Source organism: Chiloscyllium punctatum, chromosome 2 (genome assembly GCF_047496795.1).
Source record: "Chiloscyllium punctatum isolate Juve2018m chromosome 2, sChiPun1.3, whole genome shotgun sequence".
Classification (NCBI taxonomy): Eukaryota; Metazoa; Chordata; class Chondrichthyes; order Orectolobiformes; family Hemiscylliidae; genus Chiloscyllium; species Chiloscyllium punctatum.
Genome location: NC_092740.1, coordinates 45852590 through 46122298, shown reverse-complemented (window position 1 = coordinate 46122298; position 269709 = coordinate 45852590). Strand labels below are relative to the sequence as shown.

Here is a 269709-nt window from a genome sequence, read left to right as displayed (position 1 = left end):
CATGACTTGTACAGCTGCCTTTAAAGCCATTTCATTATGTTCCATTTTCAGGAGTTCAGGATTTAGCCAATTTATTCTATTCCAATAGAAAGCATGGACAGGAAACCTCCTCCTATGCTGTTCTTGGAATGACCAGGAAGTGTGTGAGAGTGCCCTGCGATGATTCAGCTTTAAAGTTGCCTCCTGTTCTTAGGGAAGTACTTGTCCACACCTTGGCAATTTTCTTGACGTTCTGCCAAGATCTGGATCTTGGTTTTGAAATCATGCCCATAAATCCGAGTCATAATATTTTAGTGCATTGGGCTGGTAGACAATTTTCTCTTCCCCTGAGGTGGCAGGTAGGGTGGAGAGGAAGGGCATATAATGGAATGAGTTGGCCCTGGTGAGACATTCAAGTCTTTCTCGTCACCTCACTAATTAATTTCTGGGCGAAACTATTTATGGATGGCCTTCATAATTCACAGGAAATTAAGGCCCGAAGTGGCTAATTAATGGTCATTAATTACAATTACAATCTGCCTGATTTCCTGCCTTCCTGATGGACTGAAAAATTGTTAGCTTCCTGAGTGGGATACCAGGACACAGATTGCCCAATTGGAGCAATCCAAGGCACAGATGTGAGCCAAGGAGGTAACCTCTGAAGGCCAACTCCTTACACTTGTTTTCCAACCTCTGGCCTCACAACCTGCTTCACATGAAGATGATGCAAATGGCTTACCTTCTCACCACTGGATCTCCAGAAGAGTGAATCTCAGAAAGGATTAACAGAATCCCTACAGTGCACAAAGAGGCCATAAGGCCCATCAAATCTGCACCTACCCTCCAAAGAGCATCCCTCCAGACCCGTTCCACCACCTTGTCCCATAACTCTGCATTTACCATGGTCAGTGCAACAAGCCTGCACATTACAGGGCAATGTAGCATGGCCAATCTACTTAACCTGCGCATTTTTGGACTGTGGGAGAAAACCAGAGCAAAACCTCCACACAGTCACCCAATGTTAGAATTGAACCCAGGCTGTGAAGCAGTAGTGCCAACTGTTGGACCACTGTGGTATCTATTCTAAGTGCTTTAGGACCAATAAACTCTGACTAGCCTCTGATTGGCCAGAGTAAAGGTTGACAATTTTAACAATGTCTAAATGTGAATCTCCTGAGACATGAGTGTTTCCCTATGTCAAGAGAACTGATGGTCTGACTGTAAACCCTGTGTTGAGAATCTCTCCTCCTTCTAAGTCCATCTCTCTGTCCAATGCCCATGAACTATACAGTAATATACAGCAAAGCAGTTGGTGCTGGTGCTGGTGCTGGTTGCTATCTGTTGATGGTTGTGGTCCTCTTGTTCCTCATTGGAGATACAAGCTGCTCCCAGGCTGACAGCAGGACAGTGCAGTTCAATGTGAATGGAGCACATGAGGGGTGAACTGACCACCGAGATTTCCAACCTGTGAAGTATTGAAAACACAGTCTTGAAAGAAATGGCATAAAGAGCACACTTATACATAGGCACATCAGCTTTTTAGTTTCATAGCTTGATTGATCCCCAGCAATCAGTTTCACTGACAATGTCTTCACTCTGAGTTAACCCTGAAAAATTACAGACAGCTTAAGAAATGAGTGCTCTTAAAATCAGATATCCAGGCTAAATTGAAAGTTAATTGTTGTTATGAAAGGTAAAGTCACAGTTCTGTTCTTTCATTAGAGAGAAACAGTTGGTTTAACTTGAGGGTCACCAGGTCTCAGGCTAGGGTTGAAGGCTGGACCTTCATGGTGACCTTCAGCCAGTGCAGGAATTGAACCCATCCTGTTAACACTGACTGTATCATTTGACCTGTATCACTAACCAGTCAGCCAACTGAGAGAACCAAGCCCAATCACTTATCTGATGGTTGCATAGGAATGCTCACAGTCAGAAATATGCATAGGATATACATTTTCTGTTTGCAATAAGGTATGATGGTGCAAGTTTTGTTTTTTTAGGAAACTATGGAAGTGGATATTTTGGCAATTGAAAATTGCTATTGACGCGGGGGAATTGCTAAACTATGAGATGGGATGTAACCAGATTGTGGCCCTGAATCAGAGACAAATGCAACTGGATAAATATTTAAATAGACACCATATTATAACTATATGTCAGGATTGACTTTCAACCTTGTTCAACAAAACTGGTTACTAGAATACCAAAATTAACTATTTGTTTTTATAAATATACTGTATTACTTTTATTAATTTAGCAAATGCAATCAAATAATCGCCTTCTCACTTGTGGAGTTCAAGGTGATTAGACAATGACAGAGTGGATAATTCTATTGTTAAAAAATCTGATAAGGGAGTAGAACAGAGTGGAGGGCTGGTTTGTGAGTGCCTCTCAGAACAAAACACTGATAATAGACAGAAACAAACAATAGGCATGTTGATGGAATATGTTTGAGGTCCTTGCGTTGCTCAGGAATTGTGAAACTGATCAAGAAAGCAGCACAGTTTGGGTCATGGGAAAACAATCCTTAGCATAATCTTAGGACATCAGGGTGGACTTCTCACTATGGTTCAAACAAAGAACTTGATGTTCTACTAGAATGGATAGGGGATTGACTGACTGACAGAAGGCTGAGAATGTGAATAAAGCAGTCTTTTTCAGGATGAGAGCCGGTGACTGGTCTTGTTCCACAGGGACCCATGTTGGGACCACATCGACTCACTTTTTACATTAATGATCTGAGCGAAGGAACTGAGGGCATTATTGTTCACTCTGCAAATGACACAGAGATAGATGGAGGGATAGGTAGTATTGAGGAAGTGGGGAGGCTACAGAAGGACTTGGACAGGAGAGTGAGCAGAGTGGCAGATGGAGTACAGTGTGGGAAAGTGTGAGATTATGCCCTTTTGTAGGCAGAATAAATGTGTAGACTATTTTCTAAATGCAGAAATGCTTCAGATATCTGAAGGTCAAAGTGACTTGGGAATCCTAGTTCAGGATTCTCTTAAGGCTAACATGTAGGTTCAGTTGGCAGTTAGGAAGGCAAATACAATATTAGCATTTGTTTCAAGAAAGCTAGAATATGAGAGCAGCTGAGGCTGTATAAAGTTCTGATCAGACCACATTTAGAATATTGTGAGAAGTTTTGGGTCCCAGATCTAAGGAAGGCCTTGGAGAGGGTCCAGAGGAGGTTCACAAGAATGATCCTGGGAATGAAGGATTGTCATATGAGGAGTGGTCGAGGACTTTGGTCTGTACTTGATGAAGTTTAGAAGGCTGAGGGGGAGATTTCGTTGAATACAGAAAGGCCTGGATAAAGTGGACATGGAGAAGATGTTTCCACTAGTAGGAGAGAATAGGAGTCAAGCTTCAGAGTGAAGGGACAATCCTTTAGAATGAGGATGAGGATCAGCCAGAGGATTCTGAACTTGTGGAATTCATTGCCACAGAGGACTGTGGAGATCAAGTCTTTTGGTGTCTTTAAGACAGAGATAAATAGATTCTTGACAGTAAGGGGATTAAGTGTTATGGGGAGAAGGGGGAGTTGAGAAACATATCAGCTTTGATTGACTAGCAGACAGGCTCAATGGGCTGAATGGCCTAATCTGCTCCTATATCTTTTGTTGGCACCATAAAAATGCCAGGCAATGATCATCTCCAGAAGACAGAATCTTATCATTGGCCCCTGACATGCAATGGCATTATCATAATTGAATCCCCAACTACCCATATCCCGGACGTTATCACTGACCAGAAACCGAACTGGACGAGCCATATAAATAGGTTGGCTACAATGGCAGATCAGAGACTAAGAATCCTGCAGCCAATAATTCATCTTCTGACTCCCCAAAGTCTGTCCACAAAGCACAAGTCAGAAGTGTGGTGGAACACTCCCACTTGCCTGGATGAGTGCAGCTCCAACAACACTCAAGAAGCTTGAAACCATCCAGTAAAATGCCACTGCTTGATTGGCACCACTCCCACAAACATTCACTCCTTCCATCACTAACACTCAGTAACGGCGACATGCACCATCTGCAAGATGCACTGCAGAAATTCACCAAAGACCCTTAAACAACACTTCCAACCCATGACCACTGCCAACTAGAGGACATGGAAACACCACTGCCCACAAGTTCCCCTCCAATACAGTCACCATTCTGGCTTAAAAATATATTGCTCATCCTTCACCATCACTGGGCCTAAATTCCAGAACGCTTTCACTAACAACATTGTCTATGTATATCAACAAGACATGCTCTACACATGTTCAAAAGGGAAGCTCAGCCTTCACAAGGGCAAGGAGGAATGGGGAATTAATGCTGGTGTAGTCAGTGACACCCACATCCTACAGTGAATAATAGAAAACCTTATTAATGACAATTAAGGCTGACCAAGCCTGAAACACCCACATCTTATTAAGAAATGAAAAAAGTAGGAACTATTTCAGACCTTCTGCCTGACTTAGAATGGTATTCGCTCTTTGGCTTAATTGCATGTTTTTTTATGCTGTATAGCTGCTGTGTTAAATCCTGCTTTCTACTTAAAGTAACCTGTAATGGTTGCATCTGATCCCCTATTTCAAAAAGCTGAGAAGATAGTGGGGATTCTCCAATAACAGCAACATACTACAAATGCTGGTGATCTGAAATAAGAACAGAAAGTGCTGGAGAAACTCGACAGGTCTGACAGCATTTATACTGACAGCATCCGAGGAGCAGGAGAAATTTGAATGTAGATTTCTCCAGCTTCCTCATTTCCCCTCCCCCCACCTTATCTCAGTCCCAACCCTCGGATTCAGCACTGCCCTCTTGCCCTATAATCTTCTTCCCGACCTGTTGCCTGGCCTGCTGTGTTTTTCCAGCACCACATTTTTCAACAAGTGGAAAACCCTGATAATAAAAGCTGATATTGAGAGAGTTAACATCAACGTTAACACTTTATGCCCAAATCTCTCCCTTGAAAAAGAAAAGGGTCAGAAAATCATCATTTTTATGCAATTGACAAACAAGAGTCATACTGGACTTGAAACGTTAACTGTTTCTTTCAGTATAAATGCTGTCAGACCTGTCGAGTTTCTCCAGCACTTTCTGTTCTTATTTCAGATCGCCAGCATTTGTAGTATGTTGCTGTTATTGGAGAATCCCCACTATCTTCTCAGCTTTTTGAAATAGGGGATTAGATGCGACCATTACAGGTTACTTTAAGTAGAAAGCACGATTTAACACAGCAGCTATACAGCATAAAAAAACATGCAATTAAGCCAAAGAGCGAATACCATTCTAAGTCAGGCAGAAGGTCTGAAATAGTTCCTACTTTTTTCATTTCTTAATAAGATGTGGTCAGCCTTAATTGTCATTAATAAGGTTTTCTATTATTCACTGTAGGATGTGGGTGTCACTGACTACACCAGCATTAATTCCCCATTCCTCCTTGCCCTTGTGAAGGCTGAGCTTCCCTTTTGAACACGTGTAGAACATGTCTTGTTGATATACATAGACAATGTTGTTAGTGAAAGCGTTCTGGAATTTAGGCCCAGTGATGGTGAAGGAACAGCAATATATTTTTCAGCTCTGGTACTCCAGAGTCTGCAGTCCTCACTTTCTCTAGGGTTTTCCACTTGCCTACAATCCACTGCGATCAATCCAGGAGTGAGTTAGATCATGCCAGTTATGAGTAATGCCACTGTGGTATTAAGCTCCTGTCAATACCAGAACCCACTGCCCTCTGGCAATTATGTGGACGTGATAGCATATCGCTAATGTAACTAGACAAGTAATAGAAAAGTCCACTCTAATGTTCTGGGGAAATGCATTCAGATCCCACCACAGCACCTAGTGAAACTTGAGTTCAATTAATAAATTTGAAATTGAAATCTGGTAACAGTGAATATAACAACTATCTCCAACTGTTGCAAAAACCCATCCGGTTCACTATAACTTTTAAGGAAGGAAATCTGCCATCCTTACTTGACCCGGTCTAAAATGGGACTCCAAATCCATAGCAATGTGGTTAACTCTTCACTGAGCATAGCAAGCTACTCAGTTCAAAGACAATTAGGGGTGACCAGCAAATACTGGCCACCCCAGTGTGTACATTTGCCATGTTTAACTGACAAATGAAGCCTTTTTTTGTACAGGATGCACAGTGTAAAATCCATTAATTCTAGGAATAGTAATATCAATAACAACAGTATGGATCATTGCACTGAAAAGCCAGTGACACAATTTATAACAATTGAGGAATGGGTAACTTTATAATTTTGAGGTTGGAGGCCATTTCCTGTACTAACTGTACAATGTGAGCTGATCTGGGAGCACATCACAAAAGCCATTTGGATTTTGTCTTCAATGAATCCAGGCTACGCCCCAGTCTGTCAAAATGCAAAGCTCCGTGGCATCTGAATGTTTCCAGTAGGTTGCCCACTGCGGGTATTGTTGACTGTGCATGGCTTTGGAAGATTTTTCAGCTTGAGGTCAGTGTGACAATCTCACCTTTCCTTGTTTTGTTATAAGCAACTGAGAAGAAGAACAGATGTCTTGAAGTTCAGCCTGGTAATGCGCTGGGAGACAAGAAAGCTTTGGTGGCAGAATAAAAGCGGAAAATGAAAGGCTGATCAAAATATATAATTTAGTCTAGGTCTGTGAAGAGAAAGGGCAGGAGAACATAAATATAAAATGAAAGATAAGGAAAGTTTTAACAGAATCAGAGAAAAGGAGGTGGACAAAGAAAAATTGAACAAATAAGGAGTGATTTCAAGCGCAGACAGGAAGTTAAAAATGTAATCTCTTTAGAGGCAAAGATTATTAGATTATACAAAATATCAACTGAGCCAGAAGAAGCATTTGCAAAATTAAAGACATAAAGAAACAAAAGAACATGCAGAGAGCGAAGCCAGTAGAGGCCCACCTAGGGACCTTCAGTATTTAAACATTTCTGCTGTTTGGCAAAATACAGGCACCGGCCATTCCATAGCTCAGTTGCACTTAATTACATACAGTTTAAAGACATGCCATAGCCAGTGCAGACTCCCACTAGGTCAATTCAACAAATGCTGGTCAAAATCTAAGGGAACAATTGTTCCAGTCTGAACTGGTAGAAAATCTCATCACCACTGAAACAGATCAGAAACATAGGTGTGTACTCCCCACCATTTTCTAACCATTAATTTTACAATTCCCTGTGAAAGACAAATGATGCAATTACACCAACCACAAGAGAATTCCATTACCATGATAATTAGTCACTTACATTTCTTGTGATTTGCTTTTTATATTGTATTCACATTCAGCATAAACAGCAGATGTGAAAAAATGTTGACAGATAATATTTGGCATATTTTACATACTTCAGTTATATTAAATTTTTTGCTTAAAACTCTAAAGGATAGACGTTTACCCTGTACTGTGGTGCAAACTGTGAGGTTTTGGATCAACCGCCCATAATACAGAAGATCTGATATGTAGTTCTTTTATCACTGCAATGGAACTAAGTGTCATGCACTACACAGAGTAAATGGTCGATTCAATACAACTCATTTTGCACCATTGCCTGAGATTCCTTTCTGACGATCAGCATTTTGGTGGTAGCCTCCTGGGTAGTTCAGCATTCCTGTTCTTAACTGAGGCTACTATCTTTGTATTGTTCTGTGTTCTTGTATGTCTCACAAACGCTTTCCCATTTTGTCATCTCATTCTGCTGCCCACTCCCTCCAGGGATGTGTTGTGTTAGTCAGGATGATTAAGCATGTCTTGATGTAAGGGCCTCCAGCTTGTTAAATGATATAAATGTTGAACATCACTCACTGCTTGTTGTGATAGAATACACCATTTCAAAGGCAATAGTACCACATTGAGAGGTTATGCTGTGAGAATACCTTTGAGCAAAGCAAGCATGAAAATGGCCTTCCCACTTAATTTGATTCTAAAGCCATTACTCTGAAATTTATTGCTGATATCAGTTAATAGAGTTATGGTAGAATTTGTAACAACAACAATGAAATATTTCTTTTCAAGAATATGGAATGTTTTTCTGTAAAGTTGCTAATAACTGTACATAAACCACATCCTGATTGTGAGTTTTGAAAAGATTTGTAGCTCAGGTTGAGGTTCTGGATGTAGGTTTGCTCGCTGAGCTGGAAATTTCATTTTCAGACATTTCGTCACCATACTAGCATCTTCAGTGAGCCTCCGGATGAAGCAATGCTGATGATTCCTGCTTTCTATTTATATGTTTATAATTATGCCATTTCCTGCTGTGTTGTCATTTCTTGTGGTGATGTCATCTCCTGTTCTTTTTCTCAGGGGGTGGTAAATGGGGTCTAACTCAACGTGTTTGTTAATGGAGTTCCGGTTGGAATGCCATGCTTCTATGAATTATCATGCATATCTCTGTTTAGCTTGTCCTAGGATAGCTGTGTTGTCCCAGTCGAAGTGGTGTCCTTCCTCATCTGCATGTAAGAATACTAGTGAGAATGGGTTATGTCTTTTTGTGGCTAGGTGATGTTCATGTATCATTGTGGCTAGTTTTCTGCCTGTTTGTCCAATGTAATGTTTGTTACAATCCTTGCATGGTAAATGACATTAGTTTTGCTTGTTGTCTGTATAGGGTCTTTCAAGTTCATTAGCTGCTGTTTTAGTGTGTTGGTGGGTTTGCGGGCTACCATGATGTCAAGGGGTCTGAGTAGTCTGGCAGTCATTTCTGAGATGTCTTTGATGTAAGGGAGAGTGGCTAGGGTTTCTGGATGTGTTTTGTCTGCTTGTTGGGGTTTGTTGCTGAGAAATCTGCGGACTGTGTTCATTGGGTACCCGTTCTTTTTGAATACACTGTACAGTTGATTTTCCTCTATTCTACATAGTTCCTCTGTGCTGCAGTGTGTGGTGGCTCATTGAAATAATGTTCTGATGCAGTATCATTTCTGGATGTTGGGATGATTGCTACTGTAGTTTAATATTTGGTCCGTATGTGTTGTTTTCCTGTAGACACTGGTTTGAAGTTGCCCATTTACTGTTCGCTCTACTATGACATCTAGGAATGGCAGTTTGTTGTTGTTTTCCTCCTCGTTAGTGAATTTTATGCCAGTAAGGGCATTATTGATGGTCTTGAAGGTTTCCTCTAATTTGTTTCATTTAGTGCTGACAAAGGTGTCATCCATGTAGTGGACCCAAAGTTTGGATGGTTAGCAGAGCTGTTTGTTTGAGTCTCTGCATTACTGCCTTTGCTGAGACCCCTGATATCAGAGATCCCATGTGTGTTCCGTTGGTTTTGTTGTTGAAGGTGAAGTGGGTGGTAAGGCATAAGTCCACTAGTGTGATGCTATTGTCCTTGCTGATGAAGTTGGTGGTGTTTGGTATATGTGTTTTTGGTTCTTCTAATAGTGTGGTCAGTGGTTCCTTGGCCAGGTTGATGTTGATTTATGTGAAATGGGCTGCTATATCAAAGGAGACCATTATTTCATCCTCTTCTATCTTAGTGTCTTTGATGGTCTTCAGGAGTTCTTGGGTGGAGTGGATGGAATGGCGTGAGTCTTCTACTAAGTGTTCCTTGGCCAATCCGTAAGTTGGTGTTCTAGGTAGTGAGACTATGGGTCTGAGGGGGCTCCTGGTTTGTGAATTTTGGGTAATTCGTAGAAGCATGATGTGTTGGATCTGTCTGGTTTCGTTTTTTGGAAGTTGGTCTTATTTATTTCTCCAGATTTCTGAAGTTTTCTGAGTTGGGCTGTGATTTGGTTCTCTACTTGTGGGGTCGGGTCTATTGCCACTTGTTAGTAAATATTGGTAACGGCAGTAGTGCGTTCGCTTTTTCAATGTAGTCTCTTTGGCTTAAAATGATTGTCAAGCATCCTTTGTCGTAGGTAAGATAACAATGTTTTTATCTTTTTTTAGTCTTTCTAGTGCTTTCCTTTCTTGTGTATTGAGTGTGTTTCCTTCTTTTTTTCTGCTTAATGTTGGTGCGACTACCTGTCTGATAGTTTGCTGGGTTTCTTCTGTGAGTTGGTTGCGTTTTTAATAATGCTAAGATTTCTTTCTTGTCCACATCCTGCAAGTTGTGAGTTAATCCTCTTAATAAGACAGCTTCCCACCCTGATTTACCATCCCCTGCGAAAAAGGATAGGAAATGACATCATCACAGGAAATGACATCATCAATGCAAAGAAACCCAAATATATAAATAGAAAGCAGGAATCATCAGCAGCACTACATCCGGAGGCTCACTGAAGACGTTACCTGAAGATGGTGACGAAATGTCTGAAAATGAACCTTCCAGCTGAGCGAGCAAACCGACATCCACATTCTTATATAACAAAGATTCTGCTTTTCTGTAGAGGATTTTTTCTCTTCATCCCAAACATTATCTTTACTTGGCTACTATTATCAGACATATACAGTCATGTATAGCCTGCCCAAAGGTAGGGCCTTGGTTTATTATCTGTTGATGTTTCATCCTAAAGCATTTTCTTCACAGATTTTTTTGTCAGCGATAGTTGGCATGACCTTCTACTCTCAGGACTGGTCGCAAGCCTAATATAACTAAAATGCTAATCAAAAACATGGCGCTGAATCTTATGTTTTTTATGCTAAGTGCGAGTTATGTTGAGTTTGATGGAAGAATATTGACTGCAAAGCCTTGCGAGCTTTCTCACTCTATCTTACCAAACTCACTGCATTAACTGCCTTCTCTACTCCTATCGCATCTTTCACACTCTCTTCTGGTCCTATCTTACCATGTATCATGTTTAGACAACCAAAGCTTCTCTGCACATCCAAGAACAGGTGGCAAAAATGTTGGACCTGAGGAAGATGGCACTGCGATTCCCTAAAAGGGATCTGGAGGTCCTGATGAAACAGAGGTCTGTCCACTTCCCGGAGGACAGTCAGAGGAGGCCATGACACCAGACTCTGGCAGCCTGGACCAAGGTCTCCACTCTGGTCAGTACCCTATGAACCATCTGGAAGGATGGCTAGCAGTGCCTTTAAAAGATCAATGACCTTCTTCACTGCGCCAGTGCAAGTGGCCACACTCCTCATTCTGTCACCTCACTGCTATTGCACCAACCTCCCACCAAGGCTCATGCTTGTGCCAATCTCAAGGGCAAATACTATCTTCCTTCCACTGCAACTCCCATATTAATTCCACTGTTAGTGCCATCCATTGCACCCCACTGGCTGCAACACTTTTTGTCTCTGTGACTTTCAGATTGTAGAGTCAAATCACCAGTATCTGCACCATCACTATTGCAGAAAAATGCAAAGTCCCCTCTGAGCCACCTATGCTATTTCCTCACCGAATGAGAAACTGACGCCTCAGAGGAAGCCTGAGATATTTGTATCATCGATAGTCACAGGTGAGGTGCCGGAAGACTGGAGGTTGGCAAATGTGGTGCCACTGTTTAAGAAGGGCAGTAAAGACAAGCCAGGGAACTATAGACCAGTGAGACTGACCTCAGTGGTGGGTAAGTTGTTGGAGGGAATCCTGAGGGATAGGATATACATGTATTTGGAAAGGCAAGGACTGATTCGGGATAGTCAACATGGCTTTGTGCTTGGGAAATCATGTCTCACAAACTTGATTGAGTTTTTTGAAGAAGTAACAAAGAAGATTGATGAGGGCAGAGCAGTAGATGTGATCTATATGGACTTCAGTAAGGCGTTCGACAAGGTTCCCCATGGGAGTGTGATTAGCAACATTAGATCTCATGGAATACAGGGAGAACTAGCCATTTGGATACAGAACTGGCTCAAAGGTAGAAGACAGAGGTTGGTGGTGGAGGATTGTTTTTCAGACTGGAGGCCTGTGACCAGTGGAGTGCCACAAGGATCGGTACTGGGCCCTCTACTTTTTGTCATTTACATAAATGATTTGGATGCAAGCATAAGAGGTACAGTTAGTAAGTTTGCTGATAACATCAAAATTGGAGGTGTAGTGGACAGCGAAGAGGGTTACCTCAGATTACAATAGGATCTGGACCAGATGGGCCAATGGGCTGAGAAGTGGCAGATGGAGTTTAATTCAGATAAATACGAGGTGCTGCATTTTGGGAAAGCAAATCTTAGCAGGACTTATACACTTAATGGTAAGGTCCTAGGGAGTGTTGCTGAACAAAGAGACCTTGGAGTGCAGGTTCATAGCTCATTGAAAGTGGAATCGCAGGTAGATAGGATAGTGAAGAAGGCGTTTGGTATGCTTTGCTTTATTGGTCAGAGTATTGAGTACAGGGGGTCATGTTGTGGCTGTACAGGACATTGGTTAAACCACTGTTGGAATATTGCATGCAATTCTGGTCTCTTTCCTATTGGAAAGATGTTGTGAAACTTGAAAGGGTTCAGAAAAGATTTACAAGGATGTTGCCAGGGTTGGAGGATCTGAGCTACAGGGAGAGGCTGAACAGGCTGTTTTCCCTGGAGCGTCAGAGGCTGAGGGGTGACTTTACAGAGGTTTACAAAATTATGAGGGGCATGGAGAGGATAAATAGACAAAGTCTTTTCCCTGGGGTCGGGGAGTCCAGAACTAGAGGGCACAGGTTTAGGGTGAGAGGGGAAAGATATAAAAGAGACCTAAGAGGCAGCTTTTTCACACAGAGGGTGGTACGTGTATGGAATGAGCTGCCAGAGGAAGTGGTGGAGGCTGGTACAATTGCAACATTTATGAGGCATTTGGATGGATATATGAATAGGAAGGGTTTGGAGGGATATGGGCCGGGTGCTGGCAGGTGGGACTAGATTGGGTTGAGACATCTGGTCTGCATGGACAGGTTGAAATGAAGGGTCTATTTCCATGCTGCACATTTCTATGACTATGACTCTATGACCTCACTGGGAGCCCCAGGCTTAAAGAGTGTGAGAGCACAAACTGGTGAGTCTCTCACTGTGACAGCTCTGCACTGGCTGAAGGAGAAATGCTCCAGTCCACTTACATTTAAAGGACCGCCAGAGACCAGGCACCAGCCCAGCTCCAGGCAAGAGAGGTATCAGCAATCAGGGACTTAGGCCACATGCACTGGGAGGACCAAGAAGAGCAGACTGAATATAGGAGGCAGTGACTCTCATTGAAGTAGTGCAGCAGTGCAGTGGGTCATACAATCATCCAGCTGCCTCCATGACCAGGTTGCAGCTGCTGTTGGAGATAGAGTCATTGAATATTTCTCCTAATTCATGTGTTTGAATGTTTGTGCAAACATTTTCTCTTCAGTTCGTACCATCAGCAAACTTTAATAAGTTACAGTTGATCTCTTCATCTAAATCATTAAAATAGATTGCAAAACGTTGAGAATCCAGCACTGATCTTCATGATAATCTGTGAGTGACAACCAACAAACTTAAAAATAATGTTTCTTATTCTGTTTTCTCTCCTTTAATTAATCCTTTCTTCAAGCTAATACATTATCCCAACTCAATTAAACTTTATCATGTTTTACAACCATTTGTGTGAAACTTTATCAAATGATTTTTGAAAATTCAAATATCCTACATTAACTGGTTCCCCTTTATCTAGACTGTGTATTATATCTCAGAAAACCAACTCATCATGAGTCAAGTGGAGGCCACTAAACCCAAACATCATGAAAATCAGTGATAATCAGAAACAGCCACGTCTACCAGAGTTTAAGGTAAAGTTTTAATTCAGACACAGCATCTGATTTAAGATAGGGCAATCAGACTAATTATGAACTATTCTTATTCTCTGTTCCAGTTCCAGCGCTGGCCTCAGCTGAAGTTGAGCATATTCAGTTGTAAACCTACCATGAATTGGCCTGAAGTTGACCCCATGTTACAAAAAGCATCCAAGACATATGTTTAAATGTCAAAAAAAAGTCTTTGTTCCTTGCATCTACTTGGCTGAATTCCTATTTGTTGCCCTGAGGCCTCAGTGAATTTCTAAATGTGCAATGTGTAAAAACATTATTCTTTGGTCTTTCCAAAATTTCCCTTTGGGGTTCGGAGAACCTTCATGATTTGTTGGAGATGTTTGTGCAGGGCCGGTGTAATTCAATTCATAGGTTAAGGAAACATTGGAAAATTAATTGTCCAATTAAATTTCAAAAGAAAACAAAATCAGTCATACCATTGTCACTATTATTAAAGATTTATTGGAAGTGGAAGTATTGAATAAGCACAGGAAATTTGTTCATTTAGTATCCAGGAGAAAGGTTATACAGTAGGAATGGCCAGTAAACCTAAATGAAACATAGAAAATAGGTATAAGAGTAGGCCCTTTGAGCCTGCTTCACCATTCAGTTTGGTCATGTCTGATCATCCTCACACCATTTGATTCCTTACGAATAGTAGGCTAGTTATGGCAAGGGATTTTAACTTTTCAAATATGGACTGGGACTGCCATAGTGCTAAGGGCTTAGATGGAGATGAATTTGTTAAATGTGTACAAGACAATTTTCTGATTCAGTATGTGGATGTACCTACTAGAGAAGGTGCAAAACCTGACCTACTCTTGGGAAATAAGGCAGGGCAGGTGACTGAGGTGGAGAACTTTGGGGCCAGCGACCATAATTCTATTAGTTTTAAAATAGCGATGTAAAATAATAGACCAAATCTAAATGTTGAAGTTCTAAATTGGAGGAAGGTCAATTTTGATGGTATTAGGCAAGAACTTTCAAATGTTGATTGAAGACGGCTGGAAAATGGGAAGCCTTCAGAAGTGAAATAATGAGAGTCCACAGATAGTATATTCCTGTTAGGGTGAAAGGAAAGGCTGGTAGGTGTAGGAAATACTGGATGACTAGAAAAGTTGAGGGTTTGGTTAAGAAAAAGAATGAAAGCATATATCAGGTATAGACAGGATAGGTTGAGTGAATCCTGAGAAGAGTATAAAGGCAGTTGGAATACACTTAAGAGGGCAAAAAGGGAACATGAAATAGCTATGGCGAATAGGGTTAAGGAGAATCCAAAGGGATTCTATCAATACATCAAGGACAAATGTGTAACTCGGGAGAGAATAGGGCCCCTCAAAGATCAGCAAGGCAGCCTATGGAGCCACAGGAGATAGGGGAGATACTAAACTTGTATTTTGCATCTGTATTTACTGTGGATAAGGACATGGAAGATATAGAATGTGGTGAAATAGATAGTGGCATCTTGAAAAATGTCCATATTACAGAGGAGGAGCTGCTGGATGTCTTAAAAGCATAAAAGTGGCTAAATCCTCAGGACCTGATTACATGTACCCTAGAACTCTGTGGGAAGCTAGGGAAGTGATTGCTGGGCCTCTTGCTGAGATATTTGTATCATTGATAGTCACAGGTGAGGTGCCGGAAGACTGGAGGTTGGCTAATGTATTTAAAAAAGGGGTAAGGAAAAGCCAGGGAACTAAATTACAGCATTTAAAAGGCATCTGGATGGTTATATGAATAGGAAGGGTTTAGAGGGATATGGGCCAAGTGCTGCAAATGGGACGAGATTAATTCAGGATATCTGGTGAGCATGGACAAATTAGACCAAAGGGTCTGTTTCTGTGCTGTACATCTTTATGACTGTGTGACTCTATAGCTAAAAAAATTCAATATTTTCACCTTAACTGTTTTATGTGGCAGAGAATTCCACTGGTTCACCACTCGCTGGGTAAAAACATTTTGCCTATCTTAGTCCTAAATGGCCTACTTTTTATCCTTAGACTGTGACCCCGGTTCTGGACTTGTCAGAAATTGCGAACTCCTCTCTGCATCTGGTCTGTCTCGTCCTGTTAGAACTTTATAGGCTTCTACAAGGTTCTCCCCTCATTCTTCTAAACTCCAGTGACCATAGTCCTAACCAATCTAGTCTCTGTTTGTAAATCACTTGGGCCATCCCAGGAATTAGAAAGCATCTTGAAAGAGGAAACAAAGATTATCCAATGTCCAGATTTTTGTTTCTCTCTTGGAAATGGGCTTGTACATCAGGACCCTGCAAAATCTCCATCTTAGGATCTGACACTCACCCTTTTGCCCAGGGACCTGATACCATTTCTGCTCCAGTAGACCCCCATCTCTGGAAGTGTCACCATACCTTCCTCCCTGGTACTCAACAGCCCATTTTCGAATTAAGCATGTTCTATTCGCTCACAAGAGTTTCGATCACAAATTTCTATACAGTAGCAGCAGTGAGCAGACCCTTAAAACTGGAGACACAGAAAGACACGTGCCTACAGTGAAGCTCAGTGACAGCATAGTGCCCTAGCATCATAGAGATCTGCGGCTCAGCAAAAGTCCCATCGGCCCACTGCATCTGCACCAGTCAAAACAATCACCTAACTGTTCTATGAGAAGTAATCATTAGGCTAACCCTTCGATCTGAACCCAGAATAAGGAAATATCTGAAGAGGAACTCAGCAGTGCTTAGGCTCAGCTAGTGATGAATGTTAAGGCTCATCTAGACCTTGAACTGGGGAACCAGAAAACCCAAACAGAAGCTGAAAAAAGCATGAGAGATGGCACATGGCTCAGTGCATAGTAGGGAACAGGGCAACATCAATTGGTTACAGTGAGTAAAATCTTACAGGAATTGAAATGACTCGGAGATGAGGAAGAAAAGACATTCAGAAGGTTCACCCATGGTAAATATGCAAAGAGACAAAGTGTCATTCAAGCAATTAAGGAACTTCACCAGATGGAAGCTAACCCAACCAGTTTTATAGGGGCTGTGAGTACATTCCACAACTGCAGTAGCACCACAAAAAATTAAACACTGCTCATGGCAGTCTGTGGGAGTCCCACTAGAAGGAGGTAACAGCTTGGGAGGCTGAACTCTACCTGGGGGTGTAGCAAGTCCATAGGAAGACTTCTGACTCTGCAAGTGGATAAGGTAAATTTCTGGTATGCAGAGCTTAAGTAAATTGCCAAAGAAATACATTTAATTTGGACATAGGATGAGATGTAGCACCTTTTTGGATGCTTGATCATGATAGAAGCCAAGAGTCCTCAAACCAACTTCCATTCCACTTTGGGGCTTGGGAATTAATAGAGTCAGAATGAGGGACCAGACACAGGCCAAACTTCATTACAATGAAAATGAGGTTACAGATGTCATGTATATTATTTCTAATGGTAGCATTCTTTAGTAAGTATATATCCATTTAGTATAGCTTTAGGTATTCTTGAGTTACAAGCATTGAAGATGATAGCCTTGACTCAGTGCACCAGCAATTACCCTCCACTGCAGGCCCCTGGCATTACAAAGCAGTGAAAGAGAATCTTCATTTCTCTCAAGGCAGAAGCTAAAGATGGTGAGAAAAGGAGGCACCAAGGAACTCAGTGATCAACTACCAGAGTGCAATAATACCATGGTTTATGTTTTCAGCTGATAGTCACGGAGAAGGAAACCATCATTCCACACATTCATTCACTGAAATTTGAGATTTTGTGCCTTCCTCTAACCCAGCTGTATCTTTTGAAGAGACTCAGTCCTTTCTTGAAAAGATTAAGGAAAGCGGTCAAGTATTTTTTTCCAGGATCTACCAAGGAGGTACAGCAACTGCAGTTGCAGCCACAGTTCAATGGAGAAATTCTTACCACTACTACTGCTGCTGGAAAGCAAGAACAACCCCTTGCTCTAGTTTAATTTTAAAAACAGCAAATGAAGAACCAAACATTTCTACAGCCAGCAGAGTGACCACAGAATCTGAGATATCTAGGGGAATTGAATTCAAAATAGATCTTCAATTATGCAAGATGAGATCTCAGAGTTTCAACATAAATTCAGGACCACTGAAGCTTCAGGCAAAATGGATGATGCTGTGTCTGCACAAACAGAAGCTAATTGTGTGGACTGTCTTTCCAAGTATGGACAGAGAACATCAATCTAATAGGCTTAACACAACAGCTGAAGAAAACTCTGTTACTGTTAATGAATGATGACCTAGTCTTTCAAGAGGAAACCTGGAAAGAGAGAAAATGAGAGACTTCACTCCCTTGTTAATGATGGAGCTCACCTGCAGCATAAGGTTGGCCATTTGAGTATGTCTGCAGATCAGAATGCTAGAATATTACACAGAATTCCTGTTGATCCTGCTCTAGCAAGTTTATTCTGTTGTCCATGTTGGTAAAATCCTACTTTCTCATGGAATCCCCACTCAGCAGCCTCACGCTGCAGCAAGTGTTAAACTGATCACATGAGCTACAAAAAGAGAAATTCCAACATTAGGTGTACTGGTGATATATTCATATCCTCTTTTATGGTCAGTGAAATACAAGTGAAAATGAGCCCTCAACCAAAAGCAGCTTATGGTGGGAGCAGTGGTTGTGGAATAGGGGTGGGGAGGGCAGAGTGGATTGTAATGCCAAATGTTCATGGCTAAATGTTCATGGATAAAGAGGGCTTCATAAAAACCTCTTTTATGGTCAGAGAGGTAGAATAAAGGGAATTAAAACTTTATTCTAAGTATAGCTAATGAGCATATACAGAGAGTTAGGTTATCGTGACATTGGATCACACAGAACAGGAGACCGGCTCTATGGATAAGATGTCCTTTCTTACATCCTCTGCAAATAGTTATGATCAATAAAGCTTGCACTGTTCATGTACAAGGGTGTAAATCTCAAATTACTACAACAATCACGTGCAAAGAGACTGGGTTGAATGACTAGTGATCAGTGACAACTGCACATTTAATGAGGATAAACACAAGCTAATGAGGATAACAAGGGAAAGTAATCAATGGAAAATGTAACTTAACTGCTTTGGGGTTACAGGACACAATATAGGAGAATGATTTCTGAATGCTAATCTTCTTGAGATAATGTGAAGTAATTTGCTTATGATTTTATCTATTTTTTATTTCTACCTGATATAGATGACTGCTGAGGCCACATTTGCAATCCATGTCCAGTTTTGAGCATGCCTCCTTCAAAGGGACATCAATGCGCTGGAGAACCTTAAGGGAAAACAACCAATAGGCTACTGCCTGATTGCAGAATTAAATCATAAAACAATAATCAATTTGCTTTCATGAGAAAAACTGAGTGACCATCATCTAAGTTCTTGAAATGCCAAGAGACATAAATAATGTAGATATTATTTAAACAGGTTTTTCGACATAAATCTAAACAAAATCTTAGCTTAGTAAGAGTAGCAAGGTGTCTACTAATAGCCAAACACTAATAGCGTGACACCTTTATGTTATAAAAATTAAAGAATAATAAATGGTGGAAAGTTTGCAAAGTACTACTCCTTTTGCATTAGTAATAAATCAGGGCAAAACTGGGCAGTGATTTGAAGAAAAAGTCAAAGGGAGACCTCTAGTGTTCACTTATGTAATTATTCTACATTTAACTATGGATGATTAACTATTTTAATTATTCTATGTCTTGAAAGATTGTAATCATTACTGCATGGAATTCAGGACTAATTTGTCCGTTAATACATTAGTGAGTAATTGTTATGGAAGTTGTAGTCATTCCCCAGAACTCTAAAACCCTGTGTCAAACTCTAAAATGAGGGATTCTATGTTCTGTGAATAGTTAACTCAGGAGAGTTTTCATTGTCATAACATACTTAATAGGAGTATTTTGTTCTGAGATATTTTTGTTTAGCCTAAATATTCGTGGCAGTGAGGAGATTATTTTTTAAGACCAGGTCCATAGACAGTAATATTGACTAAGCTCAGACAATGATTCATAATCTCTCAGTCAAGGTTTGAAACTTTTAATTTGAGGCTGACAATAAGTTTGAGTGAATAAATTTATCTTGCCTGGAGGGTAAAGTTTCTAGAATGTTACAGTATTTCTTACTATTATTTATTTCTGTCTTACAATCCATTATACCTTATTTCTCATTTCTAATGCCACAGCTTAGTTCTCTTATATCCTGCAAAGTTAGCTTCAACTGTCTTCAACAACATAAACAAATCTTTCCAAAAAGACTTTGATTACAGCTCTGTTTTAGGTGCAGTCCAATTCATTCTTACAGATTCTGCCTCCCAACAATCAATCTCAATATCCAAGGGACCTAAAGTCCTCCCTCCAGCATCATCCCTCCAGCTGAGCATTAATTTGCTGTATTGTCCTACTTTTATACTTAATTATGGCACCATGAGTAATCCAGAGTCTTTGATCTTTGAGGTCCTGGTTATTAAATTGCTTCCTCGACCCCTGAAAGCTGCCTCACCCTCTTTACTGTACATGTTGTTGGAGTGACTATGAACCAGAGCCTCTGGCTACTGGTGCACCACACATCTCCATCACCACAATTCCTCATAATGCTCTACAGCCACTTACTGACGCTCCAGATGAAATAGTAGTGAGGACTATAACATAGTGGATTGATGTACTGTATACAATATATTGTACTGTAATGTACTGTATTAATGAGCTGTAGAATTGCCTGCTGTTCCCTTAACTATAGAAAGTCTTATCACTATTGTTTTCTTAATCTCCTGACTGTACACCCAGTAGAGCTAAACCACCATGTTGCTATAGACCTAGCTCCTAGGTGCACTCAGAACTGAATATGGGCTAGAGATAAGATGCATTTAGGCAACTCTTGCACTGGACTTCCTCGACAGGCAGATGATCACCTACTTCCTTCCTGCCTGCATGATTCTGAACTACAGGGTAACCTCATACAAAAAAATGTTATCCATGTCGATCACAGCTTCGCAGTGACTCCAGCTGGTAGTCAAGTTCTGAAACCTGCATTCTTTCATCTTCATTCTGTCATAGGATGTGGGCCTTGCCAGCAAGGCCAGGATTTATCGCCCACCTCTTAATTGCCTTGATCTGAATGGATTGCTCAGTCATTTCAGAAGACAGCTAAGAGTCAATCATATTGCTGGAAGCCTGGAGTCACATCTAGGCCAGACCCTCTGAGGAAGACAGATTTCTTTCCCAAAAAGAAATGACTGAACCAAATGGGTTTTAAGACAAACTAATGATGGTTTTACAGTCACCACTACTGAAGCCATTAGTGATTTTCAGTTCCAGTGTCATTTATTTACTTAACTTAAGCTCCATGTGGTGCTGTTGTGGGATTTGAACTTGTGTCTCTAGATCATTAGCCAGACTTCTGGATTAATAGTCCAATGATATCACTGTCATCCCACAACTTCTTCTAAAAACATGTGGTTGTACAGGACATGGGAATTATCCCAACTTCCCTCATGGAAAAGGATGTATCTGCCATGGATTTGAGGTGACCTACCATGCTTTGATATTTTAAGCTTATTAAACATAACAAAATTAAATAAAGATTTACATGATGAATAGTTTATCTTCTTCTTTCAGCTTTTCCTACTTTACGTTGGGTGCTGTTGAGATGAGTCTTGCAGTTACTTCGGTTCCTCTTCCCATCCAGTTGCATCTTTCACCGTGCAAATTATTAGGAGAAGTAGGCTACTCAGCCCCTTGAGTTTATTCTGATGGCTACGCATGGCTCAACCGATCACATCATATCCTGCCTTTCCCAGTAATCAAGCAAATGAAAGGTTATCAAGACTTCTGAGATCTGGTGTCCCAGTACATGAATTGCACATATTCACCAAGTAATGATAAAAGCTAATAGAATCTTATTATTTATTATGAGAGGAATTGAATACAAAGGGGAGACTGCATCTGGAGCACTGTGTAACAATATTTGTCCCCTTTTTTCAGGAAGAATTTACGTGTCTAATACCATGACTGGATGAGTTGTTTTATGGGGACGGGATAGCCTTGCATATTCTGGAATTTAAAAGAACAAGGAGCAACATAATTGAAACTTCATCCTGAAACTTTTGACAGGGGGGATATGGAAGAAATGTGTCCTTTAGTTGTGAATCTAGAAGTAGGGGTCACTGTTAAAAGTAAGGATTGTCCGTTTAAGATTGAGTGAAAAAAGTCCTCATCTCTGAGTTGAGAGATTTTAGAACACTTTCTTTCATCCTCTAAAGAAAAGTGGTGGAAGCAGAGCATTTGAATGTTTTCAAGGCAGAGGTAGATAGAATCTTGATAAAGGGGTGAAAGGTTATGACCCTTCATCAGAACCAGTGGAGGGGGTTGCATAGCTCCACCAAAATCGCTTTGTAACAAATCACCTGATCATGAGAAAGGGAGGCAAGAGAGGCGGGGGAGTGACGTTTTTGATAAGGCATAGCATTGCAGCTGTACTAAGGGAGGATATTCCTGGAAATACATCCAGGGACGTTATTTGGGTGGAATTGAGAAATAAGAAAGGGATGATCACCTTATTGGGATTGTATTACAGACCCCCTAATACTCAGAGGGAAATTGAGAAACAAACTTGTAAGGAGATCTCAGCTATCTGTAAGAATAATATGGTGGTTATGGTAGGGGATTTTAACTTTCCAAACATCGACTGGGACAGCCCAGTGTTAAGGGTTTATATGGAGAGGGATTTAAGTTTGTACAAGAAAACTTTCTGATTCAGTATGTGGATGTACCTACGAGAGAAAGTGCAAAACCTGACCTACTCTTGGGAAATAAAGCACGACAGGTGACTGAGGTGTCAGTAGGGGAGCACTTTGGGGCCAGACCATAATTCTATTAGATTTTAAGTAGTGATGGAAAAGGATAGACCAGATCTAAAAGTTGAAGTTCTAAATTGGAGGAAAGCTAATTTTGACGGTATTAGGCAAGAACTTTCAAAAGCTGACTGGGGGCAGATGTTCGCAGGTAAAGGCTGGAAAATAGGAAGCCTTCTGAAATGAGATATCGAGAATCCAGAGAAAGTATATTCCTGTTAAGATGCAAGGAAAGGCTGGTAGGTATAGGGAATGCTGGATGACTAAAGAAATTGAGGTTTTGGTTTAGAAAAGGAAGGAATCATATGTCAGGTATAGACAGGATAAATCGAGTGAATCCTTAGAATAGTACAAAGGCAGTAGGAGTATACTTAGTAGTGGAATTAGTAGGGCAAAAAGGAGACATGAGATAGCTTTGGCAAATAGAGTTAAGGAGAATCCAAAGGGTTTTTACAAATACATTAAGGACAAAAGGGTAACTAGGGAGAGAATAGGGCCTCTCAAAGATCAGCAAGGCGGCCTTTGTGTGGAGCCACAGGAGATGGAGCAGATTCTAAATGAGTATTTTGCATCAGTATCTACTGTGGAAAAGGACATAGAAGGTGTAGAATGTGGCGAAATAGATGGTGACATCTTGAAAAATGTCCATATTATAGAGGAGGAAGTGCTGGATGTCTTGAAACACATAAAAGTGGATAAATCCCCAAGACCTGATCAGGTGTACCCGAGAACTCTGTGGGAAGCTAGAGAAGTGATTGCTGCGCCCATTGCTGAGATATTTGTATCATCGATAGTCACAGGTGAGGTGCCAGAAGACTAGACGTTGGCTAGCATAGTGCCATTGTTTAAGGAAGGTGATAAAGACAAGCCAGGGAACTACAGACCAGTGAGTCTGACATCGGTGGTGGGCAAGTTGTTGGAGGGAATTCTGAGGGACATGATGTACATGTATTTGGAAAGACAAGGACTGATTAGGGATAGTCAACATGGCTTTGTGCGTGGGAAATCACGTCTCACAACTTGATTGAGTGTTTTGAGGAAGTAACAAAGAGGATTGATGAGGGCAGAACGGTGGACGTGATCTATATGGACTTCAGTAAGGCATTTGACAATTTCCCCAAGGAAGGTTAGCAAGGTTAAATCTCATGGAATACAGGGAGAACTAGCCATTTGGATGCAGAACTGGCTCAAAGGTAGAAGACAGAGGGTGGTGGTGGAGGGTTGTTTTTCAGACTGGAGGCTTGTGACCAGTGGAGTGCCACAAGGATCGGTGCTGGGTCCTCTACTTTTGTCATTTACATAAATGATTTGGATGCGAGCATAAGAGGTACAGTTAGTAAGTTTGCAGATGACACCAAAATTGGAGGTGTAGTGGACAGCGAAGAGGGTTATCTCAGATTACAACGGGATCTTGATCAGATGGGCCAATGGGCTGAGAAGTGGCAGGTGGAGTTTAATTCAGATAAATGCGAGGTGCTGCATTTTGGGAAAGCAAATCTTAATGGTAAGGTCCTAGGGAGTGTTGCTGAACAAAGAGACCTTGGAGTGCAGGTTCATAGCTCCTTGAAAGTGGAGTCGCAGGTAGATAGGATAGTGAAGAAGGCATTTGGTATGCTTTCCTTTATTGGTCAGAGTATTGAGTACAGGAGTTGAGAGGTCATGTTGCGGCTGTACAGGACATTGGTTAGGCCACTGTTGGAATATTGCGTGCAATTCTGGTCTCTTTCCTATCGGAAAGATGTTGTGAAACTTGAAAGAGGTCAGAAAAGATTTACAAGGATGTTGCCAGGGTTGGTGGATCTGAGCTACAGGAAGAGGCTGCCGCTGTTTTCCCTGGAGCGTCAGAGGCTGAGGGGTGACCTTATAGAGGTTTACAAAATTATAAGGGGCATGGATAGGATAAATAGACAAAGTCTTTTCCCTGGGGTCAGGGAGTCCAGAATGAGAGGGCATAGGTTATGGGTGAGAGGGGAAAGATGTAAAAGAGACCTACGGGGCAGTTTTTTCACACAGAGGGTGGTACGTGTATGGAATGAGCTGCCAGAGGATGTGGTGGATGCTGGTACGATTGCATTATTTAAGAGGCATTTGGATGGGTATATGAATAGGAAGGGTTTGGAGGGATATGGGCCAGGTGCTGGCAGGTGGGACTAGATTGGGTTGGGATATCTGGTCGGCATGGACGTCTACTTCCATGCTATACATCTTTATAACTCTATGAATCTAGTATCAAGATTTTCACATATTTCTTCCATGGTCGGGGATCCCTCTCTTATATTTTTCTTTTTCATGTTGCATTTTTTTGTCTTTGAGCTGATAATTTGTCTTGTTCATTAAGTTAGTGAGTAAGAGTGCAGATTCACAGGGTTACAGATTCTTGCAGTTTGAGTTTGACACACCTCCTTAGTTTAAAGAGGAAAAGTACATTTGTAATAATGCTCATCAACTGTCCTTCAGCTACTTGTTAAATATTTTGATTTCGAAGCTCTGTCTCCAGACTCCATTTCGCAGGGGATAAATCTGACCCTAGCCAGCTGTGACATGAGTTTCTTACACAGTGAGATGAGCCAGGGTTGATGAAAGACAAACTTACCAATGTATTAGTTCATGGGAAAACTTGATATCATTGAGGTAAAAACAATGACTGCAGATGCTGGAAACCAGATTCTGGATTAGTGGTGCTGGAAGAGCACAGCAGTTCAGGCAGCATTCAAGGAGCATCGAAATCGACGTTTCGGGCAAATGCCCTTCATCAGGAATAAAGGCAGTGAGCCTGAAGCGTGGAGAGATAAGCTAGAGGAGGTTGGGGGTGAGGAGAAAGTAGCATAGAATACAATGGGTGAATGGGGGAGGGGATGAAGGTGATAGGTCAGGGAGGAGAGGGTGGAGTGGGTAGGTGGAAAAGGAGATAGGCAGGTAGGACAAGTCCGGACAAGTCATGGGGACAGTTACTGAGCTGGAAGTTTAGAACTAGGGTGAGGTGGGGGAAGGGGAAATGAGGAAACTGTTGAAGTCCACGTTGATGCCCTGGGGTTGAAGTGTTCCGAGGCGGAAGATGAGGCGTTCTTCCTCTAGGCGTCTGGTGGTGAGGGAGCGGCGGTGAAGGAGGCCCAGGACCTCCATGTCCTCGGCAGAGTGGGAGGGGGAGTTGAAATGTTGGGCCACGGGGCGGTGTGGTTGATTGGTGCGGGTGTCCCGGAGATGTTCCCTAAAGCGCTTTGCTAGGAGGTGCCCAGTCTCCCCAATGTAGAGGGGACTGCATCGGGAGCAACGGATACAATAAATTATATTAGTGGATGTGCAAGTAAAACTTTGATGGATGTGGAAGGCTCCTTTAGGGCTTTGGATAGAGGTGAGGGAGGAGGTGTGGGCGCAGGTTTTACAGTTCCTGCAGTGGCAGGGGAAAGTGCCAGGATTGGACGGTGGGTTGTAGGGGGACGTGGACCTGACCAGGTAGTCGCGGAGGGAACGGTCTTTGTGGAAGGCGGAAAGGGGTGGGGAGGGAATTATATCTCTGGTGGTGGGGTCTGTTTGGAGGTGGCGGAAATGTCGGTGGATGATTTGGTTTATGCGAAGGTTGGTAGGGTGGAAGGTGAGCACCAGGGGCGTTCTGTCCTTGTTACGGTTGGAGGGGTGAGGTCTGAGGGCAGAGGTGCGGGATGTAGACAAGATGTGTTGGAAAGCATCTTTAACCATGTGGGAAGGGAAATTGCGGTCTCTAAAGAAGGAGGTCATCTGGTGTGTTCTGTGGTGGAACTGGTCCTCCTGGGAGCAGATCCGGCAGAGGCGGAGGTATTGGGAATATGGGATGGCATTTTTGCAAGAGGTGGGAAGAGGTGTAATTCAGGTAGCTGTGGGAGTCGGTGGGTTTGTAAAAAATGTCAGTGTCAAGTCGGTCGTCATTAATGGAGATGGAGAGGTCCAGGAAGGGGAGGGACGTGTCAGAGATGGTCCAGGTAAATTCAAGGTCAGGGTGGAATGTGTTGGTGAAGTTGATGAATTGCTCAACCTCCTCACGGGAGCACGAGGTGGCATTGAGGCCTATACAAATATAACAGCAGCGGAGTGTTTCAATAAGTTAAATAATATAAAAGCAAAATATTGCAGGTGCTGGAAATCTGAAATAATAACAGGAAGTGCTGGAGAAACTCAACAGTCCTGTACCTTTGGAGGGAGAAACAGAGTTAACATTTTGAGTCTGGTATAACCCTTCATTGGAACTGGAATTGTGCAGTTTAAATGCCTTATTTATTTGTCATAATAAAACAATGATACACTTATGATGAAGGCAAATTTCATTCCTGCCAATTCATTCATTTCTCTCTGCATTTGGTACTTGTCACAGTGAGTGTATCTATTGCCACAACAGCAGTTTAAAAAGGCAGCTTATCACCATCTTCTTTAGGTCAGTTTGAGATGTGCAATTAATGCTGGTCCAGCGAATGACGCCTCATCTCATGAAATAAAAGTTTTTTAAACTACAAATGATCACATTATAAAACAAAGAACTACAGATGTTGGCAATCTGAAACAAACTGAAACAGAAATCACTGGAGAGAGAAACAGTGTTAGGTACTTTGAATCCAGCAACGCTTCTTCATTCTGCCAGACCTGCTGAGTTTCTCCTGCATTATCTGTTTCTGTTTGTTTGAAATGGTCACATTGTTTTAATCACAATTCATTTATCGATGTTGTTTCAATGCTTGCTTTTGCACCATCTTTGAAGTATTTTGATTATATTTATAAACCAAATAACTAACATAATTCTTAACTATTGCTTCATGGTGTTAACATTTAGAGGAATATGAAGACCTATTTCTACTGGAATACATAAAAAAAGGTCTAAACTCTTGTTCCATGACTCATGATTTCATTTTTTGCCTTAATCATTGTGCTGTCCTTGTTGTGATGCGCTTGACAGGCTTCACTCTTCTTGATGATTATCCATCCACTGTCCCTCTTTTGTTGACTGTTATGATTGTGGTGTTACTTTGTAATATTGGAAGAATGAAGACTTTATAAAGAAACAGGGCATCTTGACCTCACTTGGATTCTTAGGTTAATGTGCCCTTTGCTCCATGTGGACTGCATTAACTGCTTTCCATTGCAGCCTATTGAGTGGTGGTAATCTGCCTGCTGTTTGCTTATGATCTGTCTGAATTATTTTGTTCTATTTTCTGTTTTGTCTATATGACACCAGCGATAAGGACACCATGTGAATGAACAAAAAACTTAGTTCCCACATTATGCCACAATAGCTGTAAGGACAGAGACATGATACATGTCGGTTTTTCACAAATTAAATCTTTGTAAATCAGTTAAATATCGAGTGGAAATAGGAGTAAGTGTTAAAATTAGAAAACTATACTGAAACAAAATGTGAGATTTTAAAGGAGCCATAAAAGTCAAAGCGACCAGCAAGATGAAAGGCATTGGGAGCATGCGAGTGGTATGGAGCTCAATCTCATTTTAAAGAGATTTTAAAGTGTAGAAATAATGCTAGGGGGTAAAACTGCACAGGTGTTTGTCAGGGGAGGTGCTGGCCTTGGTGGGAGGGGTGGTGGAGTGAGTTGAAATAATGCCTCTGAGAAATAGAGAACAAAGGGACAGGGCATTAACATGTATCTAGGGCAGGATGAGCACAAGGAGGATATTGAGCATGTGGAACATGGTGAATTAAGATCCCAGTAGATATATGATGTGGATGGTACAGAATGGAAATCAGGGCAGGCAAAGGACAGGGAATAACAGAATAAATACAGCAGATTTAAAGAAGGCTGGCTGGGCATGCAAAGAGTTTATCAGGACGGATGAAGCATTTAGAGGGCACATCAGGACAGGAGGAGTATGTAAAAGGAGTATTCACTCAAAGGGTCTGAGTCTTTGGAATGCTATAATCCAGAGGGTATTGACTGCTTCATTGTTGAATATATTTAAGATTGAGATTGACATAATTTTGAGACCTTGGGGAATAAAGTGATTTAGAAATGCAACGAGAATCTGAAGGCTGCTAATCAGCCATGATTGTACTGAGAGCAGGCCTGAGGACCACTTTAGTCTATTCCTGCTCCTACCTCTTATGTGCCTCTGTTTTTTCTGGAGCAGGTGGAGTTTCGCTGGTTAGGCAGAATCGGGGCGGCTGAAATCTTTAGATACAACATAAATCAACTTTAGGATTGTCTACAATTTTCACGCAAAAGTGGATCCTGTAGTTATGAAAGAAAATCTATGGAGGCCTTTCAAAGATGACATGGGTGCTGGGAATGCTGAATTTTCAGCAGATATCCACTGAGTGTTAAGTTCTTCCGGCAACAGCATATAGTAAGATGAGTCTAGAATGAGAAGGACAGCATAGGGATTCTATTGGTTGTTAATAAGGCATGTTTGTTAAGATATGATGGAAAATCTCACTAGGCCTTGAGGTGAAAACCCCTCCAAAAATCTTGAAACAACTTGGACTTAGCCAAAAAACATATTTGTCAGCTCATTGTAGCAGTAATGATTACACAATGCTCCTCAATGTAAGGATCAACTTCTCTTTGCAGAGCAGATCCTGAAGATGAATCAGGGCATTAAAACATTCTACACTTACCTTTATAAATTTTCCTAATTCTTCAGCAGGCTTCCCGTTTTCTTTGTGGACTCTAAAACCTGGCATGCTTTTGGCGAGTTTTGAGGGTCAATGTGCATTTTACTGACTAGGCATTCCTGACCTGCAATAAGGCCAGAGGACAACATTGAGATAGAACATAGAACATAGAAAAATACAGCGCAGTACAGGCCCTTCAGCCCTCGATGTTGCGCCGACCGAAGCCTACCTAACCTACACTAGCCCAATAACCTCCATATGCTTGTCCAATGCCCGCTTAAATGACCATAAAGAGGGAGAGTCCACCACTGCTACTGGCAGAGCATTCCATGAACTCACAACCCGCTGAGTAAAAAATCTACCCCTAACATCTGTCCTATACCTACCACCCCTTAATTTAAAGCTGTGTCCCCTAGTAACAGCTGACTCCATACGCGGAAAAAGGTTCTTACTGTCAACCCTATCTAAAACCTTAATCATCTTGTACAAGATTTTGGGAATATGGATAAAAATTAGATTTTCTCCAAAGCAATAGAGCTACAACTCACACATCAAAACCTCCTCAGCCAGATGGAAATTTGACATATGTTCTCCTGCAGTAAAGTAAAACTCAGATATATGAGAAGAGACAGTAGTGGGCTTGGTGTAGGAATAACTTCATCCTGCACCGAAAATTCAGAAAACTACTGGTGCCAGATTTCTGAGCAAGAGCATGAATCCAAACAGATCAAAACCATCTTAAAATAGGATAGGCCACTAGATCACAAACTGTATTCATATTGGTCCATACTAGACTTTTCCTTTGGGAGAAAGCAAGAATCAAATCGAATAAAAGATACACCAAAGAGAAAGAGGCAAAAGAAAGAGAGAGAAGTAAAATAATGTCCTCAGGAATAATTAAGTTCTGAAAAATGAGACACCACAGTTGATCTAATTAATTACCAAGTTATCGTTTGCTTGTCAATAATTAAGTACTTAAGGTGACACATAACCAGAGACAGCAGGATCCAACTGATAGAGCTCTATAGCTTGATAGTGAAGGAGGATCTGCACAACATCATTGTAGAGGCCATGGCCAGTGGCAAGGCTAAATTCAAAGACAATGCTTTCCTGAGCCCAAACCTACATTTCATTTTTCATTTCACCCTCATCCCAAAATCTCCTCTGATTTACAGCTGCAACTCTTACCTAAGAACATACAAGCCTACTCTGGTATTCAATAAGATCATGGCTGATCTTCTTGTGGACTCAGCTCCACTTACCCGATCACTCACCATTAACCTTCATTCAGTTGCCGTTCAAAACTCTAATTATATTTGCCTTAAATGCATTAAATGAGGTATTTCCAAATGCTTTACTGGGCAGGGAATTCCACAGATTCGCAACCTTTTGGGTGAAAAAGTTCCTCCTCATCTCAGTCTGCCCCCCCCCCTTATTTTGAGGCTATGCCCCCTAGTTATAGTTTCACCTGCCAGTGGGATCAATTTCCCTGTTTTTATCTTATCTATTCCCGTCATAATTTTATATGTTTGTATAAGAATTCCCCCGCCCCATTCTTCTAAATTCCAATGAGTATAGTTCCAGTCTACTCAATCTCTCCTCATGGGCCAACCCTCTCAACTCCAGAAACAACCTCTTGATCCTGCAAACCTCTCTCTCTTCACACAAAGCCACATGTGATCCTCTCTTCCTTCAGGCAGCTAAGAAATGCAAAGTCAAAAGAGCTGTAGATGTTGGAAATCAGAAACAAAAACAGAAATTGCTGGAAAAGGTCAGCAGGTCTGACAGCATCGGTGGAAAGAAATCAGAGTTAACGTTTCGGGTCAAGTGACCATTCCTCAGAATCCTAGAAGAAGAACATACTGAAGAAGGGTCACTGGACCCAAAACATTAACCCCGATTTCTCTCCACAGATGCTGCTAGACCTGCTAACTTTTTCCAGAAATCTCTGATTTTATTTGTGACCCAAGAAATGTAGCCTAGATAGGTTCTATTTCTAGATAAAAGAGCAATAAGTGGAAGAGCAGGAAGATGGTAATGAAGAAGAAACAATGTCACTCACTCTCAGACTCAGAGCCACCAGCTCAAATAATGACACAGCATATACTTCAATGTATAACTTAAAATCAGAAATATCAGGCATGGATGCAATCCATCCAGAAGAGAGAACAAGGATAGCGGGCATGACAATTTGCTGGAGAAAAAGATCTACAAATTTCCTGCAAGTCCAGCACCATTCTAAATTGACAAAATGTCACTATACAGTCTGTAATGGTTCAAGAAAGTGACTTACCATCACCATCGATGGCAATTAAAGATAACTAATAAATGTCGAGCTTGCTAACAATACCACGACCCAAGAATAAATAAGAAAAACAATTGGCAAAATTTACAACTCTTTCCAGTGGATTTAAAGGTGACGGGACCTATAAACTTCCCATTGCTCACCTGCCTGCCTTCTGTATGTCCATGATTATACAGTGATAGATAAGGCTTAGGCTAATCCACCTACTTTTGCCCCAGTTGAGACCCTTAGGTACCAATATTGATGACCTAAGGGCTACTTCCTACCCTGCTTCAATTTATCTCAAATTATCATTTCTTGAAGTTTCTCCATCACCAAAGTTCAAATGTGCAGTCTGTAATTGCTGAGCTTGTCCACACAGCTTTTTTTTTGGACAAAAGTGTAACGTTTGCAATTCTCCAGTACTTCGCGAAAGACTAAAAGACTATGGCCAATACACCAGCTAATTCCATTGTCACTTCCTTCAATATACTTGGATGCATCTCATCTGGTCCATGTGCCTTGTGAACTTTGCATACAGTTAGTCTATCCAATATTTGCTTCTTATCAAATTTGAATCATTCTAGAGACTGGATGTCCTCCTCTATCAATGTCTGGGGAAGCAAATTTTTTTTTGGTAAAAACAGATGCAAAAGTATTCATTTAATACATTAACAATGTGTCCTGCTTCAATGCATACATCCTCTTTACATTACCTAATTGACCTGACATGTCCTTTTACTAAACTTTTATTAATTATATGCCTGTGGAGATTTTGGGATTTCCTGTTCTGTTAGCTGCCAAGCATTGAGTCATAGAGTCATAGAGGTGTATAGCATGGAAACAGAAACATCGGCCCACCTTGTCTATGACTACCAGTCATCCTCATCAATCCAGTTCCATTTGTCGGTATTTGGTCCATATCCCTCAAAACCCTTCCTATTCATGTATCCATCCAGATGCCTTTCAAATATTATAATTGTACCAAGTTCCACCACTTCCTCTGGCAGTCCATTCCACACATGCACCACTCTCTCCATGAAAGTGTTGCCCATGAGGTCCCTTGAAAATTGTTCCCTTCTCACCTTAAACCTATGCCCTCTGGTTTTGGATTCCCCTACCCATGGGAAAAGACCTTGGCTATTCACTCTATCCATGGCTCTCATGATTTTATGAACTTCTATAAGGTCACCCCTCAGTCTCTGATTCTTCAGGGAAATTAGCCCCAGCCTAATCAGCCTCTCCCTATAGCTCAAATCTCCAACTCTGGCAACATCCTTATAGATCTTTGCTGAACTCTTTTAAGCTTCACAACATCTTTCCTATAGCAGGGATACCAGAATTGAACATAGCATTCTAAAACTGGACAAACCAATGTCCTATACAGCTGTAACATGACTTTCCAACTCCTTTACTCAATGCACTGACTAATAAAGGCAAGTGTACAAAATGCCTTCTTCTCTACCCTGTCTATCTGGGACTCCATTTTCAATGAATTATGAACCAGCACTCTATTATGAACAAGGCTAGAACCCCCTCAAAATATTTTAAGAAGGTATCCCAGACCCTAACCTTTTCTTATTTCAAAGGCAGATGTGAAGCGGGTATTCCACGTGGCTCGAAGCAAAATAGAATTTATTTAGACACTACAGTTCAAACATGAACAAAAGAAAATGGAATTCAGAATAATTTAACAGTTTGCAAAGCTAACCAACTCAATACAGCAACTTAACTCAGGAGCTGGTCCAATTCCCTTAATATGCCAGAAACACACCCCTTGGCAAAAGGTAAATTCAAGCACAGGTTTTTACAGGCAAGAGAGTTTTCAGAGAGAAAGTCAATCAGGAACCATCTGCTGAAGCTTGGAACCTTTCTCCACTGCAGTAGTTTCTGACTGTTACAATTAAAAGAAACTAGAAACATCCTGAACTGGGAGAACTGATCACTTCCATGCCATTGTTAAACTAGGCTTAAGCCCAGACATTTCAGCACCTCTACCTTTACAACCTCTCTTAAAAAGCACCCAAGGACAAAATAGCCTTGTTAAAGGGGCAGCATCGTCACAACTCCAAGGTCTCTTTGTGCAGCAACACTCCTCAGGACTTTATCATTAAGTGCATAAGTCCTACCCTGATTTGCCTTTCCAAAATGCAGCACCTCACATTTATTTAAATTAACCTCCACGTGCCATTTCTTGGCCCATTAGCCCATCTGACCAAGATCCCGTTATACTCTGAGGGAGCTTTGTCACTTTCCACTACACCTCCAATTTTGGTGTCACCTGCAAACTTACTAACCATACCTCCCATGTTCACATCCAAATCATTTATATAAATGGCAAAAACCATTGGATCCAGCACCAACCTTGCATCACACTGCTGGTCCCAGGCCTCCAGTCTGAAAAGCAGCTCTCTGTTTTCATAATCCCTTTTTGTTTCACTTATTTGCTTTCTCACCACCCTTCTGCATCTTCAACAGCTTTTTAATTGCAATTTCTAACCAACAACTATTATCAGCACACTTTCTTTATCGTTATCTAATTTCTGCTTCCTTTTTAATCCAGGGAGTTCTGGATGTATCTGGCCTAACTTTCTTTCCCTTTTGCAGGAATATGCCCTAACCATCTCTGCATTGAAAGAAGCAAACTGTTCAGCTACAGTTTCTCTTGCCAACTTTTGGCTTCAGTCTATCAGCTCAATTCCTTAATTACTCACTGAAGTCAGCTGAGTCCCCGTTAATTATTCTTACTCTGGGCTGAACATTGTCCTTTTCCATCATCATTCCAAACTTCATGATACAATTATGACTATCCCCTAAATGTTTACCCACTGACATTTGTTCTACTTTACCCACTCCAGTCCTAAGATCCAGGCTTAGAAATGCTTCCCTTCTCATTGGGCTGACACATACTGATATGATTTTGCCTCCAAGAGCGTACTTTACCTGGTGTGGTAATGCTTTTCTAATTTCTTTTTGTTACTTACTTTATTTTTGAAGGGAAGAGAGAGCAAGAGTCCACACTGTGTTTCGGGGAGACTGATTTGTAGCTATTAGTTACATAAAAACACAAAAAATGGGGGAGATACTAAATGAGGATTTTGCATAAATATTTACTGTGGAAAAGGACATGGAAGATATAGATTGTAGGGAAATCGATGGCGACATCATGAAAAATGTCCATATTACAGAGGAGGAAGTGCTGGATGTCTTGAAATGCATAAACATGGATAAATCCCTAGGACCTGATCAGGTGTACCCTTGAACTCTGTGGGAAGTTGGAGAAGTGATTGCTGGGTCTCTTACAGAATTATTTGTATTATCGATAGTCACAGGTGAGGTACTGGAAGACTGGAGGTTGGCTAACGTGGTGCCACTGCTTAGAAAGGTGGTAAGAATAAGCAAGGGAACTATAGACCAGTGAGCCTGATGTTGGTGGTACGTAAGTTGTTGGATGGAATCCTGAGGGACAGGATGTACATGTATTTGGAAAGACAAGGACTGATTAGGGATAGTCAACGTGGCTTTGTGCATAGGAAATCACGTCTCACAAACTTGATTGAGTTTTTTGAAGAAGTAACAAAGGGGATTGATGAGGATAGAGCAGTAGATATGATCTATATGGACTTCAGTAATGCGTTCGACAAGGTTCCCCATGGGAGACTAGTTAGAAACTTTAGATCTCACGGAATACAGGGAGAACTAGCCATTTGAATTCAGAACTGACTCAAACATAGAAGACAGAGGGTGGTGGTAGAGGGTTGTTTTTCAGACTGGAGGCCTGTGACTAGTGCAATGCCACAAGGATCGGTGTTGGTCCACTACTTTTCGTCATTTATATAAATGATTTGGATGTGAGCATAAGAGTTATAGTTATTAAGTTTGCAAATGACACCAAAATTGGAGGTGTAGTGGACAGCGAAGAAGGCTAACTCAGATTACAACGGGATCTTGATCAGATGGGCCAATGGGCTGAGAAGTGGCAGATGGAGTTTAATTCAGATAAATGCGAGGTGCTGCATTTTGGGAAAACAAATCTTAGCAGGATTTATACACTTAATGGTAAGGTCCTAGGGAGTGTTGCTGAACAAAGAGACCTTGGAGTGCAAGTTCATAGCTCCTTGAAAGTGGAGTCGCAGGTAGATAGGATAGTGAAGAAGGTGTTTGGTATGCTTTCCTTTATTGGTCAGAGTATTGAGTACAGGAGTTGGGAGGTCATGTTGCAGCTGTACAGGACATTGGTTAGGCCACTGCTGGAATATTGCGTGCAATTCTGGTCTCCTTCCTATTGGAAAGATGTTGTGAAACTTGAAAGGGTTCAGAAAAGATTTACAAGGATGTTGCCAGGGTTGGATGATTTGAGCTACAGGGAGAGGCTGGACAGGCTGGCGCTGTTTTCCCTGGAACATCAGAGGCTGAGGGGTGACCTTATAGAGGTTTACAAAATTATAAGGGGCATAGATAGGATAAATAGATAAAGTCTTTTCCCTAGGGTGGGGGAGTTCAGAACTAGAGGGCATAGGTTATGGGTGAGAGGGGAAAAATATAAAAGAGACCTAAGGGGCAATGTTTTCATGCAGAGGGTGGTGCGTGTATGGAATGAGCTGCCAGAGGAAGTGGTGGAGGCTGGTACAATTGCAACATTTAAAAGGCATTTGGATGGGTACATAAATAGGAAGGGTTTGGAGGGATATGGGCCAGGTGCTGGCGGATGAAACTAGTTTGGGTCGGGATATCTGGTCGGCACGGACGGATTGGACTGAAGGGTCTGTTTCTGTGCTGTACATCTCTATGACTCTATGACTCTATAAGAACTAGGATCAGGTGTAAGCAATTCAGGCCCCCGAGTTTGTTCTACCATTTAATGTGATCATGGCTGATCTTATCTTGACCTCAACCCCAGTTTCCAGCCTAGTCCCTATAACCTTTTAATGCAATATGTATTTGTATCTCCAACCTTTTTTTTATTTTTTTTGAAATCAGATATTCCCAGACATTTCTTGCATCTTGAAATAACTCACATTTAAAGCAAAAGGAAATTATGTCTGCTTTCTTGGTGGTCAATGCTCTTTGGAACTTCATTTTCTCCAGCACATAGCTAAAAGATGCCCTTGGACCATAACTAAGAGGTATGTCACATCTCAAAAGTTTATTTTTCATTTCTTTTTGCAGTTCTTACTGTCTCTTTTACTTTCATCTGCTGTTCTTTATGTAATTCCCAACTGCCCAAATCTATACTATTTTTTCTATTTTTCTATGTCCTTTTTTTCTGATTAACATTGTCTCTCCTCTTTTGTTTTGTCAACTATAAATGACTTAGTAAGTATAAAAAGTTCTTCCCTCATTTTGACAGGTATATTTATGTATTAAGCTAAATTCTTTTTTGAATAGCTACCACTATTTGCCTATATTTTTGCCCAATATCAGTTTTGAACACTGTGCAGTCTCTATCTCATCCTGTTAAAGTTTGCTTTCTTGGCTGCCTGAAAATTTTCACTTCACTTCTCCAAACTTTATATTGAATTCAATCATTTAGGTTCACAATTTGATAAATGTTCCTTTATAGCTAGACTATAAACTAAATCTATCCAAATACTCGTTTCTAAATTGAAAAGGTCCTGCCCTCTTGGTGATTCTAGACCTTTATCTTACAGGCACTCAAGGAACTTCATCACCTTTCTGACTTGAGCCTCTCTTCTATTCCCTATCTAGATGAAAGTCAAAGTCTCACATTAGAAATTATATTTATTCTACAGGTCTCTCTTTTTGCAGAATCAATACACTTTACTGTCTCATTGTTGTTATCAAGGGGCCCATAGACAAGTCCTATTACATTTTTAAAAGGGCTCTCATTTTCCATAATTGAATAATTGAATACATTGTATAATTTCAGTTACATCACACTGCAAATTTTTGCTATAAATTCTGTGTTACGATCGAGCTCTCCATGACCACCTGATTAAGGAGCGTCGCTCCGAAAGCTAGTGTTGGACAATAACCTGGTGTTGTGTGATTTTTAACTTTGTACACCCCACTCCAACACCGGCATCTCCAAATCATGTATGAATGTAGTTCATTCCTTCAGGATCCTACACAGTTTGCACATTAAATGGTTGTACCATGATATTATTTTCTATCAGTGAGCGAGACATAAATAATGTATGTTTGTCACAACTCATGGTATATCATCCTACTGTAAGTAATAACTATATGCAGCCGTATATAAAGCTGTGGGTCTGACAGCTGATAATGCTATGTTTCAGATTATCTACTCTCATCATTTGCCATGGAATTTAAACATAAGGTTAAACTGAGCACATAGACATTACTCTTAGTAGTAAAGTATACTGTATCAGCAGGCAATATAGCAAATCCTTGACATAGCGTGGCATTTAATTATCTTTTTGACGCTTTCAGGTAATTGATGAAGAAAGGAACTGAGCTTATTTAGTATAAAGATAATCAAATGAATGAACATAAATGAGAAAGGAAAGACTTATAATTACATAAAACATTTCATGACCTCAGAATGTTCTAAAGTGTTTTAAGGCCAACGTAGTGCTTTGAAGTGTGCCATGATGCTATAGAAACATAACTCAATGTAAAGACAAATACAATAAGAAAACAGTTCCTGAGAATACATTAAAGATGGTAGGTCAGGTGATGTGTCACAGCACGTGGGAGTTCCTAGACACCAATATGGTCCCAAACCAACATATCTGAGGCAAATGTTGGAAGTTTCAGCAGCTTTGGCTCAGAGGTTTTGAGCTGGAGGCTAAGCTATAGACACTGTGATGCATCAGGGAATGAGCATGTTACCTGGATTCTTTGTACCAGAAAGCAGTTACACTTCATATGGTAGAATCATTTACTTTTGCCAGGGACAAAAGAGTGTGATTTCAAGTGAAGCAGGTCAATGGACCTAGACGGCAGGAGCTCAGAAGCATCCGCCTTTATAATTGGCCAATGGGTTTGAGATCCTTTCAGCTTGGCTGGATGAGAATGAGGACTGGGGGTAGTTGAGCTATTGGACCATGGTACTGTGGTACAGGAAACCATCCAAGAGTGGGGAGTAAGAATAAATCTAGTGGTCATGAGGGCAGCATGGTAAAGAGATTTGGCACTGTTCTCAGCAGCAAAGAGTGTGTCTCCACAAGAGGCAGGACAAAGAAAGATAGTCAGTCGGCAGATGTACAGTCAGTATGAGGTGATGGGTGGAAAACTGAGAAGCAGAACCTCAAAGATCATAAAGCCCTGCATTATTTCTTGAGCCAAATGGCTTATGGCAAATGAGGTTAGAGAGATGAATGTTTAGCTCAAAGACTTGTGGGAGAAGTGGGTTTCAATTTGTGGACCACTACTTAACAAGAGAATTAGAGAGGATTTTAAATTGAATAGTAGGTGAAGGGATCTGAAATGGTGAAATGTGGTAAATGAAAAAAAACAGTGGAAGGCCAAAGAGAAAGGTATCATTACAGAAAATAATCAACAAACTATGACAGGAAAAAATAGGAAGCATGAATCTAGAAGTCAACCAACAGCAAAGACTGGAAGTTACAAACATTGTAAAATGGTAAAACTAATGGCTGTTTCTGAATGTACATAGCATTCCAAATATAACAGCGGAACAGAGACTGCAAATGGAAATGACTAAGTATGACCTGATAGCCATTACAGGGACATGACTATAAAATGACATGGATTAGAACTGAAAACCACAGTTTGTGCTGTCCATGTGGCACCCTCGGTCCTGGAGGAATGCTGTCTCGTTTTTACTGTATCAGTTGTATATGATAGAAATGACAAATAAAAAGCTACTCTGCTCTACTCTGCTCTGAAGGATACAAGCAGTTATGAATGAAAGGAAAGTTTGGAAAAGTAGAAAAGTGACCCTGATCATTAATAACAATATCAGCACAATAGCGAAGGATGATTTAAATTCAAGAATTCAGGATGTGGGGCTGAAATTTTCCAGCTACAGAATGACATGGGCATTGATGAGGAAGTTGGGAGAATTGTTTGAGATCAGCAGTAAGAAGACTCCGAATGTCAAGAGCAAATGGTTCCATTTTACAAGCAAGTGTCGAATGGTGTGACAGGATTCTCACCAGTGAGCAGCAAGAGACCTATTTCCATGTATTAGTGTGCATTAACATCTCATTATTATCTATAATCGCACCTCATTGATATGCAGTTTCCCATTCTCCCACCGACCAGATAAGAACTAGACAATGACAATTCCTAACATGAATGTTAGGACAGTAACCTGATTACTCCAGTTTGCCACTTGCCCTCCTGTGCTCCTCAGGGCATACTGCATGGATAGTGAATTCATGTACCCCTTCCCCCCAGGATCTCCAGCTCCCATCGACAAAGGAAGGTGGCTAAACCCCTCTGTCCAACATATCTGGGGCAATTGACAGGAACTGTCCAGGGTGGGTGTGTGCTACTAGCATGTGCAGATAAATGTGCTTCAAAGATGGCACTAGGGCCAGGAGTTCTGGAAGGTGTCAGCAGCAATCAGTACTTCTGCCTGTGGTAGTGATTGGGAGACACCATAGGGACTTTGTGCATAAGTCAGGAGGTGCATTTGGGAAAATAACATAAGAAAACTATAGAAAACATAACATACTATAGGAAGGATGTGGAGGCATTGGAATGAGTGCAGAGGAGGTTTCCCAGGATGTTGCCTGGCATGGTAGGAAGATCGTATGAGGAAAGGCTGAGGCACTTGGGGCTTTTCTCATTGGAGAAAAGAAGGTTTAGGGGAGATTTGATAGAGGTGTACAAGATGATTAGGGATTTAGATAGGGTTGACAGTGAGAACCTTTTTCCGCTAATGAAGTCAGCTGTTACTAGGGGACACAACTTTAAATTAAGGGGTGGTAGGTATAGGACAGATGTTAGGGGTAGATTTTTTACTCAGCAGGTTGTGAGTTCATGGAATGACCTGCCAGTAGCAGTGGTGGACTCTCCCTCTTTATGGGCATTTAAGCGGGCATTGGATAAGCATATGGAGGTTATTGGGCTAGTGTAGGTTAGGTAGGCTTCGGTCGGCGCAACATCGAGGGCCAAAGGGCCTGTACTGCGCTGTACTTTTCTATGTTCTATGTTCTATGTTCTAAAACTTGCTGGAGCTCATGGAGAGAAACCCTCCATGCAACTTTGCCATTCTGGTAAAATTATTCTTTTTATTTCAAAAATATACTTTATTCATAAAAATATTTTGATGATCTGTACAATTGGTCATGCCATACATACGTAAACATTCCATTTCTTTGCATACAGAGATAGAGTAATCATACAGGTCTGTACATTTACTATCCATATATTTAGCTGAGGCGTCAGCGGAGCCCACTTACTGCGTCAGCCCCCTGTTCTTAGGCAGGCAGACATTACACAGTGGTCTTTCACCTCTGCGTCTTGGCAGCAGCTGCCCCAAGCTTCAGCGCGTCCCTCAACACGTAGCCCTGGACCTCGGAATGTGCCAGTCTGCAACACTCAGTCGGGGTCAACTCCTTCAGCTGGAAGACTAACAGGTTTCGGACCGCCCAGAGAGCGTCCTTCACCGAGCTGATGATCCTCCAGGCACAGTTGATGCTCGTCTTGGTGTGCATCCCGGGGAACAGACTGTAGAGCATGGAGTCCCACATCACGGAGCTGTTTGGGACGAACCTCGACAAACACCACTGCATTCCTCTCCAGTCTTCCTTTGTGTAGGCACATTCCAGAAGGAGGTGTGTGACAGTCTCGTCCCCTCCACAGCCACTTCGAGGGCAGCGTGCGGTGCGGCTGAGAGTCCGGGCGTGCATAAAGGATCTCACAGGCAAAGCCCTTCTCACCACCAGCCAATCCATGTCTTGGTGCTTGTTGGAAAGTTCTGGCGATGAGGCATTCTGCCAAATGACTTTGACAGTCTGCCCAGGGATCCACTCGATAGGATCCGCCCTCTCCTTTTCCCGAAGGGTCTCAAGGACACTACGTGCTGACCACTTTCTGATGGATTTGTGGTCAAAGGTGTTTTTCTTCATAAATTTCTCCACGAAGGACAGGTGATACGGAACGGTCCAACTACTCGGAGCGTTCCGCGGCAGCGAGGCCAGACCCATCCTTCGCAACACCAGGGACAGGTAGAACCTCAGTACGTAGTGACACTTGGCGTTTGCGTACCGGGGATCCACGCACAGCTTGATCAGGGTGAGGGTGGCACTGGGTGTGTTTTTTCCCCCGTTGCCCAGATCTTTATACATCGAATCCCTTCGGACCCTGGCCACCTTTGATCTCCATACAAATTGAAAGATGGCTCGAGTGACTGCGACGGCACAGGTTCTGGGAATAGGCCAGACCTATGCCACATATAATAACACTGAAAGTGCCTCACACCTGATGACCAGGTTTTTACCCGCGATGGAGAGCGACCGTAGCTTCCATCTGCCCAGTTTCTGCCTCACTTTCTTGATACGCTCCCCCTGATGGAGCTCAGGTGGTCAGTCCTGATGGTGAAGGGGACAAAGGATTGGTCGGCCCAGTTCCTGAAGAGCATAGTCTCGCTCTTGCCTAGGTTGACTTTGGCCCCTGAGGCCGTTTGAATTGGTCACAAATGCACAACAGTCTGTGCACGGACAGCGGATCCGAGCAGAAAATGGCGACATCATCCATGTACAGGGAGGCCTTAACTTGCAGGTCCCCGCTGCCAGGAATAGTCACCCCCCTCAGGCTCACATCCTTCCTGATGGACTCGGCAAATGGCTCTATGCAGTACACAAACAAGGCAGGAGATCTGCCTGACTCCAGATCTGACTGGGAAGCTTTCTGATTCCCACCCATTGATTGAGACTGCACTGACAATGTTGGTGTAGAGCAGTCTGATCCAATTGCAGATTCCCTCCCCAACGCCCATTTTGGAGAGAACATCTCTCATACACGTATGTGATATCCTGTCAAAGGCTTTCTCCTGGTCCAGGGTGATGAGGCAGGTTTCTACCCCCCCTGTCCTGCACGTAGGCGATCGTATCCCTGAGGAATGCGAGACTCTCAGCGATCTTCCTGCCCGGTACAGCACAGATTTGGTCAGGGTGGATCCATTCTGGTAAAATTAAGCCCATGGAAACAGCTTGCGTAAAATTGAGAAATGATAGAGGGATGGAGTCAAAGATTGGAGTTGTGTACAGGCCTCCTAATGTAAGATTGGGTGTAAAAGAAGAAATATGAGAGCTCATGAGAAAGGTATGGCAATAATCTTGGGAGATTTTGATCTACATATCTCTTGGAAAATCAGATGAGCAAAGATTAGCCTAGATGAAGAGTCCGTAGAGTGTTTTCATGATAATTTCTTTGTGTAGCATGCTTTGGAGCCAACCAGAAATCAGACTATACTAGATCTGGAATTGTGCAGTGAGGTGAGACCAATTACTAATCTCATAGTAAAAGTATCTCTGGGCAGCAGTGACCAAAATGCATGATTGAATTTTGTTTTAGTTTGTGGGAAAGAGGAGTGGTCCGAGACAATTTTTAAAAAAAATTAAGGGCATGAAAGCAAAGTTGGCTGAAGTCAATTAGGTTAAAGGACAGGTCAACTGAGATGGAGTGGCAGTCATTTAAAGGGATATTTCAGAAAATGCTGAATAGACACATTTCAAGGTGCAAGAAAAATTGTAAGGGTCAGACCTAACATCCACGGTTAACTAGAAACATTACATCAAATTAAAAGGGAAAAGCATATAATTGTCCAAAGACAGGTAGAATGTCAGAATATTCAAATATCAAAAGCAGCAAAAACTGACCAAATCATTAACATAGAGGACAAATTAGAAAAGGGGAGAAAACTGACTACAAATATAAAAAGGGCCAATTCTTACTTTTTTTGACTAAGTCTGAGTTGCCCATTCCTGAAGAAGGGCTTATGCCCGAAACATCGATTCTCCTGCTCCTCGGATGCTGCCTGACCTGCTGTGCTTTTCCAGGGCCACACTTTTTGACTCTGATCGCCAGCTTCTCAAGTCCTCACATTCTCCTAAATCTGAGTAGTGTCAGATTTCTTGAAGGGTTTCTCACCGTGAGGCCTAATGGCTTCTCTCGTATCTTGCAAAACTCATCTTGCTAATTATGGATGAGAAAAGCGAAAGTGAGGACTGCAGAGGCTGAAGACATTCCTGAAGAAGGGCTTATGCCCAAAACGTCGATTCTCCTGCTCCGCGGATGATGCCTGACCTGCTGTGCTTTTCCAGCACCACATTTTTTGATTGTTGCTAATTACCTATGACAGCCCTATGTTGTCTCTTACAGCTGATTTTCACCCCATCTTATCAAGCCTCATTCTGGGAACGACTCACCACAAAGAGGATGTCCCAGAATTCACTAGCATTCCACAAGTACAGCCTTCTCTAAAAGCCCGTCCATACACTCAGACAAGCACTGTCAGATTGGAACTGCATGGTTGCTGACGTTTGCCTTTCACATTGCAAAGAGGGGGATATCCATACAGTCCTGGAGGTCCTGTTGAATGAAGTGGTGCTGCACTTCCTGGTCTCCAGGACCAGCAGCAGACACCACATCACCAGCACATGCCATCCTGGTCTGAGGAATGCCAACCAGTCTCACCCGTGTGGATGAATGCCCGGCACTATAGGGTAAGGTAAACGTCCTTCTCCACTCCTGCAGTGAGGTGCCACCATCTTCTCGCCAATACCTCACATTCACCTCACATTCACGCTCGCTCTGTGTCTGCACCTACCTCCCATCAAGGCTGAGGATTTACCACTCTCACTATTGGCTGCAACATTGTTGTGAATATATGCCCTCTGGGTTGCTGACCCACTCACATGGGACACCTCCGCATTTCAACAAAAATAAGGCAATAGCACCCACTTTCATTTCTCTTAATAGCTGCCTCTCCCACTTTCCAAGGAAAGCTGCACACAAAAGGACAGAAACGTCAAGGTAGGTGGTGTACTGCCTGACATTCAGCTTGTTACCCTTTCATGTGGAGGGCATTCTGACATTAACTGCCTCAAATGGCTCATGTCCAAGCCTCTGAGTTAATCTCACAGGCTACCCTTGACTGACTGTGTTGGGACCCCTGCCTGAAGGGGGCTATCCACCTTGATTTGGTGTTGCTGACTTTGTGTCTGTGCTAAAGGTCCAAACAAGACAGGAATAATGTGAGCCTGATATCTCTGGCTCGGGAGAAAAGCGTGAGAAGGAAATGCAAGGCAAGGATGGGATGAGCATCTTCTAGATCAGAGTGGTGCTGGAAAAGCACAACAGTTCAGGCAGCACCCGATGAGCAGGAATATCGATGTTTCGGGCAAAAGCCCTTCATCAGGAATTCTGATGTATTCCTGATGAAGGGCTTTTGCCTGAACCGTCGATTTTCCTGCTCCTCGGATGCTGCCTGAACTGCTGTGCTTTTCCAGCACCACTCTAATCTATAACCTGGTTTCCAGCATCTGCAGTCCTTGTTTCTACTGATTGGATGAGCATCACATAGGTTCAGAGTGAGTGAGTAAGGTTGGTCCTGTTCCTGAACTGGGTGTGTGTCCCTGAGTGCACAATGTCCTTGCTGCAGCATTACAACAAGAGTTGCCAGTGCAGCCCAAGAGCAACATCGAAATGCAGAAATGGATCAGAGATCTGCCACAAGCGTTCTTAGAGATTGGCACATATCAGATATCAATGCCCGTGGAGACAATGTGCATGTGGCCGGTGCCCATAGAGTGTGTCCAACATGATGGCCGTTTGGAATGAGCAGGAGGTGAATTTTCCAGGTACCTGCCCTAGTTTCTCTTAGTGAATATTATTGAGGTAAGTTGGACAATCAACAAGGCATTTAGCAAGAAATCATCCCTCTGAAAAGTAATTCTCGACTGTCTAAAGAGAAACTCACCATGTCACTTGTGAGAAACATCAATGCTGGTGCCAGCTGCTCCTGGTGTCGAGATTAGCTTTGTCGATCTTCTCCTCTGGTTCTGCCACAGATCAGGCTGTAATACACGTTGCTCAGACCCTGATATCATCCTTCTTCTAATGTTGGATTTCTGAAACATAAACAGAAATTGCTGGAAATGTTCAATAGATCAATTAGCATCTGTGGAAATCATAAGCGATTTCATATTTCAGGTGGAAACCCATCATCAATTCTAATTGACCTGTTGAGTGGAGGACCAGTTCCACCACAGAACACACCAGATGGCCTCCTTCTTTAGAGACCGCAATTTCCCTTCCCACGTGGTTAAAGATGCCCTCCAACGCAGGTCGTCCACATCCCGCACCTCCGCCCTCAGACCCCACCACTCCAACCGTAACAAGGACAGAACGCCCCTGGTGCTCTCCTTCCACCTTACCAACCTTTGCATAAACTAAATCATCTGCCGACATTTCTGCCACCTCCAAAAAGACCACCCACCAGGGATATATTTCCCTCCCCACCCCTTTCCACCTTCCGCAAAGACCGTTCCCTCCATGACTACCTGGTCAGGTCCACGCACCCCCTACAACCCACCCTCCCATCCTGGCACCTTCCCCTGCCACCGCAGGAATTGCAAAACCTGCGCCCACACCTCCTCCCTCACCTCCATCCAAGGCCCTAAAGGAGCCTTCCACATCCATCAAAGTTTTGCCTGCACATCCACCAATATCATTTATTGTATCCGTTGCTCCCGATGCGGTCTCCTCTACATTGGGGAGACTGGACGCCTCCTAGCAGAGCGCTTTAGGGAACATCTCCGGGACACCCGCACCAATCAACCACACCACCCCGTGGCCCAACATTTCAACTCCCGCTCCCACTCTGCCGAGGACATGGAGGTCCTGGGCCTCCTTCACCGCTGCTCCCTCACCACCAGACGCCTGGAGGAAGAACGCCTCATCTTCTGCCTCAGAACACTTCAACCCCAGGGCATCAATGTGGACTTCAATAGTTTCCTCATTTCCCCTTCCCCCACCTCACCCTAGTTCCAAATTTCCAGCTCAGCACTGTCCCCATGACTTGTCCGGACTTGTCCTACCTTCCTATCTCCTTTTTCACCTATCCACTCCACCCTCTCCTCCCTGACCTATCACCTTCATCCCCTCCCCCACTCACCCATTGTACTTTAGGCTACTTTCTCCCCACCCCCACCCTCCTCTAGCTTATCTCTCCACACTTCAGGCTCTCTGCCTTTATTCCTGATGAAGGGCTTTTGCCCGAAACGTCGATTTTACTGCTCCTCGGATGCTGCCTGACCTGCTGTGCTCTTCCAGCACCACTAATCCAGAATCTGGTTTCCAGCATCTGCAGTCATTGTTTTTACCGAGTGGTTAAGAGCATCTAGTTATGAAGCACATAATGAAATATAGTCAGAAGCCTCTATTGAAATAAATGATCAAACAACATTCGGTCAAGTGAATAATTCAGATAACTCAATGTGCATTAATTCCATTGCCATATCACATTAAGCAGTATTAATTAATTAACTAGAGAGAGTACTTTGAAGCTAATATAAACAAAGGAAAGTCCAGCCAATTTAGTTCTGTTAACACTTCCATTTGAATAAGTGGTGTTTGTTCATGTGACATCCTATTTAAAACAAATATAATGCCTGAAGAATTGCACAGGTTACCTGTGTAGCAACCTCATAAACACGCTGATGAAGATTTCCTAAGTGTTTGTTTCTAGCAATATTATAAATGCATTCACAAAAAGCTTTTGCTTTGGATTTTCCATTGTTTCCAACATTGTCCAATCTTTCAGTGGGCATTCTTAGATTGGAAATAGGTGTAAAATTGGTGAATTTTACTGGCAATTTTATGCATTCTATGAATAGCAGATTTGGTATTTGTCAGATTCGTGATCATTTATTAAAAGTCTTTCATGATGTGCACCTTCAAAATTGCGAATTGGACTGTGGAGATAAACTGGGAGTTGGGAGGCATGCTGTTAAGGTAGGCAAAGACATCAGGAGTGGAACCCTATGTCCTCCTTAAATCCATCACCATTGTAGAAATGTAAGAAACAATTGAGCCACTTAAGGACTTCCTGCCATGTAGGAAATTGCCAGGTAATCCCTGGATAACCTCCAAACAGATTCTGACCAGGGTTCCCTCTGTAGCCATTGCAATAATATCCAGAGGAACTCCCTGATGGCAACAATCACCTCACAACTGTGGTACTGCAGTTTGAACACAAACCCAACTATTCCTTTCCAGACAATGGGTGAGACCTTATGCCTGGCCCAGCCCTTTAAAACAGTGCATTGTCTTTGAAGGTTCTGGCCCTGTGATTGGGCCTGCAGTTCTGGGAAGAGGTTGTGGTAGTCAGTCAGTCAGTCAGTCAATCAATCCACAATTAGAGGGCCAGCCTGGAGAGCGAGTTTTCAATGATTGACTGACAAATTGTCTGTGCAGTGTGGATTGACGTCTTGCCTTGCTTCTTCAGTCCCGAAAAAATTCAGCAAATTTAATTTAATGTATAATCAATCTAACCTGCCTTGCCTTAGGTTTACTCCAATTTACTCCAATTGGGATATTTCCTTAAAACATTGTTTAATGCATTCTAGGTTGCAACACTTCATATTCACATCTTTGTGTCAAAACTGAATGTTCAACATTTCTCATATTTTAATGCATTTTTATCTCCATGGAGACGTGATGGGTATTACAAATTTTTTAAAATTATGTTGAGCTTTTGTTTAAACAATTGACTTTGTTGAAATTTTAAAATAGCTGCCATAGTTTTGGAAGCTTCTAACAGGGATTGTAGAGGGACTTGGCTAGACAATACACCCTTCTGGAATGTCTCACCAGTTATTCTGTGGACATACTGCAAAACATTGAAACAAAGGTTGTTCTGATACCACTCAGAGGGTTCAGACAAGGAGAAATGAAAGGATCCAGTTTCTCTGTCTTGTCTGTAACAGTGCTATTTTAAGGTATTGGTACATTAAACTTTCCACTACAACATGACTACATTTAAGTACAAATTATCATCAAATTCCTCCACATAGGGTTTCTGCTGATCTTCTGTCAAAGTGTCATTGATTGATGTAAAGACCACGGTGAAGTTTCGTGATGTTTGTATTTAACGTGGTGATAACACATTAGATTACTTACTTACAGTGTGGAAACAGGCCCTTCAGCCCAACAAGTCCACACCGACCCGCCGAAGTGCAACCCACCCAGACCCATTCCCTTACATTTACCCCTTCACCTAACACTACGGGCAATTTAATATGGCCAATTCACCTAACCTGCACATTTTTTGGACTGTGGGAGGAAACCGGAACACTCGGAGGAAACCCATGCAGACACGGGGAGAAAGTGCAAACTCCACACAGTCAGTCACCTGAGGCGGGAATTGAACCCGGGTCTCTGGCGCTGTGAGGCAGCAGTGCTAACCACTGTGTCACCGTGCCGCCCATGAGTCAAATCGGTTCCTAGCTGATATTCCAGATAATTGTACAATTTCCATTGAAGACTTGGTAACCCAGTCCAGCCTAGTCAGGCAACAGGAGCCTAGTACATGGCATCATGTTCCTAAGACTTGTCCGGTCAATTGATGAGTCAAGATTGCTTTTTTTAAAATCATTTCAATACTTATTGTCAATTTATGTGTTTTAGATCCTCGATGGGTACAACATCTTACGAATCCTGTGTTCAACAACTTTCGAAGGCAGGTTATTGCTAAAGTTTACTTGTATCATTCCACTGCATCCATGAGCACGGGTCACTTTACTCCAATAAAACACATCTTGTTTATTTTACCATCAGGAGTCACAGTGTTGTACTTTGCTTTGTCAATGTTGCTATTCCATATCTCTTGCCCAGGTAAAATTCTGTTTCATTGCAGCAAGATACATCCTCAGTCCCAGGCGGACAGTGTGCTCTTTCTGATTCCAAAGGACTAATTTACATTAACACAACTTTGCACCATAATCTTCCAGCCATTGATTGGGTCTTCAAGATTAAAGCTGACAAATCACATTAACCAACCAAAGTGCTAAACTTGAAAATTGAAAAGCTTCGATTAATTTAGTTTGGTGTATTTTGGAGCACTTCGACCTCAGCTTGTGCCAACATGTGCCTAAGAAAGGTAGACAAGCAGAAGGTTGGAAAAACACAGCAAGCCAGGTAGTATCAGGAGGTGGAGAAGTCATGTTTTGGATATAACCTTTCTTCAAGACTGGGGGTTGGTGTAAGGGGAGCTGCAGATAAAGGAGGAGTGGAGGATGGGGTCCAGGATGGTAAAATAGTGGTAGGTGAGCACAAGGAGACGGTATGGCCTGCTTGATCGATGGGAGGAATGGAACTGGTTAGTAGCTGGAAGGAAGGGTCAATCGAAGGATTAGAAGGGAGGAGGAGGGGCTAGGAAGGGATTTGGGGGATGGGAAGGGAGATTATTTGAGATTGGAGAACTCAATGTTGAGTCCTCTGGGCTGTCGGCTGTAGGCTGCCCAGGGGAAAAATGAGGTGTTGTTCCTCTAATTTGCAGTTAGGTTCATTGTGGCAATGGAGGAGGCCAAGGATAAGTCATGTCAGAAAGGGAGTGGGAAGGGGAATTAAAATGGGTGTTGACTGGGAAGTCCAGTTATGCCCAGCTGAGATGCTCAGCGAAACGTGCCCGCAGTTTATGTTTGGTCTCTCCAATTAGAGAAGACCACATATCTGGATATAGTAAACTAGGTTGAAAGGGACTCACCTGGAAGAACTCTTTGGGGCCTGGATGGAGGTGAGGAGTTGGTGTACTGCAGGTTTTGCATCTTTTTCGGCTACAGTTGCAGGTGCCTGGGGGTTCAGGGGGATTCATAGAGATGTACAGCAGGGAAACAGAGCCTTCGGGCCAAATCATACATGTCGATCAGATATCCCAACCCAATCTTGACCCATTTGTAAGCATTTGGCCCACATCCCTCTAAACCTTTCCTATTCATATACCCATCCAGATGCCTCTTAAATGTTGCAATTGTACTAGCCTCTACCACTTCCTCTGGCAGTTCATTCCATACACGTACCACCCTCTGCGTGAAAAAGTTGTCCCTGAGGTCCCTTTTATATCTTTCCCCTCTCACCCTAAACATATGCCCTCTAGTTCTGGACTCCCCCACCCCAGGAAGAAGACTTTGTCTACTTATCATACCCAGGGCCCTCATGATTTTATAAACCCTTAAGAGATCACCCCTCAACCTTCGACACTCCAGGGAAAACAGCCTCTATTCAGCCTCTCCCTGAAGCTCAGTTCTCCAACCCTGGTAACATCCTTGTAAATCTTTCAAGTTTCACAACATCCTTCTGATAGGAAGGAGACCAGAATTGCACGCAATATTCCAAATGTGGCCTAACCAACTTCCTTTACAGCCGCAACATGACCTCCCAACTCCTATACTCAGTGTTCTGACCAAGAAAGGAGAGCATACCAAACGCCTTCTTCACTATCCTATCTACGTGTGACTCCACTTTCAAGGAACTATGAACCTGGACTCCATGGTCACTTTGTTCAGCAACACTCCACAGGACCTTGCCAGTAAGTGTATCGGTCCTGCTAAAATTTGCTTTCCCAAAATGCAGCACCTCACCTTTATCTAAATTAAACTCCATCTGCCACTTCTCAGCCCATTGGCCCATCTGGTCCAGATCCCGTTGTAATCTGAGGTAACCTTCTTCGTTGTCCACTACACCCTCCAATTTTGATGCCATCTGCAAACTTACGAACTTTACTTCCTACGTTTATATCCAAATGATTTATAGAAATTACAAAATGCCCAGCAATGACTTCTCTAGCTTCCCACAGATTTCCAGGGTACATCTGATCAGGTCCTGGGGAATTTATCCACCTTTATGCATTTCAAGACATCCAGCACTTCCTCCTCTGTAATATGGACATTTTTGGTGAGGAGATTGATGCAAACCAAGGACCGTTGAATGGAATGGTCCTTGCGGAGGGCAGAGAGGGGTGGGAAGGGGAAGATGTTCTTGGTTGTGGGATCTAATTGAAGTTGGCAGAGTGTTTATGTCTGATGCATTGGATGTGGAGACTAGTGGGGTGATAGGTGAGGACAAGAGGGACCCTGTCTTTATTGTGTTTAGAGGGGGGAGAAAGGGATATGTCATAAGGTGAATCAAAATGTGTACCACATCAAGCAAAGAGAATCTCTGCTTTGTAAGTGGTCTTGTGGACTCTGAATTACATCAGTAAATTTCTCAGATGTGCTGAATACCTGGTTGAGTAAAAACATGGATTTTATAATAATCTTTATAGTGGTCAAAATCAGCTGAAATCACCTCCACTAATATATAGCTGACAATCCCTGGTTTAACAATTTGCTAATCTCTTCATTTTTTTAATATCATGTTTATTTCCTTGATTGTTTATTTGTGTTGACTATTATGGTATTATTTTGGTTTTATTACTTGGAACTGTCAACTGGGGGAAAAAAAATGAATGACCAAAAGATGTAATCGGTTATTTTTTGACCATTGCATTATTAAATTATTCATAGCCATTCTGCTAGCTAATTGTACTTATAGTCATCTTTCCAATTGCTATTTCATTTATATACAACAACTTGTATTAGAAAATATTGTTGAAGGTTTTTGCACAGGTGTTCATAATCTCAGTTTCACAGCCTGAGAGGTTACTGCTCCACACTCCTTCTCAGAGTGTGTTTGACAATTAATTGACAATTTCGTGGCAGGTACTTCACCTGTCGAGCATATTCATAGTTAGTAATAAATGTTGTTCTCCCTTTACCTTAGCATTTCTTGCAAATTGTCCTGATGTCTGTAAGATGAAAGGTTCCACCAAAATGTGTCTTCTTTTCAGCAGTACTCTAATCTATTACTCCCAAACAACTGTTAATACAATTGTATAAATTGTCAATGAGACCACATCTCAAGTACTGTGAACAATTTTGGTTTTCTCATTGAAGAAAGATTGTAAATGTCTTGGGTACACTTTGAAGAAGGTTCATTCACTGATACCTAGTATGGGGATGGGTGGATTAACCTGATATGGAAAAGCTGAATTCAATGGAGTTTAGAAGCATGAAAGGTATTCCTGAAGAGACTTGGCAGGGTAGATGCTAAAGGAATGTTTCTCTTTTGGGGAAGAGTCCAGAAGTGGGAACATAGTTTATAAAGAAAGGGCTTTCCCATTTAGGATGGAGATGAAAACTTTCCTCCAATAGATTGAGAGTCTGAGGAACTCTCTTAGACAGAAAGAGAAGGAGATGGGGTCATTGAGTATTTTTAAGGCATTCATGACTAACAAAGGAGTCAAATGTTTTTGGAGATAGCCAGGAATGTGGAGTTGAGGCTACGATCAGAACAGCCATGATCTTATAGAACTTATGGGCAGGGTAGAAGGACTTTCTCCTGCAAAAGTCATTAAGATAAGAGTGAGCTTGAGTGATGTCTGTTCAGATGGGGATGAGATGTGGGCTTGAAGTGAGAACAAGTAGAACTTTAAGGTGTGTTGCTTTGAGTAATATTGTGCAGGAGAATTCTGGGAAAGGCAGTGTGAGGCTAAACACCTGAAACTGTTCTGCCACTCACTTTTTCAGCCCCGTTGAGATCCTGGATTATCTTGGTCCATTGCCACTGGGCAGGATGGGCCCCAGTTCTGATGCTGACTTCCTCAGTCACTTCCATCCAAGTGTGAGGTTGACTTCTTGTGAATCCCTTCAGCCTCTGTTATGGCACAGCCAGATCTCCAGCTAAGAGTGGGAAACCAAGTCAGAGTGATCCTTTTTAATAGAAAATTTCTTTGAAAGCTCCGATGTGTCATCTCATTCACTCTCTCTTGACTGGTCAGAACAATGGAGGTCAAATGCTAATTCCATGTCCTAGTTAAAGACCCATGGTGAAGTCCACTGAAGGTTTAGCTGGTTTCACAATTTATTAATGGTCTCACTGTTTGAACATGATATACAATAAGAGAAATTAAGTATGTCCATTAAAATTAATGACAACCACCTGATAAAGAAGTGGCACTCTGAAAACTAGTGCTTCCAAATAAACCTGTTGGACTATAACCTGGCATTATGTGATTTTTAACATTAAAATTAACCTTATGATGGCAAATATACATTCCCACTTAGACTGCAGCCCCAATTTACTGCATGGCCTCTAAAATATAGTCAAATGATGCAGACAAGTTACTTTGTAGAATTATTGTAACAAAATAGAAAATGATGTACATTTCTATTTTTTACTCAACATTTTAAGAAGCTATTCAGAAATGTTTCAGAACACGTGAAAGAATTGGAACCTTAGATATTTTTTCAACTGTATAATTTTAACATTGTAGTAAAATTGTCAAACTTTGATAGTGGCATAAAGGTGAAATAAAGAAGGATCAAATCTAACAATGAATGGAGCTGTAAGAAAAGCTAATGAAACAAATATAGAGATTTTATATCTGCAGTAGACTGTTGTAAAGGGATTATTTAATTAATTCAATGATGATGAAGTGATTTCCATTACATCCTCACTCCAGCTGAAGTGTGAAAAGCTTTTGCAGAGCTTTGTTATTATATTTAGATTAGTCGTGGCGAGCTGAAATTTTTCTTTCCAGGAAGAATGTTCATTATAAATGTTTTAATATATCAGTAAACAGGTTTAATTATTTGATAAGCTCCTTATTTGTAACATTGGAGATCTGCAGTACATCAATAGCTTCTAGCCATGCAGGAGATTATGCACTAGCACCAACGTTTAGCTTTTCTGAAAGTCTGTATCAATTGACACCACAAAGCCAGAGGGAGCACTTCCCACACACACACATATGCAGTCAGTGACATCAGTAACAAAGATCCACATTACAGCAGAAAATCACATTTCTGCCAAATATTATTGGTATCAACAGGAATGATAGGAAAAAAGAGTGAAAAGGGACAGATCTGCAGAATGCAATCCATCAGTGAAAATTCTGTGCAATAAAAGTAAAATACTACATTTTGTTTGCTTACTATAGACCAGTAGCTCTGCTCTTAAGTCTCTGTGTAGCCATCTTTTCATTTTTCTCTACACCGTCTTCACTATTTGCATGTCTCCCTCATGGCTCAGAAACTATATTTGCCACATAGTTGTAAACTATTGATTGTTAATCTATTGTTCTAATGACAAATTTAATGCCTGGTGTTGAATGAGCAATTCTCACTACTGACCACCATTTGTATGCGACAGTCTGCACTACTGCTCATTGTGGGATAAGTTTTCTGCCACTACCTTCTTACAGGCAGCTTAGTCTGGTGTGATAGAGAAAAATCACTTGCTGGGCTAATAAGCAGAGGCTTTCTTTTTCCTTAAAATGTGGTTTATTGTATGTTAGCAGCCAGGTATGTTACATTGGTGTGATAGACATTGTTACGGAGACCATAAATTAATAGGTGTCACTCCTTTGACATCCTCAGCCATTCTTGTCCCCCATCTCTCCATTTTGGTTGTTACTCACACTGCACCACAAAACCTTTTGGGAAGAAAATGCTGGTGGCCTGATCTCTTTGACCCTGCATACTTCAGTGGAGTCAATAGTCATGACAACCTTCCCATTATCAGGATATTCGTATTTAATCTTGATTCTGCCTGACTCAAAATTGACTCAATCGCAGTCAGCCCATGTGACATTAGTAGCTCAAAATGTTGGACCCCCACTAACTACTGGAATTGTAAAGCTTTCCATTTCTAATCACCGCATCATCTTTCTAAATGAGGCTTCATTTCATGTAGGATTTTTACAATCTGCAAAAAGTGAAGAAAGCTCCAAGAAGACAAAAAATGCATCCTGACCTTCTATACATAGTTACCTTCCCTTCACCCAAAATCATTTCTTTAGATTTTGAGACTGAAGTTGTAATTTGTACCACCTACATTGCTCCATAACACAATATATCTAAAGATTTGTTGCAGTGTGTTTTATGACCAAAAGCAAAGGAAGCTACGAAGCAATGAACACAGTTTGAAGGAAATCTATTGCATTCTGGTCTTTATATAGTAATCATATTTCACTTGTTCCAGCAGCAACAGTTTATCATCCAGTGTGTTAGAGCTGATCCTCAACCAAATGTTAGATCATGTTACATATGCAAATTGGAAGCCGACACTGACAAGGCATTTATGAAACAGGAATAGACTTTATGAAATAAAGAGCAGCTACTGACAATGAAGGGTTTTTTTTGCACTTTCACATAATGTTCAGCTTTTAAGTCAAAATGGTGTGAAGGAGATTTTGTTCAGTCTAGATAAACTTGTCACATCTGCTGACATTGGGAGAAAGTGAGGACTGCAGATGCTGGAGATCAGAGCTGAAAATGTGTTGCTGGAAAAGCGCAGCAGGTCAGGCAGCATCCAAGGAGCAGGAGAATCGACCTTTCAGGCATGAGCCCTTCTTCAGGAATCATTTTCACATCTGCTGACATTGCCATTCAGTAAATCTAACCCTTGATACAAAGTCTCTGGCAAAAGGCACTATTTCTTTTCTCAGTGCTCCTGATGAAGGGCTGATGCCCGAAACATTGATTCGCCTGTTGCTTGGATGCTGCCTGACAGGCTGTGCTTTTCCAGCACCACACTCTTCGACTCTGATCTCCAGCACCTGCAGTCCTCACTTTCTCCCAGAATATCGCTATAGTCAATTACCTACAGCAAGGGAATAGGGCACTCTAATTTCCTAACACTAGTGAATGGAGATAGCGATTATGATAGTTTCAGAAGCAGGTGTCTACTGCACCTTGGAGACCAGGCCAGGATTGTGGCCTAGACTGATGAAGACATAAACAGTTTCAAAAAATACTGTTATTGAAATGTTGCTTCTTAAAAGTAGGCCATGTGGAACATAACTGCATTCCTTTTGGTCGATAAAGGGAAGAACAATTCTCTCAGAAATGACAGGAGTCATTGGACTTTTTCACATGATAGTGTTTGAAATGCATCATCCATTGCCATTAGCTCAAAAAACAAGAACCTTCATCTCATCAAGCACAAGATTGGCCAATTATTGGGATTATAAGGCCTTGACTAGGAGGTCTTGGGCTAGTCAAGACTAGGAGGAGCAGAGAGTGGCTAACTGCCTCTGAGCCAGAAGTTCCAGATTCAAGTCCCACACCAAGACTTGTGGCCAAGCAAAGCACATCCATAGTTTTGGTATCAGCCTTTAAAACTTTCCAATATATGCCAATGGCAGACCTTAAGAATGGGATATATTACCACTTAGCCATGAGATGAAAAGAAATTGGAGCCTCAGCATCACTAATGCTGCCTCAGCAAAGTGGATTTCTTAAGTTGGGCTGGTTGGCTGGGATGGATGGCTGACATGAATCAAAGTATTGCTAATAGTACAGGGTTCAATCTTCCTTAAATCTCGGGTGGAAACAGGTCCAAAAACAAAAATTGTTGGGTAAATATTTCTGATTTCTAGCTTCCACAGTTCTTTCTTTATTTTTGTTTAGTGGAAGAAGGTCCTGTCCCCTTGCCCAATTGTAGAATAGGGTATTTTTCAATAATTAATAATCTTGATTTGGTTAAAGAAATGAGAAAATGAATTATATTGTGTTTAACTGTGCTCAGTTGTAAAACAGTTTTTGTAGGGAAGGAAGTCATAAATAGGGACATTGCATTCTGGTTTTATTGCCATTTTATGACTGAAGTGGATGTAAACTAAGGCTGACACATGTGAGAATCCTTTGAGGTAAAAGGCTTTTAATCAAAGACACAGCTACGCATTAAAAGTGTTTAGCTTTGTGGCTTAAATTAGTACCAGGCCTTTGGGCATGTAGGAATTAAGTTCTGTTATGAGTCTTGAAATCTTTAAGCTGTTTTGATCTTTAAGGTGTATTAGTTGGGATGTTCGAGATGCTAGTTAACCACCTGACGGTGACACTACTTACTCTAAGCAGATACGTAAACTGATCATTGGTGCCAGCTATCTTGGTAAAAATCTATGGAGTTAAGAAACTAAAAAGAGTTAAGCTGTTATAAAAGAATTGATCTTACAAAGGTAATTGGCATGTAAAAGAATGAGTCAGTTGGCAGCAGGCAGTGATATCAGTAAGATGACCACTTCTTTTAAAGAAACCAATCAAGAATTGAATTCCATATTGTTTATCCAATCCAAGATTGACCATGAACTGTTCATGCACGAATAAGCTAATTCAAGTTCAGGATGTTTCGGAGAGTAGGAAGGATATTATTAAACTGGAGAGGGTGCGGAAACAAGTTACCAGGACGTTGCTGGAAATGAACGGTTTGAGTTATAAAAATAGGCTGGGACATTTTTCACTGGAGTGTAGGAGGTTGAGGAGTGACCTTATAGAAGTTTATAAGAGACATAGGATAAGGTGAATAACAATGGCCTTTTCCCGAAGGTGGGGAGGAGTTCAAAATTAGGGGACATATTTTTAAGGTGAGAGGAGAAAGACTTAAAAAAAGGACATGAGAGGTAACTTTTTTCACAGAGTGATTCATACGTGGAATGAACTGCCTGAGGAAGTGATGGATGCATGTACAGTTACTATGTTTAAAAGACATTTGGATAAGAGACATTAATAGGAAAGGTTTGGAGGGATATAGACCAAATGCAAACAGGTGAGACTAGTTTAAGTTGGGAACATGGTCACCATGGACTGGTTGGACCAAAGGACCAGTTTCCCTGCTGTATGACTCTGCGGTTCTATCAGAGGGGGTAGTAGCTGGTAAGAGATAACACAGGATGATTCTTAAGGTTTGATGTACAAGAAGGAAGACTGAGGAAAGAAAAGAACTTCGGATCAAAAGAACAGAACAAGTGAGCTATGCTCAGTCAACCAGTGCCATGATCTGCTATCCCAAAGTGAAAGCTCACTGTTCGTATTACTTCCTTTGTATTTGTTACAATAAATCGCATAAATTCTGTAAAAATGTGAAACGTATTTCCATCTGAAACAAGTCTTATCAGGAGTGGTAAACTTTTGGATTGGTTTTTGCAAACACAATCTATAGTTGCAATTGACTTGGATCCAATTAATGTTACAGTGAACCCCAAAAACATTCAGTATTGTGGTCAAGCCCAGAGGACGTTGGGTTGAACCTGCCTTTCAGCATAGAATTCAAGAAGAAGCTTGGATTATCAGGACCACGATAAGTATTCAATCTCACATAGTAGTGGTCCAGCGGTAATTATTTATAAGCTTTAATATATTTGAATTGTGTCCAATCAGGTTGTTATTGCTTCACACCTTTCTGGGGTGTGCAGGAATTATACATTATACAAGAAAAATTGCAGAGTAATATCAGGGAATCATTAAAAAAATGGGGATCAAAACAGATCACATAACTCTATCCATGGCCTGATCAGCTTTAGCCAATCCTCCTTATTTTTACACTACATTCCCTTTGAAATAAAGGGCGACATTCCATTTGGATGCCAGCATTTGGCGATTCACTCTACTGCGGGTGGGCACCAAGGGAATGAGCGCTAAGGTAACAAGTGAGCAGCACTGAGATGCAGCCAGGTTTTGTCAATGAGTTGAATTCCTGTCCCTGCTTGCAAGATATTCCAAAGTGTCAGTCAGTTACCAATACTCCCTGAAATGGGAATCTGTGCCTCCTGAGTAGTCTTCTAGTTGATATTGTGGAGGTGCCATGAGTACTGTGAAGAGTTAGCAAATGCTGGATGCCAATGTCTATGGATGCAAGGGACATGCAGCTGGTGACCATGGATCATGTTCTAAGATGCTGTTGAGTCCTAAGCAAAATAAAGGACCTTCAGAGCAATCAGACAGCTAAGTCACAATGATTTCTGATTTCCATGTTGAGATTTCTCATGACTAAATTGTTCAATGCATTCAGTAAATAGGAAAATATCTATAAATGAGGCATATTGCAACATTAGTAGTGAGTTTGCCAAGCAACAATCCCCTACCAATGGTGAGAAACTTGCTTCACTGCTCAACACAACATAAAAGATGGCATCAGATACTCCTGATATTGACATGGGACTCGCTGAACAACTTGTCCAATTCTGCTACAAATGCCTGCACAGACCTTATAACAGTCTAACATTAATTATGATTCTGTGACTGGTCAACATTTACTAAATAATCCTGAGTGCACTAAGTATTATGCTGGCAACCAATTTAGGATTGTTAGTCAGATTGGGCTCGTGTTGTGATGCATTTGAGTGTACTGGAAGCCTCATCTATTAATACACAGGTCCAATTTTATGCAGGCTGAAAAAAAACATGTACACACTGCACCTGTTTCAACAAAGTAGGTGACAGGTATTCTCTGGTTCATTTCTCAAGGCCATGCTATAATTCCTTATGCCTGGTATAATGTGTTGTAGTTAAATGTTAATCATGTAACTGCAGCATTCTTCATGACAACATGGACTACAGGGGTTCAAGCTGACCACCATTTTCTCAAGGGTAACTGGGTACCCAGCATTTTGTGTAATTGGAAAATATTATTTGCTTCTGAAAGGCACAGGCCTGAATGTTGTCGGAGTTTGCTACACAGGCCCATGGCTCCATTTTCCAAGGATTGTGAACTGTCAGCAAAAGTCCTTCCAGCAAAACACTTTGATCTCAGAATACTTTTCTCACTCAAACAATATGTCCCAGTTTGTGAAACATTTTAGGTGTCATTAAACTGCTGCTTAATAAGCTTGATTCTACCACTTTTGGAAGTGTATAGTAGTCAATATGCATAAACTGTCTGGTTGCTTCATTTTCTGGCAGATTATCGTATCAATAAAGGTGAATGCTTTATTAAGTTTCTCAAAGTATCGTTAAATCAAATTAACTGTGACTGAGGTTGTTTATACTAGATCAAATATCTGCAGTAAACCATTGAGCACATAAATTAAACACAAGCTCATGATTTTTTCAATTTGTCACTGACAACTGCTGCCATTTTAGAAGCAAAGAGACAGCATTAATTTTACATTTAGATGTAACATTATTTAGTCCTGCATCTCACACAAGTCCAAGGAAACAAAAAGTGCCTTGGATCATAAAATGCAAGTCAATCCATTATACTACAACTTATAAATTATTCACAAAAAGCTTTTCTTACATTTTTTTGTTTGAAAGTTAAATATGAGAGCATTACAAACACAAGGTTAAATGTTCAGGCAATCCGCTGAAGTCAGGAACAGAGTTGGGATGGCAAAGCTGGCTGGCATGGCATGACATTTCAAGATGCCATATTTGACACAAGAAATGATCACCAGGAGGTTGGATGATGGGATAGGGATTCCACCCAACTAATAATTGAGGCTATTTAAATTCTAAAAAAAATCAGTTTGAGCTGTTTTGGAAGGGCATGTTTCAATTTTGAAGGGGTTACACGGGGTTTCATGTGGCACTCTTTGCTGTGAAGCTGTGGTGTGGGTACAGGGTAGGGAGCCAGGCATGGCTGCTCCATAGAATATGCCAAGCTCTATAACAGGGTCAATGAGGTAAAGGGAGGTGGCATAACAAGACAAGTAACAGAAGTAAGAGAACACCTTCGGACGCATTAAGTTGGTCTGCCATTCAACACAATAATGATTGATTGAATTCCATTTTCCCATCCATTCTCCATATTGCTTGATACCTTAGACATCTGCTACTACAGCCTGAAATAGATTCAATGATGCCATATCAGCAAACCTTTTGGGTAGAGAATTCCAAAGATTCACAACCTCTTGGGGGAAGAAACTTCTCCTGATCTCAGTCCAAAATGATCAGTCTTATCCTGGGGCTGTGTCCCCTAATTCTTGATTCCCAACTGTGGAGGAACAACCTCTTAGGAAGTACTCTACAAAGCCCCTTTACAATCGTGAAAGTTTCAATGAGATCATCTTTCATTATTTGGATCTCCAGAGAATGTAGATCCAATTTACTGAATCATCTATTATAGGACAATTCTCCTCCTCAGCAACCAATCCGGTGAGCCTTTGGCGTAACTCCTTCAATTCAAGTATATCCTTCCTTAAAACTATATATTGTGCAGGTAGCAGGGAAAGTGGGCATTTGGAGACTGTTGGTAAAGGAAGGCAACATGGCTGTCAGCATGGCAACTGGCCCACAAGGAAGCTGGCAACTGTGATACGACTGTTGGATGTTGGGTCCACTGGTTGATGCATTATGACTCACAGTTGCTGTGCATTACACTGTAAATACACATGTTCATCACAGTATCTTAGCATATGACCCAAGGGTATAAACAAATCAGACTCCATCTTAACTAGGGCCAACTGAAGCTTGACATGCTGATGAATGCACGCTACTGTTTGTAACCAAATATCTTAATATGAGCACAACACTGAAGTGACTATATCTCTAATATATGTATATGTCAAGAGTTGTAATAAATGTTCGTTGAAACTTTCAATACCACATTACCCACATTATGGGAGCATCATTGCTCAAGAAGCAGAGCCACAAAAGGCTCTGCTTCTACAATTGTTTGAATTATTTCCTGAGCCATGGTTAAAAATCACACAACACCAGGTTATAGTCCAACAGGTTTATTTGGAAGCACCAGCTTCCTGAGCCATGAGCAAATTGGCATGGGGCATATAACATTTGAGAAATGAATGCATGGCTCAAAGTCTGATAGGGGTTCCAGTATGCAGAGCATTGGCACAATTACTGGGGAAAGTGGGAGCTGTACCATTGGGACTACAGTAAACAGTGCTGGATTTCCTGTTATAGCCAACACTTTTACAAGGGGCGTTGAGAGGACTTTGGGAACATGGGAAATTGTTGTCTTTAGCAAAAATAATAAAATGACTTAAATGGCTGCTACAGCAATTACTTCTCTTCTTAAAATATAAGCATCTCCTTAAAAAGGATGAAAGATGAGGCAAAGATTGAAGTCTGCTGCCCCAAATTTCTTATTAGGGTAAAAAGAATGGTTTGTTCTAGTCTAACCTTATGGTAGACAGTGAATAGGAGGGCATTGAGGGAGATATAGATTATCCTGACATTGTGACCAGTTATTCCTGCTCAGTAAATAAAAGGATTCAGACAAATGATTGACACAGCATAGATTGCCAGGGTCAAAAATCAGATTTATCAGAAGGTGCTCCATATCAAAGGACAGACTTTATCTGTCAGAGCTCACCTGGCAGTTGCCTCCTTCAAGTAGAGGATGGAACTGAAGAGGAGTAGAAGACTCAAGGAAGAGTTCCCTAATAAATTTGTCTTAAGAGCAGGATGCTGCCTTCCCAATTTTAATAAGAACAACACACATTGTACCAGCTGCCTGGTATCAGTGAAACATCCTTAACTGTCACTGGTTATATCTTTCCTCTATCTAGTATCAAATATAAACTGCTTTTTCTTAACAAATTTAATGAACCACCTGAAAATTCCTTAGGAATGATTGAGTGCCTATACTGGGTAACTGTGGTCTAACAGTACTATGAACTTGAAACTGTTTTATGGAGTTGTATGCGACAACCATACAATTTGAAAACATTCTCATAGCAAGAGGAGAAAATATACAGTGGCTGCTTTATCAAGAGCAATTAGAATTATCTTGCCCTAATCTGCTTGGATTGATTGCATTATGAGCAGCAAGTGCAGTTAAGTAGGTTGGGTGAAGCTGACATAAAATGCAGTACCACACAGAAGAGGGTGAAACAATGCAATGGGCCAGACAAGGAAGTAGGTGCTGCATCTACCACAGTTGTATAGGAAATGATGGAGGTCAGGGGAGTAGACAATTCCACAATAATGTTCCAGAGTTAATGATCCCTTGAAGTAGAGAGGTAATTGACAAGAGCTACATTCAGTAGGATTGTATTTTATTGTTCATGACAGAAATAAGTTGAAAATATGACAAGTATACAGGGTAGATTCCCTACAGTGTGGAAACAGGCCCTTCAGCCCAACAAGTCCACACCAAGCCTCCGAAGAGCAACCCACCCAGACCCATTCCCCGACATTTACCCCTGACTAATGCACCTAACACTATGGGTAATTTAGCATGGCCAATTCACTTAACCTGCACATTTTTGGACTGTGGGAGGAAACCAGAGCACCCAGAGGAAAGCCACACAGACACGGGGAGAATATGCAAACTCCACACAGACAGTTACCTGAGGCAGTAATTGAACCCAGGTTCCTGGCGCTGTGAGACAGCAGTAGTGCTAAACACTGAGCCTCTGTGCCGCCCATGCCATAATTGAATGAATCCTGCTGTTGTACAATTGTGAGACAGATTTGTTAAGGATACTGTCACAATGCTAAGGATATCCTGGGATAGAATGTGAGGTTATCAGTACAGATACAATAGAGGTAGAGAAGTTGTGAGGAAAGGGGAGTGGTGTAAATGCAAAACACAGCTCGTGCTAGAGATTTAAAATTAAAAGCAAAGTTTTTAAGAAATTCATCAAGTGGAGAGAGAAATAGAATTACAATTTTGAGGCCAATACAGATTCAGTATCCTACCTTATTGTCTGTTTACTTTATCTCTTGAATTTAAAAGAAAAGTCATTTCAATGGAGTAATGGGACTGGTTCACAATTATGGAGCATTAGAATAGAAGGAGCTTTATCAGAGGCATCTGAGCCAACAATGTCTAATGTCCCTTCATAAAGACTCCACCCAGAGTTTTAGTCCACAGAATGGAGCTTTTTCAAAAGTCATGTCACTGTCTGACCAAAGGAGTAGCTGTTGCTATGGTCTGAGAAAGGGAAATTTTAACAATGTTTGGAAGTAAAATTGTAAGGTAATTTTCCAACTTCGCACCTTGTGTAGATTTGGCTGTTGGGAGACCATATCATAAATTTAGAAATCCACTGCACAAAATTTTCTGAAGATAAATACATTCAACCTTTATACAGCTGTACCCATGGGCAAAGTGTCCCTATGGAAAAGTCACATTGTAAAATTACCCTGAACAGCTCCTCCTTTCTGGGATATTGCTATGTTGTGATGTTGTAGTTGGACTAAGGTTAACGCTTTTGGAACAAGGATTCAAATCCCACCTCAGCAGCTGATAAATTAAGTAAAGAAGATCTTCTCCTAATTGATTCCTTGTTGCAACTTTCCTTCATTTCTCAGTAACCTAATTAAATTTGGCTGTGGAAGTGGCTATCAAGTGGCAGGAATGATTGTTGGATGTTCCAGGGTTTAAATGTTTCAAAAGGAATAGAGAGGGGAGATAAAAGACGTGGGGGAGTAGCATTGCTAATCAGGGATAGTATCACAACTGCCGAAAGGGAGGTTGTCGAGGAGGATTTGTCTACTGAGTCAGTATGGGTGGAAGTCAGAGATATGAAAGGAGCAGTCACTTTATTGGGAGTTTTCTACAGACCCCCAATAGCAACAGAGACATGGAGGAGCAGATTGGAAGGCAGATTTTGGAAAGGTGCAGAAGTAACAGGGTTGTTGTCATGGCTGACTTCAACTTTCCTAATATTGATTGGAACCTCCTTAGTGCAAATAGTTTGGATGAAGCAGATTTTGTCAGGTGTGTCCAGGAAGGATTCCTGACTCAATATGTAGATAGACTGACAATGAACCAGGCCAGGTGTCAGATCTCTCGGTAGGAAAGCATTTCAGTGATAGTGATTGCAACTCCCTGAACTTTACTATAGTCATGGAGAGGGATAGGAACAGACGGAAGAGAAAGTATTTAATTGGGGAAGGGGGAATTATAATTCTATTAGGCAAAAACTGTGGAGCATAAATTGGGAACAGATATTATCAGGGAAATGTACGACAGAAATGTGGAGGTTGTTTAGGGAGCACTCGCTGCAAGTGCTGGATAGGTTTGTGCTACTGAAGCAAGGACGGGACGATAGGGTGAAGGATCCTTAGATGAGAAGAGATGTGTAACATCTAGGTTAGAGGAAGAAGGAAGCTTACACACCATTGAGGAAGCAAGGACCAGACAAGGCTCTAGTGGGTTACAAGGTCGCCAGGTAGGAACGGAAGAATGGACTTAGGGGAGCTAGACAGGAGCGTGAAAAAGCCTTGGCAAGTAGAATTAAGGAAAACCCTAAGGCATTCTACACTTAGGTGAGGAACAAGAGAATGGCCAGAGTTAGGGTAGGGCCAATCAGGGATAGTGGAGGGAACTTATGCCTGGAGACAGAGGAGGTAAGGGAAGTCTTTAATAAATACTTTGCTTCAGTATTCACTAGTGAGAGGGAACTTGTCATTTGTGAGGATAGCATGAAACAGGCTGATATGCTCAAATAGGTTAATGTTAAGAAGGAGAATGTGCTGGAAATTTTGAAAAACATGAGGATGGGCCAGACCAGATATGCCCAAGGTTACTACAGGAAGTGAAGGAAGAGATTGCTGTGCCTTTGGCAATGATCTTTGTATCCTCACTAGCCACTGGAGTAGGACCAGATGATTGGAGGGTAGCAAATATTATTCCCTTGTTCAAGAAAGGGAATAGGGATAATTATGGGAATTACAGACCAGTCAGTCTTATATCAGTGGTGGGCAAATTACTGGAGAGGATTCTGAAAGACAGGATTTATGATTATTTGGAAAAGCATAGTTTGATTAGAGATAGTCAGCATGGCTTTGTGAGGGGCAGGTCATGCCTCACAAACCTTATTGAATTATTTGAGGATGTGACAAAACACGTTGATGAAGGTAGAGCAGTAGATGTATATGTATTTTAGCAAGGCATTTGATAAGGTTCCCTGTGGTAGGCTTATTCAGAAAGTAAGGAAGCATAGGATACAGGGAAATTTGACTGTCTGGATGCAAAATTGGCTGGCCCATAGAAGACAGAGGGTGGTAGTTGATGGAAAGTATTCAGTCTAGACCTCAGTGATCTGTAGTGTTCTGCAGGGGTCTGTTCTGGGACCTCTGCTCTTTGTGATTTTTATAAATGACTTGGATGAGGAAGTGAAAGGGTGGGTTAGTAAGTTTGTCAATGACACGAAGGTTGGTGGAGTGGTGGATATTGTGGAGGGCTGTTGTAGTTTGTAACAGGACATTGACAGGATGCAGAGCTGGGCTGGAAAATTGTGAAGTAATTCATTTTGGAAGGCCAAATTTGAATGCAGATTACAGGGTTAAAGACAGGATTCTTGACAGTATGGAGGAACAGAAGGATCTCGTGGTCCACATCCATAGATCCCTCAAAGTTGCCACCCAAGTTGATAGGGTTGTTAAGAAAGCAAATGATGTGTTGGCTTTCATTAGCAGTGGGATTAAGTTTAAGAGCCATGAGGTTATGCTGCAGCTCTATAATGCTCTGGTTAGATCACATGTAGAATATTGTGTTCAGTTCTGGACGCAGTTATAGGAAGGATGCGGAAACTTTAGAGTGGGTGCAGAGAAGATTTATGAAGATGCTGCTTATACTGGAGGGCATGTTTTATGAAGAAAGGTTGAGGGAGCTGGGGCTTTTCTCATTGGAGTGAAGAAAGATGAGAGGGTGACTTGATAGAGGTGTTCAAGATGAAGAGAGACATAGATAGAGTGGATAGCCAGAGACCTTTTCCCAGAGCAGAAATGGCTATCATAAGGAGGCATAATTTTAATGTGGTTGGAGGAAGTTTTAGGGGAGTGGTGAGTGTGTAGAATGCACTGCCAGCGGTGGTAGTAGACTCAGATACATTAGAGACATGTAAGCGATTCTTGGATAGGCACATGGATGAGTGAGTGAGGGTGCCAAATATAATTAGCTTTCCCCAACCTTTGGCTCTTCCCATAAGGAATTTACCCTTTCCCTTTCAGATCACAAACACAGCAATGATATCCAGTGCTAAAGATTTCCATAGGGTTTGGAAATCTTTTCTCTCATAAGCTATTAAGGCTGGTTATTGAATATATTCAAGGTTGCTCTAGAAAAATTTGTAATTGACAATGGAGTCAGTGGTTATGGTGGGGGGAGGAGGGTGGCGCAGATTAAAAATGGAACTCAAACCATGATCAGAACAGTCATGATCTTCTTTAGTGGCAGAGGAAGCACCTTTTACTACTTCTTCTGTTTAATGTCCTCTGCAGGAGTGCATCAGAAGTACCATTATGTAGGGAAGGATCCATTTGTAACCATCTCAGGTGATCTCATATACCTGGGCTGTGAGCAGATCAGGAGAGGTTCAGTGTAGATATACGTAGTGAGAACCATACACACCGCAAACGTGTGGGCCTTACCTGAACAGAAGTAATCAAATATGATTTTCATGGCACTATTGCAGAGAGTTCTAAATACTTTCCAGGGTGGAGGTGAGAAGGCAACAGTATGTCATGGTACTAGCAAAGGCTTTCCTACCCTTTTCCTTTCAGGTATCAAGAATCAGAATTGCAAGCAATTGTACAATTCTAGATAATACTCTCAGTTCTTTCTCCTTTCATTTCTTGTGCATCCACCTGACTGGAACAAATATGACTCACAGTTAGCTAGTGAGAGAGCTCAGGTGCTTGCTAACCAGTCTATAGTGAATTGCATGAAATGTAAGGAGCATTAAATGTTGCAGAAATATTGGTCATTTGAGAGAGGTAAAGTAAAATCCATGTTTGGAAAGTGCTTCAGCTCCAAACCATTCCTTATGGATTTCACCATTCTTATAGTTTCACAGTTATTTATCTTCGATTAATTCTATCCTTACATTTTATGAAAATATCCAAAAAATAACCATCATTTTAAAGTTGCAGAAATGATTGACAACTTGTTTTGTCAAAACCTTCTGCAGTACAGACTCCATTTTGTTTTATTCTGCATTTGTGTCTGAACCAATAGTTTAAATGATTACATTTCTCTGGCACACTTCCCAGACTATGAGCTTCCAATTTTTCCAAGTCTCATAAGCTAAGCTTGGGCACTGTTCACATTCTCTAAGTCATAAAATAAAGCCTTGGCTTAATGTTCTTCTGCTATTAATAAACAAGTTAATCTTATCTCTGATACAATTCCCCTTCTCCTGGGTCCCTCATAAATGATGCGACATGTTGTTAATTTAATAATCTTTTCTGATTATTGCTTGAAATTTAGTAGGGGGTCTACTATGCTTTGTTGATTTGTACTAAATATTTGGAGAAACTAATCAAGGAGCCATTTCACAAAAGTAGATATCTCTTCCTTTTAATTCTCTTCCATTCCTGTTCTAAAGTTCAAATGCCAATACTTCCTCATCACATTTGAGTCTAGACAGTGTGAGCAGACTATTAAATCATATAAACATCAAAATGTATCACAATCCAAATTAATCTTGTCTTTTCATAATTTCCACAAATGTGAACTTTTAAACAACAATAATAATGATTTTTGTCTCTCTTTCTCAGAAAACCTAAGGGCAGTATTGTGCTTCTGCCTTGACTCAGCCAAGATCAACTAACTCAGTACAGATGAAAGATTTGAATTTGGGAACTTCCTGTTGTGTGTGGCTTCTTGCCAATCCATCTGGTGTATTTACCCAGTAAGTCATCAAGAAGCCAGTGCTGGGAGTCTCATGAGAGAAACTACATCTGTCTATGGATATCTCACTTATTTGTTGCTTAGCTTGTTTAAAGCAACTTTGTAAAGGTTTTGATCTGCTTTCTGATGACTGAACTCTTGGTTCCTCCAGTACTGAGTTCTTTCACACTTCCACCCTAATATAGAGACTTTAATTCAGCCTGGATGCCATGTTCTGTCATTGCTTTCTTCAATTGCTTCACCTTTCCACTCTCCCCGTTCTTTACCATCCATTCTAAAGTCCACTTCTTTGTTCAAACCTTGGCTATCCCTCCTAATCATTCCCTCTTCGGTTTGACTGGTTCTCCCAAGCATTGATCTCATCAGAAACTATGAATTCCTGTGAGGGCACCTTGGTGTGACTAAGCCTTGTATCTTATATTCAAAAGATTAGAAAGTTTGCTAACAGCTATCATCAAGAATCCATACATCATCTTGGCAAAATGTAAGTCAACATGCTGAGGCCAGTCAGGATAGAGTTTGTCCAATTCCATGTGGAATCTGAGGTTGGTCAGACCCTTGACCTGCCGATCATGGTTTATGGGCTCTTGGATACAGATGCCATGGAAACAGTTCCAGTGAATAATTGCACATTAATGAACATGGCAGTGGAGATGGACAAGTAAGGGGTATTCAGAGTCATTTAAGGTACTGTAGAAAAGATTATTTTGCTTTTTTATTTCATAATAATAAATTGGATACTCTGCTTATCTTTTAAGCAATTAAATTTTAAATCATTATTCAAGGCTCTCTTAATTGTGTGGAACTTTATTGGTGCAAGTTTGAAAATACTGCCATTTTGACATGTTTGATTTGAGAATAAGATTTAACAGCAATCATGTGAATCTTATTATCATACATTTAATTACATTTTACCCCAAACTGAATTTCATGTCATCAGGCAAAGTTCTGCCCAGAGTACTTTCTTTTGACATTAGATCAGAAAGTCAGAAGAACTGAACCAGTTTGGGTAACGCAGATTGCTTAAAAATAGTCTGAGAGTTGAACTCCTGTTAAAATTGCTTACTTTGTATTCTAAAATATTTGGCTATATGCTTTTGGTTTTCCTGGATAGTCTGCCATCTCTTTGTAATTTTTGCATTTTTTTCTCCTGTGCTTTACTTCATTAATCTTTGCTGGTGTTGCAGTTGGTGTTATCATTGTGCTCAACACTTAGAATGACTAAGACAAATTCTTGAGGAACTAATAAGTGCAGGTGCACTGATACTCAGTCTCAGTCTGTACCCAGCACAAAACTGGCACATTGTAGATTTGTCTACCTATACCAGAATGTGTAAAATAGAAGCTTCCTTCTCCATTGCTGCTTTTATGGTAAAAGGTATCAGATCTTTTGCATCAGCTGCATAATGACTTCCAGGTAATATCTAAGCTTGAAACAAGTTATTATTACTCTGGAACTGAAAACTATCACAGCATTATAACTTTGTACTTCTTGACATGAAACTATTTAATAAGTGATTTGTGGTACGGACCTGTTTTGGTCAAATATTATATTTGTCAGGAACAACATTCTTGTGTGAAAACAAAGTGCTGGAGAAATTCAGTATCTCTGGGGAAAGAAACCGAGTTAACGTTACGAGTCCAGTGTGAAACTCTTTGAAACCAAGGAGTTCCAATACGTTTTTATTTCAGATTTCCAGCAACTGTCGTGTTTTGTTTTTATAGTATTCTTTTTCTTTACTCTGTGGAAAGCAAGCATCAATTGGAGAGAGGACAGTTTCACTGGGTTCCTTTGTTTTACTCCATTCAACTTAGCTAAAGTGGTCACCCATATAAATATATGGGCAGGACTAGACATTTTGCCTCTCAAACCAGCTCTATCATTCAGTCAAATTATGGCTGATCTGTATCTTAACTTCACTTATCTTTCTTGATCCATACCCCTTAGTATCCAATCTCCATTTAAAATGATAATTAACTCAACCTCAAAATTTATTTTAGGGGAGAGCCTTCCCAATTTGTACTTCCCTTTTGTACAAAAAAGTGTTTCCTGATTTTACCCCTAAACAACATCGTGGCACAGTTGCTCAGTGGGGGACATAGTAGGTCAGTGGTTAGCACTGCTGCCTCATGGCACTAGGGACCTGGGTTCAATTCCAGCCTTGGGCAACTCAGTGTGTGGAGTTTGCAAATTCTCCTCATGTCTTTTGTGTTTCCTCCCACAGTCCAAAGATGTGCAGATTAGATGTGTTGGTCATGCTAAATGCCCAAAGTGTCTAGGGATGTGTAGGCTAGGTGCATTAGTCTGGGGAAATATGGAGTAATAGGGGAATGGGTCTGGGCATGATACCTTTTGAAAGGTCAGTGAGGACTTGTTGGGCCAAATGGCTTGTTTCCACACTGTAGGGATTCTATTCTCTTCTTAGTTTTCTGTGTAAGGGAGCTAATCTAATTTTTTTTACAAACCTGGCCTGATTTTGGGGTTCCAGGGCCATTTCTTTCATATGGACCCTTAATGAGGCCTTTTTTACCCACTTTAGCAATCCATTGAATCACTTCAAGCCTTGGAAGCAGAAATTCCTCAGCAACATTGTTACTCAAACCAATGGAAACGAATGTACCCATGACCAGCAGTAAATATTCCAGTTTAAATAACGGTTGCACATGGGGACCTTAGGAATCCCCATTGTAGCACACTCCAAAGGAATTGCCCAGGATACTGGAGCTTCCACTGGGTAATTTCCCTACATCTGGAATTCTCCAACAGTCTCCATTTAATTTGAAGAATTCAGAGCATTCTGATGCATTTATGTAACATAGTTCCTCAGAAAAGTTAGACTGTTAAATATAAGATTTAACTCCTGAGAAACAATTCAACTGACCCCATACTTACCGCACACACCCCTACTCCCTCTACTCCGCCACCCCCACCCCACCGCCCCCCCCCCCTCCCCCCCCAACACCTTGACTTGAGATCCACTGGAGTCTGACACACCTTACCTTGCACTAGTCCCAACATCATTAGAACTGACTCCCTTCTCCTGCCATCTGACCTGACTCTTACCCCTCTCCAGACTCACACCACCTTTAAGCTCCTTGGAACCACATCCCCAGCCCACCCTTTACCTGTACCACCTTCAAATCCCTAGCAGCTGACCACTCATCGCCCATTTGGGAACCCACCCTCTGCTCCCTCTCCCTGTTCTAGACCTGCGCCTCGTATCCCATCTCACCCCTTTCCACACTACAAACTTAATCTGCCTCTCCACTCTCTCTTCTCCTGCCACTGGACCCAACACCTACCCCCTAACCCCACCATCCACAGACCCCATCCTCCCTGACCTCGCTGCACCAATTTCCCCAAAACTCCCTATCTTAAATGTTGCCTCATTTGCTGGCCCTCTTTGCCTGCTGGCTTTCTAGCCATACCTAGCTGGCATGCTACCCACCTGGCATACTAGCTCCAACTCTTTACCCTCTACCTAACTAGCACCATACCCACCTGGCACACTACTTACCCAACTTCACCTAACCTCCTGACATCCTAACCTCTCCTGGCATACTAACCTCACACTTAACTTTTGTACTTACTTGAAAGCAGTTGGTGAAGTGGGCTGATTGTGACTCTGGACCTTTGAATTTCTCAATATGGTAGCTCACTGTTGTGAAAAGAGGCCATGGCTTACCTTCCCGCAACAGTTCAGCGACACAAGACAATCATCAGAATGGAAGTACACCACCATGTTTTTAAAACAGCTCTAATCACAGTGTGGACATCACGTTGCAGCTGTACAGGACATTGGTGAAGGTCGTTGTTAGAGTACTGTTCTCAAATCTGGTCTCTCTGCTACAAGAAGAGTGTTAGTAAACTGTAAAGGGTGCGGAAAAGACTTGATGCGGAAAGGGTGCGGAAAAGCAATGATGTTACTAAGACTGGAGGGCTTGACTTATAAGGAGAAACTGTACAGGCTGGGACTTTTTTCCCTGGAATGTAGGAGGTTGCGGTGTGATCTTATAGGGGTTTATAAAAGATAATGACAGGCATGCATAAGATAAATAGCCAAGATATTTTTCCTGGGGTTGGGGAGTCCAAAATAGTGGGCATCGGTTTAAGGTGAGAGAGAAAAGATCTTAAAGGGACCTGAGGGACAACTTTTTCACACAGAGGGTAGTTTACATATAGAATGAACTGCCACAGAAAGTGGTAGAGGTGGGTACAATTGCAACATTTAAAACACATTTGGATAGGCAGATGAATAAGAAAGCTTTGAGGGATATGAGCCAAAAACAGACAAATGGGATTAGTTTAGTTTGGGAAACTTGGTAAGCAAGATTGCGTTGGATCAAAATGTCTGTTTCCATGCTCTCTTTCATTGTTTAAAAAAAAAAGTATGTCACTCCTTAGAAAACCCAGCCCATAAATTCAGAGTACCTATGTTGAAACTATTTTCAAAGATCAATAATTATTTTGGAATTTGTATGTTGACCAGTGTCTATACAAAAGCATGACCACAATCTGTGAGAAGCATCTTCTCTCAACTTTTCGTACAGCCAAATGTTTTGGTCTAAATGCATTCTTTCTCTGAAACCACAGCTAAAATTAGGAACCTGTTGTATCCTGATCTTAAATAAATTTCCATTTTCATTGTGCAAGCCAGCAGGATAGTCAATGCCAAATATTTGTCTTAAAGGCAGCCTTCCTTTTAGCACTCCCCAAAGTAAATGTGTCTCAGGTATCATTCAATGATTAAACATGCAGCGAATGTCTGCGTACAAGGCATTGACCTGCGTGACCTCCAGAAGGTAGTAACAAGCCATTTTCCTGAACTGCTGCAGTCCTTGAAATTAGGGATCCCTACAGTTCTGTTAGAAATGCAGTTTCAGGGCTTTTGACTCTGCAACAGTGGAGGAATGGTGCTACAGAGACAGGTCCCACCAACAGGCCAGACCCACTGCAGGTGGGAGCACAGTAGTATACAGGGGGACAAAGTTGCCTTGCAAGTCCTCAACATTGATTCTGGACCCCAGGAGGTCTCCTGACATCAGGTCAAAAATGAACAAGTAAAACTGTTGATTACTGCTTCCTACCCTTCATCAGCTCACCTGAAGAAGCAGTACACCTCAATTTTGAACATCACTTGGAGAAAGCATGGAGACTGGTAAGAGAACAGAATGTTCTCTGTTTGGAAAACTTCAATGAGCATACCAAGAGAGGCTGAGTTACACCAATACTGATCAAGCTGACTGAGTCCGAAACTACATAGCTGCTAGACTAGGTAGAATGGAAACCAACAAGAGCATTATATATCCTCATTCTTATGAATCTAGCTACCAAAGATGTGTCCATGACAATAGAGCTAGAAGTGACCACAGCACAGTCATTGTGGCAATGAAGGCACGTATTCCCATTTGGATACTCTTTGTCACATTGTGTGGCAGTACTAATGCTGTAAATAGGACTGAGTTCAAACAGATCATCAAATCAAAATTAAGCATCCATGAGGCATTGAATGCCGCCACCAGCTGCAGAATCAGATTCAACCAGAATCTGTAATCCCAGCCTAACATTACCAACGAGATGAGAGATTAAACTTGGTTCAATACTGAGATTGTTTTATTCATTCATATCCTTGTTCTTGAGAAGTGGTGGTGAACTTCATTTTTGAACTGTTGCAGTCCATTTTGTGTTGGTAAAATATTATTATGAAGAGAATTCTAACATTTTGATGTTGTGGCACTGAAGAAACGGCGATGTATTCTCAAGTCAGGAAGGTGAGTGGCTTAGAGAGAACTAGGTGGTATTCCTGTGTATCTACTACCCTTGTCCTTCTAGATGATTGTGGGTTTGGAAGATACTGTCTAATGAGGCTTGGTGAATTCTGCAGTGCATCTTGTGTATGACACACACTGCTGTTAGTGAGCATCAGTGGTATTATCACTAGACTATTTAGAAACTCATCTAATGTTCTGGGGAGACGGGTTCGAATCCCACCACATTAGATGGTGGAATTTAAATTCTACAAAAAAAATCTGGAATTAAGAATCTATTGATGAGCAAGAAACCATTGCTGATTATCAGAAAAGCCTATCTAATTCATTAATATCCTACAGGGCAGGAAATCTGTCGTGCTCACCTGGTCTGGCCTACATTTGACACCAAAGTCGTGAGTATGGTGCTGGAAAAGCACAGCCGGTCAGGCAGCATCGGAAGAGCAGAAAAATCGACGTTTCAGGCAAGAGCCCTTTATCAGCAATGAGGCAGGGAACATCAGGGGTGGAGAAATAAATGGGAGGGGATTGGGGCTTGGGGGAAGGTAGCAGAGAATGCGATAAGTGAATGGAGGTGGGGTTAAAGGTGATAGGTCGGAGAGGAGGGTAGATCGGATAGGTGTAATCTAATTGACTCTAAACTGCCCTCTGAAATGACTTAGCAAGCTAAGTTCGAGGGCAAATAGAGCCTGGCAATAAATGCTGGCCCACCAGCAATGTCCTCATTCCATGAGTGAATTTTAAAAAAAGCAATTAGGCTGCTTTGGTCTGGATAGACTTGAGCTCCTTGAGTATTGTTATAGCTGCTCTCATCTCGGCAAACGTGAACCATCACATTCCTGCTTTGTTCCAGCTACGTAGGGGACAGGCTTTGGGGAGTCAGGAATTGCATTACGTACTGCAGAATAAGACCATAATTCCTCACCTTTGACCTGCTGTAGTACCACAGTATTTCTGTGGTGGAAGTGGGAACTGCACGTGCTGGAGAGTCAGAGTCAAAAAGTGTGGCCCTTCAAAAGCACAGCAGGTCAGGCAGCATCCCTGGAGCAAAAGAATCAAATCTCCTGCTCCTCAGATGCTGCCTGACCTGCTATGTTTTTCCACACTTCTTGACTCTCACAGTATTTATGTGGTGAGTCCAGTTCAGTTTATGGTTACAGACAACCCCCAGGATGTAGATAGTGAGGTATTCAGCCAGGTAATGCAATTGATTGTTGATTAGATTGTTACCTTTTCTTTTGTTGGAAATTGTCATTGCCTAACATTTGTATGATGTGAATATCGCTTACCACTTGTTAGCCCAGGTCTGGATATCATCCAGGCCTTGTTGAATTTGGTCATGTACTGCTTTAGTACCTGAGGAGTTTCTAATGGTGCTTAATATCGTTCAATCATTAACAGTCATCACTACTTATTACTTTGTGATGAAAGGAAGGTCATTGATGAAAATGGCTGAACATAAAGGATGGCCCTGAGGAACTCTTGCAGAGATGTCTTGAAACTTAGATGACTGACCTTCAACAACCACAACCATCTTCCTATGTGCAAAATATAATTGGAACCAGCAGCAGATTTTACCTCGATTCCCATTGACACTAATTTTCAGAAGATTCCTTGAAGCCACACTTTGTTAGGGCAGTCACTCTCACCTCATCTCTCAAATTCAACCCTCTTGTCCATGCTTGAACGAAGGGTGCAATGAGAGCCTAGCACAGCCCTAACTAAGCATTAGTGAGCAGCTGAGCAGCTGCTGCTTCATACCACTGTTGATGACCTCTTCCATCACTTTACCGCTGATCAAGAGAAGACTGATGAGGTTGTAATTAGCCAGGTTGAATTTGTCCCCCTTTGTATGTACAGGACATGCCTGGGCAATTTTCCATATTGTCAGACAGATGCTAATGTTGTAACTATGCTGGAACAGCTTAGCTAGGAGTGTAGCAAGTTCTGAAGCACAAGTCTTCAGTTCTGTTGTGGGAATGTTGGCAGGGCCCCACAGACTTTAACATATCCAGTGTCTTCAGCCATTTCTTGATATCAAGTGCATTGAATTGGTTGAAGACTGGTACCTGAGTGGTGGGGTACTTTGGAAGATGCCACGATAGGTCATCTGTCTAACACACTTTTGACTCAAACTTCTTGCAAAAACTTCTGCCTCATCTTTTTCTCTGATGCACTGGGCTCTCACATTATTGAAGCTGGGGATACTTGTGGAGCTTCCTCCCCCAGTGAGTTGTTTTATTGTACACTACCATTTACGACTGCAGAGCTTAGATTTTATCTCTTTGTTGTGGGATCGCTTAGCTTTGTTTATCACTTGCTGCTAATGCTGTTTAGCGTGCAAATAGTCTGTTTGGTAGCTTCACCAGATTGATACCTAATTTTTAAGAATGCCTACTGTTGCTGATCCTGGCATGGCATCCTGTGCTCTTCATTGAATGAGGGTTGATCTCGTGGCTTGATGGCAATAGTAGATAAGGATATATACCAGGTCATGTGGTGGTAGATTGTATTTAAGTATAATTCTGCTGCTGCTGGTCACCCATAATACCCTCATGAATGCTATGACTCGAGTTGTTAAATCTATTTGAAATCTATTCTATTTAGCGTGGTGGTGGTGGTGACACCCAAAAGGCTGTGCAGTGGTTGTCCATGTTATTCAACGCAATAGTGACTGAGGTTTTGAAATGTGCTGTCAAATGAGCTTTGGTGAGTTGCTGCAGTATATTTTATAGATGGTACACATTGCTACTACTCTGCATCAGTGGTGAGAGGAATGAAAGTTGAAGGTGGTCGATGGTCTGCCCATCAAATGGGCTGCATTGTCCTGAATAGTGTTGCTCTTCTTGAGTGTTGTTGGAGCTGCACCCATCAAGGCAAGTGAGGAACATTCCATCTCACTCCTGATTTGTGCCTTCTAGATAGCATATAGACTCTGTTTCGTTAGGAAGTGAGCTACTTGTCACAGAATTCCTAGCCTCTGACTTGATTTTGGATGTGTATTTATTTGTGTTCCCTCTTTATTAGACTTTTTTGTATTTAATCTCCACATGAACATAAAAGACTGCTGTTTTAAAATGGGAATAGAATAGCTAACTTCAAGACAAAATAATTACAAATGGTCTGCTGATTCAGTCAACATGCTTCCTTCATGCTTTACTATCTGTCTGCCAACCAAATCAAATTATCACTTCTCAAAGGGATTTCTTAAGTCAGGCTCCATGATAAATTTTTTAAAGGCACAGAGAGGCTCTTTTAATATCTTTGAATGAAAGCTGTCTTGGCCCAGCAATGCAGAAACAGTGCAGTCAGCTGATTACAATGCAGCAATTACAGGCTTTGCCAGTTAGAATGTCCTAGCCCAGTAGAGTCATAGAGTCACAGTGATGTACAGCACGGAAACAGACCCTTCGGTCCAACTCGTCCATACCGACCAGATATCCCAACCCAATCTCGTCCCACCTGCCAGCACCTGGCCCATATCCCTCCAAACTCTTCCTATTCATATGCCCATCCAGATGCATCTTAAATGCTGTCATTATACTAGCCTCCACCAATTCCTCTGGCAGCTCATTCCATACATGCACCATTCTCTGTTTGAAAAATATGCCTCTTAGGTCTCTTTTATATCTTTCCCCTCTCACCCTAATCCTATGCCCTCTAGTTTTGGACTCTCCCACCCCAGGGAAAAGACCTTGTCTATTTATTCTATCCATGCTCCTCATGATTTTATAAACCCCTATGAGGGCACACCTCAGCCTCCAACACTCCAGAGAAAACAGCCACAGCCTATTCAGCTTCTCCCTTTAGCTCAAATCCTCCAGCCCTAACAATGTCTTTGTAAATCTTTTCCGAATTCTTTCAAGTTTCACAATATCATTCCAATAGGAAGGGGACCAGAACTGCATGCAATATTCCAAAAGTGGCCTAACCAATATCCTGTACAGCTGCAACATGACTTCCCAACTCCTATACTCAATGCTTTGACTGATAAAGGAAAGCAGACCAACTGCCTTCTTCATTATCCTATCTGCCCGCAACTCCACTTTCAAGGAACTATGAACCTGCACTCCAACACCTCTTTGTTCAACAACACTCCCCAGAACCTTATTATTAAGTGTATAAATCTTGTTCTGATATACTTTTCCAAAATGCTGCACCTCAAAATTATATAACTTAAACTCCATCTGCCACTCCTCAGCCCATTGGCCCATCTGATCAAGATCCCATTGTAGCCTGAGGTAACCTTCTTTGCTACACATCCAATTTTGGTGTCATCTGCAAACTTAATAACTATATCTCCGATGATCACATCTGAATCATTTTTATTAAAAAATGAAAAGTAGTGGACCCAGCACCGATCATTATGGCACAATACTGGTCACAGGCCTCCAGTCTGAAAAGCAACCCTCCACACCGCCTTCTGTCTTCTACCATTGAGTCACATCCAACTCAGTAGCTCACATGTTTTCGACCAGGTCAAAGTAAATTTCCTAAATTTGAGGAGTGTGGAAGTGCATTAAAAATATTATTCAGCCATATTTAGGTATCTGCTTGGTTCAGTAATAAATTCTTACATTTGAACCAAAAGATGATGGGATCCAGATCCTTTTCAGGGCAATAGCATATGGTGCAGACTAGGATCTGGTATGTAACTCAGCTGGTGGAAAAGAAGACAGCAGTAGATCATAAATCCAATATCTTTAAGTCACTAGCTCATTTCCAGCTCAAAGGAACTCAAGTGCTTTGGTTGTTCTCACAGTGAAGTGGTTGTGCCTCTACCTCTAAGCCAGGAGGTCTAGGTTCAAGTCCCACCTGCCATGGATTTATATCATAACATGTTTGAATGAGGTGATGCAAAATTCACAGATACACTGTATTGGAGATGTATCATTCTCCCCCACAATAATTTGGGGCTTTTGTGGAGTAGTAGCAGTGTTCCAATCTCTAGTTCAGAAGGTCACATCTACTTGGAGGTGTGTCATAACACACAAAAATATATGTGTAGTGCAGGCTGATATTTTAAGTTCAGCACATAGAGAGCACTGCTTTTTAAATAAGATGTTAAACTGAGGCAAAATGCACTTGCTCTTAAGTATAAAAGCTGAGCAGTGGCGTTTCCATGGAGTGGACACAATTCCTCTCTCAATGAACAATACTTAAAGGAGATTGACTTGAAGAAAAGATCAGGGGAACTGCCCTGGTGAACATTCATCCAGATAAACTAGTTATGCGCCTTAAAGTTGGCATGCACAAACTTGTGGATTTATCTACAAGACAATTGTGTTCCACTTAATTAATGAATTAATTATCTGCAATGTATTTTGACATACCCTGAGGACATGAACTCAAGATTTGGGATCTTATGGGCATGTAAGCTCATTTTTCTTCACATCACTTTCACTTCAAGCCTCATTCAAGTGTGAAAAGTTGAAACATTTAATAATATGGTCTTGACACCATGTACAATTACAGATCCAAACACTGACTTAATACTAAAGTAATACCAATGTAGTTTAACACTACTTTAATACATTCTGGATGTGATCAATAAATTAACTAATTTAAGTACAATATTTTGAGAAGATTATTTAATAAATAAAGAAATTAATTTTGTATTTTAAAGAATTACTACAATTGCCCAATTATATCTTTCAATGTGAATCTCATTATTCTGATAAATAGGAAAATTGGGCAGAATTCTGATAGTCTAATAATTTAATAATATTTAATAGAAAAATAATAATGTACATATTGATCACTTTAATTTAAATACTGATTAATGTTTCTTCACTTGTGTTTTAAATTTAATTTTATTTCCAATGTTTAATCTAACAGGAGAAATTCAAAATAAGTCCCCTATGCAGGAATTTGACATGTACTAACTCGAAAGAGTTAATGATGTATATTGATAGGACAAGAAAGTTAATGTCTTCAGGTTTTCTCATAAGAGTGATGTTTTCTGTCAACTGTGGAACAAAAGGAATCAATGGACTTTTATCTACTAACTTGGATTTGTTTGGAGACCAGTTCCACAGGAATCTTGTGGAGATGTCTGCCCTTGTGGCATTGTGGGCCACCTATTAATGTCTGTAGTACATTGCAGATGACACAGGGCAGCACAGTGGCTTGGTGTTGGCACTGCTGCCCCTCAGTACCAGGGACCTGGTCTTATTTGCAGTCTTGAATGACTGTCGGTGTGGAGTATGTACATTAGGTGGATTGACCATACTAAATTGCTCCGTTGTATACAAACTAGGTTAATTCGGCGTGGCAAATGTGGTGTTATGAGGATAGGGTGGGATGCTCTTCAAAAGGTTGGTGCAGACTCAATGTGTCAAATGGCCTCCATCTGTACTGTAAAGATTCTACAAACATTTTGTGTTTGTTCCCCACGTGTTAAATGATTTGGGAAGGGTGTAGACCAAGGCCACTAGTATGAAATATCTTAATTATCAAGATGGGTCAAAAGAATTGGGACTGCAGATACATAGGATGATCAAATCGAGGTGTATAAACTGACAGATACTCCATACTCCACAGACCCATCACTGTTGTACTGTCTGCACACTTAGCTCTGTAAACAATAGAGAAAAGCGCATTAGCTTTGAAATCAAACTGTATTTATCAGTGAATAATTGCAAGATAATGTTGTGACTTCAGACTGTGCGAGTGAAGTGCAACTTTATCAGGAGTACAAGTGAGCGGTAGGAGTGATCAGTCCTCTACACAGGTAACGTGATGTCACTTTGCAGTGAGTTCCAGTGGCTGGTGGGGTTGGTTTGAATTGTTAGGAAAGCTGATTGAGGGAATGAGGCAATGCAGTATCACCAGAAACCATTCTGGCAGCAGAGAGCAACACCACTTGGTCTCTGGGCTTCACTCAAACCAAACCAGAAGCCAATGATGTTCCGACAGTGTGGGATGAAATCAGGAAAATCACTCTCAGAAGTTGTTTTCCTGGATCTCCTCAAAACAACTCCTAGTTGCTATTGTGGCTTAGAAAGTGTGGAGAAAGTGCCACTCTCGTGCATTTGAGGTTTTAGTTCCAAGATAAATACAATTTCAAAGCAGGAAAGCTCAGAGGAAATTTCCTCAACTTGTGTACTGAATGAGAATTATACATTCTCTGGCATTGTTAGAGTCGGATGACAGTTTTGATGAATTTAATCAAACTGGTGAACATGACCAAAACTGGCAACCAGAATTATATGTAAACATCCCAGGGCTTGTCTAAAAGAATACAACAGCCAAAGTAACAAATCATAGAAGGAACTAAGAGAAATATTGAAAGAGTCACTATTTTGAAATGTTCTATTGTGTTTAACATTAATGAGCTTTGAATGGATCAATCAGCCAGTTTATTGATGTGTGTGCAGTTTATGCAGCTGATTATATAAAAGCCAAACATTACAATTGGATGAATAGATGCAGTAAATATCACAGGCCTGTGTTTCATGGGCTTGGTGACTCATCACAGCCCCAGCTGGATGAAGAATGATAGAATGGAAGCCTATTCCTTTGATTCTCACTTAGTCCCAACAGGGCCTGGTTCATGCAAAAATCTCTCTTTATCCATGCTGGAGTGAATTTCATTGGGATTTCTTCCAGTCCATTACTGGACCTTTGGCTGTAACCTCACTAATATGGGTACCAGAGATTTTGTTGCACTGCTGCCTACATTATAACCCTGAGGAAATGTTGCCCGTTGCAATTAATGTCATTCCCTCTTAGCAAGGAACCTTGTTTATTCTGTTGAGGAATAAATTAACTGCACAAGTTATAACAGGGTAGGTGCATTCCTGTTCGTAGAATACATGAATTATTGGGAATATTATTTGCAGATTCTTCCACCACAATGCTTGCAGGCTGTCATACTGGAAACAAAATTCTATATCAAATAAAATCTGTTTTCATGTCCAGGTTCTGTACATGGATGTGAGTTAATAGAACACTAGCTGGATTTCCTCATGGAAAACATTACATTTGGGCAGTTAACATTCAAAAGACTTGCAATAAACAGTGACTAGTAACATAATTGAAGAGCCAGTGTTAACCTTGCCAGAGCTATCATTGGCTTGCTTCAGACTTTAGAACAAATTTCATGTTTTGACAGTGCAGTGGCACTGTGCCAGCAGGGCCTTGCAGTTTGGACGTCTTGGAATGTATCCCTTGGGGCAATTGCACAGCCATGAGCAAATACGGTTACATCTCTGCAATAAGTGCTTCATTACTGATTTGTTTGGTCCAAAGATGCTGCGTGTTCTTATTACATGCAATTTCATTTGACTTGCTTTAACTATTTCCATACTGGTTACACATGATGGGAATTTTATATTGTTTTGTTATAAGTACTGTTTTCTTGAAACTAACATCCTATGGAACTTCCTTTGCTTCTGTCAGTAGTGTCCCTGGCCACTATCTCAGACTAAGGAAAAGGGTGTTCACTACTTTAGCATGAGGAGAGGTTTCCACTGACTCCCATTAACTCCAGTTCTGTGACAGCTTCTTAATGCCATACCTGGTTAAATCCTGCCTCATTATTAAGGGCAATCACTCTCACCTCACCTCTAGAGTTCAGCTTTATCATCCATGTTTGGAGCAAGGCTACAATGAGGTCAGGAGCTGATGGGCCCCAAACAATAGACAATTGACAATAGGTGCAGGAGTAGGCCATTCAGCCCTTCTAGCCTGCACTGTCATTCAATATGATCATGGCTGATCATTCCTAATCAGTATCCTCTTCCTGCCTTATCTCTATAACCCTTGATTCCACTATCTTTGAGACCTCTATCCAACTCTTTCTTAAATGAATCCAGAGACTGGGCCTCCACTGCCCTCTGGGGCAGAGCATTCCACACAGTCACCACTCTCTGGGTGAAGAAGTTTCTCCTCATCTCTGTCCTAAATGGTCTACCCTGTATTTTTAAGCTGTGTCCTCTGGTTCGGCACTCACCCATCAGCGGAAACATGTTTCCTGCTGCCAGAGTGTCCAATCCTTTCATAATCTTATATGTCTCAATCAGATCCCCTCTCAGTCTTCTAAACTCAAGGGTATACAAGCCCAGTCGCTTCAGTCTTTCAGTGTAAGGTAATCCCACCATTCCAGGAATTGACCTCGTGAACCTATGCTGCACTCCCTCAATAGCCAGAATGTCTTTCCTCAAATTTGGAGACCAGAACTGCACACAGTACTCCAGGTGTGGTCTCACCCCCAGGGCCCTGTACAGCTGCAGAAGCACCTTTTTGCTTCTATACTCAATTCCTCTTGTTATAAAGGCCAGCATGCTATTAGCCTTCTTCACTACCTGCTGTACCTGCATGCTTGCCTTCATTGACTAGTGTACAAGAACACCCAGATCTCTCTGTACTGCCCCTTTACCTAAATTGATTCCATTGAGGTAGTAATCTGTCTTCCTGTTCTTACCACCAAAGTGGATAACCATACATTTATCCACATTAAACTGCATCTGCCATGCATCTGCCCACTCACCTAACTTGTCCAGGTCACCCTGTAATCTCCTAACATCCTCATCACATTTCACCCTGCCACCCAGCTTTGTATCATCAGCAAATTTGCTAATGTTATTGCTGATACCATCTTCTATATCATTAACATATATTGTTAAATGCTGTGGTCCCAGCACGGATCCCTGCGGTACCCCACTGGTCACTGCCTGCCATTCCGAAATGGAGCCGTTTATCACTACCCTTTGTTTCCTATCAGCCAAACAATTTTCAATCCAATCTAGTACTTTGCCCCCATTACCATGCACCCTAATTTTACTCACTAACCTCCTGTGTGGGACTTTATCAAAAGCTTTCTGAAAGTCCAGGTACACTACATCTACTGGATCTCCCTCGACCGTCTTCAGAGTTACATCCTCAAAGAAGTCCAGAAGATTAGTCAAGCATGATTTCCCCTTCATAAATCCATGCTGACTCTGTCCTATCCTGTTACTACTATCCAGATGTGCCGTAATTTCATCCTTTATGATAGACACCAGCATCTTTCCCACCACTGAGGTCAGACTAACTGGTTTATAATTTCCTGCTTTCTCTCTCCCACCTTTCTTGAAAAGTGGTATAATATTAGCCACCCTCCAGTCCTCAGGAACTGACCCTGAATCTAGCGAACTCTGGAAAATAATCACCAACGCAGCCACGATTTCCCGAGCCACCTCCTTCAGTACCCTGGGATGTAGACCATCAGGCCCCGGAGACTTATCAACCTTCAGACCTAACAGTCTCTCCAACACCAAATCCTGGCAAATATAAATTCCCTTAAGTTCAGATCCTTCAGCCACTGTCACCTCAGGGAGATTGCTTGTGTCTTCCCCAGTGAACACAGATCTGAAGTACCCATTTAATTCTTCTGCCATTTCTTTGTTCCCCGTAATATATTCCTCTGTTTCTGTCTTCAAGGACCCAATTTTAGTCCTAACCATTTTTTTGCCTTGCACATACCTAAAAAAGCTTTTACTATCCTCCTTTATATTATTGGCCAGTTTACCTTCGTACCAGAGCATCATTGGGTCAGTTTGTTGAATGTGTTGCTTGATAGTACTATTGACAGAACCTCCTGTCACTTTCTGATCAATAGTTGACTAATGGGATGGTATTTGACTGCATTGAATTTGTCTTGCTTTTTTGTGGACAGGACATACCTAAAATTTTTCAAATTGTTGGGTAGTTGCCAGTTACTGAGAGAGCTTGGCTTGGGGCATGGTTACTTTTGAAGTACAAATCTTCAGTATGCTTCTCAGAATGTCATCAGAGCACATAGCTTTTGCAGTATCCAGGGCTTTCATCTTTTCTTGCTATCACATTGAGCGAATTGCATTGGCAGAATCTGCCTAAAATCTTTTCTACCTTTGAAATATTATCAAAAACAAAATCTTTGCTTTATGTAAGCTTTGCTGTGAAGCTCTTTTAAGTGTTTTTTAAAACCCAAACCAGAGGACACAGCTTAAAAATACAGGGTAGACCATTTAGGACAGAGATGAGGAGAAACTTCTTCACCCAGAGAGTGGTGGCTGTGTAGAATGCTCTGCCCCAGAGGGCAGTGGAGGCCCAGTCTCGGGATTCATTTAAGAAAGAGTTGGATAGAGCTCTCAAGGATAGTGGAATCAAGGGTTATGGAGATAAGGCAGGAACAGGATACTGATTAAGGATGATCAGCCACAATCATATTGAATGGTAGTGCAGGCTCGAAGGGCAGAATAGCCTACTCCTGCACCTATTGTCTATTGTCTAATGTCAGTGACAGTTTAGAAATGGAAGTTGTTAAACTATGATCTAAGTAAGAAACATATTTCAAAATCCAAAATGTAGTTTTGACCTCGATAAGACAAATGCAGTTGTAAGAAGTTGGTAGAACTTCATCGCTTATAATAATTTAATGGAATGTTTGAACAGCATTGCCAATAAAACTTACATAAATGTTTGCAGTGCCAGCTGGTACAGCCTCAGTCACTAATTAAAGATAACAGTGCACTGAAGATTTGCAATCATACAGTTTTTAACCAATGGCACAAAACAGGGTGTTGAATTGCTAATCTATAGCTCTATAACAACCTCCAACCGTTGAAATTCCCATACACAGAACATACACGTAGAGAGACAAGACACAAACATTATGTGTGGGGAAGAAACAAGAAAACCTGTGAAGCACTGTTCTGGCACCAAGCTGGATTACAGGCATCAATGAGTTGTTTTCCTTCCACTTTCTTTCAAACGTTTTAAGGCTGTGACCACACACATTCTCAATTTTTCATTCATTGGTTGAAGTCTCTAAAGATGGTTTTTAGCCTTTTCCTTTGAGAATGGAATTTGCAGAGCAGGAGTAGCAAACTTCTCAGAGTTTTCTTTGTGCATCTGTACTTAGAAGAGAGAGAAAGAGAGATTTAGTTGCTTCCTCTTTCACAGATTGGATGTTTCTGCTACATTGGCCAAAAACAAAGCTGTCACCATTCACCCAGAAACAAAAAATTGTTACAATGCTGTGCACTTCTGAACACACAACTGGTCATATGCAAACAATGCTGTGAATATATTTCCATAATTCATGTGAGGTATAATTTAGTTTTAAGAATGTAATTTTTTGGTTTGAGATTAAACTGCTAGAAGTAAGATAAATGGAAAACCTAGTTCAGAACCTAGCAAACAACCTCCCAAATAAAACAAGCATGACTTAATTATAATTAAAAGGTAACCCCCATTTGTCTTGTTGAGAAATTGTGAACAATGAATGAAGTACTTCTAAGGTTTTAATAAAATCAGAAGGTCCATACTTCATTAAAATAATGTTTGTCATTCCCTGATGAGAAAAATACTAGAGGCAGATTGTAAACATTTGGTTTCTTGCTAGACCCAGCAAGTCCTCCCACTGCAGATAGTGAAGGAGACCTGGGAGGAAGGGGCTCCCCAAAACCCTGGTAAGTCCACATTCTTGCCAGAGTCAAGTGGCAAACCTTGATGATGGAGTAGGCATCATTTTGGACAGGGTAGGATGGAAGGATGTAGGGAGCTGAAAGCTCTTTAATTGGAACAAGGGACTCTAAAAGAGACAGTCCGTCTAACCAGCAGTCACAGGATTAAACCTACATCATATGCTAATTTGTGGACAAGGCCCTTTTGAAGCTTAATTAACTGCTTAAGGGCCTCAATTCATCCACGGGTGAGTGATTCACCTGACATGTCCCCATTGCTTATAAAATCATGGTAGTGGGAGAGAAGTGCGATGGCTTATATCCACCAATGGCACACATTTTAAATCACACCCACACCCACACCCACACCCACACCCACACCCACACCCACACCCACACCCACACCCACACCCACACCCACACCCACACCCACACCCACCCCCACCCTATAAAATTCAGCCTGAAGTCTTTTAGTAATATCTAAGTATCCATCACACAGATACTGCAGAAAATACAAATGAACACCTTTTTGTAGGAGGTAGCGAAAAGGAGAGAGGTCTTCTCACCACAGGTGACTCAGAGGGTTGAAACAGATAGTAAAGGTGGGAAAAGCAATTTGACCAAGATGGCTATGTCAGCTGTATAGGACGTGAATGCAGTGCAGCAACAGGTTTAGTGATTTGAAATGACTAGTCAAGGTCATTGGATGTCCCTTCAAATGTCATATCTTTACACTTTCTTAATTCCCCTGCTTCACTATCTCTATCAAATGTGATTTACATTTCACATTCACAGCCTCCCTGTGCCCTCATAGAGGTGATAGATATTAAACAAGAAAGACATTCCAGCCAATGAATCACACAATATTTATTGACACATATCCCTTTCTTACATAACAAGGTGACACAACCAGCACGACCACATCAAAAGTTTTTGAGGGACAAGCACATTTGCATCCCAGTAGAGGTATGGGTAGAGGTCATCACTGAGGCAATGACTGAGGTCCTGGCCAGCGATGGGGCTCAAAATATAGAAAATAGTGCTGCTTTCAAAGTTAATAATTTCTCTTGATCTTGCTGTTTCTTGTCATTCACTTCCTTTTGATGTAAAAGCAGTACAGTAATTAGTTTAAGCTTGCAACTCTTAGACTTCACTCTCACCAGCAGCCACCATCTCCCTCCAACAACGCTAACCTTGTGTGTTTCTCATTTCAGATTCCGAAGAACGACAACCTGGATACACAATTGTGCAAGACCAACAAGGTTATCTCAATGTGCTTGTTTCCAGTAGAGCCAACATTTATCGCCACTCCCAATGCATTTATGAAGATGGTGGTGAGCTTGTTCTCTTGAGCCACTGCCATCAATGCAGTTTTGATATCCTCAACAGATCTATTCGCCAACAAATTACAACAAGTTGATATGATTTCTGCTGAATTATGAATTCACACTCACCATCTGTCTCAATATGTTGGTTGCTGTGGGATTAGCACATACAGAATTAAATAGCTTTCAGTTCTGCTGAACAGATATACATAATGAAGCTGTTAATGTGAGGACGAGAAACTGAATGAATGGAAAAGTCACAAATCCATATTTTATGGGACTGAGACATGTCAACTAGACCCTTTTTTGGAATAAAGTAGTTGAGGAGCTTAAATGGACCATAAAACAACAGTTATCGAAGTGTTGGGAGAGATTGACATAAATATAAGTATCATGGCTCCAAATTATCCGAAGTATGTCTTGTGTGCTTTATTAATATATTGAAATTTTGTGTAAGTATGTATGGAATCTAGAAATTAAAAAGTAGAGTTCATAGAAGTTTGAACACATCACTGTTTTGTCATGCTGGACTTGTACAAGTTATCCCTGAGTTGATATCTCCCATGAATTGTGAGGTCAATAATAAAGAATTATATATTCAAATTGATTCACATTGTATGATTTGATTGAGTACTCCAGTTCCACTGTGTAACATGAGCCTATTGAAGACAAGAAATTGATTCTGTGATTGTTAAACTGATGTCTGTCTCTGTTTTATCAAATTAAAATAGAACATGAAAACAGTCTGGCACTGTCTTGGGGATCTTGAGGTACTGATCCTCCTGAACTGTTTGCCAATTACCTGTGCCCTCATAAGTGGTGAGATTGTGTAGGATATAGCAGACTACGATAAATCATGACACATGTTCCAAGGCTCTTTCAGAGTGGTCCAAGCAGCAAGATAATTTATTAAATGCTTCAGTGATCTGCTGCAGTATAACTTTTGCAATTAGCGTGCTTCTCAGATATAAGACCATAAAACATAGGAGCAGAAGTAGACTATTCAGCCCATCTAGTCTACTCTGCCACTCAATGAGATCATGGGTTGATGACAATTCTCAACTCCGCTGTCCTGCCCTTTTCCTACAAACCTTCATTTCCTTATGATGAAAACGTTGTCTATCTCAAAGTTTAAAATCACACAACACCAGGTTATAGTCCAACAGGTTTATTTGGAAGCACTAGCTTTTGGAGCATTTCTCCTACATCAGGTGATTGTCCCCACACTAAAAGAGCAGCACTCCAAAAGCTAGTGCTTCCAAATAAACCTGCTGGACTATAACCTGGTGTTGTGTGATTTTTAACTTTATACACCCCAGTCCAACAATGGCACCTCCAAATCCTGTGTGTCTTAGCCTTTAATATACTTAATGACCCAGCCTCTACAGGCCTTCGCAGTAAATAATTTCACAGATCCATTTATTCTTCATCTTTGTTTTAAATGGCCAACATCTTAGTCTAGGATTATGTCCTCTGCCCCTAGATTTTCCCACAAGGGGAAACGACCTTTCCAAATCTACACTGGCAAGTCCACAATATACGTACATGGCTCGAAGAGGTAAAAACAATAACTGCAGATGCTGGAAACCAAATTCTGGATTAGTGGTGCTGGAAGAGCACAGCAGTTCAGGCAGCAGCCAACGAGCAGCGAAATCGACGTTTCGGGCAAAAGCCCTGATGAAGGGCTTTTGCCCGAAACGTCGATTTCGCTGCTCGTTGGATGCTGCCTGAACTGCTGTATTCTTCCAGCATCACTAATCCAGTACATGGCTTGAACACTAGGGTAATGAAGGAAACTTAATTAAACCTAAGTAATTCACGCCTCATTCTCGACAATGTAATTGCTACCAGATATGTCAGTTTTACAGCCAACACAAATTGTATCTGGGTCACATCAACAACTGCTAATTCATTAGAGACACAAAGCCATCTAAATGAATATTTAGCCCTTGGGATCTTTCAGTAGTATAGTGTGCAACATGAAGAAAAGCACAAATATCAAGTAAGTCAAGTTTATTCATTTTTTGAATATTAACAATTTTTGTTCTCTTTCAAGGTTTTTCCACTGATAAAACTAGGGCGCAAACTATGGAATTTGAGCTGATGTGGTTAGTTAACAAGGTGAACTCAATTAAGGTATGTGAATTGTGTGTTGGCACATTGCTTTCATGTTTAATCCATTTTTGCAGCTGTCAGTCTGAATAAACTTTGACAGCAGCTTGGAAGATATAAAATTTTCAACAAAATTCTGTGTGTGTAGCTTGCTTACAAGAAAAGGTAGGAGAAGTTGAGAACTGCAGATGGAGAGATCAGAGTCAAGAGTGTGGTGCTGGAAAAGCACAGCAGGTCAGGCAGCATCTGAGGAGTAGGACAATCAATGTTTTGGGCATAAACCCTTCATTCCTGAGGTTGATGGATCGAAACCATCCTCTGCTATCCACTCAATGTTGTCTTTAGCAGCTTTCCCCCTTTATTGGTCTTGGTCTGCATGTTTCTGGACCAACAAGCAAGGAAATATTCCTGGCTCTGGTTAATGAGTTGGGTCAGGTGGATCATGTACCCTGAAACTTCTAGGATGCTTTCATCATAACCTCCTGATATTTGGGTTAGCAACTTACTGAGGCACTGCCTTTGGTTATGAAGATTATTATATTATTTATATTCTGTATTAGTGGATCCTTTTGTATCATGGAGGTTCAGAGCCATTTTGAAAATTTAAATCCATGTATCCATTATTGTTCATAACTTTCCTGTTGATGATACTAACAAATCTTGCTGCTATGATTTGGGATTTATCCATGAACAAGCAACAGTATCAGAGCAGCCTTTTCCCAAGCATTCATATTCATAAAATTTGACAAGACAGACTAGAAAATAATAAATATTTAAACTCAGTTGTCGTATAGAATCATCATAGATGCAAAGTGTCAGGAAGAAAAGGAAATGATGAAAAGGGACAGGGTTGTGGTATTGACAAGGGAGAATTTTGCTCTGCTGGAGAAAGAGGATGTACAAGATGGGTTAAGGACAGATTGCTTTGCTAATAAGCAAGTAGTGCAATTACATTGTTTGGTGTAATCCATATGCCACTAACTTGTGGGAAGAATGCAAGGGAACAAATCTGCAAGGAAATTAGAGAACTTGAAAAGCATAGAGTTGTTATCACGGGGACTTTAAATATCCAAATATAGGTGGGGATAATAGCAATGTACAGGGCAGACAGTGTGCATTCAGCAAAACCTTTACACGAATATGCTTTCAGTCCAATTAGAAAGGAAGCACTGCTAGACCTGGTTCTTGGGATTGGAGTGGATCAAGTAGTCAGTGGGAGAGGAGCATGTTGGGGGATAGAGATCATTGCATAATAAAGTTTATGGTTACATAGGAAGACGGGAATTAAAAATCCAGAATAAGAATAGTTCACTGAGGGAAAGCCATCTTCAAAGGGGTAAGAATGGATCTGGTTTAAATAAATTGGTGTCAAAGGTTGGCAGGAAAAATGGTATCTGAATAGTGGACAACCTTCAAAAACAAGATGGTTCAGGCACAATCAAGGTATGTTCCCTATAACTTGAAAGATAGGACATACAAATCTAAAGCTCCCTGGATGACAAAGGAGTGGAAATTATTATAAAGAAGAAAAAATATGCTTGTGACAGATGTCAAGTAGAAAACAAATTGAGAAAGAGGCTGAATATAGAAGGTACAGTGGAGTGGTGGACAAATTAATAAGGAGCATGAAAAGAGACTGGCAGTTATTATAAAAAGGTATTCCAAAGTCTTCCGTAGGCATATATTTATTAAAAGTGTGCGTAAAAGAAAGGGTGGGACTGATCGAAAACCAAAAAGAAGATTTACATTTGCAGGCATGGTTGAAGTACTAAGTACCAAAGATTCATATGCTGTTCAGGCCATGATGAAAGAAGAGGAAACACAGTCACTAGAAATGTTTAAAATTGGTAAGGAGGTGGTATCGGATAGGCTGTCTGCATTCATATTGGCGAGGCACCAGGACTGGATAGGTTGCAATCAAGAATACTGAGGTAAGTGAGAATGGAAATTGCAGAGGCTATCAATAACATTTATATCTTAGATTTTGCAGCAGTGCTAGAGATTGGGAAAATTGAAAATGTTACATGGTTGTTTAAAAACATTGTTAGGATAAGCCAAGTAACCACAGATCTTTGGTGGTTGGAAACAATATTCTGTGCCAAAATTAGTAGTTATATGGACAAATTCTAAATCCTATTCTTAATTAAAGGTTAGCTATAATAGATTTCTTAAAGAAAAATTGTTTAACCAACTTACTGAAGTTTTGTGATAACATAACAGGCAGGGTTAATTAGATCAATCGTGTTAATGCATTGTACAGAGGAACCTCAATTATCTGAATGACACGGGCAGGGAGTATTTTGTTCAGATAATCAGTTGCTGAATAATTGATAACACAGTTTAGCCAAGCCTCGGGACGTTGCGATCTTGTTCGAATAATTCAAAATTTGGATAATTGCATGCTGAATATTCGAGGTTTCTCTCACATGGATTTCCAGAAGACATTTGAAACAGTGCCTCACAACAGACTTGTGAGCAAAGTTAGGGTTAATAGTGTAATAAGGACAATAGAAAAATTTATACAGGATTAACTAAGTGATGTGAAACAGAGAGCAATGATTTATTAATATTTTTCAAATTGGTGGAATGTTTGTAGTGAAGCTCCACAACAATCTATGTTTATGCTATTAGATTTTCATAATATAAGTATTAATGACTTAGACTTTGGTGTACAGGACTCTACTTCAAAATTTGTGGATAATATGAAGCTTAGAAACATTGCAAACTGTGAGGAGGATGGTGTAGCACTTCAAAAGAACATAGACATTTCGGAGGATGGGTGAATGGGTGACAGATGGAGTTCAGTGTGGAAAAATGTAAGGTAATACATTTTGATAGGAAGGACATAAAGAGATAATGTAAAGGGTACAACTCTAAAGTTGTAGTTAATCATTCAAAGTGACAGGACAGCAGAATATACAATATCCTGGGTTTGATTAGCAGTGACATTGAGTACAGGAGTGAAGAGATTGTATTGAATTTATGTAAGGCACCAGTTTGTCCTCAGCAAGAGTATTGTGCTCAGTTCTGGGCTCAGCACTTAGAGTCATAGAGTCATAGAGATGTACAGCATGGAAACAGACCCTTCGGTCCAACCTGTCCATGCCGACCAGATATCCCAACCCAAACTAGCCCCACCTGCCAGCACCTGGCCCATATCCCTCCAAACCCTTCCTATTCATCCAAATGCCTCTTAAATGTTGCAACTTTACCAGCCTCCACCACTTCCTCTGGCAGCTCATTCCATACACGTACCACCCTCTGCGTGAAAAAGTTGCCCCTTAGGTCTCTTTTATATCTTTCCCCTCTCACCCTAAACCTATACCCCCTCCTTCTGGACTCCCCAACTCCAGGGAAAAGACTTTGTCTATTTATCCTATCCATGCCCCTCATAATTTTGTAAACCTCTATAAGGTCACCCCTCAGCCCCCGATTCTCCAGGGAAAACAGCCACAGCCTGTTCAGCCTCTCCCTGTAGCTCAGATCCACCAACCCTGGCAACATCCTTGTAAATCTTTTCTGAACCCTTTCAAGTTTCACAACATCTTTCCGATAGGAAGGAGACCAGAATTGCACACAATATTCCAACAGTGGCCTAATCAATGTCCTGTACAGCCGCAACATGACATCCCAACTCCTGTACTCAATACTCTGACCAATAAAGAACGCCTTCTTCACTATCCTATCTATCTGCGACTCCACTTTCAAGGAGCTATGAACCTGCTATCCAAGGTGTCTTTGTTCAGCAACACTCCCTAGGACCTTACCATTAAGTGTATAAGTCCTGCTAAGATTTGCTTTCCCAAAATGCAGTACCTCGCATTTATCTGAATTAAACTCCATCTGCCACTTCTCAGCCCATTGGCCCATCTGGTCCAGATCCTGTTGTAATCTGAGGTAATCCTCTTCGCCGTTCACTACACCTCCAATTTTGGTGTCATCTGCAAACTTACTAACTGTACCTCTTATGCTCGCATCCAAATCATTTATGTGAATGACAAAAAGTAGAGGGCCCAGCACCGATCCTTCTGGCACTCCACTAGTCACAGGCCTCCAGTCTGAAAAACAACCCTCCACCACCACCATCTGTCTTCTACCTTTGAGCCAGTTCTGTATCCAAATGGCTAGTTCTCCCTGTATTCCATGAAATCTAACCTTGCTAATCAGTCTCCCATGGGGAACCTTGTCGAACGCCTTACTGAAGTCCATATCGATCACATCTACTGCTCTGTCCTCATCAATCTTCTATGTTACTTCTTCAAAAACCTCAACTAAGTTTGTGAGACATGATTTCCCATTCACAAAGCCATGTTGACTATCGCAAATCAGTCCTTCTCTTTCCAAATACATGTACATCCTGTCCGATTCCCTCCAACAACTTGCCCACCACCGAAATCAGGCTCACCGGTCTATAGTTCCCTGGCTTGTCTTTACCACCCTTCTTAAACAGTGGCACCACATTTGCCAACCTTCAGTCTTCCGGCACCTCACCTGTGACTATCGATGATACAAATATCTCAGCAAGAGGCCCAGCAATCACTTCTCTAGCTTCCCACAGAGTTCTCGGGTACACCTGATCAGGTCCTGGGGAGTTATCCACCTTTAGCCGTTTCAAGACATCCAGCACTTCCTCCTCTGTAATCTGGACGTTTTGCAAGATGTCACCATCTATTTCCTTATAGTCTATATCTTCCAAATCCTTTTCCACAGTAAATACTGATGCAAAATATTAATTTTGTATCTCCCCCATTTTCCAAGGTTCCACACAAAGACCGCCTGAGGGGCCCTGTTCTCTCCCTAGTTACCTTTTTGTCCTTAATATATTTGTAAAAACCCTTTGGATTCTCCTTAATTCTATTTGCCAAAGCTATCTCATGTCCACTTTCTGCCCTCCTGATTTCCCTCTTAAGTATACTCCTACTTCCTTTATACTCTTCTAAGGATTCACTCGATCTATCCTGTCTGTACCTGACATATGCTTCCTTCTGTTTCTTAAAAAGAGTTAGTTCTGGCTGCATAGTGAGGCAGCTGGTAAAGAGCAAAGTGCTTGGATCACTCAGTTGGCTGTCAGCTCACTGTACTCGATGATTCATAGTCTGCTTATCCACTTCTCAAGAATACCTGCCAACAGAATCTGGCCCTACAGCCTCTTTCCTTTATTATCATTGACATGGGTAGAATATCTGCCTGCTCACTGCCAATGTCCCTCACCTTGTTGGAGACAAACTGACAAAATTAGTTTTGTCAAAAATGTAACTAAGCCAGCAAGAACAAATAACTGAAAATAGAAGGAACTGAAATAGCAGAATATAAATTTCTAGCTGCCAAGATTGAAAAAGCTGCTGGATCCCACTTCCATCAGAATATTGTCTCAGCAATTACAGCATCTGCTTTTTGCAATGGGAAGCAGTTGGGTTGTTTGACTGGATCAGATTTTCCTCTTTCAGTTATGTCATCACAGAATGAGTTGAGTGCAAGAACTTGCCCATCCCATTTCCGGTTGAATCTGCACTCACTACAAAAGGGCGGACAGCGTGTGTGCCCAGGTGGGAGATGGCCCTTAAGCAGCCGATAACCAGATGGGAAATGAACCCATAGCGCCTGGTTCATAGATAAGAATGCAACCACTGTGCCAGAAAACCTCCCCCCGCTAAATGTTTTAAATGCATAATGTTCTGCAATATTTCAATTCCAGACCTGTTCTTTACTAAACAAAGTTTTAATTATTTCAACTTTACTTGACTCTTCACGACAGACTAATGCCTTCAGTACTCCTTTTTTGTTTTGGATGCTATTTAGATTGCTGCAAGCAATTTAATTTTCTTAATTGCTCCCATCATGTAATTTTTAACAGCATTTTTATTGAATTGTCCTAACACTCATCTGTTCTCTCAATGATTATATTGCCATAATTCTTTACCTTGGGCATATTAAATGCTTCCCTGTTACCTTCAGGTTCTTGTTATTTTTATGAGTACTCTTTCCTCACCATACCAATTTAAAATCCTATCTATCACCTTAAGAGTGACTAATCCTCTTTCTCCCATTTCCAATTGCTCTTCTGCCTTCACAGGTACTGGTTACATTATGTTCCCAAATGTCAAGAATTTCTAGTCAAATAATTTTATAATTTATGTTGACGTACTGGAACAATGCAGATAGGGGACAAAGAAATTTCAAATTTCTGATTAAGCAGACAATATTATTTGTATATCATGTAGATATGCAGTCACCCTTATTTTTATAATATGCTTTGATTTTACATCATTATTTGTAAATTGACAAAACATAGCAGCTCAGGAAGCAGAAAAGTCAACTTGGTTAGATTATAAAAGTTTACCTGTAGTAGGGTGAGGAAATGGGAGGCAATAAGTAGAGTTACAACCCACCACTACAAGCCGCAATAAATAGTAACAATGTGTGATGATTAAATTCTATTATAAGTGAGAGAAAAATTATAAGTGAGAGAAAATTAGTTTACAAGATATTGGATAAAAACTTGACAACAGGAGGTAAAGGTTTTGTGCAAAGGAAGTGAATGTGAGATTATTAATGCTTTTGATAGATAGATAAAAAGATACTATGATGACTGATAATACCAAGTTACCACAAATAGTTATCTCATAAATTTAAACAATGTAATTAAATGGAATTTGCTATCTGAGATCGAATTGTTCAGGAAGATTAAATCTGATTATAATCTAATAAGGAAGAATGGGCAGGCCTTCAGGGAGATGGTGTAGGAGTGGCATTGCTTAATTGTCCCTTTGAAGAGCAAGCACAGTCAAGGCAGACCAAATGGCCTCATGTAACTATTTCATGATCACAGAATCCCAACTTTGTTACAGCATTAAAAATGGTCAAATGAGCATCTTATCTCGTGTGGGGTGTGGGGTGGGAGTGGTGTTGAACGAGGTTGCTGGTGAGGGGGGCGGGGTTGGATGATTATGTGGGGCGGCCATGGGTCAGGGTTGGACAGGGTTGGGGGGCAGGTGGGGGTGGGGGCGGGGGCTCGTGTGCAGTGCGCTGCTGCTGCCTCGTCTCCTGAATGTGGAGCAACTTAACAGAAAGCTCCGAGCCCCAGAGGAAAGGCATTGAATCAATTAACGGAATAATCACTTATCCGAACGAAATAGTGCCTGCCATCTCCTTCCGAAAAATCAAGGTTCCTCATGCATAGATTAAAGATGGAGTGGAGGGAGGGGTGAGGAGTAAACAAAAGGTGAATGTCGGAGAATCTAGCCCAATTAATCAGAGATCAGAAACACACAGATTGGACTGAGAACTGACAAGGATTTATTTAACAAACAGCAATATTGCTGAAGAGTCTTTACCCACTGAAACAGTCACTGATAGGCTGTTCAGAAGGAGCCACAGCTTCTTCTCCAAACAGAATACAGTGGAGTTTTATCCCCTTAAAATAATGAACATGATTTGGAGATGCCGGTGTTGGACTGGGGTGTACAAAGTTAAAAATCACTCAACACCAGGTTATAGTCCAACAGGTTTAATTGGAAGCACACTAGCTTTTGGAGCGACGCTCCTTCATCTCTTGGTCTGGGGCTGGATGAGTCATGTCCTGAGGTATGTGTGATGTCTGGAGTGGCTGGTTTGGCCAATTTGAGGCAATGTGAGTAGTCTCTGTGGCTGAGTGTAGATATTTTGTGTTGTCTGTTTTGTGGCTATGTCATGGGGAGGCCGGGACCCGTATTTTCTCCCACAGTGGAGGTGAAGCCCAGAGAGAGAACAGCAGATGGGCACACAAAGGAATGGGTAGAGGTCACCCTGGGGAATGAATAGCTGCTAATGAGTGACATTAGAATCATAGCAGGCCATTCAGCCCATTATATCCACGCTGACTCTCTGAAGAACATTCCACCCAGACACACACCCCTGCCCTACAACACTGCATTTCCCATGCCTAATCCAGCTGGTCTGCACATCACTAGACCCCATGGGCAATTTACTGTAGCCAATCCAAATAACCTGCAAATCCTAGAGCTGTGGAAGGAGACTAGAGCACCTGCAGGACACCCACACAGACATCATGGGGAGAATGTGTAAACTCCACACAGACAATCGCCATGGTGGAATTGAACCCAAGGTTCCTGGTGCTGTGAGACAGCTGTGCTAACCACTGAACCACTATGTCACCCTCAGTAGCTGATAATGCAGCCCATGTGATGACAAGGTCTGTTGTGTGGGGGTTGAGGTAAGGACATGGGAGAAGGTGTTCTGGTCCTAAAATTGTTGAACTCAATATTGACTCCTGAAGGCTGCTGGATCCCCAAGCAGAAATGAGGTGCTGTTCTTCCAGCTTTCACTGAGCTTCGCTAATCCACAGCAACAAGCCTGAGACAGAGTTGTTGTTTAGGGAACATGGTGGTGTGTTCAAATGGCAGGCAACCGGAGGTTCGGGGTCATTTTTGAAGAGAGAATGTAGGTGCTCTGCAACGTGGTTGCTTCATCTCCTCAATGCAGAGGAGATTGAGTTTTGAGTTTGATTTATTGTTGTCACAGGTACTGAGATACAATGAAAAGTGTTGTTTTGTGTGCTTTATAGGCAGATCATACTATGCAATGTGTATCTGAGTGGCAGAACAAAGTGCAGAATGCAGTGTTACAGCCACAGAGAAGGTGCAGAGAGAAAGTGAAATCAGAATTCACATTTGAGAGGTCCGTTCAAAAGATCACATTACGAGGAGTGAATAATGTGCCTGGGGCCTTGGATAATGGAATGGAAGTGTTACATCTTCTGTGATTGCATGGGACGGTGCTATGGGGACGTAGGGGGTTGTTGGGAGTGGAGGACGAGTGGATCAAGGTATTCCAGAAGGAACAGCCTCTGCGAAAAACTGACAAGGGAGGCAAGGGGAACATGTGTCTGGAGGTGGCAGAAATGGAGGGTTATGATCCTTTGGATGTGATTGCTTTGAATGGAAGGTACAACTCCTTTAAAGGTTGCACTTTAATTTCCAAGAACCAGTTCAACACATTACTCCTCTCTCACAGAGAAGTTGTGTTTATGAATCCTCCCATAGCTAAAAACTAAATCAGCTGACTTTCAAAATCCTATAACAGTCAACTCTGCAGAGTAGCAGTAAGGACAGTTCATACAGGATTATCAGCACAAACCCAGTGCACCGTACCCTTTGGATTATACAATTGAATCAAAAACTATCCAGAGTGTTTTTTTCAGAACTCTTGATTTTGCAAAGAAAATAAAATCTCATGAATATATAATATCTTGAAAAACAAAGTGAAATGTCTTGGTTACACAGTATATTAGCACCCCATCTTTCATCTCTGCAATCTGATTCCCAATCCGGCATAGACTGGCTCTTTCTCTCTCTGTTGGTTTTAAATATTTTACATGAAATGAGTTCAAGCATTGGTGTAGAGAGATTGGGGTAGATCTTAAGCTGGTGACATTGTGGAAGCCAGGTGATAAGGTGCTGGCCAGCCCATTTTATGTCTTATTTTTAATTCTGCATTGTGGACTTGAAGTATTCATAAAGTTGAGGTCTAGTGCTGCAATGGTATGGTCCCTAGCTTTACTTTCAAGTCCGAATCCAGAACCTTTAGCTATATAGTCATTTCAAAGGGCTGGTAATCATCCTGGAATTCTTCTAATGATTCTCCACTGCTTTCCAAACAAAAGAGAGAAAGTGTTTGTGCAAATGTTTTTTTAATACAAAAACATGTGATTGCTTACATAAAGTGAAGGATTTCTACCAAAGATCACATTCAAAGTACCAGTGCCAAGAAGGAAAATTTTAGGACAGCAATAAAAGAACATTACTCAATCTAGCACAGTGAAGAGTGTCGGTCAGATGATGCTTTGATGATAAGGTATTTGAAAAGATATTGCAGGAAGTACACATGACCTGCTTTCTGTCATGGAAGGAAGTTCATAATCATTGTTTCATGCTGAACCTGGCAGGAGGTGGCTGAAAACATCAAAATACACTGTTCAGTGCCAACTAAAAACAGAAAATACTGGAGAAATTCAGCAGGTCTGGCAATGGCTGTACAGATGGAAACAGAGTTAATGTTCAAGTCCAGAATGACTGTTCTTCAGAAGACTCTTCTTCTAGTTCCAAAATGAGTCAGACCAGACTCAAATCATTAACTCTATTTCTCTCTCCACAGATGCTGGCAGATCTGTTGAGTTTGTACAGCCCTTCCATTCTGTTTTATTTCAGAATTCCAGCATCTACAATATTTTACATTGATTTGCTCAATGCCAAAGCCTGGAAGGGAAATAAAGTATAAATCTTTCCCCAAATTCTCAGACCAGCATGTTATGGGACCAACCAGGGAGCAGGCTTTACTAGACCTGTTTACTAATGTAATAGGATTAATGTGACAGGATCACATAGTGAAATTGCTCCTGTAGCAGCAACCACAACATGATTGAATTTTACATACAGTTTAAAGGGGAGAAGTTTTGAATTTAAATAAAAGCAGAATCAGCAAAGTGAACTGGTAATTTAGGGTGAGGGATAGGCCATTAGAGATGTAATGGGAAATATTTATGGTGATATTCCAAAAAGTGCAGGATAGTTATATTCCAACAAATAAGAAAAATTCTAAGGGATTTACCTGCCATCTACAGTTTAACTAAAATGTCTAAGGTAGTATCAAACACAAAGAAAAGAGATATAATTCTGCAAAGATACACGGCAGATTGGACAGAGTATTAAAAAGAAAGCAAAATGTTCTGAAAGATTAATAAGGAGGGAAAAATTACAGCACAAGAGAAACATAACCAAAAATATAAAAATAGATGGGAAAAATATCTTCAAATGTTTAAAAAAGAGTTAACAAATTGAGCATTGGTTCTACAGAAAATGTGTCTGCGGAATTAGTAGTGGAGGGGAAAGTCATCCCAGGAATAGCTGTAAATCAGGAATTGAAAAATTGATGGAGAAACTAAAGAAAATTACAACTACCAGTCCAATTTAATTTTATAGCTCCTTTCTGCCTTCTTTATTGTTTTTTTACTTCTGTCCTCATCTCCTTGTTTTCTTTTTTCTCATGCAACTTCTGCGATCTGCGTTCTTTCTTCACTGTGAAAAAAGTTATCCTTTATGTAATACATTTTCCATAGTCTCCCACTTGAGTTTATTTTGTTCTCCCCTTTTTGGGAAGTATTGTTATTCATATTCTGTTCTCTTATGCACTTTCTATGAAACCTTCATGTCAATTCTAAAGTGCGATGTTCAGAATTAAGTACAACACTCCATCCAGAGTCTAACTAGTCGTTTATATAGGCTTAGCATGACTTCCTGGATTTTGTATTCCCAGGAGTAACTTTACCATTCCCACAGAGCCTGGTCTGAAGGTGACCACAATTCCAGCAAAGGGGCTGGAAAGTAGGAATGTGCTGGGTGTACTTGTGGAAAATAAAGCTCATGGTATAAGAGTAACATTGGCATAGATTAAAGATTGGCTAGTTCGCAGTAAACAGACACCAGAAGTAATCAGGTCATTTTTCTGGTTGGCCAAATGTAACAAGTTGTGTCTCACAGGGATCAGTGCTGAAACCTCAACTTTTTACAATTTATTCAAATAGCTTGGATGAAGAGACCAAAGTATAATTGTCAAACTTGATGGTGAAGACAGACAAATAGGTAGGAAAATAAGTTATTAAGAGAACATATAAAAATAACAAAGGGAATAGATTAAGTGAGTAGACCTGAAAATGGGATATAATGTGAAATCATCCATTTTGGCAAGAAAAATAACAAAGAAACCTATCATTTTAATGGTAAGAGATTGCAGAGCTCTGAGATGCAGAGGGACCTGGGTGTCTGATTGTACAAATCTCAAAAGTTTACAATGCAAGTGAAGCAAATAATTAGGAGATCTAACAGAATGTTATAGTCTATTGCAGGGGAATTGAATACAAAAGGAGATTATGCTTCCTTTGAAAAAAGGCATTGGTGAATCAACATTTGGAGTACTGTGCACAAGACTCAGACAAGATCTACCAAATCCATAACTATTACCATATAAAAGGAGAACAGAAGCAGTTACATGGGAACACCGTTACATGCAAGGTCCCCTCCAAACAGCACACCATCAGCTAACCTCTACCAATCGTCTATCTAATGGGAAAAAACAACCCTATGGTCTGGTAAAACTATGGTGACTCCGTCTTTTTACCTTTCTCTTCCTTTACCTTTTCATTCTCTTCTTCGCCTTCCTACCCTCATGATGTAGCTCCTCAATGTTTAATGTATAGTTGGGTTTGAGAATTTGCCATCCTGATGGTGAGGTTGTGCAGCATCAAAAAGACTATCTTTACACCAGTCTTTAAGAATCTCAGGGCTTCTTCTGTGCAGTGCATAGAGCAAGTGTTGCTTTCACATCTCAATGGTCTATCTGTGTGACAGCAATATAATTATGTTGTTGATATATCCATGTTATATGACTCTACGACTCTATGGGGGAGAGTTGTGTAATACAGACAATAGCCCCATCATTAGCAGATAGCTTATGACATCCAGCAGCCACCTATTGACTTGTTGTGATAATTCAAGTTAAGACAGCATACTGAACTACTACAAAATGTAGTCATCATGGCTATTGCCAGTGTACCCTCATTGACCTGTATGCTTTGCTGTCTACAGCTAAACTTAGAGGGAGTGGAATATCCTTCAAGTGTGTTATATATCAGAGCTGACAAGCTGCAAACGCAAAGCCACATGTGTGTAGTCAGTGACACCCTGCACAATGAGCAGGAATCCAAATCCCACTAAGCCGCAACTCCTTGCGAATGAGATGTAGTCAACTTGCTTGGGATAAAGAACCTCAGTGAAATTTATTTTGTGCAACAGTGGCAGCAAACTGCAATGTTGCAAAGATCTCCTGCTCCTGTCTGGAAGAAACCCAACAAATTCAATGCTTGCTATCATTCTCATAGCCATTGTTCTAAACTATTTGTGTATTCATTCATGAGATGTAAACATTGCTGGAAAGATCAATGTTTATTCCCCATACCCAATTGACTTTGAAAAGATCATGGTGAATTACTTTTTTGAACTGCTATAAATCATAATACCATTTGGTATTATTTCAAGAGTCTGACCAAGCAACAATGAGGGAGCAATGACATATCCAAGTGAGGATAGTGTGTGACCTGAAAGGGAGTTTACAGGTAGTGGTTTTCCATGCGTCTCTTCTGTTTGTTCTTCTGAGAATCATTTATTTCGAATGTGCTATCAAAGGGACCCTGCCAATGTGTGCTGGTAGTGAAGGAACTGAATGTTTAAGGTTGTGGATTGGGTGCCAGTCAAGAGTGTTGATTTGTTCTAGATGACAAGCTTATGTGCTATTGGAGTTTAATTCGTCCAGCCAAGTGAACGTATTCCATTACTCCTTGACTTCAACCTTGCAGATGGTACATTGGTTTTGGGGAGTCAAGAGAAAGCTAATTCTTGCAAAGTTTCTAGGCTCCGTTCTGTATCATTTTAGTGATGATTAGGACAGACTGCAGTGGGTGTAATTTGTTCTGCTTTTTCGTGAGCAGGAGAAAATTTAGCAATTTTCCATATTGTTGGATATTTGCCAATATTGCAGCTGTACTGGAACAACTTGGAATCCAACTAGTTCTGGAGCACAAGCCTTTTGTATCACAGCCAAAATGTTGTCAAGGCCATGTGATTGCAACAGGTGGCAAGTTTTATTCAGGGCGTCCTTGCTAAAACACAGATATCCCTTACTAACCGAGGTTCAGCAAGATCCCTTACTCATTGAGGTTCCCTGAATTTTCCAAATTGATTTGGTCATCTGCTACATCTCCCCCATTATCCTTCTCCCATTTCTGGCTGGTTGCCCTGCACTTTGCTTACTTTCCCAGTCATACTTTCTATTTCAAGGGATTTATTATTGCATTCATCTCTGTGAGAAATCGGTCTTTTTTTCAGAAAGGTTATTCATGGGACGCAAGCATCGCTAGCTAGGCCAACATTGATTCCTCATCCCTTATTGTCTTAAAACTAAGTAAGTGGCTAGGCCACTTTAGACAGTAGTTAATCGACAACCACATTGTTGTAGGCCTGGAGATACATGAAGGGCAGACCAGATAATGATGACAGATTTCTTTTCCTAAAGGGCATTCATAAATCAGATGTATGTTTATAACTTCACCAAGTCATGTAACATGGTCATGTTACACTAACTATGCTCTTTGAATCCCAGTTTTTTTCACTGAACTGAAATTTCGCAATTGATCATGATGGGATTTGAAGCCATGTCTCCATCACATTAATCAAGGATGTCGGATTACTCTTCTAGCAGCATTACCAACATGCCATCACCTCTTCAGAAGGTTTGAAATTATGACAAATTCATTTAAAAAATGCTTATTGTGTATGACTCTTAAAGGGTTTTAAAGAGTTTTACTGAGGAGTGTCTTGTTAAGTAAGTGGACAGATGCAAACGATTCAATTATATCATTTGGAATTGTGGACAGAACAGCTTAGAATCCCAAAAGAGTAAGAGCTAGCATCTAGGTCCTTTTCAGTGTCTGCAGCAACATCTATTTATCTAGCAACTAGTTGTTAACATATACTATTCCTCTTTCAGTACAAGAATCCTAAATTGCTAGACTGAAAGAAGTAGGCGATAGCAAATATACCACATGGTGAAGTGCAAACTCACTTTAACTGCATGTACAACAATGCTCACCACTCCTTGTATTTTAATAGTTTTAATGAACTCTGGAAAACTGAAAACACTTGTACAATCATAGCAATAGCTAGTGGAAGTCAATAAACCACTACCCTATAAGTATTTGAAGATCCATTTACAGAGCAGTGGTGCCGAGGTACCATCCTGCTTCTGTATACTGTATTGGTTCATATTGCACAGTTAAGAGAGGGTGTAACCTAGACCATTATCGTGGCTGTAGCCTCAAATTATTGTGAAACTCTGATTGACATCACAACTTGCCTACTCTGTATGGAGCCAACAGACTTCACCATCACCAGTATTGTTGTATTATGTCTCACAGTTAGTATGTTGTTATGCCTTTAAGGGACATGTTCATGATAACATCACTACTTCGTAGTATAATATCTGAGGGTACAAAGTTCTCATCCTCCATCTCTTATCTTGGATCACTTGAAACATGTAACTGTACTGGAAGCATGTTCCTCAATTGTAAACCAATAGCTAAATACTAAACAGAAACCTCTGTGCCTGAGGAATGTAATGATTGTACATAATGGTTAGTTATAATAAACAGCTGTTGGATTTTTCAATACATAATATTCACTTAAAATTTCTTATGTTATGAGAGATAATATCAGAATCACCACGTCAGATAAAATTCCCTGTTGGGTCAAACTCATATGGTGATGGCTGGCCAGAAAGGACTCCAACTGTTTGAAGGAAGATATTTCAAAATCTTTGAAAAACAGCTTTGGACAATAGACAATTCGACAAATGTAGAATTCCTCACCATTACACTGCGCAGTTTGTTTGTTGTGTACAGACAACTGTACAGATCTGTAGATACTGGATTAACCACCAAGAAAGCAGATCATGTTTCTATTTGAATATGAACGTCAACATTCTGCAACCTGCAATTGATACATAAGTAACAACTCATCAGAACAACACCTTAAAAGACTTTATTCTTAAAGAAAGAAACAGTATTTAATATACTGACACCAAGTCAGGGACACTCCGCCTACGGTGATACAATCTTCAATGCGGAATCTTGGATGGCATAATATTAATTATGGATTAGGCATCCACAGACACCTTTACATAACTACAACTGTTCAAGAACCATTTTCCTTTCTATTTTACAGAACAAGCAATAAATGATCCCAATAAAACAAACATTAGAATCTTGTTTGCCAATGATAGGGTGGCACTTTACAGAAGAAAACACATTTGGTCTTTTAATGGCCAATCAGAAAGATCCAGAAAAGATCTGCAAGGCTTTTGAAAACCAGATCAAGCTAACAATTCACTTCAGAATTAATAGATTCCAAGTCATGTCTTATAGGCAACAACTCCTAGACTGTCAAGATTGTCTTTATCAGAAGATGCTGCAACAAAGGATATGAATGTGACTTTTCCAGCCTAGTGGTATAACTGTAAAACTATTCATCCAGGCACCTAGGTAATGTTCTTGACCTTGTTTCAAATCCCATCATGGCAGATGGAGGAATTTGAATCCAATTCTAAAAATCCGGAATTAACAGTCTAATGATGACCATGAAACCATTGTTGATTTCTGACAATCCTTATCTGGTTCACTAATGACCTTTAGGGAAGAAAATTGCTGTCCTTACCTGGTCTGGCCTACATGTGACTCCAGGTACACAGCAACGTGATTGACGCCTAACTGTCCACTTAGGGATGGTGAATAAATGCTGGCCTAGCCAGTGATGGCCACATCCCATGAATAATTTTTTTAGAAGTCCCATATCAACACTGCTGTTTCTTTACAAACTTAGTAAACTTTACAAACTATCTGAAAATGGATGACTCCCAATATTAGATAACTGTAGTCCCTAACTCTCTGACTGTAAATGTTGATGCCCATCTAACAACTTGGCAGTGCACTCTTTAGCAATTTGTGATATATACTTCTAATAGCTCAAGATCTGTTTCAACAGTGAATTTCATGCCAAACAAGAATACAACGTGATCTTGATCAGATGGACCAATGGGCTAAGGAGTAGAGTTGAATTTAGATAAATGTGAGATGCTGCATTTTGGAAAGGCAAATCAGAGCAGGACTTATATACTTCATGGTAAGGTCCTGGGGAGTGTTGCTGAACAAAGAGATCTTAGGGTGCAGGAAATTCCTTGAAAGTGGAGTCTCAGATAGAAAAGATAGTGAAGTAGGCAGTTAGTATGCTTCCCTTTATTGGTCAAAGCATTGAGTATAGGAGTTGGGAGGTCATGTTGTGGCTGTACAGGTCATTGGTTAGGCCACTTTTGGAATATTGTATACAATTCTGTTGTCCCTCTGATAGGAAGGATGTTGTGAAACTTGAAAGGGCTAAGAAATTTACAAGGATATTGCCACGGTTGGAGGATTTGAGCTATAGGGAAAGGCTGAATAGGCTGGGGCTGTTTCCCCTGGAGAGTCAGAAGCTGAGAGGTGACCTTGTAAAGGTTAATAAAATCATGAGGGGCATGGATAGGTTAAATAGACAAAGTCTTTTCCCTGAGGTGGGGGAGTCCAGAACTAGAGGGCATAGGTTTAGAGCGGGAAGGGAAAGACTTAAAAAGGACCTAAGGGGCAATATTTTCACGGAATGAGTGGTACGTTTATGGAATGAGCTGCCAGAGGAAGTGGTAGAGGCTGGTTATTATGCCATTTAAAAGGCATCTGGTTGGGTACAGGAATAGGAGAGCTTTAAAGAGATGTGGGCCAAGTGCTGGCAAATGGACTAGATTAGTTTTGGATATCTAGTCAGCATGGACGAGTTGAGCTGAAGGGTCTGTTTCCAAACTGTCTATCCCTATGACTCCATGACTCTAAGTACGTGTTAAACCACATGATGCTAACTACCAAGGCTAATGGCTCATGCTCTATATTGGAGTACTTGGCTTGTGCAGATGATAGGATGTTGAAATAAAAGGCAATAGGTTTTTGGTCATGCGAAATACATGTGCCTCAGCTGTTTTGCAATGCATTCACCTTGAGAATCGTGACTTTCCTTAGGTTGTGGTATGTAGTATGTGAAACGTTCTAACAGAAACTGCTTGAGAGAATTGAAAACATATTAGTAATGATCTGCATGGAGACAGAGAACATATTTTTTGAGCAAATCTCTAAGTGAATTAATTTATCTGCAAAATTAGGAATATGTAACATTGGATGTGACTCACACTGGAACTGCGCACCATGGATACAATTTTGGACTTCCAAGAGCACTCTTACTGCCCATAAAACAGTATCTAAAGATCTATAGTATGATACAAGGTATTTAAATTTAAAGCAAATTCTCAGCATATCTCTTTCTGCACACAATCACATGACTTGATATATTCAATAATTTGTTGTCAAATTTAAAAATCTCCAAGGCAAAGCCAACAATGTATATGCGAGCACAACATCAAACTTTAGATGATGTTTCGGCCACTATCTAACAGTAAAAGTGATGGAAAAATGCAAATTATCATAGTTCATAGGTCAAGTAATTCATGTCTTTGTGATTATTCTAATAAACTTCATGGAATATAGTCTCAAATATAGCTTTGACATTTCCTTGAAGAGCTCTCTGTTATTTTTATTACAAAAGAAAGGACTGGGAGAAAATGATCATCCTCTGCAGTGGTAACCTTGAACATCTAATTGCTTTATTACTTTGTATCATGGCAACAGGATTGTTAAAAGCACAATAGCTTTCATTTGTTACTATTGCTGAGTGGCAATTTGTGCTGATCAAATATCAACTGTGCTCAACATGGCTATTCAAGATTCATTTCAGTATTATGAAATAATTGACAACTACAATCAGTCACAAAAATATGCTAATTACATTTACAGCCTTCCTGCGTCCATGTGCTCCCTACATTACTTTTACTTCAGCTTCACTCAATCCAAATGTTGAGTTTACCAAAACTTCAGGTGGCCTTTTTTTAAAAACATAAACAAAACAAATCCAGGTTTGATTCCATCACATTTGACCTACTACAGTCCTTGAGCTGATAATATAATAATAATGACGTCCAGGATAATAGGCAGCAAGTGAACATTCAGCCTCTGATCCCTTCCTGGGTTATGGCACAACACCCCTGTTCCCATTCACTGAAAATTCTACCTTTAAAATTAATTTCACCAGGACAGGATATGTAACACATGACAGAAAGTTGTCTGCAGGTTTTCATAGGTGAAAGGATACAACTGATTTTTTTGTAGGTTGAAAATTAAACATACAGAATGGCATAAGGAATGTGATGAAATGGATCTCAAATTGGAGAAACTGTATGGAAGGCCCAGTGGGAGACTGCATACAAGAAGCAGATAGACAAAAACAATGAAATGTCTTTTTTTCTCTCTCTTGATGATGCTATGCACATGGTTGTGGGTTTGCTTGCCAAGCTGGGAAGTTGATTTGCAGATTTTTTGTCCCCTGTCTGGGTGGCATCTTGAGTACAGAACCAAATAAATTCCAGAAGACAAAGCACAGCAGCACTTCACAGGAAGCTTCACAGCACTGAAGATGTCACCTAAACAGGGGATGAAACATCTGCAAATCAACATCCCATCTTGGCGAACATACCCACAACCACAGCAACTGGCATCTGAGCTATAAATCTTTATGCAAACCTTGAATGCCAAGTACATGTTACATTCTGTATCCTGAAGTGATTTAGATGGTCAGGTTAATCTTTCTGAATTTGTGAATAAACATAAAAGGTTTTTCTTCCAAAGACATTTTTATTAAGGCATTGTACTTTTAAAGCAATAATTGAATGGAAATAAAAATATTCAATGAAATATTGAAGAAACCAGCAATCTCATGTAGAACCTAAATTAGAAAATGTTCAATTTATTAATGCCAAGCTACATATTTTGCTACAGGAAAAAAAGTTCTGATTATGTCTCAGGATGTATGAGAAGTGGAGAAAGTGAGGACTGCAGATGCTGGAGATCAGAGCTGAAAATGTGTTGCTGGAAAAGCGCAGCAGGTCAGGCAGCATCCAAGGAACAGGAGAATCGACGTTTTGGGCATAAGCCCTTCTTCTTCAAAACATCGATTCTCCTGTTCCTTGGATGCTGCCTGACCTGTATGAGAAGTGGTAGGGCTTGCCAGCCAAGCACCTTGTTCATTGAGACTTGTCAACATTTTGCTTTCTTATTCAGTTTTACACTGTTTCTTGAATTATTTGCTGCAGTTTCTGTCATGTCACCGATGTTTGACTGATTCCATGTGTAAGATTGAGTAAAACAATTTTGATGTGATTAATTAAACTGTATTCTGTTTGACTGTGGTTAGTTAGGAAACATTTTCTATAAGGAAGAATAGCCTTATCGCCTAGGTCAAATGTACTGTTGATAGTTTTATGGTTGTTTTTAGGCCAAGCTAATGTAAACTCAGGTTAACAAATGTGAAATTGTGTTGAGGTAGTTTTGATTTACACAAGGTCATTGCTATCTTTTGGTTTAGTAACTATCAGCTTTTCATGGTTATTTTTAACTTTATATATACAGTATGTATCTCGCAATGGTTCTAAAACAATAGTTATTGTGGAGTTACATATGGTCCTTGTAGGTAAAAGATATCGATAGGCTTTATAAAATATGAATGCATCAGTTGGGATATTTGGAATGATATTAAATCACTTGGGGTAGGAGCAACATACTCTAATCCAATGCACAAATTACTGTTAGTACCACATTATATTCTATGAATTTATAAAGTTACTAAATCAAGAGGCATAAACTGCAATGAAAAAGATGTAATTGTTATTTCTAGGAACACATCAGGAATGTGGCCATCATTTTTAACAAAGTCAATTGAGAATATTCTGTTAAACCAATCTGAGAACAGGTCATGTACTATCCATGCATTGACAAGCCTATTAGATTACAGGATGCCTTTGATCAAATAACTGGAGTTGTGGCTTTCAAGGGTCCGTGAGCAGTGATTAGATTAGATTCCCTACAGTGTGGAAACAGGCCCTTCGGCCCAACGAGTCCACACTGACACTCCGAAGAGTAACCCACCTCGACCCATTTACTTCTGACTAATGCACCTAGCACTATGGCCACTTAACATGGCCAATTTACCTGACCTGCTCATCTTGGACTGTGGGAGGTAACCAGAGTGGAGGAAATCCACACAGACACAGGGAGAATGTGCAATCTCCACACAGACATTGCCCGAGGCTGGAATCAAAAAGACAGATGAACAACTTCAGTCAACAGAAGTAACAAGAGAAGTGTTACTTCTTAGTTAGTGAGAAAACATGAGCTGATGTCCTAAAGTGAATCAACTGAAAACCATTACTTTAATTAAGTATAATTATTTTAACTGATTTTGATTAACTTAATTAATTTTTAAGTGAAGTGAAAAACATACTTGAACTTGGAACTATTGAATTTTCGACACACAGAGGGGTTCATAGACTTTGTAATTGCCTCAACTGTAAAAAAAACCTTCAAGAAAGATATTCTGGGTCAGAAAATGAGTCATACAATTGAGGCCTGGCTAGAAGATGGACCAACATGAAGCCATTGTTGTAGTCAACATCAATTATATATTTAATGCAGACAATATGATTGCAATGATAAGCAAATTGCACCAAACCAGCAAGAATTGTCATAGATGTGATTTGTCATACTTACCCAGAATTTGGCTGACATTTCTTCACATGTGCAAAGAATATGGCACCAAAGAATATTGAGCATGCATGTGCAAATAGTCTGATTTCAAAACACAAACAAGACCCTGGTACAAGACCCAGTGCATAACTCCTTAAAATTGGCAGCATGAAAGTCATTCACAAACATATTACTGAAAGAACAGCCAGTAATCTGAAAGCTATCTTTGGAAGACAATCTCACACACCATAGTAATGGTATAAGACAATCAGAAGTTTGTTTCACCATCAAAATCATGTTTCCAAAAGACAGGTCATAAGAATGTAAGAAATAGGTGCAGAAGTAGCCCAGTCAGTCCCCCAAGACAACCCTGATATAAAACAAGATCAGATTTGATGTGCCCCAGGCTTGCAATTCCTCTTTATGTGCTTTTTCCTTACTGTCCTCAACCCTCAGTATTTCAAATATCTATCTAGCTTCTTTTTCAATACTTCCAGTGATTTAGCATCCACAATTCTCTCAGGTAGCAATTTCCAGACATTCACTATCCTCTTGCAGAAGAAATTCTTTTGTAAATTTTGAATGGATATCCCCTTGTACTGCAGCTATATTACCTAGTTTGAAATTCCCTAATTGGTGGAAACGTCTTCTCAATATCACCCTCTTGAAGGCTCCTCAGAATCTTGTGTTTTCCACAAGGTCATCCATCATTCTTCTAAACTCTAATGAATAAGGTTCTAAACTGCTTTGCAATCCTTGCAAAGTCAAGGACTCTGGAATATTCCTGCAGTTGTTCCTCAGGGTAGTCTCCTAGACCCAACCACCATCAGCTGCTTCACCAAAACTTTCTCTCCACCATTAACTCAGAAGTGGGGAATATTTAGCGCCATTTGTGAATCCTCAGTTACTGAAGCAGTCAAAGTACAAATGTAGCAAGATCTGGACAGTATCCAAGGTTGGGCTGATAAGTGGCAAATAACATTTGCGCCACACAAATGTTAGGCAATGACTACCACCAGTAAGAGAAAATCTAATCATTGCCTCTTGACATTCAAAGATGTTATCATCACTGAATCCTCACCACTATCAACATCCTTGTGGGGTAGAGGGGGTGTTGCATCATTCACCAGAAACTGAACTGGACCTGTGATATAAATACAGTGGGTACAAGAGCATGTCTGAGGCTTAAAAATACTGCAACAAGTAACTCACCTCCTCACTTCCCAAAGCCCTCCATATCTACAAGGCATTAGTCAGGATTATGATGAAATACTCTTGCCTGGTTACCTTATTGTTGCAATTTCAAAAACACTCAAAAATCTTGACAATGTCAAGAACTGCCTGCTTGATTGGCACCATGTGGGTCAACTTACAGCACATGGACTGCAGCAACTCAAGAAAGCAGCTCACTACCAGCTCTTAAGGGCAACAGGGGACAGGCAATAAATGCTGGCTCAGTCAGTGACGCCCACTTCCTATAAGTGAGTTAAAAAGAAGTTGGATCATTATCCAGCAAAAATGAGATTATAAATGTAAATTAATATTCAAATCATCTTTCACGTCCTCAGGATGTTCCAAAGCATTTCACAGCAAATGAAATGTAGTTACTTTTGTTTTTATAGACAAATGAAATAAGATTTTCACACCGCACTAAGAAAAATGACCTGTCAATTTGTTACTAATTTGCTATAGTTTTGGCACCAAGTGACAGAATTTCTATTTATGTGGCTTATCAGGGGATCGCAATGATTTTCTATGCAAATTATATCAAATCATGAGGAAATACTCAAAGAAGCATTTTTCAAGTATATTTAGATAATAAAAACCAAAAAAACTGCAGATGCTGTAAATCAGAAAATAAAAGAAATCTGGCAGCATCTGTGAAGAGAAATCAGAAGTAACGTTTCGGGGTCTGGTGACCCTTCCTCAGAGCGTTCTTGTTTTTGTGTGTGTTTATATAATGTTGATTGAGGGATATTATCTTGATTGGGTTATTTAGGGTCAACTTTCATGAAACTCTTGAATATAATGAGAATTACTCTGAAGTAGAATATACTAAAAACCTGGACAGAACAAAGTAAACAGTCAATTTCAAAACAAAATTTGATATATACTTAAAAAGAGAGAATTCACAGACCCATGGAGAAAGAGTTTTTCTAGCAAACGGTTGACATATCATAATTGACCAAATGGCCTTCTTATTGGACAGTATGATTCTATAACTCTATGGTAATGGTAAAATTAGTGAAAAATAGATTAACGTTGTGTAAATTAATCAACATTCCAGGTGGGAGCACAATCTTAAATTGCATCAAAGCAGAATGGCATTTGACTAGCTTTACAGTCAGTTGGGACATAATTTCACAGCAGCATTCCTGGAAAGTGGAAATCATTTTGAACTGAAGCTAAACTTTAATTGGAAATAGGCAATACAGGACATCTCAGTATTCAGGACAGAAGAACATCCACAGGAAGTTAAGTTTTGATTGTATGGAAATCTTTTTATTTTTGATCGCCATACTTGGAATATTCAAATAAGCTTAAAGACATTGAGAATAGAAACACAGGAACGTAAGAACATAGGAACAGAAGCAAGCCATTCAGCCCCTCGAGCCTATTCTGCCACTCAACAAGATCATGGTTGATCTGTGGCCTAATTCTATATACCTGCTTTTGGCCCATATCCCTTAATAACTTTGCTTAACAAAAGTTTATCTGTCTCAGATTTTTACTTAACATCTGATCTAGCATGAACTACCATTTGTGGAAGCGTTTTAAATCTCTTCCACTCTTTGTATGGACAATGAAAATTATTTGTGTTTCAATGAAGCAAATATGGACTTAGAAGCTAAGTTATTCACAGCAGTAATCCTAGCCTTTGCCCTGCACTTGCAGAAACTGTATTTATACAGCGAGTCCAATTCAGTTTCTGGTCAATTGTAGCCTCCAAGATATTACGTGTAGGGGATTCAGTGATAATAACATCATTGAAAGTCAAGAGTTGGTGGTTAGATTTTCTCTTATTGGAGATGCCTTTGGAGATAGACATTACCTGGCATTTGTGTGGCATGAATTTTAATGTCAGTTTTCAGTCCAAGGCGAAAAATTGTTTCAGTTTTGTTGCATTTGAACGTGAACTGCTTCAATATCTGAGGAGATGGAATTGGCAATCATCAAATCATCAGCAAGCAACCCCACTTCTGACCTTGTGATAGAGGGAAGGTCATTGATGAAGAAGTTGAAAATGGTTGGGCCTAGGACACTACCCTGAGGAACTCCCACAGAGATGTTCTGGAGCCGAGATAACTGAATTCCAACAACCACAACTATCTTGCTACATGCCAGGTATGATGACAACCAGCAGAGAGTTTGCCCCCGATACCAATTAATTCCAATTTTATTCAGGCTCTTTGATGCTACACTCAGTCAAATGCAGCCTTGATGTCAAGAGCTATCAATCTCACCTCACCTCTGGAATTCAGCACTTTTGTCCATGTGTGAACTAAGGCTGTAATGAGGGTCAGGAGCTGTGGGCCTTAACTTTGCACGAATGCATGGGCTTTTCCATCATTGATGATAGGGATAGTTGTGGTTTTCATAATTCCAGCAAGTTGTTTTTAATTAATTACATTGCCATTATTATTATCAGCAATATCATCACATCTCCCAACGCCCTCATCCTAAAGTTTGAATCTCACTTAGTAAGATGATATGGACCTAAGATGTCCCAAACTGGTTCACTTAATTTTCATATATGGATAATTGTTCTCTATCATTCCTGGAATTGATGTAACCTTTTGGGTAGTTTTTAATGTAGTATAATAGCTCTGCCCCACATCCTATAATAATCATACTCAGTCTCACTTGATACCTTTTCTTGGCTCAGGGAAGATCAACTGTTTTCATAGACTTCTGCCGATGCTCTGCTCATGTAAGATCTCAGTTTATCTGGTCCTCTAATGACTGCAGCATCTGATATTCTGTCTCTTAAGTGGACTTTCTGACCTGTTTTTATAGTCGATTGTGTTTTTGTCTAATGCGTAGAATTATACAACTTCTGCTGCTCTTTGCTTCGGTGTTCCTCGATTACATTTACCTTCCTCTGGCTGTCAGAAGTTATGTTTGGCCTGAGATTGCAATTTAATATCACTCCATCTTTTATCTATCTCCTTCTGAGTAATAATGCTATTGGTGAATACACATTATTTAGTTAGAGTGCTCCATACTGAGTGGTGATAATTCCCAGTGTTTTAACTGTTTTAATTAGTTTAAAGGATCAACTACTGAGACTGAGTATAGGTTTTTATGATCATTTTATTCAAGCGTACAAGGAGCTCTTTGCCTCAGTTACTAGATTCAAGCAAAACTTTGAAACATACAGAAAAGTTGATTATCTCTACAGTATACTATTACCATCTCATTATCTACATTCCAGTCATTGTACAGATGTTCCTTCTATGTCATTGAGACCTTCTAGGTCTCCTTCACACAACCAGGGAGTTAACAATCAATCTCCCCCTAGATTTGCTGTCTCTTCTTTCATCAAGATCCGTTCCAGTCTGTCTCCTCCCAAGACACTCTTAAAATACTTTTATTAACATTGTCTCCTGGTTACACAAATACCTACCGAGATCTTACTGATACTAGTCTCTAACTTGCTTTTCTTATTGAGGTATAATTTATCCTTTACAATCTAAAATCTAAATTTCCCCCAAGAAACCCCCCTTTGGCTTCTTGGCCTAAGCCCAAAGTAGCCAATAAAGCAGTGTCATCTTTGTCCTTTACACTCTGCCAATCATCAATACTAGCCAAGCATCCAGCTTAAGTTTGTAAAGGCGACGGGTTAAACAATCTGTATTATTTGGTTCTTCAATTAAGGTGCTGATCTCATTTCCTATTGTCCTGATTTCTGAAGCTCCATCACCATCTTCTGTACAATCTGCTGGTGTGAAAAATCAGGCGTATTATATGTAAAATCTATGACAGTTGGATAACAATCAAGGCATAGGAGACCATCATAATCCGTGGATGAATCTGTACATTTGTTTTCCGATTCTGTAGTTCCTCCCACCAGGTGATAATATCTGTGTGTTCAATGACACTGTCTAAAGCCTTAGCCTGCTGTTGGAGTGTATAGCATGTCTTATACACTTGCTGTACATTATACTAGATCAAGGTGAAGTATTCAGGCAAATGTGGGATAACAGGTTTGGTCATGTTTCCCTCAGCTTTACTAGTAACCGCTTTCCTTTTATTTACTTCAACCAGTTCTGCCTTTTGCCTTTCCCGCTCGTGCTGGCGCCACTGGGTGGAAGCACACTGTGTGGATGTAAATGAGCCATGATAGATTGTTCCTGTATCAAAACTCCTGCTGCCATCAACCATATAAGCAATATGGCTCTTTTACTGCCCATATAGTTTCATTTGTAACATTGAACCCATGCCTTACGTTTTCTGTTAGATATAGCGGGTGAGAACATGTGACTGAAATAGCTTCTTTTCTCCACACCTACAGTGTACTACTCTCTATTACCCTCTATCTCAACTGCACTTGATGGTATCAATGAGGTAATCTATGTGTGGAGATGGGAGAGATAATAAACAAATATTTTGCATCAGTTCTTACTGCGGGAAAAGACATGGAGGCTGGGAACTCAGAGAAATAAGTATTGATGTCTAGAAAACAATCCAAATTACAGAAGAGAAGATATTAGAGTTCTTAAAAAGGATAAAGATGGATAAATCTCTGGGACCTAATCGAGTATATTTCCCAGGCTTCTTCTCACAGCCTTTTTTTAAATAAAGGCACATCAGCCACCCTCCAGCCGTGTGGCACCTCAACCATGGCTGTAGATGATGCAAATGTCTCTGCTAGGGTCTATGACACTAAATATATCCCAGAACACTGTGGGAGGTTCGGAAAAAAATTGCAGGACCCTAAGCAGAGGTATTTGAGTCATCTACAGCCATGGATGAGGTGCTGGAGGACTAGAGGGTGGGTAATGTTGTGCCCTTATTTAAGAAATGCTGTAAGAAGAAACCTGGGAACTATAGACCAGTGAGTCTGACATCAATGGTGGATAAGTTGTTGGAGATGATTCTGAGAGATAGGATTTACATGCATTTGGAGAGGCAGGGTCTGATTAGGGATAGGCACAAGTGGGTCCTGCAGATGCTGGAGATTAGAGTCAAGATTAGAGTGGTGCTGGAAAAGCACAGCAAGTCAGGCAGCATCCGAGGAGCAGGAAAATCAACATTTTGGGCAAAAGCCCTTTCCTGATTAGGGATAGTCAGCATTGCTTTGTGCATGTCTCACAAATTTGATTCAGTTTTTTGAAGATTTAACCAAAAAGATTGATGAGGGCAGAGCAGTAGCCATTGTCTAAATGGACATTAGTAAAACCTTTGACAAGATTCCACATAATAGGCGGATTAATAAAGTTAAATCACATGGGATTCAGGGAGAGCTTGCCAATTGGATACAAGACTGGCTTGACGGGAGGAGACAGAGGATGGTGGAGGAGGGTTGTTTTTCACAGTGGAGGCCTGTGACCAGCAATGTTCCACAGGAATCGGTGTTGGGTCCATGTTGTTTGTATTTATATAAATGATTTCAATGAGAATTTAGGAGTTAGTAGTTTTGCAGATGCCACCAAAATTAATGTAATTGACAGTGAAGAAGGTTATCTAAGATTATGAAGGGATTAATCAATTGGGCTAATGACCTGAGGAGTGGTGGGTGAAGTTTAATTTAAATAAAAGCAATGTATTGCACTTTGGTAAAACAAACAAGGGCAGGACATATATTGTTAGTGATTGGGCCCTGGATAAAGTTGTCAAACAGAGAGCCTTAGGAGTTCAGATACATTGAAAGTTGCATCACAGGTACACAGGTTGGTTAAGAATACATTTAACACACTTGCCTTCATTGCTCAGAACATTGAGTATAGGAGTTAGGACATCATGTTTAGGTTGTACAGGACATTGGTGAGGCTACTTTTGGAGTACTGGTGTGTACAATTCTGGTCAACCTGCTAGATTAAATTGTATTAGGATATTACTAAACTGGAGACTGTTCAGAAAAGATTCACCAGGAAGTTTCCAAGACTGGAGGGTTTAAGTTGTAGGGAGAGACTGGATAGGCCTGGACTTCTTTCACTGGAGCGTAGGAGATTGAGGAGTGACCTCAGAGAGGTTTATAAAATCATGAGGGGCATAGATAAGGTGAATAGCAAAGGTCTTTTCCCTCAGTGAGGGACTCCAAAACTATGAAGCTTATTTTTAAGGGGAGAGGAGAAAGATTTAAAAGAGATCTGAAGGGCAATTTTTTCACACAAAGGATTGTTCGTGTGTGGAATGAACTGCTAGAGGAAGTGGTAGATGCAGGTACAATTACAACCTTTAAAATACATTTGGACAGGTATCGAAATAGGAAAGGTTTAGAGAGATATTGACCAAACAAAGGCAAGTGGGACTCGTTTAGTATGGGAAACTTGGTCAGCATGGATTGATTGGACCGAAGCTGTTTTGTGCTGATTGACTCCATGACTCTATGTATATTATGGTATCTTATATACTGGTTTCCGCTAATTACCCCTATATTTTCTATTCTAAATAAAGCCCTGCTGGGTGTCCTATTAGGAAATGGCAGGCATTAATCAGACAACACTTATTAGGATATGATTACCTGTTATACATTCAGCATAAGTTCTATATACACGAGTAAGATCTCTGAACTGGCAAACCATGATTGTGCTGTGAAAGGTTAACGAGGTGTGCATTTGTTATCCATAAAGGAAACTTGCTTGTATCATCTGAAATGTGTTTACCCACCCAAATAAGTTTATTGATAGTGCCCACATGACTTTCCATTACAATGGTCAGGCTCTGAACTATGTAAATCAGGTCTTGGTCTGTGCCTAATTGGGTGTCTTGAATCCCTTGCCTGTTTCTTCAAATTTCCCTGAGATGAGAGTTTTAGGTTTGCACCTTTCAGTCCACAGTTAACTAAATCAATGAAATTAACTATTGATGTTCCTGCATTGAATACTAGAGAGACATCATTTATCAGGTCATGTTTCAGTCTGTTCTTTCTCCCAAACCACTGGCTCTGCTCTGCTGTTCAGCTGGGCTACATCTGTCATTAACTGACCCATGAAGCTAATATACAGGGCTCAATTATGGTTGAGGCAGAGTTGTGTCAGACTATGTTAGGACTTTGGGTACCATTTCACATGTGCTTAAGATCGTATCATCATTAATGTCAACTTTCAGTAATCGAAAGCATAGTCTAGTCAGATTTGAGAACTTAACAAACAAACTAGTGTCTGCAAAGAGTCCCCAAAAATCATCCATATTTGACAAATGCATGATTATTTGCTCTTCTACTGTTACGATTAGTGACCTATGTTAGGTATTGCACTCTGTATTGCTATGGTTTAGTCTGCTCCATTTATAGTGTGGATGTTTGTTGGGCAGTATTCATTCTCTCTGCTAAGAATACCAATCTTACGAGTATTGGTGTGACAAACAACATTCTGTAAATTAAACAAATAATTGTTCCAGTCAACACTGGACTGATGGGATTAGTTCTGTAAGATTAATTAGAAAAATGCTTTAGTGGTTCCAGTGCTTGTATCATAATGACCTCTTATGCTCTTGCCCACCTAAACCTTATCTCTCACATTGGCACCTCAGCCTGTTTTGCTTTTGTCTCTGCCTCCCCACCACACAGAAATTGCTGACCTCTAATCCCCTATTGCAGCTATTTGCACAGTTCTGGCACTAATTGCTTTACACTCTTCTCTCAACAGTCCTGCCTCCTCACTCTAATTGCCAGTGCCTGGTATAGTGGCTCGTTAGCACATTCTCCTTGATTGTCCAGTTCAATGAGGTCTGCCTCGAATTGTAGTCTTATAGCCTCCATTAAATCCTTAATATAAAATAAAGAACTATGGATTCTGGAGATCTGAAATAAAAGCAGAAATTGTTGGAAAAGCTCAGCAGGTCTGGAAGCATCTGTGGAGCAAAATCAAAGTTAACATTTCGGGACCAGTGACTCTTCCTCAGTTCTGAGAAAGGGTCATGGACCGAAAACGTTAACTCGAGATGCTGCTAGACTTGCTGAGCTTTTCCAGTAATTTCTGTTTCTTCTGTCTGACTTAAAGCATCAGCAGTTGTTTCAATTTTTACTTAGTTAATATTTCAAAGTTGGTGACTCTTCATTAATTCTGAAATGTTAATTCTCTTTTCTCCCTGCAAATGCTGCTCAACTTGTACAGCAATTTCTGTTTTTGTTGTGTTAAATCCTTGATCATTGCTTCATGCTGTACCCCTTCCATTCCATACAACCATATAATGGGATATTAACTCAAAAGTGTACCTCATTTCTATATAAAGATTAACTATTAAAACACAGAAGTCTTGCAGTACAGAAAGAGGCCATGTCTCGTCCATGCTGACCAGATTTCCCAAATTAATATAGTCGTCTTTGCCAGTATTTGGCCCACATCCCTCTAAACCCTTCCTATTCATGTACTTATCCAGATGCCTTTTAAATTTTGTAATAGTACCAGCTTCCAACACTTCCTTTGGCAGCTCGTTCCATACATGTACACCCACTGCATGATAAATTTGCCCCTCAGGACCTTTTTTAAATTTTTCCTCTGTCACCTTAAACCTATGCATTTTGGACTTCCATACCCTCACAAAGAAAAACATGGCTGTTCACCCTATCCATGCCCCTCATGATTTTATAAACCTCTATAAACCTCAACCTCCGATACTCCAGGAAATAAAGCTCCAGCCTATTCAGCCTCTCCCTATTGCTCAAATCCTCCAATCCTGGAAACATCCTTGTATACCTTTTCTGAACCTTTTCAAGTTTAACAACATCCTTCCTATAGCAGGTAGACCAGAACTGAATGCAGTATTCTTTTTAAAATGGCTTTACCAATGTCCTGTACACTCACAACATTACTTTCCAACTTCTATACTCAACGCACTGACCAACGAAGGCAAATGCCTTCTTCACCACCCTGTCTACTGTGACTCCACTTTCAAGAAAATATGCAACTGTACACCTAGGTCCCTGTTCAGTAACTCCCCTCAAGGTCCTACCATTAACTGTATAAGTCCTGTCCTGGTTTGTCTTACTAAAAGACAACACCTCACATTTATCCATCTGCTATTCCTTGGCCCATTGGCCCATCTGATCAAGGTCTCCCTTTTGTACTCTGAGTTAACATTCTTCACTGTCCAGTTTTAGTGTCATCTGCAAACTTACTGACCATACCTCCTATATTCATATCAAAATCATTTATATAAATGACAAAAAGCAAAAAAGCAATGGACCCAGCACCAATCCTTGGGACATACTGCTGGTCATAGGCTTCCAGTCTGAAAAGCAACCCTCCACCACCACCCTCTATCTTCTACCTTCAAGCCAATTTTGTATGTAATTGGCTAGCTCCCCATTCCATGTGAACCTAACCTTGCTAACCAGTCTGTCATGCAGAACCTTGTCAACCACCTTGCTGAAGTCTACATAGACAATATGTACTTCTCTTCCTTCATCAATGTTCTTTGTCACCTCTTCAAAAAGCTCAATCAAGTTTGTAAGACCTGATTTCCCATACACGAAGCCATGCTGACTGTCCCTAATCCGCCCTTGCCTTTCCAAATGCATGCAAATTCTGTCCAGTGCCTTTAATTCTGTAATTTGGATACTTTAAAGACATCACTATTTCTCAAGTTCCTTAGCTTTCATGTTCTTCTCCATAATAAATAATGACATGAAATATTTGTTTAGTAACTCACCCAACTTCTGTGGTTTCACATGGATAGCCTCATTGATCTTTAAGGGGCCATTCTCTCTCTATTTATTTTTTGCCTTTAATGTATTTGTAGAATCTGTTTGGATTCTCCTTAACCCTATTTGCCAAAGCTATGTCAAGTCCCTCTTTTGCCTTCCTGATTTACCTTTTAAGTATACTCCTACTGCCCTTATACTCCTCTAGGGATTCACTCAATCCCAGTTTTCTATAGATGGCATATGCCTTGCTCTTTTTCTTGTCCAAAGCCTCAATTTTTCTCATCATACAGTATACCCTACACCTCCCAGCCATGCCCTTTGCACTAACAGGAACATATTGTCTCTGAACTCTCGTTACCTCATTATTGAAGGCTTTCAATTTTCCAACTGTCTCTTTACCTGCAAACCTCCTCCACCAATCAACTTTTGAAAGTTCTAATGCCATCAAAATTGGCCTTACTCCAATTTAGAATTTTAACTTTTGGATCAGGTCCATCCTTTTCCAATAACTATTTTAAAACTAATGGTTATGATCACGTATGGTGACATCAAAAGAAAGCAATCAGCAGAAAGAATTAATTCTCTGCTGGTCAGAGAAAGGTGGGCCCAAATCACCAAATAATGTCACGTCATAATTCTACTTCTAAAAGACTGAACTATTCTGCTAATTTCAAACTCACCTTTTCAATAGTTCTTTCTTTGACTTTTTAAAACCTTTTTATTACTGTTAAGATCACCTTCACATATTTCTTGTACTTTCACATTTAATATATTTTCTCTTAAACTGTTTTTTAAAAGCTGAGTTCAAATGGGATGTTTGCTAAACTATAGTTTATCTATATTGCAGGTACTTGTATAACATGAAAAACTTGTTTCAAATTAAAATCAAAAATCTCATCATGTCCAAACTTTTGAAATTCTTTATCCAACTAATTTTGAATTTATGATGTTTCGCAAACAACATCCTAAATTTCATTGAGGCTTCTTTAAGTGTATAGTGAGTTACTGGCTCGTCGCAATGTAGTGCAGAGGGCAGTTGTGATTTGTTATATGGGGATTGCCCTGTCATTTCCCCATTTTTCAGCTGCTTCAACCTGATACTCATTGAAGCCTGCTGCTGCATTTATTCACAGTTCTTTTTTACTTTAGCAGTAACTCATCTGCATTATTGCAAAAAAAGCAATGATGATAATTTCCCCATTCTGTCCTTACCTTTCTTCTAAACCATCCACCAACTTTTTTAACTCTTGGTGTGTCCTGTGGGTTCAATACATCTCTCAACATTCCTTTGATTATTTCCGACCATTCTTCTGCTATTAATCAAGTAATGGAACCCTCTGACTCCCAATCAAAGTTTACAGCATTTTCCTCCTTCACCTCACATGACTGTATTTTCAAAGGTTTGTTTTGTAATCAGCACAGATACCACCAGTGCAGTCTTTCTTCATGGATTCATCCAGTATGGATTAGGTTCACTCACGGACTCTGCATGAATACTACAAGCACAAAAATTGCTGGAAAAGCTCAGCAGACCTGGCAGCATCTGTGGAGAAAAATCAGAGTTAATGTTTCCAGTCCAATGACCCTTCCTCAGAACTGAAGATGCTGCCAGACCTGCTGAGCTTTTCCAACAATTTCCAGCATCTACCGTTCCTTTGATTTTTCTACCAGTGCAGATTCAGCTGATATCCAGCTTCTGCAAATTCTGTCAATAGTGAGCCCTCGCTAGCAACTTCTCTCTTTTCAGTGCTACTTATATTCAGCAGGCCTTTAAATTCTTCGATACCCACTCAAACCATCTTGGGTCAGCTTACTGCACTGATTATGATGGTAAATGAAATGTACTCACTAGTTTCACATTGCTGTTCCGATAGTTTGAGCTGAATATCCTGTTTGGGAAGTCATGTATTATCTTGATTTGCAAATAACCAACTGCTGGAGTTGGTTTTATATGTTTTTCAATTGTTTTATTCAAGCGATGCAAGGGGATATCTGTTCCAGTTACTAGGAGAAAGCATAACTCTAAAGCATACAGAAAAGTTGATTGTCTTTATGCTGTTAGCATATCATTATCCATATTCCAAACTTCCTTCATACACAACAAATAAAACAGTTGACCGTTCTATGTTGTAGGTTAATGTGTTACAGTCTCCTTCACACAGCTAACCTGTTGTCCCTTCCTTTATCTGTTCTACTCTATCACCTCCCAAGACCTTCTTGGAATTTTTACATTAACGTTGTCTCCTATTAACACAGATGCTTCCAGAGATCCTACTGACACTACTAAGTTGCTTTTATTATGGAGATATAATTTATCCCTTACAGTCCAAATAACCCCCAGTGATTTAACATTCTTGAATGCTGTCTCTACTCCATTTGATTAAAGATGGAGTGGAAAACTTGACACCTAGATGGTGCCTGTCACTGAAGTGATCTTTCTGAGTTCCTCATTTGCAAATTCAGATTCATTGACCAGTACTACTTTCTCTGAAAAACTGTGCTGCAAAGTTTTATTTCAGTGCTCTAACCATCATGGCTAAATGAATTCTTGCTGCTTTCATCCATCTTGAATAGTGGTCTATTAAGACTAAATATCTGTTCACTTTGAAGTCAAATAAATCCATTGCTAGCTTTTCCTGGATATTTTTAGACTACTAACGGCTCTTGGCACTTGACAGTTTATGGCACGACATATGACAAAATGAATTTTATATTTGCTTCAAATGCCTGGATGCTATTCTGATCCTTGAGCTCTTGATCTGCATTTTGTAATGCCTAAATGTCCACCATAACGCCTTTGTAAAATCCGTACCTCACTGACATTTGTAAGACCATTCTCTTTTTGTATGCTAATAGGTTTGCAAAACTATGAAGTATTGTTTTTGTTTGTGATTCCTTTTCATTGCTTGATCTGCTGGACAGTATTTTGACATGATAATCTCTGTGCAACCTTGTTTGCTTTCATGACTGCATGATTTCTTCAGAGTTTTCCCTCAGTTGCTGGTTGTCTACTGTTAATTGCATAGATTATGATTCCATTTCTTGAACAGGAATTAATGTTCTTTGCTTGATCCACTGCTGCATTTAAGAGGGCATCAGCCTTTAATTTATTCCTTGCCTGGAATATAATCCATCACATCTATAGTACCTCACCAGTGCAAGCCTGAATCTTGTATTGAAAATTACATTTTTGCTGTGTCTTTTGATGGCGTTAACATTATTTATTTTCCACTCAAACTGGAATCTCAATTCCCTCTAATAGTCAACAAACCTTTTGCATTCCCATCCCCATATAACTGCCAGTGTTTCCTTTTCTATTGTTGCATATTTCTTCTTCAATTTCCATTAAAGCTTCTTTCTATCATGAGTAAGGACTGCTTCTGTTCATCCACAGCTTCTAATAAGTTTGGATAATAGTGAGCAAGAACACTTATGAAGAGTAACTTCACTTTATAAACTGAAAGATTGGTATCTGTTCTTGATTACAGTATAATATCTGGCCTTTTTTAGAAACATTTCTTACAGTTGAGTGTGATAGGCCAAATGAGATGAACTTTCCCACTTGATTCACCATGTCTGTGAAGCACTACATGAATTACTTATTCTGTCCTGTCTAAGATTTTCCTCTTAACATGCCTCTTTTTAGTCTGACCATCTGTTCTACTCAGACTAGAATAATATCATCAGTTGCATCATCACAATTTGCATGTTCCATCATACTCCAGGATAATTCTGGAATGCTGGGGTTCCAGAAAATCCTGCTGGAAAACCACTGATCTGCTAATTAAGTGATGGAGCATTGTTAAGAGTGATGCTGATGAGTGAGGTACCCAATAGTTGTTGCAATCTCCTCAATCACCTTTGTTCTTGCACAATGTGTTGATGTTTGCATCATGTATATCCTGCGTGAGAGGGCCTTCTCTCCAGCAAAGGATAAGCTGACCGCATCCAAATGTGCACTAATGCAAATACTTTGGCAATATTGGGAGAGGCAACTGTGTCCAAAATTCAAACTAGAAAATGTTGGAAATTACAACTGGTTTCATTAACAAAAAAACAATAACCTGTTGATGTTTTGTAGTCAAATAAATATATATAAAGCATTATGAGAAAAGTATCTAGGAGAAAGTGAGGACTGCAGATGCTGGAGATCAGAGCTGAAAATGTGTTGCTGGAAAAGCGCAGCAGGTCAGGTAGCATCCAAGGAGCAGGAGAATCGACGTTTCGGGCATGAGCTCTTCTTCAGGAATGAGGAAAGTGTGTCCAGCAGGCTAAGACAAAAGGTTGGGAGAAGGGACTTGGGGGAGGGGCGATGGAAATGCGATAGGTGGAAGGAGGTTACGGTGAGAGTGATAAGGTGAGGGTGATAGGCCGGAGTGGGGGTGGGGGCGGAGAGGTCAGGAAGAAGATTGCAGGTTAGGAAGGTGGTGCTGAGTTCGAGAGTTGGGACTGAGACAAGGTGGGGGGAGGGGAAATGAGGAAACTGGAGAAGTCTGAGTTCATCCCTTGTGGTTGGAAGGTTCCTAGACGGAAGATGAGGCGCTCTTCCTCCAGCCGTCGTGTTGCTATGGTCTGGCGGTGGACGAGTCCAAGGACCTGCATGTCCTTGGTGGAGAGGGATGGGGAATTGAAGTGTTGAGCCACGGGGTGGTTGGGTTGGTTGGACCTGGTGTCCCAGAGGTGTTCTCTGAAATGTTCCACAAGTAGGCAGCCTATCTCCCTAATATAGAGGAGGCCACATCGGGTGCAGCAGATGCAGTAAATGATGTGTGTGGAGGTGCAGGTGAATTAGTGGTGGATATGGAAGGATCCCTTGGGACCTTGGAGGGAAGTAAGGGGGGAGGTGTGGGTGCAAGTTTTGCATTTCTTGCGGTTGCAGGGGAAGGTGCCGGGAGTGGAGGTTGCACTGATCTTTACAACGCTGAGGCTAAATGCCAGCTTGCGGACACCTCCTCCTACTGCCCCCTTGACCATGACCCCACCTCCCACCACCAAACCATCATCTCCCAGACCATCCATAACCTCACCTCCTCAGGGTATCTCCCATCCACTGCCTCCAACTTCATAGTCCCACAACCCTGCACCGCCCGTTTCTATCTCCTGCCCAAAATCCACAAACCTGACTGCCACAGCCGGCCCATTGTCTCAGCCTGCTCCTGCCCCACTGGACTCAGCTCTGCATACCTCAACACGGTCCAGTTCCCCTTAGTCCAAGAACTCCCCACCTCTATTCACGCCACCAACCACGCCCTCCACCTCCTCCATGATTTTCGCTTCCCAGGTCGCCAAAGCCTTATCTTCACCATGGACATCCAGTCCATGTACACCTCCATTCCCCATCACGAATGACTCAAAACCCTCCGCTTCTTCCTTTCCCGCCGTACCAACCAGTACACTTCCACTGACACCCTCCTTCGACTGACTGAACTGGTCCTTATAGAGGTTTACAAACTTATGAGGGGCATGGATAGGATAAATAGACAAAGTCTTTTCTCTGGGGTCGGGGAGTCCAGAAGTAGAGGGCATAGGTTTAGGGTGAGAGGGGAAAGATATAAAAGAGACCTAGAGGGGAAAGATATAAAAGAGACCTATGGGGCAGCTTTTTCACGCAGAGGGTGGTACGTGTATGGAATGAGCTGCCGGAGGAAGTGGTGGAGGCTGGTACAATTGCAACATTTGAGAGGCATTTGGATGGGCATATGAATAGGGAAGGGTTTGGAGGGATATGGGCCGGGTGCTGGCAGGTGGGAGTAGATTGGGTTGGGATATCTGGTCGGCATGGACAGGTTGGACCGAAGGGTCTGCTTCCTTGTTGTACATCTCTATGACTCTATTTGAAGAGATTCTGATGTACCTGGACACAGACTGGATAATGGCAGCAAAGCTAGAGCAAAGTTAGGAAGAAAGCCCTTAGCTGAGACATTTGTATCATCGTCACAAGTGATGTGCTGAAAGACTGGAGGTTGGCTAATGTGCCACTATTTAGGAAAAGCTAAGAAACTATAGACCAGTGAGCCTAACATCAGTGATGGGCATGTTATTGCAGGCAATCCTGAGGGACAGGATTTACATGTCTTTTTTCATATACTGATTAGGGAAAATCAACATAGCTTTGATTGCGGGAAATCATATCTCACTAGTGATTGAGTGTATTGAAGAAGCAATAAAGAGGATCATGATTTGTGTGGACTCCAGTAAGGAATTTGACAAGGTTCCTCATGGTTGACTGGTTACCAAAGTTCGATCACGTGGAATACAGAGAGAACTAGCCATTTGGATATAGAACTGGCTTGAAGATGGTTGAGGGTTGCTTTTCAGACTGGAGGCCTATGATCAGTGGTGTACCAGTAGAATTAGTGCTGGGTCCACTGCTTTTCATCATTTATACAAATGATTTGGATGTGAACATAGGAGGTATGGTTAGTAAATTTGTAGATGGCATCAAAATTGGAGGTGTAGTGGATAGCGAAGAAGGTTACCTCTGATTACAACGGGATCTTGATCAGATGGGTCAATGGGCGGGGAAGTGGTAAAAGGAGTTTAATTTAGGTAAATATGAGGTGCTTCATTTTGGAAAGGAAAATTAGGGCAGGATTTCTACTTAAGGTCCTGGGGAGTGTTGCTGAACAAAGAGGTCTTGGAGTGCAAGTTCATTTTTCCTTGAAAGTAGACAGGATAGGGAAGAAGACATTTGGTATGCTTTCCTTTATTGGTCAGTGCATTGAGTATAGGAGTTGGGAGGTCATATTGCAGTTGTACAGGACATTGGTTAAGCCACTTTTGGAATGCTGTATGCAATTCTGGTCTCCCTGCTACAGAAAAGGTATTGTGAAATTTGAAATGGTTCAGAAACGATTTACAAGGATGTTGCCAGGTTTTGAGCTATTGAGGCTGAATTGGCTGGGAATATTTTCCCTAGAGCATCAGAGGCTGAGGGATGATCTTATAGAGGTTTATGAAATCATGAGGGGCATGGATAGGATAAGTAGCCAACATCTTTTCCCTGAGTTCAAAACAAGATATAGGTTTAAGGTGAGAGGGGGATGATTTAAAAGGGACCTAAGTGGCAACTTTTTATGCAGAGGGTGGTGCTGTATGGAATGAACTGCCAGAGGAAGTGATGGAAGCTGCTACAATTACAACATGTAAAAGGCATCTGGATGGCTATATACATAGAAAGGGTTTAGAGGGACATTTGCCAAATGCTTGCAAATGGGGCAAGATGACTTTAGAATATCTGGGTAGCATGAACAAGTTGGACTGAAGGCAGGAGAATTGACATTTCTGGCATAAGCCCTTCATCAGGAAAGGGCTTCCTGATAAAGGGCTTATGCTTGAAACTACCTGATCTGCTGTGCTTTTCCAGCAGCACACGCTCGACTCTGACCTTCAGCTTCTGCAGTCCTCACTTTCTCCAAGTTGGACCGAATGGTCAGTTTCCATGCCATACAGCTCAATGGCTGTATGAATCAATTCAGTAGAGCAGGAATAGCTAGGTTCAACAGGATGGTTTGTTCAATGGATTATAGAGAGGAGGTACAAATGACCAGACTGGAATTGGAACTGTGAAGAGGGAAGATAATTAGATTAGATTAGATTACTTACAGTGTGGAAACAGGCCCTTCGGCCCAACAAGTCCACACCGCCCCGCCGAAGCGTAACCCACCCATACCCCTACATCTACATCTACCCCTTGCCTAACACTACAGGCAATTTAGCATGGCCAATTCACCTGACCTGCACATCTTTGGACTGTGGGAGGAAACCGGAGCACCCGGAGGAAACCCACGCAGACAGGGGAGAACGTGCAAACTCCACACAGTCAGTCGCCTGAGGCGGGAATTGAACCCAGGTCTCTGGTGCTGTGAGGCAGTAGTGCTAATCACTGTGCCACCAAGCCGCCCTAATTGATGAAGTCATTGTTATAGAAATGTTGGCTTGTTGTTTTTTGGGATCATGGTCTGGGAAAATAGAAGGAATTATCAGATATGGCATTCTGCTGCTGCATTAGTTTGCTAGCAGACAATAGCAGTATATCTTTCCTGTCATCAGGTTTGATGACAATGTTAAGATTAGATCTGTGAGGAGAAGTTCAGAAGGAGTCTGGTTAGGGTGAGTGAGAGGAACAGAGAAATTGAAGTGGCTGATACTATGGTTAAAGCTCTTAATGAAAAGCTGAAGAGAGATTAATAGACCAGAGTGAGTATTCCAGGCAGAGGGAGAACATCAGTCAGGTAAAAAGATCTGTTGAGTGAGCAAGCATTCTTGGACAAATAAATTTTTTGAATGAATGATTTTATTATCATGTGAGGAAAAACAACTTTTTCACATCACCACAATCTGCTGCCATTTTGATTAGTTTTAAAAATAAAAAAAATACAGCTTAAAGATAGTGCATCATTTCTGAGCCAGTTCATCAACAGCGACACCTGCGCCACCATCTCTCCTTCACCGCCTTGATGTATTCTACACCGGACTAGAAAAAACATTGAAAATTGGGATGGAGGTCAAAGAATTCCATATCGTACCAAATTCAATTTTTAAAAGTCCATGTAAGGGGATAAAGTTAAGTCCTTTGCGAAGGGCAGATCGTTCAATGTCCAAGGAGGGTGGTTGGAGGCATTGCAAAAATTTGACAAGGGATAGAAGTCAGAAGGAAATATAAAGGAAAGGAAATTGAAAGGATGTTGAAACCTATGAGTTATTGAAGCTTTAGATGTTTAATCCCAATAGAAAGAATATGTTTCTTATCAAAGGAAAAATGAAATTGCAGTTTTCAGATCATTTCACTACTGCTGAAGAGTGAGGGAAAGATTATTTATATGGTACTGTGTGTGGACTTTAAGATGTAGTGAGAAAAGAAGTTTGAGGCATCGAATATCCAGAGGACACAAATAGAAGTATCCCTTAGACTTTCAATTGTCATTTCCATGACCAGTCTCGGGCATTTAAGTGGAATCCATCCCGACTGAATATCTTTCTTCCCTGGTATTAGTGCCAATGCTCCATGAATTGAAACCCTGCCTCCCATGCCATTCTTTGAGCCATGCATTTAATCTTCTGATCTGATTGTTTACACACAGTAATCTTCCATTCTCAGTGTTGGTGGTCTGTCAGTGCTGTGTGTGTCAATGGCAACTGTGGGAGCCAGCAATGTTCCCAAACATTGCTGCTTGGAATGCAGCATTGACCTCACTGGGAAACTAAATAAACCATTGTGATCTTGCAAAAATGGCACAGCCATTGTCCTGTGCATTTGTGGGTGAACAACTGGGCAATCCCAAGCAGGGTACCCAAACCTCCATGGAAGACACTATTTGCATAGAAGATCAAAGCAGTTGTCATCCTTACAGCCTCAAGAAAGTGGAGTCACACTAGACAACATAGTGAAGAAGGCATGTGGTATGCTTTCCTTTATAGGTCAGAGTATTGAGTATGGGAGTTGGGAGGTCATGTTGAGGCTGTACAGGACTCTGGATAGGCCACTTTTGGAATATTGCGTGCAATTCTGGTCTCCTTCCTATCCAAAGGATGTTGTGAAACTTGAAAGGGTTCAGAAAAGATCAACAAGGATGTTGGCACGATTGGAGGATCTGAGCTAGAGGGAGACGTTGAATAGGCTAGGGCTCCTTTCCCTGGAGCATCGGAGGCTGAGGTATGACATTACAGAGGTGTATAAAATCAGGAGGAGCATGTTTAGGATAAATCGACAAAGTCTCTTCTCTGGGTGGGAGAGGGCATAAGTTTAGGGTGAGACGGGAAAGATATAAAAGAGACCTAAGAGGCAACATTTTCACGCAGACGATGGTACATGTATGGAATGAGCTATCAGAGGAAGTGGTGGAGGCTAGTATGATTGCACCAATTAAAAGGCATCTGGATGGGTTTATGAATATGAAGGGTTTAGAGGGATATGGGCCGGGTGCTGGCAGGTTGGACTAGATTGGGTTGGGATATCTGGTCCTTGATTAGTGGTGCTGGAAGAGCACGGCAGTTCAGGCAGCATCCGAGGAGATATCTGGTCGGCATGGACGAGCTGGACCATAGGGTCTGTTTCCGTGCTGTACATTTCTATGACTCTATGACTCTATGGTCCTCACTCCGAACAACTTCTCTTTCCAATCCTCCCATTTCCTCCAAACCAAAGGAGTAGCCATGGGCACCCACATGGGCCCCAGCTATGCCTGCCTCTTTGCAGGATATGTGGAACAGTCCATCTTCCGCAGCTACACTGGCACCACCCCCACCTTTTCCTCCGCTACATCGATGATTGTATCGGCGCTGCCTCTTGCTCCCACGAGGAGGTTGAACAGTTCATCCACTTTACTAACACCTTCCACCCCGACCTCAAATTTACCTGGACCGTCTCAGACTCCTCCCTCCTCTTCCTAGACCTCTCCATTTCTATCTTGGGCTACCAAATCAACACGGACATTTACTATAAACTGACTGACTCCCACAGCTACCTAGTCTACAACTCCTCCCACCCTGCCCCCCTGGATATTTATTTGACTACAAAACATCAACAGGTTATTTTTTTTTGTTAATGAAACCAGTTGTAATTTCTAACTGGTAGATGAGCAGAGAGATCTCGGTGTCCAGGTACACAGATCCTTGAAAGTTGCCACCCAGGTTGACAGGGTTGTTAAGAAGACATACAGTGTTTTAGCTTTTATTAATAGGGGGATTGAGTTCTAGAACTATGAGGTTATGCTACAGCTGTACAACACTCTGGTGCTGCCGCACTTGGAGTATTGTGTACATTTCTCATCATCACATTATAAGAAGGATGTGGAAGCTTCGGATGGGGTGCAAAGGATACTTACTAGGATGTTGCCTGGTATGGAGGGGAGGTCTTCCGAGGAAAAGCTGAGGGACTTGAGGCTGTTTTCGTTGGAGAGAAGAAGGTTGAGAGGTGACTTAATAGAGACATATAAGATAATGAGAGGTTTAGATAGGGTGGACAGGGAGAGCCTTTTTCCAAGTATGGTGACGGGCGAGCACAAGGGGGCATAGCTTTAAATTGAGGGGTGATAGATATAGGGCAGATGTCAGAGGTAGTTTCTTTACTCAGAGAATAGTAAGGGTATGGAATGCTTTGCCTGCAACGGTAGTAGATTCGCCAACTTTAAGTGCATTTAAGTCATCATTGGACAAACATACAAACACATTGTACATTGAATAGTGTAGGTTGAATGGGCTTCAGATTGGTATGACTGGTCGGCGCAACATCGAGGGTCGAAGGCCCTGTACTGTGCTGTAATGTTCTATGTTCTACTTTCTTAACATTTGTATGAAGGGCTGCCTTGAGTTCGGGGGCTCAAAAAGGATCGCATCAACCTGCACAAACAATCAATGCATGAAGGAAGTTACCCTGAGACTAGAACTTAGAGTAGAAAACAATCAGACTGGGAGTAAACCTAATCATCACACCTCACCTTGCAATGCATAGAATTTGCATTCAAGCTGTGAGTGTTGTGCTTAGTTTTAGCAAATAATCAGAATTTTAGCAAGTGTAGAATAAAACAGAAGTTCTAGTGTTTATTGAGTGTTTTAAAAATAATTGGCTTCCCAGCAAGTTAAGGAAAGAATAGTTCATGTCTGTTGAATAGTTTTATTAACTTTAATAAAAATTGAGTTATACTAAATACTCTGTGTAAGTGCTATTCATCTGCCACATCAGTTGATATCCTATTCTAAGGGTCAATAGTCTAAGATCCAGTCCTCCACCAGACTCAATACTTGGGGCATATCAATGAAACTTATGGAATACGAACAGCTTGGATAGAGTGAATGTGAAGATGTTCCCATTTGTATAGAAGACTAGGACCTGAGGGTATAGTGTCAAAGTGAAGGAATGTCCATTTAAAATCATAGAATCCCTCTAGTACAGATAGAGGCAATCCAGCCAATCTATTCTACACAACCTCCTGAAGACCCATCCTTTGCCTGCGACCCTGCATTTACCATGGCCAGGAGAAAGTGAGGACTGCAGATGCTGGAGATGAGAGTCGATGGTGGGGCTGGAAAAGCAAAGCAGGTCAGGAAACATCTGAGGAGCAGGTCAATCAACGTTAACGGGCAGAAGGCCTCCATCAGGATTCCTCGGATGTTGTCTGACCAGCTGTGCTTTTACAGCACCACACGTTCGACATTTACCATGGCCAACGCATGTAGCCTTCACATCTCTGGAAACTATGGGGGAATTTAACATGGCTAATTCCCCCAACACTACACATTTTTGGACTATGGGAAGAAACCAGAGAACCTGGCAGAAACCAACAGAGACATGGGAAAGTGGGCAAACTCCACACAGACGTCACCTAAGGCTGGAATCGAACCCGGATCCCTGGCGCTGTACAGCAAAAGTGGAAACTGCTGTGCCACTATGCCACACATTTAGAACTGAGATGAGGAGGAATTTCTTCAACCAGAGGTGGTGGATCTGTGGACCTCATTGCGCAAAAGGCTGTGGAGGACAAATCATTCAGTGTCTTTAAGGCAGGGATAGATAGGTTCTTGATTAGTAAATGAGTCAAAGCTTGCTGGGAGACGTTAGGAGACCAAAGTTGAGAAACATATCAGCCATAATTGAATGGTGGAGTAGACTTGATGGGCTGAATGACCTAATTCTGTTCCTACATCTTATGGTTTTAAAAAGCTAGAAAATGAGGAAAAATTAAATTTGAAACAGGTAGAGTTGTTTCTAATATGCTGTTTAATGGTTTCAAACAGAGAAACATTATGCCGACACATATTTGAACAGTGTTTCACAAAGTGATGTCTTATACTTCGTTTCCTTTTCACATCAAATATATGTAAAACATATTGATTTGTTTAAAGATTAGTGTGAAACAACTTAAACATCTTCACAACTCAATTAACAATAAAAGAGTAAACTTTGTATTTGAACAGCAACTTATCTGAATATGTTAAATCTGTTAAATTTTCTTTACATTTTTAAAAAAGAGAATGCTACAAATTATTGTAGCTTTATTCTTAGCAAATAACTAAAACCCTGACAAAAGCACATAGCCGATCCCACCTTTATAGTGCACAAAAAGCACTGCCCACACAGAGCACTGATGACAGCTCGAAGTATTCATGCTCAAAAGGCATACTTTTGTTTATTGACCTTAGCTGCCAGCAACCATTTTAGAGATTAAAAAGAGATGGTGAGATAGTGATACAATAGTTTGTATTTTCAAAGCAGAAGCTTGTTTTTTTAGTAGACTGTATACAATTACTCTTACAAGGCAGCCAATGAACATTACTATTCATACATCTCTTCTATGTGGTTTCACCATCTTTCAGTAATGCAATTACTTGCACAAACCAAAACTAAACAAACGCTTTCACTTCTTTAAGAATGATCAGCTTTTCTATGTTTCTGTTTGAAATTCAGTGGGTTTCTCAAGCAGACACATACCAGTACACCACCAGAATTCCCCTTGACCAACTCTAATAATGTTGATGAAATATCTTTGGGACATCTGCCAGGAAATTCAGGCATTCCATGACCCAACTCTTGAGTTGGAGAGCTGCCACGGTGTTGCAGCTGCATGCTTGAGATCCCATCTTACCAATGCGATTAGAACAAGAAGCCAATGAAATGTGGCATGTGCTGAATAAATAATATGTCCAAACTATCTGCTCCCTCCTCAGGCTGTATATACCTGTTAACATGTAAAATCCTTCTGTCCTTGTGAAATGGTGTACCTTCTATAAATCTCTATATTGATATCTGTGAATAGAAAGTTCTCTAAAACAGCCTGAGTCTAAATAATTTGCACATTTTAGACAAATTATTTATTAGACTAAATATTTCCCACCAATGTTCCATTGAAATATAATGCATTATTAGGCAGTGATTAATATTTGAAATCATCTCAATATTAAAAATCATCCTAAATATGCTTAACATTACCTTCGCCACAGCAAATAAGAGAATTAGTGGAGGAGAATACGTCCATTTATTTATGCCATATCAAATGTAATTTTGTGACTGAAATGTGATACAAAGATATTTTTATCATAATCAATTTGAAATAACATCTTGTCAGTGACAGCTGGATTTTGTCCAGCCCAAGACTTGGCAAGAGTGATCCTTCTGTCTGCATCAGTTGAAGACTACTGTCCATTCTAGCTGACACAAGCATTTTTATCTTGCCCATTCCCAGAAGGCCATAAGATCACAAGACATAGGAGCGGAAGTAGACCATTCGGCCAGTCGAGTCTGCTCTGCCACTCAGTGGCTGATTTGATCATTCCCAACTCCATTTTCCTACCCTTTCCTCATAATCCTTGATTCCCTGACTTATTCAAAATCTGTCTGTCTCAGTATTGAAATTCTTAGTGACCCAATCTTGACAGTTTTCTGCAGTAATGAATTCCAAATATTCACTACTGTCTTACAGAAGAAATTCCTCCTCATCTCTGTCTTAAATGGGCAACTCCTTACAATAAGATTATGCTCACTGGTCCCAGATTCTCCCGCAATGGAAACAATCTCTCCACATATACCATGACAAGCCCCCAAAATTCTTACATGTTTAGTAAGCTCATCCTTTCAGTGTTGATGACTCTTCTATGATTTTCCAGATAATTGAGAGTAGACTGATGTGGTGGTGGTACTTGATCTTGTTGAATTTGGTCTGTACTTGTTAGAACAGCATGTACTAGAGCACAGGTCTTCGGCATAATTGATGAAATACTGTCAGGTCCCGTAAACTTTGCAGTACACAGTGCCTTTAGCTATATCTTGATATCAGCAAGTTCCCTTGCTTGTGATTGTCCTGATGCCATGAGACTTCATGGGTTCCATCGATGTCAGCAATCAGCCATGAGTATGATTGTCCACCGAGGAAATTCCATGTCACTAATCATAATGAAGTCCAAAAGGGCAACACCTTCCCAGCTGTACACAGAAATGCTATCTCCACTGCTGACAGTGATGTTTGTAAGGTACAATTATGTGGAGAGTGGCACGAACCAAGGATTGGCGAAGGGAACATCCTTGCAGAAGGCAGAGATGGATGGGGAGTGGAAGATGTTCTTGGTGGTGGGGTCTAGTTGAAGTTGGCAGGTGTTTAAGGATGTTGCATTGGATACAGAGACTGTTGGGGTTGGAGGTGAGGACATGGTTGCCCATTGCCACCCCCTGGATTTGGAGGATATGGGAAGAATTGAAGGAAGTGTTATTGAGTGGAGGAGGGCAAGGGCGGAGGAAGACTGGATGAGTCTATTGGAGATGAAGAAGCTGTGAGACTGTGAGACAGCTCTCCACGTTTGATACTAACTTCCAGATGTTAGTAAGGATGACTTTGCGGGGTCGACCAGGTTGAGTTTACCATTGTCATTTCTTGTGCAGGTGTTCCATCTGGTTTTATTTCTTTGAAACATTTCAGTGGTTTCAAACTTAGTTTCCCAGAACATTTCTTGGGTTTTTGGATTACTAGTCCAATGACAATTCCATTACACCAGGATGACCCATTTACCACTTGATTTGCACAAAGTTAAAATACAGGTACAGCAAGTAATCAAGCAGGCAAAGGCTATGTTAACCATTATGAACATTTACTACAATGATATAATGGCTATTGTGAGGCCACATCTGAAGTATTGCACACAGTCTTGATTTCTTCGCTGAAGGAAGGATTTAATGTAGTGTACAGAAGATTCACTAGATTGGTTTCTGCCTGATTTCTGAGATGGGATGAGTATCTTATGAGGAGAGATTTAGGAGTTTATGATTAGGAGAGGGTTAGCTCAGTTGGCTAGATAACTGGCATGTGGTTCAGAATAATGTCAACAGCATAGAGTTTGATCCCAATTCCAGATGAGGTGTACTTGGGATTTACCTTCTGATTCACTATAGTAAAAACACAAATTGTGGTTTGGCTATCCACACATAATTGAGGATATTAATAGCAGAATATGCAGATATGGATTATATATACTTGAATTTAGAAAAATTAGAGGTGATCCCATTGAAATATACCAAATTCTTAAAGAGGTTGGTAGTACAAGTTACTATTGGCTACAAGGCTAGAACTAGGGGTCACTACCTTTGAAATTAGGAGAAATGTCTTCACGGAGAGGTTTGGTCAATCCTCTTTTCCAGTGAGCTGTGGGTGCTCATCTGTTTAACATATTCAGGTCACCATTAGGTTTTTGGATACTAAAGTAATAAGGGACATGGTAATAGCAGTGTAATGAGGTATGTATATCTTAATGATGTTTTAAATGACAATGATACTCTATCAGCAGAGCAGGAAGATATATGTGATCAAGACTCAGAGAGAAGACAGCCTGGAGAGAGAGACTAATGTCTGGAGACCTGTGTTCAGTATAGTTTATTCCTTAGTGTAAATACAGAGTTTATAGTATTATAAAGAAAGTCTTGTTTTGCTAAGAATAAATTAAAGATGCAGGGGACTCAGCAATAGCAATTTAGCACGATATTGCAGCTTTTAAGACTGCAAGTGTAGATACCCACCAATACCCCAAGTAATCCATGAAGGAAGAACTCAAGAGGCTATGCCCATGACCAGAGAGCCAATGGAAGATGCAGCAATCTAAAGCAGTTCCGAGGGAGGTCAGTAATGATCACATTGAATAGCTCAAAGGGTTGAATATTTTGACCCCTTCTCCAATTAATTATGTTCTTCAATATTATATTTTTAGAGACTTGGGAAAAATGCTGCTGCAAAATCTGGTCAAAGGGCCTTGACTCTACGATTGAGTCGGTCCGCAGTGAGGGAACAATCGTGCCCACGATATTGGGTTTCTCGAAGCTCATAGATAACAATTCTCAAGGGCAAGGTCCATTACCTGTGGTTGCCATGGAGACTTTTTTTAAAGGTGCTGGACATGGTTGTCACGGTTACTGTCCGACCAATCAGATCGCTGACGGGATGCACGTGATCCGGTCGTCGTTGGGCGCCATTTGAGGAGCGTGTGGATGGGTTTTGTACAGTTACACCGGACACTGTGATGGTTTGGGTAGGTCGATGTGTGTTTGCGGATGGATGTTCACTACTTGTCGCAGGTTTATCTTTTCTTTTAATCTGTTGTAACAAATGGTGGTTGGTTAGAGTAGGTCATAAATGTTGCAGTGGTTTCCGTTAAAAAAAAATGTAGTGTGATCAGCAGGTTATTGCGAGTTTTTTTAGGCCGCTTCTCCCATCCCGCTCTATTTTTAAATAAATGATCAGTGAGGTCCAGCTGGAAGCCGGGCATGATGATGGAAGGCATTTATCAGTTATATCTGTCAGTTTTGTTTCACGCATTTAGCCATTGACAGTTTAGACGCATCGACAGTTATATGTTCGAGACCTCATCCCGGTATTTGAGTATTTTGCGTTTTGGAAACCGTGCCTTCCAGGTGAGAGATGCAGATACAGAGTTACCTGTGTAGGAAGGGGATTGTTGTATAGTTAAGGATTATGTAAATCTAGTCATTTATTTATCTGGGGAGGAACACTATCTGGCTTCTCGTGGATTCGGAAAGCTTTAATAGATAGCTTTCGCTCTCTAACTTGTATAGCAATTATGAACTGGTGGAGTCGATTTGGGTTGGTTGCCTCCAATGGTTAAATTAATTATCATGCTTTGGAGTGTGTAAAACCTGGGATTCCACAATTGTGTCTACAAAGGATGATTTAAATGCGGAAACCTTAAGATTGTTCTCGCCATCTACAGTTAAGTCTAACGTAAAATGCTAGACGGTCTTACGTTTAGTTGTTTTGTCTATGACTGTGCGCATATTCCTTGATACCTACAAATCTGCTAAACTCCATCATGAATATGACCAATGATAGGATTGAGAATGTAAAACATTCACACCACTTTGAAATATGACATTTGTCTTCCCCCTCCGTCTTAAGTGGCTGATGTCATTCTGATACTATAATCCCTGATTGTACATTCTTCAATTAAGGTATACATCCTTGTGGCAATTGATCTGTCAAGCCTCGGCCAAATTTATTTTAATGAGAATAACCTCTAGTATTAAAATTCTCAGATATAGATCTAGTCTATGTACTTTTTTTCTCTCTCTCTCAGAAAAGACAATTGTACCACTTCCGGAATCAGTTTAGTGAATATTTACTGAATACCTATACCCTCTTTATTTCTTTGGATAAGGAGACCAAGAGTCAAGACATTAGTCAAGATGTGGTTTCATCAAGTCCTTATGTTACTGTAGTAAGATTTCTTATCCAATTCCTTTGTAGTAATAAAGTATTATATCATTTGCTCTCCTAATTACTTGCTGTGTTTGCAAGGTAGTTTTGTGAACTGAATACAGGTACACCCAGGTCCATCTGATTACTGACATTTGCATCTCTCATCATTTAAGAAATTAAACTCCTTTTTATGTTTTCTCCCAAAAAGCATAACTTTATAATACTCCAAGTTATATCATCTGTCACTTATTGGCCCACACACCTAATCCATCTATATCCCTTTGTAACCTCTTTGCTTCATGATCAATTTTATATTTTCACTGAATTTTGTGTAATCAGTGAACTTACATAAGTTACACTAACTCCACTCATTTTAATAGATTATAAATGGTGAGACCCAAGACTCCTTGTAGTAGCTTAGTAGTTACAGCCTCGCAATCTGAAAATGACCCGTTCATTCCTTTTCTGTTTTCAATTTGTTAACCAAACCTAAATGCATGTAGTTATGTTATCCCTAACTACATGAGCCGAGTTGTATGTAGCAATTCCTGGTGTGACTTCTTATCAAATGCTTTTTGAAAATACAAACATGGAACATAAGGACTATGAACAGAAGTGGGCAATTCAGCCCTTGAGCTTGCTCCACCATTCAATATGATCATGGCTGATCTCGTCTCTGCCTCAACTTTTATTTTCCTGCTCACTGTCAATGACCCTTCGACCTGTATTAATTAAAAATCTGTCTGATTCCTACTTAAATTTATTCACTGTCTTGCCATCCACCACATTCTGGGATCGTGAATTCAACAGATTTGCAACCTTTTGAGAAGTAATTCCTTCTCATCTCTGTGTACCACTTATCCTGAAACTATGACTTTTTGTTCCAGATTGCCCCAGAAAGGGAAACGTCTGCTCTACTTTGTCGGTATGTGTAAATAGGTATTGACTGTATCCGGTAGCACTGTCTTGTCATTGATTTTTCTTTTAAGCTGCGCAGCTATGTAGAGATTAGATTAGATTAGATTAGATTACTTACAGTGTGGAAACAGGCCCTTCGGCCCAACAAGTCCACACCGCCCCGCCAAAGCGTAACCCACCCATACCCCTACATCTGCATCTACCCCTTACCTAAGGCTATGGGCAATTGAGCAGAGCCAATTCACCTGGCCTGCACATCTTTGTACTGTGGGAGGAAACCGGAGCACCCGGAGGAAACCCACGCAGACACGGGGAGAACGTGCAAACTCCACACAGTCAGTCGCCTGAGGCGGGAATTGAACCCGGGTCTCAGGCGCTGTGAGGCAGCAGTGCTAACCACTGTGCCACCGTGCCACCCTCTTGTGCAAGTTTATTGGCTTCCGCCTGCTCAAGTCGCTGCTGCACATGGGCTTCAGAAGTCCATGCATCCACTTAAAAATTAGTTGGAACATTGCCTGTTACAACATTCCTAATAATAGATTTTTGCAGTTTCTTTACTGTTGGACACTAGATAGGCTGGGGATGTTTTCCAGAGATCAGAGATGGGGATGGTTGAGTGGGAATTTAAGTGAGTGTGCAAAGTTCTGAGGGGTATAGACAAGGTTGACAGGGAGAAACTTTCTGTCTTGGGGTCAATAACCATGAGGCACAGTTTTAAGGTAAGGTGTTGGAGGTTTAGAGAGGAATTGAGGATTTTTTTGCCATCCACAAGATTGTAGGTATATGCAACTCACTGCCTTAAGATGATAGAGTAACAACATTTAAGACATCGAAGAATCATTTAGATACATGCCATAGCGCATAAAACTACAGGCAAAATGTTGGGAAACGAGATAATATATAGATGTTTTCTAAAATTTGCAAATAGAGGCTCACTGAGGGGCCTTTTTCCGTGCTGTTAAAAACTTTGCTTGGAAGGCTGATAGAGACAGAAAACCTCATAATGTTTAAGAAATGTTTAGGTCTGTGATGCCAAGACATGCAAGGTTATGGCCAAGTCCTAGAAAATGGGATCAGAAAACTTAGGTGCTTGTGTTTGACAGGTGAGATTCGGTGGATCAGAGGGCCTTTTTCAGTGCTATATTCAGTGCTCTGACTTATATGATTCTTTCAGGTTAACTGGCCTTTAAGTCTTGTATTATTTTTATACCTCCGCCAGCATTTCTTGCCCACATCTAACTGCCTAGAGCACAGTTAAGAGTCTCCACATTGCTGAGAGTCTGGTGTCATATATTGGCCAGACCAGGTTAGGATGTCCTTTGACTTTAGTGAATCAGGTTGGGTTCTATGACAATCAGCAGTGGTTACATGGTCAGCATTAGGGCAACTACTTCTTTTAAAATTTTATTAATTTCAGACTCTCCATCTGCCATGGATTCAAAGCCTTCAAGTCCTTGTTTTAGATGATTAGTGTAATGCTATTCCTGGTGTACCACCACCTCATGTTGACATTATTATTTCCTCCCTTTAATTGAATACAATCTGTAAGTCAATCGAAAAGCGAAATACTATGAAAAATAGAAATCTGAAATAGCAACAAAATATGATGGAAGTATTTACCATGTAATGCACCTGGTGAGAGAAACAGATTTAATGGGTTAGGTCATGAGAACTAACAAACATTAGTGTTGTAATAGTTTTTGAGCAAGAGATAGATGGGACAATGACAAAAGGAACGTCTGTGAAAGACAGGCGGGATTGAATGACAAGAATTAGCCTCAAAATCCCAAGGGAAAAGTACATTGCAAGAAAGAAACAAAAGATGTGCCTGGGGCAGGTATTGCTATTTGAAAGTGAAAGTCTGAGATAAAATGCCCAATCAAAATAAGGTGGAGTTCATTGATTAATCCAGAAGCTGTAAGTGCCTATTTAAAAAGTGAGATGCTCAAGCTTGTATTGAGCTTTACTGGAACAATGCAGCAAACAAAGTGAGAGATCTCTGAGAGAATATGGCAAAAAATTACAATGAAAGGCCTCTAGAAGTCAGATTCGTTCTTGTTGACGAACTGGAGGTTTTCCCCAACATTGGTGTCTCAGTCTGCACTTTGTCTCCCTTGTGTAGGAGAGAGCAATTTGCAAACAGCAAGTACAGTAGACTAAATTGAAAGGTGTATGTGCCTGTGTGTGGGATTGTGGAAAAATCAATTTCATTCAAATTTGGTGGATTTTTATCAAAGAAGGCTCAATGAAAGGACTTAAATATATGTTTTAAAGGACCTTTCTGGGAGTCACATGACTTCAGCTAATTAGATTAGATTACTTACAGTGTGGAAACAGGCCCTTCGGCTCAACAAGTCCACACCGACTCGCCGAAGCATAACCCACCCAGACCCATTCCCCTACATTTACCCCTTCACCTAACACTACAGGCAATTTAGCATGGCTAATTCACCTAACCTGCATGTTTTTGGACTGTGGGAGGAAACCCACGCAGACACGGGGAGAATGTGCAATCTCCAAACATTAAGTCACCTAAGGCGAGAATTGAACCAGGTCTCGGGCTTTGTGAGGCAGCAGTGCTAACCACTGTGCTGCCACTACTTGGACTGCTGCTTATAGATAACCTTCCTTGGTTTTATGGCTGTTCTGTTTGAATAGTGTTGCATGCAGTAGAGATTATTTTAGTTTTCATTTGGGAGTAAGTGCAATTGCTGTGTGGGCCTCCGAGGTCTGTGCATGGTATTGACCTCTGACCTCTGAAATTGAAGAATGCATCAGCATGCTGATTGGCTTGGAGTGGTTGCACAGCTTAGAGGGGGCATTGAATTATTGTTCAACCTGCTGAAGATAAACTTCTCAGCTGAGCTGTCTAGTCTCTGGAGGGGCAAACAAAAAATGATCTAAGGAAAGACAATGCACACCCATTTCAGGCACAACAATGTAAATTGCTGCTTCAGCTGGAGGGAGTATTTGGGCCCTTGAACAGTGCGGTGAGAGGAGGTAAAAGGGGTAGATGTTACAGCTCCTGTGTTTACATGCAAAGGTATCATGGTTATGTGGGTTTTTTGAGAACTGGGTCACTGAGCGAATGTGTTTGGTAGCAGAAAATAATCTGTTAAGGATAGATAAATTCCCTGGGCCAGACAAGGTATACCCGAGGTTAGTACAGGAAGCGAGGGAAGAGATTGCTTCGCCTTTAGCGATGATCTTTGCATCCTCATTGACTACTGGAGTAGTACCAGTTGATTGGAGAGTGGCAAATGTTACTCTCCTGTTCAAGAAAGGAAATAGGGAAAATCCTGGGAATTACAGAGCAATCTGTTTTACGTCGGCAGTGGGCAAGTTATTGGAGAGAATTGAGAGTCAGTGGTAGTGTGAAGGGCTGTTGTAGGTTGCAGTGGGACATTGACAGGATACAAAACTGGGCTGATTAAGTGGTAGATGGCGATAGTCATAGAGATGTACAGCATGGAAACGGACCCTTCAACTCAATTATGCTGACCAGATATCCTAACCAAATCTAATCCCATTTGCCAATACTTGGCCCATATCCCTCTAAACCCTTCCAATTCATGTACCCATCCAGATGCCTTTAAATGTTGTCGTTGTACCAGCCTCCACCACTTCCTCTGGCAGTTCATTCCACACATGTGCTACCCTCTCTGTGAATAAATTGCCCCTTAGGTCCATTTTAAATTTACCCCTCGCTCCTTAAACCTATGCCATCTGGTTCTGGACTCTCCCCACCCAAGGAAAAGACTTTATCTGTTTACTATATCCATGTCCCTCATTTTATAAACCTCTAGAAGATCACCCCTTAACCTGCTCAATGATACCCAGTTTGAGTTCTACCAGTTCCTGACCTCATTACAGCCTTGTTTCAACCATGGACAAAAGAGCTGAATTTCATAGGTGAGATGAGCATGACAGTCCTTGACATCAAGGCTGCATTTGACTGAATGCGGCATCACAGAGCCCAAGCAAAACTTGTATCAATGCGTATCAGGAGTAACTAACATCCTGGACTCCCAAAGCCTATCCACCAGAGTATGATGGAATACTCTGCACTTATCTGCATAGGTGCAGCTCCAGCAACACTCAAGAAGCTTTACACCATTCAGGGCAAAGCAGCCTGTTTGACTGGCACTACATCTACAAGCATCCACTTCCTCCACCATCAACACTCAGTAGCAGCAGTGTATACTAGCAACAAGATGCGCTGCAGAAATACACCAAAGATTCTTACATAGCACCTAACAAACCCATGACCTCTTCCATATAAAACTACAATTGTAGCAGATACATGGGAACACCACCATCTTCAAGTTCTCCTCCAAATCACTCACTGCCCTGACTTGAAAAATATCACTGTTCCTTCACTCAAAATCCTGGAATCCCTCCCTAAGGACATTGTGGGCAAGGTATAGCATATGGACTGCAGTTCAAGAATGCTGGCCAGCCAGTGATGCCCAAGTCCCATGAGTGAATATATGAAGAAAGAAAACGGGCAGGGCATGAGAAAATTAAGAGCTTTTGAAGTGATGGGGGGGCAGGTGAAAAGCTCCTTGAAAGTGAAGTCACAGGTAGATAGGATAGCGAAGAAGGCACTTGGTATACTTTATTAGTCAGAGTGTTCAGTACTGGAGTTGGAAGGTCATGTTGCAGGACATTGGTCAGGCCACTGTTGGAATATAGCATGCAGTTCTGGTCTCCTTCCTATTGGAAAAATGTTGTGAAACATGAAAGGGTTCAGAAGAGATTTACAAGGATGTTGTCAGGGTTGGAGGATTTGAGCTATAGGGAGAGACTGAACAGGCTGTTGCTGTTTTCCCTGGAGCATGGGAGGCTGAGGGGTGACCTTATAGAGGTATACAAAGTTATGAGAGGCATGGACAGGATAAATAGACAAATTCTTTTCCCTGGGGTCGGGGAGTCCAGAAGTAGAGGGCATAGGTTTAGGGTGAGAGGGGAAAGATATAAAAGACCTACGGGGCAACTTTTTCACGCAGAGGGTGGTACGTGTATAGAATGAGCTGCCAGAGGATGTGGTGGAGGCTGGTACAATTGCAACATTTCAGAGGCATTTGGATGAGTATATGAATAGGAAGGGTTTGGAGGGATATGGGCCAGATGCTGGCAGGTGGGAGTAGATTGGGTTGGGATATCTGGTCGGCATGGACGGGTTGGACCGAAGGGTCTGCTTCCTTGTTGTACATCTCTATGACTCTATTTGAAGAGATTCTGATGTACCTGGACACAGACTGGATAATGGTAGCAAAGCTAGAGTAAAGTTAGGAAGAAAGCCCTTAGCTGAGACATTTGTATCGTCGTCACAAGTGATGTGCTGAAAGACTGGAGGTTGGCTAATGTGCCACTATTTAGGAAAAGCTAAGAAACTATAGACCAGTGAGCCTAACATCAGTGATGGGCATGTTATTGCAGGCAATCCTGAGGGACAGGATTTACATGTCTTTTTTCATATACTGATTAGGGAAAATCAACATAGCTTTGATTGCGGGAAATCATATCTCACTAGTGATTGAGTGTATTGAAGAAGCAATAAAGAGGATCATGATTTGTGTGGACTCCAGTAAGGAATTTGACAAGGTTCCTCATGGTTGACTGGTTACCAAAGTTCGATCATGTGGAATACAGAGAGAACTAGCCATTTGGATATAGAACTGGCTTGAAGATGGTTGAGGGTTGCTTTTCAGACTGGAAGCCTATGACCAGTGGTATACCAGTAGAATTGGTGCTGGGTCCACTGCTTTTCATCATTTATACAAATGATTTGGATGTGAACATAGGAGGTACGGTTAGTAAATTTGTAGATGGCATCAAAATTGGAGGTGTAGTGGATAGCGAAGAAGGTTACCTCTGATTACAACGGGATCTTGATCAGATGGGTCAATGGGCGGGGAAGTGGTAGAAGGAGTTTAATTTAGGTAAATATGAGGTGCTTCATTTTGGAAAGGAAAATTAGGGCAGGATTTCTACTTAAGGTCCTGGGGAGTGTTGCTGAACAAAGAGGTCTTGGAGTGCAAGTTCATTTTTCCTTGAAAGTAGACAGGATAGGGAAGAAGACATTTGGTATGCTTTCCTTTATTGGTCAGTGCATTGAGTATAGGAGTTGGGAGGTCATGTTGCAGCTGTACAGGACATTGGTTAAGCCACTTTTGGAATGCCGTATGCAATTCTGGTCTCCCTGCTACAGAAAAGGTATTGTGAAATTTGAAATGGTTCAGAAACGATTTACAAGGATGTTGCCAGGTTTTGAGCTATTGAGGCTGAATTGGCTGGGAATATTTTCCCTAGAGCATCAGAGGCTGAGGGATGATCTTATAGAGGTTTATGAAATCATGAGTGGCATGGATAGCTTAAGTAGCCAACATCTTTTCCCTGAGTCCAAAACAAGATATAGGTTTAAGGTGAGAGGGGGATGATTTAAAAGGGACCTAAGTGGCAACGTTTTATGCAGAGGGTGGTGCTGTATGGAATGAACTGCCAGAGGAAGTGATGGAAGCTGCTACAATTACAACATGTAAAAGGCATCTGGATGGCTATATACATAGAAAGGGTTTAGAGGGACATTTGCCAAATGCTTGCAAATGGGGCAAGATGACTTTAGAATATCTGGGTAGCATGAACAAGTTGGACTGAAGGCAGGAGAATTGACATTTCTGGCATAAGCCCTTCATCAGGAAAGGGCTTCCTGATAAAGGGCTTATGCTTGAAACTACCTGATCTGCTGTGCTTTTCCAGCAGCACACGCTCGACTCTGACCTTCAGCTTCTGCAGTCCTCACTTTCTCCAAGTTGGACCGAATGGTCAGTTTCCATGCCATACAGCTCAATGGCTGTATGAATCAATTCAGTAGAGCAGGAATAGCTAGGTTCAACAGGATGGTTTGTTCAATGGATTATAGAGAGGAGGTACAAATGACCAGACTGGAATTGGAACTGTGAAGAGGGAAGATAATTGATGAAGTCATTGTTCTAGAAATGATGGCTTGTTGTTTGTTGGGATCATGGTCTGGGAAAATAGAAGGAATTATCAGATATGGCATTCTGCTGCTGCATTAGTTTGCTAGCAGACAATAGCAGTATATCTTTCCTGTCATCAGGTTTGATGACAATGTTAAGATTAGATCTGTGAGGAGAAGTTCAGAAGGAGTCTGGTTAGGGTGAGTGAGAGGAACAGAGAAATTGAAGTGGCTGATACTATGGTTAAAGCTCTTAATGAAAAGCTGAAGAGAGATTAATAGACCAGAGTGAGTATTCCAGGCAGAGGGAGAACATGAGTCAGGTAAAAAGATCTGTTGAGTGAGCAAGCATTCTTGGACAAATAAATTTTTTGAATGAATGATTTTATTATCATGTGCAGTTACAGTGAGGAAAAACAACTTTTTCACATCACCACAATCTGCTGCCATTTTGATTAGTTTTAAAAATAAAAAAAATACAGCTTAAAGAAAGTGCATCATTTCTGAGCCAGTTCATCAACAGCGATACCTGCGCCACCATCCCTCCTTCACCGCCTTGATGTATTCTACACCGGACTAGAAAAAACATTGAAAATTGGGATGGAGGTCAAAGAATTCCATATCGTACCAAATTCAATTTGTAAAAGTCCATGTAAGGGGATAAAGTTGAGTCCTTTGCGAAGGGCAGATCGTTCAATGTCCAAGGAGGGTGGTTGGAGGCATTGCAAAAATTTGACAAGGGATAGAAGTCAGAAGGAAATATAAAGGAAAGGAAATTGAAAGGATGTTGAAACCTATGAGTTATTGAAGCTTTAGATGTTTAATCCCAATAGAAAGAATATGTTTCTTATCAAAGGAAAAATGAAATTGCAGTTTTCAGATCATTTCACTACTGCTGAAGAATGAGGGAAAGATTATTTATGTGGTACTGTGTGTGGACATTAAGATGTAGTGAGAAAAGAAGTTTGAGGCATCGAATATTCAGAGGACACAAATAGAAGTATCCCTTAGACTTTCAATTGTCATTTCCATGACCAGTCTCGGGCATTTAAGTGGAATCCATCCCGACTGAATATCTTTCTTCCCTGGTATTAGTGCCAATGCTCCATGAATTGAAACCCTGCCTCCCATGCCATTCTTTGAGCCGTGCATTTAATCTTCTAATCTGATTGTTTACACACAGTAATCTTCCATTTCTCAGTGTTGGTGGTCTGTCAGTGCTGTGTGTGTCAATGGCAACTGTGGGAGCCAGCAATGTTCCCAAACATTGCTGCTTGGAATGCAGCATTGACCTAACTGGGAAACTAAATAAACCATTGTGATCTTGCAAAAATGGCACAGCCATTGTCCTGTGCATTTGTGGGTGAACAACTGGGCAATCCCAAGCAGGGTACCCAAACCTCCATGGAAGACACTATTTGCATAGAAGATCAAAGCAGTTGTCATCCTTACAGCCTCAAGAAAATGGTGTCACAGGTATACAAGATAGTGAAGAAGGCATGTGGTATGCTTTCCTTTATAGGTCAGAGTATTAAGTATGGGAGTTGGGAGGTCATGTTGAGGCTGTACAGGATTCTGGATAGGCCACTTTTGGAATATTGCGTGCAATTCTGGTCTCCTTCCTATCCAAAGGATGTTGTGAAACTTGAAAGGGTTCAGAAAAGATTAACAAGGATGTTGGCAGCATTGGAGGACCTGAGCTATAGGGAGACATTGAATAGGCTAGGGCTGTTTTCCCTGGAGCATCGGAGGCTGAGGGGTGACCTTACAGAGGTTTATAAAATCAGGAGGGGCATGGATAGGATAAATTGACAAATTCTCTTCTCTGAGTGGGGGAGGGCATAGGTTTAGGGTGAGGGGGGGGGGAAGATATAAAAGAGAGCTAAGAGGCAACATTTTCATGCAGACGGTGGTACATGTATGGAATGAGCTATCAGAGGAAGTGGTGGAGGCTAGTATGATTGCACCAATTAAAAGACATCTGGATGGGTATATGAATATGAAGGGTTTAGAGGGATATGGGCTGGGTGCTGGCAGGTTGAACTAGATTGGGTTGGGATATCTGGTCCTTGATTAGTGGTGCTGGAAGAGCACAGCAGTTCAGGCAGCATCCAAGGAGATATCTGGTCGGCATGGACGAGCTGGATCGTAGGGTCTGATTCCATGCTGTACATTTCTATGACTCTGTGACACTAAGAGGATGGCCTCCCTGCAGCCTTCATGTGTCTCTGTCTTAGTTCATCATGTTGTCCTGGGACATATTCGAGCTTAGATTGTCACTCCACCTTGCTTTTATCCAGGAACTGGAGTTGGGACTGAAAAGTCCTGGTTGTTCTGTGGATTCCACACATCCTGATGGGCCTTGTGACTGCAACCTTTTCCTGACGTGGTCCTTGTCCTTCATGTTGGCCTCCTGCTGCTCCTGAGCTTGCTGGTCCTCCTCCATCTGCCTGTGCTTTTGGAGGGCACCCACAGTAACCTGCATCCCATTAGTGTAGGATGCAGGACTTGTGTTGGAATATAAGTGAAAGATTCTCTTGATCCTCTGCATTATTGGTGGCATACCCCACAGACATACATACTACTCTGTGCAGTGAGAGACATGTTTTAACCACATAATGACAGGCATGTCTCTATCATTTCTTCAGCCTCAGCTTCAACATGTGCTTTAAGATGTCGTGTGGATTGAGTGACCAGCGTCTTGCATCAAAAGAGTGTCTAGTGCACACTGCACCCCTCCCATCCCACAACGCCACAATTTATCAACTTTTCATTGTATTCGGTACAGACCATCGTTGAGTTTACAAATGATGAAGCAACTGTTTGTGTATCCCACGTAATTCTTGGAAGTTGTATAATTCTGGCCAGCATTGGCATCTCTTTAAGTGATCAGTGAAGTCAACAGCAATGAGATGCCAATGTTCAATTTGCAAGGATCAATGGCATGGTACAAATTGCCTTTGAACCCTAAGCATATTTATCCTCTATTCATTGCAAATGAATAATTAAATTATTGCAAATTAAATGGAGCTGGAGTTTGCAAATGTCCGCTTTATGCATTTGCCTCTTCGATGCTCTATCGCCTGACAAAAGTGGACATTCACCCATCCAAATGTCTGTGCTACTCTAAGCTTTGTCCCAGCCATTTTTCCGTTACATTTTGTATCCAGAGAATGGCAAGTGAGTTTATGGAATGCAGCTTGTGGCAGACACCATCAGTACTGGGCTCTGCCTGGTTATCACACCCCCAGAACTTGCCCTCTGTTGTTGATGCAATAACCACCCATAACCCAGCAAGAGGGAATTGTGCTAATAACTGAGCTTAGTCACGAGTGCTTTTTTTTTTAAAAAACAATCTGAGCAAGTGTAGGCCTTCTGACCCTTTTGAGCCTGCTCTGCATTTAATGTGAGCATGGGTCATCATCCAACTCCGTACACGGTTACTGCTTTCTCCCCTTACCTTTTGATCCCTTTAGCCCAAAGAACTATATCTAATCTTTAGTTTTAGTCACAGATTCTTTACATTGTAGGCAGTGTTCAATGTATGGAGTTGATTGGTTAAAATGTTGCTTTGTTTCTTTAAATAATAAGGACTGAAGTAAGATTAAGGAATTTGAGAATTCTACCTGTTCCTGATTTGGCGTTGACAACACACTGAAGATACTCAAGTGGTAACATAGATGGACAAACCACTCTGTTGGCGCTGACGTAATGTCAAGTGAAAAACCCTTTATGGGTGAAAACCGCTTGAATGAAATTTCACATGGAGCATAACAAGACAGTTTTTTTTTTGGCGGCAATAAAACAAAAATTGCTGGAAAATCTCAGCAACTCTGACAGTATCTGTGGAGAGAAAGCAAAGTTGATGTTTCAGGTCTAAGTGACCTTTCAGAACTCTTCACCTGAAGAAGGGTCATTGGACCCGAAATGTGAACTCTTTCTCTCCACAAATGCTGCCAAACTTGCAGAGTTTTTCCAGTAATTTCTTATTTTTCTTTTAGAATTAAGACAAGTGCTTATACAGTTAATGAATGATAAGATCCTAGGGAGTGTTGCTGAACAAAGAGACCTTTGATGTAGGTTCATAGCTCCTTGAAAGTGGAGTCGCAGGTAGATAGGATAGTGAAGAAGGCGTTTGGTATGCTTTCCTTTATTGGTCAGAGTATTGAGTACAGGAGCTGGGATGTCATCTTGAGGCTGTATAGGACATTGGTTAGGCCACTGTTGGAATATTGCGTGCAATTCTGGTCTCCTTCCTATTGGAAGGATGTTGTGAAACTTGAAAGGGTTCAGAAAAGACTTACAAGGATGTTGCCAGGGTTGGAGGATCTGAGCTACAGGGAGAGGCTGAACAGGCTGGGCCTGTTTTCCCTGGAGTGTTGGAGGCTGAGGGGTGACCTTGTAGAGGTTTACAAAATTGAGGGGCATAGATAGGATAAATAGGCAAAGTCTTTTCCCTGGGGTCAGGGAGTCCAGAACTAGAGGACATGGGTTTAGGGTGAGAGGGGAAAGGTATAAGAGAGACCTAAGGGGCAACTTTTTCACGCAGAGGGTGGTACGTGTATGGAATGAGCTGCCAGAGGATGTGGTGGAGGCTGGTACAATTGCAACATTTAAGAGGCATTTGGATGGATATATGAATAGGAAGGGTTTGGAGGGATATGGGCCTGGTGCTGGCAGGTGGACTAGATTGGGTTGGGATATCTGGTCGGCATGGACGGTTTGGACCGAAGGGTCTGTTTCCATGCTGTACATCGCTATGACTCTAAGTGGGCCATTTTCAGGATGGCAACCTGTAACTAATTGAATGCCACAGGGAGCAATGCTGGGTCCATAATTATTTATGTGTATATATATATATAATGACTTGAATGAAAAGTGTGAAGGTGCTATAGTCATGTTTACAGATGACACAAAAATAGGTGGGAAGGCAAGTGGTGAGGATTATACCAGTCCACACTGGGAAGGTTGGCAAAAACATGGCAGCTGAAAGAACAAGTGATAATTTTGTCTGCAAGAATTAAAGTGCTGTATATTATTTAAATTGAGAATGCTGCACCCCGGACTGATTTGGAGGCCATCATGCATAAATCTCAGAAAGCTGGAGTGCATGTTTAGTAGGTTTTAGGGAAGGCAAATGGAACGTTGGTTTTTATTTCAAAGGGTGTCTGGTATGAAAACATGAAAAAATTGTACTAGGCACAGGTTAGACCACATCTCGAAGACTGATCAGATTTTGTCTCTTTGTCTAAGCAAAGATATATTGGCATTATAAACAGTCTAGAGAAGGTTCCCTCAGTTGATCCCAGCTATGGAGGGATTTTTATACGTGGAGAGTTTGGATTAATTGGACCTGTTCTTATTGGAGTCATGAGTGAGGTGCAACCTTATTGAAAAATGTAATATGTTTGCAGTCTTGACAGGGTAGATGGAGGGGTTGTTTACTCTTGTGAAAGTCTACAGCCAGTGGGCATAATCTCCAAGTCAGGGGTTGCCCACTTAAGACACAGATGAAGAAGAATTTCTTCTGAGGTTCATGAGTCTGTGAAATTCTTTACTGAAGGGTGTTGAAGCTGGGATTTTGCACGTATTCAAGGCTGAGATGGACAAATTTATAATCAGTGAGAGAATAGAACTATGGGGATAAGGCTGGAGTTGAGAATTTTTAGGTGAGCCATGATTTCATGAATGGCAGAGCAGACTCCATAAGCTGAATCTACTTCTAGTATGTCTTGTGGTCTTATCAGTTGAGAATTTTCAAAAGTGTCCAGTTTTCATAAGGTGCAAAGCAATAGTGAATAAGTAAATTACAACAAGTTGAAATTTAGAAGGATGACAAATCTGGCAGTGACCATTCTGAAGAAAATTACCAGAAGTAACAAAAGAAGATTGATGAGGGCAGAGCAGTGGATGTGATCTATATGGACTTCAGTAAGGCTTTCGACAAGGTTTCCCATGGGAAACTGATTAGCAAAGTTAGATCTCCTGGAATACAGGGAGAACTAGCCATTTGTATACAGAACTGGCTCAAAGGTAGAAGACAGAGGGTGGTGGTGGAGGGTTGTTTTTCAGACTGGAGGCCTGTGACCAGTGGAGTGTCACAAGGATCGGTGCTGGGTCCTCTACTTTTTGTCATTTACATAAATGATTTGGATGCGAGCATAAGAGGTACAGTTAGTAAGTTTGCAGATGACAGCGAAGAGGGTTACCTCAGATTACAACAGGACCTAGACCAGATGGGCCAGTGGGCTGAGAAGTGCCAGATGGAGTTTAATTCAGATAAATGTGAGGTGCTGCATTTTGGGAGAGCAAATTGGCAGGACCTATACACTTAATGGTAAGGTCCTAGGGAGTGTTGCTGAACAAGGAGACCTTGGAGTGCAGGTTCATAGCTCCTTGAAAGTGGAGTCTCAGGTAGTTAAGATAGAGAAGAAGACGTTTGGTATGCTTTCCTTTATTTGTCAGAGTATTGAGTACAGGAGTTGGGAGGTTATGTTGCAGCTGTACAGGACATTGGTTAGGCTACTGTTAGTATATTGTGTGCGGTTCTGGTCTCCTTCCTATCGGAAGGATGTTGTGAAACTTGAAAGGATTCAGAAAAGATTTAAAAGGATGTTGCCAGGGTTGGAGGATTTGAACTATAGGGAGAGGCTGGGACTGTTTTTCCTGGAGCGTCAGAGGCTGAGGGGTGACCTTATAGAGGTTTACAAAATTATGAGGGGCATGGATAGGATAAATAGACAAAGTCTCTTTCCTGGGGTGGGAGAATCCACCCTAGAGGGCATTGGTTTAGGATGAGAGGGGAAAAGATATAAAAGAGACCTAAGGGGTAACGTTTTCACGCAGAGGGTGGTATGTGTATGGAATGAGCTGCCAGAGGAAGTGGTGGAGGCTGGTACAATTGCAACATTTAAGAGGCTTCTGGACGGGTATATGAATAGGAAGGGTTGGGAGGGATGTGGGGCCGGGTGCTGGCAGGTGGGACCAGATTGGGTTGGGATATCTGGTCGGCATGGACAGGTTGGACTGAAGGGTCTGTTTCCATGCTATACATCTCTGACTAAATTATTGGGTGGGTCAAAAGATTTTAGTGCTTATAAGCGCATATGAAAAAAAAGTGGCCTTTAACACCAGGTACTCTACTTATGTTGCATAATTCAACTCCCACTAGCTCTATAAAAGATGATGGGTCAGGAGGTGATAAACATCTCTGCCTCTGGACACTGCTGAGGCAAACCTTCAGGGTGGTGTCCTAATTCCAATTTTTATTTTGCTTCAACAACCTTTTGCTTCACAACATCACACATGGGATTGTTTGATTAGTGTTCAGTTTGTTTGAGAAACCTTTAGATAATTAAACAATTTCTGTCCAACTGCTGCAAATCTGGACTGGGTTTAAGCTTTCATTGATCAGTAACAGGTAACATTGGCATCACAGTAATGTCAGGCAATGACTGTCTACAACAACAGAATTTCAAATCATCTTTTTCTGACATTCAATAGTATTACCATTGCAGAATGCTCTATTTCCTACATTTTGAGGATCACCATTGACCAGAAAGTTAGCCTGACCAACCATATAAACACTGGCTACGTGCGCAGGACAAAAATTGGAAATTCTGCAGGAAGTAACTAAACCTCCTGTCTCACCAAAGCCTGTCCACCATTATAAAAAGCATAATTCAGGAGTGTGGTGGAATACTCTTCAATGCCGAGGAGAGGCAATGGTGAACTGGGACTATCACTGAACCAGTAACTCAGAGGCCCAGACTGAAGTTTGGGGGAATGAGTTTGAATTCCACCATGGCAAATGGTGTAATTTGAAATTCAATAAAATCTGGAGTTAGAAGAAAACCTCTGAGCCAGATGGGTTTTGAAACTAATGTAGTTTTGGGCTGGAAATCTGCTAACCTTTAGCCTATAGCATAGTGTTCGATTCTCAGCTGCCCTCCAAAATGACCTAGCACCCATCATCAGGGGCGGTTTGAGATGTGTAGTTAAGGTCACCTTTACAATCAATACCTCCTGAAAGAAAAAAGTGCTAAAGCTAAAATGGAAGCCATTGATAGTTCAGTGCAGCTGAGAATGAGTGAGTTTGAGGAAGTCACAAATTGTATTTGTTTAGTGCAACAGCTTAAGATAGAGCTTAGAAGGTCAGTGATATTGGCTTAATTGCCAGTTCAAAAAACTTAAATTGTGCCAGTATTTCAGCACTTCTGAGCAGACTGTTGAACCCTGGTTAATATAATCTTTGGAGAAGTGATTAAAGTACCCGAGTGTACATAGCTATTGAGCCAGTTCATGATGGACTACTGAGACTAGGTCTTAAAAAATGAAGAAGCTAAATTCCTTGTAAGTAGGGTTAGGTTTAAATAGATTTTGTTGAGCCATAGTGTCACTAATATCTGAACTTGAGAAATCCATTGAATCAGTCATGATTGCATCTGCTTTTAATGAGATCTGTGGGGTATTTTACTATAGTTTGTCTACAAACTCAGTAAGAATGAACATGGGGTAAATGTTAGGTCATAGGGCCAGGAATTGAGTGGTCACTATCACAGCACTCGATCAAACATGAACTAAAAGAGCTGAATTCCAGAGGTGGGAGTGACTGCAAACAAAAACAGAAATTGCAGCAAGTCTAGCAGCATCTGTGGAGAGAAGCAGAGTTAATATTTCAGGTCTAGAGATCCTTCATCAGAACTATATTGTCTTTCCTTCACTGCCACCTGGTCACTGGTCTCCATAACCTCCAGTGTTTTCAACAAGATAACTAACCACCACCTTCTCAAGTGCAATCAATATTAACTTAGCCAGGATTATCTGCATCTCCTGGAATAAAGGTAAAGGTTGGTACTGATCAACTTTGTAAATCTGGCTTTGGCAAGGAATGACAGGATTAGTTGTATCATCACTATACGCCAGATTTGTTGGCTTTAGACTTTAGACTTAAGAATGAAGATGAAAGCTTATAAAGATACTTTAGTGAAGTATGTTCCCAGGACGAAGAATCACTGTTGTAAAATGAGATAGATGAGAATTTTTTCGAGAGTTGTGATTTTAGAGCTACCTGCGTCAGAAGGCAGTGTACTTTACAGAGATTCTTGTTAGGTCAGAAAATCAAAGGTTATTGGGGATAGAGGGGAATATGGAATTCAAGACATGAACAGATTTAACTAGTTGAATGGCAAACCAGGATCAAGGGTCAAATGGCTTGTGCCTACTCCTAATTCATATGTTCCTATTAGCAGTGCTTAAAACTATTCAAAAATTAAGTTATATAAACTTCTGTCACAATATGTAAAGAATATTAAATAATGGCACTATTGATAGCTTCGGTTTTTGACTTGGTAACTTTTTTGCATTTCAAACAGAATATTTGATATTTAACATGATGGATACTATTATTTTGGTCGAAAGGATATTTAAAAATGCCAGAATTTTGTTATTACAATTCCAGATATCTACTACTTTTGACAATTAGCCGTTCACTAATTTTGTAGTTATAATAGTTGATCTGCTTCTAAACTCATATGCAGTATATTGTTTATATATATCGTAAACAATAAGGGACACTGCACTGATCCCTGTGGTATGCCACTGGACACCAGTCTTCAGTTACACAAACAGCCTTCTATCACTATGCCAATTGTGGATCCAACCTGCCAAATTATCCTGGATCCCATGTGCTTTTAACTTTTTTAATTCATGAGACTAATAACACTTTCAGTAATGTTTCATGATTCTTGAATATTGCAGTAGCTTCAATGATGATTCCTGTAATCTCTAAATTAGATTATTATGGTTTTTAGTCCCTCCAAAGCTTTAAAATACTCCCCTTGTATTGTTTGGAAGCCAAACAGCCAGGCTATGCTGTGATCACATCACTATGCTGCCTTAATCTTAAATTGATCCTTAAGTGTCATCAACACACTTCACTGTTGAATGATTATTTGTAAAAACAGATTGTACTGGATGAAAGTAAAGTATGAAGAGGTAAAATACATCATGTCTGACCCAATTGTTTTGTTGTTGTTTTGTCATTTCAATCTTGTGTAATCTTTAATAAGCCTTTCACCCATTTGTAATTTTACTGCTAGTTAATGCACACAAGTCATTCTATCTTCTGGTAGTGATTATAACTAATAAAACCAGTCACTTCAATGAGAAATAGATTAATGCTCGTTTGCAATTTCCATTGAAAAGCTCGGAGGCTGAATTTAATTAAGATTAAATATTGCAATGCATATAAGCAGTCCTCAGTGGGAGAAAGTGAGGACTGCACTCGGATGCTGCCTGACCTGCTGTGTTTTTCAACTCGAGCAATCCTCAGTGTCTGCATCAAGCACTACAAAAGAGTTTTGTGGCGCATTGGTAGTTTCTCTCTGGGCGAGAATCTGATCTTCCTTAACTCCACTTTCCTGCCTTTTCCCTATAACCCTTAATTTGCTTACTGATTTTAAAAATTTGTATATTTCAACAATATCCAGGTTTGGGTAATTAACATTCACTCCACACAAATACCAGATTATGACCATCACCAATAAGAGACAATCTAACCACAACCCCTTGACGTTCACTGGTGTTACCATCACTGAATCCCCCATGATCAAAAACACTCAGGTTTGACACAATCCAGGACAAAGCAATCCACTTGATTGGCTCTACATCCAAAGCACCTGTTTCCTCCACCAATGATGCTGTATAGCAGCAATGTATACTATCTACAAGATGCACTGCAGTAATTCACCAAAGATCCTCAGACAGCACCTTTGAAACCCATGACCAATTCTATTTAGAAAGACAAAGGCAGCAGATACATGGGAACACCTTCAAATTTCCCTCCAAGCCACTCATCCTCCTGACGTGGAAATATATTGCCGTTCCTTCACTCGCTGGGTCAAAATCCTGGAATTTCCTCACTAATGTTATTGTGGGTCAACCCACAGCAGGTGGACTGCAACAGTTCAAGAATGCAGTTCAACGCCACCTCCTCAAGGGTAGGTAGGGATTGGCAATAAATATTTGCCAGCCAGTGACACCCGCATCCTACGAATTCATTTTATTAAAAACCCTGAATGTATTTAAATATGCAGTCTCAATAACCCTCTGCGATAAGGAATTCCACAGATTCACTAACCTCCGAGAGGGGAAAAAAAGATTCCACCTCATTTCTGTCTGAAATATGTGATCCCTTGTCTAAGATTATGTCCTCTGGTCCTACGCTGTCTCCCACAAGGGAAACAACCCGTCCGCATCTACCTTGTCAAGCCTATTTATAATCTAATAAGGTTGTCTCTAACTCTTCTGAATTCCAATGAGTACAGGCCCAACCTACTCAGTTTCTCCATGTAAGACCGTCCCTCCCTACCCAGGATCGGTTTAATGTACCTTTGGACTGTCTCTAATGTCAGTATATCTAGACTTGTATAATGGGGCTGACTTGTTCACAGTAACCCAGCTGTGGTCTGACTTGTATAGTTTAGCAAAATCATCCGTTTTTTTTATTCATTCCCTTTGAAATAAGGCCAACATTCTAATTGTCTTCTCTATTACCTGCTGAAATTCGACACTAGCTTTTTGTGATTCATGGTTGAGGGCGCCTAAATTCTTTTCTTAAGATGGCGCAAGCACATAGGTAGTGTTTGGGCACCTCTGAGCCTGTATGCTCCAGGTTGGCGGCATAGTTTTGTCTATGTACTTTTCGTCTTTTTCTTTATCATCATCCTTTCTTCTTTACCTTTTAAGGCCAGTGTGAGGTGGGCTGTACGGTGGCTGAAATTTTGGCGGTGTAGATTGGGATTCCTGGTGAAGATGATGGTGCCCAGATCCTGGGCACCTATTGGGTTGGTAGGCTAGGTGTCTGGGCTCCTGACAGCAGTGGTAGGCCCACAGTTAGGGTCTTCTGAGGCATTTGCATTGTCATTGCTGTTCCTGGAATGGGACTTCTTGAGGACCGGAGCACCTTCCAGACACCTTGCAGAAGTCTGGAGCAGTGTTTGAGACCATGATTTGAACAGAAGATGAACTCTTATTTAAGTAATTTCTTTTTATCCTTTTTGTAACTTAAAATGGTGCCTGATTGTGGCGATGAAATGTTTTTCACTACCTTTTAAGATATGTGACAATAAATCATTCATTGCATCCAGCTGTGCTGCAGCTTTCTGTCATTTTTCTCCATTTGAATCATATTCAGTTTCTTTCTGCCTCACAAAGTACATAATCTCACATTTTTGTACATTATATTTCATCTGCCAAATTTTTGTCCACTTAGTTAACCAGTCTGTGTCCCTCTGCAGACTCTGTCACCTTGCCACTTGTGATCACACGCAGTGCAGTCACCAAGAGAGTGCAAATACTGAGAGTTGAGCTAAGAGCAGGAGTTTAGGCAATTGGGGGAATAGAGGCGTTGCTGTTCAGGCCACTTTTGCAAATGGCTGCTATGTGGTTGGGGTGCTGCTGGTTAGATCTAAGAACGGGCTTAAATGAATACGAGGGTTTGGGGAGAGTGAGCAGCAACAAGGTAAAGGGAGGGTAAGACCTTATATCTTTCCCCCAAGTCTACTTGTTAAAGAGGCAGAGGTGGCAGTCAGTAGAGTGGTATGCACTTCTGTCTTGTAGGAGATCAGGAAGTTGTCAGCTGTCCCTTGCAACTGTGTGCAGGATCTGTTAAGGTGTGTGTTGGAAGCACTAAGTAGCATCCAGGAGTCAGAGAGTGAGATGAATAGTAGCTTTGGGGAAGTGGCCACTGCAGGATGGAGACTGCCAGGAGAAGCAGGTAGGTAGTGTGGGAGTCTCTTGTGGCTGTCCCCCTTTCAAAAAAGGATACCATTTTGGATACTGTTGCAGGGGGATAGACTGTCTGAAAAATAGCAGCAGCAGCCAGGTCGTTGACACCACGACTGGCTCTGCTGTAGTGCAGGGTATGGCAAACTCCAATGAGCAATTGTGATATGGGACTCTCTAGTCAAGGGCACAGACAGACGTTTCTATGGCTGTGAGCAAGATTCCAGGATGATGTGTTGCCTTCCTGGTGCTAAGGATGTTTTGGAGTAGTTACAGCAAATTCTCAAAGGAGAGCATTAGCGGCTGGAGATCGTTGTACACATTGGTTCAAATGGTATAAGTAGAAAACAACATGGTGGTTCATTGATTAGTACTGCTGCCTCGCAGTGCCAGGGACCAGGTTTGATTCCAGCCTCTGGTGGTGTTTGCATGTTTTCCCCATTTCTGCATGGCTTCCTCCAGCTGCTTCACTTTCCTCCCACAGTCCAGAGATGTGCAGAGTAGGTGAAGTAGCTATGCTAATTTGCCCATAATTTCCAAAGATATGCAGGCTACATGGATTAGCCATGGTAAATGTATGGTTACAGGGATAAGGTGGAGAGAGGGTGGGTTTGAGAGGGATGTTCATCAGAGGACTGGTGTGGACTTGATGGGCTGAATTGGCAGCTTCCAAATAGTCATAGAGTTGTACAGCATGGAAACAGACCCTTCGGTCCAATTTGTCCATGGTGACCAGATACCCGAACCCAATCTAGTCCCACCTGCCAGCACGTGGCTCACATACCTCCAAACCCTTCCTATTCATATATCCATCCAGATGTATATTAAATTTGCAGTTGTACTAGCCTCCTCTGGCAGCTGATTCCATACACACACCAAACAGTAGGGATCCTATGAAAAAGGGATGAGGTCCGCAGAGTGAATATAGGGAGTTAGGCACAAGGTTAAAAAGCAGGGTCTCAAGGGTAGTAATCCATGGATTATTCCTGGTATCATGTGCTAGTGAGAGGATAGGGTAGATGAACGCATGGCTGAGGAGCTGGTGCAGGGGGTGGGAGTTCAGATTTTTGGAACAATGGGATGTCTTCTCAGGCAGTAGTGACCTGTTCAAGAAGGAACTTGAGGTGGATCAATATTCTGGTGGGGAGATTTGCTAGAGCTACTCTGGGTTTAATCTAGTCAGATGGAGTTGTGGTTGGGGGGTTGGGGGGGGGGGGGGGGGGGGTGTCCCTAAGCAGTAGTGAGACAAGAGGAAAGTTTGGGACTTGTACAGAAGTTAAAGGGAGCAAGATAAAAAGGCAGGCAAGAGTTTGGTAGAGGAGAGAAGACTAATGAGTTAAAATGCATTTATTTCAATACAAGAGGCCTGACAAGTAAGAAAGATGAACTCAGGACATAGATGGGAATGCTGGTCGAGGATATCATAGCAATTATAGAAACAAGGCTGAGGGAGGGATAGGACTGCCAGCTCAATATTCTAGTATTCCAGGCTACAGACGCTATAGGAAGGATAGAAAGGGAAGGGTAAGAGAGGAGAGGGAGTGTTGTTTTTGATTAGGGAAAAAAATCACAGCAGTACTTGGGAAGGATATTCCTGAGGAATCATCCAGTGATGCAATATGGTGGAACTGAGAAATAAGAAAGGGGTGATCACTTTGATGCAATTGTACTATAGGCCCTCCAATAGTCAGTGGGAAACTGAGGAGCAAATATTTAGGGAGATCGCAGGTAGCTGTAAGAATAATAGTGTTAGTAGTGGATTTTACTTTCTAAACATAGACTGAGACTACCAGCATGCTAAGGATTTAGATGGAGAGCAATTTGTGAAATGTCACCACGAAAACTTTCTCATCAATATGTGGATGGCTCTACTAGAGAGGGAATAACTCGACCTCCCCTTGGAAAATAAGACAGGGCAAGTATTAGTGAGGGTAGCACTTTGCAACCGGTAAGCATAATTCTATTAGTTTTAAAATTGTTCCGGAAAAGGATAGGCCTCGTCCACAATTTAGTGCTAAATTGGGCAAGGCCAACTTTATTGGTATTAGACAGGAACTTTCAAAAGTTGATTTGAAGGATGCAGTTCGCATGTAAAGGCACGTCTGGCAAATGGGGGACTTTCAAAAGTGAGATAATGAGAGTTCAATCTAGCACGCGCCAGTTAGTGTGAAGGGTAAGGCTGGCAGGAGTAGGGAATACTGGATAACTAGAGATATTGAGGCTGTGGTCAAAAAAAGCATATGTCAGGTATAGACAGCTGGGATTGAGTGAATTGCTTAAGGGGGAGTAGGAATACACTTAAGAGGGCAAAAAGGGGACATAGTTTTGGCAGATTGGATTCTCCCTAACTTTAAGAGATTGTACAAGTATATTAAAGCTAAAGAACAACTAGGGATGCTTAAAGATCAATAAGGCCACTAGTGTGTGGGACCACCACATGAGATAGATGAGGTCTTAATGAATATCTCATGTCAATATTTACGGTACAGAAAGACATGGAAACTACAGAACTTGGGGAAATAAATAGTCATATCTTGAAAAGTGTCCATGTTACAAAAGAGGAGGGGCTGGAGGTCTTTTTAAAAAAAAACATAAAGGTGGATAAATCCCTGGGAATTGATGAAGTGTGTCACAGAATATCATGGGAAGCTAGGGAAGAATTTGCGGATCTCCTAGCAGAGATATTTATATCATCGACAGCCACAGGTGAGGTGTCGGAAGAATGGAAATTGACTAATGGGCTATTATTTAAGAAAGTTGGGAAGGAAAGGCCGGGGAACTACAGACTAGTGAGCCTGACGTCAGTGATAGGTAAGCTGTTGGACAGAATACTGAGAAACAGGATCTACATGCATTTGGAAAGCCAAGGCTTGACCTAGAGGTAGTCAACATGGCTTTGTGTAAAGGATGTTGTGCCTCCCTAAGTCTATTTTTGATTTTGATTTTATTGGCACGTGTATTTTACAATAAGCATACAATAAAATACAGCAGAAAAAATTTCATTTGTTGCCTCATAGGCGCCATTTTGAATAACTTAATAAGCCTGAAAAAGGAAAGACATAGCTTGAGTCCATCAGTCTTGAGACAGCTCATCACTATCAACAATGCCTCTGCTACTGCTTTGCCGCCATCTACACCAGACCTAATTAACATCGAAGTTGCCAATCCTCAGACGCTAGCTTTGCCACAGGACCAATACTCTTCTGCCACCATCTGCACTGGACCAACTGACATCAGTGTTGTGTTTTTCGTTGCTGGGTCCAACTCATCGATGTTGCTATGATGCTCTCCTGCTTCAACGCCAGCACTGGACCCAACCAACAGGTGCCATCTTTTGCCACTGGGCCCACCTTGCGAACGTTGCTTCTAACGATTGTAGCAGTCCCGATTCCAGGTCCCATGCTTGGTCCAGAAAAGTAAGTAGGGGTTCACTCTCCTCCATGCTGAGGATCTAAAACCTGAATGCAGGCTGAGGTCACTAGTTATTGTCAGGAGCAACCACTTAACAGATGTTCTTAATAACTTAGGTGGCTGTAAAATGGCTTCTCGATGCAAATAACATGACAAAATGGCTTTTTGATGCAAATAATATGACAAAATGGCTTCTAGGTTGCAAATTGACAATTCTGCTATAGCTGCATAATTGACTAACCACAGTCTGCTTCAATCGAGATTAGCAGACAATGCTCCCTTTACAGCATAGAAATAACTTGACTAGATAAGACATTACTGGCCATCTTAACTGACCTTCAGATGCAGGTGCAAAGGCTCGGCTAGTGAGATAAGGGTGACCTGAGTGTTGGAAAACAAAGTTAGTTCCCAGGAAATGTCATTGGACCAAGTAATTGTCAAGTAAAGCAGTATTGTGTATTGATTAGTAATTGTCAAATGTTCTATGCGATCATGGCCTGTACTCTTCTTTAAGAAAAGTATATAAATGTCTTTGTTTTAAGCCATATGAGCAGTGCTTCAGAGGAATATGGATGTACACAACCTCTGTTTCCGGATTGCTCTGTACTCAGCCGTATGAAGAAATAAAGAATGAAGTCTTAAATGATCGTCAGTGCTTATTGACAGATCTTCAGTGCTGTGTCCAATGTCCATGCCCTGGGCCAGGTTCAAGACAACTCAAGATCCACGCTCTGAGCCGAATCAAGTTCTGAGTGCTGGGGTCCCGCTGCCCCCATGCCATCTAAGCTCAGAACAAGGGAAGGGAAAAAAGACAAAACTGATCAGAGCAGATGGGCTTGGTCTCTGGAGTCCTACCCTGCCACTAGCTTTGACCGCATTGAGGTTTTTTAAGAGTTGACCAATAAGACAGATATCTGGAATGTAGGAGGCTAAGAGGTGACCTTAGAGCTTTATAAAATGAATCTCTAGAACATCTCCAGGACACCCACAACAACCAACCCCATTTTCCCGTGGCCGAACACTTCAACTCTCACCCCCCCACACTCCGCCAAGGACATGCAGGTCCTGGGCTGCCTCTATCGCCACACCATTATCACGTGACATTTGGAGGAAGAATGCCTCATCTTCTGTCTCAGGACCCTCCAACCCCATGGCATTTCATCAGTTTCTTCATTTCACCCCCGATCTTTATCCCAGTTCAGGAGCATTCCTGGAGTCTATATGCAGAAGTCAATGTTGTGGAATTTTGAAGGATATTTAAATAGGTATACAGTCAGTTCTGCTTTGACACAAATTGGTTATAATGCGATTGAAGAATTTCTACAAAAAATGGTATAACATGAACTTTGCTTACCTGTATTGGCTACAACGTGATTTTAGTCCCATTGGTTTAATTGGTGCTGCTATTGCAGGATTTTCTTATAATGTGGGATCGCTTGGAAATAGAACTATTGTGTTTTATCAGAACATACTGTACAGTGCTAGATTCTTGGCTTTTAGAAAGAGAGAGAGAGTGTGGGTTAAAGAATATCAAAATAAAGGAGCTATGATTAAATTAGATTACTTAGTGTGGAAACAGGCCCTTCGGCCCAACAAGTCCACACCGACCCTCCGAAGACTAACCCACCCAGACCCATTCCCCTACGCTTACCCCTTCAGCTATCACTACGGGCAATTTAGCATGGCCAATTCACCTAACCTGCACACTTTTGGACTGTGGGAGGAAACCCACACAGGCACTAGGAGGATGTGCAAACTCCACACAGAAAGTTGCCTGAGGTGGGGATTGAACTTGGGTCTCTGGCACTGTGAGGCAGCAGTGCTAACCACTGTGCCGCCCCAATATGCTAAGCATTTAATCATTTGGGACCAAACCTATTTTATAATGTGTCCAATTCTTGATTTGGGGAAGTTGTAGATGAGATTTGCTATCACCATACCAGGCATAAAAGAATTCAGTTATGTAGAGATACTGGAGAAATAATATTTTTCTTTTCCTTGGGCAGAAAAGTTTTAGGGAGATTTGACTGGGACTGTCAGGGAGCTTTAATAGTATAAACAAAAACAACCTGTTTCTAGAGGCAGAAGGATTAAAGACAAGATGACAACAGGGTGACTAATTTTGTACATTGAATTTTGAGAGATTGAGTAAGCTGCGAAGGTGACAAAATTATAAAGGGAAAAGAGACAGCTTCAGATATACAAATCTTTTAAATGGAAAACTGATGTAAAAGCCATAAAAGAGTAGGGGATTACATGTTTTATGTATGACGGCAGACAGCAAAGTAATACTAAATCTATACAAATCATTGACCATGCCACAGTGAGAATGCTACATTGAATTATGAATATCCTTGTTTATAAAAGATACCAAGGTAGTGGAGAACATGTAGAATCGATTTCAAAGATAAGTTGAATGCGATGCACTAGTCATAACATCATACATAATAGAAACGGACCCTTCAGTCCAACTCATCCATGCCAATCCGGTTTCCCAAACTAAACTAATCCCATGGCCTATATCCCTTTTCCTATTGTTATGGACCAGACCAGACCAGACCCCTCAAAGCATTTCAAGAAAATGGTCCAGACCCTAACTTTGTTAGTTGTTTTAAGCAGGTGTACAGTGAATATTTCAGGAGAGATGCAGCTGGTCAAACCACTTAATTTTAAACAAAACAGGATTTATTTACAAGATTATTGAATGAAACAGGAACAAAAGAGAATAGGATATCGAATAATTTAACGTATCCAAAAATCCAACAGATTATCCCAACTTAAAGATGCTGTTCCAAATACTTGCAACAATCCCCATAAACACCCCTTGGCACAAAGGTAAAGTCAAACACAAGTTCTTACAGGAGTGAAGTCAGAGAGAGATCAGCATGGACTTGCTTCTTTGGGGTCTGGAAGCTTTTTTTTTAAACTCTGCTGTGCTAAAACAAAAACCAAACCAGAGAAAAACTGGGCTGCCAGCACTGGCCGCGCCCCTTTCATTGTACAAGTTTTTTTAACTTGAAAGCCTTTTGCCTGACTCAGCTGTTATCTATAATCAAATTGGCCCTGAAACCTTCAACCCCAAATTTTTCAGAGTCTGTATCTTTTAGATCCCTCTGGGGAAAAACACCAAGGACAGCATAACCCGTTTAAAGGAGCAGCATCGTCACACCTCCCCCCCCCCCCCCCCCCCCCTTAAAAAAATGAACCATCAATATTCAAAGATAGCTTCATTTTAAAACCCCTCAATGTTAAACTGGTTAGTACTCTACAATGCGTATATGCGTTACATAGACAATAATCATGCAAACATGCACTTCTACCATTTTGTTTGCCTGTTTTTCTCCTACCACCGAACATCTCCATTTCTCGTTCAAGCCTCGACAATGCATCAGCAATAATGTTTTCTTGTCCTGCCACATGCTCAATTTTCAAATTGAATGGTGTAGCAACATACTCCACCTAAACAGTCTGGTATTTTTGTCCTTAAATTTCTTCACAAACTTCAAAGAGTTATGATCAGTGTATATATCTGAGACGTTTATATTACCAGTAATATGATTATTGAAATGTCGTATCTCCAACATCAAACTCAAAGTCTCCTTCTCAACTGTCAAATATTTCTGCTGATGAATGTTCAGTTTTCTGGAGAAATGCCCGACAGGTCTTTCTATCATCTTGTCATCGTCTTGTAAGAGCACAGCACATCACTTGCATCGATAGCCATTTTGAATGGCTTTGCACAGTGAGTTGTGGCTAATACTGGGACAGTGGTTAACACAGCGTTCAGGCTGTCAAATGCCTTCTGACAGTCCACTGATCACTGAAAGGTTTTGCCTTTCTTTAGCAATTCAGCGAGTGGAGCTGCCAAACTGCTAAAATTTGTTACCAATTGTCAATAAAATGCACTCAGTCCCAGGAATCGTAGTACTACTCTCTTTGTCGATGGTGTGGAAAACTCCCCAATTACCTTTCTTTTGGCATTCCATGCGGCCATTTTTTCATGTCCAATAACATGGCCCAGGAAGGTGACTTGGTCTTTGGCAAATTCACTTTTAGCCAGGTTTAACACCAAGCCTGCCATCCAAGGTCAATTGAACAAATCTGAAAAATGTTGCAAATGTTCCTTCCACGTGCAACTAAAAATCATCAGGTCATCTATGTATTCGACACAGTTGGGTAGTCTGGCAGTGACCTCATTGGTTTGTCTCTGAAATGTGGCTGGCTCATTTTTCATACCAAATGGTGTAACTTCAAACTGATACAGTTCATTTGGCATTATGAAAGCTGAAACTGCCTTCGCCCTTTCTGACAAAGGTACCAGCCAGTATCCTGTGAGCAAGTCCAACTTAGAAATATAAGTTGCTTGTCCCATCTTCTCAGCACAATCTTCCAAATGCAGAATCAGTCTTTATAGCTGGATTGATTTTTTATGGTGGTCCATATTTAATCATTGGGTACCATCTGGTTTTGGCACTATTATGGATGAGTTCCAGTTACTGTAAGCATGCATTCAATCTCTTTTGAACCTGTGCCAACTTCGGAGGGTTATGTCTACAAGAATGTCGCTTAATCGAAACAGCATCTCCTCTACTTACATCATGCATAATTAGGTTAGTATTTCTACATATCTCCCACGTGATAATAATAACTCTTTCAGGTCATTTTGATTTTCCTCTGGAAGGTAACTCAGTAATCTATTCCAATTTTTGACAACTTTCTCATTGTTCAATTTAATTTGAGGAAGGTCCAATTCGGAATCCTCTGACCTTTGTTCTTCACTGTGTTGTAATCAATAACACAGTCTCTTGTGGCTTTCCTTCCTGGTCAAAATATCTTTTGAATAAATTCACATGACACACTTTTTTGTGAGATTTCTTTCTGGAGTCCTTATCAAATAGTTCACCTCACTCAATTTCCTTTTGACTTGATAAGGTCCACTAAACTTTACTTTTAAAGGTTCACCTATCACTGGAAATAATACTAAAACCTTATCCCCGATAGCAAAATTGCAAATTTTTGATTTCTTGTCTGCTTCCTGTTTCATTTTATGCTGTGATACTTTTATATGCTGTTTAGCTAACTCTATTTAATCATTCCTGAAAATTTAGCCATAGTCCAAATATGTGGTTTCTGAATTCTGACTTACCTATTTGTCTTTAATCAATTTTAGCAGTCCTCTTGCTTCATGCCCAAAAACTAATTCAAAGGGACTGAATTTGGTCAAGTCCTTTGGTGCATCTCTGGCAAAAAGCACAGATGGGATTCCGTTAACCCAATCATCTGGTTAGTCTTGACTATAAGCCCTCAACATGGTCTTTAGTCTCTGATGCCACCTTTCTAATGCTCCCTATGACTCTGGATAGTACGCAGTAGATTTGAATTGTTTTATTCCTCAGCTATCTATAACTTGAATAACTTGGTGTGAAGTTTGACCCTTGATCTGATTGTATCTCTGTGGGTAGTCCATAGCTGGTGAAAAATTTAACCAATTCATCTATAATCCTTTTAGCTGTGATATTGCGTAGTGGAACAGTCTCTGGGAATCTAGTGAACACATTATTTATTGTTAACAAATACTGATTCCCATGTTTTGTTTTAGGTAATTACATCCTTTTAGGTAACTACATCCTTGTGCATCCAGGTCAGTAAAATTGTTTTTGCATTTTAGCTTGAGTTTTTATCACTCCTCAATAGCCTACTAATGGTAGCTCATGCACCACCCGTAACGCCACCTTTCTGTAACTCACTGGCAAATACAACTTCATGAACCTCTGCCCATTTCTCATCTGCCTAAATATGTGATAGTCTCCATTTCTTTATTAAGTCATTTTTATGAAAATAACATTCAGGGATACATTTAGATTCTTTTACTGTGTATGCCTTTTGATACAATTGCTTTAAATTTTCATCTTTCTGCTGTAACAGTTAATTTATCTGAACTAAAGATGCCTGCATTGTCATTTATCTGCTCCTGGTTTGTCTCCACCATCTGATCAAACAGAGTCTCTGCTAACTCCACTTCAACTTTCTTAGCTGTACTCTGATCTCTCCTGTTTCAAGTGCTGAATTTGTGACCTTGTTACCACATAGTCAGGAAACATTCCAGGATATGTGTCCTGCAATAGTTCAATTGCCTGAATTTCCACTGGCTTTTCAACCACAGTAGGCAGCACTCCTACCTGTGAACCAGCTGTATCATTAGCAAGGACAAATGGTATTGCTGGAGCTGGGAGTTTGTCCAGTACTCCTACCATGGCTTCTCCAGTCTTCACTGGATACTCTAATGTCATTTTACATAATTGAGTGTTTCTTGTCTCACCATGGATTTCTGTTACTATACCTTTTCTGGCAATAGTTCTTCAGAGTACATATCTCCTCCTCTTTCAACATCACAGATTGAGAGAATCCTGTATCTCTTAATAATTGTAACCTCTTTACCTGCTGCTCCTGGCCTATGTGAGTAAAGTTTACCTCTAGCCAGCTTGTACATTTTAGTGCAGCTTTCTATCCTCCACTCTGCTTTCTGTTACCATTCCAACAAAATTCACTGGCTTATTCTTTTTTCCTATATCTGGCTTCCCAGTGCTTTTCCTAATCCACCAACACTGTGATTTCATGTGGCCGTTTATTGCAGTGAAAGCACTGGAGCTTTTTACCTTATCTTTTTTCCCTTTCTTACTCTGTAGTAAGTTATCCTGATAACCTTCACTGAGATCTACCTTTCCCTTCCCGAGTGAAGATTTCTCTTTTCCTCAATTTCTATCCCTCATGGATTGGAATAAATTTTGGAAGCCAAACTTTGATTTATAGACCAACTCATGATCATCAGCCATTTCATCTGCTAATCCTGCAGTTTTAACTCTCTGCTCTTTCATGTGAGTTCTCACTACTTCAGAAAGTGAAATTTTGAACTCCTGTGCCAATTTCTGAAGTTCAAACTCTTTTTCTCTCTCTCTCCTTTTAATCATAATTCTTTTTCTTTTGCCTCTAACTCAAGGTGCTTCATTTTCAATTTAATTTTAGCCATCTCTAAAGATTCTTATAACCTTTCTAACAAATTTAAATGTTGAACTATTGCTGTAATTATCTCTCCTGCTCCAACCCCAGCTTGTCTGCTAATTCCAGTAGCTTGGCCTTTGTCACCTTTTGTAAAAACCCCCCCAAAGTCACTTCTTCCACTCCCAGAAAGAGTAACTGAAAGAGCCATTGCTATCTCAAGCACAATTTTAAACCAACTGAATTCAACACCCGGAACAAAAGGCGCCAACACCTACCACTCTCTGCCTTCGAGTCCCAACAGCCCTAATCTCAATTTTGGAACTTTAGAATAAATCCTGGATGAGCCCCCATCTGTTATGGACCAGGCCAGACTCCCCTCAAAACATTTCAAGTAAGTAGCACATATCCTAACTTTGCTAGATGTTTTAAGCAAGTGTACAGTGGATATTCCAAGAGAGATGCCACTGGTCAAACCACTTGATTTTAAACAAAACAATTTATTTACGAGATTGCTGAATGAAGCACGAACAAAAGAGAGTAGGATACCGAATAACAACCTATCCAAAAACCCAAGAGATCATCTTAATGTAATAATGATGTTTCAAATACTTGCAACAATCCCTATAAGCACCCCTTGACACAAAAAGTAAAATCAAACACAGGTTTTTACAGGAGAGATTAGCAGGGACCTGCTGCTTTGGGGTCCAGCAGCTTTTTGTAACTCTACTGTGCTAAAAGCAAAGAAAAACAGATGGGATAACTGGCCATTCCCCTTTTATTGTACAAGTGTTTTTTTTAAACTTGAAAGTCTTTTGCTGAGACAGTATCTGTTAGCTGCAATCAAATTGGTCCTGAAACCCTTCAACCCCAGACTTCTAAGTCTGTCTTTTAGACCTCTCTGGGGGGGAGGGGAGAGGGAGCAGAGTCCAAGATATCATAACCTTTTAAAAGGAGCAACATCGCCACGCTATTCATGTACCTGTACAAGTGGGTTACGGGTGGTGCATGAGCTACCTGTAAATGTTGTTACTGTACCTGCATTTACCACTTCCTCTGGCAGTTTATTCCACATATTAACTACTCTCTGTGTAAAAAGGTTTCCGCTCGGGTCCCTTTTAAATCTTTCTCCCCTCACCTTCCAAAATAAGCCCCCTGGTTTTGAACTCCCCTACCCGAGGAAAAAAGCATTTGCTTTTCACCTTATCTGTGCCCCTCGTGAGTTTATAAACTTCCTCCGTTCCAATGAAAAACTCCCAGCCTATCTATGCTCTCCTTATAACTCAAATCCTCGAACAGCCATGTAAATCCTTTCTACACCCGTTTCAATTTAATAATTATACACAGTACTCCCAAAGTGGCTGAACCAATGTCTTGTACAACTTCAATATGATGCCTCAACCCTTATACTCAGTGATCTAAATAATGAAGATAAGCATGTTAAATGCCACTTTAACCACCCTGCCTACCTGTGATACAACTTTCAAGGAACTATGGTTCAACAACAATCCCCAGAGCCATACCATTGACTTATAATTCCTGCAACACCTTGCATTTATCAAAATTAAATTCCATCTGCCACTGTTTGGCCCATTGGCCCAATTTAGCAAAATCCCTTTGTAATCTTAGATAATGTTCTTCACTGTCTACTGGTCTAACTCCATATATCTGCCTGTGGCCCATATCCTTTAGTAATTTGCTTTACAAAAAATTATTTGTCCCAGATTTAAAATTCACAACTGATCTAGCCTCAACTGCTATTTGTGGAAGAGAGAGTTAAACATCTATTACCCTATGTGTAGAAGTGCTTCATAATATCTTTCCTGAATGGTCTGGTCCTAATTCTCTAACTGCCCTACCAGTGAAAATAATCCATTTTTATCAATGCTGTCTTTTCCTGTTCATATTTTGAAGACTTGAATCATATCACCCACCTTCCTAACCTTCTACGTTCTAGAAAAAACAGGCCTAATTTGTATAAACTCTCCTCATTCTTGTAAACCAGTGTTGTACTCCTGGCAAGGTCAATATATCCTTCCTAAGGTATGGATCCCAGAATTTAGCGCAAGATTCTAGTTGAGGCTGAGAGTGTTTTATAAAGGACTTAAATTCACTGAAGTAGTTGTATTCTGTGACCCCCTGCCGACCTGTCTCATCTTGCACCTCTTTGAGAATAGGAGCTCTCATTTTATCGTGTTCCTTTGCCTTAGTCCCACCAAAGTTAAACACTTCACATTTCTCCACGTTAAGTTTATCTACCCATTCCACGCTGGTCCTCTTCAAGTCCATGACTGCCCTCTCACAGTTCACAATATTTTGTACTTTTTTGTTTCATCCAAACATTTTGAAAGTTGCCGCCTGGCCAGCCCAAGCATAGCTCAGCTTCCCAACTGTGGAATTGCCCACTGGGATTTAAACTCGTGTCTCGATCTGAAACCACCAGGCGCTTGGGTTTAAACTCCCCCAGCAACGTAACAATAAAGTTGTCATGCTGTTGCAATGTGGCTTTCGGTGTGTGCATAGCTTACAAAGAACATGGGCAGTGTATGATGGACTGAGATTGATATCGACTGTCAGCGATTCTGTGATTGATCAGTCGATTGCAGTCTCCTTGTAGAGATCACAGCCCTAGCAGCGTGAGGCATTAAAAGGAAAACGTATGATGAAACATGATGTGGTGGACTCATCTGAAAACTATTAGAAAAAGATTACTGAGTTTTTAATGGAACTCACTGTCTAAAAGGATGGTAAAGGTTGGAACCCTCAAGGGATTTAGGGAGTATTTAGGTGAGCACTTAAATTGCCATAGCACAGAAGGTGACAGGATTGGTCCTGTAAAATGGAATTGAGGGTATATAGATACTTGATATAGAATTGCTGGTGTTGGACTGGGGTGGACAAAGTTAAAAATCTCACAACGCCAGGTTGTATTCCAATAGGTTTATTTGCAAGTACAAGCTTTCGGAGCGCTGCTCCTTTGTCAGGTACCTGATGAAGGAACAGCGCTCTGAAACCTTGGGTACTTCCAAATAAACCCGTTGGACTATAACCTGGTGTTGAGTGATTCTTAACTAGGTACTTGATGACTAGCATGAACATGATAGGCTGAAGGGCCTCTTTCCACACTATAAAACTTTTTTCCAGCGCTAACCTCAATGTTTTTGAATTCCTTTGATGTATAAGGTCAGGTAAGGTGTGAACAACTTAAAAATAAAGGCTCTGTAAAAGTATTTTCAACATCACAATTTTCATTTGGCTTTCCTTGATTTTGAGCTCATTTGCAGACAAATTATGTTACAAGTGGACTTTCTCAAATGTTTATGAAACAAATTTGCATGTATGAACTGAATCTTTTATCCAGAAAATGTTCATTGTGGAGTATTCATTACTGAATGGTTTGAAGTCAAATTTGATTGTTCTACTCATCAGTGTATATGATATTTTAAAAAATGTAAGGTATTTACCAAAAGAGTAGAGGCTAGTAGGAAATGTAGGATTGTTGACATATGAAATATTAAACTAGAAGCAATGATTTGAATCTGTCTAATACTTCGAAGTGGATAAGCATTATTTTTACAAATATGTTAGGGAAGTGGAGATGGATAGAATATGAAAGATCAGTGGATGTAGTTTGCTCGCTGAGCTGCAAGGTTCATTTTCAGGCGTTTCATCACCATATTATGTAATGTCTTCAGTGAGCCTCTGAATGAAGCCACTGAAGATGTTACCTAGTATGGTGATGAAACGTCTGAAAATGAACCTTCCAGCTCAGCAAGCAAGCCTCCATCCAGAACCTCAACCTGAGCTACAAATCTTCTCAACTCGCTAATGAAAGAACAATGATGTGGTGGTGTAAAAATTCTGTGAATTGAGAAGATATTGGGAAGATGTATGTGTAGTTCGTACCTAAACGTGCAAAAGGAAGTACAGTTGGAGAAATAATGTAAAAGGAATTGATTTAATTAATTTGTGGAAAGGCTGTTAATGGGAACATATAATAATGTAGGATCAGACCAGCTGAGTTTGTGTAAACAGCAAGGTACAAAAGTTTAAACTATGTTAAATAATTGATTTTGTTCTTCTATGAACAGTTTTACCAAAGTAGTTTTATAAAATTAATTTTTCTCTTCCTGATTGATTACGTATTTTCAGTCCTGTGCCGACTGAGGTTTCTTTAGGACCCAGCGAAGGAGATTGGTAGATTTGTGGTTAGACGTATGACCGGTTGCGCATTAGGACCCGGGGAGGGAGCAGGATTTCAGTTCTGTTGTCTGACTGGATTGAAAATTCGCCATGAGTCTGTCGTTTTAGGCCCTGGTGGTGCGGTGTTGGTAGAATTTGTTATCCCGTTTGATTTGAGTGCAAAGAAAACGCATACCTTGTAAAGTACAATTAGGTGTGTAGAGAATTGAATTGAGTTTCAATTTTGCATTGCGGGTAAAGGGCAGGCGTTAATACCGAGGTGAATGTGTTTGTAGTGTGTATGGTGTTTGACCCGACTCTGTCTCATTGCAGCAAACCAAGATGGAGTACGAGTGGAAACCCGATGAGCAAGGGCTCCAACAGATTCTGCAGCTACTGAAGGAATCGCAGTCTCCAGACACAGCCATACAGAGATCCGTTCAGCAAGTATCCTTTGCAAAGCGGCCAGGCCTGATTTGTTTATCTTAAAATTGTTCGGCCTAACATGCTCGAGGAATGCTCCGTATTGTCGTATTCGAGAATTCAGAATGAAGTAGTTTAAGGTTGTGCCTAAGTCGAAGAGGCTGAAGAAGACGCCCCCCCCCCCCCCCTTTGGAAATGTCTCTTTTAATTTAAAAATTTAGAATACTTTTTAAAAACCTTTTAAGTGGTTTGACGCTTCCATGTTCTGGTTACAAGGTGCCACCACCAGATTGAGCTTGAAGCCTATGGCGTATACAGTTTTACAGAACCTTTTTAAACTGGTGCTTTAACACGAATGGCATGCTTAACACACAATCGCCATGCGCCTCACGTTGTATAAATTGAGTGATGGGGGAGGTGAATATTGTAATACGCTGTTTTAATTACTGCGGATACCTTTATTCGTTCCATTAGAACGATGCATTTACGTCTGCTTAGCAGATTCAATTATTTGATAAACTATTAAAATAACCTGTAATAAATCAGACTGTTTGAACATCATCTCAATTTTATCTGGACTGTGCCGTATTTTGACTTCAGATGTGCTTTGTTTTTGTGATTGCTTCATTATAAAATATTTCCTTAGCTGCTGCTTAAGAAACTGGAGCAACTTAATCAATATCCTGACTTCAATAACTATCTAATTTTTGTTCTAACAAAGTTAAAATCAGAAGGTACGTGCATTTGGTAGTTTTGGGTTACATTTATTGACTCATTCCAGTTTGCTTTTAAGCACCATTATCTGACTGAAAAATTTGAGCAGTTCATGTATAATAAATCTTGACAAAAAATGTAAACGTTGAAAAATTTTTACAAGTGTTTACTTTCTAAAAACGCTGTGCAGCATTTTTTTATTTTATAATCTCAAATTGAGATATGTCTGTGCCGATTTTAGTACTGCCTAATCATTTAGCTCATCATATATCCTCCCTTGGTAGTCATCTGGACTATGAATCATTAATTAAAGCATCTTAATTTTTAAAAAAAGTTGGCATATTCGAATTTATTGAGCCTTATTCGGTTCATAAGTGCATTTTATGTTCGTAGTCTAAAGGAGCTATCGTTTACTGCAATCGAGCATCAAAATTTTGGGCATTAAGTCTCTCCCATTGTGTCAGAAGTAATTTATGTGCAGGCTTTTTTTTCTAATTGAACATGGGAAGTACAGTAAAGAAGGCCAATGGCTTAAGTTAACTTCAGATTTCGGCATACATTTCATGGTGAGTCTGTCCATCAATTACATTTTTGCATTCTAGTCTTGTAATTACTGTATCATTTGATTTAACCTTTATTTCTAATCTCATAAATGACAGAGACAATGCAAGTTCAAATATATTACAAGTTCTCTTTGGTAAGAAAGCATCTTCAGCTTAAGAAAGCATAAGATAAAGGAGTGGAATAAGACCAATTCGGCCCATCGAGTCCACTCCTCCATTTAATCATGGCTCTTGGGCATTTCAGCTCCACTTAGCCGCACTCTCCCCATAGCCCTTAACTCCTTGCGAAGTCAAGAACTTATCAGCCTCTGCCTTGAAGACATTTCACGTCCCAGCCTCCACTGCGCTCCGTGGCAATGAATTCCACAGGCCCACCACTCTCTGGCTGAAGAAATGTCTCGTCATTTCTTAACTGTTATGTTAGATGTTGTAGACAGTTATACATTGCATGATGACCAAATTTGTGTTTCATATATTAAAACTAGAGGAAAAAGTTTAGAAGTAGACACTTTGTATAAATGTAAATCCCTGATGTGTTGTGAAAAGTATTCAATGCTCACCTTTTGATCTGTAGAGTGAAATTGCATCATCTGACATTTGAGTTAGTGAAACACAGATTCAGTTTGTTCTGGCATTGTGAATAGTGGCACTGTGGCACAGGTGACCTTTTAAAGACGTTTGGTGAAGAACTTGTATTTATCCAATACCTTTCTTCTCCTTTATTTGTTCCAAAGTGGTTTACGGATAGCAGGTTGCTTTTGATGTGAAGTCTCTGTTTTGTGGCAATTAATTCTATCTGCACAGATGATGGAGGAAGTCAATTAATAAAAGTAAGATGCTGTGAATTCTGGAAATAAAAACTAAAAATGCTTCAGCATTAGGCAGTATTTAAGGAGAAATATACTTTACGTCCGTGATCTTTTATCTGAACTGGCTTATAATCAGTCATTTTGTTTTGGTGGTATGGAGCCAACAGCATTGGCCAGGATATTTCAAAAACCTCTGGGGTTGTTTTCCCAACCTTTTGTTGCACGGCAATGTATGGAACATAGTTTCTTTGCTCTCATGACTAATATTGATTGAGTGTCACTTGCACAGATTTTAATTTATCCCATTGGTAGCAGTGTATTGCTATTCATATTACTAAAGGCTAACCATTGTAAATTTGCTTTACGTGAGATTTCTACCTTTTAGAAAAGCTGAAATAGGCATTTCATTTTCTCATGTTTGTGTGCTTTTTTGTTTTATCAAAAGAAAGTATCTGATTTCATCTTTTAAAATTTATTCTGGTTATAGAAATGGACCTAGCTTCAATTTTAAACATGTTTATGACTTGGGTTGTGAGATATAACATGTTTTCATAGCCTTGGCCATGAGCTAAAAGAATGTTTATCATTTAGGTTTTGTCATTTTGTTTTCAGTGCAGATGTGGTTTGTTTTCCTATACAGTCTCAAAGGTTTCAAGTCATCACTGCGTACATTTCCACTGGTCACTCTGAGTATGTTGAATTCAGTGACCATTATCCCTATATTAGCTGTAATGAGTGGCATACAGCTTGACCATTGGCATTCCCATTCGCCCTTGACTGTGTTATGAAATCCAAAGGGAATTTCCTGAAATCTATTTTGAATTGGTTGCAAAGTTTCTCCTGTTTTCTTTGCTTGTCTCAGGACGTGGGAGTGGATGAATGGTATGAGAACGTATAAAGAATAGAGTCAATAGAGATGTACAGCATGGAAACAGACCCTTCGATCCAACTCGTCCATGCTGACCAGATCTCCCACCTGCCAGCACTCAGTCCATATACCTTCAAGCCCATTCTCTTCATATATCCATCCAGATGCCTTTTAAATGTTGCAATTGTACCAGCCTCCACTACTTTCTCTGGCAGCTGATTCCATACACACACTACCCTCTGCGTGAAAGAATTGCCCCTTAGGTCTCTTTTATATCTTTCCCTCTCACCCTAAACCTATGCCCTCTAGTTCTGGACTCCCCCACTAAGGAAAAGGCCTTGTCTATTTAACCTATCTGTACCCCTCATGATTATATAAACCTCTATCAGGTCACCCCTCAGCCTCCGATGCTCCAGGGAAAACAGCCCCAGCCTACTCAACCTCTTCCTGTAGCTCAAATCCTCCAACCCTGGCAATGATCTTGCAAATCTTTTCTGAGCCCTTTCTTGTTTCACAACATCTTTCCAATAGGAAAGAGGCCAGAATTGCACGCAAAATTCCAAAAGTGGCCTAACCAATGTCCTAGACAGCTGCAATATGACCTCCCAACTCCTGAATTCAAAGCTCTGACCAATAAAGGAAAGCATATCAAACTCCTCCTTCACTAGCCTATCTACCTGCGACTCTGTTTTCAAGGAGCTATGAACCTGCACTTCAAGATCTCTTTGTTCAGCAACACTCCCTAGGACCTTGCCATTAAGTGTATAAATCCTGCTAAGATTTGCTTTCTCAAAATGCAGCACCTCGCATTTATCCAAAGCAAACTCCATTTGCCACTCCTCAGCCTATTTGCCCATCTGATCAAGATCCTGTTGTAATTCGAGGTAACCTCCTTCACTGTCCATTATACCTCCAATTTGTAAACTAACTACAGAGGAACCTTGGTTATCTGAATATGAATTATCCGAATTTTGGATTATCCAAAGAAACATCAAAAAGGTCTTTCCAACACCGATCGCGTCTTTTGTTTACAACGATTAAAAATGAACTCTTCTCGGCAGCATTTCAGTAAGCACAGTCCTGGACATTGGGAGCCGAGGCATCTTCTCCAAATAACCGCTCATTTGCTCTAGCTCTCTTGTTCGCTCTCTTCCACCACCGACATCAGACTCATTGGTCTGTAGTTCCCTGGCTTGTCCTTACCAACTTTCTGTGACAGGTTTGGTTTGATGGTCCTTTTTTGTTCTTCCCCCTCACTTATAATTGTATTCACGTAATGCTGCCAACTGGGGTTTCTGTCAGCTGATAACTGAGGGGTATGGGATCTTATACACCTCAAGGTACTGAAGTTAAATGTAGCATTCCGTTTGAGATCTGCTATCCTGGAAGACCAGACATCAAACCACTGACCTTTCCGAAATGCTCAATTAATTAATCAGTAAGGATGCCACAGTTCAGTTCAAGCATATTCTGGATTCAATTTTGAGAGCAGCTCAGTTTCTAAAATAGTTTAAAGTAATGTCGTTAGAGCAATGTGAATAGTTTCTAGTCATGTGATTAATTCACTTATTCGACTTGAGGGATATTTGTCTGCTAAGGTTGGATTTCTTGAGTATAGCTTCATACTGAATGTAAAGAAAAATACTGTTAAAGAAAATAAATTACTAATTTAGCATGTCACTTGTCAGTGATTTAAATGTGGTTCGGTAACAGGGAGGTGACATGCATTAATATTCATTATCGCATGGCTCAATTATGTTGCTCGTGGCTCAACTTTCTCATTGTTTACTTTGTGATCTATTTGAACTTATTATTAGCTGCAAATGTCAAAAAATGGACAGTAATGAAGGGAGTAAAATTAAAATTTTGCGTAATTTTAGTTTTTGCTGCAAATGTGCTGATGTTAAGATTATGTTTTAAGGTAATGTTGGGGGTATTTGTAAGAATTGAGACATGCTTAATGTGTGCTGATTAGGAACTTCGAAAGTTTTGTTGTTGGCTGACAAACAAACTTGCAATAAAAATGTCGGAGATGTAAAACATTTAATTCTGTTTCTCTCTTCACAGATGAGCTATGCATGCTGAGTGTTTCCAATATTTTTTTACTTGGTTTCTGGGTTCTATAGTATTTTACTTTTGATTTTCAACTGGGTTATAGCTTTGACTCCAGAAGTAAATTTAGTTTCACTTTTGAGTTTTCGCTAGCATCTGAAGTACTCTCAATTTATATGTTTTTTAAAAGTATTCAGAGAGAATTTTCCTTAATTGGAAATTAGTTGGGATGATTGCTCTTCAAATACTTTGAAGCAGAAGTTCCTAGAATATGGCATTAACGGATAGACAGTGGCTATATAAAAGGTGCATTAAGGCTGTCTTCATCCTTGTACCAATCTCTAATTATTTTCTCCCAGACAAAGTGCAATTTTTAAAGTAATTGTCAATTAGTTTTCTAAAGCACAAAAAGAAATGACTTCGAAGTTTAGGAAAAAGCCACCATTGTACTTTGGGAGACTAGTGGCTGTCCCTGCAGTTTGCAATCACTTGAGTTCCAGACTTTCTTCTTTTAAATAAAAAGTAATTTGACAGAAATTATTTCAGTCCAAATACTATTTGAGAACACAGTGATTGTACTATTTTTTCAAATTAAAAGTTGGCAAAAATTGAGCTGAAACTTATAGGTGATTTCTTCTTTGCTAACTGGTTTGAATTTGCATTTTCATATTAGCATCTAGAGTGAATACCATCAACTCACTATGCACATTAATGCACAGTCTGTAGTGTGGGCATAAATGAGTTAACTACAGTAATGTCTATTAGCAGAAGTAATATTCACCATACTTAGCTCACTTTCTGTGTGGGGCATGCTGATTTCATTTTAGATTAAACAGGACATTTGTTTGCTTTTTTGAAGCCAATAATAAATATGCACATAGTAAGTGCATAGAAGGGAAGCTTGATTCATATTTTGATTACAGATAGTTAGGATTGAAGCTATTATTAAGGAGTGAACGTGTTACACCTTACAGTTTGTACTGGCACAGGATGTTTGCTATATTATGAAGAATTCATGACTGTCGCAATTAATTCAAGAATTTATATTATTTTGTTGGATGAATTCACAGTAAGTTGAAAATATAAAATACAACTATGCAAAGTTGAACATAATTCTTTTGGTTTTTGTTGTATTATCCCTTGTTATTTCATTATTAAAAAAGTAAGACATAAAGAATTCCGAGTTGGATTTACAGAAGCATGTAAATACAAAATCATCTATTACCTGTTAGGCCATGGACAATTCTGAAGATGCATCAGACCTTTTTAACTGCCTGTTTGAGATCTTTGGTAAGATTTTTGAAGAACTTCTAATTTTCTTTGGGCAGGTGATTATAACTATACATAGGCTACCACTTCACATAGAATAGTAAATCAGTTGAAACCCTACACCATGCACAAATTGGTTTGCAGCTTGTCTGTCTGTATACTGACCAGCTGACTTGAACCTAAAATATTCGAACATGCAGGCTGCATCTGGTTAGAATTTTGAATTTTTAGTGCACCTTGGTATGATTGGAACACTACATACATCATTTGATCCTTTGGAGTGGGGGGTTTTGCCAGTGTTCAACCCAATTAATATGGCGTAGGTAAGAATTAGCCACGCCGTTTGAAAAACCTCTGAGAAGTGTAGTTGAAGTGGATTAGATCTGAGTTTGCTGTTTTAACAATACTGGGAAATGTATAGTGGACATATACCACAAAGGTTTTCAGAGCTGTATTCTCTGAATCGCTTTGATTTTAGTTTTTCTTTTTGTCAAACCTTTAGGAACTGAAAGCACCTGTTTTGTGTTTTTAGCTGACTTTTCTCACATCTCATTCCTCAATGCAAACGTTGGCATTAAAATGAATATGCAGAGGTGTTGTTTAATGGTTTTTTCCATTTAAAAAATGTTTAGCATATAGTTATATATGGGAAAGCTATTTTAATACATTCATATACAAATGGTCATTTGAAACACTATTTGACTTGAAACGTAGTGCTTGCTTGGTTCCAGTGTGCAGTGGAATGGTTACCTTTTGCTTTCTTTCAGTAGTTGATAATGTCAAAAAGAGAGATATGTTAGCTAAATTTTGAATGCTGAATGGGAAGGTTGATATTTAAATTAGTCTGATCATTTATGACATGAAAATATGATGGTTGTTTTTAAAAGCAAGGCAAAATGATCAGTGGGTAGGGTCAGGTTCTCACAGACCCAAAAGATTTTGGTTTAGCTTCCAGTTAGTTGGTTTTTGCTGGCTGCTGGAACTGAAAGCTTGAGTTCTCTGCTGCTAGAATGAAGTCTTACACAGAGAGGCTTCCTCTTTAAAAAATCAAAAAGGGTGGATTGTTTCTTTTGGTGTTTCCTTCTGCTGAATTGGAGAGAGATAGCATGTGAGAATAACAACTGTGTGGCTGAATTGCCTTTGCCAAGATTGTGTTTTATGGGATGCTGCTTATATTGGAACAGTTGATGACTAGTTATTAAATCAGATATTATCTTTTTAAGTCTGTCAATAGATTAAGATATGCCTGTTCTTGTATTTTAACTGTTGTAAGAATAAAGTGTGCTTTGATTAAAGCTCAGTGATGGACCAAATTAATCCTATCTGGAACACAGTGCCTTACACTTATCTTTAAAAAATATATAAAAGTTAGGGTATAGACTATCTCCATATTATACATTCTGAGGGTGCAGGAGCCTGGTCTGATATATAATACCAGAGCTAGACACCCAACGTAATAACCAGTTCCATTTTTCCCCAATATCTATTGATCACTTTAACCCCAAGTGTTATATCCAACTCTTCCTGCAATCATACAATGTTTTGGCCTTCTCTGCTTTCTGTGGTAATGAATTTCACAGGCTCACACATTAAATTTCTCCTCTTTTCAGTCCTAAGTGGTTTTACCCCATATCTTCAGACTTGTGACCCCTGTTTCTGGATTCCCTTCATCAGTCCTGCATTTACTCTGTCTAGTTCTGTTAGAATTTTATAGTTTCTATGACATCACACCTTTTTCTTCTGAGCTCCGGTGAATTCAACCTCTCCTTACACATCAGACCTGCCATCCCAGACGTCAGTCTGGTAAGCCTTTGCTGCACTTCACCTATTACAAGAACATTGTTCACCAGATAAGGAGACCAGGACTGTACATAATATCCAAGGGCATGTTCTTACGATAGCTCTGTATAATTGCACTAAGACTTCCTTGCTCTTGTATCCAAATCCTGTCATTATGAAAGCCAACATTCCGTTTGTCGCCTTGATTGCCTACTGCATCTGCATGCTGACTTTCAGTGACGTGTACGCAGGCATGTTGCAAATTCCCTTTCTCAATTTAAGGGCATTCAGATGACAATCCACTGTTCTGCTTTTGCCTCCAAAGTGAATAACCTCGTACATATCCAGATTATACTGCATCTACCCTGTCTTTGCCCACTCACTCAGCCTGTCCAAATCAGACTAAAGCATCTTTGCATCATCCTCACCTCTCACCCTCTGACCCACAAGCAGGACATGTAATGTATCCTACTTATTCAAATTCTCACTACCTATGTTAGCTTTCATCCCTTTGACTTAAAATTTCCATTCTCATATGTGCTGCTCCTGGCCTTGCCATTCCTTATCTGCATGGCTTCCTCCAACTCTTCGCCTTTAACTACCTCAGCTCTTCGTTTCAGGACTTTACTTCCTTAAACTTGCTATCTCTCTGCTTCTGTCAGAGACATGGAATGTTTCATCGAGAGCTGCAGTTTCTCAACAGGATTAACACCAATGTATGACAGTGTTTTAAAGTTATGTTACTGATTAACTTTGTATTCCAGTAAGTATAACATGTAGGCTTTGAAGTGAAATTTGCCATAGTCCTTGTGGGCCATAGACTTTTCTCCCCCTAGAAAGGGATGATTGGCAGTGAATTTAATCTGAGGGTTGCTGCACTTGAAACAAGAGGCAAGGTTGAGAAGGCAAACCTTTATGGCCACCTTAACTGAGTCTGCACTGTTGGTATCAATCTGTACTGCAAGCCATTTGTCCACCATGGAGCTGATATTCTCTCAGAAGTTCGATTGTTTGGGACTGTTGGGACCTAACCATTGTGAATACTCTGGATAAATAGCTATAAAGATGTTGATATGAACAGAGATCTCAAAAAATTATTCTAAGGCTAGAAATGGGATATTTCAGGAGACAATTTTTATTAGTCATGGGTAACTACGATATGTGGTAATCTCACATCTAACCTGATTAGATGATGTCAGAATAGACTTTAATTTCATGATGTAAATAAAGACTTCAAACCATATATTGGTAACGTATGGTTGCAAAGGACTTTTACTGAATGGCGAGGTCTTGTTTAATTATATAGTCATCGAGATGTACAGCATTGGAAACAGACACTTTGGTCCAACCCGTCCATGCCGACCAGATATCCCAACCCATTGAGAAAATACCGTGTATAAAACAATTGCTACCACCAAAATGTGGTAGTCTCAGTCCAGTTGTCCCATAGGAGAACCTTAAAGGATTGCTTTTTTTTTGTAGAATATGGTTTTTGTTGGCAAGGCCAACATTTGTTGTCCTTGACCATGCCCTTATTAGGTCATTTCAAAAGACAGTTATGACACCACTCCATTATTGTGGATCTTGAATCCCACATAAGCCAGACCAAGAAATTATAACAGATTTCTTCTCCTGAAGAACATTAATAAGCCAGATTTTTAGAATAATCAATAATCGTTCCAATAGTCACCTTTACTGAGCTTCAATTTGGTGCCGAATCTATTTAATTGAATTTAAATTCCACCAGTGCAGTTGTTTGATTTGAACCTATTTCTCTTGAGCCTTAGCCAAAGACCCAGGACTACTACCAAATACATTACCTCTACACCACTACCCCTCGTGGACTCCACAGCAAACTCCCTTCTCATCAGAAAAACACTCCTTTCCAGCCATCTACTGGAAATTTCATAGCTCAATTTTAAAAGCTAGCCTCCACTCAGAAGGTATACATAATCATTTTAAACAAGGATTCTCAAACTTGTTGTCTGAAGATTCCCAGAGAACTCATGCAAAACTTTTACGTTTAAGAATGTTTTTGAGATATTTTCTGGTCTCTTTGTAATGTAATCTCATTTTGTGGAGAATTTTGATGGCTGGGGTGTTGGATAAGTAGATTGCCCTATCTTGAGTTTGTGAAGTTAGTTATAGTACAGCTGTGCCATTTCAAGTGAGTTTTGAGTCCTGTAACCACTTTGTCTCTTGTGGGTGATGAAGTTGATTTTGTGTAATTACACCAGTTTTTCATTAGAGTGTAGTTTAATCATTATCTTGGTCTGTTGTTGATCTGACTAATCCAGTTATATTTCTAGTTGTTGGTAACCTTTCCAAACTGATGTTGGTCAGAAATTTGGCAGTGGTGCTGCCTTGAATACTGGAGTGACTGGTTGACATTTGAAGTTGTCACAAATAATCCATAAGAAATGAGAGAGAGGAGGAGAGTTAGGTCATTTGGCTCATTTGAGTCTGCCATCGTTTAACCACAACTCTATTCTCCTGCTTTCTCCCCATAACCCTTGATTCCTTTACTAAAAAGAGAACCTGTCTTATCTATGCCTTAAATACACTCAATGACTTGGCCTCCACACTCTGTCAATGAGTTTCACAGATTCAGGTACCAGGTAACATGGAGCAAACGTTAGGTAACATTGCTTGATTATTTAATATTTCAGATTGGTACTGAATTCTAATCGTCAGCAAACATGCTGTCTATTGACCTTGCAAAAGAGGAAGCTTCTTCGATGTGACATTAAGTGTTTGGATCAGGGACTTCCATGATGAAAATATAAACCAGTGTTGTGTGATTACACTGGTCCAGTGTTATCTTGCCTTTTTGTAAGGTATTTCTCCAATTGTTGGAGGGTTTCATCCACTTCCATTGACTTCCAATTTGATGGGCTCCTTTGTTGTATTTATTATGATATGAAGAACTTCTATTCATACTTTCCCCTCACTTTCATCTCTTGTATCTCTGTCTGGATCAATACTGAAGGGATTTGGAACTGTGTACTCCTGGTTGAATCCAAATTTAGCATTGGCCAGCAGTTTGTTAATCTGTCTGTATATGCATGATGATTCAGTGCATTACTAATTGCATGTCTGTTTGTAGGTGAAGTCTGAACTGCATTTAATTATTTTAAAATAAGACATGTAATGTGCTTGGTTTTTATTAGTTTTTTTAAATCAGTGTGACACTTTGTTTTTGAATCAGACGGATTCAGACTTTTCAAAAATGTGAATACTTAATTGAAATAGGCTACTGGTCCATAAGGCTACTTCCCCAATAGAAAGAGACTAGTGCTGGTTTAAACTGAAGGTCAGCATACCTCCAGAGAGAGGAGAGGTTGAAAAGTAGAGTCCTACATGGTAATCCCAGATAGTACAGGAGTTGAACTCGTACTGTTGGCATCACGAAGTATGACAAACGAACTGCTGAGCCAACTGAGCTAACTAAACTCTGTCATATCAATGGCTCCACCTTTTGAATTCGATGCAGAAGTAAAAGATTGCATTGGACTATTTGAAGAGAAGCGACATTGTCCCACTCCCTAAGCATCATACTCTTTGAACAACAAAAATGTAATAAACTTTTGTGTATTTATTGTGCATAAATTAGCTTACAGTAAAATAGTGACTGTGTTTAAAAGTTCTTTATGTTCATTGAATAGCTTTTGGTTATCATGAAGATGTGAAAGGCATGATATGAATGTAATTCCATTTTTGTATGCATCTGTTTGTACCAGTATTGCGATGGCTTTAAAAACACAATGCACTGTGTAAAAGTGCTGACCTTTTTATTGTTCCATTACAGATGAACCCACGCGATCCTTAAGTGGTCTGATTTTGAAGAACAATGTGAAAGCACATTTACACAATTTCCCTAATGGGGTAACAGATTTCATTAAAAATGAGTGCCTGAAAAACATTGGTGATTCCTCACCCTTAATAAGAGCTACTGTTGGTAAGATGTTTGTGAATTAATGTTTTGATTCTTGATACTTTCATAATCTTCACTTGTATAGTTTAAAATAACTTATTGCAGATAATACCTTACTTTTCTTTCAGGAGAATCATCCAAGTATAGTAGATTTAATTGTACCTTCCTTTATAAGAGCATGTAAAATAGGTGCAGAGTTAGGCTGTACAGTTGTTCAAGCCTGCTCCACAATTCACCAGAATTACTTAACATCATCTTATTCAACATCATCTTCCGTACCATCCCCATATGCCTTACCATCCGTATCCACAGGTAGGTCAGTCACTGCATTCAATAAATTTAATGACTGTGTATCCACAGCCCTCCCTAAGATAGAGAATTCTGAAAGTCCGCAGCCTTTTGAATGAAGAAAGTTCTCCTTTCAGTCTTAAATGACTGACCCCTAGTTCCGAGTTCCCCAGCTGGGCAAAATGTTCCCTCAGCATCTACCCTATAACATCCCTTAAAAAGTCTAATGTTTCAATTAGATGTATTCTTTTTTTGTGGCATATAGGCATGGTTTCTTTGATCTCTTCTCATCCCAGGGATGTATTTCGAAGTTTTGTTGCACTTCCTTGAAGACTGGTGGTTACTCCTCCCTTAGGTCAGGAGACTAAAATTATGCCTGGGGCAATGACTTTGTAGTGTCTTCGTATCAAGAATGATTTGCTTCAGCTTTGGTTCAGTTAGTTCAAGATGGGTTGCATAGGCTAAGAACTGGGCCGCATGTAAGGCCATGATGCTTGGAGAGTTAGTAGGTGGGATTGTATTCTTTTTCTGATGTCTCAACTTGGTCTCTTTGTGTTACCAACCAAATCTCTTGGTGCTTGGCATCTTCCTGAAAAACCACAAGTCGTGGACTTCACATGAGTCAATGGGGATGTTTGACTTTCTCAGGTATGATTTGAACACTGCCCAAAAATGTTGCAGTCTGTCCATTCCCAGCCATGACTGTATTCAAATAAGCCTCTTGTATAAGGAGTCGTGTCAAGTATAAACATGACCAGCCCAATGGAGCTGGTTTACAGTGATGAACCACACTGTGTTATTAACACTTCATACCTTTATTTCCACATTATCCTGTTATTAAAGATTAACATACATTTTTCTTTCATACATACTTGCTATGCCTGTACATTAACTTGGTAATTCATGTGCAAATGCACCCAAATATCTACACTTAACAAATATTCCATTCTTCAATAATTTTCTTTCCAGAGTGCGTTTCATCTAACGTGTCTTTGCCGAGCTGGTACAGATCTTTTATATCACCCTCTTTCAAGGTCTCTCCAATGTTACGTTGCTGCCTAACTTTGTGTTATTAGTAACCTTGGATGCATTCTGACCACATTACTCGTCCAGATCTTTTCTAAACTTGATATTATATACCCTTAGAGCAGGAGGGACTTGAACCTGGGCCTCATGACTCAGATCATATCACTCTTCTAAGTCAGTGTTGTAAATTGTAAATATCAGAAATCTATTCTTTGTCCATTTGTGGTTTTGCACATTCTGTGCAATACTTTCATCCTTTCATTGTTGCTGTTTGCTCTATAACAGATACTGTTCAAGTCCTTCACTATTTAAACTTGTCTTATTATTGAGTTTAATTGATAGGTTTGCATGGGGTAAAAAACAACTGTTTTAGATAGCTTTAGCAATTGATTCAATCCTGTACCTACACTGAGGTATGATGATTGTATAAGGCCAAATTTTAGGTTTTGAATTCCCAAAAGATTTATTAATCAGCAAGTTTTTAAGTCACTTAACTGCAAAAATCTGATTTTCGAGGTTGTTTTTCTAACTCCTCATACAACAGAAAATAGAGAACAGTATAATTCTTGTGAAAGCAATTGCAGTTATTCCTCTTGCAAATTAAGTTTTTTTTTCCCCTTAACATCAATCAAGGGATCATTTACCATAATTCATGCACTTTGAATCCTAGATAGCTTCAGCTGTAACTCTTCCATACAGCCACAGGTTATACTGCAGAAGGAGATCATTTTCCCTATGTATCTACTAACTTTTTAGTACAGCAACCTGGAGCTAATTCTGCAGAACTTCATTCTCTTCGTAGTGCTGAGTCTTTTGTTTCAATTATTTATCCAAACGTCCCTTAAAAATGCTTTCATGTCTGATTCAGCAAGTCCCTTGGAATGCATTATCAAAGACCCTAGCATGTTTATGTCACAAAATTTCCTTTAACTCAGTTCCTCCTAAAGTAGTTAACAATGTAACTTCATTTTAACACTTAAAAATTAGTGTGACACCATATGCCAACAAAATTAATGCCTCAACAAAGCTGCATCGTAGTACAGGTTGTTCTGTTATAATGCAAGGTTTGTGAACACAAATTTGCTGTAATGTAATTGACGAATTGAGAGTGCAGTTTCTAAAGCACGAACTTGTAAAACGTGTTGGCTGTAACACCATTACAACCCCAAAACTTTTGACGCTTTTTCTAAAACATGATTTTTCTATATCGGGTTGCATAAGAATGCAATCTTGTTATAGCAGAACTGACTGGTATTTATTAAAGTTTGCATGTTGCAAATCAACATAAAATTATGAAAATTTGTTTAAAGTGCTTTGTTATTTTGTTCAATGTTATTTTATGTCCTCACTATTCCATTATTTTCTATGACCACCTTCACCCCATAAACCTTGACCGGAAATAGTGGACAGGTTAGGTCTGCACAATTGCATTCAGCATTACTGATCTTTAACAACATGGGTAAAGTTCCCTCAAGACTGTCTTGATATTGGTATTGTGTGAGACTAGTCAAATAAAGTTGACATTTTGAACTGAGAATTTTAATTTTCTCTCCCCTTTTCTCCATCTCTCAGCATGCACAAAAGCATATGCATGCAATAATCCCTCCCTTTGGTGCCCCTTCCCACCCCCTCTCTCCCCACCCACAGATCAATGAGTGGGAAAATGTGGCAGCTGTGACACCCTCAGCCTGTGCTGGTGTATAGCTGCGAACCTACACACCAGCACAGGCTGAGGGTGTTTTTAAATGCTCTTGAGCATGTTTTTAAATGCTCTTGAGATGAAGGCTGCTGGTGCCAATATTGGGTCCAGGTGCAACGTTCATTGAGAGAAGGCTGAAGTATGCTGCTTTTGTTTTGGGTGATTGAGGTTGAGCATTTGGGCATTTCTTTTGAAAACAATCTTGGTGAATTACTGTTTTTCATTATGTAGATGTGGGAATTTATTAGCTTTAAAGCTATGTGTAGTGCAAGTAGTTATAGCTGTTATTATCTATAAAACTCAAATGAAACCTGATTGAATAGCCACCTGGAAGGAAGGTAACATGAGAAACATGGTCGCTTACTAGAAAATTAGCCGATCTCTGCCATTGAATTCAATATCTACTATGTCTACTCTCAATACAATGCAGCAACTCACCCACCACAATTGAACAACATCTCCCTTCTTCGCAACCACAAGCACCAAAATGAGTAGTGTTAATGTAGGAAAGCTGACAAAGTGGAGTTTCCTTGGTTGTTTACTGTTCTGATTTGTCATGTGTATAGCTGGGTCCACCATAATCATGGAGTCAGTGTCCTAGAATTCAGTAATTGCCACAAGCAGTGGACTAGTCAAAGGAAAAGATGTATCATAATTTTTGGGTAACCCGTGAGGGGCAGAAAGTGTACTCTTGACAAGATCACTAATATCTCAAGAACAAATATATTTTGTAATGCAAGTACATGAACTTTTTATAAATGAAAGGATGTATGCCAGATTTAGTTAATTTATACAGAATATGTGATAGTTTTGATTACTCTTGCCCCACTTATCTAGCTTTTTGTATTTCTGATGCTGAAGCTTGAGACAGAAATGTTGCTAATCTTATGTTACAGGAATTTTAATTACAACAATAGCATCAAAGGGTGAACTGCAAAACTGGCCAGACCTCCTGCCTAAGTTGTGCGCACTGTTGGATTCAGAAGATTACAACACATGTGAGGTAAGTTTGTTCTGTAGACTTCGTGATTTTAGATCTTCAATTTGTTTAGGTGTCAAGACAATTTTTGACTCCCAGATCTTCCTCTGGGCAGCAGAATACTTTGAATATCGTAAACTTAGAAAAGAAGGATAGTCTTATCTGAAGGCCAGTCTAGAAAATAATATTTTGCATTTTTTATTTCCTCTTTGCTACATTTCTGGCAACTTGAGTAACTAGAAGTAGAAAATAAGGTATTGACATGCATTGTGATGACCTTATCTTTAATAATGCACTTAAGATATTTCCAGCAGAAGTGATGTCCGGTGTGGCAAGTGACCACATAAGTCTCTGACAATACACAAGTTTTATTTAAAAAAGTACTGTGGTGAAAGTTTTCACTTTTCTCAATGTCGCCACCTATAGTCTATCTGTTGCTGCAAATGCATTTGTGAGTGGTGCAGCATTACTACTTGATTACTGACAGGTACAAGTGTATTTAGAGGATTTTAACTTGGAGTCAGTTTGATACCTAATTAATTGCTTTTTTTTTTAATTGTTTATTTTCATCAAAACCTCAGCTTAGTATTTAAGGCTGAGCTTTTAATGCCTTCTCTTCAACTCCTCATGCATTCCACAAACAAGGTATTAGTATATCCATTATAGTTTCCCTTGCATTTTTGTTTTCCAGGCACTTGAAAAGAAGAATAATTGAAAGTATCAATTTCTCCTTTTAAACCAATGTTTAGAAAATCTGCTTCATTTGTGAGGTTGTACTGAAGTTATACTTACTCTGTACTTGCAGCCATCTTCAGCAATGCAATGTTGTCAGCGTCAGCAAAGCTTAACTTTTATACCACAGGATAATTTCAAACTGCGTTGGAGACATACATAACATGAGCCTTCAGCCTGCACCAATGCACAACACAATTCATTGGTTGCATTGGTTAGTACATATTACATACCTCTGGACTCTGTCAGTGTAACAGGCTTTTTTTTAAAATGTGTTTAGAGACAAAAAAAACTGCAGATGCTGGAATCCAAAATAGACAAGATAGGAGGCTGGAAGAACATAGCAAGCCAGACAGCATCCGGAGGTGGAGAGGTCGATGAAGGGTTACATCCGAACTGTTGACTCCTCCACCTCCTGGCTGGCTGGTTTGCTGTGTTCTTCCAGCCTCCTGTCTATCTATTTTTTTTTAAATGTGGCAAGATTCCCAAAGTTGTATGTTTTTATTAATTCCACATATTCTTCTCTGCAGAGTACAGTTGTCTTTTGTGGCAGAAAAGAGTTTCACTTGGTGAATGTCCTGTTGCTCAGTCATTGTAAACACCAAAAAGAAATAGCAGACTTGCAATAATGTTTAGGTTTTCATGACCATTCATTGCTTTGTAGTAAATGAAATCCTATTTGAAGCATAGATACTGTTGTAATGCAAGAAACATGGCAGCCAATTTTGTGCACAAACAGCTCCCAAAGTGAAGTAAATTGGAGCTACCATAATTCTTTGAGCAGGTGAGCACCAGTGAGTTATCATGTTCAGTACCGCCCAATTAGGTTGTCAAGAACATAGTGTGCAGTACCTTTTCAAATCAAGCTGTTCAAGCATGGAGAAATGAATGACCAGAACTTTGAACAGCAATTAAAGAACTGCTGTCAGAAGTTGTATAGAAGACTCTTTCTCTGGCTATATGATATCCAAAAGAGGAGCTAAAAAGGTGCATGATTTTCCAACTTGCTGTTGCTATACTTGTCACAGCCCGATTCTCCTCCTAGCCAAAAACACTAAACTTTCATATATATCTGTTTGACACTTGTGTCTACGTTTGTAGTAATAGTATGTTCTCCTGTGTCACCAGAAAAATATAATGCTGATTTGTTTAGTAACATTAATTATCCTATTTTTCTATAGTTTTAATCCATTGTGACTTTTTTACTCCCTTTTTAGTCCTGTTATCTGATTTGTAGGGAGTGGTGATACAGTGGTCATGTCACTAGATTAGTTATCAAGAAGCACAGGCCGATACCACAGAGACATCAATTTGTTGCATTGTAACAGTGACAATTAGTACAATCTATAATTGAAACCTAGTGCTACTAATAATGACAAACTGTCTTTAATTGTCATAGCACCCTTATGATTCATTGATTTTTGTTTTAGTGAAGGAAATCAACCCCTTGTTGCATGGTCTGACTGCATATGACTCTAGGTCCCTGGTACTGTGGTTGACACACTTGCCCTTTGAAATGACCTGGCAAGCCACTCAGTTCTCAAAGGCAAGTAATGATGGGCATTAGATGTGAGCTATGCCCGTAATGCTTGCATCCCATGACAGAATTTTTAAAATTTCTCCTCCGTTCTCCGTCCTCCTTCAGGGACAGTAAGACTTAAAATTGTTGCTTTGCTTTCTCATCGCAGGCCATCTCCAACCCTCTTGGGAACTGCTGCAAGTTGTTTTCTGTCATGTTATGCGGCTTCTGAAAAAGCTGGAGAAAGACTTATTAGTACACTCTGTAGACAGAATTCGGGGATTTGAGGAAATTTGACAGTGACATCTGAGTTGTTCTAGCATTTTATTTTTATTCTAGATTTCCAGCATCTGCAATATTTTGCTTGTAACCACTTAGTATTTTGAAGTTGTAAGTGAACCTGCTGACCCATTTTAGGCACCAAAAGTGTCTCGCAGCAGTATCTTCTAATGAGTGCAGCACACTTGGTAGCCATTTGGCCTACTAAAACTGCACCAACCAATGCTTTTCTAAGCCAAAAACTTTTGGCCCCTGCACAACCCTTATCCCTTTATTCCTTGACTATTAATATATCGATAGAGATGTCGGACAGATTGCACCTAAATTGGAAGGAGACTAATATACTGGCAGAGAAATTTGCTAGAACTGCTTGGGAAGACTTAAACCAGTAAGGTGGGGGTTTGGGACCCAGGGAGATAGTGAGGAAAGAGATCGATCTGAGACAGTTACAGCTGAGAACAGAAGTGAGTCAAACAGTCAGGGCAGGGAGGGACAAGGTAGGACTAATAAAATAAACTGCATTTATTTCAATGCAAGGGGCCTAACAGGGAAGGCAGATGAACTCGGGGCATGGTTAGGAACATGGGACTGGGATATCATAGCAATTACGGAAACATGGCTCAGGGATGGGCAGAACTGGCCGCTGAATGTTCCCGGATAAAAATGCTACAGGAAGGATAGAAAGGGAAGCAAAAGAGGAGGGGGAGTGGCATTTTTGATGAGGGATAGCATTACAGCTGTGCTGAGGGAGGATATTCCCGGAAATACATCCAGGGAAGTTATTGGGTGGAACTGAGAAATAAGAAAGGGATGATCACCTTATTGGGATTGTATTATAGACCCCACAATAGTCAGAGGGAAATTGAGAAACAACCTTTGTAAGGAGATCTCGGCTATCTGTAAGAATAATAGGGTAGTTATGGTCGGGGATTTTTAACTTTCCAAACATCGACTGGGACTGCCATAGTGTTAAAGGTTTAGATAGAAAGGAATTTCTTAAGTATGCACAAGACAATTTTCTGATTCAGTATGTGGATGTATCTACTAGAGAAGGTGGAAAACTTGACCTACTCTTGGGAAATAAGGCAGGGCAAGTGACTGAGGTGTCATTGGGGGAGCACTTTGGGGCTAGTGACCATAATTCTATTAGTTTTAAAATAGTGATGGAAAAGGATAGACCAGATCTAAAAGCTGAAATTCTAAATTGGAGAAAGGCCAATTTTGATGGTATCAGGCAAGAACTTTTGAAACTTTATTGGAGGCAGATGTTCGCAGGTAAAGGGATGGCTGGAAAATGGGAAGCCTTCAGAAACGAGATAACAAGAATCCAGAGAAAGTATATTCCTGTAAGGGTGAAAGGGAAGGCTGGTAGGTATAGGGAATGCTGGATGACTAAAGAAATTGAGGGTTTGGTTAAGAAAAAGAAGGAAGCATATGTCAGGTACAGACAGGATAGATCGAGTGAATCCTTAGAAGAGTATAAAGAAAGTAGAAGTATACCTAAGAGGGAAATCGGGAGGGCAAAAAGGGGCCATGAGATAGCTTTGGAAAATAGAATTAAGGAGAATCCAAAGAGGTTTTACAAATCTATTAAGGACAAAAGGGTGACTAGGGAGAGAATAGGGCCCCTCGAAGATCAGCAAGGTGGCCTTTATGTGGAGCCACAGAAAATGGGGGAGATACTAAATGAAAATTTTGCATCAGCATTTACTGTGGAAAAGGATATGGAAGATATAGACTGTAGGGAAATAGATGGTGATGTCTTGCAAAATGTCCAAATTACAGAGGAGGAAGTGCTGGATGTTTTGAAACGGTTGAAAGTGGATAAATCCCCAGGACCTGATCAGGTGTACCCAAGAACTCTGTGGGAAGTTAAAGAAGTGATTGCTGGGCCTCTTGCTGAGATATTTGTATCATCGATAGTCACAGGTGAGGTGCCGGAAGACTGGAAGTTGGCAAACGTGGTGCCACTGTTTAAGAAGGGTGGCAAGGACAAGCCAGGGAACTGTAGACCAGTGAGCCTGACCTCGGTGGTGGGCACGCTGTTGGAGGGAATTCTGAGGGACAGGATGTACATGTATTTGGAAAGGCAAGGACTGATTTGGGATAGTCAACATGGCTTTGTGCGTGGGAAATCATGTCTCACAAACTTGATTGAGTTTTTTGATGAAGTAACAAAGAGGATTGATGAGGGCAGAGCAGTAGATGTGATCTATATGGACTTCAGTAAAGCGTTCGACAAGGTTCCCCATGGGAGACTGATTAGCAAGGTTAGATCTCATGGAATACAGGGAGAACGAGCCACTTGGATTCAGAACTGGCTCAAAGGTAGAAGACAGAGAATGGTGGTGGAGGGTTGTTTTTCAGACTGGAGGCCTGTGACCAGTGGAGTGCCACAAGGATCGGTGTTGGGACCTCTACTTTTTGTCATTCACATAAATGATTTGGATGCGAGCATAAGAGGTACAGTTAGTAAGTTTGCAGATGACACCAACATTGGAGATGTCGTGGACATCGAAGAGGGTTACCTCAGATTACAACAGGATCTTGACCAGATGGGCCAATGGGCTGAGAAATGGCAGATGGAGTTTAATTCAGATAAATGCGAGGTGCTGCATTTTGGGAAAGCAAATCTTAGCAGGACTTATACACTTAATGGTAAGGTCCTAGGGAGTGTTGCTGAACAAAGAGACCTTGGAGTGCAGATTCATAGCTCCTTGAAAGTGGAGTCGCAGATAGATAGGATAGTGAAGAAGTCGTTTGGTATGCTTTCCTTTATTGGTCAGAGTATTGAGTACAGGAGTTGAGAGGTCATGTTGCGGCTGTACAGGACATTGGTTAGGCCACTGCTGGCATATTGCGTGCAATTCTGGTCTCCTTCCTATCGGAAGGATGTTGTGAAACTTGAGAGGGTTCAGAAAAGATTTACAAGGATGTTGCCAGGGTTGGAGGATTTGAGCTACAGGGAGAGGCTGAACAGTCTGGGGCTGTTTTCCCTGGAGTGTCGGATGCTGAGGGGTGACCTTATAGATGTTTACAAAATTATGAGGGGCATGGATAGGATAAATAGGCAAAGTCTTTTCCCTAGGGTCAGGGAGTCCAGAACTAGAGGGCATAGGTTGAGGGTGAGAGGGGAAAGATATAAAAGACACCTAAGGGGCAACGTTTTCACGCAGAGGGTGTTGTGTGTATGGAATGAGCTGCCAGAGGATGTGGTGGAGGCTGGTACAAATTGCAACATTTAAGAGGCATTTAGATGGGTATATGAATAGGAAGGGTTTGGAGGGATATGGGCCAGGTGCTGGCAGGTGGGACTAGATTGGGTTGGGATATCTGGTTGCCATGGACGGGTTGGACCGAAGGGTCTGTTTCCGTGCTGTACATCTCTGTCTCTATGATTTGGACATACTGGTGTTGGGCTGGTGTGGACAAAGTTGAAATTCACACAACACCAGGTTATAGCCCAACAAGTTTATTTGGAGGCTGTACATCTCTATGACTCTCAGACATTGCTATTGTATCCACCACCATTTCTGGCAGTCCAATCCAGGCACATACCCCGATCTGTGTTTTTAAAAAAAATATACAACTTGCTTCTCTTTTTTTATCCCCTTTTATCTTAAACCTTTTGTCCTCTGTAATCAATGTTTCTACCCTCTGAAAAAGACTGTTGATGCCACGCATAATTTTGTAAATGTCTATCAGGTCACCCCTTAATGTTCATTCGAAAGCAAACCACGTTTGTCCAATCTCTTCTCAGAGCTAATACACTCCAAACCAGGCTACATCTGGTAAACAGTTTCTGTACCCTGTCCAAAGCCTCCACATCCTTCTGGTAGTATGGCAACCAGAACAGCACACGATATTCCTAATATGGCCTCACAAAGATCTTTTGTATATGGCCCCAGCAATTTCCTCACCTGCCTCCCTAGGCATTCTGAAATAGCTTGAGCCCAAACTCTACCTTAATGCTTTTCAAAACACCCAAGTTAACCTCTTTTCTTCACATGAACATGCCTTAGAATACCCCTCCCAATTCACATCATCCTTTGTGAATACTGATGCAAAGGTTTTGTTAAGGACATCACCCATTTTCGCCGTCTCTACACATAAATTCCCTCCTTTGTCCATGAATAGACCTATCCCTTCCCTAGCTATCCTCTTGCTTGTCATAAATGTATAAAATGCCCTGGAATTTTCCTTAATCCTGTCAGCCAAAGATATTTCATGGTGAGTCCCAGTCACTTCTGGCTCAGCTGTTATGTCTCTCCTGTATCCTTTTGGGTAGATTATTAGCACTTTCTGGGAAATACCCAATTAATTTTCTAGTGCATAGAGGTAGCACTTGCAGAATCTGAAAATACATGAAAATTAATTTTAGTTATAAAGTCATACAGCACAGAAACAGATCTTTTGGTCCAACCAGTCCATGCTGACCATTTAACCCAAATTAAACTATTCCCACCTGCCTGTGCTTGTAAATGTACTCTCATCCACCACTTCCTCTGGTAGCTCATTACACACGCGAATCATTTTGTGTAGAACAAAAAGCAATACCCTCATGTCTTTTTAAAATCTTTTCTCCTCTCACCTGAAAAATTTCCCCCCCAGTTTTGAAATCACCAATCTTAGGGCAAAGACACCTGCCAATCACCTTAGCTGTAGCCCTCATAATTTAAAAATCTTTGTTACCTTTTATGCTCCGGTGAAAAATGTCCCAGCCTGTATAGCCTCATTATAAAATAATCTCTCCATTCCTGGCAACATCCTGGTAAATCTTTTCTGAACCCCCTCCAGCTTAATAATATCTTTTCTATAGCAGGTTGACCAGAACTGTACGCAGTACTCTAGAAGAGACCTCACCAACATCCTGTACAATCTCCACATGATGCCCCGACTCCTATACTCAGGTCTGAACAATGAAGCCAAGCATGCTAAACACCACCTTAACCACCCTGTATGTGATGCAAACTTCAAAGAATTATGTACCTGAGCTCCTCGATCTCTCTATTCTATAATAATACCCAAGGCCCTAGTTTTAATCGTATAAGTTTTGCCTTTTATTTGTTTTACCAAATGCAATATCCAAATGCATATTTATCCAAATTAAACTCTCATCTGCCACTCTTCAGCCCATTGATTTAATTGATCAGGATCTCTTTGTAATCTTAGGTGACCTCCGTCATTGTTCACTGTGCCACCAATCTTGGTTAATACATTTGCAGATAATACCTTGCTTTCTATATTCTAATCTAAATGATTTGTATAAATAACAAACCAAAGTGAACCAGCACAGGTCCCTATGGAACATGGCTGGTCGCAGGCCACCAGTCCAAAAAACACTTCACCATCACTCTGTCTCCTACCATTAAGCCAATTTTGTATAGAGTTGGCAAGCTGTTGACATAAAACTGGGACTTGCTTGGCTGTTTTCATGTCTTTCTTTGTATTTTTTTTTACAAGAATTCTTCCAGTAGGTTGAGAATCAGAGGCTGGGAATTCCAATACAAACAGATCAACTATGACCTAGTAGAATGGCGGTGCTCTGGGAGCTGAATGGTCTGCCCCTTGTCCTAATTTGTACATTCGTCTATGTTCATGGTTAACCAGCTGCATTGGCAAATAATGCTACCCATTTCCATTAAAATTGATTGCAAAAGTGACAGCTATTTTGAGTAGTATGGATCAGATTGTCATATCACACATCTTTATTTTCATATACACAATCTGTGTCAATAGCTTGTGCAATTGCTTTCCAAATCAAGCCCTTCATTCATGGAGAAGTGAAAAAGCAGAACTTTGAACAACCGTCAAAGAACCACTAGAGAAGATATTGCACGGAATCTTCCTTGAGCTGCATGATATCCAAGGGAGCTAAAAAGGGGCATAGTTTTCCAACTTACCGTTGATATCGTTTCCATGGCCATGCTTTCCTCCTTTCCAAAGGCATTAAACAGAAATGGAATATAATTGTCTTAAAAGTTATTTCTCCAACTGTGAGCAGTAGAGGTCCCAGGAGCATTGGGTCTGTCTTGGCCACAGATGTCCAATTTGATTTGGCAGTTTAAAATCTCTTATTTTCACAGAGACAATTTTGGTTAGAGTGGCAGATATTTCCCAAGCTCAGTTATATTTCATATTTTGAATCTAATATTTTTCAGCTTTGTTAGATTCATTGCATCATGACACCAATTAACTCGCTCAGTACTCAACATTCTAAGTTTTTTTTTTAAAAAACTCGCCGACAAATGCAAAATTGCATTCACTGAAAAAGGGGATTTTTAAACAGGAGGGAACCAAAGCAATGGATATTGTGTCCAAAAGTGTGTCGAAATTAGTAGCAAGATCTAAAAATGCCATTCTTAAACATCATCACACGAGAATTATACATGCTACTAATAATGTACTTGCAGTGGACAATACGGATTAATACCAATATGACTGTTTACACTTACAGATATACAATAGTTAATTATCATGTATCAGTAATAAAAATGATAGAAAAGTCATGGAATGGTTCAGCACTGAAAAGTGACCATTTGGCACATCATGTCATGGTCTCCTGAAAGACTGCCACTCTCCTTTTTTCTCATGGCTCTGCAGCTTTTCCTTTTCAAATAATGATTCCCCAATTTCCCCTCGAATGCCTATACTGTACTCTGGTGGTGCCATTTTTGTTTCCTCATCACAATTGCTGCATTTGTCAATTATTTTAATTCTGTGCCTTTTAGCTCTAGATGTTTCCAGCAAGAAGGAACTGTTTCCTGTTTACTTTGTCCAGATCCTGTTTTTCCAATGACTTAATTTAGTTACCCCTCAAATTGCTCCTTCCCAAGGAGAGCAGTCCCAACTTCTTCACTTTTTCCATATACAGGTAACTGGTTCCAGGGATGAACTTTGTTCCTGTGAGTGTTTCCTGCACCGGATCTAATGCCTTTAAATTCTTCAAATATGGTGCACAGGACTGGATACTGGAATCTGGAATGCACTGCCTGGGAGAGTAGGTGAGGTGGGAATCCTCGCATCCTTTAAAAGGTACTTGGTTGAACACTTGAAATGTCATACATTTCAAGACTATGGACCAAGTGCTGGAAAGTGGGACTGGTGTAGATTAAATAGTTTTTGTCATTACAGACTTGATGGGTTCAAGAGCGTCTTCTGCAGTGTATGTTTCCAGACACAGGACTCCAGTTGAAACCAACAAATGTTTTACACCGATTTATAAGTTACTTGTTTTTGTTCACTGCCAGGATGCTAAATGATTGATTAAATCCTCTCTCAACCTTGTCCTTTGATCACCACTGATCTATGCAAGTATACCCTAAAGTTGCTTTGTTCTTGCACCCCCACCTCCTTGGAATTTGACTTTAATTTTGTTGGACAATGTAAAATTCATCATTCTACGCTTCCTACTTTAACTTGCATCTGTCTCTTGTCCAGCTCTTCAACCAATCCATATATGTCCTTTTGAGTTCTATGCACTTAACCTCCTCATAACTCAGTACCTCAATTTCATGCCATCTTCAATCTTTAAGAATAATATGTGCTGTAGAAAAAATAAAATTTCATTCTCTGTTTCCTATCATGCTCTGTTTTTCTGCACCAATGAATAATGCAAATTTTTCAGAGGAGTTCTTATATGGAATACTTAACAAGTCACTACTTTTGAAAATGCATGCATATGAGTGTTTTATATAGGTCCTTTGTGATGTTTCCCTTTTAAGTGTTTTGACATCATTAGCATATGAATACAGGAGAAGTAGCATTATAAAACATTTTATAGTTGAATTTATAGTTATCTAGCCTATGTACAAGTCAACAAAGTTAGTTTAGTTGTAAATGGTTTCTCTGTAGCCTTGGGTTACTTTCAGTACTTTCAAACTAAATCTGCCTGCTGAACCAAAGCTTTTGTGCAAGTTTAAGCCACTTTTAAAATTTATTGTAAGTTGAAGTAAATGAATCTTTAATCAATTTGTTTCAAAGCGTTCAACCTTTAACACTGTAAAAGTAATTGTGCAACAAACAATGTTATTTGATGACTTGTTTCTAAGTGCTCTTCGAAATTAAGATTCTAGTCATTAATACTGACAAAATTCTTAAGAAATTTGCTAGGTATAGATGTTTTGAATGTTAAAAATTTCTTCGGTCAGTATCAGTTCAAAAGTTTCAATGATCTGGTGTGACTAGATCTTGGGGTTGAGATTTTTATCTTTACAGTTTTTAAATAGTTGAAATTATTTGAATAGATTAATTACTGTGTGAGATAAAATCAAATCCAGTGTTTGTTACTGCTGTGTGGCCTTATTGTTTTCTGCTTCGTTTCTAAATACACACACAACATTGCTCAGGGTATTGTTGCGGATCATGAAGGTCTACTTGTAGTGGTGGAAATTATATCAGACAGGGATGCAGTGCCATATGGCATGTGATGTAGAATCATAGAGTTACAGAGATGTACAGCAAAATTAACAGACCCATGCCGACCAGATATCCTAAACTAATCTAGTCCCTTTGCCAGAACTTGGCCCATACCTCTCAAAATCCTTTCTATTCATCTACCCATCCAGCTGCCTTTTAAATGTTGTCATTGTACCAGCCTCCTCCACTTCCTCTGGCGGCTCAATCCATACACCACCCTGTATGTGAAAAAGTTGCCTCTCCAGTCCCTTGTAAATCTTACTCCTCTAACCTTAAACCTATAGTTTTGGACTCCCCCACCTAAGGGTAAAGATCTTGTCAATTTATCCTATCTATGCCCTTCATGATTATATAAGCCTCTACGGTCACCTCCCAGCCTCCAAAGTTCAAGGCAAAACAGCACCAGCCTATTCAGCCTCTCTCCGTAGCTCAAATCGTCCAACCCTGGCAACGTGTTTGTAAATCTTTTCTGAACCCTTTCAAGTTTCACAAAATCCTTCCAATAGGAAGGAGACCAGAATTGTATAAATCCTGTCCTGATTTGCATTTCCAAAATGCAGCACTTTGCATTTATCGAAATTAAACTCCCATCTGCCACTCCTCGGCCTGTTGGCCCATCTGATCAAGATTCCGTTGTAATTTGGGGTAACCTTCTTCACTGTCCACTATACCTCCAATTCTGCAAACTTACTAACTGTACCTCTTACGCTCGCATCCAAATCATTTATATGAATGATGAAAGGCAATGGACCCAGCACCAATCTTTGTAGCACACCACTGGCCACAGGACTCCAGTCTGAAAGGCAACCTCTACCACCACCCTCTGTCTTCTATCTTCGAGCCAGTTCTATATCCAAATGGCTAGTTCTCCCAGTATTCCATTTGATCTAACCTTGCTAACCAATCTCCCATGAGGAACCATGTCAAATGCCTTACTGAGGTCCATATAGATCGCATCCACCACTCTGCCCTCATCCATCCTCTTCGTTACTTCTTCAGAAAATTCTATCAAGTTAGTGAGACGTGGTTTCCAACGCACTGGTACAGTGTGTTATAAAATAGATCTCTGGTGGTGATTTTAAGATGCATGGTTTGACTTCCTTGATGCCAGTTTTTTTTTAAAAGCATTGGTAGGGTTAATTAAAAACAGGAAATTCAAACTGGCATTGTAGCTGTAAGGCTGCTTCCTCACTATATATGAATATACCTTCATGTTTGTTCAGACTCCTCGAACAGCTGTACCTCCTTCAGTCATATGCTATATCAATGTTCCCTTAGCAACCACAATTCTACTAGTAAACATAAAATCCAAATAGTTAGAATGCCGTCTTGGTACACAGCTTTCATAATTACACAACTCATGATTTTCTTTCCATCACTTTGAAAGGAATTTGTGCTTGCATTGCATTGTTAGGTGAGCATCGCTTAAAGTCTACCTCCTTGAACTGCTAAATAACATGGTAACACTGTTGTAGAATTTTAAATGATTAGAGGATAGAAGTTGGAGGCATATCTAATTTTTAATCTAACAGGTAGACATTACAGTGCAGGTGTATGTTCACTTTTGTGTATTATGCTTTCTTAGCTTTTATGTAGTGAGTCATCAGTTCTTACTCTTTGTATCCTTATACAGCTAGCTCAGCTGCTAGTGTTATACATTGTTATTAATAGATTATATTGTATGGATGTCATTAAATTATCACAATCAAAAATGCTGTCGAAGTTGATTGACTAATAGAGCCTAATTAATATTTGTGTTGAATTTTGGAATTGATTTGCTGTATTTTCTCCATTTATCAGGGTGCCTTTGGTGCTCTTCAGAAGATATGTGAAGACTCTGCTGAGATTTTAGACAGTGACATTTTGGATAGACCTCTCAATGTCATGATTCCGAAATTTCTGCAATTTTTTAAACACAGCAGTTCTAAGATTAGGCAAGTTCAATTTCTGTTCATATTCATATGATTTTGATATTCGAGCTGCTTATAATTCATGTAACTCCTTTTCAAATAATCTGATCTTTGTGTTTATTTAAACATTTTCATGTATTTCAGTTAACATTCCTACTTTCATTGCAGCTGCTTATTAATTTTTCCTGGCACCTTTATAAGCATACCTTCTTTCTGGTGAAATTTCTCTGCTAATCTTGAAAGATTATCCTACTCTTAAATGGCAATTAGGCTAAATCTAGGCATATCATATAAAGGTGAGAAACATAATTGGAGGAAGTAATGGGACAGTTGGCCAAGAAGCTAAAACGAGTGTTTTGAGATGAACATGTCCCTAGTCGGTCAAGGCTTCTGACTACTCCACATAATTAGGACCTCAAAAGATCCAAGCACTTGTTTCTTAAATATGTAGTATGTGTGTTTTTGTGGGCATTTCTTTCAGGAAAAGTGATTATGAATGCTTATTAAATAACAGGAAAAAATTGGTTTTATTTAGCCAAGACCTGGTGCACATGACACTGTGCATCAATCATTTTACATCCAAAATGTTTGTGCATGCAGCAACATTCAAGTTTGACCGTATCCTTCAAAAAATGTCGTGATCAAATGTATCTTCTGAAATCCAGATTTTTGTTTTCTTGCTTGAGATTTACTCATCACCTTTCCCTTGAATATGTAACTGAATGTGTTTTAACCTCTTTCTCGGCCTTCGGTTTTGATTGAATACTCTCCTCGACCCCCTTTTTTTAAACTAAAGGTGATTCATCTTTCTTAGAGTCTTTTAACTTGAATAAAAGTTTGAGCATGAAATATCTGGCACAGTTGCTGATCTTCCCCTTAGCCTGTTTCCCCAGTCTGCTTTGGGGGACTTGGGAGAAGGAAGAATTAACTAGAGAATAAGTACTGGGGAATCTGCTGGGAATAAATGCTGCTAAATCCTCTAGACCTGATGGATTGCATTCTAGAACTTTAAAGGAAGTAGCTGCAGATCTCATGGGTGTATTGATGATGATCTTTGATGAAACCCTATATTTTGGCAAAGTTCCAGAATATTGGAAATATAATACCCTTCTTCAAAAGGGGAGGACGATCAAAAAAGCAAACTATAGATCACTTAGCTTAAGTCTGACATTGGAAAAATTCTTCTATCAATTAAAAAGGGTGTAATAACAGAGCATTTAGAAATATGTAATCTAGCAGAGTCAGAATGGCTTCCTGAAGGAAAATCAGGCCTGACAGATCTGTTGCCATTCTTTTGAGAGGTAACGAGCAAGGTAGCTAATGGGGATACAAGCAGATGTAATATATTTAAATTTCCTGAAGTAATTTAATAAAGCACCACACTCAAGACTACTCAGTAAGATAAGAGCCCAGTAATACATTTCCATGGATAGAGGATTGGTTTTCTAATAGAAGACAGTGTTGGGATAAAGGGGGCACTTTAAGATAACCTGTAACTAATGAGTGCCACAGGGATCAGTACTCAGGCTACGATTACTTGCAATGTATAAATATAACTTGGACGAGGGGAGTGAATGTCCTATTGCCTGATGAATATACAATTAATCAGGGATTGCTTCCCAAGAGCAGTACACAAATAGTTGAGAAGGCAAGTAGTCAGGATGATTTTCAATCTGTAGAGGCGTGTAGACTAGTTAAGCAGCTGGGCAAACCTTGACAAATGGAATATAATGTGTGAAAATATGCACTTTGGCAGGAAGAATAGGGAAGCTGAATATTATTCAAATTGAGAAAGCTGCAATGTGGAGTGATTTGGGTGTTCTAATGCATGAATCACAAAAAGCTACCATCCAGGTTCAACAGATAACAGAAGGCAAATGGGATATTAGCCTTTATTTCAAAGGAAGTGGACTATAAAAGTAGAGGGGACTTGGCTAAAACTATTTGGATCACAACTGGAGCCCAGTGAACAATTTAGCTTATCTTATTAAAGGAAAGTGTACTGGCATTGGAGGCAATCCAGAGAAAGTTTGGGCTTGTACTCATTGAAGTTTAGAAGAATAAGAGGTGACCTTATTGAAACATACAAGTTTCTTCAGTGACTTAACAGGGTCGATGTAAACAGGTTGTTTCCCCTTGTGGGAATGTTTAGTACCAGAGGTTATAATTCCGAACAAAGGGGTCGCACATTTAAGACAGCTGAGGAGGAATATTTTTCTTGGAGGTTAGTGATTCTGTACAATTTCTTTACAATATCAGATTATCGAGGTTGGATCGTTAAGTATATTCAAGGCTGAGGTAGAAAGGCGTTCTAATCATTAAGAGAATCATGGTTTATGGGGAAAAGCTGGAAAGAAGAGTTGAGGATTATCGCGTCAGCCATGAATGGCGAAGCAGACTCTTTGGACATTATGGCCGGCAATTCTTTTTTCATACCTCTGCAATTGCCCTCATATAAACTGAGGACACCAGTTTGAGACCTGATTTGCTCTATCAAACTGTTTGAAATCCTACCTTAGTATTATCACAACTTCTTAGGGGATCCTTAACTAGATCGCTTACTAAATCCACCTTCTTGCACAATACAAGATCTAAGCCAGCCTGATCTTGGATAGGGTGTGCAAGGAAGCAGGAAGCAATCCCTGATTAATTGTATATTCACCTTCCATGTTATCTGTGCTCATCCAATTTAAACTACATATTTACTGGACAAAATCGCTCATGACAATTTTACGAGCCCTTCTTATGCACCTCCATTATTTTCCAATTTAAATTTTGTCCTACAGTGACGCAATTCTTCAGGGATCCTCAGATGACTCTCACTCATGACTTTTTTGCTATTCCTTATTTCATCCCAAACTGATTTCGCATCAGAATATACAAAATATGGTTGTCTTGCAGACTTGAGTGTTGAATTTTATTCTGCACATTTTAGTCTGCTGTGATTCCAGACCAGCAAGGGTATGGGAGTTTTAAGGTGACAGAGGAAATACTTGAGTGACCTGATGGGGCAACTTTATCACAGAGGAAGAGGTAGCTACAGGTACAGTTACAACATTTAACATATATTTAGACAGGTACATGAATAAGAAAAGTTTAGAGGGATTTGGGCAAATGGAGCTAGTTTGGTTTGGGAAATCTGGTTGGCATGGACGAGTTGAAACGAATGGTCTATTTCCGTGTTCTATGGCTCTAGGGCTGTTGATGTCTGAGGGAAGTGCTACATTTGAAGACAGTTGAATTTTTACTTTTTGCAACAATAATCTGTATTTCAGTTTGAAAATGTAAAGGATTTTGTTTGAAGAATGATTGATTGGTTCCAAATAATTTTGCAAATCATTCACATTGGATTACAGCAGGAAAGTTGAATGTGATAGACATAACTGATTTTGAAATAATGTTTTCTCATAGAAACATATTGTCATGCTTTTAGGTCTCATGCTGTTGCTTGTGTGAACCAGTTCATCATCAGTAGAACTCAAGCTTTGATGTTGCATATTGATTCTTTTATTGAGGTATGTTTACTTGTGTATTTTAGTAAATGACTTTTACGACTTAAATCATCACATTTATTAACTTCTCAATACATCATATTTTTATATCTGAACTGCAGTGATATTATAGGATTACTGACCAGAAAACTTTTCAAATTAACAGTGCAAGGAATGCTGATCAAACCACTGATGGAACCATCATTAACTGTTGAAATTGAATGTGTCATTTTTCCTTAAAATGGTTGATTTGGTACTCCATGTTCAAGTTCTAATATTTACAGTTATTTATCATTTGAATAGTGTTTTTATAACCTAGGACATGTGGTGTTTTAATGGAAATCTTGTACCTATGTAATGTAAATAGACTTAAACTTACTTTCAGTTAAGACAAAGCTTAAAAATGACAATTCAATCCTGTGATTTTCTGTAGTAAAAAGTGAACTATATTTATTCAGTCAGCATAAACTTGAGACATGGTGCCTCACAATTACTGTAAATCTTGGTTGCTGAAAGTATAAGACTCCATGTTTCTGGCTCAAATTATGTTTTTGGACATATTTCCGGTATAAATTGACCTATTCTCTTAGCCAAGGTACTATAAATGCATTAATAAGACAGCTTCAATTTTCCATGTTTTGCTAACCAGTGTTTTATAAGTGGCTGCATGGGCTCACAATTGTGATTCAAGTTCTGTTGAAAAGATGTGTGAGATTAAGACTTGCCCAGTCTTCGCAACCCATGGTGATGAGTTTTCAAAACGCTAATCTCTTACCAACACTGACTGTTGATTATTATACTCAACATATAATTTATTTGTCCTCTTTGAGGGAATTTTTTGCAATTTGAAGTGTTGACTTGCAGTGTCCTCTGAGATGTCTCATTTATCATTAATAATAGAGTTGTACTTGTGGCCACCTGTTTGTGTTAGAGTACACTTGTCTGCTGTATAAGTCATTCCTCCTCCTCCATCCTCCACTTCTGTCTCCCCTTTTTTAAATTTTTTTTTACATTGTACGATACAGGTGTTGCTGGCTGGCTCGCTCACATTTATTGCCCATCCCTACTTGCCCTTAAGAAGCTACCTTCTTGAACCACTGCAGTCCACCTGTTGTGGGTTGATCCTTAATGTCATTAGGGAGGGAATTCCAGAATTTTTGACCCAGTAACCGTGAAGGAACGGCGATATATTTCCAAGTCAGGACAGTTGGGGCGTGGAGGACTCTACCCCCCAATATCCTGAGACTGTGATCCTAATTTTAGACACTTCTGGCATAAGTGCTTCATCAGGAATAAGGCTTATAGACCAAGGGGGCTGAGAAATAAATGGGAGGGTGGTTGGGGCTGGGAGGCAAGATAGCTGAGAATGTGATGGGGGTGAAGGTGATAACTCGGATAGGAGGCTGGAATGCTTAGATGGGAAGGAAGATGGGCTGGTCAAGAGGGTGCTACAGAGTTGAAAGGTTGGATCTGGGTTAAGAATGGTGGGGAGGAGAAATGAGGAAACTGGTGAAATTCACATTGACCCCATGTGGTTGGAGGGTCCCAGAGTAGAAGATGAGGCGTTCTCTTTCCAGGCGTCGGGTTTGGTGATCGAGGAGGCCCAGGACCTGCAAGTCCTTGGGGGAGTGAGAGCAGGAGTTCGTGCTCGGACATGGGGCAGTGGGGTTCTTTTGTGCGTTTCCAGGAGATGTTCTCTGAAGTGTTCCGCAAGCAGGCATCCAGTCTCTCTGATGTAGAGGAGACCGTATCGGGAGCAATGGATACAGTAAATGACGTGTGTGGAAGTGCAGGTAAATCTGTTGGGTGTGGATGGCTCCTTTGGGGCCTTGGGCGGAGGTAAGATTGCACGCATTGCAATTCTTGCTGTGGCAGGGAAGGTGCCAGGAGTGGAGGATGGGTTGGTGGCGGTGTTGGAGGAGGTGGGGAGTGGAGGAAATGCATTGGAAGGCATCATCCACCACTTGGGAGGGGAAATTGCAGTTGTCGAAGGAGGAGACCATCTGGTAAGTTATGTGGTGGAATTGGTCCTCCTGGAAGCAGATGCGGTGGTGGTTGAACTGGGAATAAGAGTGTTTTTACAGGAAGCAGAGTGGTAGAAGGTGGAGTCCAGGTAGCTGTGAGAGTCTGTGGGTTTGGAATAGATATCCATATCGAGTCGGTCACCGTTAACTGAGATGGAGAGGACCAGGAAGAGGAGGGAAGGGTGGAACGTGTTCAACCTCATCGGATCATAAGGTGGCTCCGATATAATCATGATGTAGCGGAGGAAAAGGTGGGAAATAGTGCCAGTGTGGCTGCGGAAGATGGACTGTTCCACGTACCCGACAAAGAGACGCGCACAGCCGGGGCCCATGTGGGTGCTCGTTGGTGAGACAGAACACTTGTGGAATGCTTCAGATCACATCTCTGGGACACACGCATGAAGCAACCCCACTGCCTCATGGCTGAACACTTTAACTCCTCCTCCCACTCGCTCAAGGATATGCAGGTCCTGGACCACAATCGCCAAACCCTTGCCATCCGACGCCTGGAGGAAGAACACCTCCTCTTCCACCTTGGGACCCTCCAATCTCACAGGATCAATATTGTTTTCACCAGTTTCCTCATTTCCCCTGCCGCCACCTTATCCCAGATCCAACCTTCCAACTCAGCACCACCATCGTGACCTGTACTATCTGTGCACCTTCCTTCCTAACTATCTGCCATCACCTATTCCCCCATCTTCATCTACCCATCGCATTCTCAGGGCCCACCTTCCCCCCCATTTATCTCAAAAGCAATTTTGTGGCCTGCTATTGAGAAGGCACAAAATTTCAAAACTCTTATTCTTTAAAATGGCAACATTGTAAGTTACTCATGTCAGTCATTGTATGAACATTTAGGATCTTTTATGCTGGATATTCATCAAATAATGAAACTTTAAATTCAGGTTGTGCTGCTTACCAGTGTAATATGTGCTGTCGGTTTATGGCACATACTAGCAGTATATGCAGTCTGTATGTGTTCATCAGGTGTATTGAATTCTGATCGTTGAATGCAGTTTCACTCTTGATACTGACATCTGGACACTTAAATTCGTTGCACATAAACCTCATACAGAAAAATGGGCAGTGCCTTGCAGTAGTGCAGTGTCTAAATTTATGCAATTCTAAATACTCAAAATTGTTCTCTCAGAACTTGTTTGCATTGGCTGGAGATGAAGAATCTGAAGTACGGAAAAATGTATGTCGTGCGCTTGTTATGCTGCTTGAAGTTAGAATGGATCGCTTGCTCCCTCAGATGCACAACATTGTTGAGGTGAAAACTATACTAAACTGCTCTCAGCTTGTTTTTTGCACAACTGCTGCCCCTTTTCTGAATTAAATGTTATGAATTCTTGTTTCCATATGGCATATGGTTTTGTAATGTGCTTTATAGGTAGAAATTTGTCTTGGGATTGCACAGATCTTTGAAAAAACTTTCTCAAATCAGTGGCAAACTTTGTTTTCCCATGTTACTTTTGCTTTAAATTTAATCTTGTTGTTCCACCAACTGATTTCTGGTTTGTTTTAGCAATATTCTCAACTTTAAAATGGAAATATACTTTTAGGGTATAAGCACTGATGCTCAATTAGGCAATTACCTGGAGGTATCTTGACAATTCTGTTTATTTTAATTTGTGCGAGGTAGAATTGTTCCTTTCAAAGGCATATGCTATTTTATGTAATTGCATATTTTAAACAATTAAATATGAACAGCTGCTGATTACTACTCATAATCATGACATTACTCTGCTGTAGTACATGTTGCAGAGGACACAGGATCAAGATGAAAATGTAGCACTGGAAGCTTGCGAGTTCTGGCTAACATTGGCTGAACAGCCCATTTGCAAGGATGTACTTTCTGGACATATGTCTCTGTGAGTAACTATCTTTCACTGTAAGAAGATTAGTTTTGAATGTGGTAATTTTTACAAAGCATTTTCTGTTGCCGTACAGCATCTAAAATGTATCTTTTTTTTAGTAAAGTTGGCAATCTGGTAGCTGAAATCACTGACTACTTGGGCAATTATCTCTTCAAACAAATAGGAAATATTAAAACATTCAATTGAAATGGGAACCTTATTGTAGTAACCTTTTATGTACTTATTAAAAAAAAGTGAGAGCTGGACATTATAGCCAAGTTTCTACGGGCAGCAAATTACTTTTAAACTGACTAAGCACACTGACCAGATTTTTCTTTTCAGTGAAATACTGTAAATGTACCTATTTATATTGGCTGTTGAGAATGATATTTTATCCCTTTCCTGCACATACCTGCTCTGACTTAATGCCAGATAGAGTTTGGGAAGGTCATTTAGTATGTGATATCCTTTTATTTAGTTAAGCATGCTTCACATTCAGCAAGTCTGTTGTAATGTCACAATTTAAATGCCAAGTGATTAATAAACTAACAAGAATTAGAGGTTAGCTGACACTGGAAACATTTATGTAATTGTTCTTCAACAGGTCAACTGGTAGAGGAAAAAATAGGAGAACAAAATCTAGACTGGTCTGTGACTTTAGAATTGTAAGGTATCAGAAATCCTGTCACATAATACCTGTCAGCAATATGTGGGCAGCACTTACACTGTAATATGCTAATTCCTACAGCTGTGTAAAAGGTGATTTTGCTGTAGCCTGCATAACTAAGTGACATGCCAGCTGCAGCTCATCTGAAACTGCAGTTGAGATTGAACATGATGGATTTGGCTGCTAGTCATATCCGAAACATTCAATTATGAAACCCATGTGGAAATCACTTATTCCTTTGGAATTATTAATTTAATATTCTCCATTTATTAAAAATTTTCTTCAGAAGATCCAATTTTGCTTAGAAATTGGCGCGCTCACAGTTTGCAGTGAAAAGAATATGGTGATGAGGTTCTGTATGAATATAGGATGGCTGCATAATACAAATTACATGACATGGCTATCAGTTTCAGAATGAACTGATAAATTACTTATATTTCCAGTAGACCTAAGGCAGTGGTGAGGGAAAAAAATTAAAAGGTTAGAAAATGTGAACCAGTGTATTGAGGGTGTGCTTAGAAGGCTACTCCTGAAAATTTAAGAGTGTGGAAATGACAAATGATGTGAAATGCAGACAGGTGGATTTGTGGTTTCCTCCACTTTTGTTTCCTTCTATTCTTTGTCTTTTTCTTTTCCAAATTCATTTCATCTTGTCCATTCTCTTATGTTAGTTGTGATTTACTTGCTATGCAGCAGCACCGCTCATGATTGTTGCACCAACCGTGCTGCTGTTATCCATATTCAGGACAGTAGGTTCTGCTATAACGCGTGTTTCGAGAATCGGCTTTAAAGCGATTGAAGAATTTAGACCATTGTTCACAGAATGCGAACTTGCCTTAACTGAAATGGCTATAACATGATTCCAGCTGCATTAGTTTAAATGGCATGGCTATTGCGCGATTTTCTTAACACGAGATCACATGAGAATTGATCTGTCGTGTTATATCAGAACCAACTATACTGAGTATCCATTAATCCATGTTCTTGTGGAACATCTGAAATATATTTTGATTCCTTATAGCCTGATGTATGGCTTCCTTCATGAATTGCCTTTTCTTGATCACTGCCTGGATTTTTAAACCTTAATGACTTGAGGGCAGAGTTGCTCCTTAAAGAAAAGCTTTAAGTATGAAATACAGCAGTCAAGATGCTGTTTATATAATGGTGTCAGAATCCTGAATTATCTAAAGACTTCCATCCTGTATGGGTACTACGTGTGACTAGCTTAACTAATTTAATTGAGGAAAATGATTAAGAAAAAAAGATGTGTAATATATTCAAACTCTCAACACCCTGACTTTTAAAATGCATTTAATTTTAGGTCCTTAGAACCTCAAGGTTATCCATACTAAGGCTAGACACTACATACTTTTGGTTTTTATTTTGTACTTGTCTCCTGTGGCTCAAGATATAGTTTTTAAACATACTCTCTGTACAGTTTGTTAATACTCTTAAAGTACTTTGGAGGTTCTGTTTGTTCTTCGTGGCACATCATCCTTAAATTTTGGCTTGCTTTGATGCTTTTCCAAAATCTTTTTCAATGCTATTACATAGTCTTGTAGAGTTAAATGCTGCTTCAAAGCTGACCATATCTGTTCATTGTCCATCTATCCGTTGGTAAGTTTTTGCATGACCTCCAGAGTTACAAGTCTAGATTTATGGCTGATTATGTAAGAATGTGGAGGTTGAGATACTTCTCTCTTGACTTGACACAGAGACACAGAGTTCACAAAGGTTTCAGCAACTTGCTTTAGCTTAACTTGCAACCACAGGCACTGTACTGCCAATGAACAGAAATTCCAGGATTCTCTAAGAGTTCAAGAAGCCATATTTCTCTTATAATATAAACAACTTTTGTTCTTTTTTGGTAGCTGTCTAATTCTCATAGTGTTAATGATTCCAGTATTAAACAGACTTTTCTGAGTGAAACAATGAAAATTTTGATGTTCAGGCATAGCTATTGAGACCTGTCCACTTTGTCAGGTCATTGCTAAAATAATGGTGAACTCTACCACCAGAGAAATCAAATCTGCATGCAGTTAGAATGTTGAAAGCATGCTTCAGGTGCCTGACCGGTCTGGATGCCATGCCATGCAAGTTATTTGGGGTTGATGGTACCCTAAATGCCTTACAATATTTGGAGCCTGGGAAGAGACAGCACACAAGTATTGTGTGGTGGGTTACCAAAGAGCAGGAAAAAGCCTTTTTAAAAAAAAAGTTTCTGTATTGACTAGTCTGTTTCTAGCTGCATCTCGTTAAAGTACAACATTATTGTTTGTCATGACAATAATCTATTGTGTTCTAATATTTTTGCACCTTTCTGTGTGCGTTTCACACTGCTCCCTTTTCTTACTGACAATTAATCCTGACCAGGTCAATACGTGTCACAATTTTGGTCCAGCCTATTCATTCTGTGTTGTTCTACTTATGTCTCTCTCGCATATTCTTAGTATTTGGGAGTTCAGGGCTACAGTTGCCCAGGCAGTCATTCATTCATTCGTAATTTTCAGGTAATTAAATTTGTAAATAAGCAGCTGTTTAGATACGCTGACCAGTTAATTAGACAGAACATTTAAATAATGTCACAATTGAGGATGTTTCACTGATACCAGATGATGAACAGGAAGCTGTCAAACTCAACAAAGTTGTGAAGGCAGCATCCTGCTCTCTAGCTGACATATCGGAACTATTCCCTGGGTCTTCCCCAATCTCTTCTGCCATCTTTCATTTGAAGAAGACACCTTTCCAAAAGAGAACTGCCCTCTGACTGAGAATTCATTGGTGTTCCTTATTTTTAAGGCTGGCAGTTTACATGTTGTCAATAACTTATCCAAATCCTTACATCAGTGAACATGGGGTAGCTACTCACATTGTTAGAAAAACATTAGTTGCCTTGCTCACTTTCATCTGAATGATGGCTTTCATTCTTTTTGGAATAAAGCTTTACTTTCTTCAACACTGTATTGATAATAAGTAGTTTTGGCACTAGACAATTATTTGATGTCAGCTTATGGAATGAGTGGAATTTTTGTCACCTCCCTTTTGTACTCGTTGATTAGAAATTGTTTGGAAGGAGGAAGTAACTGCTGTAGCAGTTATTACAAGGGATCTTGTGCAACTATAGAAAGCAATAGAAAAAGTAGTTTTAAATAGACTCCAAATTCCAACAGTATGCTTAGTGATATTTGTCATAATGTTTACTGCTGGTGCAAATTTTATTTGACTCTAGGTACCTGATAGATGCTGTAGACATGCATAAGATAGCTGACTACATTTTATTTTGATAAGCTGTTTAAATTGAGATGGCTTTTCTCTTTGGTTTGTTAGCTGCTAGGTGTGCTACTGTTTGGAGAGAGTCACAGATAAAAGTTTATCTCTAGATAAGTGAGTTCATCATGCCAGCAATATTTGCCAAATAGAACTCTTCAAATCTCATGAAAACAGAGTGGGTTTTTCACAATTATTCAACAAGTTATGTCTTTGCTGTTGACTATCAGTTTTACAAACTAATACACAACATATCTGGGTCTTTATTACTGTGCTAGAGGAATTTGTAATCTTTCAATTTAGTTGTTATTCAAAGCATCCAATTTTGAAGGTCAGTGAATCGTGTTCATGTGAGCAAAACTAATAGTGTAGGAACAGAGTTTGCATACATATCAGTAGTAGAAAAGCTTTGTTAGACTTTAATAACTAACTTATCCATCTTGGTACACCGGTTTCAAATATCTGATATTGTGTGCTACAAAATTTATAGCAATTTGATATCATTTGAATGAATAATTGTAGTAAATATTTAATCATGCTTAACTGCATACATTTTTTAAAAAACCTTGACTTGAGAAAATTTTATTTCAGATTAATACCTGTCCTTGTGAATGGGATGAAATATTCAGAGATTGATATTATTCTTCTTAAGGTGAGTTATATTGTTTATATCTAAGCTCAGTAATTTTGAAGTAGCTTGTTAATAAGCAGTCCACATCCATATGCAGCAAGATCTATTCGTATGAAGTAATCCACTTCCATTAGCAGCAAAACCTGGACAGCGTTCAGACTTAGGCTGATAAGTGGCGAGTAACACTCATGCCATGCAATTTCCAGAAAATGTCAGTTTCCAACAGGAAGGAATCTAACTATATCTTGATATTCAATTGCATAACTGACAGTGAACCCACTTTCAAAATCCTGAAGGTAACTGACCAGAAACTGAATTTGGCTGATCACATAAATATAGTGGCTACAAGACAAATTTGAGGTCACTGAGGTAACTCACCTCCTAACTAATCAAAACCTGTTTGCCAAGTTCAAAGAACAAGCTGAAACTTTCACTTCCATGGCATCTACTCCCAAGGGGACCAATTCCACCATAGAACGTCCCAGGTAGCCTCCTTCATCAAAAACTGCAATTTCCCCTCCCACATGGTCAAGGATGCCCTCCAGCGCATCTCCTCCACTTCCCGCACCTTGACCCTTGAACCCCACCCCTCTGATTGTACCAAGGACAAAACTGCCACCCACCCCCTAGTCCTTACCTTCCACCCACCAATCTCTGGATTCAACACATCATCCTCTGCCACTTATAAATGGACCCCACCACCAGAGATTTATTTCCATCTCCACTCCTCTCTGTATTCCACAGAGATAATTTCCTCTGCAACTCCCTTATTAGGTCCATACACCCCACTGGCATCTTCTGTGCCCACACCTCCCTGCTCACTTCCATCCAAGGCCCCAAAGGATCCTTCCACATCCGACAGATTTTCCTGCACCTCCACACACACCCTCTACTGTGTTCATTACTCCCAATGTGGTCTCCTGTATATTGGGGAGACAGAACAACAACTTGTGGAACATTTCAGAGAACATCTCTGGGACACACTCACTAAACAAACCCATTGCCCTGTGACCAAATACTTCAACTCCCTCTCCCACTCCACCAAGGACATGCAAATCCTGGACTGCCTCCAGCACCAGATTCTAGCCTGGAGGAAGAACAACTCATCTTCTGCCTTGGGTCCTTCCAACCACGTGGGATCAATGTTGACTTCACCAGTTTGCTCATCTGCCTCCTATCTCTCTCTCTCTCTCGCTCTCTCTCTCGCTCTCGCTCTCGCTCTCGCTCTCGCTCTCGCTCTCTCTCGCTCTCTATCTCCCCCCCCATCCCAGATCCAACCCTCCAACTTTGAACTGTCCTGCCAGTCCATTATCTTTCCTACTTATCTGCTCCAATCTATCACCATCACCCCCCTCCCCACCTCACCATCATCTACCTATCACATTGCCAGCTACCTTCCTCCCAGCCCCCTTCCATTTATCTCCCTTGGACCACCCCACATTCCCGATGAAGAGCTTATGCTCAAGACGCCAACTCTCCAGCTCCTTGGGTGCTGCCTGACTGGCTGTGCTTTTCCATTTGCCTGGATGCGTTCTGTTCTAACAACACCAACCAGCTCCATTACTGATGCAGAGTGGCAGTATTTCTGAGATGCACTGCAACAACTCAATTGGACTTGACTGTCTGTACTTTTCAAATCTGTTACCTCTACCACAGGGCTACACAAACTGTGTGCCGTTATCAGCCAAACATTGGGGCTTTTGAGCATCAGTGCAGTTTCTGCTCCCATGTGCCTTTATCCATCCTCCACTCATAGCATTTTTCCCTCACCTTCCTCTCTCAGACATTTCTGTCCCACATGATGCCCACATCCTGTGAATAAATAAAATCATTTTACAAGCAGCCTGGATGCTGTGAGAAAATTGTTTTTAATGGTTAAAAGTAAATAACAATGAACTACTAAATTTTCTTCTTCAGGGTGATGTTGAGGAAGATGAAGCTGTTCCTGATAATGAACAAGACATTAAACCTCGCTTTCACCGATCCCGAACCGTTGCTCAGCAGCATGAAGAAGATGGAATTGGTGAAGAAGAGGAGGACGATGATGATCTCGATGATGATGATACGATTTCTGATTGGAATTTAAGTATGTTCAAATGAAAAATGTTACTTATTAAATTGATTTGCTTTCCTGTTCTGCATCCCTTATTAATATCAAATTTAACCCTGCTTTTTTTAAATAAAAAGTATAATTTCCAGGACCGTTTTTAATTCAGGATGTAATTCAATTATCTGTGTACACTCATTTGCCGTGGGAAATGTTTGCAAGGAATGGTTGAAGCTGGGGCGGTACTATAAGCACCTTACCATTGCAGTATACTGATCACTGTGATGTTGAATACTAAATGAAAACACTATCTCCAACAAAGTGCCCCAGCCTCATTCTGTTCGAGTAATTTTAAAAACAAGTAGAATTTGATGCACTTTATAAATTAATTGTACATCACATGTCCAATGAGCTGGAATTTAGGTTTTGGAATTATTTGTTTTTGTCGGGTTTAACATCAATACTTACTTTGAACTGAGTCCTTGTTACAGAAAGCATCTGTACAACGCTTTGGGAATAAAATCAATGGATGCTTTGTGAACAAAGTTTAATGTCATCGTACTATCTGAATCAAAGAGCTGGCCATTAAAATTTCACAGAGTCTGTCAACTTAGGAGTTTTAATAGTGTCTCTTAAAGGGGAGTTCAAACAGGACATGAGAATTATAGGGGAGCCAGACGAAAGTATGCTTCTGGGAATAGGACTGCAAAACTAGGTAGCAGTGTTGAAGCTTTGCTGAAAGGAAACTTGTGAAGCAATGTATCAAAATTTGTAATAATAGTACTGTGTTACAGCATATGTTTGTAAGGCATGATATGAAAAGTTCAATTTTAATAGACCTCTAGTTCCTGAACAGTGTTTGCATAATTTTTCTCTTTTTAAAAGATGATTAAATAATATCCAGAAGATATGCTGTCATCTCCATTATGTACTAGTAATTGACATGACTATTCTCTTGAGTCCAAAAAAAGAATAATATTATCCATTGAATATTTTTATTTTTAAGGAAGTGTTTTCTTTTATGATTACCTATTCTATCAGTTTCACGAAATCAGTAAAATTCTTGAAACATTAAACTCAAAACTTGCATCCATTAAGCTTTTGATCTGTATAATTAAAAAGTAACACTCATAGTTTGTGTCTGATCAAATCCTGCAAATCCTTATTAAAATTTTTCACATTTTATATATTTCTGTTCTGGCTTGTCCTCTTATCACATCATTACATCCAAAGAAGTCCCTTCTTAACAGCACTAAGGGCATACTTACACTCCAAGAGCTGAAACATTCAAGACAACCTTCCCCTGCGTAGTTTGGAATGGACAGGCAATGCTGGCCCAGCCAGTGATACACTCATCCCATAAGGAAGGTTCTGTTCATGCTTTGTCTGGTTTAAATAGCCAGCTAGCTTGATTGATTCTGATTCTGCTTTTAAAGACACTGCACTGTTCCTACAATAATTTTTATTTGTCTGCAGAAGTTGAGGTCCAATTTAAGGGTCTACTTTTATATACTCTTAAGTTCTAAATAAGGCATAATAAATGTAGCATAAATTATTCTTTAGGAAAGTGTTCTGCTGCTGCATTGGATGTGCTAGCTAATGTTTTCCGGGATGAATTGTTGCCTCACGTGCTGCCGCTCCTGAAAGAGCTGCTGTTTCACCCAGATTGGGTGGTGAAGGAATCTGGAATTCTGGTGCTTGGAGCTATTGCTGAAGGTGGGTTCAAGATTGCATTCTGGAAAAATTAATTTACGTTTGGTTTTTTAAAAAAAAATCATCATCCATAACATTGAAACATGGAATCTTATTATTGATTTAATGCATGTAAATTTTATTGGGTGCATACATTTTTAGTAAAAGCACATTAACATTGCAATCAACTTTGAATACATCGATCATAAACAACTTCTTCTACATAGGCATGCATTTTAGATGGATTTTGAGATGCCTTTCAGTGAATAAAGAGAAATTAGTGTGTGAGAGTAACCTTGACCACTTCTGGGGGGAAAATTATTTCCTTGCTGTATTTTCGATTGGAGATTGAGCTGTAGTTAAGCTATTTTGTTATTTGTTAGATGTAGCATTAAAAAAAATCATAATGAAGGGAAGAAAAGTTGTGTATTATTTGCTAGCTGTAGTTTGATGAGCAAGAACTAAAATTGTTGCATGCATCGCTTCGTGACTTGTCTTGCAATTAAAATTGAGCCCTTGCCTTGGAATAATTAATGTTTCAGTCAAATTATAGCATCCCCATCTTGCTAGAGAAGTATTAATTCAGCTGATGAATTTTTAAAATTAGAATGTGATGCAATCATTTTATATAAAATTAAAATTTGATTGATATGAGTCCAGGTTTTCTGCTGCAATTTTTGATCGTTTCTAACTCTTGTTTGCTGAGTGAAGATTTAAGCTTGTTCTGCACCAAGGGACAGTATTCAAAGGAAAATAACTGCTGTGATGTTGCATGATATGGTGTGTTGCAGGCTGGGAGCACTAGAGATTGTTAGCATATTGGCAAGAAAATACAGTACTTCACACTTGTTGAACATAGATTTTAATTTTGTAAAATGATCAATGAATTTTCCCCAATTGTTTTATAGGCTGTATGCAGGGTATGATCCCTTTCCTGCCTGAGCTTATCCCTCATCTTATTCAGTGCCTCTCTGATAAAAAAGCACTTGTGCGTTCTATAACCTGTTGGACACTCAGCCGCTATGCACATTGGGTAGTAAGTCAGCCCCCAGATACTTATTTGAAGCCATTAATGACTGAGCTGCTGAAGCGTATCTTGGACAGCAATAAACGAGTACAAGAGGCTGCCTGCAGGTATGTTACTGGATAATATTTTGAGAAGTCATTAAAAGTTTTCTGGATAGAATTATAAATTTTACATGTTTGTATTGCTGTATAAGGGAGAAGTAAATAAGATTCAAGCACCATGTGAATTGCCTTTGAACCTGATTCCCAACTGCTTGGCTTCTGAGGCTGAACTCGACTTTTTGTTTGCAATGTGGGTATTGTACTTGGCCCTGAAAAGAACTTTTTCTCACGTTTATCTATGATGTCTTATTTTTACTTCCATGACCTCACCTAACTGCCTTGATCTCAGCTTATCTGCTAAAATCTTATCTATGTTTTTCTTAGCTTCAGACTTGTCTATTCCAATTCTCTCCTGGTTAGCCCCTCACATTCTTTCCTCTATAAACTTAAGGTCATCTAATGCTGCGACCGTGTCCTTAATACCACCAAGCCACTTCACACTTTCTCCTCTGCTTGTGGACATACTTTAGCTTCCGTTTAGGCAATGCCTTGATTTTTGAATCTCATCTTTGCTTTCAGATTCCTTCCTTGGCCTCGAACTTCCTTATCGTTGAAACACTATATAATACCTGCAATATATGTGCTGATATAATTGTGGCTTCTTGAGCATTCCAGGTTTTAATTGCTCTGACTTAAAGGCCATACTTTCAGTTGTTAGGTCTTAAACTTTGGGATTCCTACTCTTCCTAATCATCTCCACTTCTGTTTCCGATTTTAAAGCGCTTCTTAAAATGCACATCCTTGACAAGGTTTTAGCCACTTGCTCTAATGTTGCCTGATGTGGCTTATTCAAATTTTGTGAAGCACCAAAGGACATTTTATACATTATTGGTGATATAAATACAAGTTTTAATTTTGCTAAATATCTTCAGGATGAATGTGCTATGCCAGTATTGTGTAAAACAACTGAATTTGCATTCTGCAAATGTTTCCTCAAGTAAATTTCAGTCATTGCTTCAATGGTTTATATTTTTGCTGTTGCCATTTTTCACTGTTATTTACTTTGAAACACAACATTGTACAGCATAGAAGGAAGTGGCTAACTCTGACGTTTTGAAAGAATTGTCCGATTTATCTGAAAATGGAGCATTCCCCCTATGATTCTGCAAATTAGTACTATTGTGTTTTTAAAAGTGAAATTTAATTCTGCCACTATTTTAGATAATGTGCTTTAGATTCTAATAAACCTTAAATAATTTGCTACTTTTACAAACAAAAAACTAATTCTGAGTTAACTGACCAAACTATATTGGCTGTTTAAAGCCCCTTTGTGCAATTTTGTTAGCATAACCCTCAGTAGGTGCTATAATGACCAGAAGTAAGCTTCATAGTTGATTTGAAGTTTGTTCAGCTCGTGTCCCTATAATTTGAGTAATTGTAGATTTTGGGGGTGCACTTAACTTATAGTTGACATAGGTCTTTAATTAGTCTGAGTTTGGAAGAACCAATCTAAAGTTTACCAGTTCGGTTTAGTTTCAAGACCTATTTATTCCATCCACAAATATTTTTCACTAGTTTGTCTGAATTCATTAAGTTCAAAAAAAGTGCCAAAGAAAGGTGTTTAATGAATTAGTGGTTTTACAAGCAGTTCACTTCAGAATGCCCAATTGTGACACTGATTAACTGGGTACCAGTTCTGTTCTATTGACTGAACTTCTTGTGCATCAAATCACTAAAACCCAGGCTATCCCTTGTTGGCCACAATTTCCTGTGCATGATCAAGCACATCATGTACTCTATTGGACAGTTAATGCATGAACTGTCATGGACAATTCATTGTCAAACATTAATTGGCTAGGTAGTGTCTGAAAAATGTGTTGCTGGAAAAGCACGGCAGGTCAGGCAGCATCAAAGGAGCAGGAGAATCGACGTTTCGGGCATAAGCCCTTCAGGAATGAGGAGGGTGTGCCAAGCAGGCTAAGATAAAAGGTAGGGAGGAGGGCCTTGGGAGAGGGGCGTTGGGAATGCGATAGGTGGAAGGAGGTTAAGGTGAGGGTGATAGGCCGGAGAGGGGTTGGAGGGTTCCTAGGCAGAAGATTTTAGATTAGATTACATTACAGTGTGGAAACAGGCCCTTCGGCCCAACAAGTCCACACCGACCCGCCGAAGCGCAACCCACCCATACCCCTATATTTACCCCTTACCTAACACTACATGGCCAATTCACCTGACCTGCACATCTTTGGACTGTGGGAGGAAACCGGAGCACCCGGAAGAAACCCACGCAGACACTGGGAGAACATGCAAACTCTACAACAGTCGCCTGAGGTGGGAATTGAACCCGGGTCTCTGGCACTGTGAGGCAGCAGTGCTAACCACTGTGCCACCGTGCCACCCACCCAGGGCGCTCTTCCTCCAGGCGTTGTGTTGCCATGGTCTGGCAATGGAGGAGACCAAGACCTGCAGCTGCCCCCTGGCTGAACACTTTAACTCCCCCTCCCACTCCGCTTAGGAACCCTCCAACCACAAAGGATGAATGCAGATTTCTCCAGCTTCCTCACTTCCCCCCCCCCCCCCCCCCCCCCCCACCTTTTGTCAGTTCCGACCCTCCGACTCAGCACCACCTTCTTGATCTGCAATCTTCTTCCCGACCTCTCCGCACCCACCCCCTCTCTGGCCTATCACCCTCATCTTAACGTCCTTCCACCTATCGCATTCCCAACGCCCCTCTCCCAAGTCCCTCCTCCCTACCTTTTATCTTAGCCTGCTTGGCACACCCTCCTCATTCCTGAAGAATGGCTTATACCCGAAGCATCGATTCTCCTGCTCCTTTGATGCTACCTGACCTGCTGTGCTTTTCCAGCAACATATTTTTCAGCTCTGATCTCCAGCATCTGCAATCCTCACTTTCTCCTAGGTAGTGTCTGCCCTATTTCCGATTTAGCTTATTAAAATTAGTGGTCACCTTAGTGACAAAACTTCTCATTGTCACTTCATTAATCCTTTAATGTGTTTGTCATTTGATAAGATTGTCCCTTTTGTAACAGCTTGTCCCTCTAAACATAGCAATTCCATAGATATTTACCATGGTAAAATGACACCAGTGAACAATTAGTGTCTACTTAGAGCATGTAGTGTCATTTCCTAGTGATTAACTATTATTCCAGCTGTCTTAATTGATGCATCTAAGAATTCTCCAAAATCTATGAAAATTCTTTAACTAAAGAACTACGTGTGATATCATAATAACTGTTTAAACTGAAATGCACAGCTTTGAGTAACAGTTAAGTCCACTTTAAAGTATTCACTGTTGTTAACCTAAATTTGCATTGATCTGAGTTACAAAGCAGCAGTGAAACCATACATTATCCTTATTTTTGACCTTGTCATATGACTACTTCCCCACAGAAAATATTGAACAACATACCATATTTAAATATAATGTAATTAATTTCTCTTTTGCTTAGTTAAGTGAAATTTATTAATTATTGAAAAATAATTCAATCCTATATTTTATTCATAGTGTTGTCAGAACTGTCCCCAAACTATACTTGTGTCGCTGAAAAGCCCAGTAATAGATTTCACTGATGAGGATATTGTCTCTGTGATGACAGCCAACTTTGTCATTTCCAACCACTACTTCAACTGAATCTGTTCATCGTTGATCTCTCATGCAATATCAGTTTATATCCACTAAACTTAGGGTAGTCTTCAGCTCTAGCTTTTAAAAAGTAATTCTGCTGCTGCTGACGAGAATAAAGATGCATTTAGTAAGATGGGTGGACATTCTGAAAAACACATGGAAATTGAAACCAATATAACACAAAACATTTTCCAAGACCATGCAAGTCCATTACTTAACCTGGAGGCAGAGTAATTAAAGTGACAACACTACAATATTTGAACTCTAAAGAAGTGCTGATTTGATGTGCCTAACTCTCATTAGTATGTACTTATGTATAAGTTAGGATTTTATAAATTTGTTATTGATATGTTTGTAACAAATTCCATTATTTTGACCATGGGCAGATTTGAAGAATTAGTTCTGTGGCTGCAATTGTCCTGACTTATAGAGGTCTCTATATAAAATATTAAGTGTGTTTAAGTCAAAAATATAAACTGTATATGTTACCCTTTTTTTTTATTTGCTTTCCAGTGCTTTTGCTACCCTAGAGGAAGAAGCTTGCACAGAGTTGGTGCCATACCTTGGTTACATACTTGATACACTTGTCTTTGCTTTTAACAAATACCAACATAAGAATCTTCTAATTCTGTATGATGCTATTGGAACCCTTGCTGACTCAGTAGGGCACCATTTAAATAAGCAGGTGAGGGAAAGAAAATGCTGCAGTATAATCAATATCTTGAGTTATTAGAAGTGAGAGGAAGTAAAAACTGAACACGGTGGGGTGTAATTCAGTGGATGCCTTTTAAGATTGTGAAAAGGTTTGATAGACTGGAGGTGGTGACAGTGTTTCCACTTGTGGGTGTTGCAATCTAGGGGTGATAATTACTAATGAATGGTTAGAAGGTGGAGCAAGGAGTAATTGAGATAAAGATTATAGGTATGTTAATGAGGAAGTTAGGTACAATCAAGAAGGACAAGAGATTGAATCATTGAGCAGATTATTTGAGTGGAAGAGGGATGTGAAGTATTGTTACCTGTGGACTGTATGACCTGTTGCTGTGCTCTAAATTATGTGCAATATACCTGTTAAGTTAGCTGTGTTCAAGTACAGTGATGTGGCAGTGTAATGTTTTAGTACTGTTTAGATACTATGTAAAAGTTTTGCTTTACTGCTTAATTTAAAACTCACCACTTGTTAGTTTATTAGTAACCTTGGAAAATATTGGGTTTGCTGTAGCTACTGCCATGATTTTGTTACATCAATCATTTGTCGCTTACAGTCAGGAGTTTACTACTTAATATTCCCATCTCTGGCTCTTTATGTTTAAACAGTTTTGTTTCAGTACTGATTATAAGATCTTTTTCAGAACCAGCAGTTTTAATCTAAATGTCACATTGATTAGGTATAGAGAAAAGCTTCGATAACGCTTCCTGTTTTTGGTTATAATTCCAAATTTCAAAAGCTTTCAAATTATGATATGTAACATAAGGAATGGGAGCAGGCTAGGCTATTAGGCCTTTGAACCTGCTCTGCCATTTAATAAGGTAACGATTGATCAATTATAGCCTCAATTTCACTGCATCTCCCATCCCCACACTGCACCCATCCAGTAATCCTTTTGTACCTTGCAGAAGATACTTCTTTCCCCCCCCCCCCAAAAAAAAAAACAACCACTTCCCAACAACCCCGTAGCAGTACAAGCACATTTTCTATGATCCTATACGGAAAAATCAAGGAATTCTTAACCCCGAGAATGTAAGATGGTTTTCTTGAGCAGGTTTTCAAAGCTTTTCTAAATATGATATGGAATTCGCAGAATTTATTTCTGAGGCGGAAAATGAACATATTCAGTTAAGATAAACTTTATTTCAGAACAGTGGACTGGATTTTGATGTCTTGTTATGACTGGATGGCCTTGTCGGTTTATTATTTTTTTCCAGCAGATTTTCTAAGGCTTTTTGCATTAGGACTTCTGACAATGAATGTTTAAAAAATAAAAATGAAATTATTGGAGAATGTAAAAATTAAACACTGAAGGAATAAGACTCCATACTTAGAACAGTTTATCAAACTACACTGGCACTGAAAATAACGATAAAGATGTATTGTAATATTCTAAATTCATTTAAACTTCAGTGCTCCTTTATCTTCTAGCGCATTTATCTAAATTTGTAAGAGAGTATGTCTCATGTACCCCATATGCCTTTCCACATATTAACTGTCTAGTCTTGATGCATTACTGTTATAGCAAAACTTCTGGAAAATGAGGCTTCTTTGGCACATGATCACAAGAGGTTACAGTCTGATTTAATAATTAGTAATAATGGTCTTTGAAAGCCTCATCACTGTATTGCAAAGTTTGGACCATAATGTTGCAAGGATAGATTTTTTTCAGGTCATTCCTGCTACTTTTCTGATATAGTTAAGTGTTTCTAAATTAAGGTGCTTTGTCTTGTTGACTAATTTACAATATTTCAGTAGAGCCATAAAATTAACCCACTTTGTGTCTCTCACAAGGAATATATACAAATGTTGATGCCTCCTCTCATTCAGAAGTGGAACATGTTGCAAGATGAAGACAAAGATCTTTTTCCCTTACTTGAGGTATTGTAGAGCTTCATGTGTTATTTGCAAAGAATATTTCATGTTAGTAGATTTATTGAAAAAGAGTTTTGGGGATAGCAAACTCCTTTGGTCAGAGACCACTTCTCCATTTCTTTTCAAACAGAATTCCATCAGATTTGCCACTGTCTGAAGAATATTCTCCTTATTTCAGTCCTAAATGGCTACCCCATCTCCTTAGAGGGTGACCTCTGCTTCTGAACTCCTTCGTCATCCTTTTTGCAGTTTCCTGTCAAGTCTTGTAAGAAATTTATAGGTTTCTGACATGCCTCCTCATTCTTCCACATTTCAGTGCATTTGGTCCTAACTGATCTATGCCTCTTTACATATCAGTACTGTCATCCCAGGAATCCATTTGTTAACGTTTCTTGCACTCCCTCCCTAGCCAGAACATCCTCAGGTAAGATGATCAAAATGCATATGATACTGGAAATGTGGTCTCATCAAGGTACTGTGCAATTGCAGCAAGGTGTTCCTGCTGCTGTACGCAAATCCTTTCACTACGAAGGCCAATGTACCATTTGCCGCCTTCACTGCCTATTGCATCTGCATACTTACTTTCAGTGACTAACGTGTATGGACACCAGGTCTTGTTGCATCTCCCTCTTTCCCAGTCTCTCACCATTCAGATAATCTGCTGTTTTGTCTTTGCTACCTAAGTGGATGATCTCGTATCTATCCATATTATGTTATACATCCATCTGTTATGCCTTTGTTCACTTACTCGACTTGTCCAAATTCACTGAAGCATCTCTGCACCATCCTCACAGTTTAACCTTCTACCCAGCTTTGTATCATCTACAAACTTGGAGATATTGAACTTAGTTCCCTCCATTGATACATTGTGAACAGCTGAGGTCATTATGCTGATCCCCACAGTATTAAACTGATCACTAGCTGCCACTCAGAAAATAGGTTCCTATTCTTTGTTTCCTGTCTGCAAACCAGTTCTGTCTATTTCAATGAACTACCCCAATCCCATGTGCTTTAATTTTGCATGCTGATTTCTTGTGTGCGACCTTATCAAAGGTCCAAGTAAACCACATCCACCCTTTTATCAACTTTACTAAATACATTATAGAGTCATAGAGATGTACAACACGGAAACAGACCCTTCGGTCCAACTCGTCCATGCCGACCAGATATCCCAACCTAATCCAATCCCATTTGCCAGCACTTGGTCCATATTTCTCTAAATCCTTCCTATTCATATACCCACCTAGGTGCCTTTTGAAATGTTGCAATTGTACCAGCCTCAATCACTTCCTCTGGCAGCTCATTCTATACCACCCTTTGCATGAAAATGTTGCCCCTTAGGCCGCTTTTCTTTCTTTCCCCTCTCACTCTAAACCTATCCCCTCTAGTTCTGGATTCCCCCACCACAAGGAAAAGACTTTGTCTGTTTATTCTATCTATGTCCATCATGATTTTATAAACCTAAATAATGTCACCTGTCAGACTTCAACGCTCCAGGGAAACAGCCCTTGCCTACTCAGCCTTTCCCTATGGCTGAAAACCTCCAACCCTGGCAACATCCTTGTAAATCTTTTCTGAACCCTTCTAATTTTAACAACATCCTTCTGATAGGAAGGAGACCAGAATTGCACACAATATTCCAAAAGTGGCTTAATCAATGTCCTGTACAGCCGCAACATGACCTCCCAACTCCTATAAACTCAATGCTCCGACCAATAAAGGAAAGTATACCAAATGCTGCCTTCACTATCTATCTGTGACTCTACTTTCAAGGAGCTATGAACCTGCACTCCAAGGTTTCTTTGTTCAGCAACACTTACCAGGACCTTACCGTTAAATGTATAAGTCCTGCTAAGATTTCGTTGTCAAAGCAATTCCAGTAGATTTGTCAAACATGATTTCCTTTTTATAAATCCATGCTGACTCTATCCAATCCTGTCACTGTTTTCCAGACGCTCTACTATTAAGTCTTTTGTAACGGACTCTAGCCTTTTTCCTACTACTGATGTCAGTTTAACTGGTCTATAATTCCTTGTTTTCTTTTTACCTTTTTTTTAAATAAGGAGCTTATATTAGCTATTCTCCTAATCCAGAGGATCTGTTACAGAGTCTATGAAATCTTAAAAGAGACCATCAATACATCCACTATTTTTAGGGCCATGTTCGTGAATAGTGTTAAGTATACCCAGGTTTTAATGCACCTCCCCTTTTCTCAGTCTGTCTTCTTGATTTTACTGCTCCTCGGATGCTACCTGAACTGTTGTGTTTTTCCAGCACCACTCTAATCTAGACTCTGGTTTCCAGCATCTGCAGTCATTGTTTTTACCTTTTCAGATAGTCCGCCTTCCTGTTTTTAATTATGGTAGTGGATAACATCACATTATCCGCGTCATACTTCATCTGTCATATATTGACTTTTTCTTGCTGGTTGTGCCCTAACTGAATTAATACAGGTAACACTCGATGAAGAATTTCACTAAGTTCTACCAATCTCCATGGCAATGTGATGTAAATGACTTATTGCCAGATAAAAATTAAAATTAATTCCAGCACATTCCTTAATTCTGGCAAACCATGTGAGAAGCTTCCTTTGTTGGAATAACTGCAAACATCATGTTATCAATTTTTCAGCTAATTAAGCTTTCTTCTAGTTGAATAATGTTGCCTTTCTAGCTGTTACCCTTGTAATTTAACGTGATCCTGACCTTTATACATGTTCTGAAGTCCAGGCTTGTTTCAGTTCTGTTTTCTTTGTGGTTATTACCAGTTTCTCAATCAAGACTTCCCATTTAACATCTAAACTAGGTTGTAAATAATATGAATCACAACGTGGATATTTGTGAGAATGAGCATAGCTGGTCAGGCCAGCACTTGCAAGTCTATCCCGAGTTTCCCTTGAAAACCTGATGTTGAACTAAAATAATTTGTATGGAAAAATAATAGGCAAAGCTTTGCTCAAGTTTGAACATTAACCATTTTATTGGTCTTGTTATTATCTGTCTTGCACCCAATTTACTTTATCCATGCTGACACTGATCCTCTTGTTCCAAGACCCTCAATTTTATTATCCAGCCTTTCTCATAATACTTTGTCAAAGGATATATTGAAATCTATGAGGCTTGACTGCTGTAGTGATTGTGCCCCTATTCTGAGCCAGAAAGACCAATTTCAAGTCCCATATGCCACAGAAATGTTTGTCATAAGGTTAATTTAAAATAATTAACTTAAAATCTGTGGTGAGACCATCCGTAGTGTTCTCCTTCTCAACCTACTTTCTTACTACCTCAAGAAATGTATTGTAATTAGTAAATAATTGTTTTGTATTACAGAATCTGCGAATTGCTTAAAAATGACTGTTCAAGCTTTTAATGTTGCTGTCGTCAGGACAAGTTGCAAGAATACCAATTCAAGGGAAAAAATTGCATGCTTCATGAGAAAGAAATGTTGACTGATGGTTGCATTCACCATGGCAGTGCCTCTTAATGTTGATTGGCAGTTAACTGTGCTGCCAAGTGTATAGACTCTATGTCCCAAAGACTGGGGTGGGGTGGGTGGATTGTATCAAACAATATCAATTCAGCTGTTCTCAAAAAAGCAAGGCAATAACTGTACCCAAGCAGTCAATGATTACAGAAGTCTTGGCAAAGTCTAACATTAAATTATTCTGCAGTTTGACATTATTTGCTGGATAATCCTGAGTGTACGAAGAATTACACTAACAACAAATTTAGGATTGTCAGCCAAACTCAGAATACCACATTTGCGTGTAGTGGAGGCTAGCCATAATGATACACAGGCCCTGTTCTTTGCAGATGGAAAGATAACATACAAGCACTGTGTCTGCTTCACTCAACAGAATATGTGACAGCTATTCTCTGATTCATTTTGCAAAGCAATGCTTTGACCAATCAAAATGTCCATGCTCTCTTGCTTTAGGAATCTCGGGTGTAACATATTCCGACAAGGCAGTTTATCTGTTTTAAACAGCTTATATCTTAAATTCTATTGGTCAGTTTTCACCCTATATCTGCAGTCTCCATTCACAACAATATTCTGTTAGCATCCATGCAAGTTGTAGTTAATGCAGGAGAGGAACAACTTTAATTGGCAATCCCAGTTAACCAGTTAGACTCCACTTGTAATATTTTCCTCTTTCCTTCTACTATGACAACTTGTGTTTTAGAAGGTCATGGAGGAAAGTACACTCACAACATTTTAAGAAGCATCTGGAGGAGTTTATAAAATGCCAGGGCATAGTTGGCTATGAACCATGTACAGATAAATAGAATTAGTATAGTTTGATGTTTGTTTGGTGTGGACATGATGTAAGACTCTATAACTGTATTAAACTATCCCAAGCTGTGCCACTGGCAATTTAAAGTATGACACCAAAACCCTTGAGAGATTGTAATTTTGGAGAAGATTTGTAGTTCAGGTTGTAAGTTTGCTTGCTAAACTGGTAGATTTGTTCTCAGACGTTTCATTAGCATACTAGGTAACATCATCACTGAGCCTCCAATGAAGCACTGGTGTTCTGTCCAGCTTGCTATTTGTGTCTTGGTCTGTTGTGGTGGGTGATATCGCTTCTTGTTCTTTTTCTGAGAGGTTGGTAAATGGGGTCCAAATTGATATGTATGTTAATAGAGTAACGGTTTGAATGCCAGGGCTTGAGGAAATACCCTATATGTCTTTGTTTCGCCTGTCCCAGGGTGGATGTATTATCCCAGTTGAACTAGTGTGCCTCTTCGTCTGTGTATATGGATATTAGTGAAAGTTGGTCAGGTCTTTTGGTGGCTAGTTGGTGCTCATGTATTCTGGTGGCTTGCACAGACAGGCAGGAAACTAGCCACTAAAATACCTGACCAACTTTCACTGGTATCCATATACACAGATGAAGAGGCACATCAGTTCAACTGGGACAATACATCCATCTTGGGAGAGGCTAAACAAAGACATATAGGGTATTTCCTAGAGGCCTGGCATTCAGACCAGAACTCCACAAACATATCAATTTGGATCCCATTTACCAATCTGTCAGAAAAAGAACCGAAGTGTTATCACCCACTACAACAAACCAAGACACACACGTAGCAAGAGGGACAGAGCACCAACACTTCATTGGAGGCTCACTGATGAGAACAAATCTACCAGCTCAGCAAGGAAATGTACAACCTTTGAGAGATTACAGTAAACTATCAAAAGCTCAAAGTTAAGTTGTAAGAACTGTCTTAATTGAGGAAAAGAAAGTAGACACACACGTTTTAGTGAATTTCAGCGCTTAAGGCCCAGACAATTGAAACCATGGCCACTACAGAATCTCAGAATTTTTATGGTGCAGAAGGACTCTATTTAGCCTATTGTGTCTGCATCAACTCTGTTATTGCCAATTTCCTGCCTTTTTCCTGTATTTTCCCACACACCATTCTTATCCAAAAAAAACGATAGCCCTCCTGAATGGCTCAATTGAAACTGCTTCTAACCACCATGTTTCCAGGTAGTGATTCCATACCCTAACAAGGTGCTGTGTGGAAAGTTTGTTTTTCACATGACCCTTGCTTTGTTTACGCATCGCTTTAAATCTGTGCCCTCTCATTCTTGTTTTTAAATTAAACAACAGCTTCATCCTATGTACTCTACCAGCCCACTCTCAATTTTGATAACTTCAATCAGGTCTCCTTTCAGACCCTCCTCTCCAGGGAGAACAGTCCCAACTTCTTCACTCTATCAGCTGAAATTTCTCCTATCTGGGACCGTTCCTTTAATCACTTCTTTTAATTTTTCTGATGTATTTGTATCTTTCTTCTAATATGGCACAACAATTATATGCACTATTCCATTTGAGATTGCACAAGTGACTTCTACAATTTCAGCATCACTTTCTTGCTCTTGGACTCTAAGCCCCTATTAATAACTCATTCTATGCTTGTTGCTCTCTCGCATTTGTCCTGTCACCTTCAATTATCCTTGCATATACACATCCCAATCCCTCTGCTCCTGCATCCACCTCGAAATTGTATCCTTTATTTAATATTGTATTATAAAATCCATCACCCCCCACTTTTCTGCATTCAACCTCATCTGCCACCTATCCACGCACTGCACCAACTTGTCACCGAATTCCACGGTGGGTGGCACAGTGGTTAGCACTGCTGCCTCACAGCGCCAGAGACCCGGGTTCAATTCCCGCCTTAGGCGACTGACTGTGTGGAGTTTGCACGTTCTCCCCGTGTCTGCTTGGGTTTCCTCCGGGTGCTCCGGTTTCCTCCCACAGTCCAAAAGATGTGCAGGTTAGGTGAATTGGCCATGCTAAATTGCCCATAGTGTTAGGTAAGGGGTAGATGTAGATGTAGGGGTATGGGTGGGTTACGCTTCGGCGGGGCGGTGTGGACTTGTTGGGCCGAAGGGCCTGTTTCTACACTGTAAAGTAATCTAATCTAATCCACACTATCCTTTTTAGTTTACAATTCTTTCACATTTGGTGCCATCTGCAAACATTGAAATTGTCCCTTGCACACCAAGATCCAAATCAAGAAAAGCAAGCTTCCCAATACCAACCCCTGGGGAACTCCACTACAAACCTTCCTAGAGTTTAGAAAAATATCCATTGACCTTTGCTTTCCATTTCTATCACTCACCAGATTTAGTATCCATGTTGTCACTCACTTTTATACTATTATCAACAAATAACACTAAAGTCTGTTGTGTTGCACTGTACCTAATGTTTTCTGGTAATCCATGTATATTACATCAAAAGCATTAACATCATCAACCCTTCCTGTTACCTCTTCATAAAACTCCAAGTGAGTTAAGCATCCCTTCCTCTTCAGAAATCCATGCTGACTTTCTTCCTAATGAGCCTACCTCCTTTCACCTTTTGACCATTCTATCCCACATAATTGTTTACAAAAGTTTCATGTTAATTGCTGGAGTTATCCTTGTAATCTTATTAAACAGGCCATAATGTTGGCAATTCTCCAGTCTTCTGGCACTTCCTCAGAGTTCAGGGAAGACTGAAGTCTCATGGCCAGTACCTTCGAAATTTCCATTCTCACTTCCTTCTAAATCCTTGATTGCATCTCATCCAGTCCTGGTGTGTTGTTAACTTCTAAATGTCAACAGTCTATCCAATCATATCTTTACTTCTTCTAAAGAATAGAACAATCGATGTATCTTCCTCCTTAATTTTGATCCCTTCTAGTGACGAAGTTGCATCCTGTGTCAGCATGGCCTGGGCAGCATCCTCTTTCATCAATACATTTGCAAAGTATTTATTTAATAACCTCAGCCATGATCCAGCCTCCATCTGTAAATCCCTTTTTTGGTCTCTGATCAGCTGTATTCCACCTTTAACCACTACTGTTTATATGCCCATAGAAAACATGTTTTTTTAATGTTGCTGATGGTCTTTTCTCATCATTCCCCGTTGCCCTTCTCATTTGGTTTTTCATCTCCCCCATAACCTTTTGGTATTGCTGTTGAACCTCATTTATATTTTCTCCCTTACACCTGTCATAGTAACACCTCTAATGTTAGTTTCTACCTCCTTTACCTTGACTACATTGTAATTACACCCTCTTTATTCCATAGTTCTACACAAATTGCCTCTGTCTTGAACCCTCTGAGACATGCTCCTTCTCTGGCACTGTAATATCCTTAACCAACACAGCTACCCCTTTTTTTCCTTTTTTTATCTTTCATAGCCAACTTATACCTAGGAGTATTTAATAACCAGTTTTGCCCTTCGTTGAGTAAGGCCGTTACAACAGCATGATTCCAAATTACAATCTCTGCCTTTAAATGCCCAACCTTCGCTATTGTATTGGCTATACTCTATACATTCACATAATTGTACATTTAACTCTTGTTTAGACTTTTTTTTCCCTTCAATCCATCTTCACCGATTATCTTACTACTTGCTGTGCAGGTGCTAGTTGTATCTTTGAGCATTTTGAGAGCCCATGCTATTTACTTCTAATGTTGTCTCTTGATTCCCACACCCCTGCCAAGTTAACTTAAAGCATGAGCACAGTGCCCTTGAAGGGCTTCAGTCCCAGCTCTGTTTAAGTGCAACCCATCTGGTTTATACAGGTGCCATCTCCCCCAGAGTCAGTCCTAATGTCCAAGGAGTTTGAAGTTCCCCCTCCAGCATCATCTTTCCAGCCATGCATTCATCTGCCTTATCTGCACTCAACTAATGGAACAATTACAGCTGTGTACTTTAGAGATCAGAATAAGAGAAGTGCAGTTATCAGAGTTTTCTGCCAACTAAAAGTGGACACTGCTCCCTCTGTAACTAAGAACTGTGCCATTTGGAGGGAACGTTGCAAGGAGGCATTTATTTTTTAAACGTCGTGATTCATAAGTATGAAATCAAAATGCTCTTCTCCGGCTGCTGTGCTTTGAATCATTTTTGTAGTGCAGGTTTCTCATTGGATTTCTAAACATTAAGGCAGAATAGTGACCTGGCATATGCAGTCTATCCAGATAAACATCACTTTTTTTCTACATTAGTCTTTGATTAGTTTTGTGTTGGTTAAATTCTGAAATAAATGACCAGTTCAGGTCTGAGCACATTGTTGCTTAGATACCAGTAATCTACACTTGTATTTTACCTAATTTAAATAATAAATGGTCAACTGGTGTTGGAGTAAGGAGGAGAATAAAATTAATATCAGTAGATGGAGCTGGCATTAAGCAACTGATTCACTGGATTTTTAAAAAAAATTGTTATCCGCATTAGAAACTGTTACTGTTATTTACAATTACAAGTGATCTGTAAGTACAAATGGATGGGCAGTTTCTGAAGCTAAGCCTTCCTTAATATACTGGTGCCATTAAAATGTATTCACGATCCCTCTACTTTTAAAGCTGTCTCCTGTTTTCAAAATTTAAATTGCAACAAATCGATAATCTGTTGATATAAGAGCAGTTTTAGATATGTCATAAATTTTGCAGTAATGTAATAAAAGCTCTATTTTCTCAATTGAGTTTTCAGATGTAGCATTCTATTAAATCTAATACGTTGTATATTACAGTGCCTGTCTTCTGTTGCCACTGCCTTGCAGTCTGGCTTTCTTCCATACTGTGAACCCGTATACCAGCGTTGTGTAAATCTAGTCCAAAAGACACTTTCCCAAGCTATGGCAAGTATTTTATTACTACATCTAAATTGTCCTAAAGAACAGTGATTTCCTATATGTTAATATGTATGATGATTGCAATAAGTCCAATCAAGAAGTTATAAGCAGTCTTTTTATCCAATGATGAGTTCAAATGTTAAATATGATACTACACGGAGTTGTTAAGAACAGTATTCACCTTGAAGTTGAATTCAGATGTTCTAGTTTGTGTGTTTTAAGATGGAGGGCAGACATGGTTCAGTTTTATTTGAATGTTTTTGTGGGTTAGTGTTTATTTACCTTTTTGAAAGGATTTAAAACCCTTCATATAGACAGTTGCGTACATTAAATAAAGGGAAAGGACTGGGCTGTTGCTTAGCAACAAGGGTCCAATAACATAAAGGCAGAATGATCAATGAAGTCAATAAATGTGATATATGCCAGAAAATGAATGTTATACACTGAGTTTGGGGAACATGAGCTGTTGCTCTGAAATTAAAGTAGCGTTTTAGTTTGCAGCTTATTTTCAGTGTCTTGGGGGAGACAAATGAGAGGAAAAACACTTACCAACTGCAGAGCAATTTATTGAAAAGAAGCAGTTGACACTGTACCAGCCTAGACCTGCTTTTTCATGTGAAAATAGTGATGGCTCTTCAGCTTGGGATACTTATAAACAGCATTCCTTCTAAGCTGCACGATGCACAGCTGCTCCAGTGTTCAGCACATGTTGATTGGTATAATGACACAGATAAAAGGAATAGTGTAAATTTGAACTCTTTTCTGATGTATGCAATATATTTCCAGTCTTTCACTTTATTTTTCTTGTTTGATAAATGTTTATTCTTCGTGTAAAGATATGCTAAAAGTACACTGGAAGCCTCTTGTGAATGTATTCAGTAACTGACATGCAGATTAAAAAAAGTTAGGATCTAACAAGCCAGTTTTCACCATGGGATCTGACTTGGCCTATACTAACATTAGGACAGTAACAGGTTGAACAGTGCAAAATTGATATAAGAGAAATTTAGATAATAGGTGACAGAGAATGCTCTGTTAATAGGATTAAACAAAGATGGGTGGGAAGAGGCCGAACCAATTGGATAGACTAGTCGTCTTTGGCATGAATTCTACAGACTTTAGTTTAGCATACTTAGTTGTCAGTTTGTTTGAACTGTTTATTTTATCCAATGTTCACTAATATTAATTTTGAATGAATATTGTTTACCATACATAGTTGATTCATGGTCACAATCAGGAAATATCTCAGCTCAAATTTGTTTTTATTTCCTTTTTGAATTTAACAACCCCCCATGAAGGCCCATGGGTCATTTCACAGCACAACACCAAGATTGCAAGGAATAGAAGAGAGGATTAGATCAATGGAATAATGATTTCATCATTATTTAGATATACATTCAGACTTCAACTACAGATCATCTGAGAGCGCCTAGTTTCAGGCAGATAAAATCAATACAATATTATTTTGATTAAAATTGGTCTTCGCTTATGTCATTGGTTCTTGTATCACAGTTGCATGGTTCCCAGCCTGATCAGTGCGAGGCCCCGGATAAAGATTTTATGATTGTGGCACTTGATTTACTAAGTGGGCTGGCTGAAGGCCTTGGAGGAAGTATTGAACAGCTTGTTGCACGGAGCAATATTTTGTCATTAATGTACCAGTGTATGCAGGTAAGCAAATGTTCTGTTAAAACCAAATATATTTTATTTCTTAATCCAAAAAGGAAATCAAACAAATTTTTTTCTTTTAATTATAGGATAAGATGCCTGAAGTACGACAGAGTTCATTTGCCTTATTGGGTGATTTAACAAAAGCGTGCTTTCAACATGTGAAGCCTTGCATTGGTATGCAATGTTGTCTTTGTTCACATCGTTCTCTCACTATCTCACAGCTAAGAAAATAAATTAGAGGATGTATATTTTGTTCTATGTATATATTTTTAATTGGGCATCGATTAGAACTTTAACTTTGTTTCTTATTACAGCTGATTTCATGCCAGTTCTTGGAACTAATCTGAACCCAGAATTTATTTCTGTCTGTAATAATGCTACATGGGCAATTGGAGAGATCTCAATTCAGATGGGTTAGTATTTGATGGATGTACATCAAACCGTGAACTTGGTAAGAAATGTATGTTTAGAACCAGAGATGTTTTCAACACCTGATAAATGACTAGTTTATCATGAAATGCACTTTCTATGTGTGATGCATCTTAATTTGAAGACTCCAAAATAAATTCCTCCTTGTCCTGTCCTTTTTATTTCATCATGTATTCACCTGTGCATATGTTTATTTTTTGCTTAAGAATTTGGTAAGGCGTTGGACAAGGTTCCTCTTGGTAGACTGGTTAGTGAAGTTAGACCTCATTGGAATACAGGGAGAACTAGCCATTTGGATACAGAACTGGCTCGAAGGTAGAAGGCAGGGGCTGGTGGTGGGGGGTTGCTTTTTAGACTGGAGGCCTGTGACCAGTGGTGTGCCGCAAGTTCGGTACTGGGTCTACTGCTTTTGTCATTTATATAAATGATTTTAATGTGAACTTAGGAGGTAAAGTTAGTAAGTTTGCAGATGACACCAAAATTGGAGGTGTAGTGGACAGCGAAGAAAGTTACCTCAAAACAATAGGATCTTGATCAGATGTGCCAGTGGGCCTAGAAGTGACAGATTGAGTTTGATTTAGATAAATGTGAGGAGTTGCATTTTTGAAAGGCATATCTTAGCAGGACTTAAGGTCCTCTGGAGTGTTGCTGAACAAAGAGACCTTGGAGTGCAGATTCATAGTTCCTTGAAAGTGGAGTCGCTGGTAGATAGGATAGTGAAGAAGGCGTTTGATATGTTTTCCTTTATTGGTCAGAGCATTGATATAGGAATTGGGAGGTCATATTGCAACTGGACATTGGTTAGGCCACTTTTGGAATATTGTGTGCAATTCTGGTTTCCCTTCTGTCGGAAGGATGCTGTAAAACTTGAAAAGGTTCAGAAAAGATTTACATGGATGTTGCCAGGGCTGGAGGATTTGTGGTAACTTTTTCCTTTGCTCCAATAAACAAATCTGCAAAATATTGGCAAGCACCTGGACAAGTAGGTTATTCTCCTGATTTAGTTCTTACCACCTTCCAGAAGCCCAGTCCTGCAGCTACTTCCTTCTGTACTGAGGACCCCTGATGTTTGTACCAAGAGCCCCACGCAACTGTACGACTGAAAGGGATCGTTGCTATGGACAGAACCAAACGATCCCATGTACAATAGAACAGATTAAAGTTCTGCCAGTTGTTGATTGTGGTGAACGGTTAAGAACAGGAGGAGCATGCTCCATGAAGTTTCCCAGCTCAGCAAAACCTGAGTTCATATTGTAGATACAAATGGCTTAACTGAAGCCTTTGTAGCTATCTTCAGAGAATTGCCAGATGGCTGATTTCTTGGTATCTGCACATTGTTTACCTGTTTTAACCAGTTCAGTTTGTAACAGGTGATTGCTGAGTGTATGGGATGTAACGTCTGTGCCCAGCAACAGCTGTCCTTTGGTAAAAACAGTTGGGCTCCATAAGTAGCAGTACTCATAGTTAAATTGTTCCACTACAGCTATAACTATTTGCATTCTGAAGTTATGGGGTATTGCTCTTTGTGCAAGAATGCTAATCTAGTGCAAGAACAAATTGATGATTAGTTGTGAACAATGTTATCAAGTAACCCTTACTGCAAATAATGCAACTGGAACACTCATACCAATACAGTATCTAATAAAACAGGTCACAGCCTAGCTATCTTGCAGTACTCATCTTAGCATCTGACGTCTTAGTTTCTTCACCATGTTGATCAGATATATGATGGTATAGTGTATCACAAAATACTGACTTGGGGATATGTTACCATTCCTTCAATTTTGCTGAGTCATCGTCTTGAAACTCCCTAACTAATAGCCCTATTATACTTTCAGTGTGTATTGCAGTAGTTCAAGACGACCCACTGCTGTCACCTTGAGGCCAGCTAGGAGTAGGCAATAAATATTGGGCTTGTCGGCTTCCATATTCCAAAGAATGATTTAAATATACTTTTCCACTTCTGTGTTTTGTATCCTGGCATGTCCAAAACTGAACGCTGTGCTTCTTTCTAACTCTGACCAAAGCCACTTCCAAATTAGAATAAACAGATCAGTGAAATGAATGAATGGAGGAGACTTGTTTGTTTGCCTGGGAAGTAGGTTTTGATTCTTGGGTACTGGAACAATTTTCTGGTTGATGACTTTTCATCAGATCTGAGATATGTAGGAAACATAACTGGTTTGAAGAAAGTGACGTGTGATAAAGAACAAATCGGAAGGTTTGTGTTGAGATGAACAGAATTACAGGATGGTTGCAGCACAGGGAAAAGCATTGCCCTATTATGCCTATGACAGGTTTCTGCCAGGGCATTTCAGTTGGCCCCACTTCTGCACGCTTTATTAAGGGGAACCCCAACTTTATTAATAAAGAGTAAAACTAAATCCACTTAATTACTGAATTCTTAAGGACATTTGTTCCGTCTTGGTCTAGACAGGGTTCAAGCATAAAAAAGATTGCTTGAAGAGTCAAGAGTGAAAAGTCATAGAGTGGTGTAATGATTTACATAAAGGTGAGCAGAGCATTACAGATTGGGACACAGTTTAGTGGCAATAATACATCAGCTTAGGAGAATTTGAGGGAAAACGTTAAAAAAATTTAAAAGCACTGTATGTGATTGCATGAAGCATCTGTGATTCTTTGCCACGATCTTGAATAAAGGCAGAGGTAGTACACAAATTTGTGCCTTCCTTTTAGAAGGCTCAAATCAGAAATAATGTGAAACCAGAATCTAATCAGAGTGAGGAACTGAAGGTATTGAAATTTACTGAAATTAAAGAAATTCATGCCAATAATTTTCATGCATCTAATGGCTGAATAAGAGAGAGAAGATATATCTTAGATAGTAGGTGCATTGATTGTGACCGTCCAAAGTTTCCTACATTCTGAAAGGCCCCTGTACATTTGAAGGTAGTAAACATGCCACTGCTGTTCAAGAAAGAGAGAAGAAAATTGGCTAACTGGTTTCAAAATCCCAATCTTCAAGAAAATGTTGGAATCTGTTGATTTTCAAAAACAAAATCAGTGTATTTACAAAAATATACAACTAGACAGATTCACAATGGTTGATAGTGTTTCTGAAGATGGAACCAGCAGGAAGGACAAAGGGTGTCTGGGTAGAGGCAAAAATCAGTAGATGTAATACATTTATATACAAAAAGATCCTACAAAATGTTATTGCATAACATACTGTTTTAGAATTGGAGTAAAAATATTACCATGCCCTCAATTCGCATGCATATCATTGCACAGTGAGGAATTTGGGTGGTTTCTTTTCTCTGCTGTATGTGATTACCGATTTGATTCAAGAAATTGATGTTAACCGAAGACATTTGGAAAAGTGAGCACTATGTATTCTACCCTGAAGGTCTCTGACAGTGCTTGCAGTTAGTCACGTTCAAGGACGCAATTGTGTTTGCATCTAAATTTACTGAAAAAGTGTAGAATTTTAAAACTTAATGGGTGAAGATCTGCCTTTAGCTGGTAACCTCTTCACTCGACTAATTTTACTTTTTCATTAGGCATTGAAATGCAGCCTTATGTGCCAATGGTCTTGCCCCGGCTGGTGGATATCATTAATAGACCTAACACACCCAAAACATTACTGGAAAATACAGGTAATTTAAATACTGGTTTTATAGAATGTTTAATTTGTTGTGTTGTGCTTAAGAATGTATGAAATAAATATTTAAACTGCTTAAGTAGTATATTTGGATGCTGACAAGAAAATTATGGGTCTGTTTGAAAAACATTTTATTCAACATAAGTTCAATCAAATTACTTGATTTAAGCTTATAGATCAGGCTGCTGGCCCCCGTCAAGGAGAGTGGTTCTACCTATCAGGTTGCCCTCTTGAGGGAGTCTGATTAGGATGGGACGATGTTTAATTTGTGCTGTTTGCTGTATTCATTGCATAGTGGAATGAGTCTTTATGAGCCTCAAATTTAGAAATGCTAAACAAACTTATGATATTGGGTTTCTAAAGTTACAAAACTTCAAAATCACAAAAGGATATTTTGTCTTTGATTTACGAAGTTCAGTCTTAAAAGTGAAATTCAGTAAAATAAAATATTTAGCTAGTTTGCATGATTTTGAGTCATGTAAGTGTTTGATAATTGGAACAAGCTTGTTAATTCACTGTCAAATGCACGGTCTGTTGAATTACCTTGAGAAACTATTGCTAGCAACAAATCAATTTAAGAATGCTGAATTAATTAAGAATTATATTTACTGTTAAAAATGAACCTGTTTGACACAGCAGCAAAAATAGGCTACTCAGCCCATCGGTCTGCTGTACATTCAATGAGTTCATGACTAATCTAATAATCCTCAACTCCACTTTCCTGCAAAATAAGTATTACAGGTCATGGATTTGATGGAAAATCCTCCACTTGCCTGTATTAGTGTGGTTCCAACAAAATTCTCAAAGCTCAACACACTCCAGGACAAAGTAGCCCACGTGATCAACCAATCCACTAGCTTAAATTTTCATCCCCTCTGTTGCCAGCACAGAGAGTTAGTAAAAGCCAAAAATTGAGTGTCTATCATCCATTTCTCCTTCAACAGTACCTTTCAAAGTGCAGTCTCACCACAGAAAGACAAGACAGCAGATCCATGAGTACACCACAACCTTCTTTACTGTTACTGATCAGAATCCTTGAATCCCTATCTAAAACAGTGTATCTCCACCAGGTGGACTGTAGCAGTTCAAGCCTTCTGGGCAGTTAGGAATGGGCAACGGCTGCTGGGGCTCCAAGGGATGTTCACTTCTTATGATTGAATAAAAATATAATTGTTAGCTATAATATTTTTTCTGTCACATGATATTTATTTCATTCATAGAATCCTGTGGATTGTTCAGTACTTATGAATGAATCTTTTTTTTAAAACATGTACAGACCTTGCAACTGACATGGAGTTCATTTGACTCCCTTTAGTGTATCTTTTGATGACTTTGGTTAATGAGTGCCTAAAATGAGGACATTTATATTTTATAAGCTTGTTCCTCTTTCTCAGCATTTCAGTAATATTTAGATTCTTCAAATGTAGCTGCAGATTTGCAGCAAGATGCTGCACAGCAACAGTAAATGTGAATAAATGTTGCACGTTTAATGAAGGATAACTGATCAACTGTATTTTCTAAATATGCTGTATTTAGATTTGGGGTTGAAGAATTACATTTTGTGTCAACCTGCCGTCTTAGACTACGAAAAGAAACTTGCTGTTTTTCTGCAATGCACGGACACTTGTGCATTGAGTATCATGTATAGAAGCTGCCAGTGCTTTCTTAATTCAGTCTTAAACTTCCAAAATATTTCAAGTATACATTTTAGATGGCCTTAATGCAGTTCCAAAGGTGGTTTTAAAGTCTTACTTTGTGCTTTGGCAACCTGATTGCTTAGCTGGATCTTTCTCTGCCTGATATCAAACAATAGACTGCTGAGGCTGGAAATATGAAATAAAAAGAGAAAATGCTAGAAATACCCAACAGACTCGGGCAGGATTTGGAAGTGGAAACAGGCAAATGTTTCAGGTCAATGTGTTCTATCTCAACTTTTTCTACTTCTGACATATAGCCACCAGCCTGAAGTATTAGCTGGTTTCCTTTCCACAAATGCTCCTGACCTGCTGAAATTTGTTCAAGCATTTGTTTCTGCCATTTTCAGATCTATGCTTTGTGAACAGAATAAAATTCAAGCTGTTTTTCAAATTTGAAATTTTGTAATCTTATTTATTTTCCCATGACTCTGGTCTTGAATGAAGTGTTTAAAGAAAATAGTCTATAAATATAAAGGGCAGTTTCCATAGTTAATGGATTTTTGGACAATGATTAGAAATTTTATGTAAATATTTATAATTTAAGCAATTTGGTTACAAAGTGGAGAGTTTTGTGCTAGTTCACTATTTGAAATGAAAAATTATTTTGTGTGCAACTTACATGTTACACAACTTGCAAGAAATATCATGTTAATTGGCCTACATCGTACAGTTTAATCAGTATATCCTACACTGAACTTTATTTTTGAATGAACATTCATCTGCTTTTCTGCATGTCTCATCAGATTGTTCATGAATGCTTGTTTTAATGAGAATGTTGCATAGTTTGTGTCTCTTGAACATAGGTTTCCCTCCTCTGCTTTATATGAATCTGCTGGATTTTTGTAATGTCCTTGTAGTTAGCTTGGAGTAATCCTTAAGCCATTACTTTTTCTTTCTGAATGATAACCTTTTGTGAGTTTAAAGAGGAACACTTCTAAAACACTTGTTCATTTCCATGTTTTACATTATTTGATTTTCTGAAATATCTAAGAGGATATTGCAAGGTATTTTGAAAAGAAAACTAGCTGATTTAAATTAAGGGCAGAATTTCTGTTATAGAGTAATAAAGATGTACAGCACGGAAACAGACCCTTCGGCCCAACCCGTCCATGCCGACCAGATATCCCAACCCAATCTAGTCCCACTTGCCACTGTTCTTGAAAGTTTCTGCTGCTTTGAAGGAAGCTGTTAGTTTTCTTTCTGCTATTAGTAACTAATAACTGTATAAGTGAAATAATACTTATTTTGAAGGCATTAATAATGTATTCATTTCCCACTCGTAATTTTACGAATGCATGGAGCATCATCCTTAGTAATTACTAACTCAGTGTGGAAATCTCAATGACTTTGATTTCTTGTGATGGATAAATTGGCATTTTGCATTGTATAAAATTCTCAAATATACTACATGATAAGCATCAGTAGGTGCTTCTGTATTTTCCATACTTGGCTCAAATTAATTAGGTCTATTAGCATACAAAGTGAGGGGTGAGCACAGCTATACAGTCACTTGACATTAACAGTGATTTTGCCTGTGTTTGGTCATTTTAGAGAAACAATATAATGCAAGAGACTGATGAGTACTCAGATGCCCTTTCTTGGAATATGCTTCATAATTTGAGTTTGAACATGTAGTTATACTGCACTATGCATAGGGAAGAGAACTTGACATTTAGCACTAACATTAAGAAATCCTGAATGGTAAAAGTTGTTTGCTACCCTATAGGAATTGGAAGGGCTGTTAAGTATGATGCATTTTTGTTCAGTTGAAAGGGTTAGTTTAAAATGTAGGTGTGTTTTGGGAGTGTTCCCTCTTTTAACGTACTTTTTAAATTTTTTTTAAAGATTGCACCATAACTTCTGCCTCCCGTCAGTGGGTGGTAGTTAATCTAATAATCAACATAAAAAGATGATCTTAATTTTGTTATCATACACAGATTCTGTTGATTTCTGTTTCTGAGTTATTTGTTGTTTTTCTTTATTTTTCTCCTCCCCCTCATTTGCTCATGTCTTGGTTGGCGTTTGGTGGTGTATAACCGTGATTGCGTTACCGTAGCAATAACAATTGGTCGTCTTGGTTACGTTTGTCCTCAAGAGGTGGCCCCCATGCTACAGCAGTTTATAAGACCCTGGTGTGTATTATTCAATCTTTATTTAATTCATTTTCCTCTTCACTCTTTCTCTATCTCTTTCTCACTTATAGCAATAGTTTTCAGTTGATTGCAAATTCACAATCCTTAACCATTGCCAACCATGTGACTAATCTTGTCCTATCAGGTTTGTGATTTTTCAGTAGCACTGTTATGTGTGTATTTTTATTTTTATGTTGTGGCTAACAACTAACTGATGCATGGGATAAGATTGTCACATGCTTGCTGTGTTGAGAGGCTTGGTTATGAACGTAAAAGCATTAAAGAAATTTTCATCAGAATTGCATGCAGAAATCTTCTTTTAAAAAATATGGAAATACAGAACTTTAAGCTTCTATTGATTGAGAAACGTTGTGAAATTTTTAACTTTAAAGGTCAAACACTTTGCTTGCAAACCGTGGAAGTCTTTTGTTGTATTCAGCTTGTATGAATACCGGCTTGTGTTACACCTTGTCTTATATTCAGTCATTTGTCTTTCACATGCTGCTTCTTTAAAATTGAATGCCTAAAGTAAATCTTATATAACTGAAAATCTTGTACTTCAAAGGAGGCATTGTTGCAATGATGGGTTAATTGAGGTACTTTCTAAAATGAACTTAAAGTGTTTGATGGAATAATTAAGTCACAAAGAATACATGTATGCACTTTTCAATTTTTATTTTGGCAGTGATTTTAAATAATACTTGATGCATAGATTTCATGAAAATAAAGCACCTGAAATATAAAATTGAAAACATTTAATATATTGTTTATAACAAAGCTTATCAGAAACCATATTGATCTACGTGGAATACATTAAACTGTCCAGTTTACGTTCAGAGTTTGAATATTAATTGTATTACTGCTGTCAGATTTGCCAAGAGGGCAAAAACAAACCTAAATTAACTGCGGTGTATACATTCCATTAAATACTATATATAGATTTGTTGTGTGTAATGCATAGTGCATTAAAATCCAGTTCTGCACGTAACCTCCGTTTATACATGACCTTTTTTAAACACTATTGAACAGGTGTACTTCCCTGCGAAACATAAGGGATAATGAAGAAAAAGATTCTGCTTTCCGTGGCATTTGCAGTATGATTGGTGTCAATCCAGGAGGAGTTGTACAGGTGATAAGCTGAGACTGGTTAATGTGCTAACCTTTTAGTAATCATGGTTACAGCGAGATTAAAAATGGGAGTTAAGATACTGCTATTACATTTGATTTGCTAAACTACGGCTTTTTTATTGAACAAAAAGAAATGGAATGCTTTCTAAAATCTTTAGAATAATTGAAAGCATTATAGCACTTTTCAATATATTTTACCAGCAGTTTTTTTTTTGAATGTTAGTTGAGAACTGAATTATATGATTAAGGTCTTGCTTAAAGCAATATTTCTGTTTTGGTTTCTGTGTGAAGGTCTGTTCTGTATTTGTGAAGAACTGTTTTGGTTTGTGCAGAAGGTACTTGATAATAGCTTGACATGTGCAACAAACGTCACTGTGCCTGAAATGTTGGGGTTCCTATTGGCTTAATACTCAACAGATTTATTCTTTTCTTTTGAGATTTTTCGATGGAAATGTTAAAGGGGCGGGGAGAGGAAATTCAGATATTTTCAATTGGTTTTTTAGGTCGTTACTGCTTAGAATTATAGCCATGTCAGTTTTTTTACTGAATTATTTTTGGCTTTTCTTTCTTCATTCATGGGATGTGGGTGTCGCTGGCTAGGCCAGCATTTATTGCCCATCTCTAATTACTCGGCAGGCAGTTCAGAGTTAGCCATATTGCTGAGAGTCTGGAATCACATGGAGGCGAGACCAAATGAGGATGGTAATTTTCTTGCCTAAAGGACATCAGTAAACCTAATAGGTTATTCCTTATGATTGACAATGTTTCATGTCGTTATTAGGCTTTCAATTTCAGAATTTTATTGACTTCAAAATGGGAGTCATCTGCCATGGTGGGTTCAAACCCAGAACATTATCCGGATCTCTGGATTAATAGTCCAGTGCTAATACCACTAGGTCACCTACTGTCCTCCTAATGCAGGTTGTCATTAATCCAACCAATCCAAGATAAGTGAATATCCAGCATGACACGCTAATTAACCAGGAATGAGTACATGATCTGTTCAGATTAAGTGCTTTGCTTCAGTCGTGTTGGGGTAATGGTTGGAACCTCTGACAAACCAGAAAAGAAGACAATACCTCGAAGATGGAACTTTACTGGTTGCATGATACATAAAATGAAGTAATGATTCCAAGACACTTCAGCATTGTTTATAACAGAGAAATAAGCCAAACCAACATTATCAAGCAGGTTAATAAGTAGAAGTGTACAGAAAAAGAAAAAAAATTCCATGGAAAGAATGGCAAAACCTTCAACATAACAATAAATTCACCTACACCGCATACCAGAAAATCCAAATGTCTTGTAGTCTGAAATTATGGTGCAACTGGAATCCAACTGAAAGATGAGGGACATACTACTATCAATCTAATGCTAAGTCTGGTAAGTGGTCTAAATTATGTTGTCTTCTGCTTTTATGGTTACAACATATTGTATAATAGTCTTGTAAATGTGCATGACAGTAATATTTGGAAAGACTTTTCAGCTGCTAAAATATTATAGATCTCTTACCTTTACAATAAATGTGAAAAGTACCTTATTGCTTAAACAGATGTAGCTCATGCAATTCTGTTTCTCCAGGTAACACCCATTGGAATTTCCAAGAAAGGTGCATTTGAAGTTGACATCATTTTGGCCACTTCTGACCTTCAGAACCAGAGTTGAACCTGTAGCTATGACTGCTGCAGAAGATGAAGATCAGAAGCTGCTGTTTATTTTAATTACCAAATTGTAACCTGTAAAAGCTTGACCCATTACCATCAGAGGCAGTGATACTGTTCGTGGATAGTGATGCTGCATTTTTTCCATTTCTGTTCCAAGATCAAATATGCCATTTATTTACTTCACAAGCAGTGTAAAATATTAACACCACAATCTAGCTACATCAAAATGGATGTCGGTTATGCACAGTGTCATATTGAAATGTTGGGCCTATTTGATTTTTCAGATATCTGGAGCTGGGACTCAAGACAGGCATTTGGCTCCTTTCATGTGCTAATTGAAGGCTGAATGCTTATCTTTGGTTTCCCAAAATTGAGCTTAAATGTTTTTGCCAAAATAATGTGGAACAAGTAGGAGTAGCACCTTCCAGATCAGCAGTGCTTCTGACTGGTGTAATTGCTTGCAATCCCGGAGAGATGATCGTCCCAAACTTCAGTGGCCTCAGTAGGCATGAGGCAGGCAGCATGTGAAGGCTTGACAGGACCCCACTCCTTGGTTGTTTAAATAAGCCCTGACTCTTCATTTTGTACTGGCCTCAAACCAGAAATGGGCCCAGGTGAATTTCTACTTCATTAAGGCTTGTTGCTAGTTATGATGAATTCTATTCACAAAATAACACTTTGCTCTAGGCATGGTCAGAACAATATGCAAGTGCAGCACTGTGGACGTACACTGTGTGTGTGTGTGTGTGTGTGTTTGTGATGTATCAGACAGCTTTTAATTCTTGAATTGTAGGTTTCAAGGATAACACAGAATATATTGCTCAAGTTTGTTGGCAGTGAGTAGTTGTTGGCAAGCTATCTCAAACTGCTTATTCCACATGGTGAAGATGCTCCCATAATACTATCCAGTGCATCAGTCAGGTAGATACGTAGTTCAATGATTTTTGCCCCATGAATAAAGGAACAATTATAGGAGGCTGTGGTGTTTCCTTGCAACTGTTGCTTTTGTTTCTCTAGGTGTTGGAGCTTACTGGTAAGGAGGTCTACCAGCAAAGATTATTTGGTAACTTGCTGTAGTCAACCCATGTAGATTGTGTGTCTGTTATGGAGGGGGTGGGTGTTTGATTGATGGTGTGCTGATCAAATGGACTGGTTTATCCTAGATATTGTGTTTCTTGAATAATGTTGCAGTTGCACTGATCCTGACCTGAGTGTCATCATTTGTATTTGTAAACACTGCTGTTTTTTTTTGGATGATACTACCAACGTATATCAAAAATGAGAGAGGGGCAAAGATTGTAATCCATTTTTCCACAATTCAAGGATTATAACTACTCAGTCAGGAGTTTCTGTCTTGGTCTTCATGTTACTGAACCGGCTGATTCTGAACCTGCAGATCTTTGGACGTATTGTGAGGTAGTGGAATCTGGAATACTGGTTCTGCTTTTCTCTTCTGCTCTGCTTCATCATTCAGATATTATGATTCAAAGCATAATTCAGTTTGATGGACGAGTTGTCAGTATTTTGAACATTTGGAGCACGTCTCTCTCAAGTCGTTCATGTCAATGCTGCCATACTTCAGGATGACCTTGCAGCATGCCTTTTAAGCATTTTCTCTCTGTACATTCTGCATTCCCTTTCATTTTTTTTCTCTTAAAGTCTTTTTTATTTCAACTTAGGTTTCATATCAATGGCTATCATTCTTTATCTGAGACATTATTGTGTGGTTGCTGCTGTCTGAATGTTCACTTGCAAGTCTCTTGTGTGGCTGCTTGAGTAAAACTGAAAATTACATGAAATTAGAATAAAGCAGTAATATTTTCATTTCAGTTGTGCTTGATCATTATTGACCTATTTTCATCTGGGAAAATGAACAGGAAAGCTAAAACTGAAAAGAAGGGCATCACGTGCTTTAATTCATATGCATCACTACTTTAGTTTCTTAATTTTCATGTTGAGAAATAAGGTTAATTGGTAACTTATACTCTGGGTCTACAGCCCCATTTAGATTCCTGATTTTGTTTCTGATATGGTTATCAAACTAGCCTGTTTCAGATGTTCTTTTACTTGTTACTAAAAGAACTGAGCTTCATTGTTGTTTAACACCGCTCTGAACTCTGTGATTGGTAGCTTATTTTTTAAATGTGTGAAAACTTCAAGACAGAACTACTTTCCAAATGGTGAATTGACTTTTATTTGCATCTCTTTAGGGAGCTTTTGCAAGTCTGCTTACTTTATTTTTTTTTAAAAATGTTTATATCAGCGATTTTTCGTTTTACAGGACTTCATTTTTTTCTGTGATGCAGTAGCATCTTGGATTAGTCCAAAGGATGACCTTCGAGATATGTTCTACAAGGTATGAGATTTCTTCCTTCTTAAAATTGATTGTTTTGGTGTATTTAGCAAAAAAATGAAGTCAGGAATAAGAAAAATCACAATTGTTATGTTTTTCATAATGTTTGATGTTTTATTTAGGTGTATAAGAATGCTGAAATTCACCAAGGAGAAATGGCATATTTTTGAAGTGCTTTTTCATTAGTATAAAAATCTGGATTAAGTTTGCTTGCTGAGCTGGAAGGTTCATTTCCAGACATTTTGTCACCATACTAGGTAATATCATCAGTGAGCCTCCGGTAAAGCATTGGTGTTATGCATCCTGCTGTTTGTGTTTAGGTTTCTTTGGGTTGGTAATGACATTTCCTGTTCTTTTTCTCAGAGGGTGGTAGATGGGGTCCAAATTGATGTGTGTGTGTGTGTTGATAGAGTTCCAATTGGGATGCCATGCTTCTAGGAATTTTCATGCATATCTCTGTTTTGCTTGGTCAAAGATGGATATGTTGTCCCAGTCAAAATGGTGTCCTTCCTCATCTGTATGTAAGGATACTAGCGATTGGGGGTCATGTCTTTTTGAGGCTAGTTGGTGTTCATGTATTCTGGTAGCTAGTATTCTGCCTGCTTGTCCAATATAGTGTTTGTTACAGTTCTTGCAAGGTATTTTGTAAATGACGTTCGTCTTGTCTGTATAGGGTCTTTTGAGTTCATTAGCTGGTGTTTTAGTGTGTTGATGGGTTTGTGGGCTACCATGATACCATACCATAAGTCTGAAAACAAACCTTTCAGCTGAGTGAGCGAACTTACATCCTGAACTACACATCTTCTCAAAACTTGCTAGTTTAAAAATGTTTTAACTGCAAATTGTCTTAGCTAGGGAAGTTTACCCTAGACACACAGAATCAAGACAGTCTTGACAAAATCATATGTAAACAAATTGAAACATGCATACAAATTGAAACAGCCATAGCTTGTAGTGTACAACTGAGTAATCTCATTTGCACCTCTTAATAGGTTAGTAAATATTTTGTGACATCACAGCCCTTTAATAATATCACTTTCCACCCAACAATTTGCAGAGCACAGCTCATGTGTTTTTTTAAATTTTATTGTAGGATATGGGATTTTCTAGCAAAGAAAAAGAACTGTCCTGTTCCTTTAAGCCCAGTAGGGTTTGTAGAGTATTGTGATAGAGCATTCATTGATTTCTTGATAATTATATTATTTGTTTCTGAGAAATGCTCATGTGACCATATATTGCTATTAGGGATGAATGACCAGGAAACAAAGTTAAATGGGAAGCTAATTTTGGTGGGACGGGACCTGCTTTTTTTTTTAAATTTGGCAGTTCATGTAAACAACACAAAATAGGATCAGAAGTAGACCACACAAATAAAAGCAAAATATGCAGATGCTGAAAATCAGAAATAAAAACAGAGAAACTCAACAGGTCTGGCACCATCTATGGAGAGAGAAACAGAATTAATGTGAATCTTCAGATGAAGGTCTAAAAGGGTGACTCCTAATTTTAAGCTGTACACCCTAATTCTGGACTAATCCACAAGAGGAAACGGTCAATGCATGTCAGCCTTGTCAAGACCATTCAGGATATTTATACACATGAATCAAGTCACCTCAATTTTTCAAACTCTAGTGAAAACAAGCCCAGTCTATCCAATATATTTTCATAGTACAACTCACTTATTCCAGGTATCAATCTAGTATATCATCACTTATATATTTATGTCCTTCTTTAAATAAGGAGGCTGCACACAATTTGAGATGTGGTCACATCATTCCCTCTATAACTGAACCATAACATTCTTACTATTATTCAGTTCCTAACATAATGAAGGATAGCAGCATCCCATTAACTGTCAGTTTATTCTGCTAACTTTTTATGACCCATGCGCTAAACCAGTTCAATCTCCCTGCACCTTGGAATTCCACGTTTGTTCTCCACCTGAGTAATTTCATTCTTCCTTATAAAGTGAACAATTTCACGCTTTTCCCACATTATACTCCACCTGTCCAAATTATGCCCTTTGCAGTCAACTCTGCATTCATCTACAACCTGTTCATGCTGTCTTCAGAATGTAATTCCTGCCTAACTTGGTGTCATTTGAGAAATTAGCAACTGTCTCTTCACCTCCCTTATCTAAGTCATTGGTGCAAATCTTCAAAAGTTGAGGCCCGAGCACAGACCCTTGCGATACTCTGCTCCCCTTGCCAATCAGACAAAAACTCATTTATGCATATTCTTGGCCGGCAGCAAACAATCATCTGTCCATGCTAATGTGTTACTTTCTATATCATATCATTTATGTTCCACAGAACTGTTAATATGGAACCTTATCGAATGACTCCAGGGAAACAAAGAATAATACACTTATCCACAGGAACTGTTACTATTTTAAAGACCTCATTGCTCTTTGACATAACCTGATTACCTTGAGTTTTTGTACATGCCTATCTTTAATCTCTTTTAATTGATTCTAACACATTCCCGTCAATGGATGTCATGCTAATCAGCTTATCATTTCCTGCTTCTGCCTCCCTACCTCCTTGAATGGAGAGGTTTTATTTGTGTGCAAGTTCACTTTGGCTGGTTCACCTTACATGCTCATATTGTTGCCCTTATTTCAATTTAGAACACTATTCTTAGATCAAATCTTCTCCCTTTTCAAACTGAATTTAATATTCTATCACATTGTGCTTACTGCTAACTAGGGACGCCTTCACTCTGAGTGCATTAGTTAATCCTTTCACATTCCTGAATTGAAGTCTTGACATAATTTGCTCTCTGGTTAATTCCAAAACCTACTGTGAACTCGTCATTCCGGGACTCTACTTAGTAAGGAAATAGAGGGTCTGGGTTTAAGGTAGGAAAGTGAAATTGGCCGATTCAGATCAGCCGCAATTTCATTGTGAATAGCAGAGCAGACTCAATGAACCAAGTAGGCTACATCTGAGTCATAATATCTAATGCTGATTTTTCAAGTTTCTGTGTAGATTAAAGTTGCCTATAATTATTACTGTCCTTTATTACAAGTTTCTTGTATTGTTTGTTCCAGTTAAAGAGCCTGTAAACCACTCTCTCACTAGAGATTTCTTTCCCCTTCTATTCGTCATCTCCACCCAAACTGATGATATATCCTGATGTTCTGAATTAAAGCCACCTCTAGCTATTGCACATATGCCACCCTTAATTAACAGTACTACACTTCCACCTTTATCTAGTTTCCTTTTTTTAATGTCATACAGTCACTCAGTATTCAAGATCCAATCCCTGCCACCCAGAAGCCATGCATCTGTAATGGCTATCAAATTACATTTATTTACTTCAGTAAGCTTTATCAATTTGTTATGAATGCCGTGTACATTCAGATACAGAGTATTTAGATTTAGCTTTGTTATTTTTCTAGTAGTTCTTTTAATGGTTGATGTATAGAGTCATCAGGATATTGTCTGGACTGGCATGTTTCAATTATGAAGAGAAAAAGATAGGTTAGGGTTGTTTTTCTTAAAGCAGAGAAGGCCGAGAGGAGTCCTGATTGAGGGACACAAAATTGAGGGGCATAGACAGGAGGTTTAAAGAGAATTAATAGACAAAATATTTTTCACTCAGACGGTGTTAGGTATCAGGAAGTCACTACCTGAAAGGGAGGTAAAGGTGGGAAATATCACAACATTTAAGAAATATTTAGATGAATGCTGGAAACACCATAGCTCACAAGAATTCAGATCAAGTGCTGGAAAATGGAATTAGAGTAGATAGCTGCACCAGTCATCAAGCACCTATGATGGATCAGTAGCCTCTTTACATGCTCTGAAACTCTGATTCCATTTCAGACAATGGTAAAGAGTGAACTGTGTTGCTGGGTTCTGGGGTCACATGTAGACCAGACTAAATAAGAATGTCAAATTTCATTCACTAAATCGCATAAGTGAAGCATGTGGTTTTGTATGACAGTAGACAATGTTTACATGGTCAACTTCAGACTAGCTTTTAATTCCAGATTTTTGCCGAATTCAAATTTCACCATTTGCCATCATGGGTGGAGTTTTAACCCACATCCCCAGAACATTAGTCTGAACCTCTGGATTACCATGCACTGGTATTACTGCTACATCACTGCTTCCCCATTATTGGTGGAATAATGTCATTTTGCGACATATAACTGTCAAGCATTTTCACACTAAATTCTGTTGCTTTGCATCTGGGGCCAGTTGTACCTTTGTTGTTTGAGGTGCCCAATCAACGCTGAGTAGTCTGTTTAATTTTGTTTGGTACAGCTATACTGATATTTCTTCTTTAACATGGGTGCGTTCTTGTGTTATAGAAGAATTGTGCTTTAGATATACGCTTAAAGCGTTGACGATGCAATCATGTTACAGCTAATGCACGTTTTAAAAGTTCACTCTTTAGAAACAGTGTCCCTAATTCATTGATTGATTGCATTGTAGTGAATTTGTGTTAATGAAATGAGCATTCTAGCAGAATGACCTCTAGCTTTTCCCTTGCTCTGTAATTCCCTTGCTCTGTGTACAGAATTTAGAATCACATAAAGACCAGACCAGCTAAGAATGCCAAATGTCCTTTTTTGAAGGAACATTAATTAATCAGCTGGGTTTTTAAAAACCATGTAGGCAGTTTGGTCACTGTTTGTGATACCAGCTTTCTGTTCTCCACCTACTGTTGTGGCATTTTATCATGTGTCTCTAGTTAATTTAATAAAGCTGGAGACTCATTTAGTAATTCTATAAAGTTACTGCAATTTTATCATACCAACTATATGTTGAAAATGGAAATGAAAACCATTATTTTGTCATTTTTGTACCCTGAAATGATTGGAAATTTGGGAGAATAATTGAAGCTGTAGAGGACGGTTATGAAAAAAAACTCTATTGATTTAATTGTTACTGTGGAAGAATAGATTATTCTTAGATTATTTTGAAGTTTAAGCTTATCACTGCAAATATGTTTGTGAAGTATTTTTATAAACTTCTGACATAAAAAATGTTTTGACTGCTTTTAACTAGTCCTTAGCAAATGTCAATTAGACAATTTAATTGGATTGAAATGCTTATTAAAATTCTTGATGATACAATGCATATTTTTGAAATTAATCATGTATATTTTAAGCATGTTCAAAATGCATTTTTTAATTTAATTTCAGATCCTTCATGGTTTTAAAAATCAGATTGGGAATGAGAATTGGACCCGTTTTTCAGACCAGTTCCCACCTCCCTTGAAAGAACGCCTTGCAGCGTATTATGGAGTCTAGCTGTGTACGCTGTTGTCAACCCATACTCATGGTAATTTCTAAAGTGCTTAGCTTCAGCTGAGAGATGAGTGTCAATTTCCATGAACATGTTGTTTCCACTCTTTAATATTGTCCAGCTTCATTACTTCCTCAACTTTGGCTGTTGCTGAGGTCTACATTCCAAGCTTTTGAAATTATGAAGAATAGAGACAACCATGTAACGCAGTTGGCCTTTCATGGTCTACTCTTTGTAAATTTTAGGTAATTCAAAACTACATGGATTGTGCCATTGGAACATAGAATTTGGGACAGGGAGGAGACCTTTTGGTTCTTCAGATCTGTTCTGTCATTAGATAAAATCAAGCTGATCTAATTGTGGCATGAACTGCATTTCCCTATACCTTTTATAGCTAACTAATCCTTCATGCATGCTAATATGTTGTTCTCTGCAAAATATTCTTTTGTTTAGTAACATTGGACACAGCTCCTTACCAAATGTTTTCTTTTTGAAATCGGAACAGCTTATCCACAGGAATTTCTTTATCCATCTTACTTGATCCTTCCTCAGTAACCTCTAGTAAGTTGAGAAGCATGATTACCCTTAACAAAACCAAGTCTATTCTACTGATTTTCTAAATATCCAGCTTTAGTTATGGCAAATAAGCTTTCTGTGTCCCTTTTACTTGAACAAGGGTGTTAAATTTGTTACTTTCAAACTCACTGGGGTTGTTCTAGAATCTAAGGAATTCGAAAGTTTCCAAGTAATACCTCGGCTGCATGTGCCACCAATTGCTTTCATACTGTAGGATGCAGACCATTTTGTTCTGTGGACATGATCTAATGATTTTCTCAGCACTTTTTCCCTGGTAGCGGTGATTCTTTTTAAGTTCATCCCTTCCTTTCACTTGTTGACTTTAATGATAGATGGAAAATACCTGTTATACACCTCTATCATTTCACAGAAAAAGAAATGGAAGAACTGCAGATGCTGGAAATCTGAAACTAAAACAGAAATTGCTTGGAGAATTCAACAGGTCTGGCAGCATCTGTGGATAGAAAGCAGACACTTAATTCTGAAGAAGTGTCACTGGACCCAAAATGTCAACTGAGCTTCTCTCTCCGTATATGCTGCTAGACCTGCTGAGTTTTTCCAGCCATTTCTGTTTTTATATCTATCATTTCATCATTTTCCATTACTAGTTCTGTGAACTCGCTCGCTAAAGTACTAACACTAGCTTCAGTTACTCTTTTCATAATTGAATACTTGCAGAAACTCTTATGATCTGCTTTTACATAGTGGCTAACTTTCTTTCATGCTTTACTTATTCCCTTTTTGATTTTAGTTATTCTTCACTGGTTCTTAAAATCTGACTAGTTTTCTGACCTACCACTACCATAGGGGTATGGGTGGGTTGCGCTTCGGCGGGGCGGTGTGGACTTGTTGGGCCGAAGGGCCTGTTTCCACACTGTAAGTAATCTAATCTAATCTAATTACAGAATAATGCATCCTTCTGAAAGAGCCTTTCTTTCTCACTGTGATAAGTCTTTGCTGGAAGTTATTAATCATCTCTTTAAAATTCTGTCACTGCATCTTTATTGACCTGTCAAAACTGCATTGCTTCTATCCTAAGTCATATGAAGTCCCATTTATCACGTGAACATGCATTAACCTGTAGTTACTTCTGGTTAACCAACATCCTCTTTTTCTAAAAGTTCTGAGTCCTCCATGACCTTTCACCACAGTAGCTCTGTACTGCACTTGTCCCAGAATCTACTGAGATGTGTCCCTGAATTCTGATCTCATGACCATTTCTGATTTTAACTGTTCTGACATAGTCATCAGCTCTGAAATTCCTTCCTTCTCTACTACCCCAACTCTTTTAACACATTCCATAGAATCATAGAATGTTTGCAGCATTGAAGTAGCCATCTGGCTTGCAAGTCTATGCCAATTTCCTGCAAGAACATGTGTGGTTAGTCCTACTCCACCACCCTTTCCCTGTAATAGAAACATAGATGTAGCCATAGATCTCAAACTATGGCCCTGAGATCCGAATCTTCAGCAAGTGGAAATAGTTACTTTGGCTTTGCCTGTTAATATCTTGGAAGACTTTAATTGGGTCACCTGTTGATCTGCTAAATTCTAGAGAAAACAGGCCTAATTTGTATGAGCTCTCCCCAACCTCTGAAGTCGAGGGATCATACTTATAAACATACATTATACTCCCTCCAAGGCCAATATAGTCTTTTAAGGTGTAATGTCCAGATCTGTTTACAGTACTCCCAAGTAACAGGGCTGTAACAGGGTTTTGTAACAATGCAGCACATGTTGTCCAGTCCTCTAAATAAAAAGACCAGCATTCCATTCGCCACCTCGATCATTTTTTGTACCTGTTAATGGCATTTTAAAGATTTAGGCATCCCAGCCCTAAGTCTCTCTGAGCATCTACTTTATTTAACTTTTATCATCTAGAAGAAAATACCTGGCCCTTTTTTGGTTAAGCACTGCTAACTTTCTACTTGCTTACGTTGAACTCCATTTGCTACAGTTTTGCTGAGTCCTTCAATATTCCTTTGTAATTTTGTGCTATCATCCACACTGTCTACAATGCCACCCAATTTTGGATGTGTGACTTGCTATACAAATTTTTATCCAAATTGTTAATGAATATTGTGAATACTTGAGCTACTAACACATCCTGCCGACTTGAATACCTAGCCATTAGCTTTTCCCTTTCTGGTATTATCCAATTCCCTTTTTGAAAGCTATAGTTGAGTCAGTCCTTTAGAACCCTTTGAGGTTGTGATTTTCATGTCACTTGTGATTATCTTCGCAGTGTGTACTCTTTGTCAGCCTTTCTGCCAGTAATTTTTTTTCCCCCATGTTGTTCTTGGATCCTTTGTTATTTGTTGATGCAAAGTTGATATTGCTAGTGAGGCCAGCATTTATTACACATCCTTAATGAGAAGATGGTGGTGAGCTGCTTTGTTGAACTGCTGCAGCCCTTACAGTCCAGGTACACCTACAGTGCTGATAAGAGGTTGCAAGATTCTGACCCAGCAACAGTAAAGACGTGGCAGTTATGCTTCTAATCATGTCCTAACATACTGCAACTTCCATGAAGTCAAACCACCTTTTCAAGATATGTTAAGTTAGTGGGCGGCACGGTGGCAGTGGTTAGCACTGCTGCCTCACAGCACCAGAGACCCGGGTTCAATTCCCCCCTCAGGCGACTGACTGTGTGGAGTTTACACATTCTCCCCGTGTCTGCATGGGTTTCCTCCGGGTGGTCCGGTTTCCTCCCACTGTCCAAAAATGTGCAGGTTAGGTGAATTGGTTATGCTAAATTGCCCGTAGCGGTAGGTGAAGGGGTGAAATGTAGGGGAATGGGTCTGGGTGAGTTGTGCGTAGGTGTGGGCTTGTTGGGCCGAAGGGCCTGTTTCCACACTGTAAGTAATCTAATCTAATCTAATCTAATCTAATCCCACCATCCTCCATATCACGTCATGCTCTGCCATTTCCACCACCTAAAAACGAATCCTACCACCAGAAATATATTTCCCTCTCCACCCCTATCTGCTTTCCATAAAGACCGTTCCTCATCAGTTCCATATCCGCTATCAACCTACCTTCCCCTCCTCGCACCGTTCCCTCCACCACAGGAATTGTAAAGCCTGCTCCCACACCTCTTTCCCCCCCCCCCCCCCCCCCCCCTCACCTCTGTCCAAGGCCCCAAAGGAGCCTTCCACTTCCGTCAAAATTTCACCTGCACTTTTTTTACGTCATTTACTGTATCCGTTACTCCTGATGCGGTCTCCTGTACGTTGAGGAGACAGGATGTCTATCGCAGAGCACTACAGAGAACATCTCCGGGACACCCGCACCAATCAACCCCACCACCCCGTGGCCGACCATTTCAACTCCCCACTCCCACACTGCCAAGGACATGCAGGTGCTGGGCCGCCTCCATCGTTGCACCCTTACCACCTGACGCCTGGAGGAAAAATGCCAGAGTGCCTCATCTTCCGCCTTGGGACCTTCCAACCCCATGGCATCAATGTAGATTTCATCAGTTTCCTCATTTCCCCTCCCTTCCACCTTTCCCCCAGTTCCAACCTTCCAGCACAGCACTGCTCTCGTGACCTGTCCCACCTGTCCATCTTCCTTCCCACCTATCCGCTCCATCCTCCTCTCTGATTTATCACCATTATCCCACCTCCATCCACTTATCACACTCTTAGCTACCTTCTCCCCAGCCCCACCCCCCTCCCATTTATCCTATGCACCCTGAGGCTCCCAGCTTCATTCCTGATGAAGGGCTTTTGCCCAAAATGACGATATTCCTGCTCCTCTCTTACTGCCTAGCCTGCTGTGCTTTTCCAGCAGCACACTCTTTCCAGCATCTGCAGTACTCACTTTCGCCTGTATTTACATAGCCTAGGATTGTTAACACCTTTTCAACCATGTTTTTGCCCTGTCCAGCCATCTCTTACCATTTATTCAACTGTATTCCCGGGTCTGATTATCTGTACTCCTTTTAGAACTCTGTCCTTTATACTGATTTTCATTCTTCCCGCCAAATTAAATGATTGTGCTTTTAAATTTCATCTGCATCATCTTTGGAAGTCTATCACTTTTCTCAGTTTACTGTTTGTTGAAGTTTTGTCATATGCAACTTTTGAAATTATTCCTGTAATCACATGTCTAATTGATTATAGAATATTGAGGAAAAACTTCATCCTAATCCAGACCCCTAGCCCTCCTCCTTTCCTTTTCTTTGTGAAAGAATAAGCCCACAAATCTGTTTCCTGGGTCTCCAACAAATTTGTACAAACATTACCACAATGCCTTTTAAACCTTGGGCTTTAACTTTGCTTTCAAACCTATTTTATTAAACACTTTCTATTAGTGTCCCTTAACACTTCATGCAGTTCAATCAAATCTTAAAGGTGAACCATGCCTACTTATATATTGACTTCCCTTAATCTGTATTTTTTTCAAACAATTAATTCGGCTCACATTATCATTTATGGAGCTTTCTTACCTCTGAGGTTAAGCATGTTTACTTATTTGGTTTATGCTTGATCTTTTTGGAACAAAAGTGTAATATTTATAATTCTCAAGTCCTCTGACACTTGTACCCTGTCCAAGGAGTATTGTGAGAATATGAACAGTATCTCCATTATTTTCCATCCTTATTTCCCTCCATATTCTCACTTGCATACCATCTGGTCCTAGTGGTTTAGCTTTTAAGGACAACCTTTCTATAGCCACCTTATCAATTTTAACCAATTTGGTATCTCAGTTACCTCCCTTTAGTATTTGTTATTTTTGATTTCTCCTCTGAACCATTTTATTCAGCGTTATTGACTGTATTTTTCCCCGTCATGAGAACGTATCATGGACTGTACCCGAACAGTCTCTTATCTGAACAATTTCCTCTTTAAAGGCATCCATTTTTTAATTGCAGTTCTCCCTGTGAATCTTTGCTTCCAATTTACCCAGAACAGATCAACCAGTGAAATTGGCCCTTCTCTAATTGTCTTTCAAGTAGATTGCTTCTTGTTCACGTGAATGATGCTGTGATCACTTTCATAAATGCTTGCCTTTTGACTCACCTCATTCTCTAGAATTAAGTCCAACAATATCTCCTTCCCTATTGGGCTAGAAACTACTGATCTCTTCTGCTTCTCAGCATTGTAACAATTAAAGTCGGTCTCTGGTCTGATATATTGTCTGATGTGGCTTGGTGAGATTTGCTTCGTAACACTTGTGAAGTGCCTTGTGATTATTTTATTTTGGTCAAACATGTAAAACATTTTTTTTTGTCTCTACAGGTCTTTCAAGCTGGGAAGTCCATAGGGAGACTCTGCACCCAGGGAAAACATTACCCTTTACGGGGGGGGAAGGGTAAACCAGTGGGGCATATAGTACAATCCCAACCCTACTGGGACGGGTGGGAGGGAGGTGTTTAGTCGTCGCACTGTTCAGTCGACATTGGGGAAAGTTGAACCCTGAAGTCTTTTTCGATGGACATTTGTCTCTTCTTTTTAGAGCTTCACACCAGAAGAGAAGAAACAAAGGAAGACATCTGACCCAAAAACATCATGTTTCTGACTAAGGGATAATGCAACAAATGCAGGAATATAGGCTTCAAAAGTGGGTTTAAGTGCAGAGAGAAAATCATAATCATTAGGTTAAAAGTTGGCAGCCAGAGACATGGGGGTTTTACATACAGACTAAGGCTGAAGGTAAGAACTAAGAAAACACTCGGGGATTAATAGGCATTTGCATGAATTTAGGAGAGCTACAAAAATGACAATGTTATTGCAATTCTAAAGTGCAGCTTGTTTCCAAAATTAATAGCAAACACCTAAATAAAATCATAGAAGTTAAAATGTAAGTTTCTGATGAAGTAATAGCGGTCAAAATGAATGGCTAACGATTGGTAACAAGGCTAAATGGCTCAAGAAACCCTAAATAGCTTATATTTTCACTGAGTGCATATCAGTTAAAAGTTTGACATATCTTTAGTTTTGCATTTAAAACACATGATAGTATAAGTATTTGGGTTGTAATGCCAGTATTCAGATTCTTTTTCTAAATGAAAAACTACAGTAAATCTTTGTAATGTACATGTTCAATTTAAGGTACAGGCATGTATTTGGTTCACTGTGGTTAACAGTAAGGTTGCTTTGTTTAGTGGGGCATTGGTCTAGCATGTGTGCATCATAGAAAGTGGAAATGGTAAGGTTTCTTTCCCACTAGAATTTTTTTTTAAGTATTGCAGCTCAACATATTACTAAGTAGACTTTGTGTAAACTACCCCGAGGTTTTTCATATAGGATTTTAATTTCTGTTAAGGTTATTCATAGGTATAACAGTTTGTAAGGATTTGAAATATCTTTAGGATCCAATAGGGTTAAGATTGTTATTGTATTGTGTGTAACCTGCACAATGTGGAAAGCTGAAATCTCCATGCAAATCTGTTGCCTCTGTGCTGTCAATGTGATGTGCTTTCTGCATGGTTATATACTATTGAAATTAATAGAACCTCCAGAGTTAAAAGAATTATGTAGTAGGACAATTGAGGGCTGCATAATTAGATGGCATGTAAGGACAATTGTACACGTGTTAAGAGACAGGTTTGCTTTATTTAGTGTTTTTTAATCTGACTTGATTGGTAATATTTTTGTTCAAAGCATGATCTCGTGAGATGCTTATTGTCCTGTACTGAGTCTTAAGCAGGATAGATCAAAATTTCAATCTGGAATATATGGTTTAAAAAAATTGGCACATTGGTGGCCCTTTGTGCCATAAAAGCTGCAGGAGTACAAAATGAAATGGATCCGTTTTCTTTAATTTGTTCCACTTTATGTTGCTTTCTATACTCCTTTGTGTAAATAAATCCTTTTACATTAAATTCTGCCCCTTCCCCGTAATGTGTATTTTGTTGTAAATCTTTTTTTTATTTTTATTAGTATGTACTGTGAATGTGGAAAACAAAAGCTGGTACACTTGACCTTTGTTATGCGTGAGTCTTTTATAATGCATTGACTGCCTGATAATTATCCCATGATGGTTAGATTTTTTTCAGATGGGACATAACCTCCCCCAGGGAAAACAGCAACTCTGCTGGTCAGAGTGCAGAGCGCAGCACAACTTTGGAGGCTGCAAGGCTAGAGTAAAGGATAACAAATAATTTTAAGTACTTTAAAAGCCATGACAGCTTTTGTATTTCTAATTTTCCCTACATTACATATTTTGCTACACAAAAAAGGGAGAAAAAGCTGAATGTTTGGCTGATTTTTGCTGCTTGCTTTTAAAGTTGTATGAGATGAATGAAATAATTAATGCACTGAAAAGGATGGGCTTTGTGTGCGTGTGCATGACTGAAATTGTGGCATGAAATTCAGTAGCTATGGTTTGCTTTCCATCGCTTTTGTTGACTTTTTTAAATTTGCATGACAATGCAGTTTATACATTCCTTAATTTTGCACAACTTGGTAAGTGTGATTAGACAAGAGTTTGTTATTTAGTTTTTCCTAACAACTGCATATTATATACAAATCATGTAATATGCTAGTTGATTAAGCTTTTTACTAAATAAAGGTCCTCTCAGCTTGCATGGTCTTTTTCAATATGTGCAACATTCATAAACTTTCATGCAATATACCTTCTTTAATTGCTAATACACAGATGATTAGAAAAAGACAGTTTGCTCAGGTTTTTAGAAAACAAGTCCATGGCTGCTTAATGAAGTTACCAGTATTTGTATTGTGAAGAGAAATTTATTTGCATGTTCTTCATGGGTTTAAACCAAAAGAAATTTCTGTGCTCAGTACCTGCAGTTGATTCCAAAATGTGCTTAATGCGCTTCTGATCTAAAAGGGCATTTTCTTCATGTCAGATACTGCCTAACCAGAAATACAATATTTCAGACTAAGTTCTTTTTCACTTTGAAAATGTCTAACAAAATTCCCTCAGTCGTCTGGATTTAAATCTCTACAGTGTTCAGGTGTGAAAAATAAAAGTTACAGTATTACAGCTGGTTGGACAGAATTATAAATGTACTTCCCTGGGTTGGAGGGCTTTTTAGGAAAGGAGAATGGGTGAAGATTATATTCTGTAAAACAAAATAGAAAGCTTACATGAATAAATTTCTTGAGTTTAATTTTAGGCTTTCTAGTTCGTCAGTTGCTGAAGAAAACACTAATTTTACAGTAATTCAGTTGAAAAATTCAGAGTAGCTTTATTACTGTAATATTAATTGTACTTGCTAAAACAAAGTGCTAAATACTTCACTTACTGACCTCCCTTTTATCCCTGTTTTCAGCTTTATTGTACTTATTGCTACCCCGTTTCCCCCATTCTGCGTTTTTAGTGCAAACATTGCTTTTACATTGCTTTCCCACCATCTATTTTAGAAATTGGAGAAGCATTTAAAAGTTAATTCCAAAGACTTAAAAGTGTAGAAATGTGAAGTTACCAGGTCAGTCCTGCATATTACATTAAGTTAATAACCCACCAGCAGCAAGATGAATTCTCATCCGGGAATGTGCTTTGATGAGATAAACCGTTCTTTGGTAGAAATTTTGCTTGGATAGCCAAGTGAAATGCTCATTGGTCACCTTTTTACGTCCAGTCTTCTTGCAATCTTCAGGTTTAAACTGCTATAACTTTATCAAATCTATATGCAGTATTTTAAAGTCTGATTGTAGTATAGTTTATTACGGTTAGTGCTAATCCAGAAATGGGATAATGTGGGATTGGAATTCTAGTAGTCTGGTTTAATCCCAAAAGTTAATAATATTTTTTCTTTATTAATGTCATCCATTTCTCCATTAAATAACTTTGAATGGTCAGACTCGACAGTCTGAAGTTTGATCATTTATTTGTAAAGTTTTATTTGGTCTTGATCTGCATACACGTACACCACAATATTGCATTTACATAACTGATTCTAACTGTGAAATTATAATTATTTCCAGTGCATTCACTGAAAAGTTTGTGTGGAATAACCCAAGGTTCGCTGTTCCAAAGAAAAATAACAGTAACTCCTCATGCCCAGTGTCTTCATTTTCAGTTTGCAGTTTTGTTTTTATTGACTTAAAATTCAGTGTTGCTAATTGTATAAATTTTCAAGTGAAAATTTACATAATTGGGGTTTGGGCTCATTCTGGTGGAGATAGCAAATACTGATAATTTTTCTGTAGTCTCCAGTCTCGTACACCATTTCTTTGAAATGCCATGAAGTTCACTTGAGTAAATAGGCGGTTTGCCAGCAGTGGATTGTCTGGGTTAATCTAAATAATTTTCCATTTCTTGAACAAGAAGTATTTAATATTAAATATGGCTCTTTTTCTCTGAAATTAGACTGTTCTAAACTCTTGACTTTGTTCATGTTGCATTTGGTCTGCCAGTGCTTCCTACTGAAGCACAAAGCTGGTTGTATCATCATAACCTAATTATCTGAAATATCAGTGTGCACAGATCATCACAACTGACTGGTAATCCATCTTTAATAATGCAGAATTTTAAAATAGCGACTGTGGAATAATACTACCGCAATTTAACAACATGTTTTCTTTAACTTTGAGCAACGTGACAATAGAATATTGTTAACTAATTGGAAAATATTGCAACTGCAAATGGCAGAATTTTAATTTGCTTTTGCAATCAGGTTAAATGGAAAGGCTTTGGTGCAGTAAAATTAAATTCAGTTAAGTGTGAGATTCATTTGCATTGATTTTATGGAGTTCATAAAGACTATGTTATAAAATATGTATGTACCTAGTAATGGAGACTGTCAATGAGTGAGTATGCTTTTTTTAAAGACGACTTGCAATTACCATTTCCCTGATTCTGAGTCCAGTAAATGGAACAATTATTAATTCCCCTTTCTTAGATCTTATCTAGCTTATTTTCAACCATTTGTGAAATTCCTGGAAAGCTTAAAAACTGAAAATGAGGAACCTGAGTTACCTTTAAATTTGCATGCACAATGCATTGCAGATGCATGGTTTATTGAATGATCCCTGCATCCTATTCAAAGCCCAAGGTTAAATTCAAGATTTATTGATCCTCATATTGCTGAGTGTGTAGGAAGGCACAAACATCCATTGTCAAAAAATGTTGCCCACACCCCTGCCCCCACCCCCCCCCCCCCATCAAAAAGATATGAACCTGAATATCAACACTCCTAAATTTTTGCACAAAGTAAATGCATCATGGGATATACAGAGCATTTTACCCGTTCGTTGTACAAATGTACCTTATTGTTTTTGAATGTTGGGAGAATGTTGATGGAGTCATGCGAATTAGTCTCATCACATTCCAGTGTTTTCTGCCTTTTTGGCATGCTCAAGCTTGATTTGTCTGCTCCTCACACTGAATGGAGTGCTGTCCTTGCAGAAACGGCCGCTACTGCTAATGTAGCTTTTCTACTTGAATATTTTTATGTTGTAGAGATCTCAGGTCAGCATTTACTGTTTTTATATATGCCTTTTACCTTCCCTTCCTGTTTGAGCTTCCCTCTTTCGAAGGGTTCTAACAGTGCATTATTTAGCAATTAGATATGTCAAGTTATTCACCATTGACACCATAGAATTTATTCATGTTTCTTTGTTGTCTTAGTCAATTAGACATGATCTGAAATAAAATTTTGTGGATGTTATCTCAGACATTTTCCACATGATCTTTTCTGCTCTTTAGGAGTGGAAGAGTGCAGAAGCTTCTATCTTGATTATCTACTAAGTAGAAGTCTACAGTGATAGATCATTATACGTTTTTTTGTTTTGTTTAAAAACTGCATATAGATTCAGTTTTAATTTGCAGCTTTAGCATTAGACATTTGTTTGTCAATATTTCATGATCAGGATAATCATAATTAGGCCGGATGTGAAATGGTACTTGTCCACCCTCCTTTGGATAACCTGTCATTTATTAGACGTGATGGTCATAAAATATAAAACTTATTTCTCGTAATATTTTAAAATCTTTATTAAAGTGACATCTCCAATTTTTAAAATACAAATAGTGTTAGCTTGATAGCATTTCTTGACTCCACTCCTGTGGGAAAAATATATACTAACAGCCTGAGATAACAGCGGCTTCAGTTTCAGTGGTCCTGGGGTACTTAGCTATTGACAGGCTTGTAGCGTGGCTACTTGTAGAATTGTGGAAGGTGGTATCTGCATTTGTGCATGGGTTTTTCCCCCTGATTTTAATGACCAAAGGATTCTTCAAAAGGAGCTTCACATGAGTAATGTGGTGTTAGAATTTACCCTTCAAAACCTCTCCTGCAACCTCTCAAGCTGTATGAACATAAGCAACATTTCTTGGAAGTATGCTTCGATGTAAACTTGACAAAACTTCATTTTAAATAGAAACATGGTTTTAATTTTTGATAAGCTGCTGAATTTTGAAGAAAGTTTTTGGGGCCACCAAATATTTTGGATCATGCAGAGAATATATATTGTATTGATCTTCTATGTAGTAATTTTTGTATTGATAAATGTTAGTTTGTATCTTGTAGTGAACTAGTAGATGTTAATGTTAACCACTGCTAGGAAATGTATGTTCAAAATAAATCATTTAAAGATAATGATGGAATTCAGTTTTTTTCCTCACTCTAAAATGCAAAATACTGTGAAATCTGATTCTATCTTAGAAAACTGTGCGTTTATCTGTCTTCTCTATACCTTCCTGACCTACCCGCCTGCTCAAATATTTACCACCACCACAAAAGGAAAATATTGTCCTTTTAGATAAATGGACTGATACAGTCCATCTATGGTCTTGCTATGGGACTATGTAAATTAACTTGCAGCATTGAAATTAGTATGCATATTCTGCTCATTCTTTTGACAGTTTGATGGAAATGGTAAAGTAGGCTTAGTAGGCTGAAAAATACATAGTTGTTATTCCTAACTCAGTAACCAGACTACCATGTAAGAGTTGATAAAGTGTGGAACCTTCCATCAGGACTGGGGTGGGGGAAGGGAGCTGAAAATAATTAGATGGGAAGATGAGGCTGGGGAAAATGGA

The 269709-nt window shown here is 40.0% G+C and overlaps 1 protein-coding gene across 5 annotated transcripts; it reads left to right on the top strand.

Moving 5' to 3' along the window:
- Nucleotides 1-139293: 139293 nt before the first annotated feature.
- tnpo1 (transportin 1) lies at nt 139294-269266 on the top strand. Of its 5 annotated transcripts, XM_072581842.1 has the most exons (26): nt 139330-139385; nt 141457-141494; nt 176178-176291; nt 176926-177001; nt 188130-188279; nt 192165-192271; nt 204996-205129; nt 208539-208620; nt 211774-211896; nt 212379-212497; nt 217008-217068; nt 218965-219133; nt 220658-220810; nt 221695-221920; nt 226011-226182; nt 228001-228087; nt 237117-237224; nt 238731-238889; nt 238976-239063; nt 239204-239302; nt 242840-242935; nt 246694-246769; nt 247799-247898; nt 251843-251917; nt 257073-257211; nt 262998-269266. In XM_072581842.1, the coding sequence occupies exons 3-25, from the start codon at nt 176187-176189 to the stop codon at nt 257178-257180; spliced, it is 2673 nt and encodes an 890-aa protein (XP_072437943.1). In that variant the 5' UTR covers nt 139330-139385; nt 141457-141494; nt 176178-176186; the 3' UTR covers nt 257181-257211; nt 262998-269266. The 5 variants fall into 5 exon arrangements, with proteins under 5 accessions (XP_072437925.1, XP_072437943.1, XP_072437915.1 ...); XM_072581824.1 differs by lacking the exon at nt 141457-141494 and having other exon boundaries at nt 139294-139385; XM_072581814.1 differs by lacking the exons at nt 139330-139385; nt 141457-141494 and adding an exon at nt 139407-139431.
- The last annotated feature ends 443 nt before the right edge of the window (nt 269267-269709 follow it).

Coding starts and splice junctions, on each gene's coding strand:
- tnpo1 (XM_072581814.1), top strand. CDS start 139,408: ATGGATGTTCACTACTTGTCGCAG. Junction 205,130..208,538: donor CACAGCAGTTCTAAGATTAG/GCAAGTTCAATT, acceptor TCATGCTTTTAG/GTCTCATGCTGTTGCTTGTG. Junction 238,890..238,975: donor TAATGTACCAGTGTATGCAG/GTAAGCAAATGT, acceptor TTTTAATTATAG/GATAAGATGCCTGAAGTACG.